Here is a 288358-nt window from a genome sequence, read left to right as displayed (position 1 = left end):
GCACTGAGGATCCTCCCCTAACAGGAGCTAAGTGTTCAGTGTGGAAATGTTATTGCATTGAAGGCAGACATTTTTTTACTTTTCTGTGTCATGTAGAGAACATGTCTCAATACCGCTTTTTAAACTGGTAGTTTACAATAAATTGCCAGCTGTTTTTTCAGCAGGCCAAAAGGTCTTTCTGAAGTCCACAGAAAACAGCAGTAAAACTTGTGTCAACTTCTGTCTAAGCAAGATCAATTTCTTGGGTAAAGATTTTATATTTTTCCCCTCTCTACCTTTCTCCTACAGCTTATGGCCCAGGTTTGGACCCCCCTACCTCCTTTGAGCCAGCTGCTCAGACATCCTAATGCCCCTCGAGCAGCAGCCCAATGCTCCCATCTCAGCATGTTTCCCTGGACATGTCTGGTGTGAGATGCAGAGGAGCAGCCTGTGTCTCATGCCGGTGGAGAGAGGAGAAGGGCAATGAGGCCCAGCCACCAGCTGGGGAGGAAAAGGCGATTCCTGGATCAGAGACAGGAATTTGGGAGGGAAAACAGCCCTCCCTACAGCACTGCCAGGTGGCCTCAGGCCTGCTGTGCTCTGCAGGTGCAACAGTCTCTTCCCTAAAAAGCTGAATCCCTGGTGCAGGACACACACGGCTTCTAACAGAGCTTCAGGTCTCCCCATTTCACAAACACCTCTCCTCCCTAGGAACAGGTGATGTGCGCCCCCAAGCATGCTGCCACACAGAGATACTGGCCCAGCTGCCAGAAACTCTACAGCCTCATTAACATGTGGCTGTATCCAGTTAATTAGCCCTGACTGATAACTGGAATAATCAGCCTTGCCTCAAAGGAAAAGTACTTTGGCCAAACACTGCTCTGTTGGGGCATAGCCATCCTGCTCTAATCCCAGGGCTAGCGCTGGCCTAGCTCTGTGGCATAGCTGCAGATATCCTTGGGATGTCCTTGGTAAGGAGGTGAAGAAGAATTTAAAAAAAAAAAAAAAAAGAACATGACAGGATGCTGTGCACTCATCTACCACGCTTAGCAGAAAAACAGTGTGCACCTAATCCCCCAAAATACTGGCTTCTTTCAGACATACAAATGAGAAGTTTCCAAAAATGTTTAAATTCTTATTTTTAATGCAGGGAAAAATTCAGAAATGCTGACACTCCATTTCACATTTTTTTTAAGAAAATTTAAAAGTAAAGATCATTTTGGAAATTGAAAGTCTCACTCAAAATATCACCCTAGGGAAGCCCTCTAGTTTGTTGCACTTAAGGAGTACCGGTTGATATTTCTTCTTGGCTGCCTCCATCACCTACAGCAGCTTCAGAAGCCAGAGCCAGACACTCCTCAGAAGTGCACAGCAACAGACTTGAGGCAAAGGTCACAAACTGCAACAAGAGAAATGCCAATTGGGGATGAAAGTGGGAAAAAAAGTCAACAGAAGTAGTGTCACATTGGAAGAGGCTGCCTGGAGAGGCTGTGGGATCTCCCTCTGCAGAGATGTTCATGTCTGATTGGCACGGGCTGAGCAACCACAGTTACCCAAGCTTTGAGCGGAGTGATGGACTCAAATGACCTCCACAGGTTCCCTCCAGGTTACTCTGTGGCTAAAATATGGCCCATTAAAACAATTGCAATGCTGTCAGCTGAACTTTATTCTTCAAATCATTCTGGGCAGCTTTTGCTTTATATTAACTAAAACACCCAATCGCTTCTGTACAGCAAGTGTCTCCTGGTGGCTGAAAGGAAGAAGGCTGATGTTTTCTCAAAATGGATTATGTAAACTGTAAAACTGAAATGACATGAACAATTGCCAGTACCTTCGTGGACTTTCTGACAACAGTAAATAGATTTCTAATTTAACAGAAAATGTCTGAAATACTGGCTATATATAACACGATAATAAATTCCAAAATGTCAATGCTTTCCAAATTGAAATACCTCTAATTTTAATTCCCATGATGTAATTAAAAACTACGGCAAAGCATGCAAAGTACTAATGAGGTACAATACGCATATAACAAAACAACAAGTTCAGAATATAGCTTCCAAATTATTAGGATGTTTTCATTATTACCATTGTCCTATAATCATATATTGTTGCATAATAGTTCAGAGAAATAAAAAAAGTTAGCACTTAATTAGTGAAAATAATCCCTATTTATTTCCTGTTTAAATATATTTTAGGTATTATATATTAGAAATTTCTCCTTGCTTTAAGTATCTTGCAGACATACTCCTCCTGACTCCTAGAAAATATCCGACTGGTACTCACTGTGTCTACCCATGCTCAGACTGACTCACTGCCTCTCCTCTACTTACAAGTTGTACTCCAGGGACAGGCAGATGCTCAGCTGGGGTGCACCAGCTTCATACCCCTAAATTCCCTCACCTATACCAGCTGACAGTCACACTATGACTCATTAAGTTGAGCCACTGTCACAACATTAAAAAACCCTTTTCGTCACTTGGACCCTACCTTCCCATTTATAGCTCATCACTGAGATTTGGTTTTGGCTTTATTTCCACAAAAAAAAAAAAAAAAAAAAAAAAAAGGTTATCTCCTTAAATCAGTATTTCATGCAGTTGGCAGCCCTAAAAGTTTCTGGCATGCACAAAAGTCTGAGTATCTCTAGAGATTTTATTACTTTCTAACAGACCCCCACATCCATGCTCACAACAAACTGCATCCTGTGTCATCATTTCACCCAGAAGATTTCTGAGCAGCGAAGAACAAACATTTCCAGGCTTCTAAAGCAGCCAAGAATCACTCTGCGAACTCAACAGGCTGTATGTTTTTCAGGGACTTGTTGCGGTAGCATTTTTTTCCAGGAAGATTAATTTGAAAAGCAGTCCTTACTACGTGATTTCCGTAAGAGTGGCAATGGAAAAGACAGCCTCAGGGTGGCTGCAATCTGCCTCATTAGGACAGGACATGGGCCACAGCTTGGCCTTACTCATTGTTTGCAGGGAGTACTCAGTCTGCAGAAGATACTACATGCTCCAGAAAATGTTTTTTAAAGTGCTGATAGTAAATACAGATAGATATAAAAGTCTAGTACCTTTTGTAGGGGAGGAAGGAAGGGAAAACATAGGAGGTCACTTTTAAAAAGTGTTCTGAAATAGCTCCCCCCCCCTTTTTGTGTGTGTCTTTTTAAATCAAAGCCACATTCTTGCATCTTGATGCAAGGGCAGCATCTGTTGTGTAATTGAACATTTCTGGAATATCTGGACTTCATCCCCAGAATCAAAGGTAATGAGATTATTTTCACCACAAATCTATTAATTACATCAAGGCTCATTAAAGACTTGAAACAAAAAAAGGCTTTACACTCAAAATTCCCAAGAGAATCACTTACCAGACCTTTACAGAGACTTGTCACTAGAATCAATCTGCAAATGCTGTATCACTGCAACAGAAACAAAAGTCCTGCTGAAATCCTGACAGAGCTTGAGAGAGCCTCTGCCTCGCTGCAGCCCATGGCCTGCAGGCTGCGCTGGCGCCCAGCAGCACCCCCAGCACAGAGACACCCACCACTTCACACTCTTGCCCCAGTCGCAGCAGAGGGTAAGGAAGCCCTGAGAGCCTCAGATGGGTCCAACTCCAACATATCCTCCTCCTCCTGCTTTCTGTCTGCACATTTGGATGAAAAGGTAACACAAAAGGTCTCTGAAAAGAGTATTAAAAGTAGTCTGCCATTCTCTTATTCTTGATGAACATGCAACAGAGGCTGTTTTTTCCATTGCCGCACCTTGCAGAGGGGGCCTGGCTAAAATAAAACTCCCAGGAGAGGGCAAATCTGTATCTGACTGAACGAACTCTGTCTTACCATATGGGCTCATCACCCAACAATTAGGAAACAGACATTTCTTCAATGTAACACTGAAAGTGGACACACTTATTTTATAATGCCTACATCAGTAGCATGCTAGATACTGGGGAATTATCACAAATTGTTGCCAGCACTTTTTGTTCAAGGAAATCGGGAACTGAGAGAAGCATATCATGCTGACATCTAAAAGCAGAGGGCCATAATTCTGATTTATGGTGAATAACTTCAGCTAATCTGTGTTAGAAGATGATCTGTGTGAGAAGACAAGAAGATAAGTATGCTGCTCCTTAGTTGGCTGTGACAGCACAGGAAATGTGTTCATATCTGCTGGGGGCTAAAAAAATCAATGTGTGTGTTTTTAAATCGAATTCTGCATGGATTCAGATCAAGAAGCCCTACTGAAGTCATCAGACCACACCACTCCTTGATGGAAAACCATAGATTTTCCACTGATTGCATCAGTAAGTGCAAATTTTTCCTATACCTGCAAAAGACTCTGTACATTTGAAGCTCCTATAGTGCTTATCTCCCAAGTCAGTTCCACAGAAACTCAGCACAGACTAGAACACAGGGACAGAAGTCAGGAGAAAAAGAGGGAGAAGGAGGCGGAAGGGGGAAATTATTGAGCATCCTTTGAAAATAGACTAATTACAGGTAGGTGTTGCAAAGACCGCTCATGGTTGTTTGAAATTTATTGTTAGAGGCAATCAAATCTGCTATAGCAGCATGGTTCCCTCACTCCCTCTTCCTTGACCCCATAGGGCTTTCTTTGGGCCATTGGAGCCACTTTTCTGGAGCTGCCTTGCAAGCACCTGCTTTGCTGCTGTTGAGCCAACAACCTCACCCTTGGGAAAAAAAAAGCAGGAGAGTGGACGAGCTGCAAAAGATAAAACTATACACAATTAATTGTAACTAATGATTGCAGTTGCATTTACAAAGCTATATAGTATTACGGTTCTGAGGGTGGATATAAAATATAATGTGGAATGCATGCCTTTTTATAGCTGGTTCAAAATTCCCACTAGTACTGAGCTTTAAACATAAGAAAGGAGAGAGACATACTATTCTTACTGCTGAGTATAGGAGCTCACAAAATGCCATTGAACATTCTAAAAATGAGAAGTCAGTAACTCTTAAAAAAGCACAGTCACCCTAACACCTCATAAAGCAAGGAGGTGACTGTTTGTAAAAGAACGTCGATTTAGCACATTTGTCCTGAAAAACTCCCCCTGTCCTGTTACAAGCAGCTTCATTGCAGGGTGAACGTGCCATCTTCTCATATAAGAACACAAAGAAAAAGCACAGCACAGCAAAGCAAAATAAGAATGCACATTACTTCTGGTCCATGAGAACAAATGTTAAAAGGCGAGGGTTGTGCCAAAAATCCCTCTTGCTGTCACGTAAAGACTTACTGAACAAAGACTGTTTGTCTCCGCTAAACTTTTTTCCTATACCTCGTACTTGGCAAGTCAGAGGTTGGGGGAGGGGGGGAAAGAAGAAAAAGAAAAAAAAAATCGCATTCAAGCTTTGGTTTCTTCCTGCTTCCTTTTAATCTTTAAGATGATGAAAACCCAGGTACTATCTTTGCATACAACACTATTCATCTTTAATTTAATAAATGATCTCTTCAACGTATTAATGGTTAGCAGTGCATATAAATTAGCATTTATAAAAATCAATTACATTGTCTCATAAGACAGAGGAGAAACCAAGACCTTCATCACTGGATCATTTGTATTTATCTGTTAATTATAAACCTTAATTGTCTCTCCTTATCAGATTAATTTGCATAAATTGCATAAGTTTAACGTTTAACAGGTTTTAATACCAGAATACAATTATTCTTTAAACATTCTTTCTTGAAATATTCATTATTAATTATAGCATTAAAATTAGAGGTTCTGATAATTGACCTTGGCTTCTCCTTGGCTCATCATCATCTGTCCATGGAGGTCATTTATCTCGTGATTATACATGCTTTGTGGCTTCTTATTACTGATGTGCTCAGTTTTAATTGTACTTTATAGCCTGTCAGATTTTTCCAAATTTTGACTTAAAGCAGAATATTATGCAGGGCTCCACAAAAGTGGACTTTTTATGGTACATACCCACACATAATGACACGGTGGGTTATAGGACTGTGTATCTGGAGTACCTGGACTATTAGGTACAACCATTTCTGGCCTGATGAGGATGGCCTTGTTTTCATTGGATGATTTAGGAAGTAAGAGAGACACATAAGCTCCCGGGTAGCCTTGGAAGGAGAGGGAGGGGAAGAAAAAAAAACCAAACAGCTATTATGTTTGGCAGGTCCTCTAACAGGCTTGTGTACTTCATAACTGACCAGCTGCCTCTATCTGCCCTTTTCACCAGCTTTTTCTTTAGAGATTGTGGTTAACTGAGCCAAGGAGGTAATGAAATAACAGAAGAGGTGGCCAAGACCAAATAATGACAGATGTATTCAGTTGAATTTGGCTGACTTGAACGTAAAGATTTTCTGAAAACTCATGCAGTGCAGAGGTGAAAACAAGTGGGTTTTCTCCTCTGTGAGATCATTCACTAGGTATCATATGCAGGGATTTACTGTACTGGATTTTTCTGCTAGTTAAAATTATTCATATTATTTGGTTAAGAAAATATTTTAGATATCATCAGATATGCTTCCAAGGAGAGAGACTAATATTTACAAAACATTAAACAAGGCTTTCTTATATTATCTACAGCTGCTATTATTAAAATGCTAGAGGTGCCTCAGGTCAATAGCTTCTGAGTTCACTACATATTCCTCCTAATGAGTGAACCTAGTAAGAAATAGTGAATCCAGTATCTACTCGAAATTACCAATATGTGCTTTGACTTGCCTGTGTTCCCTGAGCAGATCCAAAGCTACTGCACTCTTGACTGAGAAGCACCACTGACATATTTCCAACCAGTTGCTGGCACCAGAGTTTCCGGGGAAGTTCAATTTCCAAATTCAAGTAAAATCTGAGAATGATTCTGTGCAAATCACTTTTCTGCACCCAGGGCTTTCTTCTGCTGGGATTTCCCATGCAAAAGTGTATGTGTGAATCAATGGAAAAAATTCAGTAATGAGTGTTATTGTCACTACACCTGACTTGGTGTATCTCCATCATAACCCATCTGTCCAAGAGCTTAGATTCCTATATCCATATTTGATGGGAAGCCTAAGGAGAACTGGTGAGATGACTATTAGGTTATGCAAAGTAGAGTAATAGCAAATAGCAGCAAATTGCCAATGCTTCGTCACATACATGCCTCCAGCTGAAGGAACACATAGATCAATTGTTAGTCAAGTCCATCATCTTGGTAATAACTCCAGGCTGCTTCTTGATCCATAAAAGGAGACCAATGCCTGGCATTGATCTGGAGAGCATTGACTTTTTTTTCCTGCATGCAGGTCTAGCTACTATTATCCGTTTCATCTCAAAGCCAGGTTGCTAGAAAATGCTTCACTTGAACAACACCTTGATGCCTGACTTACTAGATGGACATCTTTTATGCATTATAAATACATTAACCACCTTGATTTACATTTAAAAGAAGGATGGCAGTATCTTGGGTATGTCATTCTTTCATCACCTCATCTCAGGAGAAGAGCCTGAAGCAAGAAGCATTCCCCTCTGCCACCTAAGACGCTTTGCAGAAATATTAAATATGCCTGATGCAGGCAAAATTCTGCAAGAAAAGAGTCCTCAGCACACAGTGACCAGAAACACAGCAGAGAAGCGGTTCCTTGCACGTGTGCTGGACCCTCTCCAGCGGGGGATTCCAGTTGGGCTCTTGCCATACTGGAGAGTTCCTGTTTCTGCACTGCTCATGTCCCAGGAGCACACATTAGCAGCTCTTCCCAAGCCAACGCAGGAACAAAAGACAATACACAGATACCTGCAGCTTTAGCATCCGCTACACCACGAAGCCAGAGTTAAAATCCTTAACAATAGTTCCACCTACATGAATAGTTATAATCTGCTCCCTTTTATTGTGCAATGTGAACATTAAGATGTCACAGAAATCTGCAGGCTGCCAGAGGTTATTTTAAAGGTAGTTTTCTGTTACTCTCACCCTCTATTTGGTTTCCTCCTGAGGAAACCGATCTAACCACAATATGATTGTCATCCAGGCAGATCTGTTATCGTCGTCCACCAGCACCAAGCACGTGGCAGTGCCATTGAAACGCCCACATAATACAGAATTGTGGTCAACTTACCAGCTGCTTATCTACAGCAAATCTAATCCTACCCGGATCACATACCATAAGATGATACCCCCTCTGTTGAGATGCAGGCAGCATGAGCACTGTCAGGTAATTGTGATATTTCTGGACTTTTCTATACAAAGTTCACCTAGCAGTAAATGTTTGTATGGTTACATTTTTTTGTGATTCTGGGTACTGGCCAGGTAAGGCTGAGGCAGGCAGTGGTGGTAAAATGAAGGTGGGCAGACAGGATAACCCAAGTGTTTTATTCAGTTCATGTTCCCTGTGGTTTCATGAGCCCTCTGTCGAAGCTGTCATGTATAATGTTTTTCTCAGACTACAGATTTTCCCTTCTATCTACAGAGAAACTCACTCAGCAGGCTTGAGCTCAGTGCCTGTAATAGCATTTAAAAAAAAAAAAAATCAAGGAGAGAATCTGCAACACTGGAATACTTGGCTACTTTTGTGTTTCAGATCTTTCGAGCCTAGGTTGTCCAGACTGCCTCCTGTGGGTATGCCATCAGTCTCCACCTTCTTCCCCTCTGCAAAATATTTCCCTCCAAGTGTGTTAACTGGGTCCCTCTGCTGCTGTTGCGGCCTGTGTGCCAAGGAGCTCCAAACATACCTCCAAAAGTACCTATTTACCTCCCTCCATCTAATTTTACTTCTTCATCTGTCTTTTCTGACATCTCTACATGAGTGGCCAGGAGCCCCTGAAATTAGAAAGGATTCTTCTAGTTAAACTACAAACATTTTTTCCCTGTTTTGTTCTTTTTCCATACTTGAAGTGATTCCTTTCTGCATGTTGTTTTAGACTGGCTACCAGAGCTGTTGCCAAGATGTTAAACCACATTGTCATTGTAACTTTGCATTCACTTGTCAATGCTGCTGGAAACACCAGCTGCCCAAATCATCTCCATCATTGCATCAATTATGTCATTCCCAGCCTCATTTCTGCAAGTCCTTCTGTTGGTTCTCTTCCTCGTGTATCTTCAGTAGTAAGCATGTCATGTTCCTACTCAAAGCAGCTAGGAAGATGGAAAGCTGTGTTGTGTGTATAGTTAGCACAGAAGAAAACATGCTCATATAATCACACAACTTTCCCCCGCTGTTGTAGTTTAACCCAGCAGGCAGCTGAACAGCGCTCCCCCCCTGCTGAGTGGGATGGGGGAGAGAATTGGTTAAAATAAAAATAAAAATAAAATTTAAAAAAGTAAAACTCGCAGATTGAGATGAAGCCAGTTTAATAGGACAGAATAGGAAGGGAAAATAATAGTAACAATAATGATACAAGAATTTACAAAACGAGTGATGCACAATGCGATTGCTCACTACCAGCCTGCCCCTGAGCAGCAGTTCCCCCAGCCAGCTTTCCACTGGCTTTATATACTGAGCATGACATCATAGGGTATGGAGTGTCCCTTTGGTCAGCTAGAGTCAGCTGTCCTGTCTGTGTCCTCTCCCATCTTCTTGTGCATTCCCAGCCCATTTTCTGTTGGAACAGTGTGAGAAGCAGAAAAGGCCATGACTCTGTGTGAGCACTGTTCAGAAATAACTAAAATATCCCTGTATTATCAACATTATTCTCATCCCAAAACACAGCACCATACCAGCTACTAGGAAGAAAATTAACTATTCCAGACGAAATCAGGACACCCACCCAAACCTGTGCATCAATGTCTTTAACCAGAACTGTTACCTCTTTGAAGCAGGAACTGCACCACTATTTTGCATGGCGATCAGGGTTCAGGTCTCCCAGATATTTCCGAGAATGATCACTGACACAATGATCATGCTGATCATGAAGGATAACTGCTTCTGATTTCTTAAGGTTACCAGTCACAAATAGTCAATTTAAGACAATCTGTTAGATCCGTTGTGAAGAAGTCTGGCATTTTTTTCAGCCATTACTTCACACACAAGAAAGGCCAACCTTTCATCAAGACCATTAAAATGTGTTAGAAATCTGTTTCAAGAGGTAGTGTGGGGTAAGCCCCTGAAAAAAATAGACCTAGGTGACTCTGGCTCTAGACTGTAGAAGACAAAGGTCTTCATTCCATGCCAAAGCTGTAACACTAATTCTCAAATTCATTTGCCATCAACATGATTACATTCATTCAAGTATAACACAGGATGAACAGATTTAACCCTGAAAGCATATTTTACTAGTCTCAATTCTAACAGTTTTTCTTGTTTGCCTCTAGAACATACTGACAAATACTAAATCTGTTTTTTGCGACTGTGTAGAGTCCCATTCATTACATTTATGGAGAAAAAAAAAATCGTTTACTGATTTCTAAGAAAACCAAGGCCAGGTTTGTTTCCTTAGTCTTACATCTATGTGACAGAAGACTCTTATCCCTCTCTTTTCCTGGAATACAAGTAATTTTCATGTTTCCTCTGTGTATAATAAAAGTAGTTACCCTCTGGCCAACTCAGATTGTTGTTTCTGAAAATTGTTTTTCTCTCCGATTTTATGGGGCAATGTAATTATTTGAATTGCAAGAGCACTGTCTGAACAAAAGCTGGTATACCAAACCTATCAACTCACAGATTTCCTAGACAGTCAGTGGCTGTAACAAAGCTTTCTAGCTTTTTCTTTGCATAACAAGCCAATAAAAGCGCAGTCACTGAAAGAACCAGTTTGTGCTGTTGAAACATGTGCATTTTAAAAGCCAGTAACCCAGCTGTTACGAGGAACTTTAATATTTAACGCACAGATTAAATGCATATTTAAATACTCGTGCAAGCATGCAACTCATGCAAGCAGCAAAACATACTTTGCTTTAACACAAGGTCCCTTTTGTATCAGAAGGATGAAGCAGGGAAAACAGCATTCCTTGGTGACCTTATAATCCTTGCATCTGAGAGCGATATCATATCCTTGCTACATCATAAGGAAAGTTTACATTCAACTCCTGAAAAATGCCTACCTCTTTTTCAGATCCCTAACAAAGTAAACAGTCAGGAACAGAACTATGGATAACACACTTACCAAAAAGTGACAATGGCAACACTGTCCCCAACAGTGTGTAAAGTAGAAAACCAGTCTGTATCCTGCTCTAGAAAGGCAGGCAAAGAAAACAAGACAGAGAAAAATCCAGAAAAGTAGCTAGGTCTTGTTCAAAAGCATGTAATAAATGCCTCAACAAAACTGTGGCACTGAAGTCACACTTACCACTTCTCACATCACTTGGTAGCAGGGATTGACACATGTGCTCTGCAAGAACAGTCATGGTAAGACATTCTGATGCATGGGACACTTTTTTGAGCTTCTCTGGTTCCCCCTCAGCTACCCATGTGCAGACCATTTCTACTCAGCAGCAGGCAAAAACAAACCAACTAACCAACCAACCAACAAACAAACAAAAAACCACCACAACATATCACCTTGTTCCTACTCTTACGGGTTGCTTGTCTAACTAAAACTAGTCATTGCACTCCAGAATAGATCTAAGCATTTAACCTGTGCTGGTTCTCTACACTCATGCTCTTAGCTGCCTAAAACTTCTGAATGGAAGAGCCTAAGAGCTAAATGCTGCTGGATGTAGCTCCTTTTCTTAAACCATTTAGCAATAATTGGTCTAACATTTCCAAGAATCCCACCCTAGGCTTCAGAAAAACGCAGATGAGTCTTGTACATTGTAGTTTTAATATTGAGAAACATGTTTTGATTGAGATAGCTCTGCTTTTTGATTAAAGTATAAAAAAAAACAAGTGAAGCAGAGCTTCTCAATAATACTGAACTTGTCACCTTACAATGTATGCAGTAATTTAACACTGTGTGCTCAGCATGCATGAAGCATTTTGTGTTAATGCTGTAGTCATAATGGTATATCTGAACTGCACAAACAATACATAATTGAGTCAAAACCAAACCAAAACAAACACACTTCTCCAGAGTGCAGAGTTTGAATAGAAGGATTAAAAAGGGTCTGAAGTCAGTTGTCATGACCCTCTCTTTGCAAAAGTATCAGGTGACAGGCCAGATACACCCCATGAAAGTTAGCATCACACCAGTGGCTTCAAAGAGATCACACTGATTCAAAGCATCTCACGGCATTTGTATTTTGACATCTTATAATAAATATCTGGTCTTTACTGTCCTTCATAATGCATGAACACTTAGGACCAGATTAAAAGCATTAAGGCTTCTAACTCTACTGAAATTTTATTGATTTCAATGGACCCTTAGACACAAGGGTGAAACTCATGTGTGAATCTGAGCCTTAGGCAGTTACTACTACAATTCCATTTATTATCAAATGGAATATAAGGAAGTGTTATATAGAACGGAGGACAAGAAAAATAGAAAAGGAAATAACTTGTATGCATTTTGTCTGGGGGTTTTGTTTGCTTGGGTTTTTAAATAAGAAAAAACTAGAGTCTCATAACAAAGGTGATTTTTGCCAAGGACGTAGATAGGAGGAAAACATTACACTACATGATGAAATTGTTTAAAGTCAATACAAAAACCAGGCTGACCACAAGCATCCTTTCAAACAGCTATCAGTAGTATGGTCTTAGCATCAAGGGCAAGTAATTTTGGATTTTCACCCAAGAAAACCAGAGTCTGTGAAAGAAAATTTGTTCATCCCATTTAAGTGTGAGACTTAACTGAAGACATTGAGGTCTCTGTCAAAATTAGTGACATCCTAGAAGCTGCATTTTCCATTAGCTGCAGGAAAAAGCCTTTCAGCCGCATTGAATGGCAATAGCTATTATACATGCTTGGATGAGGCAGCTTCATTTCTCATTTATCAAGACGGCTTCCTCTGTACAAACACCCCTCTATCCAAGTGCTCAGAAAACTACTTTTAAATACTCTTTTATATTTTCAGAGTTGCATGCTAGCCTTGCCATTTTCATCCAAGACAGTAATTTTAAACTGATGAACCTTTAGCTATGACAATCTAAAGGTCATTTAGGGAGTGCTGCTTTCCATTCTTAGCCGATTCTCACCATATACTCAACTTCTATGCAGTTGATTTACTTCTGCACATAACCAACTCATTCCTTCCTGTCAGAAAATATTTTTATTTTACTCCAGTCATTCTCACACATCACTGGCTGCTTGGGCTAAAAATTATTTTCTTAGATATATTCAGTCTTGCCTTTCTCTACCATCACTACTTTAGGTGACAAAGGATTCCAGTATCTGGATAACTTAGCACATTCCCAGGGATTCCTGCAGCCCACCAACGTCTTAGCAAAAACACCAAGGAGGGTGGTAATACAGGCACAACAGACCTTCTGAATTTATCACCCCTCTTCCCAATTCACTACCGGTGTGTTTACCATTCCTGCTAGTCTTGAGAATCACACAGAACTTACTGCCTTAGTGCTGTGTTGCAGCTTCAAAGATCTGCAAAGCAACTCTGTGTTCAGAAAAATGCGTTCCCCTGTTTTCTGAAACCTGATTGATCCAAGTTCTGATTTTTCGCTACTTGTGTCACTGAAATATTATTCTAACTCCATAAAAGTGTCTAGTAATCAAACTCAAGGGGGAGGGGGGCAAACCCAACACAGTTTTGAAGGTTCAGATCTATTTCTAACCTCACATCTTATTCAGTAGGATTTTTATCTAAACATTTTGACATATAGTGACTTACTTCTAAGTTACACAAAAAACCACAAAAAAAGTCAGAATGGTGTTGTAGCATTTTCTTATGATCTAAGGCGTATGAGCAAGTCTGACTCTTTTGGGATGAAGCTTCCCCACACAACCTGAGCTGTCTTTTGTGGCAGACAGGTACATACATTGTTCTTCTCTGCCCCAACAGGATCAAAAAGAAGTTGTACCAGGCTTCTCTACTTGTAAACCTCTTATCAGCTTCAATCCATAACCCACGTTTGATCTTCATTCTGCAGAATAAAGCTTGCCATATTCTCATCACATTCATTAACACGTTAAATGAGGAAAAAAAATACTGCTGCGTTTTGGAAACAGAATGCACTTTTGTGCTCTCAGAGGAAGGAGGAGCTTTTTGGTTCTCACTTCATTCAGCTGCCAGCCAGCACTTGGACCCTCTGCTCAAATTTACACAGCAATCACCTTGCTTGGTTTCGGAGACCTCTTCTGACCCTACTGCAAATTCTGCTGCTTCTAGTGGCATCCAGCAATGAGAGCTTTGACAGGGAACTTGGAAATGTGCCCCATCACAGAGCAGCAGTGGTAAAGGCTGTTCTACCCCAACTGACTCAATACCTTAAGAGCTGGGAAAATTAGGGCGGACAGGAAGACAATCCAGTTATCTACTCCACTCCTGATTGAAGCACATCCTCAAATTTCAGCTATTAGAGGACCTCTATCCATTCTTGTCTTGTGTCCTTCATGGGCACAGGCATCACTTTCAGATGCAAGATCTCTCCTTCTCTCACTACAAGCATCTAGAGCGACTTGAATGCTGAACGTTTTCAGGGAAACATATATATTGAATGGTGGTGCAAAAGCCTTCAATTTGCCTAACTTGTTATTTTCTACACGCACAACAGCCTGTACCAATTAAAATTAAATGAAGTCTTGCAAAATATCCTACTAGCAGCTTTTCAGGTCCAAACAGCTTGGCACCTCACATGGTATCAAACCACTCTGTCTACATAGAGCACAATTTTGATGTGCTGACTGAACACAGCACAGTGCTCTTTGCTCTCACCCCCAAGCTTAAAAAGAAATCCTATAAAAGATGCAGCGAGTTTGGTGGGCTTCATTTCTATCACAATTTACATTCAAATCTCTGCAGTGTGATAAAATAACCCCTCGTTTTCCCGGTGCTGTATGAAGGCTTAGGCTGAGGAACAGTTTCTGTTAAACACATTTATCCTGCTCTTTCTCCTTTTACTTGGAGGAGTTCTTGGTAATATGTAGCTATTTGGAGGTCAAATCAGTTACTGTAGTCTAGGGTGGCATTTCTGGACTGGAAGCAAGGGCATCCTCAGTTTAACAAGACTTAACAGAGGTTGTTAAGGGTGTCTGACATTTTTGACCTTTGCTTTTTTTTGTTTCAGAGCTTGAATAGGTCTGATTTAATTAGACAAAAGCAGTATAAGAATGCATGCAAGTGCAAAGGCTCAGAAAAAATACACTTATAGGAAAAGTTACCAGTTTGGTAACTTCAAACCTCAGCCAAGCAAATTATGGATCACACTGATGAGGACACATAGAGCCAACAGGAGAACTTTAACTGGTTAGAAATCATGAAGAAATCATGCCAGCACCATAGTTTTAAGGGCATGGAGAACCCCACCCCCACACACACTTTACTTTCTTAAATTAAGGTTAAGGAAAGTCTAAATGTGAACCCAGTTGGGGTTTTTGGTTGGTTGGTTGGTTGTTCTTTTATGACATAGTCAGGCTTTGGAAATGTCCACACAGAAGCACAACAGTTTTCTCTGTGCCTGGCCATCTCCTCTCTCTACACTGGGGATGGTTTTCTCTCTGAAGGGGGGAACCTTTCTTCTGAGGACACAAAGGGCAGATAAATTCAAACCATCCATCGTTCCCAGACTAGCAGAAACCTTCAAGGTCCCACATGTAATCTCTCTCCAGTTTGGCTGGGAGCCTGAAAAACAGGCACTGACATCACTTGATATGCATTTTCTGAAGCTCATGATTTGTGTGACCCAGCTAAGAGCCAGCTGGGGGTGGGTGGGGAGTTAAAAAAACATCTCCTTTTCTCATTGGGTTCATTGCTCCTTTTTGGAGCACTAAGTGGGTAGTTTACTCCCAAATGTCACTTTTAGCTCCCGCTTGGAGCTGGTGCACTCTGTCATGACCCTGGTTTTTATTATTTTCACCTGCCCTTTTTCCACACATTATTACTACTTCTATTGTCTCCTCTCCTGAAAATAAAGGGACATTGACATAAAAAATTCGCCACGCTGTGCCTATGGAAATATATATCACACAGACTGCCCCTGAAGTTTCATAATGTCAAAGCTTTGATAGGAAAATTATACTGTATCCTAGGTCTAAGTTATTCCAACAAAGGTAAACATGACATTGCGACTTGTAAAGTCAACGGATCAGTAGCCCACACCCCACCACCAAATAGCTTATCTATCTGCATTGCTGACAATCCGCCCTTTATCAGAACAACATTCATTTCATAATATTAAGGTCAATATCTTGGGAAAGAATAATAAATCATAGCAGACACAGCTCTATTATAATTTTCAACAGCTTCTGGAAATCATTACATCATTTAGGGCTGTAGGTTTGAATTCTCTAACCTAATGACACTCTGTCACCCAGACCCAAGATGCAGGTGTGCTGATTTACAGCACAAATCATGCAAAATACATTGCAGCAAACTTGTACAGGTGGGGACAGACGCACACACAGGTATATAGAGCTGGAGTTGATGCAATCAATAGTGGCAAGGATAAGACTCCTCCAGACATCAGTTAAAGAAAAAGTAGTTTATATTTTAGAATATTATCTTAAAATGCTCTTGGAAACACAAGCGTATTTAGAAAACCGATAGGAAAAACCTTCTAAAACAAATAAAGCTAAAAAATATTTATCTCTAAATCAAGATAAGTTCAGAGGAGGGGAAGAATAGGAAGATAGTTATCTGAAAACCCCGGGACATAACAGTGTAGAACTGAAGGATAACAATTTAGATAAATGTAATTAAAATATTTTCTCCTGTATATTAGATTTGGACTTCCTTATACTTCTTATTTTGGAGTCCAAACTGATGTAATCTAAAACACAATAGAGACAGCCAAAGCAACTGGGAGAATTACATTTACAAGTAAGAAAACAAGTAGTCTAACTAACATCCAGGTTCTGAGGTTACTGACCTTTTTTAATCTCAACCAGATAGGAATGAACCAAGAATGATCTTGAAGATAATTCGAGAAAACTGAATAGTTAGAAAATTAAGGACTCGAGTGGCAAATTTATAATAGCTTTTGGTAGTTTCTGGCCTGATGATTTATTTTTGTTTTGTGGGCCTGTTTGTCAATGGCCAAGTAACTACGGGTTTTGGTCAGATGAAGAGGTGGGCCTTTTTGTATGAGTGAAGCACAGCACACAACATGGGATAATGCACCAGATGTTAGACAGTACATAAAATATTTGTAGAAGATTCTTCCTTGTAGACACCTAGAACGAAAGTCAAGCTGCAGGCTTTCAGTGACAATTGTAATGAGATGCTTACTGCATAGCTAAAGAAAACAAAAGACTGAAAGATAAACAGAGGAGCTTGGCAACAAATTGTATCTTTGAAAATCAAATGATAGGCGAAAAATGGGGACTTTATCTTAGGCAAGTGCTCTGGAATGAGTGTAGTTAAGATAAAGGAAAGATTTAGACACCTTTTGCATGGCTTTGTGCCAAGAACCAAAAATTCCTGCAGTCCTTTTTATGAGGCCACATATAGACCCGATTTATTCCAGGGGGGATAACAATTCAGTCCACATTTTTTGAAAGAAAGTGCAATACTCAAAGAGACTTGCATTGATGTCCGTTAGGAACAAAACTGAGTTTTAGACAGACACTTCCACACCTCCTCTGAAGAAACATCAAGGTTTTGCTGCCAGCAAATTACAGCTTGGGGAACTGGGACTTTTTTTGACTTACACGGAAGAAAGTGCGCTAAAGCTATTGAAACTTAATATTTGTTTTTTCCTAACAGCCATAGGAGGCTGAGACTCTTCAAAAGAAATGTTGGTCTCTGATGTATCTCCAGCACTATTTGAAAATTCAGAATTGTTCCAGACCAACAATTGCAGTGTATTCAATTTGATATGCTAAAGAATTTATTATCATCCATGACAAACTCCTGAAACCCCATGCCTGAGACCAGGTTTCTCATGTGGGTTTTTTTGATGCTTTGTCTGAATATTTTCACTGTTTTCCTATTGTATCAATTAATACAATACTAATACTTTCAATTTCTCGAGATACTGGATCACAGCCACGCAGTATGTGCATGCGTGTAAATACAGACCTTAATTCACATTTCTTCTCCTGGGCCTCAAGAGAGAGGATTTCCAGTTCAGGGGTATTTGATGATCCAGCACGAATACCTAATAGAAATTTTGGCTTAATAGCTTCCGTAGCTCTAAGGCATCTTCAAATAGTTTATTTCTGTTTACCACAAGCTCAGTTATTAGCCAGACCCTCTAGCCATCGAGCAAATTATCTTATGCTCTTGGGAAACATGGATGGTCATGTCCATTTAATCTTCAGATGGAAATTAATGAACTAATTTAAGCAACTGAATTCTTGTACCACTGCTTATTTCTTCCAAAGAGGCCAAAATATAAATACGGAAATGAAATGAAACAATTTGAAGCTTTTTATGTCATGTTACAAAGAAGGAAAAGTAGACCCTGCTCTACTCATGAGTTCTTGGACTCTAAAGCATCCTGAGAATAGAATCACACAGGATATGTGTGGAACACCAAAACAGTGAGCTTTAAACAGAAAAGTAAGCACCATCTTCAGGCCATAAACTGCTGCCTTTTAGGCATGCAGGTGGCATCCACTCCTGATAACTTCATTAGGGTGACCGTACTTAGGTCCAGGCCAAAAGTCCTCTCAGACTTCCCACAATGGTTTAAACTCCAAAGGAGCTACGGAAGTGCAACTCAGTATTTTGAAAATATTATTTCATGGCTTGACCAGAGAGTCATCTGGGATGCATAGCTCTGCAAGCCAGATATTTTGACAACTGTCAAATGCTTTTCTGTTCCCTTGAGATAGGAAGTATCTCTAGTTGGAGATTTACTCTTTGGCCTTTCGTCTTACACACATGACTGCTAAAATACTGACTGGCCAGAACCTCCAGGCACAATATAGTGGGGAAAAAGTAATCAAAACACATTCTTCATCCTGACAGATATCATAAATAGGCTTTTAGGCCACTTAATGCCATTTGTAGTTCCTTCAGAAACGTGTTCAACACTGAGATATGCCATCTCATCTAGGTGTTCCTGCTCCAGCAGGGGGATTGGACTAGATGATCTTTCGAGGTCCCTTCCAATCCCTAACATTCTGTGATTCTGTGAGTGACCCTTTCTGCTACCGCAGGATTTAGCCATCTGGCATATTTATACATATAACTTGTGTCCAGGATAGCCAGCCAGAAACAGACAAAGGTGATGCCTTCTACATAATTAGGTTCACTGTGTACTTAAACAGAACCCTGATATAAACCACCTTAATGATGTCACTGCTTTTCCTATGTGTCTCGACTTAATCTAGATTAATATTTTACACTAGCGTTCTCTTTAGCAAAAGCTATTCCATTCACCTAGAGACACACCTCATCTGATTTCATTCTCACTCTTCCTGAGAAACAAGATTTCCTTCCCCAGGCTTCACAAATAGCAACCATAGGCCAACTTTGCAACACCCACTAACACAGCATCAAAGAAGATAAGCATCTGTTGAAATATTTACAAGCTCAACTTCCATGCCACAACACAAGATGGATCTTTAAGAGGCTTCCTTCTTCTACGTAAGATAAATACCTATTTGAAGAAAACGTATCTAAGTTATTCTGTGAGGTACAAAGTAGGAGAGTGAAGGATTCAGGTCCAACTCAGTCACTCTGAGGCTGTTATGAAGACCATGACAAGAACACAGCTGTGACAATTCCAGTTAACAAACCTACCTATCTCAATAGAAACCAACAGGCTGATGACCAATTCATCTAGAGGGCTGAATTTGCAAGGACCTCTAAAACAAGGGCATCCCTGCAGAGAAAGCAAAGAGAAGTTTGTACTGACACTGTTCACACTATAGACAAAATGCACCAGTTTCCACCAGCAACACTCTGGGGTCTTTCAGTAACACTTAGGAAAATATCTATTTACTTATTAAACTACTGCATTTGGTGCAGGCAGGAATTAAGGAACTGACTCTCTGTCAGGACTCCTTGGCACTGTTCTGAGACAGACCAGCATGAAAGACCTAACTAGGAGGCCCATACAGGCATTTGGCTAGAGGAATTTCAAAGGCAGATTTAGTGGGGTGAAGAGTGTATAACAACCAGCACATCACACAAAGAAAGCCTTCATTCCCCTTGGCAGTACCTCATCACCCCTCACATCCTCATCAACACTGCGGATACATGCAGCCTCACCTCACACTGTGTTCCAGAAGACCATCTATACTGACAGAGTTTGGCTTAGTGTCAGCTCAAGGACATGATCACATCTCTTTTACCACACAGCTCCCTGCTCAGGTAACATGGATATGGCACCTCCAAAAAGCTGAGGATGAGTTTAAGAAGCAGCCTTAATATGCCAGAACATCCCCATTGGCTTCCCTTGGCAGAACACACAATCTTTGCTGCATAACACCAGCTCCAGAACCAGTTCTATCAAGTAAAGCTGGGACTAACAGCATGAATTCCTATTTTCTCTTCCCTGTGCTGAGTATATCTAGCACAACTAGTACATTCACTTCTCCAGGAGCAAAACAGAACAATTTTCACCTGCTGACATGATTGAAAATGGGGAGATGGAAACCAAGATTGTCTGAAAGCTATGCAGTTAGACTAAAAAAATGCTCAAAGGCATATACGGGTTTTCACACCCTTATGCTTTGTTTGCCTCTCCCCCTTTGGCAAACTCACAGACACACTCACTCACCATTTGAGCTTACTTCATTCCTTCACTGCTAAACAAGTGTTACTTAAGGAAAGGAAATTTATGGGTTTTTCTGGACTTATCCAGTCTGGAAAAAACAGATTGATATCAAAATAAATAAAAATCCCCTAATGAGATCAGAGCTGCCTACATGGGATAGGAACCTAGTTTCTAAATGCAGTACTTTTATCAGTGATAGAGGAAATCACAGAACAAAAAACATCAAGACACATAAAAAGAGAAACCTGAGTAAGCATGAGCCATTCTGTTGGTGAGACTACGCTGAAGCTCTATGACAGCTTTCAGAAGTGCCTCTGGCACATTTCAGTTTGTTTTAGAGACAGTTTTAAATTTAGTTTAGGTATCACAGAAAAGGGTACCTGCCTGGTGGCGAGGAGCTACTTCACAGCAGACAGCAACCCCTACCTTTAGTGCTCAATCTGACTGATCGCAGAATGGCTATCCAGATATTTGCATTAGGCAAAGAAGTAGTAGTGGTTACATAATATTTATCACATAGCATTTAACAAATATAATACTTGCAAAACAGCATGGTCATGTATCATCTTATGAATGTGTATAGAAAAATACATTGCCACTCTGTGGGCATCTGATACACCTCAAGAAAATCATGGAAACAGTAAAGGATGTGGAATGAGATGACAGCCTGAGAGAAAGAAAGATACTACTTATGCATACAAGACATTTCAAAAGTCTCCATGTGGATTCTGCTTATCTTTCAGTATTCTGTCCAGCTCTTGGAAAGTCTTTTGCACATCTAGTTAGAAAGGGGCCTGGACAATATCTGAGGAATAGAGCTGCTCCTTGATTTTATGAGAGCAAATGTATAGAAGAAGGTAGAATAAAGGTGGTGGTGACAGCAGGGAGGAAAAAAAAAATCATTAGATCACCAACAAGGAAATGGCAACTTGGATTGCTGTAGATAAAACTTTGGGGAGTGGTGATATCACTGAAACCTTGCCAGTCAAAGTAGCTCAATACTGGCCTTCAAGATGCCTTCTCATATAGAGCAGATGCCATTTTAGACCTTTAGAGTAGGACCTCAACACTGAAAACAAAGAACCAGATAAGGAAACTCTATATTCATAAAGAAGGTGATTGGAGCTGGACAAGCACTTTTAGAGGTAGCAACATGTAATATCCATCTCAGGAGAATAATTTTCCTGGGTAGAGCCTTCCTGAAGGCTCCTCTTGAGTCCACTGAGTCCTCTTGTAGAAGGATTTACCAGTAATTTTTCTTTTATTCTGCTCACAAAAACATTAACTGAGAGGCATTTTACTGAGGCAACACAAGGCATTGTGGGTAGGCTTACTAGTAGCCATGACAAGCTCACATGAATGACAGTGTTTGAAGCACACTTTCAATATTTCTGTACTGTAAAAGCTGGTACCGAGCTTTTATAGGCCCCAAATAACAACAAAGGCAAAATATCCCTTCAGGGATAAGGAAAAAAAGATAATGAGTACTTACTATCTGGAGAATTGTTTACACTACACTATGCTACAAAGGTTGATTAAGTGATGTGAGCAAAAGTAATAAAGGGAGTTCATTCTCGGCCATGGGCTGCATAAGGGTTCAGGGCAGTATCCCTGCATTGCCCAGGTGGGAATGGAGATTGGAGGAGATACGGCGCAGATGTCATGTCAACAAGTACTTTGGATCTGTGCAATCACTCCAAGTGGTTGATTTGCTGAGGAACACAGGAGATACAAGAGTTCAAGTACCTTAAGCACGGGTGAGACATGCATACAGGCTTTTAGAAGTTGTACTTCTCATGCCTTAAAATTCTTCTGAACACTTGCTGCCCTGCAGAGAGACTGCCAACAGGCTTTTAGAACAGAGCTACTATCACAGAGCAATCCATTCTTTATTAAGAAGAGTTCATACAATACGATTTCATCAGGGAACCCATCAGTGATCCAAAATAACTTTTCATGGAGTATTCCTTAAGTAGATTGTTTCAGTGCTTTTGCCACAGCTCTGCTTTGGGCCGCCTTCTTCACAGGCTCGAATGGTTTTGTTTTCTGAAGTGTAGTAGATTCGCAACTTAATAAAGTGGGAGATACATGTTTAAATAGCACTTTCAAAAGTTACTAAAACTGTTTTAAGTAAGGGGCAAGAATCTAGTTAAAGCCATTTCCTAGAGGCAGATGATTCTACATATTTTCTTAAAATTACATCAATCACCTTCATATGACTTGTGACAGTGGTATATACAGTAAATATAATTTTAAGTAAATACTAAAGGCTCATATAGGAAATTTTATATATAGTTGTCTCAACAGAAGAGGAGGAAGACTTGACTGGAGGAAGTTAGGAAGACCTGTTCTGTACAAAGAAGAGCTTCCAGTCCAGCTAAGGGAAAAAAAGAAACCAAAACCCCAGATGTTAACATGGAGTTAGATCTCCTAGTGAAGCAGCTACATCAGGGGCTGCCCAGTGTAAGGGTCCCACACCACAAAGGAGACTTTCTCCCTACTGACTTCAAGCAACCTCTAGGAGTAAAAGGCATGTCAGTCCCTCTTTTCAGTTAACCCTTGGTTGTTTTCCAAAGACATGTCCAGAAAGGATAATTGACGTTAATCACAGGGTTTTATTTTTTAAATGAAGTACACAAGCCTCCATCTCTATAAAAATGGGTCTTATTAAATGCTTAAATAAAGAAATTAAAGATGGCATGTTTTTTACTCATTTTCTGAGCCATTCAGTATATCTTGCATAAAAAAATCAATTATCTTAAAACTGAATTGCTTTTAAAGCAGCAGTGGTCTTGTGCTTGTGAGCCAGCCTACAGCTCTGGACTTCTGTCAGGGTTCTCAAAGACAGGCAGGAAAAAATTGCAAGAGAAAGATATTTTTCACTTTAAAAAAACCCTATAAAATGCATTTATGGAGTGCCTGTTGAATTGCTCTAAACCAGTGATTAAAACAACATAAAACATATGATCATTCTCTCTTTGAAAAGACAAAGTCTTCAAATAGAACTAATTGCTAACTGCTATTTGTACAATATTTACAAATATTATATCGTATTTACTTATTCTAATCTTATACTACATCTTTCTTTTTCTCTTTATTTACACAGCATCCATAAACATTTCATCTTATTTTCTGGCAACAGATTCTTGATTTCTTCCCCTCTGACAGATGCCTCATGTAATAAGTTTTCTTATGCACTGTGCAACACTTCTGGCACCAATGATGGCATCCTGGGGTTGCCTGAGGCTGGGATTGGGTACATCCTGGCCATATTTTTTAAGTGTTTCTTCAGGTAGCAATGGTGGGAAAATGAGTATTGCTGTTCGTGCTACTACTCATTATTTGTATTGCGGTAGCTCCCAGATACCTCAGGCAGGTGGAAGCATCCTATTGTAGCAGACATTGAGGACACAAGATGAAAAGATGTTCCTTACTCAAAAAGTTTGCAGTCCAAGCCAGATTGTGATGGGAGTAAGAGTCAGGTTTAAAGAAGCCTGAATCCACAACTAAGTTGCCTTCAGTCAAAGAGGTAAGAAAAGTACAATATGTAGTACTGTAAAGAGTAGGAAAAGTGGGGGGGGGGGGGAAATATCTACTCAGAAACAATATTTTGTCACTTTATAAGATTTTTTCATGTCCTGCTATACTTCTGTTTCAGTTTCTTGTCCTGAAGATGCTGTCCACAGGAAGCTCAAAACTGCAAGGTGGGGATTTTCCCCCTCCCAATAGTCAAATCACCGTTTCAACTAAGCAGATTTGGGTAACAATACAATTTGGATATAAAGTTCAAATCTGTTCTTGCGTAAGTTGTGTATGAGGAAAAACAGCAGGTGATTCCAGTGGAAGTAAACCGAAGCAGTGCCAGATGAAGTGATACAAAGAGCAGACCCATGTGTCATATTATAGAGCTTGTTTTGCCCGACCTTACTCAAATAATCCTGTCCAGTGGCTTCCAGTGCCAAACCTGGCATCTGAGTCACACAGAACTAACACATATTAATAAAACTAATCCACAGATTGCCTATAGCAGGGGTAGGTCATGTCCTGGTGTACATCTTGGACATGGAAACTAAGACATCCTTTCGTAAATGGCAGCTCTTCTCTTGGAAAATGGTCAGGGAAAAGAGAGCCAAAACATTTATTTTCATTTTTTTTCCTCCCATCACAGCCATTTTAGATGGCATCTGAGAAAACAGCTGTTTGTCTGTCTTTTTAACAGAGAAAGTTCATCCTAAAAAACAGTAAACAGGCAGTTTTGATTATTGAAATCCAAGCACTCATTTAAATGTGCATATTATACATTTTCCTAAGTCACTTCCAAATACTGTGAGAGCAAAAAGGGATTCTTCCAGTCATGCAGAACAGTCAGAAATGGACTATACAACACTGCTTTGGTGGTTTAAGAAAGTGTTTTAGCTTCAGCTGAATGCCGTTTATCTCTGAAGGCACTACTCTTGAGAACCTACATTATTCTACCTTTGAGAAAACCTTGTAAATGAGATTATAATGCAATATTACTAACTTCATGGATCACACAGGTATTCAGGGTCAAAGGCAAATAACTTAATCTGTTCTTAACATTGTCCTTGTTTTTCTTCTTCCCACAAGCTCTTGAACATCCCTAAATATCTACTTTTATTCCCAGTTCCTCAGCTGGTCTTTCACAGACATTTGCACTTATACCAAGTGAAGGTGATGCAGGTGGAAAACCGGACCACTGTAACTGGAGAACATGTTCACTTTGGTATATTTACGTGGCAAAAGGGACAAAGGCAAATACTGAAAAATGACTGCTCCTCCATGCCACACCTCAACACGCCTCCATGGCCTCTTGACTATCTGCTGTGCTTCCCTGTGGGCAAGATTTGCTCCTCTTTCTAACCCTGGCAACTGCCTTGCCTCCTACAGCTCAAGCAAGCTTAGATCTCCTTGAGCTGCTATTCTTTTGCAGATATTTCCTGCCAAAGTTCACATAAATCACAGAGACAGCAAGGGTCAGATTTGTACCTCTTCTTCTAAGAAAACAGTTTGCTTTTTGCATTTTTTTCTCATAAATGCAAGAGGCCAACCTAATCCTACTTTTCATCTTGGTTTTCCAAATGCATACAAAAATAAAACAATCTACTACTGGTATTCTAGTGTAGAGTATTTTTCTGCACGACACTCAACATCTTTTGCATTCACAGTTTCTTTTCTGTCCCCCACACTGTACACATGACCCTTGACCAGATCACGTCCCCAACATTATGAAATATTCTTATGTTATATCTAGTCCTTTCAAATCAATCTTTGCTCGTGCCCAAAGGTTCCCTAACGGTGTGTTTTGAAATGCTGTTTTTTTTCTTTGTTACTTATTATTATCCACTTTAGGAAGCCAGCCCATGAACTTAGATAACTTTTTTACTCCCCTGAGATGATTAATGAGGTGAACTTAAATATCAATAGCTCAACACCAGCATTTTGAAAAATTGTTTATATTACACAGCAACAAAGCAATTTTTAACTTCCACAGAAAACAACTTCAGAATGAACTCCATCCAGAGAAGATATTTCCTCCAGCTAGATCCCTGTTTATCTTAACCACGATGAAAGCAGACCGCTTTGCTCAAAGTCGCATGCTGTAGGTTTCCAACATGGAGTGGTTTATGTTCACTGGTTTCAGAAGATAAACATAGAATATTTTCCTATGAAGCAAAGATGTAGTTCCATGGAATTAACTTCTGTATTTATAAAGTAAGCTTGTAAAGGAAACAGTTTTCCTGGAAGCGATTGAGACACTGGAGTGTCCCTTTTCTAAACATAGTGAGATACTGTAAGTGTAAAAACTGGTATATTAATGGGTTGTATACAAAGTCAAAGGCAAGTTGATTTTATTGAAGTCCACTTTTGACAGCCACCATCCTAACCCTGACAACACGTTGTACACAACAGAGTCTGGTTTCCTCCTCCAGCTATTTACATCTCTACTAAACACATAGGTACATTTTTTTTTCTTAAAGAGGGAATTAACCTAAAACTTCACCTGTCCAAAACCTTAAAAGAATAAAGTTGGCAGGTATAAAAATCTTGGGTTAAGAGGGTTTTATAGCTTCACCTTTTTGTTTGTTACGCAGTTTCTCTGCTTGTGTTCTTCCAGGTCAGGCTACAATCAGAAACTGAAAATGAAATACCACAAAGTATGGCTATTCTCAGAAATCCCAGCTAGGCTGAAAGCAGCAACTACCAAAACCACAGTGACAGCCTCTCTTGCATGAGATGTCTCAGCTTAAACAGTTTGGGCCATTCAGATAACGATTAGCAGGGCCTCTGGATATGATTTTCTAAGCCTTCATTGCTGTCCACTGTTAAACATGTGCTATGCAGTAGCTTGTTCAGCAGTCATTTGCCATCCTTTCAGCTGGAGGGTGGCAGTTACACAGATTACAAACTTTCATAAAGCCAACTCTCAGCTCTCCAAGGAGCTTCCCAGTACTAAATGTGCCCGTTAAATCTGGCACCCAGGCCAGCCTCACCTTGCTTCTTGCCCAAGGAGGTTGAGCAAGGCAGTGGCAGGAGATCTGAACAGCCCTGGATCTGGGCAGGAGAAAACAAGCAAGAGCACCAGGGAGTGTGCCAAACAGAAGTATGGTAACGATCAGGAGTCCTGGCCCAGTTGCTGCTGAGCTGCTGGCAAAGCTGCCCTGATACTCCACCATGGCACTCCTCGTGCTTGCAGCCCTGCCGATCACCTATGATCAGCGCCAGCTTTTTCTATCACATTGCGAGACAGAGACTGGGTGATAGAGACTATTTAGGATGCATCAGTATATGAATCTTGCAAATTGATGAGCTCTTCAGCACTCATTGCTTCCCTTTCATGAATAGCTATGGTATTTGCGTGCCTTCTTTTGCCACTCTCCAGTGTAGATACTGCAGGAAACTCCTAGCCATCAAAGAAGGGAAATATAATATATATTGACTGATTTTTACTGTCCAGACCATGTTTTCAAAAAAAAATTCCTTCCTAGAATGTGCACATCTATTGCCACTACTAGCAATTTCCAAACTTGAACTGTCTATTTATGAAAGGCTGTACAAGTTCACCAGAGGAGGAATGGATGAGAGGTGAAGTGAATGGAATTCTAGTGGTGTTCATTGTCCTAATTACAGTGAATAATGTTTTGGCAGAGTGACTAGAGTACTGATTGTTCCAGGAACTTCAAACCATCAACAGACTATTACCTCACTTAGTCAAACCAGAGACCTGATCTTCCAGTCCAACAAAGCACGTAGGATGGGCTTACCTTTAAACATATGAACAATCTAATTGACTTGTTTGGCATGACTGAGTTGCTAAGGAATGAATCACAGAATAGTTTGGGTCAGCAGGGATCTTCGAAGGTCATCTAGTCCAACCACTCTGCAATGAGCAGGGACATCTTCAACTAGATCAGATTGCTCAGAGCCCCATCCAGCGTGGCCTTGGATGTTTCCAGGGATGGAGTATCTCTGGGCAACTTGTGCCAGTGTCTTACCACTCTCATTGTAAAGAATGTCTTCCTCATGTCTAGCCTGAATCTCCCCTGTTTTACTTTAAAATCATTACCCTTTGTCTTCTCATAACTGGCGCTACTAAAAAGTCCTTCCCCATCTTTCTTATCAGCCCCTTTTAAGTACTGAAAGGGTGCAATAAGGTCTCTCCAAGAGCCTTCTCTTCTCCAGACTGAACAACCCCAACTCTCTCAGCCTTTCCTTATAAGAGAGCTGTTCCAGCTCCCTGATAATTTTTGTGGCATCCTCTGCACCCTGTCCAACAGGTCCATATTTCCTGTGCTGAGAGCTCCAGAGCTGGATGCAGGACTCCAGGTGGGGTCTCACCAGAGTGGAGTAAAGGGACAGAATCACCTCCCTCATCCTGCTGGCCATGCTCCATTTGATACAGCCCAGATACGACTGCCAGCTCACAAACCTGAGACTCAAGTGCATGTTCTCCTGCTAAAGGCTTTCCTGGTCTTTTGCATATTGAAAACACTCCAGCCTTCATTTGTTTCCCCCCTAAACCTCTGTGGTATATTCCCTGCTGCGGGTCTACCTGAGCTTGTAAGAGCAGAGAAGGTTATGGAGATGAGCCCTGGCACTTTGGTTCCCAGGGACTGACTGGGATTTATTAATACACTTCACCATCTAAGATTTCTATTGCTATCTTGCCTGTTTAGCACTCGGTTATCATTCAGGTCTGCATTTGAACGGAGGGTTGCAACTTTGCAGTCAGGGGTATACCTCATCACAAGAGTCAACTCCAGATGGTAATAATGTAGCTCAGTGCAATTCCCCATCTGAAAGTCACCAGGAAACACCAACCATTTCAGAGCAGTCTTCAAATGTTCCCACCAAGCACTGCAGTCTGCCACAACAACCACCTTGAACAGAGCTGTCAGGATGCCCTGCCACTCGCCAGATTGGCACGTTTTTATTTGAAAATTCACGTTTTACTGATGGTTTACTTGCACCAGAGCCCAATGGAGCTAAAAGGCACAAGTGGGTACCCCAGTCACTTACGAATGGCTGGAGAAGGTTGACAGATTTGGCTTTGCAGTAAGTATAAAGCTGGTAGCTAGATGAAAGCAGACTCATGAAGTTCACCCCTCACTTTTGCTTGCACCAAGAACCTGTAGTCAAACATAAGCTTTACAAAAGAGTAGAAAAAAAATTAAAAATTCCAGGTCTACACTACAAAAAAGCCCCCTTTCCCCCTCTTGTGACGTCCTTCGATTCGTGAGTCTTTTAGGGCAGAGAAAGCTAACAAGGAATAAACCTAGAATTGGAAATCAAATAATCCTATTTAATTTTATAGTTGTTGACACAACTTGTTACATGTGTTTCCTACCAGAATAAATGAAATCGCAGTCATCTGATTTCCAAATTACCATATCTATTGTTTCAGAAATACAGGGTGTAAATAATTGCAGTGCAGTCGCCTATGTCTGGACCTCTCTCATCCGGAACCGTTATCAGGATTAGCATAAATTACGGTGCTATCTAATAATGAAATCACTGAACACTGATTGTGCCAGCTATTTAAACCTGTAATTATTGCTCATTAGAAACGTGTTTCATGTTATTTGCCCCTTACAGACCCAAAGCTGTTGTCAAAAGGCTCCTGCAAAGAATTCTACAGAGAAGAGTGTGGAGAAATTTCAAACGATGGCTATGAATTTCCTCTGCAAAGACTGTCTGTGTGGAAGAAACATGCCATGGGCAACATTCATCCACCCTGAAAGACATTTGTATCAGTTGTCAGAAAGATAAGTTGCAACAAGCGAGAAGAGGAAGCCTCCAATGTAATTCAGGCACGTAGGAACAAGATGTGGTTTTCTACCTAAGTGGACAGCAATTAGCTCACCATGTTTGTTATCATAGTACACAATTAGGCATAATTCAGTTGACAGACTCTAGATGAAATAAGCTCCTGACCTAGCCAGAGGGAAGGCTTTTGGCAGATCTTATCATGGCTGGGTAAGGCTCAGGTGGGATAGACAACTACCTTGTATACCATGCCAAAGGCAGTGAAGGACAGATGCCAGAAGCAAGGTCAAAATAACTATAACCTTCACATGCTTCTCTGTAAAGAGGTTTTCAGAAGACAGTTGATTGAGATTTGTCTGCTTCCCTGCAGACCAAACTCTTTACAAGATGAACTGGCTAAAAAGGGCTTCAGATAAGTGCTCTTCAGTCCTAATAGATATTTTTAATCCATTTTCCTTAACAGAGAGAAACTGATTCATTTTTTGCCATCTTCCTCCTACTGCACATACAAAAACTTTTGCAATAGAGGGAAAAATAGTAGCTTCTAGTACTTTCAGATACTAAAGGATACAGAAGTGAGAGGGGAAAGATAAATATGCATCACTTGGAAAGAATTACCTTAGTTTAAAGATCTCAGCTGACAGCCTGTCCATCTTCCCTGGTAATTCATTCCAACAGTTGATTCAAGTCACAGTTTAGAGTTTTATTCCTGTGGTGAGTGGGTTCAGTGGACACACAAACAGCGCAGCTGCTAAGGTACACATCCCCCATATAGACTGTATATCCTCAATGCAACTGGAGGCACACACGTTAAGGCTAGAGTACTCTTGAAATTTTAGCTTATATTAGTGCTTCACAAACTTGTATGAGCTCATGTCTACTTCAGACAGGACGCAGAAAGCTCAGGGTGTGTCCTTTTACAGATCAGAAGGCCCTTATGTTAAGTACCACAGGCCTCAGGGCAAGGAGACTCTCCAGCCTCTTGTTAATTGAATGATCCTGCCCAGCTTCCAGCCATTTGCACCACTATAATGCCCTAGTGCAAGGTCAACAAACCTAATCATTGGATGGGGCATTTAACTAATTGGTTCTGCATCCTTTAATTTCTGACTGTCAGCTGCCAGGCATTACAAGCCTTACCAGAGGCTGTCATCTGATAGGAGTTGGCTATAAAGCCATTGCTGACACTAGGTTCCAATGCAGAGAACAGAAGAAACTATATCCCTAGGTGATGTGAGTGCAGCTCTTCTTTTTTTGCATAACAACAAGTAGCAGCTTCCAAAATAAAAACAAAAAAAAACCTTGTTCTTGAATGGCTGGGACATAATACGTTCAGGAAGCAAGCCATAACTGTTCTGTTGGCAGATGTTTGTAAATAAAATGAAATAATCCAGGCAAAACCAATCTTAGCCTTTTTGTCCCAATATGATACTACCTGCAGGCATTTACTGTCTGACAAAGTTTTGCATACCTGAATATTGCCTTACTTATGGCTGTAGTTTATGGCTTTACTACTACAAATATTAGAAGTTCAATGTCTCATGTTCATGAGCTGACTTGGACTAAAAGAGGAAGTTCTGATGTACCACCATTAGCTCTGTTCGTCTTCATGAGTACTCACTGTTGTGAATATCTTTGCAGAGCTATCAATTTATAAAACACCCACCCTCCAGCCCCCCTCAAAAAAGGCACCATACTTGGCTGTTCTGATTTGTATCTATGAATGATGTAGAGCCCAAGTGCATTTCTTTTTTTATTACCAAATAATCTTCCTCCGTAATTTGTTGAGCACTGAGCCGGATTCGGTTATTTGGTCTTTGTCTCCAACTGTTCGGCTTTTCCAGAACTTGTAGGTTTATTATTTATGTTTCTGGAGAGGAAAAAAACTCCAGGAGTTTGTTTATTAAAAAGAAAAATAAAGTCAGCACTTCAATCATTTGTCAGTGTCTGTAACCTTCAACCTAGACTACTCTGCTGTGTGGACAACCTCAGTTTCCGTTGCATAGGATGATGGATATGACATAGGAGGAAAACAATATCCGTCTCACATGGAACTGTTAAACTTCATTAAAACTGTTGAAACCTTTAAATTACTCACAGTTTATGAAATAAATTGGTTTTCTTTAATACCTAATGAGACAAACTGCAATTCTATTCAGCACATTGTTCTGCTTTTTCTGTCTGACAGTAGAAAACAGGAATTTTCTTTCCATTTGACTGCAATATTATATTGGGTGGTTTTATTCTGTTTTGTACAAATAGAAATGGTGACGTGTTGTGACAAGAAGACAGACCTCATATTACCATATATTTATACTCTGCAGAAGAAAGGATGGCACATGAATAGGTTTATTAAAGAAGGTTGCTGTCCTTTATGCACATGAGAGGATAAGGCATCAACCAGCTTCACAATTATCTACCCACTACCTATTTCTTTACTCAATTTAATGTACAGAGAACTAATCAGAGAGGAGAAACTGGGAAAAGAGGAGAGTTTAAAATAGCAGCAGTTTGTAAATACATCATTGGACTGCTGAGAGATTCGTACATCTTGAACAGGATAGCATGGCTCTGAAGTGACTCCACCAGTTTAATATGGATTAATTGTCTTGCTCATATTTCAGTGCAAGGTCTTGTTAAACCTTTGATTAAGAATTATTTTAGTATACCTCTGACCAAGGGAGGAAAAGAGCACTGCTATTGCTGTTGATACAAGAGCAAACCAACAGCCATTCAAAGGAACTGTACTAATGATACAAAACATGGGACTTGTACTGTTTTGCGTGTGTTTTATATCTGCCTTCATCTTCTTAGCATCTCATACAAGTTAATAGCTAAATAAAATTCTCAAGAAAAATTGAGTAAAAATTCTTCTGTTCCCTAGCTACAGATTACAGATAGAAGTTACAGATAGAGGAAAGCCTACTAGCAAATACTACTTTATTATACATGTGAAGGGAAAACCAGTAAGTCTTAAAATAGCCTGAGATATCAGACCTTAAATACATCACTTCTCAATGGTCTGAAATAGCAAAAAAAGCCTCAATGGAGGTAGAATAGGGAGCTAAATGCATCTATGTAGTTAGTAGTATACAATGCACACAGTTTAGCACAGGTAAGATAAAAATGCTATTATCACATTTAATATGTGTATGTAATTGGTTTGCTGAGAGATGTTTAAATATTTGTCTATCACAATGTGTGTGTGTTTACATACAGGTATATTTAAATCTGATATAATATATTGGTATAAAAAAAAGTGAGTTGAAATCTTAGTGTAGTTATGTCTCCATAAAAACCTTCCAAAAAAACCTCCAGGCCAGTGTAGCCCTCAGCAATAGATGGCCTGGTTCCAAGCTGTTAGCAAAGCAATGTGGTTCTAGCCTTTAAAAAAAAAAAATTACACCATGAAAATTGGTTTTATAAATAAAGGAGATGATAGCCCGGATGCTTAGAAGTCATTTCTCTCCACATAAGAGGGTAAGATCTTCTTGGTATTTCCACATGTAAATTCTGAGTTTTAACTTCTCTGGGAGAGATAAATGTGATATCAGACTCCAGAGCATTACATATTCTCTCTGTCTCTGTCCCTTTCTCTCTGTATATATTAATTTTATAGATCTTTTTATTGTCTCAACTATACTGGTTGCGTGAGAAGCAGAACAATAGGCCAAGTACTTCCATTTCACACATGCCACCTCTATAATTCAACAAAGAATAGTAAAAAAGATCTATAAACCTGTTATAAATCAGTGCCCTAAACTAAATTAACCATTGAAATAGATTATCATAAAAATAATGTCATAAAAATATTCTTCACCTTTGTAGTCTGTGTGTGTGTGTGTGTGTGCCCATGCATGGGATGCTACGTGTGTGCCAAGGCCACTGGCGCTGCTAATGGTGTGGCAGCCTGGGCTGCTGCAGCCTGGGAGGAGAAGGCAGGAAGGCAGAGCTGTGAGGATGAGCTTGAATATCTCTATGTCTGGAAAAGTAACTCATAAACACAGCCACTAAAATCTAATTACTCCATATAACTCACCTTTAGTAGTAGTGAGTCATCTCCGCTTTCTTATTAGCAGTGAAGCACTAGTCTTTTTGGTTATATTTCTGGGGCACTGTTGAAAAAAAAAAAAAAAATAAAACTCAATCAAGGATAAAAACTCAAGGCAGGCTAAAGGATATGACAATTTAAGCAATACATGGCCTTGGCCAAGGTTGGATCCTGCTCTGCAGTCCCTACACACAAACTCCCCAAGCATTTCATCTTTATACATTAAGTTCCATGAGAAAGGCACATGTAAATACAAGGATAGTATACAGAGACAACTGCATGAAGTTCAGTACTGGACTGACAGGACAATGGTTCAAGAGCTGGTAGGTTTTTTCCATCCAGTTGATATTGACTATAGAAGAAGACATGGGAACAGCAGAGTAAAGGCATCTCTCCCAGAGGTGGTGCTTTCCTTGCCCGCTTCCAGGACCGTTTTCCCCCTGAGCTCATGTTGGAATACACCTGTGTTACTCAGTTGTTGTCTAAGTTTACCCATCAAAATGAGGCATCTTTAGACAACATGGAAGTCCCACACTTCCAGCCGTAGCAAAAGCCACCTCTGAGAACCAGTGGCACCAAGGCAGGAGTGACTCAGGTCCAACACTGGCCTTCCCTCTGCAGCCTGCCATTGCCATTAGACTTAGTATATCTCACTTTCTCAATCTGTATTTTGACAAGGCAATTCCCTCAACAAAAGTGAACTGTGAAATCTTACAGAAAGGCAGTTTAGCTGCTGAAATGGCAGAGCTGGGCGGCAGCCACCTGGCACAGACAGGATCTCATCAGCACTGGAAAGCATCGCCCTTGGTAAAAAGTAGAAACAGAGTGCAGAGAGCAACCATGTCCAGGCAATGAAATGGGTTAAAAACCTAGAAAACTGCTATCATTCCTGCTGGTGGAATGGAGAGGAGAATGCAGAGAGCAACAACCACCCTGTAAGAAAGATGAAGCCTGGGGAGAACAGGTAAAGGCTGAACTGAAGGAGAATTATTATACATGAGAGAACTGGAAACAACCATTTGGGAGGCATGGGTTGTTGTCCTTCCCCAGTTTAAAGGGCTTGTCACCACTTCAGGAAGGCACTGTGAGATATTTCCTAACTGGGGATTTTAGAGCTGGCCAGGAAACATGGATCATGCTGAGGAAACTGAATTATTTATCTCTGCTTGCTGGGTTCATATGTATATGAACAGCCTTTTTTTTCCACTACAAAATGCTGGTGTGCTGTGTGTACAAGTCTATTTTGTTCAGATGTAGGACATAGCATTGCTGTAAGAGTCAGACAGATCATTGTCAACTAAAGTTCCCTCTGTTTGAAATTAGCTATATCTTTACCTTAAAATAGCAAAGCACAGTCTAGTGTTCATGGGGCTAGGAATGAGAGAGTAGGTGCTAAACTTGGATGGACATAAATTAAAGCAGCTCTACAGAGCTGTAATATGAATTTGCTAATGTAATTGGCACTGAAGTTAATCCAATCCATGCAGCAGTTCCCTTTTTTATACGTTGCAGAATAACAATAGCATTCAAAGCATCATGGCCCCTGAAGAGGAAGGACTGTGCATTTTGCTTTTAAATGTCTCACTCCAGTAGATAAGACAAACTCATCCTTCAAGATAGGACAGTCATCATGTCATTCCAAATAACCATTGTTAGAAACGCACTGAACTGCTGGGGCAGTTAATAACAACACCACGCTTTATTTACATGGCTCCCCTCTGCTGAAGCCTTCTAGGCAGCTCACAATGGGTTTGATTTTCAGCCAGGCCTTACCATAGCTTCTGTTTATATAGATGCAAATAACAGTGATTGGATGGCTGTGTGCATAAACAGGTCTAACTACTAATCTCTGTGGCCACAATGCATGGTTTTATTCCTTCATGCAACAATAAAATCTCCATCTGAAAAACCCCTCTGACAAAGTACACAATGTGTGAAAAGAGAACTAAGTTTTTCTGACTTTTTAATGGTTTCAAACAATTCAGCATTGGGCTTGGCAGCAGAGGGGGACCATGAAAGGGGCATCACCACTGTGACCACTCCTTAGCAAGGACCCCTGACCCAATGCTCCCCAGGACAGGATACAGCCCTGCAAAGGTGAAAGAACTGGATATTCATTCCCTTCTCCCACCACCTCTCTGGCTCATCACAATGGCCCCTCGTTCAGCCAGCCCTAACACCCTTTCTCATCTGACTCTGCAGGCATGTCCCTGCCAATCGCCTTTCTCTCTCCCTTGCCTTCTTTGTGAGCTTTGTTTCAGCTATTTCTGTGTTCCTCACAACCTGTTTTTGATGCAGGGCGCTGACTTCTCCCCTGGCCCTTTCTCATGCCACCCACCACTGCTGCCGCCAGGCTGCACCGATGTCTGTGCCTGAGCAGCATCTCTATGCTCTTGCCTGATGCTGCCTCCCACCCACTGGTCCTTTACCAACATATTTCAGCAGTGGGTGACTGGCCTCTCTCTTGGGTGTCTAGATAGGACAGATTTCATCTTTTTGTCTTTCATGCTGAAGAAAATGGAAATATGAATACCCTGTCGCGTGCAGTGCTTGCTGTTCAGAGTACTTCTGTCAGTTTCATGGCAGCCAGCGCTGTGCCTGGCAGTGCTTGCAGATTTGGGCCTTCGGATAATGGGTATATTTATAGTACATGCATTGCTTTTGTATCGATAGCTGCCAAAGTAGTAAAAAAACAAATGCTCTCCATAAAACAATGAGAAAGTAGGATCATAAGCTTTGATCGATGAATGAGGTTGACAGGTTTAAAAAGGCTTCCTCGCTCTTTTATGCAGATTGCTTTTCCGACTGCCTGAATCTCAGCCAGCGTGAGGAGGCTGAAAGTCTGGAAAAGGAGAGGGAGGAATAGTGCCCACCCCACAAGCCACCCACACCTGCCTAATGCCAACACTGCAGGGCAGGAGATGTGACAGGAGGGTCTCTCTGGATGCCAAGAGGGGGACCATGCCATGCACCAGCCAAGCTTCACCTGCAGGAGCAGGGTCACTGCCCAGGACACAGTACAGTCTGCCAGGCCCTTTGAGAGAGGTCTGATGCCAAGCAGAGACTTCCCAAACCAGTGGAGACCCCAGTGGGTGTGAGAATGGTCTTTCATCAGAAGCCATCTGGAAGAGTGTGTTTTACTGAGGTTTCCAACCTCAACCTATTCCCTGAGGACAAGTCCAGGCATGGTTCATCCAAGAAGTCCCCAGTGGGATGCATTGGAGAGACACGTTAAAACTAAGATCTACAGAATGGTCTGTAATTTGGGATCATCTGGATCTAAGTTTTAAACCAGTATCAAACCTACCTGCAAACTCCAGATCTGCATTTGAGTTTCCCCTCCATACACCCACATCAAAATGAAGATTTATTTTCTAATCAGATACAAACTAACCAATCTGTAACTCTGATCTTGGCTCTATACACCTTCCCAGAAGTCCAGAGACATTTAAAATCAGAGCAGTCTTGATCAAGACATTAAATAACTCATTCAATTCCATTTAGATCTTTGTTTAAGTGCTACTTTCTCAGTAAATTGAAATACACATGGTTTAAAAAGCAGGTTAAATGAAAATGTGGACAGTTGCAACACAATAATCCAAGACAGTTCATGATGTTTTCGAACTACCAGATGTGAATGGCCTGATTTTAAGACTGCTGTGCAGTAATGGCTGCAAGTTAAATCAGTGGGTGTTCACATCTTTGAAATCCAGGCCATAAGAGACATTCTCATTGAAATTATATTAATAGTATATTAAGATATATTATTCGTGTGGATCCACTAAAATAACATTATTATGGTCTGTACTACCTGAATAAGAACCATTATTTGTTGATTGAAATATAGAATAAAATTAATGTTGATGACTCAACTAATAACTTCATATTTAAACAGCAAGTTTCAAGCAAAGGATCCTCAGGCATTACGGAGATGGGAAGCATAAACATGCCATTACAGTTTTAGGTAGGCAGAATGCAATTATCCAAATTGGATTCTGGCCAGAACAACAGGCACTACCCCCTCCTATTCTCGTTTTTAAAGAAGCTCCCTGACAAAAGTGATGGCAGCTGTTACAAGAGAGGAATTCATCAGTTGCTCACACCACCCACCTACTTGATTTAAACAACCTTGATTACTACCAAAGACAGACAGCGAAAAGGAAGACACTGGCCAGTCACCTACATGTGGAAAGCTGCACGTTAATTTCCTCCTTCCTCTTGGGTTTTCTGCTGGAAAAATTCAAATTTCCTACTTAAAGTGGTGCTTCACTTTTTCCTGGAAGAAGTGGGTTCAGAGCTGCTTCGAGTGAGGTAACTTGCTGGGAGAATTCACCCTGTCAGCCAAGATACACCAAGAGAAAAAATGGGTGTCTCCTCAACCACCTCCTACCCCCCGCCCTGTCTTGTGCACAAAGCATTTTAAAGAAGTGTGCTGCCACATCTCCACCATTTCCCTTTGTACTCAAAGTCACTGGCATCTTTCCTCATGAAGAGATTCGGCAGATACAGGTGGTAACCAGCTCTGCACCTACAAGGCTGGCATGAGGCCCAGAGCTCACAGGAAGGCTCCCTGCACTGAGACGGGGCTGCAGCAAAGTTCTCCTCTGCCATCAGCACCTTCCACTGCTCTGATATCCCAAAATAAATCTCCTCAAAGGACAAGTGTTTCTCCCTATAGTTTCTCCTTAAATTACTGAGCATTACTTAGTGTCTCTGGGATTCAAGTATCATCTCAATCACAGAACAACCTCTAATGGCCATTTATGATTTGTGAAAGCTTCATTTCAGTGGAGCACTCAAGCTTGGCTTCAGATGATCAAACACTGCAGGTCAGGAGAGTACTTACATCCTGGCAAAATGGGTAGAACTTAGGCACATGTCTAAATCTTCCCTGAAGATTTAGGAGGAGATTACTCATGCTCAAAATGCATATTTACATGTTTTATTGTTTTGGGGCCCAAGACTTACAGAAGAATTGCACTGGACTGGTACTGAACCCTGCCAAAAAACCACATTGTCTCTGTCCCTTTCCCCTTAAATGCCTCCAGAGCTCTTAGCAGACCAAGGCTATTCTAGAACTAAAAAGGGAAATTTATTCAACAAGCAGTATAGCAGGTGGCAGCTGCTAAACAATCTGCCACCAATCAGCAGTTTATGAAAGAGAGTAAAGAATCCAATAATAACTCGCAGTTGGGGAGGGAGACACCGAGCCTGCAGTTTCTGAGGGAGGCTCATAATTAGGCAGAGTCAACTCTGGAAAATTAGTTCTCCTAAAATCTGGTGAAGTTGGCACTCGACAGCTCCTGCAGGCAGGTTGCTCACAGCAGAGTCTGCTGAGATGTGAGCTGCAGGTTAGAGCTGGGAGGCTTCTTGAGATGGTGAAAAAAATCAGGCTGGTGGAAAACCCAACTAATTTTATCTGTGTTATTTGCTCACTTTCTTCTCCTGTAGAAAGTTTGGCCTTATACAAGAGCTCTGAAGTTTTAAGACATTCAGCCCTTTCCGAGGCAGAAGTATGTAGATGACTCAATGGCACAATTTTCTCCAAGATCTCCTGTAGTGCCACCCTGGTGACGTGGGCCTCAAGCTGTACAAAGTACGGGGAAGATGGTGAAGGGCCAGGGCACCCGAGTCCTTCTGCAGGTTTCTGCACCTATTCATCTCGAATTAACTGAGTTTGCCATGGTTACTTAAAGCTCAAAATCCTGCAGGTATGAAACCTGGCAAAATAGATCTGAGTTCAACTTCTTAAAAGGACGAGGAAAACGCCATCCAGCCTCATGGTAAATCTATTTTTTCCAGTTAGATTACAGCACCATCTACAGGCCTTTCCTGATTTAAAACACATCAGACAGGTTGTTCCACTATCTGTATATAAATATTTTGTGGCTTCAGCAGCACGTCTGGAACAGTGACAGACTGCACAGTCCAGCTTAGTGTAAACAGGGCAAAATGCCTTTAGACTGAGAAAATAGTTTGGTAACAGATGACAGGCAGGTTTGCTTCTTCACAACAAGCAGCAAATTTGTGAGTGCCCTTGGATTTCAATAGCTTGATTCTAAAGCACACTGCTAGGGAGTCCATTGATTTGGTTTTATTTTAAATATTCAACTAAAATTGCATTTCTTACAAGTAGCTCTGTTTAGCACAGTTGAACCAGAACTGCAAATGAGAAAGGTAAAAAAGCAGAAAATTGGGTTCAGCTAAAACAGAACAACAGGGTTTTACTGCCATAGTATAGGCTTAAAGTACTACTGTTCATGTTGAACCACGTATGCATATGCAGTAAGAACAGTTGATTCACCAGGATTCATTACACTTAGCTGTTTGACACAGGTATGAGAACTCTTTACAACACAAACCAGGTCATTTCGTGTCTGGAGACTATTACTTGCTAAATTGCTTGCCAGACCAAAAGAAACTTAATTGCTCCTATGCATTTAGAAGATCATGGGATAGGCAATGGTTCAGTGTGAAGAGGGCTGTGGTGAAGCAACCTACAGGAAAGCAATTAATCGTATTAAAATAGCATCCCTACCTGGAAATTTACATGCTGTAATAAAGCAATTCTGTCTTCATCTGAAACATCAAACCACAAATACAATGTAGGGTGGCCATTCCTGACATAAACACAGTCACTCAAAATCCAGAATCAAGCTCCAAACAAATAAGAGTTAAATGAGATTTAAAAAATCCAGATATTGGAGGGGAAATTAAAAAAAAAAAAAAATAGTCTTTGGGAAAAATTTACCTGTCTCCTGATGTTTTGGCTCTTAGGTTAAATGTTAAATGTTATTTCAAGCTATTCTCTGCAGCTAGGAGAGAGATGGGTTCTTTCATTTTTTTTACAGGAGAGTTGAGATTCAGACAATTACATTATGAAAGAGCCTGGAGCTTTAAGACAGAATATTAAATATCACAAGACTTGTGATACTATCACAAGTGCTGGCAGCACTGTGGGAATCAGAACACAAAGTTTACTGGAAATTTTCTTTATTTAAATCTCTGCCATGAAAATAATTTGGCTTTATACAATATCTGTGAAGTTCAGGGACCATATACATAAATGCCTTTCCCCTCATTCCAAAATCTAGAAAGGGTAAGTGGACAGGGGGATATGCATGTGCCATAGTTACCAGTGAGGATATTGTGGTCTTAAATGCTACACACCCTACAGAATTAAAAGCCATATAGTTCCTGTCTTACTGATATCTAACAGTACAGAGTGCACACCAACTGCTTCCGATTAATTGCACATATAAAAACAGATTTCTTTTCAAAAAGTCTGCACGCAGAGAAAAATCATTAATTTCACTTGAAGTGATTCCCAAACAGGATATGGAGCCTCTAACAGCCCTTCGGGTTGTGCCAATTGTTTCGTGCAGGTGTTTAATCCAAGTGCTCAGCCGCACGTAGGGAACAGTCATTCTACAAGCGCAGGGTGGAGTGGGAGCTGCGTGGTGGTGTCACAGAGCTGCAAGGGGTTGATTCCTCAAAATCAGCAGAAACCTTGGGAAGCTGCTAATTCTTGTAAACAAGAGCCTGGGTTTTATGGAGCAAAACGGAGCAGAAAACACTGAAGTACACGAAAACCAAATCCCTTCTGCGAAATCCTCTTTTATTATACTACTGAAGCACTAAAACCTGCCATAAACAAGCTGATTGCTCATTTCAGCCTCTCTCTGTCTGCAGCCAGGAAAAGCAGCAGCCACTGCAGACTGAGTTGAGCTGCTGGCATAGGAAACATCTCCTGAAGGTCAACACTCCTGGTATTTTTAGGTTTTGTTAGAACTTCCTCATTCACACGGACTTGCAGGCAATATATACATATTTATGATAAAAGCTGAGCCGCAATTGTTGTGTGTACAATACATTCCACCCTTTGCTCCGCTTGGTAATGCAGCAGTTTGATACAAGGCTGCAGAAAGGCTGGATGGCTCCGAGATGAAGGAAGGGGAGAGGTCCCAAGGCATCTAAAGGGCTTTTGAACCTACCACAGCTGATCGTGAGGAGCTTGACGAAAAGAGAGGCTCTCTTAAAAGCCAGTATGGCATCTGCAAAACAGATTGCGTGCCCAACTCTGAATTCCAGGAAAGCAGCTCTACTGCAGGAACCAGGGTGAGTCAGTGGCAGTGTCCTGGGAGGAGAAAAAGGAGGAGGAAGGGGAGGAGGAGGAGGCAGGAAGGCTCACCCCACAGCTTTGCACAATCAAAATATGTTTCAAAAGGGACAGTGACTGCAGAGCTGTCTGTGGGGGCTGAGTCACATTCTGAGACCCCTCCTGACTTTTTGTCGCAGTCTTTTTATACAAGGCTACCTGCCATGGCTTTTCCTGCTCTAGCTGACTGCAGCAAGTCCCCAGCATGTCCCACTGGATCTGAAATTCACTCCAGGCAGCGACAGTGTAGTAGCTTCTAGATAAGTGGAATCAGGACCTCAGAAACAAAGAAAAGAAAAAGGTAGAAAACTACTAAATTAATGTAAAGGCTATAGATGATGTTGTTCAGCAAAACCCAGGAGATTAGCCCCCAAAGGTGAGACATGGTCTCAGGAGAATCTGCACTCCAGCCTGCCTTGATCCAGAGTTAGCAGCAGCTTTTACTCAACGCTATTCAAAAATCCATGTTGCATTACATATTGACAAGCCAAATAGATGAATTTACCAAAGCAGCTGAAGCACAGAAACTAACAGGTGTCGGATGTGCGACTTGCAGCACCTGCCATGCCTGGGATGCATGACCAAAGAGAAATCCAGGTAGTGCTTCCCAGTCTACCCTGGAAACACCACGCCAGCTGACACCAGCTCGGCTGCGCTGCTCGGGGTGGCAGCAGCCCACCCACCCTGCACCAGTACCACTCAGCCTTTCTACAGTTCTTGACCTGGAAAACAATTTCTTCTGCCGAATAGAAAGATTGGTGCCACGAGCAGGGGCCATGGCTGGAAGGGAGCACACAAGCTCAGCCTGGGTTTTGCCAATGAAATGTAGCTGGCATAAAGCAAGCACATTCACTAACGAGTTATTCCAAGATAATTAACAGTCAGAAGGAGATGCTTGCAACAGCTTAATGCTTACTGTCAAGGGAAGCTAGTACCAAACTCAGCACTGCCTCACCAACTCGCAAAAGGAAACAAGACAAAAATAGAGGGGTGGGAAACATCAAGGAAGAAAATATGGCATCTGTGAGCTGTTAATTACAAAGGTGCACATATTGGAGTAACAAGGATATTAATGGAGTTTTATTAGGAGACGAGAACTGTTTTTGATAGCTTTGTAAAAGAGCCAGAGCTCAGTGGGCCAAATGCTCGGCTGGTGCAAATGACATTTTGCTTAAGCCCACGTGGATCCAACATCAACACTCGGTACTTTCTGCACCGCACAGCTGTAAATCTGCCTGCTGAGTGTGTGGGGAGCTGCAGGGGTCCGTGGCTTCTCATACGCTCAGTGGTCACACACCTGGTCATTGACATACATTTTCATGTTTCCAGCCACAAAGAGTGCTTGTTTTCTGGTCTGAATACTGGCTGTAAGTGTAGAACTCAGCCTGCTAAGGGGCCGAAGAGTCTTAGCCCCATGCCCGTAGAGAGCAGCAGCCAGCATACACAGCCTCTGAGTGGAAGACACCCACATGAGATTAGTAGCTTACCCACGTATAACAGGAATAAATAAATGGCAAAGAATCTGATATCAATCTTACTCTGCTCTTTTTCTTTTTTTTTTTTTCCACCATGCTCAAGGCAACATAATTCAAATCCTTCTGTGCAGTCATTATGCACAGAGCCAAGTTGATCTCCCACTTATTAAGGAATATTTAGCACTCTTACTCTGAAGCTCTCAGATCAATGGAGTCCACATTCTTAATCTCATGTTGCTTTTGCTAACAATATGGTTACTGTAATGTTGGTCCTGATCCTCAAAGGAAAGAGGATATTAGAGCAGAAACCTCTGATAATGAAATCTCGTGTAATGAAAGAGTGTTTACAGTGAAACGTTTGCATGTTGCCATCAAATCGGAGCCTTGCAGTGTGACTTCCGAAAGCCTCTGCAATTATACAAGTGCCACAAAGTGGGGCTGGATGTCAGGCAGGTTATTTAACATTTATTGCTACTACATCACACACGGTAAGTCTGCAAGCAAAAAGGGTGTGAGATTTAGCAGTATTTGACAACACCCACAGCACAATTAAGAATCTCAAGCTTGGAATATTTATAAATGCTTTCAGTATATGATACTCCTTATTAAAAATTAATTTATTGCAGCTCAAGAGGAAATCTTATACCTGTAGATAATAATAAACCATACACGGGAAATCTTCCCATTGGATAGTAAGAGAGTAAAACAGCCAGATTAATGAAGAGAAAGTGAAAAAAAACCAAGCATGGTAAAGAGAAACCCCATGTGCTATGGAAGCGCTGCCCCCGTGGAACAAGGTGTTTTAGCCTACCTGGCACCTGATGACAGGTGAATCAAAGCAATAGTGTTGTCACCAGTGGCATCAAAAGCCTGGAGTCCTCACAGGGCTGTAAGTGTGAACAGAGACTTTGCATGTGCAAATCCTCTGCATGTGGTAATTCCACAGCATAGAAAGTTATCCATGTTAGGAAGTGTTGCAGGATTATGTCCTCAAGATAGGAGTTCAGGCAAAGGAGGGAAGAGTGATTGCATGCACAGGTGCTTCCACTTGTGTCAAGAAATGCAGTTAAGATATTTGCTTTTGGCTTGTCGTCTAAGGTAAAACTAAGTGTGACCAAAACCAGCTTCACCTCTTGCAGACCTAATGCCTATCATGACACACAGCAGCTTCCTCTGCTATAAAAATAGTAAAACTTTGTATTTTGAAACATCCTTCCAGGATGTTGTCAGCAATATCAGTAGCTTTCAGATAGACGCACCCACGTTATCTCCAATCAGTCGATCACCCACCTTTAACAATATTCTACATTATTTATTCTCTCCTGAACAAAAAGATTCACAAAAAGACACCACTGTTTGGCTCTTGGTCATCAGCTGATTTTCAGAGGTGATGCAGGGAGTAGTAAGTCAGCTACTAAGCAAGCCAGAAAGCCAGACATCTCCTCTGCATGAACCAGCGTGCCAGAAACCTGCCCATCAGCTCTGCCAGCTTCTGCCAAGATCACCTTCCATCAAGATCACGTTCAGGATAGTGCAGGTGCAGCCTGTGAATCCAACCTACTGAAGAGTAGGGCCTGGAATATGCATTAAAAATTGGAGCTCATTTGATCTGGGCACTGTACAGATATGTCAGAGACAGGTCCTAACATGAGGTATTCAATGTCTGAACAAACAAGGCAGATAAAGGCTGGGAGGGAAAGAGGCAGCGGAACTCCCCCATGATCACAAAATAAAGGAAGAACCAAGAACAGAAGTGCTGCAGCCTACCCCATCTGCTGTGCTCTTCAAGGACCTTTTAATTTCTGTTCATTGCTTGTTAATTATTTCTGAATGTTGGAGAAAGCAAAAAGCTAAAGAGAAACAAGCCCCCATGGAGTTAGAAAACATCCCTGCTGCAAGGCAGACTCAAATTGGCTGAGTTTTCCGCCAAAAGGGTTCCCAGGAGAGGGAGCAGAGCTTGCTGCTACAAGAAAAGGGTCAGTTGGTTTCTGAAGCCCATGGACGAGTGAACAGAGGAGGTAAAGCCTGAGACAGAAATCTGGAGAAAATTGCGCCATGGAAGCAGCTCACATGTGAGCAGGCTGCGTCTTTCAAAGGACAGCAATGTGCCCTGACGGGCTGGCATGTGCTGGCACGAGGGGACTGAGAAAACTGTTTCACATTAAACTTGACCCCTTTGAGGTAGGGCTGCCCCTGGTCCTGCACACACAGTTGCAGCTTCACAGCTTTTTAACATCAGGGCAGCTGCATTACTCTAACCCTGTGTCCCCATAAACTCACCAGCAGGCTTAAAACCATTGCAGGTGCCCATGAAATCTCGCTTTTCTGTACTGAGGAGCAATGCCCGGTGGACTGGATGTGCACTTTGGTGGACAACATTCAAAGTGATTTGAAGAATGTACAAAGTGTGGGCATGCGCATGTTATGAAAGATACTCTGGTTCAACATAGATGGTGTAGATGCTTATCCAGTTTTCACAATGAACTCACCTCAGACACCAAACTCCAGAAAGTACCTTCCATTTTGAGGTTTTACATCACATCAGGTCATAGGTCAATAAAAATCAAAAAATAAGATACCTATATAGAATTTATAGCAATGACACGAAAACTGTGATTTCCAAAAAGAGTGGTTTCGTTTTTATTTTCTGTAGACTGAACTTGAGAGGCAATCCCCTGACTATAAAGAAATACCCTTCAGTTAAAGCCTTCATAAAGATTTTTAAACCCTGATAAAGATAAAGGCCACGATCTAATTTTTCTGAACCTGCAATACCTGTGCCTATGTACAGATATTCTCTATGGTTTTGCCCAACATTTATCTTTCCTTTTTTCCCACCTCAATAAAATTCTCAGGTAAATTTCCAACATATATCCATAGCTATTTTAATATAAAGTCATTTTCAGAAAACATTTTTAGGAACTAATTACCAAGTACAAGAGATCTGAGCAACAGTTTTCTTTGTCAGAGTTAACACTAACCTTTGGTCAAGCAGCAGAACCCAACTTTACAGCCGTTTGCAGTGCTTATTTCAACAGTGCATAAATAAGTAACCCGAAACTGCCTGCTTTTACTTCTTGACTGAGCTCTGCCCTTTACACTGTGAATTTCATGATGAATGATGGAGAGCGACAGGCACTCCCTGTCCGTGTGACCTGTGCCACAGAGCAGCAGAGGCAGCGTGCAGACAGACACCAACACCACCAGCAGCAGGTCCTCAGGCAGGGACCCAACCACCCTCTCTGCTCCTCAGGATGGGTATTTAGGAACATCTTCACTCAGAAACTGCATTAGTCCCACTATGCTTGAGAACCACCAATTGACGCACCCCTCCGAAAGAGTGTCTAATCCTTTTCTGAGCCCATTTAAAATCTTGGTCTCCACCAAATTCCCAGATAAACAACAACAACAACAGCAATAATAATAATAATGCACAATTCCATTAGAAACTGAACACAACAAGAAGTTTCTTTTATTTCCCCTTTAAAAAGTTCACAGGTTACTCAAATGAAGCCACTGCACATCTGAGAACTTCCAGTTCCCATCAGCTTCAAAGAGCTCCATGAGCTCTTAGCAACTATTGAAAAGCAACCCCAGTATAAACATGTAACCTGAATTACACAAACATTTCCTTTCTCATTCATGTTTCTCAAATCTACAGAAATGTTGACGTTTATAACAATATTTTAAACATAGTGGGAAAGCCTGTAACTCATCACATAGCCTTAAATATAACTGTGAAATTACACTGTTCTTCTGATCTTCTAAAGAATTAGTGGGGATATGAATGTCCAGCTTGCAAAATCAATTTATATATTCAACTCAAACGTTTATCAGTCAAAATTTTTTAATTTTCAGTTCAAGTCATTATCATGAGTGCTGCTGTGATCTTCCTGCAACAGATCTAACTCACATAACAAAAATAAGAGAAAAAGCTAGAAAGGAAATCAGAAAGTGATGCCTCTGTAACAGGAAGGTCAATGTATTCTTGAAATTTGAAACAGAGGCAGCAGCATTTATGCCAATATAGAGTCTGTATTACTCATTGCTTTTCCCCAGCTGGGCAGCTGTGTCAAGCGTTGTATTCTGCTGGGTTTCAGCTATGCTTGTGTTGGATGTTGCTCCACACATATAAGATCTAGAACCACAGCAGAGAGAGTCACATACATTGTGCTCCTATACCATTCATTTGGTTGCAGAGCCATAAGAGTTGCTATACCACCACTAATTCTCTGTCTTGTCAGCTTTTTTATGTTATGGCTGAGACGGTAGTTATTTGTTTTTAGTGACTTGGTAAGGTGGATAATACTTCACAGAGGTCTCTCACTCACACACATGCGGGCAGAGTACAAGCCTGTTTTGGAAACACCACTGTGGTTCCACAGAGTGCTGATGACTGACGTGCAATTCATGGCCACTATAATGCACAGACAATCAAAGCAGTGATGGAGAGCTTCCACTAGGTGAAACATGGCCCAAATAAAATTCAGAAAGGTTTAACATACTCACTGCAGATGACGAGGATACTGAATAATTGCTCCAGGGAGTGTGTGTAGTATACAACCATTTCAGTGTACTAAATCAGAGCGGTGATTTGGTTTGAAGTAATGTCTCCCTACCACCACTCCTGCATTGATCATGCTGCCAGACACAAGATAAAATGTCTATCAACAGCCTCAAGGAGCCAGAGGGAGATCGGTAGCTGCTGAGCACCGCTGGGGTGGAAGGTTCCCTTCTCCATAGCAATGCCATGGTAGGAACAAGACTGTGAAGAGTGGTAAGGAGGTCGTTTGCAGGCAACAACACAACTAATTGATCTGCCTCTAGACATGCACAGTCTCGAACTGTAGTTAATTTACAGGTTAACTTCTCATCTCCAGACCCCCTCTAGTTTCTTATGCAATGCTTTCTAACAGTGGTTCAGCTGCATAGTGAATGCCACTAGGATGAGAAAGTGGCACCAAGAACTAACCTCACTACTAGAGTAATGCATTTCATGTTCATATTGGTATTTCTTCTACATGGAAAAAGCACTGCATTAAAAAAAAAAAAACACACGGTAGAATTACTTCCCCTGCCTGTCTTAATTTTAAATTGTAGAATAAAAATTATGAACAGGATCTGTGGATTAAGATACAAATAAAGAAATAGAGTGGGTAGAAATAAGACCATCAGTAATTTGATTCAGATTTTAATTGTGGTCATTAATGGCTGCAGTAATATGGCTGGTTTTAAATGTTTTCTCATCTGGCTTGGAAAACTGGAAAACCATAATCATTGGAATTAACCTGATGGATATAGTACTAGGATACAACATTTTGGAGGGAGATTCATGTGAGTACTGTTGCCTTCCATGGATCAGCTGTAATGTAGGGCACAAAAGACCCTGATCTGTCTTTAGTATAATATTATCCAGTCATACTTTTTGCGGTTTATTTGTAAATCTTGAGCAGAAAGCAAGAGTATTGAATTTGTTCCATCAGCCATCTGACAAACATCTCATAAAGCCATAATTTCCCTTCATTTTGTCCTACCCATTACCTTCTGCCCTACAGTTATTTTTTAGGGGGGAAGAGGAGGTGATGGATTATTTTTTGAAGGTAGAGTTGCACCTGCTGCAAATTCAGCATGCCTCTAGAGGGTGGCTAATCTAAATCCTCTTGTCATTTTCCCAGTCTACAGTCGTGTTTCTTGCAATGTGAGACTTCATTTCAGCTCAAAGGATCCAGGTACCATTTACAGAATTTCCAAAGGTGCTTAGTGTTGATCTGGCAGTGCTCCTTTTAAAAGTTAACTTAGACTTCCCATCAGTGTGGAGAGGGCAAACTAGCACCGAGCATGTCTGGACACACCCTTAGCGCACTAAATGGAAAATTACTTCCTTAAGGATCATCTTCATCTTTGATACCTTCTTTACTCACTCTTATTATTCTACTTATCTGTGGTCATTACATAGGTCTCATATTTTCAGAAATGTGCCCCTTTTCTCAATTCTAGCCTCTGTTATTTGACCTAATGCAAAATCCAAGTGGTTTACATTTTTTTTCCTTTCCTTCAATACATTTTTTTTCCTCGCAATGAGCTTCACAAAATAACTTTCCTGGCCTTGCCATATAAAAGGTATTCCCTCTGAAGGCACACTGGTAACTTTTATCAAAGCACACTTCTCCATATATTTTGTGATCTCAGCTCTTAAAATCCCCAGGAACTTGCCTGCAACTGAGGTCAAATTTACTAGCCTATTATTTCCTATTACTGTAGTGCTTCTTTCATGGACTAAGATACTGTTAGTTTCCTTTGTGTCCATTTACATCCCTCTGCATGCCTACAGAATTATTTAATATAGTAATTCATTCAGTATACTCCTACAGTGACAAGACCCAGTGCACTCCTATCCCTCCCACTTGCCAAAGACAAGCTAGCAAACAAATCACCTGAGATCACAGATGTTAAAATTTACAGATGTGGCCTTTTTTGTGATCTCCTGAAATAACAAGTATCTCTTATAGGTTTTATTTGGATTCCATTTGAACTAAATAATAGCTTTTTAGAAATATACACTCGAGATTTTAAGAGTTTCAGCTAATGGGAAATCCACTGCAACCTATATGAATTCAATTTGAATCTGGTTGCCTTCAGTTTTGTCTTGTAGACTCTGAGCTAGTCATCTTTCATTCAGCATAGCTAACCAGATGCTTGCACACATGGCTCATTTCTAAACCTACTTATCTTTTTATGGCCTTTTTGGGTGGCAGACCTCAGCAGAGGACAGGCGGTCCATCACAGCAGGGTCTGGCAAAGGGGCAGTGCCACCAGCCTCCTCCTACCCTGCCTTCCGTGGTGCAAGCACTGGGCTGTGCCACAGCATCACTTAAGGAGTTGACATTACACAGAGTATTCATCAGTGTTCCTGGGGCTTGCTGGCAATCTGAGCCAACAGCAAGTAAACAGAAAATCCATTGACTCAACAACCAGTCTTTCTTTCTGGGCATTTCTTTTAACCTTCCACTCCAAGTTTGCACAGGCCAGTAAAACCTTCATTTTTAGCAGCAAGAAGCTACCTTTTCAATAAAAGGAAATTTCAGCAACTGCGATTGTTAACACCACAATGTTATTAGTATTTTTTTGTGACTACTACCTTGATGCCACCTTGCTCTAGTCAATGTAAGATTTTACTGTTTACAAAATTGGTGCAAGATCCCTCTCACACAACACCAGTCCAGCATCACTGTACCCCTACTTGTGTGGTAGTCCTCTTTAAATCAATGGCATACAGTTCCAAAGCTCAGAAGTAGAGAAGTACCTCTTGGCATTTTTACCCAAAGTTTATATTAACTTCCACGGTCTGCATAATTAGGTTTAAAATATCCTATATTATATGGCAAGAGTTCTTGGATTTCTAGGGTCCTACTTCTGTTAGACCTGAAGTTCAGAAATGCACAGAAATGTTACAGAGCATATACACCAACTCACACATATAATTCTGTAACCTACTCCTTGTAGTTGAAAGTATTTAGTTACAAGGTGGAGAGGAGGGCTGGGGGCAAGGAGGGCAGACTTTCTTCATGCAGCAATGAGGATGGCATAACCACTGAGTAACAAGAAACCTTTTCTACAACAATGATTTGCAAAAGGGAGACTGGAGCCTTTCTACTCCCCATGGCAGAGGGAATGTTCAGGGACACACTCTGGTCAACCAGATGTTCAGAGGTAAAGCCCAGTGAAAGGAGAAACCGGATAGAAGATAATTTACAAAGTTCTGGCTTTATAAGACACTCTTCAGGAGCATAAGGGAAGTGCAAAGTAGATGTCACTAACTAACCTGTCCTCTCCTGCTCTATAAATCATAAGGAAATGAATCACACTTGCAGGAAAGCAACGTGACTGATGCAGGCCCTAACAAAATGCTTTCTCCAGGTGCCTGGCTCCCATATCTCGGTCCTCAGCCCCTCCCAGCAGGGTCTGCAGCCTGCCTGTGCTGATGTGGCTGCTGGCGTGGCAGATGCTGCTCACCAGGACAAGGATGCTGCAGTCAGTCCCATTTCACAATTCTGGGCCACAAACCCTATTCCTGGCTTAGGCCTTCGAACAAATTGACTGTTACTGCCTTGCCTACAAACACAAAGCACCCCAGGGCCTGATCACCCCGGTGCTCTCATGGTCACATACGATCAAATTTTTTAATGGGTGGGCCAGCATATGAAAGCCTTCTGCCAATCTCTCCCCTAAGCACTTCTTCACAGTCAAAACTTATGCTAAAGCAGCAAGTAGCTTATTAGCCATGAGGAAGGGTTAGGTGGCCTTGCAGATTCCACTGGCTAGGAGATTCGAGACACCTCCAGGGCTGCTGGCAACCCCGTGGTGCCTTTGCACAGGCCAGGTGTGCCATGGGGCTGACTTGGCCTTGGGATGGGGCAGGCACAGGCTTCCCCAGCTCACATCATCTGGTTAAACAAGTTGGCAGAGCATAAGTTGTGAAACGTTTCCAAACTCAAAAATTGGCCTGCCAGTCCTGAGTCCATCTTGAAACATGGGGCCTGTCTCAGGGGAAAAAAAAAGTTGAAATAAAGCAAAGCCTTCATGGGCTAAACCACAGGCAATGTCTCAATCCCACCCTGCTTATGTTAACCCTAGCAAATCTAGGTGATGCTCTCCATATCCAAAGGAGCATGAAGAAATATTAAATTTTAACCATTAGCTTCAATTTATGACAAATCCTTTGTTGAACTTTAATACTTTATGCAAAGAGAGAGATGTTTGCATGTGGGCTTTTTGTGCACGCTCCTTTTGGTTTTTTAATTAGAGGCTGTTTTTGCTAAGTTGTGTGCCTAGTAGGATGCCTGGCTTTTACCCGTCTTTCTCCTAAAACACAGCCAACGTAACAAGCAATGGATCTGATCCTTAAAAACAACATTTGAGAAAGCAGGTGTCTTCCGACGAGCGTCACGCTCCACAGATGGGTGAGACAATTAAGTACCATGGGAAGTGCTGTCTCACGCTGCAGAAACCACACCAACAGATTGGTAATGGTGCTATTCTCATGAGAGAAGCGGGGTCATTATTAAATGGATGGAAACTGTTGTTCATAAAAGACGTTTGTACAAACATAAACCCTTTTTTATTGCTACGTTAAATTTATCACAACACAAGGAACTGTCAGCAAGAGGGTGTTCAGTCTTCCCCCACCACCATGAGGCCATTTAAAGGAGATTCGTTTGTCACTGGTTAGTTAATCCAAAACTATATGTTCAAAAGTTTATCAAAATACTCATCCTCCTCAAGTCCTTTGCACTCCCAGTGGAATCCCTTTCATTCCTGTACAAGGTAAAGTTAGTTCCTGATTGCATGAGGTGCTGGGAGCAGTATCTATGTAGAGTACTTAACACCTTTCCTTACAGAAAAGAGACAAAAAAAGAGATATATCTTTCTTCCTGAATAAATTTGCATGCAGCTATTACTCACAGTAGCCCTATGACATTTGGTTTGAAAAAAAATGCCTTTATCTCATAAAATCTCACTTGTGCTTTGCTTGGCTGGAAGCTCAAAAGAGAAATCTTCTCTCTTCTCCAGCTTCCATTTTTCTGAAGAGTAGCAGCTCTGCAAGAAGACACATAAACAGACAAGCAAGCACCCCAGTTTTTTGCTGGGAATCCCATAAGTTGCTGCAGCACTTAGAAAAGCCCAACTCTGCTACTCAGCCAGAAGGTCTGTGCTGCGTACAGCCAAACACTCAGAGCAGAAGCACTCCAAGAAATATGGGAAAACAGAAAAGAAGACTGCCCTAATTTTCCCTCACTCTGCTGAACATCACCAAGACTCAACATGTAACCTTTCCAGTCCTATCCATCATTGGGATAACAGGATCACCTGCTGCCGTTAATTTTTCAGTCCAAGTGGTAGTAGTCTTTGCTAAAATGCTTAAGGAGGTGGATGTAAGTCCCATAGGTGACAGGGAAAAGGCAATTCATAGCATCATAAAATACTCAGTTTAACTTTTTTTAAAAGAAACCCAGAAAGTTCTCTTTTTTAAAAAAATGCTTTTGTTTTTAAAGTACGGTTCTGTTTTTAAAACACTGTTTTCAGATCCAAGTATTATGAAATATCAGTTCCCCTGGAAATGCATCCCTATTCACACATGGGCATACATAGTGGGGTCAGTCTTAGAATGGCATTTCTGCGAAGGAACCTGCCCCAGTCAACCTACAGATTAAAGAATGAAAACCAGAACAGCAACTAAATCCTCCTTTGACAAAGGCTGTCTGGTTTTTGATTGTAAAATTAGCAAAGACATATCATTTCCTCAATTAACAAAACAAAACAAATAAAAAAAATCAATCCACACAAAGAACTAAAACCCTGGAAAAAACCCAGCACCAGGAACAACCATCAAAACACTGAAGGTCTGAGTGTTTTGAAAACTGTGCCTAGGCAATGGGACTTTCCTGTGGAAATGAAAAGATCCCAGGCAGCTCTCATCTATAGATCTGTAAGTGCTTATCAAAACTTCCCTGACACTTCTTAGGGCTTCCAGACAGCTACTTTCCCAGAGTCATTTTGTGCCTTACACTTAATTTAGTATTTTGTAATAAATTTAGGATACCAAATTGGCAAGTTAGTGTTGGAACATATTTTATTTCTCTACATGGCAGAAAGGGGAGAGGGATGTGTAGTCTGGCTGACATGGTGCTAAGTTCCCACAATAAGAACATCTGTACGTGGGAGAAATTATACCCCAGACCTTGCCCCTACTACAGGCTGATTACAGAGATCTCAAAACACACAGGCACTGAGTGTGCAGGGGCTCCTGCCTGGACACGGAAAGCTGAAGCAGACCCCCAGGGCTGGGTAAGGATTGCCACACAGCTGCTATGTCTGCCCACTTCCTTCTCTCTGCATCCCTTACAAGGGATAATAAAATAATAAAATGTCTTAAGATATCCAGGTGTAAAAAGCGGGTCCTAGTTAACATTAATCACAAATACGCTGGTAAAAACAGTAGGTAAGCATCACAATAAGGTTCACTTATCATGGTCTCCGCACAAGGATTCCTCTCCTTCAAGCAGAAATACACACGTCTCAACTCCCTGAAATGACATCACTTAAAAAACATACCTGTTTTTAACACTAACCATGCAAATAGCTATTTTAGAGATCCTTCTCTTCTGAAATGAAATCTGAATTAATTCTTTGCGCAACACCAATGTCATGAGGAGCTACCAATCAGAAAATAATAAACTCCTCTACCCCTAAGGAAACTCCAACCTGATTTTATCATTTTATCTTCATGCCTCTACAGCTTTCCCTATAGCACAATATGGGGAAACTGTACGTTCTGTGTGCTTCAAATAGTTACTGATTAGGACAGTGTCTTTCACAAGAAGGCAGGTTACTATGAAGGAAATTAATTTTAGTTAGTTAGTTAGTTGTTTTTAAAAATATTTTCCCCAAAAAGAGATGAACAGGTAGAGACAGACTGACCTTGAGGAGTTACACTATTATCTTCTGTGATATCCAGCAAAAAACCCCTCCAAATTATTTTATAGGCACCTGGCTCATTATGTCTTACAAATTAAATCCTCATTTATCTATATGCACCAAACAGTACCTATTCATCGCCTTCACTTAAAAACACATTGCCCTTCTTCCTAGCCTTGTTAATTTCCAGATGCTAATTAAATTTATACTCATAAATGTATCTGTTTAGCATGCATGACTAGATCATCCCTCAATATCTATTATCCATTGTACATTCCAACATGTTTACCTACTGGTTTTGTTTTGCTTTGTTTTGTTTGGATCCATTTCTATCAGTTTAAAGGAGGGAGCTTATGAATTTAAGTTTCCCATTTCCATGCTGGGTAGCTGGATTCTCAGGCTTAGTGTTTTCGTAAACGCCTTTGTCTCAACCTACTGCATCAGACTCTGAAAGAGCAGAAGGGGAAAAACACTCTGAAAAGCAGCATTTGGGGCCCTTTATTGGGCCTTTCTGTGAAGGCAATGAATCTTTTTCTCCCCAGCCCTACCTTGCCAACCACAAAGCCTGCCTGCACGCTGTTTTCTAGATGTCCCATTCTGCTCAGTGCGACCAGCACAGCCCAAACTGAGCCTCATCAGGAAGGGACTGGGACTGCCGTGATGGAAAACCACGCCTGAGTTCTGGTCCGACTCGTCTTGCCAGTGTGCAGAATCTGGCCAGGAGGACGAGCCAGTGGCACTGCTGGACTCTGTCGACTCAAATATCCCCCTGACAGACAGGCGGGTAGAGGTCTCTCCTCCAGCTTCTGTATCCGACCGCAGCACAGAGCCTCGGAGAGACATCTCAAAAGGAGAAAATATAAAACATCCCTAAACCCTGTCCCTGCTTTTCTCCCACACATCAGAACAGCATTCATTCTCCCCTACCCAGACTTGCAGCACCGGGCAGCAGCAGGCCAGCCTTTGCCCTCGGTCCCAGCAGCAATCTCCTGGATTTCCTCAGCCAACATGGGGCTCTGAGAGGAGGGACAACACAAGACAAATATTTCCTCTTTGTTTCTTAGCACGTACCAAATTGTCAGTCTCAGAGCCTGGTTCTCCTCACACTCCCCATTTTTTGGTGTTTTGCACTTTTTTGGCATCAACTAAAGCCATTAACTTTGGTCTGCAAGTTAGTGACTGGAATTTGTTCTCATGAAGGATACATGTCCCATGAAAAATCCTGAGATATCAACAATCATTTCTATTTCAAAAAAGAGTTAAAAATCTGGTTTTTAGCAGTGAAGAGCATCTTGTTCCTCTTAGAATCATATAATGTCCTGAATTGGAAGGGACCCATAAGGATCATCGAGTCCAACTTGTGTCCTTGCAGAGGAAAAACCCAAAATTCACACTATGTGTCTGAGGGCACTGTCCAATCACTTCTTGATCACTGTCAGGCCTGGGGCCGTGACACCTCCCTGGGGAGCCTGTTCCAGTGCTCCACCACCCTCTGGGTGAAGAACCTTTTCCTAATGTCCAACCTAAACCCCCCCGGCACACCTTCCTGCCATTCCCTCAGGTTCTGTCATTGGTCACCAAAGAGAAGAGTTCAATGCCTGTCCCTCCTCCTCCCCTTGTGAGGAAGCTGTAGCCAGGATGAGGTCTTCCCTCAGTCTCCTCTTCTCCAGGCTGAACAAACCAAGTGACTTTAGCTGCTCCTCATACAGTTTCCTCTCCAAACAAACCCTTCACCAACTTCATAGCCCTTTTCTGGACACTCTCCAGTAGCTTTATATCCTTTTTATCCTGTGGCACCCAGAACTGCGCACAGCACTCCAGGAGAGGCCGCACCGGTGCAGAGCAGAGCAGGACAATCACCTCCCTAGCCTGGCTGGCAGTGCTGTGCTTGATGTACCCAGGACACGGGTGGCCCTCTTGGCTGCCAGGGCACACTGTTGGCTCATGTTCAACTTGTCGTCAACCAGAACCCCCAGATCCCTCTCCATGGAGCTGCTCTCCAGCATCTTGTTCCCCAATCTGTATGTACAGCCAGGGTTGCCATGTCCCAGGTACATAATCTAGCCCTTGCTCTTGTTAAACTTCATTCAGTTGGTGATTACCCAGTTCTACAATTTGTCCAGATCCCTCTGCAGGGCCTCTCCGCCCTCAAGAGTGTCACCAGCTCCTCCCAATTTAGGGTCATTGGCAAACTTACTTAGTATTCCCTCAAGTTCTGCATCCGATGGATCCCTGTGGAACCCCACTAGTGACTGGTCAACAGCCCGACATAACCCCATTCACCAGAACCCTCTGAGTCCAGCCTGTCAGACAACTGCTCACCCACTGCATTGTGTGTTTACCCAGCTGTATGCCGGATGTCTTGTCTAGGAGGACACTGTGAGAGGCAGTATTGAAGGCTTTACTGAAATCCAAAAAGTTCACATTGACAGGCTTCCCTTGGTCAACTAGGTGGGTAACCTTGTCACAGAAAGAGATTAAGTTAATCAAGCAGTACTTTCCCCTCATGAACACGTGGCTGGGACCAATGACTGCATTGTTGTTCAGATGTTTTTCAATATCTCCCAGAATAATATTCTCCATAATTTTGCTAGGCACAGAAGTGAAACTGACAGGCCTGTAGTTGCCAGGGTCATCCCTGTTGCCCTTCTTGAAGACTGGGACACTTGCCAGCTTCAGACCTCTCCAGATTCCCAGGAGCACTGAAAAATTATAGACAGAGGTCTTGCTATGGCCTCAGCCAGCTTTTTAAGTAGCCTTGGATGAATCCCATCAGGTCACATCAACTCGTAGGGATCTAGCTGGAGTAGCAAATCCTGTACGAGTTCTGGATTGACTGGGAGTTTCATTCTCACAGCCATAGTTCTCTAGCCCAGGGCTCTAGGGGCCCCAGAGTCCACCTTCAGTGGACTTTCTAAAATCTCCAGTTCTGTTATGCTGAATTAAATCAGATGGGGAGGGCGTCAAACCAGTTTGGCATTTCACAGTGCCAGCTACATATTGACATACTGCTACCCCAACTCACTGCAATTGAACCTTAGGTCTGCCTTAGACTCCAAAGCATCTCACTCTGGGCTGTGCCTTCTCCCCTCCCACATTCTGTCCCCTGACACGATAGTGAAAACCCAGGGCAATGACTCTGAATGTGGTTCTTGCAGTTGAAGAGCTCTGGAGAGCATGGGAACTGCTCCTGGCCATGGATTCTGGGTTCAGAGCAGCAGTGGGGCACAATGACAACAAGTTTTCACTGGAAGAGGTTGTTGTAGCTGCTCGTTGGGACCCAGACAAATCCCAAAAGCTACCTGATTTGATTGGCATCAAGTGTATTTTAAATTAGACCAGTGCAATGCAAGACAGAAGCTACCCTCCATTTTTTCTATGTAAAATTATGACTGTGCAAAGCCTGCATTTTTCTGCTTAGAAAAAATAAGTGAAAAATTCTCAATGAGGAACTGGTAGACTTGAAACTGTGATGCTTACTTAGGCAAAACTCCAAGTTGGTTTTAACTTACCCCTAATTCACATCTCCAAATATATCACTGCTCACAAATGTAATGAAAAGGATTTCTTAAAAAAGCTACAAATATTCCAAGGAGGATCACTTGACTGATATATTTAGCTTTTAAGTGTTACAGAAATGGCCTATGAGGGGAAAAAAAAAAACAAAACGAAACACAACACCAAATACAGCTTTTGTCACTGGGGATGATTTTACTGCCAGTAAAGCAAGGAGACTCCCACCCTATGCTGCAAAGGCAAACAATGAAGGCTACTGGTTAGCTTACACACCACCAAATCAAGGATTTGCTTCAGCACAGGAACCGCAGTGATATTTCATTCACTCTAACACACACAATCATTATCTGCATGTGGGTGCTGAGAGGATGAGGCACGAGCGTGGAAATCAAGGTCAAGGAAGCAAGAAAAACTCCTTCGTTTATCCCATGGAACAGTTATTCTATTCTGCAATAACTCGGGTTAACAAATAACGTAATAAAGATTGGCGTGCTGCCAGAATGACTGAATTGATTCTTACACTGCACAGCACAAATCTTTTGATCTCCCCATAAAGAATGGGAAATTATAGCCACAGTGGGTACCTCACAGGAAAAGCAAATAAAAATGAAATGAACATTTCTAGCAGTTTTGACCTTGCTTTGGGGAATACTGTTTTAAATTTGATTGCCCTGCCCACTTATTATTTCACGAGAAGATACAAGCAAGTCACAAAGACAGTTTTTAGTATTCTCTTTGATGAGGTAGAAAACTAGATAGTCTTCTCCCACTCACTTTTTTTTTTTTTTTTGGTTCATATATTCAACAGAAAAGATTTTATCCAGGCTTTGATTTGATTTTCAGGATTTCTGGTGGGAAATTCTTACAGCAGATAGTTTGCTTCCATTGGGGTTTATGGTGCTATTCTGTCTAATTATTTCTGGCATTTTGCCCATCAAATTGTGAGTTTCTTCAAAGGAATGAAATGACAGGAGGCCTCCTTTAGAGCAATCATGGATGGGGTTTGAATTTTGTTGTCTTGGAAACAAGCTAGTTCTTGTCATTGAATATATTCATAAAATAATGGTTGAAACATCACTGATAATAACGGGCTCTTTCCTTGTCAAAATTCATGTTCTGGGGACTTTGCTAGAAGAGACTGTGTCAAAGAGTTTTTTGCAGATGTTGAAGCTAATGTCAGCACTTCTGTTTAAAAATCCCCGGCTCAGGTGTCCCATTCCACCATACCTGTGGCCAGCTCTGTCCATGGGAGGTGGTCCATGAGGACTGGGAGAGCCCCAGCATCCCTCTAAACTTGAGGAGCACAGGACAACTGCCTTCCTGTGCCAGAGACCCCAAGGCACGTACCCTCCTGTCCCCATTTGTCAGCACCAGATGGCTCCAAATTGTGAGACTGCCACCCAGCATGGATAATTCTGTCTGCATTGTGCCTATTAGGTAGAAAATACATTTTTCCCCTTGCCTGCTGACATAAATCCCAAGGTTCAGGGTATTTACACTCTGTGCCAGGAGTCTTACCAGCTTCTCAGCAGGTGCTTCACTTTTCAAACAGATGGATATTGATTGATGAGTAAAATTGAGAGACGGAGATACAATTTTTTAGGAAGGCTATTCAAATCAGGAACCTGATATCACTCTTTGAGCTTCTGTATCAATCAATCAGCCTCTGGTTTCAGTGTTTCATATATATTTAAAACGAAGAAAAAAGAGAACCCACATTGGGATGCTGCTGGTTTCTGAATGGTGTGAATTAAGCTGAGAGCTGTGCAGGACTTGACAAACTCCTGTGGCTCCCTCTGTCTGTGTGGACGTGCATGCGTGTGTGTGCGTGTGGCACACACATATTGGGGGAGGTGGGGTGTGAAGCTATAAAAAGCCACCAGTGGAGACAGGTCATAAAAAGCTTCCATTCTGCCAACTTTTCTGTGAATCGTTTGGCTGGATATAGTAAACCTGTGGGACACTTGAGAAAATTAAAACTCTAAATTATTACTAGAGAGACTAGCCATAATAGATCTGCTGTGAGAACCTTACTAGCAGTTTTACAATTTTTTTCTGTCCTTCTCAAATCACTACATAATGACACTCAATGCTCAAATGTCTAACAAGGCCATTTAACATAGCCTGCAGAAGAGGATTCTCCTGTGAAATTTTACTACAGCCTCTTTAGCACAAAGCTTTCTCAGATTATTAGTAATTTGCATTAGGTCTATTTAATTTTGAAGAGTGCCAGTTCAGTGACCACATGCATATTAGAGCTTCGCAAGCGTATGTGTCTAAAAAGCTACCAAAAGGTCATAGGAATTCTACAAGGCATTTGGGATTTTTCAAATTTTCTCTTCATTGCACCAAGGAAAACCAGGGCAAACCCTTTTACAAGGCCAGATCCTCTTATCTGAGGCATGAGTCGCAGGCACTAGCCCTGCAATGCACACACCTCTGCAGCAGAATCCTTTTCCACTACATACAAGAGTCTTTTAGCAAAACTTACCCATTTCACCTGTGAAAGAAGAGCCTGATGATGGGAGAATTCCTCCCAGGCAATCTAAAGAAAAAGCACAGCTTTTCTTGTAAGTACTGGTAAGAGAGCTTTCCAAACAAGAAACACGAGGACCACTGGCGTGACACAAATGCTGCCATTGAATTGTGAGTCTCTAGAGAAACCCCAGAGTACTTGAAGGCAGTGCTGCCAGAACAATCAAAACATAATAGCAAATAAAGACAATATATAGAAAGGTCATTTTTCTTTCAAGAAGGCGTTTTTCTCCTTCCGAAACATCCAGCATCAGTGCTCCCAAAGCCTACGACAAGTGTAACACCCAAAAGAACAGGCGTGATAAACAGTGGGTATAACCTGGGCTTTGTTTGAGACCCCATTTGCTTGATAACTGTGTTTCAGCAGAAGGGCCACATCCTGCACCCAACTTTAAAGTCATACCTCTGTAAATATCAAAACTAGTCCCAGAGCCATGTAGTCTCCTGCCACAAACACCAGATGATGAACTGCTTCTTCACATTGGTGGGATGGAATAATGCCCTTGCGACATCTGTTCTCCTGTGCACCAAGGGCAAGTAAACTGTTCATAGCCTCACCACTATGAGAGTATATTTTTATATCTTGACTATTTTACATACGTGCAATATTTCAAACTTCTACTACAGCCACCCAAGCACCAGAAAAAATATGAATGTCCTGGTTCAGGAAAGCAGGATCTTGCCAACAAAATTAGCTCATCCTTGTGAGTCAGACATTCCAATCAAGAATGACAGAGCCTCCTACAGTAGGTCTGAGAGGGAAAGTCAGCCTTACAAGGACAGAGCATTTCAGGGTGTCCCACATCAAGATTCAAAAGGGTTTGGTGTTATTCGTCGTACCATTGCATTAGTCTGAATACACAATGAAGCGTGGGAAGGTGAGGAGCAGAGGGGAGGGGGAAATGCTTTGCAATCTGTTCTTCATAAGTCAATGATTATGAATCAGATATCTAATGAAGCAGTAATAGGAATGATGACTAAGTAAAGTAGCTAATAAAGCTAATTTATGTGAAGTTGAAATTTTTAGTACTGTGCATTAAAGCAAGCATGATGTCTCAGCATAGAAGGGACAATGTTAGTGGATATATACCAAACGCTTGCAATGCTTCAAGATGATAATACAACTAGATATGCTGAGCTGCTGCATTTCTGATTTAAAGCTTTGCTCTTCAGCACAGACTAACATACTGGCCTTTCCGTGCCACCAGCACACTTGCTGGGAAATGCACCCTGCTCAGCAGTTCTGGGTATCGGCGTCTCTGCTCAGCCCCACCAGGAAAGAAAAGACACAAATGAAGGGCCTAACAAGGCAGATGTTTTTTCCTATCACTAGTGTCTCCATTTTCCTTACTTTTTTTCTCTTTTCTATAAAACAAAACAAAACAAAACAAAACAAAATAAAATAAAATAAAGCAAAATACAAATGTCTGACTAACCTTGACTGGAACAAACCTGATACGCTGCAACATGTACAGTGGGCAATAAACTATGGCATGTATAGCTTTTCAACACTGCATTTCCATTTTAACTGCTCAGCTATGAGAGTATTTCACTCATACTGTAACTCAAATGATTACAGATTACTTTAATGCAATTTGCTCTGTTTTCACTTTCATGGATTTTAGAAAATTAATAGACATGAGCAAGCTTGCCAGGAAGTTTGAAGGCAGAGACAAATGAAGGTCTTGGGAGCCCAACACATGAGCTACTTAGCTACTCAAACTATACCCTTCTGAGAAAGGAAATATGTAGTGTGATATATTTGTTTGCTGTCACCGGCAGGAAGGTCTGCCAGGATAGCCTCACTGCTCTGGCACAACGTCAAGTCTCTCCCCACACACAAAGTCACACCAAAGCCAGGGACACAAGGATACCCTGGAGCTCTCACTGCCTTTGGCCTGAGGACACATTTCCTCATGAAAATGTGGCTGAGGTGAATCAAAAATGAACATTTGAGAGAAGCCTTCACAGTTCAGACTCCCAAGCCAAGAATCTGAACATACCCATCAAGCTGTCACAGGGAGATGGCATACGTGGGATCCCAAAGAGGTACAGCAGGTGGTAGCTCCCAGCACCAGGACACAGAGGAGCATGTTCAAAGAGCCCTGACCAGACAAAACAGCCCATGTCATCCCTAAAGCACACCGCACTTCAGCTGAAGGCCATCAGCTGTCCCAGAGGCACCAGTGGGAAACATATAGGACGTCCGTGACGCAGGGAACACCAAGGCACTCATCCACAGCTCCCTGTAACCCAACACCCCCATCACCCTCATACGAGAGACAGACTTTAAAAGTTGATTTTTCGTACTGGTATAAAGAATGGATGATACTTTATTAAGACACAATTTGAGGGCAAGAACGATCAACCAGAGGCACTAGCCAAAGGGCTAACATTTCTGAACACAGGCATTTTATTGCTTATCATTTCTCCTAACCATTCTCTCTCCCTCTCTGAGCCTCCGCCCATGAAATTGGAAGATTTCTAGTAGAAATGCCTTTGTTGTATCAGCTTTGGAAATATGGATTACAGTATTCTGTGAAAAACATTTATTACTCTGAACTGTGACTTGGACATTGTTGCATTTCTAGGGTTATAGATTTTCTTTCAGCTAAACTAAGGCTGTAAGTCACAGTGACAGTTGTAATGTGTGTAATACCACAGTACCAGATTCTATTACATACATATTTTTGCTAGAGGTTTACGATGTTAAAAATATTTCTTCTTTTCCCAATACTTTTCCCTACCTGTTGTGTAAATATATTGGAACCTATAACACTGAAGTCAATTTCCAGATGAAATGTGCATGGGAACGAGTAGTTTGTCCTTTTTCAAGAAAAAAATTCCAAGGGTGGGGGTGAATGGAACACTGCATACAAACTAATTATATTCAAGCACAATATTGAATTGTAATAAAAGATGAATGAGAGAAAGTGTGTGTCATTGTGAGGAATGGGGAAGGTTACAGAAAGCTGAGACTAGGGAAGGATTTATCATGTGTGATGCTTCAGGCATTGTGTTGAAAGATCTGCAGACTTATTTGCAAGAGTGTTTTACGGGAAAAATAGAGCAGTCTACATAGGAAAGAATTACTATAGATTTTTATCTTTTATACAAGACAAAGATACAAAGATAAAACACTGTTTCTATTAAAAAAAAAAAAAAATCCATGGAAGAAATCCCAGTTGCAATACAGAGGGGGAAACCTTTCAAACTGAGCTTCGAGGCCATCAACTGCACAAACTCAGGGAACAGACATTTGTTAAAATACAGCTGATACATAATTTTTAATGTAAGCACAAAAGTGTGCTGGGTTTAAAAAAAAACACAACACGCAGAACTGCGAGGACTAGAAAGCTTTCCAGTTTCGCTTGCAAAACCTCCGTGCACATATACATGCAAACAAACCTTTTGGCTGGTTGTTAGAATTCAGCTCTAGTACAGTCATAACACAGCTGTGGAAGCTGGAAAAATAATGGCATTTGGGGTGTATTAGTATGCAAACGGGTATGCCAACACTTCCACTTTGATTCCAGAATTCCTCCAGTCTGCACATGTCGTGTTTCAAACCAAATAGGGCTGGAAATCAGGAGGGTCAAGTACAGCTGAGATCTCATCTGTTGTTCCCCCTCCGTGTAACGCCTCACTGGGGCAACACAAGTCTGCTCCGCTGTGTTGCCAAGCAGAGGTGGGATCGAGACGCTCTAGCACCAGTCCTAGCAAGTATGAACCTCCTGTTGCTGTTGTGTTTAACAGCTCCAAGAAGGGTCTGGTTGATCTGGGGTGTGTGTTGGACTCACGGAGTGGGCCAGGAGACAAAGCTCCCTTACAAGAATCATGCTTTGCTCTTCTAGTATGCTTCCAAGCACAGAGCTCAAAGCCCTCTAAAACAGGCATATCTGAATAAAGCTTCGGGACATATTTACCCAGTTCACAAGGGTATTCAGCTCTCTCTTTTACAAATGGAAAAACTGGGGCACTGAGAGGTTAAGTAACTTGCCCAAGGTCATTGAGCTGAATCAATTTCAAAACTAGGATTAGACTGAAATTCACTCTGAGCATCTGATCACAGAAACACAGACAGCATTGACTTTTTTTTCCTCTAAAAGAAGCTACTTATATGCTAAGCTATTTAGGGTTGAAAGGCAGAAGTAAAGAGCTTATTTGGGGAGTGAAGGGATTTGTTTTTAAGGAGTTTAAATTTGAGGAAGAAAGAAACAGGAAGCCACTGCACAGCATCTCCTTCAGAGCTAGAGCCTCCCCTCGGGTACCGGTCAGCCAACCCAGTTCTTAACCCTGAAGGCTGCACAGTCCCTCCACATGCCAAAGTCCAAACCATGGCCCCAAAAACAAAGCCACTGGGGCAGGGAGAAGCAGCTCACCCCCAGCAAGGGGTGGAAGGGGACCACAGCCTCCAGCCTGGGCCTCCAGTTCCGTCACAGCAGCTTCCCCAACGGCACCGAGCAGGTCTGAGCAACACCAGCAGCCTCCCAGTCTGCAACAGTGAAGAGCTGGGGCAGAGGGTCTGCCCTCGCCCTCTCTGCCCACCCCACCCCTTCACAGCCTGTTTGAATGGCACAGGGGCACTGACATTCCAGTCCCTTGCCAGGAACTCCATTGCATTCACATTTGTCTGCGTGGCATTAAAACTAACATTAGGAGAGAAGGCTTACCAACAACAGAAACACAATTAATGGGGCTGTCAAAGCTCTGGCAGACTTCAGTGTCACCAGGATTTCAGACGCAATCCCCATGACAACCTTAGCTTGACCCTTCCATACATATGAGCTATGATAATGTCTACACAGCTTTAAAAATATTTCCTTTTTTTAACCACAGGCAAGTGCATCTGGGCCCATTCCCATGATGGATCACATGAAAGGGGATGTAGCACACCCTTCCGGGCTGCTGCACAGCCTTTTATCTCCTCTGCAGCCTTGGAGGATCCAAAGCTTCAGCTGGGACCATATGAGGTGCATGAGCTATTAGGGGAAAAGAAGACAAGGGTCACCAGAACAGCAAATGCCCCCCATGTTCTGCTGCTAGTAAATTTGTGTCTATTAATTGCAATAAATTATCAGGTTATAGCAGCAAAGTGACACACCAGAAGTTCTCAGAAAAATAGATAATGACAGGAAAAACAATCAGGCTACAGGTTTTGTTTGCCATCCCCCTGGAGACTATGTAAATTAAAGCATTTTTTCTTATGCAAAGAGCAGCACCATATAAAGAACACTATTTGCAAAACTGCTGATAGTCATATGGAGTATGAACACGCATTACAATTACAAGACCAACTTTTAACTGACAGCAGGAAGACTGACTCCAACAGCAACATCAGCAAACACAGTGATGCCTCAAGGCCTGGCAGGGATGGGCATCCTGTCATACTGATTTGGGTATGATCACAGAAGCACAATTTTAACCTGAAGAGCATCTCATCCGAAAATACATTTAAAGATCTACCTTCTTCTGCTATAAAGGTTTGAAAAATCATAGAATCATTTTGGTTGGAAAGGACCTTTTAAGATCATCAAGTCCAACCGTACTAGAGTGCAAATGAACGTTTCCAGATGAGAGCTGACTTTCTTTCTGTATTCTGGAAAACATGCAGGAACTTTCTTGAAGATTTCAGTCTCTAAAGTGAGATTTCCCATATATTTCATTGGTTCTGAGGCAGATTTTACTTAGTGTTTTGCAAAACTCTTTTGGAGTTACAGAAAAGTGAAATACCTCACAGTTTTTCCTGTGTAAGTAATGTTTTAAGCACTGGCCTCTGTACAGTTCAATAAGGGGTAGTGAGATTACAGGCTGAGCTCCACAGGTTGACTAGCAGGTTTAAAAGCTCAGTTGCAATGTTGCATTAACATTGATTTTTGTCCTTAAAAACATACTGCAGTCTAGAGCACAGCCACGAATTCATTCCGTTTTCCTTTCGTCACAGAAAACATCCCATTTTTATCCCATTCTGATGGCTCTACCTGTGCGGCCACCACCACCACTGCTCAGCTTGTACCCCAAGGGAAGTCCACGCTCATGGAACCTCATTGTCCTGCAGCTGGGCTGCTACCAGGGTTTGCATTGGCCGGTTAGTGCCATAGAGGTGTTTCCCCCATGACAGCAATGCCGATACCACCTCAGACTGTCAGTTAGTGTTGTACTATATCTTCTGCGCAGCTCCTGACCACTGCACATGGGACTCGCTCAAGGTCACACTGGGAACTGCTGATGTAGCCAGGGCTGACCCTCAGAGCTTCAGCAGGTCCCTCCAAAGCTCTAGACCACCTTCATGCCGCTCTTCAAGGCACCCATGTGGGACAGGCTCCTTATTTACCAGCACCAGCCACAGGAGTCAATCCAGATGAATAAGTCTAACAAGATTTTGGAAGATTTTCCTTCTAATAAACAGCTTTTGAAGCTGAGGGGAATGCAACACATACAAAACCAACACAGAAGTCATATGTGCTTTACAGAACAGGGTAGAAATAAATTGCGCAGCATTAGACAAGAGACCAATCACTCGGAGGTCGGAGTGTGCTGCAGGTGCTCGCCAGCAGCCACACGTGGCAGGACGGGTTTAATTAGTTTTCTGTGAGCAGGGGTGTTATTTGTGAGAATTTTCAGCAGGGAGTGATCTGCAGACACCTTATTACAAACTTCTGCAGAGGTGAAGTCAGTGCTGAAAAGCACTTCTCATTCTGTCTCCTTCCTGCCTGTCTTGTTCCTCACACATCATTTTCTTTTATCAAAATGGATGGCGGTATCAAAATTGAAAGGAAGTAGAAGCTGTGAAAATAACAGACCCAGGAAAAGAATTTTTAATTTTGCCTCAATTTCTTTGATGATGAAACCAGTGTTGAATATTAAGCAAGTCCTGAGAGCTGAACATCAAGAATAGCTGAAGTTTTGCTTCTGTCAGAAATGTGAACAGAATTCCTCTATGGCCCATTTCAGCTTGTTATTCAGATACAGTTAAAACTCTCCTGAACTTCACTGGGCAGATCCTGTTTTGCCGTGTCTGTATCCCCATCTTTGGACTTTACTGTGGCATCACAGGTAAAGAGTTTGTCTGCATTTTTGCTAGAAAGGGTGGGTTTTTTCCGTCTAAAACTAGGGCAGATTTCTATTTTACTGTGCAAAAATAATTTTCAGAAATGTATACAATAAATGAAAAAAACTTTTTTTAATTCTATGATAATTATTATTCTCTGATCCTTGTTTGGTTTATGAAAAAAGTTAAATTAAACCTTAAGGCCTAAGGGCAGAAGAAAACAAATACCATTTTTCTTTTTGACAAAACCCAAAAACACAGTGGAAGAAATTTTCAAAAACAGATTACAGTAATGGTCTCTTAAAGCCCTAAAAACCTAAGTGTCCCTTGATATGATTAATAATAAAATTGTACCTAGAGCAGCTATATGAACAAAAAGCTCGGCTTTGCCAGCGCTGTGCAGGGAGGTTAGCAATTTATAAAACCTGAAGCAGAAACACCACTGGAGGCGAAGTGACTGCTTCCCAAGAAGGGGGCGGCAGAACGGTGCTGGAGGGGCAAGCTGCACCTCCCAGGGGAACAGAGCCGGGGAGAGCGGAGGCACCACCGGCTGGGAGAGGAGAGGAGAGGAGCCTCTCACTGGCCACGGGTGAGGAGAGGACTTAGTTGGGTGAGATGTCCCAAATTCTTTCCAACACAAGGAGTCTGACATTACAGAACCTTTCTAAAAATCTTTTTTTTTTTTTAAGTTTGAAGTTTTACAGTAATATCAATGTCTCATTACTGAACATAACTTCAGAAATTTAATCCTTTCTCCTTTATAGGCACTTCCAAAGACTTGTGAAAAGCTTAGATGAGAGCAGTGGGCTCCTCACAAAGTTTGTCAGGGCAAGCGGTCTTGCATATGGATGCTACAAACAAGCTGATGGGAAACCCATGGTTATTCTAGTTCTGTTTCTCACCACCCCCCCACCCCAAACAAGAAACAAGTAAATCTATTTCCTGATATTTAAAAATCAAAAAATGTGTTTATTATTTATTAGACAAAATCTACACCTTAAAAAGCTCCACAAATCTTAACTTTTCTGCATTCATTGATTATTGCAAATAAGCAGACAAAATCCTGCCAGCTTCCTACCTCCTTGGACATTAGATTTCATCTTTTCTAATATTTAGGATTGCATTGCATGTTAAGGGTCCTAATAAGACCATCAGTTACTAATACCAAACTTTCTGAGGAAATGCAGTTGATGTGACTGTACTGTCTATCTAATGATTCTGTCTCCTGCCGGTAATTTCGAACCTATTGTCCTTTCTACTGGGAACAAAACCATATGATTAGATGCCAGAAAATCTGCATTTGGAGGTACTTTATACATGCCCACAACCACAGGACAAGCTTTGATCAATCTTTGCACATTGACACAAGACAACTTCACCACCAAATGCAAATCTGTAGAAAATTAAGTGCAATAAACTCCACTGCCCACTGAGCTCACAAACAAGAGCTGCAAAAGAGAGTCCCACACCGCTCTCAGGAGGGAAGTGCCCAGGAGGCACCAAGTCCCCCTCATCTCGGGGTCCAACCTGTCCAGGTTCAGAAAAGTCCAGACCTTTCTTACCAACATCCTCTCCATTGCCATCAGAAAGGATTGTCAGTCTCATACAGAGCTTTTCAAGTAACACTGTTATGAAATACTCACACTGAAGACCAGACAGGGACTTCTATAGACATTAAAATTTGACCACATTTGCTTCTGTCTTGCTCGTCAGCAGGAGTGATGGTGAGCTGGATGTCAGAGCATGAATAAGGAACATCTGCAGCACTCAGAAGCAAACAGCAGTGAGAAGAATCACCTGAGTATCACGCTGCTGTGGGAAATCACACAGCTCAGCTGCCAGCAAGCATGGCCAACCCCTGTGGTCTCTCCACAGGGTCGACCCATGGTTCAGGACTAGAGCCTGGCCAGATTCTCTGCAGCTCGGCCCAGGATGGCTCACTTGGCAGAGGCAGAGCAACCAGTGCCAGCACACTGATGTGAGCCTTGCCCAGCGCCTTTACTCCATGGACATTAACCTGCGGCTAATCCATCAGCCCACGGCCAGTGCTACACTTCCCACCCTGTGCCCAAGGTTCCCTTGTGAGCTTCTCCTCCCTCTCCAAGCTGTTCCTGCCAAGCACCAAACCCACTAACCAGCTGCACCCTGCCTCAGGTGGGAGGGCCGAGGCAGCAGCATGGCCACCACACTCGGCTCCTGGCCATGCCCACATGTTAACCAAGCAGCAGTCATAGAATCATAGAATGTCCTGAGTTGGAAGGAACCCACAAGGATCATTGAATTCAATTCCTGTCCCTGCATAGAACAACCCCACAGTTCACACCATGTGTCTGAGGACCTTGTTCAGTCTCTTCTTGAACACTGTCAGGCTTGGGGCAGTGGCTGCCTCCCTGGGGAGCCTGTGCTCCACCATCCTCTGGGTCAAGAACTGCCTCCTAATGTCTAGCCCAGTGGGTAAGCCAGGGCCTGTGACAATGCTCTGACAATGAGGATGGGACCATTGGTCATCAGAAGCAGAGCAGCCCAGAGCAGGAGGCTCAGGAGAATGCTACCTGCAGTCCTGATGCAGATTCAGAAACTCAATCACGTGTGGAGGCTCTTTATGAGCCTCCTGCCTTGATTCACTCACCCAGCTCTGGAGAGCACTGGGATGGAAGCCCTGCCCAGGCCTGAGTGCCACTAAATCATCCCGTTGCAAACCTGAAGCAGGTGAAGGGTTAGGGTTAGGGTTTAGGGTTAGGAGTTAGGGTTAGTGCCTTGTCCTGCATCAAGTGTGTGATAGGTTGAATGGAGAAAGCAAATGCCATCAGAGCACTGCTCCATCCCTTCTCCTCCTCACCAGCTCTCACGCCACTGCCCCTGCTCCAGTGTCGCACCATACCGGTAGGCTTGGACCACTTTTTGGGACCCAACATGACTGCATCTAGCAATCATGCGTACCATAAGTTTGTTTGCCAAATACCTTCCATTTTGGCTGTGACAGAACTCACGTTTGAAGGAGGAAACAACACACCAGATTGCTGACCCGTCCGTTTTCACTAGCACCTATTGCTGATGGTACAGCATGCGAGGACCCTGGCAGGACAGCCGGTCCCCAGAGCAGCACTTCAGCATTCATACAAGTCCTACAGCCAAATAAATCAACCTGCAGGTGGGAAAATAGGCAACTCCATTACATCCAGTGGCCACACAGCAGCAGCTGATGAAGGTTTTTTCGCACAATACATAATCACAGCACAAAGGAGACTGATCCTTGCGCTAGAACGCAGTCTTGTGATCCCCAAACCGTGAGCACAATTTTGGCCTTTGTTGTCAGAAATACTTGGATTATTTCAAGGGCTGACAAGCCAGCATGGGTTGTGCTGGATTGCCCCCTGCAGCCGAAAGGTCGCATCGTCCCCAGTGCAAGGCTGGTCTCTCACATCATGGCATAAAAATCAGAGTGCTTGCAAGCACCGATCACTGAGAAAAGGCTCTACGATGATTTTAATAACATTTTCCTTTCCAGCCATAACCAGAGAAAGCTGGTTTGCTTGTTTGTTTCCAGATGTTCCTATCTGATTACAAGGGGAGCTTAGCAAAATAAATTACCTTTTAAGAAACACTACAGCCTGCTGTATTATTTTCTTCTGCTAGTGGATGAAAAAATTCTTTTTCTAGGTATTTCCACTCTTTTCACTATATGACAAGTTCTGGAGAAAGAGGGGGAGAAAGGAAGGGGACAGTGAATAGGTGATGAAATGTTTTCTAATCCTGCCAAGCAAAGGAAAGCAGCATAGTAAAGGAGATGTCAAGAAAAGGCTTTTTTCCCCCTTCTCCACACACTTCAAAGAGATGTGCCCTTGTATAAAAGATGCAGCGCAGAAGGCCAGACGGAGACAACTCTGAAAAGCACACAGAGCACAGATGCAGAGAGAACAAGAGTGGGCCCCATTTTGTTTAGCAGCAAAGGTACTACCAGATAATCAGTTATTTTACTCATGTACTTACGTCTCTGCCTCACCACACTGCTGTAAAACTTTTGAAGTATCTTGGTTTACTTGATAGTAAATGCTGGACTTCAAAGGAATAGGAAATGGATGCTGAATGGCAAAGTGACCTTTTATTACTTCAGCTACAGTTTGTAACCTGGAATGTGACAGAACATTTTTCATTCTACTTTAGAAAAAAAAAAAAATCCCACTAAGGATCAGACTTTCAAAGCGGCTTCAATCAGAGCATTACAGAGGAGTTTTGACAAGATACCAAAGTGTATTTCCTGGTTCCAGCCATGTAGCATGGACTGGGGTGACAGGAGGTTATAGCTGTGTCTCATTGCAAAAGTTTCTTTCTGGCTTCATTAGCTCTCATTACAGATCTGTTTCTGGCCTCAGATATTGCCCTCTCAGTCCATCTCCAGATGTTTTTACTGACAAAAGCAATCTTCAATTTCTACAGGTAAGTGCAAGGCAAGTAACAGAGCTCTCCCCAGCACCATGCTCTAATTCAAATTTTCATGCACCCAGTTCTATATGTCAAAATTTAGTGGCCATTTTGGAAACACATCTGCTTGCTCAATATTGTATCTTAAAAATGCTCTCACTATGACAATAGCCACTATATAGCACCTTTTGTTCATGTGTTTTGTGAATTTGCCTTCAGCTAGAGTATCTTTCTGGTATTCTTGCAGAGACTGGAGACAAGCTGCTGCCATTTGAGTCTCAGATTCCCACGAAATGAAAGCAAGACCCCATCACTACCTAGACATTGGCCCCTGGCTCTAAGTCTTGACAGAATTTCTAGGTTGGGCAATGCAAAACGAGATGTGATGGTTGTCACATCACCAGTACTCACATTACATTCAACCGCAGCGCTCATGACCCACGTTGGCACACTTTGGCACCCCTAGGCAGCAAGGGCTAAAGAAAGACTAAAGAAAGGATGCAGCTTCCCAGATCATACCCAGCATGATAAATCCCACTATTGCTTCTGGTGGGTCCCTGCCCACAGAGACTGGCACTTTCCAACACCCTCCCAGGCTCAGATGAGAACTGTAATTCACCCTCACATATCTCTTTTTTTTTTTTCTCCATCAAGATGAAAGCTGCAGGGCCTGACCAAGTGCTCTTGTGTCAAGGATGCATAGGGGATGAAAATATGGCATTTAGCAGCAAGCTAAATATGGAAGAACTTTGGAGAACAGGCAGAGTGATCTGCAGCATCCATGTGATAACAAGTAAGACCAAGTTGGTGAAGTAAATTGGCAAAGAGCTGTCAGGACACAGGAAATAAAGTGAAGAGAAAGAGGAAAGTCTGAGAAGGAGAAGAGAAAAAATGTTTGAATTAAAAGGGATAATATTCTGCAGTTCGAAAATGACGAGGAATCTAGCTGGAAAGAAACATATGCTAGGAACAGGTGGGGGAGACAGGAAAAATAGATAGAAGGTCACAATTAGAAATGCATACAAATTATGTAGCAAAGTGAGAGACTGAATGAAAAGCTCAACAAGCAAAATATTAAGAGGACTGGCACTAATTGCTATAACCATTTTAGGTGTATTATGACATGACTAGATGAGGGCCTCTTTCCTTTTTCAGAAATTGACAACAATATGTTATGGCACAGACAGATACTCCTGTCCAGGCAGAAGAGAAAGCCCAGTAGTTAGAAGGATGAGCTGGGTCTTACAAGGCTTATCATTTTCTTGTTCTGATCTGGAACAAATGGACTGAGCACAGCAAAGGAAAAAAGAAAGAAAATACAATGAGATAAAAAGGAAAAGCAGGAGGATCTCAAAAAATAAAGAAGAGAAATATGGCTAAAAGAAAAGGGCAAGAAGTACTGAAACATTACCAATTTAAAATCCTACCAACATTTCAACACTGCATTTTGGAAAAAAATACTAAGTTTAACAATCACACCTGTGAATTTCATTTCCCTTAGCTTGAGAGGTGTCAGAAGTCCCTCTCAGCCAAAGGTTGCTCTGATGACCTCGTTGCTGGAACTGGGGAGAGCTCAGCTTCTTCCCAGATGGCTCTAAGGGTCTCCACTATCCTCGCCAGGGAGGTGGGTACATAGTCACAAAAAGTTCCACGGCCAGTTTTTTAAAAGTTCAGATGAGCTATTCAAGGGGAAGAACCAGAGAAATGCACCTCCCTGACAGAAGAAATAAGAGAAGGCCACTTGGCCTACACCACACCAGCTGAAACCAACCATTAGAAACTCCCACTTCCCACTTAGCCTCTTATTTTTTAGGGAAATAATTTTAAAAGTGTGTTTCTCTCTGTCTGGTGAGGAATAAAGCGAGCCTTCTGGCTGAACGTCAGAAGATTTGTGAACACAAGCATGGAACCTCTATAAACAGCTTAAATCAAGGTTTCCTTCCAAGCATGCTGATACTGAGAGTGTGTGGGAGGCAAATTTAGACATCAAACAAGGGCCTGCACAGTAGAAATCCATCTGGCTACACTCAAAAATGGGCATTCACCAACTCAGACATGCTTTTACATTATATACTAAGCCATTTGGATGACAGTAAAACTGAGGCAGTCAGGAACATCATCATGTTTATATCTGCCAGTCCTGCCAGGATAAAGTTGGTACATCATTTATGAGCATTCAGCATTCCACAAGGCTCACAATATGGGAAATTTATCTATGGCCTCCTGTACATAAATAAATATTGCATTATCTCCTATGCTAGTACTACTGATATTGTGTGGGAACAGATTTTGTCTTCCATCAGCAGACTGGTGGAATTTAATAACATTTGTGGTCATCCTGTCCAACTGGAAAGACACATCACACCCATCATACTGAATGGCTCATCATCAGCCGAATATATAAATCTGAAAGAGCTGCAGACAGCAATAGAGTGACAGGATCTTTTATTGAACATGGATGCATTTTTTTCTCTGACAAATGGGAGTCTCTAGGGAGTTATAATTTATCAGTTGTGCACCAGCACTGTGCTCAGTATTGCACCTGACTCAGTGAGAAGATGGCCCTGAAGAGTTTGCGCTCCAAGGTACTGATTTTGCAAATGCTCTGGTTGAAATATTCACATGCATAAAATCAGCTTGAGGTGTCTGGTGGATTGCGTGGTGTCTCATGTCCATGGAAAAAAAAAAAACAAATAAACAAGTGGAACATGACATGAAATACAGAAGAATTACCATCACAGTTACACGGTGTGGAGGTTTCTCTCATTACAAAGGACACCAGCATCAGGTAACTTGTTGCCACGAGGTATATAACTGTACTCAAGTGTCTCTAGGGCTTTCTTTCAGTGTACACATTTTTTTTTTCTTCACTAACTCATAATTCTTTCCTCCACAGGATAAATTATATTGGCCAAAAAACTGCAAACTAGTTCACAGCCTACTGAGCCCCACAGACCTCTGCCTAGGACTATGTGACCATTGGACAGTACCTAAAGGTTGCAGTAGGTTCCTTCTTTCCCTATGGAGGTTCAAACTGGTCTTGGCCCTGGAGCTTCCCGGGCCCATAGTGGTCCCTCAGCTTTGGTATTTCCCCATTACTTCCAGGTAGCATTAGAAGATAGCTCGGCTACTCCCATGACTGCAAATTCTGGTTTAGATGGCAGCTGTCTACTTCTGCCTTGGTTTACTCTATTTCTCCTTGGATGTCTTGCCCAACTTCTGCCTCAGGCTTCCTCAAAAGGGGCCAGCACAGGTTGTGTTCCCAGGGACTGAATTTGGTTCTAACCCAGGTTTGGGACCCCTGAGATACAGGTACTCCTCTGTGAGACACCACCAAGGTACTCACACATGTCTTCAGCCAAAGCCTCGCCAGATTCCTCCCTTAATATTTTCTTGACCCTATGTCCACTTTCAGCCATTCAAGGACTTATCTTTTACCTCCTGCCGCTTTCCTGCAGGCCGGCCACCTCCATCTAGGAAGAAAATCAGAGGCAGAAAATGAGGCAGAGGTGCTGCCGCAGAGCCTGCGAGGAGAAGACAGTTCCCAGGGCCAGGAGAGCACGGCCAGGGGAGCAGCCAGAGCCTGTCCAGCAGCTGGTGCAGGGAGCAGAAACCAGAACAAGGGAAGGAGACAGAAAAATGTAATGGTGGTGCAGCAGCGTTAGGAAACAATCCCCGACAAGGCATCCTTTGGAGTTCAGTAGAACTATTGCTTCACTCCAATCATTGCTCTGGCACATGTGTGGAAAAGCTATTGTGTTCCCTTCATCTCCAGTGAAGCCTCATCCACTATAACGACTCTGAAGTACTGCTCTGTTAACCCAGCTGTAGGCACTGTGCCTTATATTTTGATCTCTGTTCTTTGCATGAAGAAGAATAGAATAGAATAGAATAGAATAGAATAGAATAGAATAGAATAGAATAGAATAGAATAGAATAGAATAGAATAGAATAGAATAGAATAGAATAGAATAGAATAGAATAGAATAGAATAGAATAGAATAGAATCGAATCGAATCGAATCTGTGTAAAGTCTAAGGCATTATAACAAAATTAGAGGACACCTTAGGTGTAAGAAGTGGTTCTAAGCTGGTGTAAGCTAATAGGAGCCAGGTAAACTTTTACCAATTTTCCCACAGTTCTTTGATTCTTTCTTTTTCAGTCGTGTGAAGACATCGGAAAGGCTGCTGGATTTTGACAATACAATAAATCTCTCTTAAAAAGACCCTGAGTTCTGGGACCATCCCCATTTCCTTTGGAAATCCCATGTGTTATTTCTGAACCTGCAGACACCATTATGCTTTTTTAATTTAATTAACTTCCAATAAAGCTGCTTATACTGGAAACAATAAAACTCTTTCTACCATGTCACTCTTCCTTCTTTAACACACATACAAAACACACAGAAGCCTCAAGAAAGCTTCAGGCATTCTACAAAAAGAAATAACAAAATACCACCAAATATTTAATTTTCTATGCCAGAAATGAGAAACAGGTGTAATTAAAATAACACTTTTTAAATTAAGTGACCTCTCTTGACCAACCATCTGTGAATAATTCAGATTTTTTTCCTATTATTACTGTAAAATTAAAACTAGGGCATATAAATGACGAGATCCTCTTTAACTATCTTTAAGCACCAGCAATATATATTTTCTACCAGTTAAAATCCTTAATGATACCAAAAATCTGTCAAGCATAACTCCCCCAATTCATTTGCCTGAAACCATCAATATTTTATCATGCATTTGCAGTTGGCTTTAATTTAACAGTCCAGGTTACTAATCAAACAAAACACCCAAGTCATTAAAAGTTAGCGTGCCATTTAGAAAGTGCATTTCACGTTTATTAAAATATCTTTCATGGAGCCATTAGAAGGCTAAAGTTTTAATTACAATCAGATATTTAGTTCTACTTCAGTTATGCTTTTGGCACTCTCTTGCAACTGCCTTGATTAATCTTCCAGACAGAGCTCATCCATTACCTCCTGAAATTATTTTCCTCTTAACTTCTTCATAATTCATCTTTTTCTTCCCCCCTCCAAACATGTAAAATGCATTAAAAAGGTGTGCACAATACCTGCCTGAAAGATAAGTCATTAGAAAGATTCCATTTCAAATGCAATTTATTCTCAAAAGTACCAAATAGCCATAATTCAAACAGATGTATTGAAATTGAAATGTAGGTTTTCCTGTCTTTGTTGTCATTTTAACTATTTTCCTACAGATGGGAGACTAATATGTGAGTCTCTTTCTCCTGTTTCAGGTTTTGAAATATATAGTTCAGCTGAATTTTGCCTGGGTAATTCTGAGGGCACCTCAAACTCACAGCCTCTGTCACAGAAAATTTCCCATCTTTTTCTTTCTCATTAATATAATGGTCATATTGCAACATATTTTACCAAACTTCTGTGCTGATATCCTTTCAATGGCTCTTTTTCCATCCATTTTAACAAACCTTGTGTGGAAACTCAGTCAGCAGTACTCTCATTTTGATTGATATTTTAGATCTTCAGTGTAAATTCAGCAACAGACACACTATGTTTTGCAAAGATTCACCCCAAATGGAGGTAACAATTTGAAGACAGATAGAGGAAGCAAATTTGAAGGAATGAACCTGGCCCAGAGAACCCTCACACCTCCAGCTAAACTTTCACATTCCCTCTGGATCTGGAGTAGCGACAGATTCAAGCCTTCCAACCACTACATTTGGGACCCATATCTCATTCTGTGTGCTTGTTTGCTGGAGGTATAGCCAGGTTTGGATTACAAACACAAAAGCAGGACCTTGAAGAAACCTAAGTGGACTGCTGAAGATCAGGTTAGTTCATCACAGGTTTAGATTCTTACGGACATGGGATTATTCAGCCCCTTCTTCAAGGCTCAACCTGATGGGATCAGAGGGTCTGTGTTCTGCAACATCATCCTTTATTTCTTAACTGCAGGAAGTCTGTTGAAATACAGACTGGAGAGATCCTGCCAAAGCTCAGACAGCCCTTTCCACCCAGCTGGTGAGCTCTCCTCTGCACCTGCCCTGTGCTCACCTCCCAGGGTCCCACTGGCTGTTTCCAGGTGTCTCCTGGAAAAGGACAGGCTGCCGAGGCTGCCCCACGCCTCCATTCCCACAGTCAGACCAGGAGCCAGACATAAACAGGAGAGGCTCAGCCATGGTCCTGTCAGAAGGCTCATGACAGCACCAGACAAGCCCCTCAGGTCCAGTTAAAGCCCTCTACCTTCAATGATGCAATTGGCAGAATAGGCTCCAGGCAAGCTCAGGAAGAGAAATGCAGAAGGGTTTCAAGACAAAGCTCCATTACTTAGGCAGCAAAATGGGAGATGCTTGTAAAGCCTGCCTGCACGGCCCCGGTACAGCACTGTATGCATTGCAGGGAAAAGCCTGCCTGTGCTGTCTCTTGTGGTAGGCAATATTGTTTGGTGTTGGTTTTTGTGGGTTTTGTGGTTTGGGGTTTTTTGTTGTTGTTGGGGTTTTTGTTGTTGTCGTGGTTTATTTTTTAACCTATGCACTCCATTTTTTAATGTATAGTTGTATTGTTGAAAAATACAGCAAATTGCTTTAAACAGATCTGTTGTGGGTGGGAGGTTATCATATTCTTAACATTTGAAGAAGTAAGTTAAGAAACAGGAGCATATAAGGAGGAGGGAGATAGATGGGGAATTACAGGAATAGGTTAAGGAGATAGATGGGATATTGTGATTACCAGTAACCTCAGGTGTCTGATGAGTGTCACATACTCCACATGGACCAAGGAAATACAGGAACGGCGGCACCATTTTTAAAAGAAGAAGAAACAAGCAGACCAAGCTGGAACAATGTTTGGGTTTGGAACTGGCCCTGAACTGACAAAGGCTCAATTTTAGTGCTAGAAAAAGGTCTTTTTACTGTACTCATGTTTTCAGCGTGGGTGGAGAAGCCCCACTTTTTCCCACGTGCCAGAGAGAAAAGCAAGCTAAAATTAGTGGTGTTTTCCGAAGCAAAGCTCAGTGATACAGCACCATCTAGTGCTTGCTTGAAAAGCAGAGAGGAGAAACAGGCATTTCCCAACAACCCTGAGAGCTGCGCTCCCTAAAGCAAGTGAAGAATGAGCCTTCAGATCATTTTGAACACGCGATCCATGACAGCCAGACGGACCTGGTCGACGAACTGGAGAATGGGGCTGTGACGAGAGAAAAGAAAGAAAATCTGGGGCTACTTACAGCTCTTTGAAAAAGTGAAAGGCAAAAGTTATGGTTCTGAAGCTGATGAGGTTGTATGAAACTTGTCTCAGGAAAAGTACTTGTATCCCTGAACCTTTGAGACACTCAGTTTTTGAAGGAAAACATTTCTGTCCTTTAATTTTTCCAAGACAGTACTCTGATCATCTTTAGAGTTTGCAACCTCATCATTATACAAATTGGTTGTTAGATTTATTCCTAAGCAGACCACTGAGTGATAATAAAGCAAAACTGTGTTTCAGATCCTCTCCACATAGGACATAGGAGAAAATTTCTGCAGGTGGAACCATTTAAGAGAAGCCGGGGACACATCCTTACCAATACACATGGCTCGAAACCCTGTCCTCACTGGGGTGCAGCAAGAGTTATCATTGATTTCAATGGGACTATGATTTCTTTCATTCTTCCTGCATCTCATTATGGCAAGTGCCAGATGCTGGTATAACTTACCCAAAGCCTCCCATCATACATACTGCACTTCAGTAAATTCACAGGTGTACCAGATAATGAAATCTATTGGAGCTATAGGCAGCCTTAGAGAGCAGAACATAGGAAGAAAATTGACTCCCTTTCATACATCACCTAAGTATTGCCAGCTGACTGCTGTACTTCACTTAAGTGAAGCAAAATCTTCAGAGAAGCACATTGATTAGCCTATACATAGAAATCATCATGTAGGTATAAAGCTGGAAAATACAGACTTCTCCTGACAGCAAAATTCTTCTGTTCCTTAAGGGCGTTGGGGCTCAAGGTGATAATACTTACTTTAATCATTGAGGTGGGGTTTTTTTCCCCTAAAAAGTACCTTCATTTTCTCATAAGCAGCAGAATAAGGGCTGCTGAACCAACTAGAAATGGATTTATCCTTCTGCTTACAGAGCATCTTTCCAAGATGGCTTCTATCTCTGTCAGATCTTGGGCACCATAATAGTAAAAAATACCGCTATCAATACTAATACTCCAAGTAATAACAAATTTTAAGGAAAAAATAAACTGTAATAACCAGAGACCAACAAAATACCAGTTGCTCTTTTGCCACAGGTGAGATATATTAACATGAGTGGAAAGCATCAGTTCTTTCTTTACCTCTTATCTTTGATGGTAAGAGTAAAGGAATATAATAAGAAAACAAGGGAAAAAATCTGATGTGGAACTAATGTGACATTTACTGCTTATCATCTGATTACTGTACTTGCATGATATTTCTGTTTCTCTAATGTTTAATCTTCTTGTATGTAGATTGAAAGACCTCCAGGGCAAGACTCTTTCTACGTGTCTGTGTAGCATCTAACACAGTGGGATCCTGATCCTTCCTCTGGCCTCTAGGAACTCATGAGATTAAAACAGTCAAATTATAAGGGTCTCCAAGGTCTCACCAAAGAATCTGGGCAATACAGTACTCACTTTCTCAGCACCCCTAGGTACTTCGCCAGCTTGAAGAACTGACAGCCCTAAATCAGGTGCCCAGCTTCTGCTGGCCTGGACAGAGGCAGCTGCAGTATGGATGGTGGGCCAGTGTGACCATACAGCCAGGAATTCACATTAGGCAGGACCCTGCAGACCTCCTCACCTCCCCAGTAAATCTGCAGCTACTTCAGGTGTCTGACAACAAACTTGAGAGAGGCATGAGCACACACGTTACCCCAGAGCACACACATTACCCCAGAGCACACATACTTCGCAGGCAGCTGCAAATTCGCCTTGTGTTTTATGTTGGCTCAAGCAGCACTGTCCTGACATGTCAAACTGGATCTAAACAAGGGAGGCTGAGCCCAGGTACTGCTCAAGCAGAGCAGTTCTGTTCCATAGCCCCATGGCTTCTGCCTTACTCAGGACACACACGGACCTGTAAGTAGGTGTCTTGAGTTGACTGATGGGAAATGCAAAAGAGAAATACACGTGTTAAACCAGAGACCTGCTGTAAGGAGCACTCTTCTCTGGTCCACATGCACAACCTTCAGCTCTCTCCTCAGCTGCTAACCAAGCCCTTTCTGATGGACCCCTGTGGCCACCATCCTCCCCTACAGCATGAGAGATTCCAATACAGCTTCCCCCATGTCTCCCAGGAGTTCAAACTCACATGTCTCAGACCACAGATGTGTGGCATTTAGGGTCAGGATGCTGTCAATACTACCAGAGTGAAGTATTCCTTGAAAGATAGCATAGCTTAAATATTCCTTAGGCCAGAAGAGGGAAGAAACTCCACCTACATCCTTAAAGCCTCAATTTGAAAGAGAGGAACAAATTCCTCTTCTAATGAATACTTAGATGTTTTATTGTAAGGATTCATTAATTGCTGTGTTAAAAGCCAGCTACAATATGATTAAAGCCTTTCTAAATATTACTTTCCCACGTAAGTAATAGCCTACTGTCAAAAGAATTTTGGTAGCCTTCAAAAGGATAGATGAGCTGAAAAACCAGAGATACAAGATCTCCACAAAATAATTTATCTTTTACAACAGTTTAAATTCTAGGAAAGTTTGAGAGACTTTGATTAGAGAATGAATGGTCATATGGTGCAAGCTGTTCTCAACATGAATTGTAGAGACAGAGTTTAAGTTGTGTTCAAACCAGCCACAGGAGCATAGCTTGCTTTTTACATTTCTAGAACATCTTGCCTTTCTCTGAGGGCAAAATGTTGCCACTCCTCTGTTTTATGAGTACACCAGCATATTCAGCTGTCAAACATACCACTTTCATATCAGAATCTAAATTTGCCTTTTTCACTCATTAGTATGTGGTTATGAGAAGATACTTGATAGAGAAAATAAAAGGATTAAAAAGTAATAATAATTTAAAACAAAAAACAAACAAACAAAAAAACCAAAACAACAAAACAAAAACAATGGAGTGAAGTGACTTCTGCCATTCAGTTTGCCATAGGAACTCTGTGAGACAGAAAGATGTGAGCTGGTGGACACTGCCCGTGGAGGAGTCCTACCTGCTGGGCTCCCATCAGCACTGCAGTGGAAAGTAAAAACCCTACAAGCCCACTAGCTGGCAGAAGACAAAGTGGACCCCTAGATTAAGAAGGTCTCAGCCAAGGAAATCAATACACAGCTCTAATGCTTCTGACTACCCAGCAGTCCTCCATGACAACTGCACAAGCTCCTTCCAGGAGGGCAGGATAACTCACTACTCAGGAGAGGCTTTTGCACTAATATCCTAATTCAAACAGAGATGATAGTGCAATGCTCTTCCTAGATTTGCAATAACAGCTTTGGATATGTATTCTGACCATTTACATTTTATAGCAAGGATCGTTGCTTCTAAAACCCAGGTAACCCACAGAAAGGAAGGTGTTGCAGGACACTGAAAATTCAATGGGACAGAGAGCAAGACTGCACACTACTGTGACCAACCCTTCTCCAGCTGCAGGATGAGGAACATAAACCCACCTGGGCTCCTCCAGGCCTTTCCCACATCTGATTTCTTTGATCCCAGCAACAATCTCTCAGAGCCAGTTCATGCTGCTCAAATACCTCAGGAACATTTGCAGTGTTCAGGCTACACATAGCAAAAATGTGTATTTGAAGAAGCAGAGCAACGGCTACCAGTAGGTGGTTCAGCAAATTGGATAATTTAATCTCAGCAACCATCTACTTCAGACTGACAGCTCTCTTCCCTTGGTGCTTCTGAGCAGTGGGGAACACCAGCTGGAAGACTCTGCTGAACTGAGATAGTACAAGATGTCAAAGATGATGTTATTTTAGAGGTCACAGATCACTTCAGAAGCATCCAAGGAAGGTGCACCAGCAGCAAGGATAAAGAAACTGAAAAAAAAAAATTAGGATTTTCTCTAAAGAGAAGTCAATAAGAGGTTGTGCAGAAGAGCCGATGGCAGAAAGAAAATCACAGTGAAAGATGGTCAGGAATTCTAAGGCTGCTAAGGAGTCAAAGCATAAGGAAACAACATGGTAATATTTAATTAGTCTGGGAGGTATTTGGGGTAAAAGAAAAAAGATAGTAGAAGCTCAGGTATATGGACATGCAAGCAATACAGTTTTAACTGGGTTATAAATCATTACTCATGATTTGCTAATGTAAAGAAAGGAAACTAGTGATAGTACTAGACTGGATAATCAAAGTGAATAGTCAGTTAAGGTGATATTAATTGTATTTGACTGATGAGAAGGGGCGGGAGAGTGAATAGCTGGCAGAGGGAAAATGTAAAATTTGATGCCTGCTAAATGAGGCATGATGAATAATGGTTTTTCTTGTCAAAAACATTGCTAGATTCCCCTCAAGCTGAGAGCGGGTATTCAGGAACACGTGTCTGGTTTTAACCAGGGGTCTGATCCTTCTCCCTATAAAGGCAATAGAAATTATTACAACTGATGCAAACTGGAGCTGAAAAAGACCAAGATAATGTCCTACTGCCACAAGCTGAAATTCCATCTTATTTCACAGAATGTAAATCCAAAGCAAGTTAAAAACAATCCAGGGAGAGTATCTATTATCTTGCATGAACAGCCAGCAATTGTTGACAGGAGTTAATAGTATTTCCCATGAAATTGGGCTTAATCTGTTTTTTTTGTTGTTGTTGAAATCTATTTCTTTTCATGTATTTATTAACAGTAAGTAGAATTTCTGACAAGATACTCTCTAACCAAAGCATTAAAATTGGATCTCAGCTAAATAAAATAATATAGCAGCAACATAAGTCATTCACATCCTAGGATAAGCTTATTCAGAGTTATTATCAGTGGTTTCTGTTTACATGCTACATCTTTCCAGAAAATGTTCAGCTGTTAACCTACTCTATTTATGGAAGAAGTTCTCCCGTTTCAGCGTGCGTGAGGTTGAATTGCACTTTTTTGGGGAGTGAAAGCAGTAATAATTACATCTGTTGGCTCCAGTCTGACATATTCTAAAACTGCTCTCAATTTTTGTTTAATTTTAGAGAATCAGGACATTTCCTACCATTATTATAATAAAATGAATTTGTGGTAGAGCAACTAAACTCATTACTATCTTCAGTTTTTTTGTTATGCAGAAGACAACTTTGTCCAATTATTTGGACAAGAGGCCCAGAGGTTATGAACATCAAGACTTACTCTACATAGCAATCCAATAAAGATGCTGAAAGTCAGGAGCAGAACAGATAAAAGCCTGAGAGTCATTCTCTCTAAACTACCTTTGAGACATTTTTTCTGTATCATTGCTGCAGCAAACCGATGCTAGATGTTTAACAGCAGGCTGCAGAAATCATTTAGGCACAGAACAAGCAGAGCCACAGTCCCTTCAAGGTCCCACTGCATCCAATAAAGAAAATGCTGATCAGTAAGGGCTGAGTAGTAAAACTCATGCAGGGAGGCCACGTGGTCTCCACATCCAGAATTTTAAAACAAAAATCAAAAAGAGCCTGAGCCAGTCACTCCAGTCAGAACTTCTTACATCTCACCCAAAATGACTATTACTAGCCACCTCAAATGATTGTGAGACAAATGGATCCTGTGACAGTCTGACTGTCAGGCACACAAAAGGAAAATAACGTTTTTAGAGGTACGGAATTAGGATTCCCAGCCCGTTAGGTCCCGGGATTGGAAATGAGACCACATCACCAGAGTTCAGACCCAAATTCAAACTTCCCCCACATTTAGAGGGACTACGAGCCCATGTTCTAATTTAGGCCCATTTTTGGCTGGAGTTAAGATTAACTCATGAGCTCATGGATCAGCAAAGCCTGTTTGTGAATCATTCTAATGGCACCAAACTAGAACCATACACTGACACTGAGGGCAGTGAGAAAGCCCAAGGACCTTACGGAGCCCTTCCAACCGTTGCAGGCAGCACCAGGCACAAGCAGAGGTCAGGCTGGAAAGGAAAAGGGACTGAAGTGCAGAGCAGGGCTCAAATCCAGTGCCTGCCTGCAGTGTAAATTCAAAGGTGCCACCAGTCACACGTTAGTGCTAATTAACTGATCTCAGGGAACCTCAATTCTGACGGTTTACCTTTCACTGTTTTTGCAGCCCTGTAACTACCCAGCTCTTCCTAGCCCGAGGGCTCTGCCATGCTGCTGCAGCACCCCGGAGCCAACCTCCGCCAGGTTCTCACTGCAGAGGTGGCTCCAGGCCCTCCCTGCACAGGTCTTGCAACCACAACTGCTTCCTCAGACACGCACACATCTCCGTGCCTCACGCACACCTACAGCCACAAGCAACACCCTCACACACAGCCCGCACAGCGCCTGCCGAGTTGTTCCAGCGACCACCCCACCACCAGGAAAAGCGGCAACAGCAGGTTTGCAGGTGACCTGGAAGCACCCACCTCCTGTCCACCTACACTGGGAGAGGTGTTGGATCAAGCTCTAGCCTGGGAGTGTGCCAGAGGAGGACTCTGGCTTTCTGGGCAGCATTTGAGCAACAGAATAGGCAGAAGCATGCGTGGACCCCATGCAGTCTATAGACTGCTGCTCAGACCACACTGTCATGCATAATTCAGAGAAGAGACACTGCATGCTATTAAAGCCTTTAATGTATTATATAACAAACCCCATGATGTGAAAAGTACAAGTAAGCAGTTACTCATACTTACTACCCAGGTGGTAAATAATTTGAGGTTTTTATTTCCCCTGTTTTGAGGAGGTTTTTTGTTGCATCGGCCTCTAAAAAAATTTCTTTTTTTTATTGTAGTGGTTGTGCAAGTAAAAACACTAGCACTGGAGTGACACAAGCAAACTCCACACAAACTTGTAAACAGATTCCTACAAACACTTATTCAACCCAGCCTGAAATACCCCCTCTAATCCCATGCAAAACCTGCCGTTTTCACACAGCTGCCTGCTGTTGATGTGACCTTTCAAAGATGTTAGAGTTGAAGTGAATTACAGAAGAGTTCAGTATGCCTCAAACAAGCACTAGGAAGAAAGCACAGTTGTGTGTGTTGTTCAGGAAACAGGAAAGCACTATTATGTATGTGCCTTGCTGGAAACCATCCCCTCATTTATTGCTAACAACAGGGTCTTCCATTCTGTTCATTTCTGCAAGCAGTACACATTTGTTTGTTTGATAACACCAGTATAAGCAGCAAACAAAAAAAGGAAACTTTCACTCCTTTTTTGTTTCTGCCCTTTCCCCCCCACAGTCTTGTATATATATGTGAGATTATTTTTTTCCTTTATTGCTTTAAATCAATTTTAGCATGATGCCTCTAAATCAAAGAGATGCTGAGGTTGACAGGGACCCTTTCCAGGTCATCTAGTCCACCCCCTGCTTTTCTGCAGATTTCTAATCTCTGTGTTACAGCACGCAAAAGCAGAACACAGGCAGGAGGCTTTCAGCTATGCACTTTTCAAAGGACTCCAAAGTCTTTCTATCCTATTAATTTTTCCATACATGTGTTTTTTGGTTTTTTTGTTGTTTGTTTGTTTTCACCAGACAAAAAAGGTGTCCTTGTACAGCACTATAAGAAACAGGGAATGGGCCAGTGCAGAAAATGCCTAGAAACACAAGGTGGGGATCACCCCTTGAGAGCAAATGTACAGAGGCAAATACAAATTAAGCCTTTGTAAATTATTAGCACAGTCTATTGCCAAAGGTAAAACTGTTGAGAGGGTCGTACTTCCACTAGATGTCATCTCACAGAAACTGCCGCATTTTAAGGAATTTTATCTGTAAATAGAAATACATGATTTGCAGCCTCATTTCCTTCCCGAGGTACTTTGATACAGCCTGTACAAAGAGCCCCCGCGTAAGAGATGTCCTGCATATCTTCTCCCACAGGTGTGGGCTGAGGTTCTCCTTTGTGGAGGTGCTTGACGGGGTGAAGAAAGGAGATCGCTTGTCTGTGAAATTTTGAAGAAGATTGATGGATTTTTTTCTTTTCAAGACAAGAAAACCTGTTGTGGCATTAAACTGATATGCAAACACTACACCGGTCTGAGATTAAAAAAGGAGAGTAGGTAGGCGGCATCAGTATAAACTGTGTCTGATAACTGGGATGGTGCGGATGGGTTGAGGCCAGTCTGTCAGACTTCCCTCTGGCACACAGCAGAGGGCTGTGTTGGGCTTAGCAGAGCTGGGACTGACAGCCAGGAGATCTGCTGATAGCTGCAGAAAAAACACAGGCCCTAAGCAGAAAGAAAGCCCCAGCTCACTGTAGGATGGGGAAGAGTCAGGAAGAACCAGTATGACCTCCCTCTTCCTTCTCTTCCCCCCTCAGAGGGCCAGAGATCCTCCCATTACTTCTACTCCATCTCAGTAACCCAGAGTATAACAGGACTTTTGGCCATGCAACCCATCTTCCCCCAAAACAAGTTTACCACTACTTCAGTTTTGTCCAGTTTCAATTCTGAACATTAATTTATTTTGCTACACACATTTATTCCAGAAGAGAGCAGCTCCTTTGCTGCTGCTACATAAATCAATTGTTCGCGCTTTGCTGGAGAAGTACACACAGTTCTGCTCACTCCATTACAAAAGGGATGTATCAGTGCTGGGAACATTTCTGGGACAAACGTTACGGATGATTAGAAACCCAGGAAGTATAGAGCAAGGACAATGAAATGGGGCTGTTATCCAAGAAAGGAGCTGGATGCTTCAGTACATCCTTTAAAACAACACAGATACTGTGTACCTGATAGGACAAAATATTTTGTGATATTATGTGGGATATTCTGAGATATACAGTATGCACTGTTGCTATAACAACACACCAAGAGTGCTACTACCATAGCTTTAAAACTGCAGATATTTGTGCTGGAATTTGATTCCTAAGCAAAGAGGCAGAAACCTGGAAGGTGGTAATGAGCAGAAGCTTGAGGTCAGATCAAATTATTTTGCTTTTTGGGGAGGAGGGGGGAAATAAATAACTGCACTAACTGAATGGAGGAAAAACAGCATAAAACAGTTGTAATGACCACACAGCCTAAACAACTGCCTGGCACCAACGCTGCTTCTCCATAACAGATTCAGTTTTGACGTAACAACAAAAAATGGCCCGTGTCAATAAGAGGAAGAGTGCTGTTTCACCTGTTGCATGACTAAGTGCATAAGGCTGACCTACCATTTAAGATATGTTCATTTAAGGACAAGCTCTTCTGCTCCTGGCATGTCTTGGGAAAGATGAGTTTGTTCTCATTTTGCTCACTGCAATGTGTCAATACTCTGGAGAAATTACAAGTATTGCGGTCTAGACTAAACTATTGATGAGCAGCTGCCTCTCATATATTTTTGAGAAGTGATAGATTTGGTATCTCCTGGAGTTCTATCAAGGGAGTTCTTTCCTAGCAATGACATAAGAGGCAGAACATCAGCAGAAAGGAGTTCATTCTTCATGGCACTTACTGTTCAGAGGGCTCAGTATCCCATTGCTATTTTTATTGTTTGAGTCACTCGAGCACTGAGTGACTTCACACTGGAACAATTTGTATAGGAACCTATCTTGAGAAGGAAAAGGCTTGCTCTGGTAGGTACAGCAATTGCACATCAGGCAACTCAACCTGTCCTCAAATGAGTAACAAAAATCTCCTCATGAGAGTAATTACCAAGAAATACTGGCCATGAGTCATAGATGTCATCCTCTGTTTTAAAAGGTTTGAATCCTGATGATGATAACCTTCAAACACTGGAATTAAGAGTTTCCACCATCATTTGGATTGATCTGTCCTGTAGCGCTATTTCAGGTGACTGCAGTTGCATCTGGACCAGAAAGGAGCAAATTTTTATATATAGGAAAGAGCAAGAGCTGCCAGAAACTCCAGAAACCCAGCATCTCACCTAAGCAGTATATTTTAAATCTCAAGAGTTATGCAAGATAAATATTATTTAAAGGTTCTGGGTTACTATCTCCCTTTTGATTTCCTGTACATCCAGTACAACTTAGGGATGGGGATTACTCTGAATATAAACAATCTTATCAAAGTAAAAATTAGGCAGCAAGCACTATCCAAGAAATTGCTGAAAAATTTATACATATTTTTCCGCCATCTGAAAAAATGGTATGTCTCTTTCAAGAGGTACAAATCAACAACCAAAACCACATTTAGGAAAGCACTGCCTGTTTTTTCAGGCAAAACTGGTCCATTCATACTAACCTGATAAACACAGTGATGTACTAATACAAAACAAACTAATCTAACTGTCACATAGTTTACGACTTTAAAACATTTGCAACTAAATTAATTGTCACTTTATGATGAAGCTTAATCAGCTGTAGATTATCACATTGTGTTTTATATACCTAGCTTTGCTGTATTTCAAATACCATTGCTGACACTGTAACTTCATTATTATTATTATGCTGACAAGGAACAGGTTTGCACATGTTATGTGTCTGCTTCCAAAACATCAGCTTCTCACCAGGCTGCGAGGTTCACCATTAGTGAGCTAACCGTCCCTCAATATTAGGTTCAGAGGGCAATAAATGTCAAAAATCCTGGGATCTGGCCAAGACAAACTCAGCCTACTCTTCACAGCACCTGCTGTGAGCACCACAGCTTGGCCGTTGCCTGCAGCACTGATGACCGGCCCCAGAGATCGCAGGACAGACCTACAAGGGGTGGATGCTGCCCAGGCACAGCATCACCCAAGTCCGTAGCCATCACAAAAGCCAAGGGGAGGTGACAGTGCATTTATCTATTCATTAACTTAAAGTATGGGTATTCCCATAAGCAGGTGAATAGACCATGCAGGGATGTTACAAATTCACCATCACTGGTGAGCTCTCGGGTTAGACAGACTTTAGTCTGTCTCAACATAGCGGGTGCTCCTGATTTTCATTGCTGGTTCTGCACTTGGGTGGGAGATGAGTAAGGCAATGTCCAGCCTCATTTTTGCTATGGACCTCAGATTTTGCTATCCTTACATTGCCATCCCCGTTTTGTTGTTTTTTGTGGGTGTTTTGTTGTTTGGGTTTTTGTTGGTTTGGGTTTTGGGTTTTGGTTTGGTTTGGGGCAGGGGTGGGGGATGTTGTTTGGTTGGTTTTTGCCTGTTCATCAAAACAAACATCTTGACTTAAAAACACACAAATGTGCAGGCAAGTGAAAGCTGCCTCTCTTTACAGCAGTCTAACTGGTTTTGACAATTAGTATGTGATCACTACACTGTCTCAGAAAACATAAGTAAACTGTCACCCTTCCAAATGGAGGGAAACAGAAAAGGGGCATTGCACCAAGACAGTCTGCTCAAGATCACCTCACCACCAAAAGTGCTCACCACAAGGTGGAAGAGTATAGTGTACCAGTCGCCTTTGTCCAGATATGTGGACGTATTGCCCAAGACCAGCTGGAACACTTAAGATCAAGCAGCCAGGTAAAATATCTTCTAGATTAGACACAAAGCCACAGTGCAACTAGAGGTGTGGCAGGAGCATACCCAGGCTGGCTCAGGTAGAGCAGTGAGGTGACAGCACAGAGTCAGCATTGACCAAGCATACACATACATACCACCTGCACCTCCCCAGTGATGCTGAAATGCATTTTAGTTCAGACTGCTCACTTGTCAACATGATGGTAAGTAACCTGACACAAAGCTGAGGGATCCCGTCTGGGGACTTCTTTCACCTCAGCACTGTTTGGCTTCCCTGCCAAAGACTGATCGTAACTCTACTTTCTTCTGGGCTTGCAACCAGCTGCTCTCTGAAAAACACTGCCTCAGGTTGCTCTGAATGGCCCGTTGAGCAGGGTCCTCCAACAGAGCAGTCCGCAGAGCCTTCATCACCTCTTGCGACAGAGGCAGAGCTGCCAGTGGCTGCTGGTCTGTATTTGTTTTTACCATATTTGATACAGTAAAAACATGTTCCTGGCAGGTTTCACCACAGAGCTAAGATTTATACAGGTTTTTGCAAAGCTCCAAAAGCAGGCTTTTGTTCCTTCCTCATAACAAATGCTTCCGATAACAAAAGTTAGCAACCTGATCGTACAAGCACCCCCTGACAATGAGGGGAAATCTCCATCAGCATCCAAAAGCTCGAGGCAGCAAGTAACAACCAGGATTAATTCTATGGCAGACCAAGCCAGAACAACATACTGGGAACAGTCTGGCTCACCAGCAGAGCTCCTGGGTAATCTATAACTAGCACTCCACGCTTCTTTCCAAACCAAAACATCTACAGCTGCTGTATGGAAACAACCTCAGCAAATAAGTACAACACAAGCACAACTCTAAATGTTAAGAAACCTCAAAAAGAGCTCGATAAGCAAACAGGAGTTGTTATTTTATAGCATATGTTAAAATCAGACCAAATAAAACTGGAATAGTAATAAGTATGAAAAGGATATTATTCAGCAACTAAAATATTGATGTCCTTACCTCAAAAGCCTTTAAAAAACATGCAAAAGGATAAACAACTAAAGGCTTAGAAAATTGGATTAACCAGGAAACAGACCTTCAGTACAATCAGAAAAGGTACAAATTTAACACTGTACAGGAACTGAAAGGAAAAAGACTGAGCAAAGAGGTGAAGAGGGAGGGCTGCAGATCCAAACCAGGAGAACAGAAAAGAACAGCCTTGCCAAGTTTCATCTTCCTAAAAATAAGGATTCTGTCTCAAAGATATAATGAAATTTTTTAAAATGAAGAAATAAGCTGCTGAATTTCAAGACTGAACAGACTTTTCCTCCCCCCCTCACCCCCCTTTTTTTTTTTAATTTTTAAGAATGAGCTTAACCTCATTTTGTTTATTAAAGATTTTGACTGTGTGCAAAGCCTCAGTTGGGGTGTGCCATGTTTGTCCCTGAGTTGCAATATAAACAAACTCCAGCTGTGATACATGAAAGGCCTAGGAGCAGTGGAAAGTTCAGTCGCTCTAATTAATGTCTGTTTGGGCCTAAAATGAGCCATTGGAGACTCCAGATAAACTTTGGCATGTAACACATTTCTAAGGGGAATCAGGAACTGGATAAATAAGAGTTGATCACTGCTGTGCTCTGGATATATTTGCAAAAATGTAGATGGCAATGAGATCAGATTATTTTTTTCCCGTGCTGTGCTCAGGCAGAGTGATTGTTATGTCTCCTTTTTTATTGACAAGAGCTATGGCAGGGAGGAGAGTGATGTGAAGGAATACTGTGTATGGGTTCACACCACTGTACCATAGGTAGTTTTTTTCAACATAGATAAGCTTCTCAAAACAAAAAGTGTCTGAAAGTCAGCTTTGAGTGGGGATAAATAAGAGCAGGTTTTCAAGGCTTTCATTAAGCATACAAGTCAGAAAATAATCACAACCTTTCTGCTCTCTGTGCATCAGGAGAAGAAAACACCCAGGGACCGTGCTCCTGCTGCTGGGAATCTGAGTGCATTTGTGGGCACAAGCTGTCCCCTTCTAAGCTCCACTGCTGTCAGTGCACAGAGCTTTACTTGACCCCGTATTCCCCTGCCAAGGTTTCACAGACTGAGATAAAAGTAGAATTAAAGATAGCATATAAATCCCATATACCTGAACCCACAGTCCAAAAGCCAGGATGTCTACTCATGCCTTGGCACTGTTCCTCACCAGGCAATGCTACAGACTTCTGTGCTGTTGCTTCATTACCCAGGCTCTCATTAGTGCCTGCTTGTTCCAGATTGACCACAGGTGCTTAGGTCCATAATAAAAAGACACCTAACTGATCACACTGTTGTGCAGCACACCTCCCACCTTCCACAAATGTCAGGGAAACATTACAACAGGCCTGGCACACAGGCCACCCGTCTGGGGCTGCGGAGATGGGCACACACATCGACCCCACACTTCCCAGTCCCCAGAGACCAGCTGGGACCAGCTCTGGAAAGCCAAACAGGAGCTGAGGGTGACCAGAGACAGCGAGGTGGTGGTGGTGGCAACGAGGTCAGCTACCTAAGTAAGGCCCTATAGAAGAAGAATAATTTCAGCTTCTCATGTGTAAGAAAACACCCAAGACAGCCAGAATGCAGCCAAGTTGCTTTCTTCCACAGCTGTATGATAGGATATATCATAGAAACAGTATGTTCACTAAGTGTAAAAATTAATTTCATAGTAACAAACAACAACAAAAAATATGCATACTCTGCAATAAGTAAATATAAAAAAGAAAGTCATTTCCCCCTGTTCCCAAAGCAAAAAATTATGCTGTGGACATCTGCAAACCCTCTAGCCCAAACTGCCCGGACCAGGCCTGGCTCTAACCCAGCACGTCCCAGTAACTGGCTTCCTCAGCTGCCCCTTCTCCAGCCAGGTCACGGCCTCCAGAAGCGATTATCAGCAAAAAGGAACCAGTGACACCTCGTGCAAGGCTTTATCTCCCTTCAGAAACACTTTGTAAACAGGAACTCGGTTTAATCCAGTTTCTTGTTGTCTTCAGACACAGATAATTGCAACAAAGATTCATCTAGTAATTAATAATCAAAATTTTGAAATGCAGGTAATCCAGTATTACTGCCTTAATTATGAGCTTCCATTGAGTAAGCCATGAACATTTCATATCAGGCAATCCCATCTTTCGGGTTATTACCAGGTTTTCAATACTGTATCATATAAAATGGCCCTTACTTCAAGTCAGGATTGAATCATCCTATCATTCTCCAAAAGCAAGGAAAATTAAGATGTCTGGATTTTTACGACTGCCAGACACTCACCAAGTATGATAAAAGGCTAATTCTGAAAATTTAGTTTCTATCTCCAAAATAGAAGGCATTCGGAATTTTTTTTAAGAAATGCCTTGATTTCCACAGGCCAAATAAAGCCAAGAAGTCCGTATGAAAGATACATTCACATAAAGTATCAAAAATTTATTCTATCCTTTAGAAATGCCTTTGTTCCTTAGAGAAAAGTTTTGAATACTCCTCAGCTTGATGTCCCACTTTAACCCAACCTAGAACACAGTTAATATCAGCATAATGAAAGAAGGTGTGGAACTCATTTGATTGGATTACCCAATTTTTGGCTCTTCACTATGCTGACAGTGATTGTGTTTAGCACCAGGATAGGTCTGTAGAAATTAAAAGTCTCTAATGTTTTTCCTTCTTGGTTATGCCTTGTCCCTTTCTGCTTCATCAGCTGCTGCCAAGCTTTGCATTAAAATTAGAAGGAATCAATCTGCAGAAGATGATAAGCAGTTGGAAACCTTTCTCTCTAATTTTCTAGGGCATGCCCCAATCACACCCATCACATTCTGGTTGCGCTGCACGATGCCAAGGGGGTACAGCATCATGAACACTGGTGGAACACGGAGCTGGTGGAGCAATAAACACCCAAGCTGAGTAAGGATGAGGTGGCATTTCATATGGCTTTGAAAGGTCTGAAACACTATTAAAAAGCTAATGGAAGTCCTACTTGAACATCCCTCAAGGGAAGGCAAAGAGCCTTTTCCACCCAACTCCCTAAGCTCAGCCCAAAGTGCAGTCTAAGCTGTGAGAAGCTTTTTAGGCAATTCGCCAGTGATATACTCATTACGAAATACAGCAAATGGATTTTCATCAGCAAACATATTTCAATTTTATTTTTCACTTAAGTTCAATGTACCTACCTGTCCTAAATAATAAGTGAGGCAAAAAAATATCACTGGAGCCACCCTGTACTGCCACAGACTGAACTATATCCCATACTGGAGTCAGCTCAGGCTCTCTGCAGTACTCAGTCCCGTGCAGAGCTGAACCATACAGCCAAGAGTTTTGCATCAGCAGTTCCCTGTTAATTTGCCTTGTGGATAGAGATTTCCAGCCTCAGAGCCTTCAAATGGGTACATTTGTCAGCGCTAAGTTCACTTTACAGAAGCATTTACATTGAGTACAAGGAAAATACAAGTGTTTATGCTTTGAGAAGAGATTTTTACTTGTTTTTCACAAATATTCAGCTCCACTTTGGTGGATTTAGTTGGCTTAATGTTTGAATTTTAAGTATCACTTAATGGAGGGAGAATAAACAAGCAGACATTACAACCAGGTAGCATGACCTCTTTAAACAGCTCAGGCATTCTGAGGTGAAATCCTGACACTTGGCACATCAGTGGCACTGATCCCACTGACCTGACCGTGACTGGGATTCCTCAACATTTTGGTCAGGCTCATTACTGCTCTGACACCAGAGTTACACAATCCCTGTACTATTTGAAGACAACTAGGAAACTGAGAAGAAAAGGAAATAGGAGCTCAAGACAAGCAGAGACCTGTCCTCTGCCCGCAGCTCATTGCTATGCCATCACCACCAAGGCATGGGGCTCACCAGGTCCGGACCACAAGGCCCCCCACCGCAGCCCAGCTCAATCTGCACCCGAGGCGCTGGATCTGCTGCCAGTGGGCACCAGGTGGAAAGAGAAAGGATCCAAGGGGAGGCAAAGGGCTTTGCCGTTCCTTAGAAGCACCTGAAGGGGTAGGCTATACCCCTGCCAGCTTCAGCAAAGTTACAAAGTGAGCTACAACATGTTTTCCCCAGTGAGAATCTGAACAAAGTCTTCTAAGTGTCACAGAATTGTCTGCTGCTATAATCTATACGTCCTACACCACTGTTTCTCTCTCCCAACTCAGTTTCATTTTAGTTACCAAAGCAGGGGCTTTCACCAGTGAGCATCAGAAAACCACCCAGGGTTTCTGTGGAATTTGTTGGCTTTTCAGATTTTGATGACAAGCTGACAATTTTCCCAGTCTCAGTGTGCAAAGCTCTGCTCTCCACTTCAGAGACCAGCCCTATCAATATTCTGTGGCTGTCAGCTCCCTTCAGCTTCTTTACCTGTATCAGGTAGCTTTGGATAGATACCTTCAAATTAATTGAAGTAACGATGAAATGCCTCATTTATTCAGGTGATGAGCCCTACAGAGGACATGTTTAGCTCAGGGTTTCTCATCTATATTCCCTGCTGCCCCCCTGCAGCCAGCCCTCTTCATCTTCCCCCACCACTGTCCATCTCCAATTTTTTTTCTGCTCCACAAAGAACACATCCAGCCTCTGGAGATTTCAGCCTTGGCTCTGCCCTCTCCCAGCTTCACCAGCTCAAAGTAAATATTACACACTGCTTATGTCTGCCAGGAAGGACAACAATGTGGGGAGAGAGAAGGGAATATTTTCCTATGGGGTTTCTTATTATCCCTGCCTAAACATATTTCCAGGTCACTCACATTTCCATTTTGAAAAATGTCCAATCTATTTCAAGGCACCTGTCATGCATTCTTTCCTGACTGCCATATTTTGACTCCCCTTTAAAATGAGAACAGAGTGGCATAGGAAGCATCATACATCTGATCAGCAGCTCTCCTCCCTTTCCATAACAATGCAGATGCTTTCCTAGCCCTGGATGTGATTTGCAAAAATTTTAAGTTGCTCCATTTTTCTTCAGACACTGCACACAAGGTTTTTACTAAGATGCCTAAGTAGCATCCCGGAGTGGGAAGAAGGGTGCTGAACAATGTTTCATACCTCAGTGGCTGCAGTGCTGAGGAACAGAAATGATTAAGGTTTGCAATTGATTAGGCTGCACGATCCATTCGCTACGTATTCAGTGGTCTTACAACATGTCCTCCTCTCTTCAATAACTGATGTGCATCTCTTCCCTTCCCCATCTTCCACTTCTCTCATCACCTGATATGGGTCAATACCACATACAAGAGCTGTACAGGGCTCCACAGTAGCATGGGGTGGACTGTATGGCCTCTAGGCAGAGGTACTGATCCACAGGCCATATGGTTTGCTCTATCACATACATGTGAAAAGGTAGCGTTTCTTCTGGAAGGATAGCTAAGTTAGAAAGAAGAAAAGTTGCTGTATTTTATTGTGAGAACATTGTGAGGTCTGGATCACTTCAGAAGTTAAGTCCACCCTTTGGTAACAGTGAGGACTGAAGAGGAAAACAAAGATGAAGATGTCACACCAAGGACTGATGAGTTACGTGAATGAGACTTCCAGTGAACATGCTCCCCTCACGTGGACACATCACTCAGAAAGCAGGAACAACAGGGAACTGCCTGCCCAGGCTGCTTTTGAGAGGGGGAGCGCAGCAGGACATAGTCCTGTGGATGGTGATAATAAAGGCACTTTCTGACACAGAGGGAAGGGACAGGGACATGAGGAAGGTCTGCTGGATTCAGTGGTAACACCTAGAGAGGAATCAACTGGTAAAGTAAAGGTGACAGAAATGATAGACAGAGGGGTCCTTTGGAAACCTGAGGAAAAGATACTAAGAAAATTGCTGTCAAGACAAGGCAAACTTAAAGAAACTTCACTGTTACAAACTCTTACTCTGTATTAAAGGGAAAAAAAGGAAAAGTAATTAGGATGCCAGTTCCTCAAAGAAGTTACACAGAAGTTCTTTATTGACCTCAGATAAAAAGGTGGAATTGTGCAGAAAACAATCTAGGTCATCCTACTAAAGATGAGTACAAAAGAATAGCAGGAGTGCCTTGGGACAAAACCAGGAACGGCAAGACAAAGTGAGATGGAACATTAACACAAATACTTCAGCAGCTAGAGGAATAGGAAATTTAGAATAGGAACAGGAATTCAGAAAAACAATAAAAATATTTTTTTAAATTGCACAAGTCCAAAACATTTAATGTCCTCATATTTGTGTCTTCACTAGAAATGTCAGCATCATGCAGATGGTTAATACAATTAATACCAACAACAAAAAGGATAATATTACATATGGCACAGTTACTCAAGTATTTTGCAGAAAAATATTTTAAACACAAAGAAAAGTAATGAAATAAAAGCAGAGATTGACAGGTATCTTGAATTTTTAAGCTAAAAGCCCCAATAAGAACAGGTTAATGGTAACTTAGCCATCCTTTTCATATTGGTTATGCATAATGTTGTTTGTCCTAGAATAATTCAAAAAACAGAGGAATTAATCCCAGAAGTGTTGATGATCATCCTGGAGAACTCATAGGTGGTTTCTGGCACATGGAAAATCTACTGCACCTCTAACAAGGAGAGGAAAAAGAGGAGCTGCAAATTAAAAACCTGCCATGTTCAATCACCAGAAAACTACTAGAATAAATCATACCATCTGTAAAACCACCAAAGGTACTAAAGCAGATGAATGGCAGGGAACAAATCATAAAAAACTGATCTAATTTCCTTCCACAATAGGCCAAGGTGCCTTGTGGACAGGAAAGAAGTAATAGATGTCAAAACTCAATTTCAGTAAAGGTCTTCGATGTCACCTAACATGATAATTTCGTAAGTAAGCTGCAGAAGCAAAGATTAGATCAAGCCACCATAGGATGGCTGCAAAAGTCATCAGACACTTATCCTAAGGGGTAATTTTCCATGGTTCCCTGCCAAAAAGGAAATATGCATTGAGTTGGGTATTTCATGGATAACTACACCACTTCCAACCTCTTTCAGTGCTTTCACTAGTAATTTGGACAATGGAATAAATGACCTTATTAAGTTTGCATAGGAGAAAGTAGAGAGAACTGCAAGTATACTGGATGGCAAACAGAATTCATAATAAACAAATTGGAGAAGCAATCTGGAAAAGGAGACAAACTGAGCAGGGACTTATGTCAAGCACTGCATTTTCATAGTAATACTCAACTGGATGAATTTGCATAAGGAAATGGCTGGCGAGGTAACAGCTCTTAAGAGGACAGGAAGACAAACTGAAGCAGCAGGCAAGTCAGTATCCTGCACTGTGAAAAGTCAAGCGTCACACAGGGACGTACAAACAGGATTATTTAAAGTGTCTTTCAGGATACAATTTTTCTACTTTAGTTGGCACTGATAAAGCCTGAACTGAGATAATATCCAGTTTCAGAAAAGGTTTGAGGCAATTCAGCTTACAGAACATTGTTAATTCCCCACCTCATCCCTCCAGTCTTCAAGTATATCAAAAAAAAACCTGTTGCAAAAAGAAAAGGAACAATCAGCCATCTTTGTGCACGCTGGACAGGGCAGGTAGCAATAAGCTTAGATGGAAAGATTATGGTTAGAGATGAGGAAAATCTTCATAATCAGACAGGTAATAGCCCCACCCCACCACAGATCACCTGGTTTGTTCCTTCATTTGCACAAACATGTGATACATACACCATGCATCTTGAAAAGACATGTAAGGACAAGAACAATCAGACGACATTTTGAGTCCCAAAACTCTAGATGACTCGCTGTTGACCAGGCAAACAGGCTCCTTTCTCTTCCAAACCGTGCACTGCTTTTCGGTGTGCTAGAAGTCCCCAAAATGACTGTCGAATTGGAACAGAGCTCTGCAAAAGCGCACAGCTGGGAACAGCTGGTGAATCAGCCACTTCCAGACACACAGATGTTGTTTCCTTTTCACCCGTGCAAGCTCCCACCCTCGCTGATGCGTGTTGGCACGCAGCACCCCCATTCTAGGGGCAATTCTTGGGGGGCCTGGCATTGGCTGATGGCTTTATGAAGAGGTTGATTTGAACTAGAAACCCTAAACTTACACCGTATTGAAAAGCAAAGTAGTTCTTGTTTGATGTTCATAATTACCTGATGTTATGGCTTGTTATACCAGTACATCAAGCTGGTATGACAAACAGGCTAATTAAATGGAGAGCACAGACTATTTTCACAAGCTTCACCCACACCATAGAGGTGAGCTCTAATTCCTCGAGTGCTATCACTCAAAACGTAAGTCACTGCGTTCAGAGTTGTTGCCAGGGGGCCGGGGGTGTTGTGTGGATCAGGTGTTGTTACCCTGACACATCAATTGACTTGTCAGTGGGAAACCTGTCTCATTCCCAGGGTGAAAAGGAAGAAAAACTGGAAGCTAATGCACTTGGGGCCAAACACATAGCATGGATCGAGGGATACCTCATCTGGACATGTGGCAATAAGAAAGCTACAGCCTCCTTAATACTCTTCTAAATTCATTCGGATGTGAAAGCAGGGACTGGGACCTGGGTTCTCCCCCTCTGTGAGTGACCATATGACTGCATTTTAGCTATGTAAGTAAAGCTGGCACCAATTTCAGCTAGCAGGGGTAACCACATCCCTCCTCCTTTAAACTGGACGTAGTGACAAGAGAAATGTCAGTTACACGAAGCCTTGTTTTTTGCCAAGATCTCAGAGCCCTTATAGTCAAAAGAAGCTAAAAAACACCTCTAGCAAAAGCAGGAGCTCCCTCCCACCTTTTTCAAGTACTGGAAAAGGACACAAAGTAAAGGTCTAGGCTCTGCCTGAAGCCTCCTAAGTGGCACTTTTAAAGTGTTCTCACATCTACCAAAAAATGTCCTTTACAAAGTGTTTTTTTTCTTGTGGATGGTGATCCAGAACTGGGAGACAACAAAGCATTCCTTTTTAACAGTTGTTTTTAACCACACATCGGTCAGGAATTCACAAAAGAACATCAACAGCAATGCTATAATAAACAAAAGGAAAGAAAAAAAATTATTCCATAAATACTGACTGCAAAAGCAGACTTGTTTTCTCTGGTTTAGACCGAGCCTTTCATGAGAACAGTCAGCTCTCACAAATAAGCTATTTTCAAGTTCCACAGGGAACAGCTTCAAACTGAATTATTGGAAATTAGATTCTCCTTTCTCTTCTCTTCTCTTTCAGAACCAATATTTTACAGAAAATAAAGATGAGACATTTTGATTTCTTAACAGCAGAGTCATTCATGACTATGACATATTAACTCTTGAGTACAAAAGTCCCTCAATGTGGATAAAGATAAATCAACCTTTGAGCCCAGAAGACAATTCAGGACATACATTCCAAGATACACATTAAAAAAAAAAAAAAAGAGTCAAAAGTCACTTTAATATTGTACCAACAGCAACAAAGTGCAGGGCAAGGCCATGAGACACCTATTCTGAAAACAGAGCTCATGAGAAGGTAAACAATTCTGCTCAGCTCACAAGCTGCTCAGTTTTATAGGAAACAGATTTCCACGATATTGCAGCACATGGCTCTGCTGAGTCTTTTTCTTATTTCAAGCTCAGAAGCTAGTGCTTTCTGTTCTGTTGTTTTCAGTGTCATTAACTGTATGTTTGTATTGACTAATAATAGCACTGAGGAAAATGCAATGTTGCCATAAAGATCATATTGGGACCACGTCATCAGTGCCATCTCAGCACATTCCCTGTACTTTCACTCTGTCATCCTGTGAGTTTCTAACACTTTGGGTTCTGTATAATTCCCCTAATGCCTACTGCTTCAGCTGCTATTATGACCCATGTGAACTTTTTGGTATTACTCCTTTGTCCGACTTTTTCTTTAGTCTTTAAAGAACAATAGCATATAGTTCGACAGGACTTCTGGAGATCACCTCACCCAATCTCCCACTGAAAGCAGGACTATTGCAAGCACTAGTTCCAGTCAGGTTAGTCATGGCTTTGTTCAGCTAAGTCTTGAAAATCTTCAAGGGCAGAGGTTTCACCACCTCTCTAAGAAATGTGCTGCTAACTCCTAACTGTCTCTGCAGCCTCTTGGACCCCCTCTAGTTTCTCACCATGCTTTTGGTTCCAAAGAGTCTAAAAACCAGAAGCAGTATCACAGCTGCAGCCTCAACAGCATGAAGAGGATAATCACTTTCCTTGAGCTGGTGGCCATGCTCTCCTGCTGTAGCCCAGCGTACAGGCTAACTTATTTATGCTGTGAACTCACTGCTGGCTCATGTTCAGCCCATGCCACCGCAGTCCCCAGGTGTTGTCTCAGCAAAGCTGCATGGGGTTATTCTGCATCAGGGCAGAACCTGGCACTTCTCCTTGTCAAACTGCACGAGGTTTATGTCAGACAAATCCCAAACCTAAGCTCTATCTTTCAGTATATTAACTCCCTCACTCATAGAGGAATATTGTCTAATTATCAGGGGTGTCTAAAAAGATACTGAACATCAGCCCCAGTGTCACCTTACCGAGTACTGTGCTTTTAACCACCTTACAAATGAACATGAGCAACTGAGTCCAGTGATCCAGCCAGTTCAAACCACCAAACAGTCCCTTCACTTCACTCATACTCCCTCTGGTCCGGAAGAAAACACTGTGGTAGACCGTGTCAAAAGCCATTCTAAAGTCAAGGTACAAGAATATCCACCACTGTCTTCTTCCAAATAAAAGTAATTTAATCAAATACAGCAATCTCTTTATCTAAGCAATGCTTATACACATCTCCTTTGTTGCATGTCCTTCCTTCTTTCCACTTCCTATGCTCTTCTTTGGCCTCCTAGTTCACTAGCAAGCACCTTGCTTATAAGTAAACCTTTTGCAAAAAAAAATTCACCATCTTCACTCCCACAGGCAGGTGGCCACAGCAGACCCTCACCGCAGCATCGCCACTGCTACCTTCCATGTTTTCCTTTGTTACTGTAATGCAGTGCTTTACCCTTGGTAACTCCAGTCTCCAACTACCAAAACATAGGTGGTAACTCACGAGGTGAAATAAAATGGACATGTATCAATTTTTGTTTCTCCTATCCGTGTTTCCCTTTTCTGTCTACTATCCTTCTAATCTAGTCCTGAAACTATCTGAGAAAGTATATCAGAGTAGAAACTACTCTAATGCACAAAACAAACTGTTTTTCAGTAGCTGTATGAAGAGTTCAGATGCTGCTGGACTATGAGGCAAAAGAGGTTTTCACAACAGGGCTGCTCCTTGCAGCAGGTAAGGACATCCATGACACTCATATATCATGGGATAAATACTACCATCATCAATCAATCTGGAGACCATCAATCAGCATAGCATCTGCTGCCCAGATTGCAGTCATCAGCCAAAGAAGGAACTCATCTGAACAAGCCTTATGATTTTCAAAAGGCACAAGACAGAACCTTTGTGCACACAAGTCACATTTATCAGAAACAGTACTGAAAATTAAGATGCTGCGCAGATGTCTAAAGGCTGTCCACCTCACACCATACAGCACAGAGATCAGAGCTTGCATCTCTGTATGCTTCAGCTTGTTCAGGATTCCTTGCAAACACTTTTCAATCTTTTCTGTGTAAGCATGGCCTAATGCAACCCTCTTGCCAAGGAAATGCAGGGAAGTTGCACGAGACCTTCTGCAGGGTATTCCTCGATCTCAGCACTGGGCACCACCCCACTGCACAGGCACACCCTGCAGCTCGGTTCCAACCCAGAAAGCCTCCAACAGAAGCCATCTCCTGTTCTCTGGGTATAGATAATCCCTTGATCCCTTTCCAGCAGAGCCCACCTTTCCATTGGATTAGTTACCAGGAGCTCAGCAGATCACCTAAATATGACCCCTCTCTCTGAGATCTAAGACAGACAGACTACTCATTTTATCCTCCATCACTTTGATCTAAGCACCACCTTTTTGTCCAGCCTACTGGAATAAATACTCCTACACCTACACAGGAGGGGTTTTGAAGATTTTTTTTTTTTAAACAAGGCCAATGTCCAAGAAATAATTTAATATAATCACCTACTAATTCAGTCCTGAGTTTCAGAACTATCTGCTAATTCTGATTAAAATTCAGTAAGTATTACCCAAGCATAGAAACTTCTTGGGTCCTGGGATGCAATACAGGGAACTTTCTCTCCAAAATGTGTTTTGAGCCAGTAATACAACATAAGCAAAAGAACAAGCTGTCAGGAGTCTGGCACCTGCAACTGGATATTTAAATTCAGACCAAGCATACCTTTGAATAACTCCTCAGATGATCTGATAGCACAAGCCTATTATGCCAGCAAGAATATTACGCAAAGATGTCTTCCAGAATTTCACAATCTTACCAGTGTGTATTATATAGCAACACTGAAAAAAGTATTCTAAAGCATCCATTTCTTGCTTTTTGAAGTGTACAAAGCAAGAACAGCTTGAAGGAAAAACAATCCAAATGGAAGAGACAACAGCTAATCACTACAGAAGCAGGAGAGGAACACAAACCTGGGGCAGAGGACTTTTGGTTTAAATTCTTATGTGATCAAAAATACTTAGTTTTTCTCCCTTGGTAGACCCAAAACAAGTAAACAAACTTCACAGAAAAGACAAGTAAGATCAATCACTGCCAAGACAATTTTTTTTTCAAAAAAAATTCTTTGGGAGGCCATGTAGTACATCTTCTTGTCATCGTGAAATATGGGCCTGAGGTAAACTGTCCATCTCAAATTGCAGAGAGCACAAAATGCAAGGTACATCAAGACAATTCCACCTGCAGATACAAGCATGAATAAAAATCAGATGCGTCAGACATAAAGTTGTAACCGTGTGCATATTAGTAAAGTGTCGATCACCCATTAGTTCCAACCATCAGATCTTAGAGCAGGGAGCTAGTACAGGAACATTCAGGCTTACGAAGATTCACATCCAAGAACTGTCAGTTTTAATGAGATAGCAACCAGCTACAACCATAAATTGAATCTTGGGCTTCTTCTTCAAACGTTACCTGCATAACCTCTTTAACAGGATTTAATAGGAGAAATACCACGACAGGGTTGTGGGTTTTTTTTCTTTTTTTCTTTTTTTTTTTTTTTTTTAGGAAGATAGTAGTAAGCTGTTTATTAATCACATGCTTCATTTCCAAAATTCAAGCAATAAAGACTAGAAGAGCCATCTACAAAATCAGTCAACTTTTCACCATTATAACACCCTCAACATAACTCTACATAATGAAACTTATTGCTGTGGCAAGATTGCTATTATACATAGCACACATTAAAAGTCTTCTGTTAACGTACAAAAGCGTGTTTTGGCCATAACAGGCTGTGACAGGTCACCAGTGTGATCCCGCCAGCAGGGAGGACGGCTGGTCCCTGCACAAACACATCATCTTTTCCAAGCTTCTTACGTTTGCTTTGTGGCTCCAACTGGCACATCCTACATCCAATTTAGCGATTACTGCTGCAAGATCATCTGTCTGCAACTGGCACGTCCTATATCCAATTTAGCGATTACTGCTCCCTGATTCTCTGTCTAGCTTCAGACAGGTGTCAGGGCCGCAGGGTTTTCCATCAGTTTATTTCATCAAAACATCCCTATATGTAACATGAGATATAACAGTAAAGGCTTTAGGATGATTATTCAGTCTCTAATCCCAAACACCATCACAGCAAACATATAATAAGTCACTGTGACATCCTACCAGTGCTACCTAATGCCTTCATGGCATGCAGGATCTCCAACCGAGGTCAAACCATGGGTGTGCACATTCCAGCCACAGTATAAATATGCAGTGGTATAACGACTAACTAAACCACTAACTCGTCACCAACTAAACCAACTCTTCTGTAATGCAAGGCTCCTAACTTGCTAACTGGTATATTTACATGAAATATTTACTTTCTTTTGTCTAGTGAGGTTTGGCATTTGGTACAGGTACCAGCTTCAGTTTGAAAACAAGGTTACACTTTCTGTTTAGGGAAACAACTCCTATATTTTTCAATATATTAGAAAAACACATTCTGCTAGAGTTAAAGTTTCACAGAAACCAGAAGCTTTGTAAAAGAATTTTCATCCCTCAGACCATCCTGGCACTTGTACAAAGACAAATAAAATTTTAATTTCCAGCCTCTCTTCCTTAGTATCTCAAATCAACTACAGGCACCTTCCCTTTGATTTTACATAATAAACCAATTTTATATTAGAATCACTGTAACTCATTTTAAAAGTCCTCCAGAATGAAGAATGCTATTAACAGAGAGTCTTCTCCAAAGAGGAAAGTGGAATCTCTTTAACCGACTCCAAAATGCCACAGAGTTATATACTTTTGCACCACGAATCTTAGCAACAGCAAAGCATAGGGAACTCTTGAAAGTCTAAACAAGAGTCTCCGATACTTGACAGGGCTCTTTCCAAACTAAAGCATACTTCAGTACATTTGTATTATGAAGACTAAACACCTGATCCATAAACAGATGCAGCTTATAAATTGTACATGTATATAATAATCTCATTCACTATTAGGGAACAGAGTGCACTATCAGCAAGTTTGCTGATGACACCAGGCTGGGAGGAGTGGCTGACACACGAGAAGGCTGTGCTGCCATACAGAGAGACCTGGACAGGCTGGAGAGTTGGGTGGGGAAAAATATAATGAAATATAACAAGGGCAAGTGTAGAGTCTGAATCTGGTTCCACCCCAGGTTCCAGTATAAGTTGGGGAACAACCTATTTGAGAGCAGCGTAGGGAAAAGGGACCTGGGGGTCCTGGTGGACATCAGAATGACCATGAGCCAGCACTGTGCCCTTGTGGCCAAGAAGGCCAATGGCATCCTGGGGTGTATTAGAAGAGGGGTGGTTAGTAGGTCAAGAGAGGTTCTCCTCTCCCTCTACTCTGCCCTGGTGAGACCACATCTGGAATATTGTGTCCACTTCTGGGCCCCTCAGTTCAAGAAGGACAGGGAACTGCTGGAGAGAGTCCAGCGCAGGGCAACAAAGATGATTAAGGGAGTGGAGCATCTCCCTGATGAGGAAAGGCTGAGGGAGCTGGGTCTCTCTAGCTTGGAGAAGAGGAGACTGAGGGGTGACCTCATTAATGTTTATAAATATATAAAGGGTGAGTGTCATGAGGATGGAGCCAGGCTCTTCTTGGTGACAAACAATGATAGGACAAGGGGCAATGTGTACAGACTGGAACATAAGAGGTTCCACTTAAATTTGAGAAGAAACTTCTTCTCAGTGAGGGTGACAGAACACTGGAACAGGCTGCCCAGGGGGGTTGTGGAGTCTCCTTCTCTGGAGACATTCAAAACTCGCCTGGACACATTCCTGTGTAACCTCCTCTAGGTGTTCCTGCTCTAGCAGGGGGATTGGACTTGATGATCTTTCGAGGTCCTTTCCAACCCCTAACATTCTGTGATTCTGCGTGTGATTCTGTAAATTAAGAAGTGCAACCTACAAAACAACGTTCTACCCAGTACCTTAAAGTCAGTTTGGTTGGGAGTTTTGTTGGGGGCTTGCTTGTGCTTTTGTAATAGGAGAAGAAGTCCACCCATGAATAAGCCAAACTGTGTAAAGCGTACACGCTGGGTGGTCACTGAATCCACGGAGCGCTGTGGAGAGGTGCGCCAGCAACACAGTCTCAGCACCGCCTGACGCGCAGCCAAGGCCGCCTCCCAGCTTTTGTACACAGTGTTAAACATCTAGAGATAAGATATTACGTAATGTAATTCCCCATTTTATTTAACTGTAAGTACCTGAAATGTTTGAGACCGACACCTGCGGCAACTGCAAAACTATTGTGGGGGAAAAAAAAAAAGCTTTACTTTAATGATACTTCAGCAATCAGATCAGTGTTTGAATCAGGTTTATATGAGGGACTATTCAGCTCTTATCCAGCCGAACTCTCAGGGAGTGGATGGTCATAATTACTCAGTTTTCGATCACGCCATGACACTTCACATGGATTGAGGATATTGTAATGAACATGAAGTTTAAGAAAAGCAGAGGAGTTTCTGCTGAAACTCCATGCTGGGATATTTCTGATCTAGAATTTAATTCCTCCCAATTCCAGATAAAGGAAGTTTGATCCAGCTCTGGACTATGATGCCAGATTTTCTCCTTACACCACCACTACACAAACAAAAGGCAGAAAAGACAGCAGCTACAGTGCACTGCGATGACTGCTGTTTAAGGCTGACCTAGCAGATCAGAGAAACAATAAAAAACACATAGAAAGCTTCAAGCTTTTGTCTAAAAATGAACAAAAAAACCCCTCACAACAACCTGTGGTGTCTGGGTAACATGTCAGCAAGAAGGAAAGGAACTGTTTTCCCACTATAGCAGTTGTTGGAAACATGGGCAAATTAGCAAGTGAAAGGAACTTGTGACACTGAAAACCTTTCCTGGGGTCCCAGCCCCAGAGCGTCACGCTCTGGTGTGACAGAGGACAGCTGCTGTCCCCACCGCTTTGTGCATATCCCAGTCATCCCATGGTATAAGAGCTTTTCAAATAGTGTCTCTTCACCTCAGCATAAGATGGATTTGCCAAGAGCAGGTGCCCCTTCTTCAGTACATACAGTGCAGATGTCATTGCTGTCCCTGAACAGGACAGGGCAGCCTTCACAACATCACACCAGTTGCACCAACCGGCTGTAATTCCATGCACATCGATTGCACAAGGTTGAACTCCACAGTGCTATGGAGTTCACAACCATTTCTTTCTAATATTGAGTGTTTACACAAATCCACAAACAAATGTCTTTTTTTTTGCCAAGGAGGTCTCCATTTAGGGTTCTCCGGAGTTTTCCTCACAGGGTAGTTAAGAAACCAGAAAAACAAATAAACAAACAAAACCCACCACAACACACACCAGCCTGTGCCTCCAAAGTAATTGCTAGGTAATGATTTCTGACAAGAAATAAACAGGTTATGTAAGTATATAAATGAAAGGGGTGTATATATATACACACACATAAATATAACTGACCCAGGACATATATACACACGTCCTGGACCCATTTCTGGCTGCAGACTGACTTCCTGCAATACTGCATCTCAGTTTCCTCTTTGGGTTACGGCAGCTCGTACTGCAAAGGTTTTTAAGGGTTATGTCCCCAGTGCCTGGCCCTCCTGGCAGCCCCGGTGCCTCTGCAGAGCAGGCTCTGGGAGCCACCAGGGCTGGGGCTCCGGCCGGGGCCACCAGCACGGCAATTAACCCCAAGCCGGGCGATGCCGCGGGTGCAGCCCCTGCCAGCTGCAGGTGGGGGCTGCCTGATGGAGCTGCTACTGCCAGTTGTGCTGTAACACACTTGATGCATTTTTAAACACCTATTTCCGATGACTCAATCTAAACCCCGAGAGATATTACTATTAAATACTAACAAAAAGCCACTTGCAGGGCTCTCAGTTTGGTTTTCTTTCCCTCATTCCTCACAATTTTTTTTTCAACTTTATCTAAGGTACAAATGGTTCAATTATTATCACCCTGTTTAAACAGAAGCATAATTCATCAGCTGTCTCTAAACGGTATTTAAACCGCCTGTGACCTCCAGCTTGCACAGAAAAAGCTTACTGTTCTATTGCAAGGAGGATATGATCCCCCCAACATGACAATAAAGCAGACTGCACTGGGAGAACAACCTGGTAGCCTTATGATTCATTTACTATCCAAATTTAATGTTTAAATCCCTGCCAACAGTCTTACTTAAAAAGAAAAACTTATTCTGCTTTGTAATTATCACCCTTTGAACCACCTCTTTACTAGATCAACTGTATGAAAAGGACACATTGCAGAAGCTTTCTTCTAGAAATTCAAACTCTAGTAACACATAGAACTTTATTAATGAAATTATTCCATCTTTGACAAAGTATAATTAAAAAGAAGAAATGCTGAAAAAGACTATACCCAAATTAGCAAATTGAATTCAAGTATATTATTTCAATTAAGCCCACTCCAGCATAACACCAGTGTCTGGAGACCACAGTTATTCTTTTTTTTAACTCAACAAACAGTAGACAGCTAACAAAAGTCGGTGTACCAAAGCCCTTCTATAAAACCTTTCATAACTAAAAATCATGCTTAACATTCCTAATGCCACAGCACAGAAGGGCCTCCCCCCACAGCCAGACCACTAAACCCCTTTCACAGCAGTAGATACGTATCAATCACAATAGCAGTTTGCAAAGAAACATCACAGTACCAATGTAGTCCACGGGCAGCAGGAATTGATGCTACATTACTTCAAAAAGAGTATGTTAACTTATTGTTATCTCCATATATACTTAAAATACTCACATACAACCACCCCCAAAAAACCTACCTATGTTTAGATAGTCAGTTTCTAATAAGCAGAGGCACTAATTTAGTAGGAGACTCCTACCAACTTCAGGAAAGCTGGGGTTCACCCACTGTTCATAGCTTCAAGATGACAACGGAGTTTTTAACCAAATACACGTGAAGTTCTTAAATACGAAGGGGGGGAAAACACCTTTCTCGTGAGTGTGCCTTTGAGAAAGTTAAACAAACACCTAAAAGACAAAAATTTAGTTGTACAATTTAGGTATAATTCCTGATTTCAATAGAAATTGCATAAAAGATATATCAGTACCTATTCTTACTAAGCCATTAAAAAAAAAATCACAATTCTTCGGTCAAGTACCATTTTTTGCCTTTCGGAAAGGTCTGAGGAAAGCAAGCAGCACTGACAAACACACTAACTCCTCAAAGAAAGTTTTGCATCAAAGGTCTGCTTTTAAACTTTTATTTTTTAAACAACAACAAAAAAAATCCTCCACTTAGGAAAGTTAGGTTGTCACCATCTTACATTTCTGAATACAAAACTGAAAAAAATCTCTATTAAAAAAACAAAAGACAGGACTCCAGCCAAGTATTCAGCTACTTATTGCTGTAGTTGTAACTCAAGTCCATTTAAACCCCTGTATTTTGGTCATTTGTAGCAAGAACATGTTTGGAACGCTAGCAGCAATAGAAAACCCCCTTAAAACCTAGACATAGTTACACTGTTAAGTGAAAATTAGCAGAAACCGTAACTATTAGAACATAATAAATCATCCTGTAAAAGTACAATTTAATTGGTAGCTAGAAAAACAGGGTTGGTTTAAAATGCTATCCCAAAGCCTTACATGGGCCTATGTCAGCAAAGAAAAGTCCTTTTTCCCCCACTTGATAAAGCCCCAAACCACAGCACTACTCCAAACAAAACGAATGCAGCCTTCACTCCATCTCAACACCTCATCTCCTCCGCCCTCCTCCACCAGGTGGAATACAGGAACTTGAAATAATCACTAATGCCAAGTTTAGGTGATACGCACAAATATACTGTTGAACAAAGTTTGGACAGCAAACAGTACACCTGAGTTCAGTCATACAAACTAACTTTTGTAAATAGCATTAGACTAATATATCCATGTCTCTAATACGAATCTAGATGTATTTTATTACAAAACGCATTAATAGAAATATCCAGGCAAATACATACCATACAATAGCAAAAGCTTTAAGCCCCATTTAATAAGATGACTTTCTGATTAAAAATAGAAGGCAATTAAGATTTACTCAAAATTACAATTAAGAAAAGCTTTCACAGTGCAATATTGAAACTGTCACAAAGTTAAGAAAATACTGATATCAAAGTACAATCACAATGTTAAAGTAGACAAAACTACTATACAAGGGCATGTCTTGCAAAATTAAAAGGAATGAACACAACATAGGGGACATCCCACGTCCCTGCTCTACATATCTCATTTCTAGTCTTCAGAGTCATAATTGTGTCTTTCTGACATTGGTAGAAATCTTGTTAAACCTAAGAGGTTCATTCTTTGTTGACCAGATTTCAGAGCCCGATTATGTCTTGAAATTATGTTCTTCATCTTCACTGCACGATCTCAAAGTAGTGCAATATCGCCATGATGTGCTGAGGCATGAACACATAGCCCGTGTACAGCGCCATTCCAACAATGGAAACTAGCATGGAATCTGAATTACAGTTGAGGAAAAAGCATTTAAAACTGGAAGTCAATTAGACATCACATCACTATAGCATCAAAACTCTCCTGGTGACACTACATTTTTAAATCAGACATAGTCAACTGTATTCAGCAATTGTAGCTGCAGGAGGAACCAGTTGAACACTGAAAACCAGAACACTGGTAGGAGTGATTAGCTGAATTGTGGAAGGATGCTTTGCAACTTATTCACTGCCTTGTCATGCACACAAGAGGACAGGGTGGAGGAAAAACAGAGAACAGACACTGAGAAGATACATGTTTTTACAAGCAACTTCCTAGGTGTTAAGCAAGTTTTGCAGCCAAGCAGAAAAAAAGTCAGCCATCGCAAAAAATAAAACAAACAAACCAACAAAAACCCACATACACCACCACACCAAACCAAACACACAATCATATGAGTAGCTGCACTGAATATAAGTTCTTATTTGTGGACAACCTACCAATTTTTAAACAGACGGCATTAGATGCTGAGTTCAACTTCTCAGAACACTATGACTCAATAGATTTAATTTATGCTACACAAGACACATCTGGTGTGAAAGTTGTACTGTTAGTGTAATCAAGTCAGGAAACCATTTCTAGCTGCCAGCGTCCTCCAGGCTTTAAGTCACTACATCATCTGGTTCATTTCTCCATCTGCATGTTACGCTCAGACCCTGTTCATGGGCAAGCAGCTCAATTTATGTGTTGTTTGGCAGCGCTCGGGAAAAAGAAACAGCAAGAGGAGTGAAAAGTGTGCGTAACGTAGTGACATGCACCTTTCTAACTATTTCACTCACAAAACCTCAGAGCATCAGCACAGCTCTGAGACAAGTGTGTGCACTTAAGCAAACAGACACTCATTACTACTACAGGCACTACATTACTGCACTACAAAACAAACTTCACATGAAGCTATCTGCTAAACAATCTTCAAATGACCACTTTATGAGCTGAACTCCTAATGAGGACCTTTTTTAAAACTTAGAGAAGCGAGTAGAGAAGTGGAACGACACCTTCAAATCTATACATACAACTGGATTTTTGTCAAACTCTAGGGTTCTTGAAGCTTTGCCTAAGGAAATTATGGCATTCAAAGTTTAAGGTTCCAGAAACTCAGAAGTACTCAAAATTAATAATAACCTGTTGATTTAATCCAACTACCTGCAGAGATTCGGTAAACTTATACAGAGACACTATAAAAAGCACTGGAGATTAACAAGCATGATAACACCTGTCAGCAGCACTCAGTTTCCACAGAGGAAACCAGCTGAGCTGCACACGCTCTGCATCTTCCAGAAGTCACCACAGCACACACGTAAACAAACGCTCTATGACCGACGTCTCCGTGGCAGAGCAGAGGTATTGGCTGCACTCAGTAGAGCACACCAGCTGCTTGGTGTATTTTTAGTCCCAGAAGATTACACAGTAAGACATACTAAAATGAAGGTCAACTCATAACTCCACGTTTCCACACCAGTGCTCACTTCTGATTCTGGAGCACGAGCAGCAGCCAGACAGGCAGCAGCCCCACACGCCAACAACTCCCACGGCCACCGTGTCTCCACAGCACCTGGCAGCGAAAGCGGCCAGTTTGAGGGGAAAAAAACAATTTTGCTGACTCAAGATCACAAGCAATAACTTGTGCCACTTGCAAGTTAAGTAGCAGTTACTTAACTGCAATATGAGCATGTTAAAAAAGTACACATGCACACACACTTTCAGTTAAGTATTTTTTTCACAAATTAAAAAGCTGCATAGTTAATACAAAAGAAAAAAATACTTGCGACTAATACAATTGAAAAGCAAGCAAAGATTAAGTTTCCTCGGTGATACAGACACGGCATAAAAAGAGGAAGGTATGTTAGCAAGGAGCACATTTTGAAGGTAAGAACCCCTTCTTAAACAATGGTCACAGTAAGTTTGTAATACTTGAAAAAATAATAGTAAGGTATGTCCACTGCTACCGACTTTACACAGGAAAAATAATGTCAGATCATACAGCTGTAACTTTGACAGCCACTTTTATCTAACAAGTGTGAGTTCCTTTACAAAAACTGACTAGTATCTCAGTAAAAGCAGCTTCTCACTACTACTTACACCCTCCACTTTGTTAATATTTTGATTAATTTCTCTCTTTGCCTCTCAGCATTAACTGGAGAAGGCTCAGGGTCATTCACAGGAGACATCATTTTAAGCTGAGATCAAAATAGCCACACTTAAAAGATAAATAGTTGTGATACCATAAGAACACCTGCGAGAACATACTGCCTGTGTGAAAGGGCTGGGTAAAGAAGCAAACCTATAGTCTTTATACAGATACCTTCACATAAGCGTCTACCAAGCTCTTTCACTTCAAAAGAGCCAAACGAATTTACCAGCTTGAGGATTAGATACTCATCCAATAAAAGTCATAAATAAAAAAGAAAAAGCACCATGCAGACATAAGCTTGCAAGGGTTTGCAGCATGCACATTTCCATTCCGCTAGGCAAAACCAGAAAAGAAATCGTGAAATACACCTGTGCTGACCAGAGAGCTTGAGATCTCAGTGCAAAACGCAGGAGAAAGAACTACCATAACACTACAGGAGAAAAATTACAGGGGAAATAACTTCGAGACACAAACTGAAGCCCGAGCACGAACCGCCAGGCGCCCAGTGGCAGGACGGGCACCACCAGCACGCGGGTTATTCCCCAGCTCGAGTGCACCCGAGTCTGTGACACCGAGGAGCCCGAGCCCCCGCCTGCCAGGAGGGGACGAGCCGGCCCGGGCGGCGGCCGCCGCTCCCCTTCCCGCCGCGGGGCGACAGCGGAGCAGCTGCCCCGGGCCGGCCCCGCCCGCTTCTCCTCCCACCGCCCCTCGGCCTCACCCCAGAAAGCGCCGCCGGCGCCCAGCCGCCCTCAGCGCGACACGGCCCAGCCGCCCCCCCGGCACCGGGCGGCCCGTCCGGCCCCGCACCCGCCGGGGAGGCGGCGGCACGGCCGGCGGTGCCCCCGCACCCGCCGCCGAGCAGGACGCGGCAGGGGGAGCGCAGCCCCGGCCCCAGCGCCGCGCACAGGCCCCGCGGCGGAAGGATACTGAAGACGGTCCGCTCCCAGGGCTCCAGCATGTAGAGCGCGGTGACCAGCAGGTACTGGTAGTACAGCCACGACATCTGCTTCCAGGCCGAGTCCAGCGCCATGGCGCGCCACACGCTCTCCCCGCCCGCCAGCGGCGCTGCGCCGGGCCAGGCCGAGCCGAGACGGGGCGGGGGCAGCGCGGGGCCCGCCCTCCCGCTCCGGCCCGGCCCCGCCCCGCGCCCCGGCCCCGCTGCCCCGGCAGGGAGGCGCCGCGGCCTGTGGGGAGCGGGGGGAGGCAGCGCTGGGCTGGTCCCCGCGGAGGGTCTCACCCGGCGCTGGGTGCCGGGGCATGGCGGGCACGCACCGGCATCCGCACCGCCCCACCCGCAGAGCGGCACAGTCCAGCGGCGTGCGGCGGTCTGCGTCCGGTCTGATTAAATGACAGGGCTGACCCTGAACTTGGGGTAACTCTGAGTCATACCGAGGAGATGATGCCGCAGCCTATTTTCTGTCATCCTATTTGATTCAAATGGACTTTCTGGGAATTACAAAAGACTCGAAGACCGAGCTCGGCAGGGCCTGCGGGAAGCACGGTGAAAACGCTCTGTAGGAGCCTGCGGTGTCTTCGGTTGTCAAAGCCCACCCAATACCATGGCCTAGATAGGGACCTCCACATCCACCAGCTCTGACGAGATCAATACCATGCGAGTGGGAAAAACAAAGAGGCAATGGATGAACTGGTTGCTGTAGCTGTTGGTAACTTTGCACTTCCCTGGGGCACTTGGGGCCAGATGCCAGCGGGTGTGGGACACCCCTGCCCTGGGCGCCCATTGGCCCAAGATAAGGAGAAATTCAGCCTGGGACTGCACGATTAGAAAGGCTGTTGGCAATACTGGCAATCTAGCTTAGAAGGCACTAGCTGAAAATCTGCTGGAAGGGGACATAGGTGGCAATTGGGCACCGTGACTAAGCGGAGCACGAGGTGCAGCCTGTATGCACCGGGGCCAGTCCACCAGCCAGGACCTCACGCACCAAGCGTGCCCAACAGACTGGAAACTGGTATCGACCCAATATGCTCTCCCTGCTTAGTAAATCAATTTGCAGTTAGGTCACTCAGCAGTGCAATTCTGCTCTTGCAGCCCCCCTGCCCCTGCCCTCGCCTGTGCTATTAGTACAATGAAAAACAAGGAAATAGTCGCAGGAGGATGAACATATGAGTTATTTACACAGCTGCAAAATACAACTACAGTACCAGGAGATAACTGTGAAAAAGAAAGCCAGCTGGCAGAGAAAGCTGAATGCTGTACTAGTTTGTGTGACAGAATCTGAAAAAGGATTTAATTCAAGCAGAAGACACGTAGACACACTTTATCCATGCAGATTTATTTCAGCACAAGAGAGCATTCACATGATTAATACCCCCCACAACTGGTTACAGGCACTGTTGCCCCTACCCAAGACCGCTGTTGCTTGTTGCAATTGCTGCTGAAGGAGTTTTGTGTTGACATTGCTGCTTGAAAAAGCAGTGGTAATCATGAAAGCTTCCTTTTTACGTAAACACGTACAAAGTTCAAGGACAAGCAGGGTGTTCAGTGCAACTAAAGCATTAGTCCCATTCAAAGCTGCAAAAACATTATCAATATGGGGCAAACAAATCCCAGTCCTGCCTGCTCCAATGCTTCCTAAGCAGCAGCTATGTGATTCAAGTGAGAGGGCAAGCAAGAAGCAGCAGCAAGAAAGTACCTGAGATGAAAGGCTGAGGCACGCCAGCTTCAACACCTCCTGCTCCATCTGCCCTAACCAACCAGGTGGTGCCCAGGCCCCTTATGCCTTTTCAGTGCCATGCATGCTCACGAGACAGTTTTTTTGCTAGTTAGCCCCTTAAGAAAATTGACAATGTTCCTCTGTATGGAGTTTTCCCTCCCTCCCATTCTACCCCTGCTTAGGACCTGCCACCACCTATTGTTCCTCCTGCTGCCCCCACATCAACACTTGCCCCCTTGAACTACCTTCCTGCATGCTCATGTTTCCAGTAGCTCAGTGCAAAGACCCTTAACGTGGTGCTTCTCAGAGCCTTCACACTCCACCTGGAACATGGAGACAGCTACACAAAGGCCAGCATGCCCTACTGTACCCTTCATCACACCTGCTCCTCCACATTTCTACTAAGAACAAACAGTTCTTCGTGTGTTCAGCGTTTTTCATGTACACCTCCTGGCTCATGGCACACAGCAACCATTTATCCCACTTCAGATGATCCCGCAACTATCAATATGCAAGTCAGGCACTCCACGCATCAGACTGGCTGTAGGTAACAAAGACAAGGCTGTGATCTTACCTCAGGCAGATCCTGAGCCTCAAAACAAGAGTGGTGCAGCTTTGATCGCAGGCTGCCCGTGCAGAGGAAGGTACACTGCACTAGCCACGCAAGCGTTCAGCAGCTGCCTCAACAGTTCTCTGCTTCGTCAAGCAGAGGTTAAGCTTCTGCTGACTTGAAAATAGGAAGTCAGCGTTCTCCTCATGTAATCGTGACAGAAGTACCAATGCATTTGTTTCTTTCCAATCTCATGTACCACTGTGTGGAACGAGTAGATTAGTAAAATACAGCACCAGGGGCTACAAAAGGTAACCAAAGAGTCACAAGATTTTATTATAATCTAAGGCACAAAATAAGTATATTCTTCAGATCCCTCCCTCCCAACTTTAAATATTTCTGACAATTCCTCAAATCACATATAAATTATTCCTAGTGCTATTAAAAGAAAAAGCATAAAGATGAGATTTTCTTTTCAGAAAGACCCTTGTTCAAAGTGAAGTGTTAAAAAATATCAATCTATAAAGACGAGACATTACTTACTAATAAAAATCAAGAGGTCACCTCTTGGGAGGTGCCTGGAGGAAGAGAGATCCAACGTTGGATCGTTTTCGTAGACTAAGCGAGATGTCTAAATATCAAGTAGCAGAAGTTCTTTATGCTTCCATAAAGAAGCTGTAAACATACTAAAGAAACAGAAAAAGCATACAAACTAGGTCTGTGGTCATAGATCTGACCATAAATTTATTCTTAAAATGTGTCACTGTAAGAAAAAAAAACCAACAGAAAAAATTTCCAGTATTTTCTTCATATACATATTTACATTAAAAACTCTTAACTGTGTTGCTAAGCATTAATATATTTAAATGATCCATGCCAGCAAACTCAGTATCAGCTAACCTTCCACTCTGTATAAATAAAAATCTCCATTTCTGAGATCTTAATGGGCCAAAAGCCAAATACAAGGTGTTTCAAAAAGATAGACTTAATTTGAATCAAGACTGCTTTGAAACTGGGTTCATCTTTTTGAAACACGCTGCACGATGGCAATTCCTTCCTTCTCAAACCTTCTTTATCAAACCTACCTGTGTGCACATCTACCAAGAACATCAGGCTAAAGAAGCCAAACATCCCAACAGAATTGTCTACCGCGTTCCATAGAAATGACCAATGCAGCTATGGAGAACCAGTTACTATACAGTATTTATTCTAAGCAGCAATTCTAATACATATTGAGATAATGGATAGTATATTTACAGGGAATGATCATAATACACAGATCTTACATTATATTTACAAAATTTTAAATCCTCAATGATGCAACTACCCGATGGTGTGAAAGAATATTGCTCTCAAATGCAGGCAGTTAACTGTATTCCCTTCATAAACTTTGCAAAAATCTAACCATTAGAAAGTTCTTTAATGAAAATGTACATTTAAAAGACCGTATTTTAAAAAGATTAGCATGTCTGCATTTCTGATACTTCACGCAGTCTTAAACAGTGCAGGACTCCCCCCGCTGCTTTTGCACATTAGGAGTGGCTGGCTAGCACATTGAAGAAGTGAAAAACTTCATCTTTATCCATTACTGCCACTTCAGTTGAGCATTCAGTACATAACACTGGATGATACACTTCCTCCTCTTCCTCATTTGATTGTATAGAAGTAGTCTCTTTGCTGTGCTTCATTTTCTTACCTCTTTTCTTTAGCTTTTTTCTGTATTTCAGAATTTCCTCTTTGTTAACAATGCAGTTCATCACAAACATTGCTCTATATTGTGTTTTGTAAGATTCATGTCTATGGAGAAGGGGAGAAAATGCAAGTCATATCATTAGTAAAACTCTACTCCCAAGAAATTGGTTATCATCCCTGGAAATGCAATTAAAGATAGGAAGCACCATGCCAAAGGGCTGAAAGCCAAATAAATATCAAGTTGTATAAACAGAATGAAAGCCACAACTAGAAAAATCTTTAACAAATAGAATTGTAGTCATCTGTCTTAAGGCATTTTTACAAACATGCTGGTTCAGGCTGAAATAAAGACCTGGAATACAGTGGTATTGGTACTACAGAATTATGCATTGCTACATATGGCTGATGATAAGCAAACGATCATGACGCTGCAAGTACAAATGACTCAAATACTGGCATTTATATCCTAAAATGCCTTGCAAGCTTGAAATTCCTTCTTTATAAATAACAAGCATTGACACATCACACTTGAAAAAGCATGTCTATAACAAAATATAAAATGTATTTTCAGCTGTCATCAATGCGACAACTGCATGGCTGGAGTACGGAGCAAAATTCAGGGCTGTGGTTCAGTTCAGTTCAGTTCAATTCAACACCATGTCCCTCAGGCTGCAGTTCTACAACAGCTTAAACCAACACAACAGGCGGCTGCAGAAGTCCTGTCTTGACTTCTGCTGGCTTTACTGCTTGTGTAACGCAAGTTACACAAAAGACCAGTTTGACAATAAAAATGGATGGTTTTCTATCAGCTTAGCAAACTGAAATACCCAACTGCAGAACAGGGTCAAGGAGTACCAGAGCCAGCAAAAGAAAACGAGTGAAAAACAGCACCCAATACTTCCACTATTTTAGTCTGCTGTGGAATTTCATCCTCTATCATCAAAATTACTCAGTAAGCAAGGGTTTATTCCTCATTTCACAAGATTTCTTTCTCCTTTACTCCCAGTTCAAGTCTTCTCCTTCGCACAGGTTAGCAGTACTAAGGTGGCATTGCAGTCAGATACTAGAGAGCTGCAGAACAGAGTCTGGATTCTCACCTAAATGCTTTCCAGGAACTTTTACGCGTAACTATACTCAAAACCACAACTGCTAAGACCCAAACCAAGTCAGAATACTTGATTTTGCTTAATCCTTCCCTAAACAAGGCACTTTTACACAAAAGTGACCTGGGATAGTTTTATGCCTCCAAACATCAAGCCAAAATATTTTGAAAAAGCCTGAACTGCCTGTTTAGTGTCCACAAATTATTATTTTTTTAAATAGTTTACCTTCTGTACTACACTTCAGCTCTACCCTGTTCTTCGTCATCTCCATGTTACAGTTTAAACTGATTGTAATTCTTACAAACTTCCATTCACCCCTAAATCTGATTCACATACACCTGCCTTCTGTTTATTAGCTCACCTTGCAAGATAGAATTGATCAAATCAATTGATGAAACTGGATACACTAAAAATACTACTGAGCAAAAAAAAAAAAAAAAGACATTACAAAAAGACTCCTTATGGTTCACTAATTACCTCTGGCAGTCCAGGCATAACGTTGTCATGCAAGCTGGGCAATTCAAAACAGCATCACTATTTGGAACAGCTGAAGGTTCTGTCTGCCGCTGCCGTGGCCGCATTCTGCTTTGATTACGGTACCTACCGATTCAAGAGAGGAGGAAGGAGAGACAAAAAGTGAAATCACCTGTTTCTGCTGTCAGGCAGATTCAACTGTCAAACTTTTTTAATACTAAAATATACCACTTGATACTCGGCTCCTTCCAGACATCTTTTTCAGTAACTCAAAGCACATAAACAAACTGGGAGTAAAAACACATGCCACTATGTTTTCATTTACTTTGTACAGATAATTTTCATTTGGTGAGACAAATAGAGCTGGCATGAGAATTTGTGCCTATTAATGCTCTCTTCTGATGAGGCAAGTACCTCAAGTGCAATCTCTGCAGGCAACATACATTAATATTATCCCTTTTGACAGATTTACGTGGAGAATTTTACTTCTGCTGCAACACCCATTTTTCTACTTCACCCTTCAAAAAACCCTCAGTAAAGCAGTTTTGTGCTGTTCCTGTTTTATTGTGCTGTTCCTGTTTTATCTGAACATTTAGTGGCTTGCTAAATCCAAAGTCTTCCAAAACTAGAAATACAGTATTTAGCAGGAGCAGATGTTAATTTAACAACTGAAGTATCTCACAAACTTTTCATCCACAGCATGGTTTAGATGAGATCTACAGATAAAACTGGCTTACAGAACTAGGAAGTCTTGATTTTAAAAAATTGCAAGTTTTAGAATTGTGTAATTTTGAAGACTCAACTCCCATTGTATACACATGAAAATTTTACAGGCTTTTACGTTCCATATGCTGTCAATTCTAAATAAAAAATATTTTCACTGCATAGACTTGACAGCAAATGCTTCTTCTCTCTATTCGCCATTTTAATCTAAATTTTTCAGTTTATGTTAAGCATCCTACAGTTCAAATATTTATGGTCTCTTACCCCCTCCTCTGTGAGTCTACCCACTCTTGGTCTCTATCATCTTCTTCTGGATCATATAGCAACTCATCATTGGAAAGAATCCGACGTTGCTGATGTTTTCTTTTTTTCTGGATGTCCTGTGTAACTAGGAAGATTTGTGCAAGCATATGTTACATCCAACAAACGTGTGATAATCCTTTACTTCAATAATCAAAATATCGCGTTTTCAGTTTTCCTTTTCCATATGTGCAATAAATCTAAACCAAAACATAAAGGTCTAGCTCCTCCCTCCTCCAAATGCACCACCCCAAAGCATTAACGCACCTCACATACATTGGGATACATCATAAAGTTGCAGGAGCTACCCTGAGATAATACAGGCTGGTAACTGCCCCCAAAAGGCTGCCTTCAGGGACAACCCCTTGAGCCCCCCCAAGAGCATTCCACAGGAATTGAGAGCTACTGTAAAGATACACTCCTCTCTCCTTTCCCCAGCCATTTACCTATTTTATCTTCGTCCTCTGAATCAGAATCAAAGTAAATGTCATCATAGTATTTCGAAGTGGTGGCAGGTCCCATCTGACAAGTACTCGAGGAAGTACCTATGTGTGAAATCAGAAAGAGCAGTGGTAAGAACACCCCAAAAGGACAGCAAGTATACAGCCCAGAACAAACCTGGGCTTTCAAGCTACTCTATCCAGAAGGGCTCTGCTTTATCTGGGTGGGTTAAGTAACAGCTCTCCCCACTTACTCCCACATCCTGATCATCCACATCGCTTGTGTTATTTCATTTACAGGTGCTCTCTCAGAGCAAAGCTGCTCACTCCCCACGAGAAGAAACTCAGGTACAGTTCAAAGGGAAGTTTTTGCAAGGTACCCTCCCTTTAAGCACAGAGGACACCACATCAAAGGTGCCTGCCTCTGCCCCGCATAATCCATCGCACCTCAAATGTTCCACAGATCTTCAGTCATGCGAAAGAAACACAGGTGCGGCACATTGTTTCACAAACTTTGATTAGAACAAAATTCACACAAAAAATCCCTCAAAATTTCAGGACCACAGAAGTTCAAAAAGACCTGGATGAATTGCCGAGCACATCTGTCACAGCCAGTCTGCACCAAAAATCGTATTCTGTGCTTGATGCATGTGGTAGCATAAAAATAACTACATGTTCTTAACTGCAATATCAAAACCTACAGATCAGATTTTCCCATTAACACAGATGAAACTATTAAACCCACTGAATACAGAGTGAGGTCCCTACGTTAAAGTGAATACTACGATGATTCTCCAGGAAAACACCTCACTAGATGTTTTGTAATAAGAAAAATGAACATATGCTGTTCAAATGCCAAAGCAATCCATCTCTTGCACCCATAGCACACAAACTCCAGAACACATATATCTTTAATACAGTTTTATTATTTGATGTAACAATTATAAGCAGGTAAGAGAAGAAGAGATTAATATTTTTCCTGAATTCTTTCCCCCAGCTGATTGGGGATTTCAGTCTACCGTACGCTATTCCTTTCTTCAAGAAAGAGCTCCAAATCTTGAGAGCCACTAGATAAAGAACAAGAGACCACAACCTGCTTAAAAGTCTTCTAAATATATGTGAAAGCACAACTTGGGGAAAAAAGGGACTGATCCAAAAAAGATAAATCATATTAAAGCAGGAAATGGGAAGTTCAGAAACATCAAAATCAAAATCTTTAGAAAAGATGAAATAGATGCATTCACTGAAGTGGCACCTAGTGAGCACTTCTGCAGATGCAATCAGCCATTTTAAGATTTTTCTGTGGGTATCAAGCAGCACTCAACTCTCACCACACACGCCCCCCCATTCACCTAAAGAATAATACAATAACCTCACACCTTAACTGGACACTGCTTAACTCACGATTTGATATGCAAGCAGATATAAGTGTGATTTACCCATTTCTGGTGATTTCCATTTGCCTTGCATAGTCCTCATGGTGGTGTTCAGCTCTGCTTCCATCTCCTTCTGGAACTCATCGTCACTGGAAGACTCGCTCTCCCCAGTCAGGCACTCCCGGATCAGCTTCCGCTTCTGGTCCGGAGTGCCGTGTAACAGCACGTCCACCTCATCTTCCGAGCTGCAGGTAGTGAAGTGTTAACACACCTGATCATTACAACCACCTTAAAACATGGACTGAGTCACCTGGGGAACGAGCATCTGCACTGTGTGGGTGCAGGGGAAGTCATTATTCGCGTGTTTATGGGAAATGTATTTAGTAAGATATTTTATCAGGTTGTTGGTGTTAAAACTCTGGGTTTAATACAAAGGAGCTTCTGCTGGCTGGCTGTGACCTGCCCCGGTGCCTCTGCGGCTCCGATCAGCGCAGCCCCGTGCAGGAGCACAGACCTGTTCACACACCGGCACTTGTAAGGTCAGAAACGTCAATGCTCCGGTTTCAAGGACGGAAATGGCCGCGGGTGCTGAAGCGATGCCCCCGCAGCCCCGGGCGGCAGCCCCAGCCCTGCCCAGCGCCCTGACGGAGCCCCGCCGGGCGCTGCGCTGCGCCCCGGCCTGCCGCCCGCCGCTCCCCCCGCACCCGGCCAGGGGGCTGGGAAGCCGCCCGGCTCCGGGGAAGCCCCCCGCGGCGGGGGCTCGCCGGCACCTGCTGAGCGCTCGCTCCTCGTCGCTGGGCTCCTCCACCACGTACGGATCGTCCTCCTCCCGCAGGCAGCTCATGGCTGCAACCGCTGCCGCAGCCAGCCCGAGCCCCGCCACTTCCGGCCGCCCCAGCGGCTTCCGGCGGCCCCGCGCCTCCGCTCCGCCCCGACGGGGAGGGCGGCCCCACAGCCCAGGCGGCCCCGCGGCGCTCCCCGGAACACGCGCCCTGCGGGGCGGGGCGGGACAGCGGGGGCGCTCCCCGGAACACCCGCCGTGCGGGGCGGGACAGCGGGGGCGCTCCCCGGCGCTGCCGAGGCGGTGCCGGCTGCCCGAGATCTTCCTTTTTCCCCTTGGAGCTGCAACTCTAAGTGTTTCTGATCACAGTGACACGGGCGGGAGCTTGAAGAGACACACCCAATACCAAGAGGCTTGAAAAAAATTTAATGAGCTAGTAACACTGAACAGCGAGGACTAATCTAAAAACTGTTCCCACATCCTACTTAAAATATTTACAATTTTGTTAACTGTATGTACATTGTGATCCTTGTCCCTTATAGTGTATTTATAGACGAGTTCCTTAGGAATTATACCTGTTATGTTTGGAAGATGAACAGCACAGTATTATTGTAGTAGCTGTTGCTGGAAAGCACGACAGACACCAGATGTGTGGCCAGTAGCCATCGGGCACCGCTGATCAAAGCCTGGGGCTACGTGTGAGCAACACCACGCACAGCGCAAAGAGCAGGTTCAGGTAAGAAACCTCTGCCTTGGAAATGTTCTGATGTGCAAGGCAGCAGGGTAAAGGTACCAACTGTGCAATTCACCCTACTTGAGGAAATGTGAAACAACCAAGCACACCCTTCGATGCAGCAGTGCAGGGAGTCTGTAATCAGAGACATTGACTCACAGGGATCTGCATCTCCAAACATCCCCTTCACTCAAAATTCTGCTGCTTCATTCAAGGTCTACAAACCCGTATAAAGCAGCAATCCCACTGTGATGAGCAATTCATCAAGTAGAGCCTAATTTTATGACATCCTGAAATTACACAACAGAACAGCACCTCTCAGAAGTTTCATGGTTCAAGTAAGAGAGACAAAGCCATACAACAAATAAAACTGGATTCATAGCTCTTAAGTTTTAAGCTCAGTTAGCAAAGAGAGATTCTTTTCAGGCATTTCTTTACTGGCCTACATTTACTTTTTAGTTTTGAAACAAAGCTTCTGCTCTGTATTAAAGCGGGGCGGTATTACCTTTCATTGATATTTTATGCACTTCTTAAGCTCCCTTCGGCTACTTTATTTCCCCTTTCTGGAAATAAACCCAAGAAGTTCTCTGAAAATAATTTCTGAAAAAGCAGTTTCAGAGTCAGCCACCAAGCTCAAAACAATTTAAGTATCCTGGCTAGGAAAGTCACAGACAAACGGACAGGCAAACGGATAAACCTGAGAATGCAAGTGAAAAGTTACCAGGTGAGTATTTGGTGTGAGACCAATCCAATACTTACTCAATGGTTTTACAGGATTAATAGAGAAAAAGCTAATTAATCTGTATTACTAGAAAATATCAAGCTTACAGATGATACAATGTCTGCGTAATTTTAGAAAAATCATCGATTTCATGGTTTATTTTACAATAATTGGATTAGTCTACAAGTTAAGGCAAACATACTAATGCATTTGCTTTTCTTTTTAAATCATAGTTATAAAGGTTACACAAAGTTCTCCAAAATTTCTAAGAAATGTTCACAATTGAAAAAAAGATTAAGTTTTTTGATATCAGTACACAGAAAAAAAAAACTAAGACAGTGTATACAATGCCATTATAGTAACAATATTCAAATATCTAATGGAAATATTTAGACCATTTGAACAATGTGCTTCAAATGGTGAACTGCAGAAATTACTTACAAAGGTAAATAAGATTGGCAGCCATATCATAGTATTCATAACATGAACATAATTATATTGGCTATTTTCACAAAAACAGAGCATTTGGTTTCTGAACAATGAAAGCATTTAATGATTAAATAAACATGAGTATGTCTGTATAAGAAATATGCTGTTGCTTCATATAGTCTGGAGCTACTTTCAGGTGTTTGTTTTAATTCTTCTGAAAGAAAGAGCTTGCTCATGTGCACTTTGTCAACTGTTTTTTCCAGGTAACTGTAAATGCCTGTTTAAAGTCATGAAAACAAAATCCAGAGGAGGGCAGCCCTTGGTAGAGGGAGGACGGAGCATAGTTTATGTGTCACCGTTTAACACTGCCAGGCAGCTCTGCAGCAGCTGTAAGTTACCCTGTAAAAATAAAGAAAAATATAACTGCATTTCCCCATTTTCTTTTGTGCTTGTGGCAAAAAGATGGTTTTTAAATAGCAGTGACACTACTCAAGGAGAACAGACAGGTAGAAATATTTATGTAAGTAACTTTTATCTTAAATAGTGTTTTAAATGTAGGAGCCTTGTGTCATGGAACTAAATGAAGCCAACGTGAGGTTCAAAAATAAGCATTTTGTATCCTTTCCACGTTGCTTCACAAGTTTCTTACTGAAGATCTAGTCTGGCCACAAAAACTATTCACTGCAGAGCACTGTCTTAGCAATGAAGTTCAGAGACACAAAGTTTTCATTTTTCATATAGAATTGCCATTACTCTGTCACTGAAATACTCCCAAAGCAGAAGTATTAATATATTATAACGAATAAAGAATTCATCAAGAAGCGTTAACTAATTCACAGCACTCAGTACCTCCTCGCCATAGGAGCCATTTCAGCTCCCAGCTCTGTTCAAGGCCAGGGATTGTTTGAAAGACAACAAACTGACTGACATGCTTACCCAGGCGATTTAGCCATCAATGCTGAGTTTAGCCATTACAGCCAGAGCTGCAGGAGATCATCTGAACATTAACTAAGCTTTATCTCTAAGGCCAACTTTGGCCCTTCTTTTTAAACACCTATGGGTCAGTTTTTAATCTTATTTTAAGACATATACCACCCAGTATTGACAGTATTCACATTGGTTTGTGCATTCATTTATGGTTAGATCACTTCAAACTACTGGTTATTCACTATGAAACAGTTGTACTAGATTTGATCCCAAATCTGAAATCTCTGTGCAAGAATCAAAGTTAGGTTGTTGACAGCGTTGAATAATTCCTATCAGGTTCAGATAAAATGCAAGATCAAAACAGTCTGAAGGCCCAGTTACCCTTCTAAACATTTTTTTGATCCAAAAATAAACCTGTAAAGAAAACTTCACACAAACAAAGCATGTAATTAAACAGTGTCAGTAGCCATGATTTGTATGTCCTTAATAAACAATCCACACAAGTACTAAATAATTTTAGTTCTTACATTTTCAGTTGAAAGCATTTCAAGTGACCTGTGGCAGACAGGCAGAAGGACACTCATCCCTCACCCCAAAAAGGTAAGAAATCATAATTCTATCCCCCATTAAGGTTCTTAAAATCCAGAGTAAGCAATTAACTAAATTGAAGGCTTCAAAGTAGAAGACTCCCAGTTGTGTCTACTGAATGCTTTTCAGTCTTCTCCACTGATTTCAGTTACAGCCTTAACAGCTTTTTGTCCTTTTATGCCTATAATGGCAGAGGACAGACACAAGCTATTTAAGAGGCTTGTAATTCTGCAATATGAACAAGTTCAATATATGTGAGATACATGGGGACTTAGTGGCCCATCTTTGCAGTGTACAAGATTCCTAAATCTAAGGTCTGTTATTGAACAGCTGATTTTTAGCTGTAATGAATGAAAAGGAACACTTCAGTCTGAAGTCATCACGCTTCAAATGGAATACTTCAGTCTGAAGCAAAATATAATTGTGGACTGCACACATGTTACTTATAACAAAAGTGTGACAGTGATCTTTTGGCCACCTCTTTACATGCCATCAGCAGCATGAAGTGTATTTGCAATTCAGAGGCCGCTGCATAGCACTCTAAAGAAAAGAAGGTGCCAAGATGTCCTTTACACATCAGTCATCTCCAGACTCAGCCAGCCAGTCTGCTGACATTTTCCAAATAGGCACATCATTTGTTTTCATTAGATCAAATTTACAAAGTTCACAAGAACAACCTTATTTAAATTATAATATCTGTAAGGACAGCAGAGGCCATGAGCCATTACTCTTTCTGGCTGCAACATCTGACATACCTGAATTATATCAGCATAGCTTGAGAAAGTCCTATGAATTCAGGTTCAGGAAAGTGTTTCTTACCAACTCAGACTCCTAAATTCTAGGTATTACAGTTACTGGCACAACCACTGTGACATAAACATCCTCTTCAGGAAAGAAAGAATTGCTGACAAAGCATTTAACCAAATCCCTTAGCACTGGATTTTGCTTTCTCCCTTCTTCTGTTAGTTCCAAACAGACATCTGTTGCTAGTAACGCAACAAATTCTTTTTCCACAAAAAAAACATAAAGGTAAGAGCATATACATTAAGATATTTGTGGAAAGAGATGTTTAGATTTTTTTATTTTCTATTTGAAGGAAGTGGCTATTTTACATTTCATATGTCAAAAGACTCTAAAAGTATAGCCAAGGCTATAAGTGCTTTAAATATATTATAACCTTAGCAGCTTCACCAACTGTCAAACCTCCCTTCTTGAACGTGAATTCCAACCTGGGAACACCTCAAAATCCAACTGTTCAAAATACTGAATAGGTTTAAATGCAGCTTTTGCACTACATGTCAAAACAATCAGGTCTTACATTAGCTACAGCTGTATGAAATAATTAATAAACATGACTAGCTAGCAAAAGAGAAGCTAAACACTACCTTGAGATACTCAGATGGAACAGCCATAGAAAAAGAAATATCAATATGTTTAGTATAGTTCAGAGATGAAGCAGAATCTAAAGCTGTAGTCTGGCAGCTGTTTTAAGTAAATCTAGGGTGTGTGCTGCTGCTCTGAAGTCAGCTCTCTTCTATTCCCAGACCCTCCCAGCAAAACTGCATTTTGACAAGGGATGTTGCGTAAACAAGACTGCAAGCAAAGCTTAGAGAAACCCAGAGCAACTTTTAGCTCCATCTTCCTACACAGCTGCACACATAATAGTGCCAATACAGGGAAAAGGAACAGAGTCATGCTTCATCATCCTTCCTGGCAGTAGTCTGCACTTGCATCAACTTAAAGCAATCTCAACCCACACTCTGATTTTTAGCTTTTTCAAAAGTCTTGAACTGCAACCAGGAAAGGGTGAGAGAATATTAGCAGATTAAAACAAGTATTTTATAAGGAAGTAGTATAAACGTCACCAGGCAGAGAGGGTGCACTTAGTATTTGTACATACAGTGTCCCTTATTTACTGAAAGCTTGATTTCTGTATCACCCCTCAGTCTTCAACAGCCACACAGCCAGAGGTGGGCTGAGGAAATGCCAGCTGTTTCTCAGAACCTGCTCTCCACGCTGTGGTCATTTTGACTTCTTCAGTGCAGCAATCTCTGTGGTTTGGAATTTGTGTTTTTCTTTCCACGCAGAGCAAGTGATTTTTAACAGTCATGCAGCCACCTTCACTGTGGCTGAATTCCTCCCAAAGACAAAGACGGCCTCTCTGCTGAGTTCCAGTACCCGTTGCTGCATCAAGATTTTACCTCCTTTCTTTCTGTGCCAGGCAACTCCAGAAGCCACATGGTTAGACTGATTCCGAGACAATGCATCTGCATGACCCCTCATTTGCAGGAAAAAACCCCAACCAAACAAAACCAAACCACTAAACATCACAACAATAAGACTTGTAGCAAAAGCCTGCTGCAGCAGCAGAATCTGTTGCTCCCAGCCCCCTCCCCTTAGTTAGCTGTTTTCGCTGGAAAGTGCACTTAGACCTGAATAACAGGTCATGTTGCAAACTTCGGGAATGCTGCACTCCCCATGCCATTGACAAGCCAAGCAATTCCCAGTCTGCTAAAACTTCGGGCTGCTAGAACTTCACCTGGCTCCAGTAGCTGCAAAAGCACAAAGACAAGGACTGCTGCAGCATCAGGCAAAGTATTTTGTCTGGAACCTTAAAGCAGGGGGCTTTTGATCAGACTTCATTAATTTATTGCCTACATGAAAAAATAGCTCTTTTTTTGCTTCTACAAGCCCTCTTTTGGCTCTTCTGCAAGAGGAATTAGGTGTCTACAAACAACCCAGCTTAGCCCAGCCAAAACCAGGGCTACTTACGCCTCCTTGAAATGGGAGCATTGTTCATGACTTGCATTGCAACAAGTACAAAAACATTCTCTCTGAGACAAGGAGAAACCTTCCTATTCCCCGAACACTGCTCTTCACATATCAGGGGACAATGCTATTTCAATAAAAACCCCAAGTCTTTTCACATCACCTTTCTTCCTTTTATGGAACTCAGAAAGTCTCCACCAAACAATTTCGTCCTTCAGTCCTCTGTACAGACAAATGAAAATCTATCCATAAGACTATACTCAAATAGGCTGGTTATAGCATTAATAAGAAAATTTTCCATTATATAAAATTGAAAAATATGATCTATTGCACTTGTAAATTCTGCAATAATCCAAATTAGAATCTGCAGAAATAAAAGCACAGTGAACTGATCCATCTGCAGTAGCTAATTTTGAATAAATACGAAAACACAAGCTTTGAAAAAAACAGAACTGTCAAATCTAGTGAGAAACAAAATATCCTTTCATTCAACAAGTCACAACATTTGTTAACATTTTAAGAACTGTCACTGTTACTCAAAATGTCCTTTTATATTGGAAAGCTTTAGATATTCAAAACTGTCTAGTGAATCTTAGAGTGCTCCATCATAAAGTAGGTGAAAAGGGTCAGCAAAAAAAAAAGTTCACCTTCAGAAACAGGACTACAGTTCAAAGCTTCTGTTAGAGCCTTATATACTCCTTGTTGGTAAATTTACTAAGACAAGGTAAGTCACAGACTGAGACAGACTATCTGAAGAACTGTGTCTTAAACACAAGCTGTGGTGACAAATGAAGAAGAGAAAAAAAATTCAAGCTCTTCCAGGTAAACTGAGAACACCAAGAAGCACATATCGAGTAAGTTGAAAGCTAAAGAAATGAAGTATTTTCTGCCTGCCTTCTGCAGTTATTAGCTGTCAAAATTCAAGAGAAAATTACTACAAGATTTTGACTTGCACAAAGAGTTAATACAAGCGATTCTCCAATGATACTTTAGAAGATAGAGACTTTTTTTTTAAACATTCCACTCCAAGGCATGTGCGGACTTCAGCAAGGGTGAGTTACAAGAGATGATGAAGAGTCAATGACTGAAGCAGGACAGAAGCATTGTGGATTCATTACCTTATTAAAGCACGATATGGCAAATCAATAAAAGCTGTTGCAAGCACGACTGTTAGGACTATTAATTTCACTAAAACCCATAACCACTACATTCATGACCAAATATGGGGATTTCTGTGAGACTCAGGGCTGGATACAGACAGCTGTTACACACAGAGAAGTAGGAAGGCTGAGTAGTGCACAGTTTTATGAGAAGATTTAAGACTTTCAGGAAAATATAGCTGAATTTCTGATATAGCACATTAAAGTAAACACTGTTCATCTGAAAAAGGAGCCAAGTATTCCAGACCTTACTGATTACTTTACCAGCTAACTTTACCAGCTAAATATACCGTCGAGGTGAACTTACACCAACAAAGATTGGAAAAAAAAAAAACACAAAAAACAAATGAACAAAAAAAAACCTTCCCCAAAACAACCCTTTTTATACCGCACTAGTTTTATGAACGATGGTTTTGGCAGGATGAAGAATGACACTGTCAACATTACTGAAAAGAGCGTAAAGAAGCAAGTTAACTCAGCAACACTATACACCTCTTAACTCATCCTTTCAAGACATATATTCTGAGTTAATTCAAAGCTTGGTAGTCAATGCACTTTCAGATTTGTGATGAAAATGAGAAATGCTGAAGAGTTGACTTAAAAGAAAGCCGCCTCCTGTTATAGCACTGTAAAAATAAAAGACTGTTGTACTCATCTGTGAAATCAGAACAGGTAACCTGATTTAAACAAAAATTTTACTTTTAGATGGATTAAAAGAATCAAATACATTGTGAAATTTAAGGACAGTACAGGCCCCCCTTATTTTTTTTCCTGCAAAACTGTTTTTTACTGAAAAAGCTATCTGCAACATTCCTCTTTTGTTAGCACTTTACAGTTTAAAGGCAAAAAGGTTCATAAATCATACTCAGAGTAACACTGATCTCTGACTTCAGACAGATCTGTGTGATCTCATGCTTTATAGTCAGCCTATCCTATACATCAAGCCCCCAGCATCTGGGTAACAGGAGAAACCACTTCCAACATCACAGTAAAAATGGAGAGATTAGTTTTTAAAAATACGTAGGTATTCAAACTCTGCAGCTATAAATATTAAACAGCTAGAGAAACACACAACTGAAGCCAAAATTTTCTTCAAGAAGATGAGTTTTCCAAAGGCACCTCAAGCACACCAGTCCCTCAGAGATACTTCATCTGTACTTTCCGCCCCCCCCTGGCCCCGGCTCTTTATTATTCAAGAAAGTTTACCTTTCTGGATGATGCTTACCTTCATATTCCCCTTTCTGAATGTGAAGTGCATATCACATAACAAATGTAGCCACTGGGGTTATTCAAGCATGTAATATTTAAAATCAGTTGAAATACAGGCCAAAAGGATCACAATTACCTTAGCATGCTTTAATTCCAGTTCTGCTAGTTCCACCAGATTTTTTCTGAATGCTGCAACTCTTCTTGTCTTAAAGTCTATCAGTTCTATAGAAAATAAAAATGGATTCATTATTGCTAGTGCCCTGAACTGTTAACAGATTCTCCTTCAGGATGGCAGAGGTAAAGAGTAAGAGAAGGCAAGAGGGAAAAACTCAAGTTTAATCTCAGCACATTCTGGACTCAAAGATACTGCTACACTGTTGGATGAGTTCAAACCAACACTGCAGTTCCTCATCTCCAGCTAACCTTTTGTGGACACAAAGCTCTTTGGAGAAAAGACTGCAATGTGGATGCTTTTAAACATTTCGTTCTCTTATTCCAAGTGCACTGTTCTTTCAAGGCTGATACGTGCAAGTCTGTAGGGAAGATACTAAGCTAAAAGCTAGCACAAAGAACAGAGGAAGCACGTATGCTTCATGCATGCAGCTTTGTGGCTAATAGGATCACTCATTCTCCACTGTCTCATTTATAGGAATCGTTAGCCAAATTTACAGGGTCAAACAATACTTAAATTACAAAAAACAGAAGAGCATGATATTTAAACCTTGAACAAATCTGCCCCAAACAATGAGTCAGATGACTACTAACAATAATCTTAGCTTAACAGAAGCAAGTAAGTTTCCAGGAAAAAGGCAACATGTAAATAAGGTTCCTTTTCTCTACAGCTACTGGTAACTCTGCAACTTCAATGAAGTCTCATTTCATGATCTCTCCCTTTTCTAATGTAGTATCATCTCTGCAACAGCCTGCTGCCTTCACAGAAGAACACATAAAACCAAAAGCAGAATTTCAACAATACTTTAAAAGACTAGGTTTGCCTTTACTTCTAGCAATTATCATTTTGTATTCTATGCATATAAAAAAAGCAGTTAACAAATAATTTGCACCTAGATTTTGCTCTGCCTAATGGAGCTATGAGGAATCCAAGGAAAATATCACTTTAACTTTCTAAAACAAGTAAATACTGATTAAAATATAATAGTTCTGCTTAGGAAACCGAACAAAAAAAAAAACTATTCTCATTAATAATATCCTAAAATCTGTTAATTTTCAATTACAGTTATGTAGGATCAAAGACCACCCAAATACCTTGTTTTGCTGATTCAGAAATTTTCTCAAATTTCTGACAGCATATTTGCTGAGTAGTTTCAGCTTGCAGCACATCTTTATTTTTTGCTCTTGCTTTATCCAGCGCCTTATTAGCATTTTCATAATCCACTAGTGACCTAGATCTTCTATATAGGAGATCCTATAAAAAAAGGCATAAAAGATGTATAGATGTCACAAGAATCTACCCAAGGATTTTAGTATATACCAAGTAATTTTAAAAAAAATCAGATTAATTTTAATCTGTCTTGCTGTATTTCAGTTCTCATCAAATTATCTGCATTCACTTCATCCTGCAAGTCACAGAAATGTCCATACTGGATCAGACATGCAATTTAATATTGTTTGGTCTGCATCTTGTCTAGCAACAGATGGCTTAGATGATACTCTAAAAAGCCTAAGAAGGAGCAACCATGGGAAATTTCACAGCTTCTTAGATTAGAAATGAGCTATATTTAGATTATGTATTTTAAATACTCACAGGGCCCAAGAAACAACAGTAGCATTTTTTGTGCAACATTTCTTGCTGTGATCATCTAACTACAGACATTTTCTGTCAAATGCTTCCTCATTCTGTCATGTTACTTAATCATCTTACAACAAAAATACTAATAACGACACTTTCTATAGGTACAGATTACCAAAACTGGCTTGTCTTTTTGCAGATAATTTGGAATATCCAGTTTTAATTAAAAAAAAGTAGAATTGCTTGCAGTCTACAACAGCAAACACATTACAAACACATGAACAATTCACCAACAACTCTTCCACCGTTTTTAATTATACTGCACAATTTGGCCTTGTTAAGTGGATCACACAGTTCCAGTCAGTCCCACAATCAGCAACTGCATTGTTACCCCTTACATACTACTGAGATCCATGCTTACAGTTGAGGGAGGAATTGCAGGCTACAAGTGGCAGCATTTTAACCCATCTACTGTGTATTTCTCAAGATCATTCTATATCTGTTTAAAAACAAACAAACAAACCAAACTATTTCACTGAACAAAAATCCCTCAATTCACCTTAGCAGCTTGCGATTCCCTTAGGTAATATTTCAGAAGATCAGAAAGTTTAAGATCTTCATCAGCAGATACCCGGGCCTCTATTTTCTGGAAAAATAGCAAGTAAAAGCATCAATTTAAAAACATCCAGACTTCGGGTATTCACTTGTATGATGTAAATACAACATGAAACATACAACAGTATAAGACAGATTGCCTTTTTCAAAAACCAAAATCATGCATTTGTGACAGAACACTTAAAGATGCATCACGAGAAACAGTATAGAACTTTGTATTAGAATGTAAGCAATAACATACTGTGCAAGCAACTTTCTATTTTAAACAATGCTTTCTTCCCATTTTCTATTATATGTATCACAGTCTAGAAAAACAGCAGAGAAACAAAAACTTATCTAGCATAAAGAGTTGCACAGGAAGTTTTGTGTTGTTTTTGAGATCAAAGGAAAACAAATTAAGGCACCTTTGCAGACGAGTTGTGTAACTGTGTGTATTAAATGGTCCAAAAGACCAATAAACTTCTTTGCTTGTATTTGAAACAGATATTTATGTGAATTTAGAAACATAGTCTGCAAGTGCACTTTTTGAATCTTAAAAAAAATTGATAAGGCAACATTTTAGGCCAAAGCAAGTAATTCTATTAACTTAATTTTCTTTAAAGTACGTATTTTAAGCAGATTTGACTGTCTGCATTTAGGAAATAGACACATTTCTCATTCAAAAGTTTTCCTGTTATATAGCACACATCTTCTGCTCTATCAAGCCAAAACAAGTAAAAAGATACAAGATACAAGATATAGTTATAAAGATACAAGATAGGAGCATCAGCAACAATATTTCTGAGTCAAATAATTGCAGAAACAGATCTTGGCTCCGGAAAAAAGCAGCATGAGTGCCATTTTTTTAATTAAGAATTACATTTCTTCATTTCTTTATTCCATAACAAGTTCTGTGATACTCAATAACAAGTATGGAAGGCCTGTAAGCATTTTAGAGGAACAGTAGCTTTACTAGTGTATTACACAGAAATGCCTACAACATTTAGTAGACTGAAGACTCCTAAATAGAAATCATTTTAAAAAAACAGATGACTGAAACCTTACATTTTTCCATTCCCTACCACACATTGATTAAATGCTTCATATATGAACAGCCATAAAGCACCCACATATTAATGTCTACTTGACACAAGATATCCTGCTGCTTCCAGGATGTACACAAATAATGTATCTAAAAAGGTTTCATAGTACATACCCTTGTTTTGTCAAATAACTCTGATACCTTCAGAAAAAACCTGCACAAAGGAAACAGCTTATATTACAACATTAACTTGAACAGTCTCATTACTTTCTAGGACTCAAAATACAATCTGTGTCCAGCAATAAAGACTGTACAGGCACTGCTTAGAATTGTAATTCAAAGAACTCAGATAACATAATAGTTTAAAACTGTAGCACTTCAAATATCTGGGAATTGTACAACTTAAGAAAAGGTAAGGGACAAACAAAGCATAACAGATGGATGTTTTTTATTAAAGAATAATTGCACAGATCCCTGGGGATTCTTTATACTTCTGTAAATTAAACCCCAACTACCACCACCCTGGTTAACAGTCCTACACTATTATAACGTATACTGCACTCAAGTTTGAATGCACTTTTCTTCACACAGCAAACACGACACGCCCTATGTGGAATCCAGGGAGGCTGAGCAACAATGTGACACAGCTTCCCAGCAGACAAGGGTTCAGTGCACCAGTAGGCTCAACTACAGTCGAATCATAGTATTTTGACAGAAAACAGATACAGTTCCTGACTGACTTCTAACAGCCTACATCGAATTTCAACACTGCAATTAAAGTTACCAATACGTAAGCTATCACCACATTTGGAAGTATATCACTGCAATTGAGGGTACATTAATAAGTTTAGTTTCATACTCATCTCCTACCTGTCGTCACACCAACTCTTCTTAAAGTGTACATGTTCACAAGCATCAACATCTTTAAGCTATTATAGTTAAATAAGTTTTACTTTCAGATACACCAAACTTCATATTCGAGTAAATCACTGAAAGATTAAAGGATAAACATCTGTACATAAAGACTCTCTTCTATGTTCAAAGTGTTAGGGATCTCTGTAGACTTCTTTCTTTTCCTAAAGGCAGTAAAATTGCCAGGACAGCAAAACTATTTTTCAAGATGTTGGTACAGGGAACACCCACAGAGGTCATTATACTCAGCCCAGGACTTGTTCACTTTGCACATGTCAAAGCATCTAGAACACTTTTAAAAAATTGGTGAAGGAGTTGTGTTTTATTCTCATTTTATGAAGACGACTTCATCTCATCTGTATAATCTTCTACACACTGAAGAAAACAGGATTTTTTTTTCCAGACAAATATTAAAGCAAAAGTATTAAAGCAGCCTGTTATATAAATGAAATAATAGAGATGAAAATCTCTTAACGTAATAAAACTACAATATAAACTCTCTTTTTCCCATAACAAAAGACCTACCAATCTCAGCAGGTCACCATAAAGACCACTACTTAGGAAATAAGCCCGTAAATTATTAATAATATCTTACTTGCATATATCTGTGGAGTCCTGCGTCCCTAATGCATATAATGAAGAACCAATTCTATTACAGTCATCCGCCACATCTAGAAAAACAAACAAGCACTGTTTTACTATTTTATTTCTCTTCTTTCTGAAAATTTTGAAGTTTCTCTCTTTCTTGGAGAGGTGTTTTTCTAAAAGGAACATGCTTTAACACAAAAGCAGAAATAAGATTTTAATCATGTCACTTATTATGAAGGGTACTTCGCACAATAAACATGGCGCTCTCACCAATTCATGAAGACAGTAATTTATCTAGGAATATTTAATACAATTAGCACCTGCTCAGTAAATGTATCGTGCAACGTTTTTAGGGGTTTTTTTGATGGGAGATGTACAAACTCAATGATTAAAGTCTGAATTAAAATCTGAATCTAAAGTCTAAACCTATTTGAAAAAAAAAAAAGTGTCTAACAATAACAAACAGTAAGTTTGTGTGCTTGAGGGCAGTAAATTGAATACAAACTCCAAACTACCAAAATACCGCACTATATGCACAACAAATTTTCTAGTGCATGCCTAATTTACAGGAAACCCTTACCTCATCAACAAGTGGTCACTGGTTGAAGTAGCATTAGTGTTAAAGCATTTTAAGCAATGAAAGTACAAGCAGGGTTTGTAAAGAAGGCTGCATAATTTGACTAATGAGGTATTTGTTATATAGTAATCATAAAATCTTTGCCCAGATTTTTTTTAAAGAGCTTTTAGTATAAACTCAATGGATGATGAAAACGCTAACAGATCCAAGCAATGAACAATACGCTTATTTTCAAAGTTCATATACCATTTAGCAGAATTATTTTATTTTATTAATAAATAACACAACTTTGTTTTAACAAATTGAGTGGGTCACCTTCCACCCAATTCATTAGTTCATAAATCCCAAGGGAATCTGTGCAGTTTGTTACAGTGAAGAAAGCTATTAGGAAGTCATTAACCTTCCCTCCTATTTCTCCCATTTAAATGCAAAAAATAGATTTTCTGCTGGAAATACGAAGCCAGTATCTTTGCACTCCCCACAGGCCTCCACTGATCACAAATTACCCGTGATCTACAGATTGCCCATTTCCAAAACAGGCTTCCCATTGCTCTACTCCTCTAGCCAGAATTTCAAAATAAGCCATTTGTCCCGACTCACAGTTTGATAAAAGTTGTCAGTAAACATCCCAAGTGATTTGAGTCTGAAAACCAGTGAAGCTTTGTCATGGGTTTGATCAGTCCCTTCCTATCAGATCCTCTCCAGCCTCATTTCTAACAACTTCCTTGGTTCTACAACCAATGTGAAAGGCTCTCTCACTACCTAAAGTTAGGCACCTGACTACTATGAATGAAGTGCAATTTTCATTTTAAGATAAGAAACAAAACACCATAAACCACTTCAGCTGGGAAATGAATGAAGACACAGGGTTACTTAGCACTTCATTAAGGCATAACTCTCTCCATCTCCTAGCATAGATATTAAAGCTGCAAAAGACTCGGTCTTCATAGAAGTGCAGGAGAAGCATCTCAAAAGCTCAGTAAATTCTTAGTTTAATGTCTCATTTAATATCCACTTTGGAGTCCTTAGCAACAGAGATTCATAAATGATTTGTGGCCTGGTTTTGTGTGAACTGTATTACTGTAGATAGCTAAGACAGAATCTGTGAACTGGGCACAAACTTCAAGAAAGTGAACAGAATCTAGTAGTTCGGTTTTGATTTATCTAGGCACAAAAACTTAAAATCAAGGGCAACAAAGGTCAACTTTTTTCTGAGCTTCTCAAAAACACTGTAATCCTAAACCAAACACAGTAGTCCTAAACCAAAGATTTTCTATTTTCTCAAAGAAATGCACAGCACTTGAGAAGACTATCTAGAGCTTCCAGAAATCACATCAGCTAGCACTTAGCTAAATCAATAGCTAAGTCGAAAATCTTGCCTCGGTAAGAAAAGGAGTCCTGCAAACCAAGCTACTGAATGTACACATTCCAGTCTCCATTCTAAAAGGCTGAAAAATCGAAAACTGACTTCTTGATCTAGAACTAATGGCCCAAATATAAGTTTGCTACTCAGCAAGGTAATGCAATAGTGTGCCAAGAAATTACACTCTGATGAACGTGAGCTCACCCAATCAAGAGCAACTTCATCACATATACTGCTATATACATATATGCTTCATAACAAATACTGCTATATTACCCACCTTTACACCTTAAGGACTAAGAATCAAACTTCAAAAAAATACTATTACATAAACTGTGTTTCTCTTCAAAGGGAAAGCATGAAGAATCAATATATCTTCAGTGTCATGTCAGGCTGTTTGTACTCCATCTGGTCTATTACAGAAAAGGCTAAACTTTGAAAGTCACAGTAAACTTCTTTAGCCTATACAAAGACCACACTTGGATAAATTAATTCACTTTTCACATGCAAAAGTAAAAACTACTGCTCCTCATGAACCACTTCTGTATGTTTTAACTAGAAGTATTTTCACTCTGGTAAAAGAACTCACTTTTATGTGATCTTGTCATTTTATCAGATTTGGCAGAGGCATCTTTGACGCGGTTGTGATATTCTACAAGGAATGTCCTTTCATGTTCAAAGAAGTCATCCACATCCTACAAAAACCAAGAACAATTGAAAAAAAAAAACCAGGATTTCACTCATTCTGTACAGAGCAGTTGCAGCATAAATTTGCATATCTTGCTGTTGTTGTGATACAAAATGCAATCCATTTTTATGGTCTAAAACACCATTTATGTACACAGATTTCTTCTTCACTTACTTTATCATGATCTGAAGTTTTATTAAGAATTTATTTAGAATTAAGAATTTGTAACAAGCATCTTAAACGTCTAGATAACTAAAGCTGAAGGAAATAATTTCACTACTAACTACCACTTTGGTGACAGAGAAACAGAATACATGTTCAGTGCTTAATAAAAGGACATCTACCTAGAAAAAGCAGAGGTGGGAAGAAAGACACTCAGTTGCACAGATGCTGTGGTCTCAGCAGAGATTATAATGAACTAGCTCTGGAATGCTCATCTTGATGACAGATTTCTTTCAAGTTGGTAAATGTGGGTAAACGTTAATATTTTCTGTATTACAATTTGAGATATTTGGTTTATATTAATTTTTAAAAACCCTCTAAAATAGCACAGATGCTCCATACCACAGAATACCCTATAACATGGGCTTTGAATAATGTCCTTATGAAAACTGCAGGTTATTTGGACTTCAAATTTTTCTTCCCATGCTCTGCATCTAATTCTTAAGTAAGATATCGCTACAAAAATTCCTTTTTTGTAGCTACATAAAATTCTGCTTCATTAAAAAATGGGACAACAATGTCAATACATTTTAGATCTTGGTATGTTAAGCAGTAATCACCTTTACTCCTGAAACGATGACACCATCTGCTGATTTAACCATATTTTTAAAGAAGTCTTCAAGTTTCTCTTTCTTATTTTTCCCACGAACACTCAACTGAAAAACAAATTCATTTGCCAAGTTAGTTAATTTTCTGGAGGCCATAAAAGCTTTAAAAAAAAAAAAATAGAACTACTGTCACGGTTTAGCTCCAGCTGGCAACTAGGATCACACAGCTGCTTGCTCACTCCTCTTCCCATCCCCAGTGGGATAGGGAAGAAACTTGGGGAAAAAAGGTAAAACTCATGGGTTGGGATAAAAACAGTTTAATGGAGCAGCAAAGGAGAATATAATGAACAACAATAATAAGAGAACATAAAAAGCGAGGGATGCACAGCGCAATCACTCACCATCTGGAAAACTGATGCCCAGCCTACCCCCAAGCAGTGATTCCCTCCCTCAGCCAGCACCTTCAGTTTATATACTAAGCATGACATCATATGGCTAGTTTGGGTCACCTGTCCTGGCTGTGTCCCCTCACAGTTTCCTGTGAAAATTAACTCTACCCTAGCCCAACCCTGGACAACTACACACCACAACCTGCTGCTACTAAACTAGTTTTTCTGCTCTCTGCTTAGTCTTATACCCTGCAACAGAATTTAAACCGCAGTTACAAATGCCAAAAATCAGTGTTTTGTCTTTGTTGCATCATCCTTTCCCACAAAAAAATAAAAAAACCACACACACACCCCAACACATCACAACAACAAAAAATAAGTCAGAATGGACAAGTGTAACATCATATGAAATCACCACCAAAAGCTAATCTTTTTAATCCAAAACATACTGGACTCCCATTATTTTGATGCTAAGGCTAGAGCACTTGGTGCATTTGCTTCCCCAGGTAGCAGGAAAATTAACTCCTACAGACTAAATTAATTTCTAACTTTCACAATACAAATATGTCTGGTATGAAAGAACTGATGAAATTTGCTCCAGGAGGTAAAGCCCTCTTAATCAATTTTCCATCCTACCATAAAAGTACATCTTGATTTCTCTTGCCAGCAGTTCAGTTTTCAATACTCACATCCTGATTATATTCCAAGAATACATGGAAATTTAAATCCTTTCTCAAAATAGGATGTGCTGCCACGCGACACAAAAACACTTCATGCATTGCAACTGTCTTCTTAAATATTGCCAAATATTCACTGAAAACAAGAAACAAGACAAGACGTAAGAATTTTACATGAAGCAACTAAGTTTGAGATAAGCCTAATGAGCAGCTTTAAGAAATCCTCAGTAAGGATACAAAATTATAAGCTGATATAGCAGAGGTTATCACTCCAAAATTTGATAAATACAGAAAAAAATAGCACAATGTTAATACTAGGGGAAAATTTGAAGCCCTAACATATCAGAGAGTGACTTTCAATGAAGACTCAACAAATACATTCTGATTTTTAAGGCTAGCTAACACGGACTGGTTTGCTGAAAGTGTAACCTCATTTAATTGCCCTTTCCCCAGCTCCACAAAAACCAAGAAACTGTGATACAGACTACAGTCACTAGGCACTACGTAGCTGATGTACAATTTCCTTCCTCCCCATCTCCATCCCCTTGCCTGTTTGCACCCTCCATACTTATTTAAATCTTCATGTAGTTTTGTTAGCTGTTTAGAGAGCAGTCTTTTATTCCATGTTAAAGCAGCTAGCCTTTTGGGGCTGAAGCTTATGTGGATGTCTTGCTTCATAGTGGTTCTAAAAGTGAAATTAAGTGCTGTATTTGGTAGGTACAACCCAAAAAATCACATTTAACCATGACAATCTTGTAGTTGCCCAGTTCAGCCAACGCAATTTCAAACGAATTACTCTTCTGTGATTTAATTAAGAAGACGACATTCTTATCAATGTAAGTTTGCTAGAATTAATTTTGTTTTGCATATTCAATGAATGAGACGTAACTTGTCTAGAAATGAGGAAGGGGCTCTTTTCACCATTCTGAGGTGAAATGGTGAAATGATAATCAACACTTTTGCTTCCACTATGTGCAAGGAGGTTAAGTTTTACATACCAGCAAACCAGCAGGGCCAGTGTTGGGAGATGTTTGATCTCAGTGAGAGTAGTAGTCATTCAGTGAAGACAAAAAAGGAGGATGCAGAGGATGGAGGTGGCAGTAGAAGAAACCCAAAGTTTTCTGTGTTATCCAACCCCTAACCAGACCACAAGAGAATCATGATCAGGGCCGCTGGAAAACCACAGATTCTTTAAAATCTAGTGTTTTGCTAATTTCCAGTTTTCTGCATATGAAGTGTATATCTACTCTGCTATAAATTATATTGTACGTAAAACTAATACAGAGCTTTTTAAGACGTTTGCTCACAGCAGCTGGAGTTCGAAGAGAAAGCCGCAGTTCTAAAGAGTTCTATGTACTTTTCTTGCCAATTCTGAGCTCTTGATAGAAGCAGTCTAGAAGCAGCGTAAATATACACTTGAAAACTGAAACCAATGACAGGAAAAAGATCAAAGAAGTGAATGCATGATAAGGGAAGTGGATGAAGCAAGGAGAAACTTCACCGTGTAACTCAATATGGAACAAAAAGCCTAGAGCAGATATTTCAATACACATTAAATTCACAGTAAGCGAAAATACTATTTTCAGGAAGTATATTCTCCTTGTGCAAAAAGAAGGGAGTGTCCAAAAAGTATTTTCTAGTAATCTCCATGTTTCTCAGGAAACAGAAAGTTGTCATCTATGTTTACAGTACCAACCACATGCAAAAATCCCTAGTTCCATCACTACAGGTATAAACCTTAAAAGTCTCATTACGCTTATAAAATGTTGAACACCAAAACTAAAAAAGAGGCTGGCTCCTCCCTTTGCAGGTGTTCTGTGAAGAAAAGGATCTAACTAGTTTCTTCCTTATAAAACAAGCTTATAGAACAAGCTGATTTTTTTTCCTGTTTCAGATCTTCCACAAAATTATTTCTACAATTTTCCTAATGGCTCTGATCATGATCACTAAGATAACCCTGGTTATGCAGCAACTGGATTCTCAAGCCTGTATCTCACAGAGAACCATTACAGTGAAATCACAAACATGGGACAGCAAACAGCAGCAAAAGTTGAGAGATATTAAAATTAAAAAAATAAAAAATAAAAAGCAGTAATCATGTCTACATACGCCTCCAGTTCTTGTTTCATCTTGGTGAATTCTTCTTTAGTCATCGATCCTTCCCCTTCTCCAAGTTTTTGCAATTTCTCCCTTGAGGCATCAAAGTCAGGCCTGGGTGGTGCTGGTGGAATCTGGAATCGGATCAAGTTTTTTTTAATTGTTCATCTTTTCAGTCAGACAACATCCATTCTGTATAGAACTGTAGACTGCCTGCAGCTTTTTCATATGTCTCTCTCTTTCATTATTCATTACAACATTTATGGATACAGCTCTCATTCATGAGTTAGACATGCTGCATTACTACACCAATTTTGGCCAAGCGCCCTTGAAGATTACTAAAGTATTAACTAATTAGCCAAATAATACCTAGCTTTCCCGTTACAATGAATTAAAACTTCATGTCATTACTTTATTATTAGTTTTGATTTAGCTTATTTGGTAAGGATTATTTCTTGTTTAAAGAAAAAAAAAAAAAGAATTCCACAATTGTTATCACACCATCCATTTATAACTTCCAAAAACGTCAAACAAAAAAACACCATTCCATATTGCTTGCAGGCACTGGCTCTTTCTTGCAGCACTGTTGAAATAACAGAGCACACAGCAAACAAGTCTCTAGGTTAATCTTGTGATACAGTATACTAATATTGAAACTGAAAACACCGCAGTCAAACTAATCCTGAATTGCTCAATAAAGGGACACAGATCAAAGATAACCTATGCTTAAATTTTAGTTCACTGATACTTGCCCCTTACATTAATGCATTACAAAAAAAGGAAAATTTGGCATCTATGCTGCCAACTGTCTGAAACTAGTAATTACTACACTGAAGGTCTAGTCACTTCAGACAGCTTTTCTGACAAAAAAAAAAGACTAGCTCAAGAATGCTATGACACATCACAAATTACATCAATCAGAACGTACCCATTAATCAATTAGAAATATATGTTTACCTTCTGAACCAGCCCCCCTTACCAGCCTCACCACAACATGAATAGCTAACTTTCACATGAAGACAACAAATATTCCTATTTATAACTGAAGTATGAACAGTAACACTCATTTTTAATAGGCAGTATCATAACATGACTATCTGGGGACTTCTATTCCCCGGTGGCCTGAAATAAACTTCAAAACCTAAGTTGCTAAGTTTTGTATTAAGGTTCTCTGTAGTTCTACATGGTATTTGCATTTTGTTGAGGTTTTTTGTTGTTGTTTTGGAGTTCGTTTGTTTGTAGTTTTTTGGGTTTTTTTTTTGTTTCTCATCCACCTGATCTATGGTAAAATGATTCTGATCTTCATAATGAAAACTGGAAAAGTCTAATTACTACAGCTCAGCCACTTCACTCTGACATTCCAGCTAAAACAAAGGCAACATGAAACTTGTAACTAAGTTAAACATCAGCTTGCAAAAACAATACCACCAAGTTATACAGTTCACCTGTCTCCCATGCTTTTAACAACACGGACTAAGAATACACTTGGATACAAATTAAACTACTCACTCCTTACGAGTGAAAGGCAAGAAAGTATGATTTTAGGAAGAATGAACATTTGCTGTTTCCACTGTGTTTAAAAGCAGTCACAAGTATTTCAATGCATTCCACAGAAAACAGTGCACATAAACCAAAAGAACTGTAATACTTACTATATAGCCAGCATAGTCCTCATTCTCCACAAAAGAATCATGAAGCCAAATAAACTCCTCATGTTGCCGAACAACAGAAAATTCATTTTGTTTGAAATTTGGTAAAGAGCTCTAGGAGATGAAAAGGAGGAAGAATTGTGGGGGGGAAAAAACAAAACAAAAAAAACCCACATTACTATACAAAAATACATTGAAGGAACAACAAAAATATCCCTGTAAAAATAATCCAATCATCCAAGTAAGGATTTGACCAAAAAAAGTTCATACAGCAATAATTACCCCATCTTAATTAGTGCAGCAATCAATTGGAATGGGTTGCCCAAAGAGGTTGTGGAGTCTCCGTCCCTGGAGACATCCCAAACCCAAGCAGACAAGTCCTGAGCAATGTGTTCTGGTTCACCCTGATTTAATGGTGAGAATTAGGGAGGAGACAGGACTAAATGATCTCCAGAAATTTTATTCAGCCTCAACTATTGTGTGACTCTGTGATCACTAAACATTCAAATGAAAAAAAAAAAAAAAAAAAAGAAAGCCATAAACAAGCTGTAACTAAAAATAATTTTTGAATTCCATAATGAACTATATTTTTAGAATGTGAAACCATGGCTAATAAAATAAAAAAAAATATACTGAAGAACATTGAGGTATATTAAAGATTCTACCCGCAAATAGGCCAATTAATAAGCATGGGAATGGCATGACAACACATCAGTACAAGATACTGAACATCAATTTTTTTCTAAACAGTTTTTAAACTCTTAACTTTTAGCTATCTTTTCTTAAGCACTGCAGCTACAGTCTCTTAAACATGAGATAATGTTACTTTCTCATTTCCTTGAATTGTGTTACAATTGTTTCAATAAACAGTTTAAACAAACTTTCTTTTCTGTATAATTAAGACTATGTTCAGTGTACAAACCCAGGCTTTTACCTTTGTATGGACAGTGAATTTCACTTTGTCCCTCTCACTGAGTGCATCTGAGATATCCACTTGCAGAGCAGCATCAGTCTGAAGATCTACATTTATTGCTCTAAGCTAAACAAAGAAAAATCTATTTAGCTTAAACTTACAAAAAAGGTTAATTACATTTCCCTTATTCTTCATTTGAGAAGAACCCTGATCCTGCAAAGCTGAACATCCTTAAAAGACTGAAGACAGATTACAAAAAACCTCAACATTAGAAGATTATTTCCAGTGGAAAAAGAAATTCCAGTAGTGCTCCTTATGTTACATATGACCATACAAACAATGTCCTTTACCATACTCCTTGTTAAAGCACTATTTTTATTTCTGTACATTGTTAACTTGCTAGCAATTAAGGTGGTCAAGACAAAGTACATTTATAGACAGCAACAAGTTCAGTAGGTTTTTCTCTTCACTTTTCATTTCCCTCTCTCCCCCGAATCAATAACCTCCTGTAAGTAAATGTACTTGTAAAGGTAATTATAAAGGTAACAACAGTGGGAAAGGTACTGTTAAGGAGAGAAGTGGTCCTATCTTCCAAGGAAGCAAGAGCTATTAAAGACCTTGTTTACTCATGTTGTCTTACACTATTCTTTTCTTTAACATTTTCCATTATATACTGAAAAAGCGTAAAAAAAAATAATATCCTGCACTTCACAGAGCTAAGTCTCCCTGGAGATATTTTTCTGAACAAAAAAAAAAAAACCAACAACAAAACAACAAAACAAAAAAAAACCCCACAAATAAACAAATAAAAAAACCCCACAGCACACACACACACAAAAAACACCTAAGATTTCAATCTTTTCAAAATCAGCATGAGAAATGGCAAAAGTGTAAGGAATATGCATATTTTTTTCAACAAGATATGAAACCTGAACTCACAAAATAATTCCAAAGTCACATCAAAAAGAAGATAAGACAATGATCAAGTACAGAGAAACTGCAGGATTATCTGAGCACCACAATGTTTGGCAGTAACTGGTCCAAAGGCTTCAACAGTACTCGGTGAAACTATAACCTCATCCAGACCTCAACTGGAAATTCAAGTCCCTTGCACCCTTGTAGTTCCAGAGCAATTTGTCCCATGACAATTTCATCATCATGATCAACAGATACTTGGAATATTTTTACAAGTACTAAGGCTAACTCTGAAATTTTCTGCAATCTCTGTCAAAAAAATGTTTCATGAGGCTAACTTTTTACTGAGACAGTGTTTTCTTTGATAATGCTTTTTTTCCTCAAAATATCACATTTGACGGTACAAAAATGCTTTGCCATACAAAGATACAGACTTTCTCCCCACAAAATTTCTCATTACTCCATTTTGAAGTCTGTACTCAAGTACAGGAAGGCTTTAAGTATCAGCAACACAGTACAAAGGTTACACATCAGCAGATTTTGAAGGTAACACTACAAGGCACTGGAACAGCACTAGCAGAGAAGCATCAACTGCCATGTCTTTTTTCCACCAGTTATCTTAATCCTTATCTTAAATCATAGTGGTCAGCTCCCATTCCAGTGTTCTTGTTAACCTCAATGCACAGACAACTCTGTTCCTTATGTAGCAGCAACCAAACTAACATATCCTAGAATTAGTGTATTAAACTAAACCAAAATCATAGTCTAGCATATTCTGCTAGGCTAGCAAAATATAACAGTTCAATAGCTATCACACAAATAGCTTTTCCTTACAGCAAAGTTGGAAATCATTAAAACCACCGCACAGTAACATATTCACACACATGACTCAGGCAGCGCCTTTTGTTCTGTTTTCCCAAGGTTTAGGGGGTCACAGCCTCACACAAAGGCATATTATCATGCAACGGCCCACTGCAGATCACTTCTCAGGGGCAGAATCTCCTAGCTCCTACTGAGTTTCCAATGTGCTTAACATCTAATTTAGGAAAGAAAAATATAACCTGACATACCAATGTCTGCCTTATGTCATGACACCAAATTTTTCAGCTTGTAAAAAAGTTTTTAGTGGTTACACTGTCTGGGGTACTGCTTTTCTCCAGTCTCCCAGAACACATTAACAAACAGAGCAATCTCAGCAAATAATCGGGATTACCCAAATAGTATTTTTATAGTCTTTCACAGGTCACCAAAATTTCTACTAAAATGCTCTTTTTCCCCTCCCTTTTTTAAAAAAATAAAAGTGGTACAATACAAAATTCTAAAATTCAGTATAACAGCTATTCAGGTTTGTCACTAGTATGTACATGGTCTAGCGCAGCACACCCTGGCCATGTGCACTATTCACAACTTTAGAAACAAAATTATTATCTGTGGTGAGAAAATAAAGAGCTACCTAAACATGACAACTTCACTCTTGACATACAACTGTAAAAGACTATTTGTTTGATTTAATCTCAGTTAAATTTGTAACATTTTAATCATATGTTCAATTATGCTATGTAATCTGACTGCCAATCAGGAACATTTTCATCTGCAATAGTAACAAAGTCTTTACAAAAGGTGCCAAAGTCAATCATAAAGTTGAAGGACTTTAAATGTATTCATGTGATGCAGTGGTTCACGTTGCATTACTAGCAATTAAATTCACAAACAACTTCATCACATAACTTAAGCAATCTCTTCATCACTACTTCCAAAAGAAAACTGCCACCAGTGGATGGTTTGCTAGTCAGGAAGATAGTAGAAAATGAGAAAATAAAATGCTACAAAATCTGATTTGGTTGAAAAGTGAAACAAAAGTACCTTAAATTTTGGAAAAATGGAGGCAGGATATGATGTCTTTGTATCTCGCCCAACTCTCTTTCCCCCCACTCCACTCTGATAGATACAACATAACACAATTTTATGCTTCGATACATGCTCTACACGCATTCTGAACAACATGCAAAACAAAAGCTAACTTAATTTGGCAGCTTTACAGATTCCCATGCTATATCAAAAAGCTCCATGTTTCATTCAAAGGATCTAGAAAATACCGGAAACCAAAACCAGGACTAAAGTTATGTTACAGTACTAAAAGAGAACACAATGCAAAAAGAAAGGATTTAGCACCTAAGCTTTTGCTTAAGGATCAATTATACTTCAAATGATAATGGAAGGAAGCTGGTAGAGACAGGAAAAAAAAACCTAAACTTTACATTCCTGGGTAACATCATACATTAACAACAGTAACTTCTACACTCTAAGTTCTTTCAAACATGGCAGAGAAAAAGGACCCTTTCTTCAGCAGTTCTTTGCAGGCAGGAAAATACACATAGCAAGGGAAACAAATAATACTTTTACAACAAAAGATTACGAAGTGTCATGACAGCATTAAGCTTCAAGCAGACCTTTCCTATTATAAAGGGTAGCTCAGTTCCTCTAAATGAGTAGACAAGAGCATTAGCCAAGTCAGCTAAAGTTTATATAGACACAAAATACATGAGACAGTACTAGTAGAGCAACACTACACCACCTTTCAAAGCATGTATTGTTTACGTTAGAGAGATCACAAAAAACCTCAACAGGAACTGAGTTACTCCAAGCGAACTCAGTAGTATCTTCCTAAGTGAGATTTAGAAAAGCAATTCCAGCAAGTTCATTTTATGCAGACCATTTACAATAAATTCCTTCTACCGACCGCCCACTGCTACTTCCTCAACAATGATTCTCAGTGCTCTGGTTTACAATTATCTGGAAGAAGGCTCTGTATGGTATAACACAATTGTTTGAGAATTGTTGTTCCATGTGGCACCTGCATAATTTCCATCACCCCAAGTTAACACAACTGTACCTGACCAACATGATTCCAAAGAGCTAAAAGTACAATTGTCATAGCAATATCTGAATATCTAGAAGTTGCGATCCATGCTTTCAAATAAAGGTTTGAACTACTCACTTTTTAATTGCAAACAGAAAAAGATGACAAATCAGAAAAGGGAAACTTTTTAAGGAAACCTGTTCATTTTTACTACTGCTGCTAAGAAAAAAAAAAGTTACAGATTTGAAGACTAAAGCACAGCAAATCCATTCATGAGCAGACTGCCAGTATTGCTTTTCTTTAGATTTTCTGTATCACAATCAAAATCATGCAGATAACAACCTGTGTTGTAATGCCAGGGATTTACAAAGCAGTGAAAAAAAAAACCAAAACCCAGAATGATTGAAAATAAGAAACTTGGAAAAAATCAAGGAAAGGAGAAGGACACTGTTCTGATTTAATTCCTCAGTTCTGGACGAAGAGGAGGGAGGGAAAGGAAAGAAAAAAAAAAAGACTGCACTTGGCCAACTGAGATGATGTAAGTTGTCCAACAGTACAAACAAGAACACCAAGAGATTTCTTAAGGCTTTCTAATTACCTCGTGAACTCTGACTACCTGTAGCCTTAGAGAGAAAATTAATAACCAAACAAACAAACGCATTTCACACACAATCAGATCTGCATTTGTGATGTTCCACCTGCACCTTCAGATAAAGACAACGTAACTGGGCACTTCAATGTCTGTTCCTGAATACCAGGGTCAACCTACATAACATACAACTCCATAACTAACAAACTGTTCAGACTTTGTTCTGAAGACACTCAGAGGACAATTTCCACCTTCATCCTTTCTTATCCAGTATTCTTACTAAAGTAGCTGTATAATTGGAGGCAAAAGCTCTACAGTGGCCAGAATTGGCCTATACAGCACTAGAATTTCTTTTTTAAATTTCTGGTCATAAACTGGAACGTAAAATGCACTGAATTTCTACCACATCACTTAGTACTTAACATTATATTTGGCATTTGAGCATGGCATGCATGATGAAAGGGCATACCTACACAGGTTTTTCAGATTTTGTATTTTTAGTACCATACTTAATGAAGCCACCTTAATTAAAACAGCAATAGCCAAGCCAACCTAAGCAACCCCGAAGCTGCTCTCCTACCTTGCTCAGAGTCAGTCTTTCTCAAGACATTAACAGATAAGGGTAATCAGTCTGAATAATTTACACTAGATTAGCAGATTTGTTGCCTAAGTGAGGCAGGCAAGCTAAAGACAGACAGATGCAGCAGTTAGAAGAGAAACGAAGGCCAGAAAACAGCAGGGCAGAGAAAAAGGTTTTCTCGGTGAGAAACATAATCGTGGCATCCTGCTCCAACAATAGAACTTATTTTCAATAGTTTATTATGCAGCGTGTGCCTGCAATGTAAACGTCCCATTGTTATCTATGGGAGAACCTCCGGGGCCTAGGGAGAGAAGAGAGGGCAGGAGCGTTCCACCCACGATTAAAGATGGATCCCGGTGCTCTCCACAGGGCTGGTCAACCTGCTCAGGACCACGGCGCGGCCCGGCTGTGTGCGGGGGAGGGGAGCACGGGAAGGACACGGAGAGAGAACACGGATCTCTAACAACACACACAACCCCCCGCTCACGCTATTCCCACAGAAGCATGAAAAAATTGCCCTTCCAAAACTTGGGTGACAGAACAATGAAAAATTCCAGGCAAAAAACCCCCCACACACAGCCGCTAATTTCAGAGAGAGGCTGCGCTACTTCCACATGAACAAACGCCCCGGACCCCGCGGCCCTCACGGAGCCCTGGCCGCGCCTCCGGCCAGGCAGCAGCCGGGAGACCCCCGGGGAGGGAGCCAACCCCTCCCTCCTCTCCTCAGCCCCTCAGGCGCCGGGGTCCCTAACGCCTCCCCGCGGCACTTACCCCTCGGTCCTCCTCCGAGAGGAAATCTGGGCCGTCGTCCGAGCCTTCCTGCTGGGGGCGAAGAGGCGGAGGCGGAGCGGCCCGGGGGGGACGCGGCGGGGCACGGCCGGCAGTAGGAAGGGTGAGGGGAGACAAAGCGCACAGGTTAGCGACCCGGCCGCACACGCCCGCCCCGCCCCGGCCCCGCGGCCGCCCCGACACCCACCATCATGGCTGCTCGCAGCGCTCCGCGCCCGCCGGCCCGCCCGGAGCCCAGCGGCGAGGCGGAGCTGCGGCGCGCGGGGGCGGGGCGGGGCGGGGCGCGCGGCGGCGAGCGGCACCTCTCGCGAGGGAGCGCCGGGCGTGGGGCGCGCGCCTAACCCGCCCCTCCCCCGCCCACGCGCGCTCGGCGGCCGTTGAGGGTGGGGGGGTGCGAGGCAGAAGCGAGAGTGGGTGGGTGTGTGCGTACGGAACTCGACATGCTTGGCGCGCTGAGAGCAACCCTGCAAAACCTCCGAAAATGTGTGTGGCGGCGGAACTCTGCTGCCGGCCCTGACCTTCGTTCAGAACCCAGCGTTCTGGTGGTTGTCCTGCTCGTCTTCCCGTCACCCCTGTGAGGGACGGGCTTCGCAGCACCAGCACGTTACCACATGCATGTTTACAAGCGTATGTGTGAGAGTATGCAACTATACAGTGCTAGAAATTAGGTGATTCATAATACGCCTTTGATTTATGGGCAGTTACGTGGCTAAGATTGATGACTGCCTTTCATTCAGGCTAAGAAATGGAGCTGTTAAATGCCCCATTGTCTAATGACAGTGGAAAACATCAGCATCCGCAGACTAAACAGAATATAAGCGTGGAGGGTAGGGAGTCCATGCCTGAGGCTGCATTTTTCTGTGAATCAGAGCTAGAACAGCCAAGAAACGGCCTCAGGGTGGGGTTTTCTGATCAGCATAAATCCATCCAAGTGTGTGCTGTTGCTGAGAGATGGTGGCAGGTGCGGACACCAGCACCGCCATGGGCATACAGCCAGACTGATGAGGGCGTAGATCCAGCTGCAAATCAACCCTGCAACAAATGGTTAGTTTCCACCCGCGTCAGCTCCGCGATGCAGCCAAGCTGATAGTTCTACCAGCACTAGTGGGACGGGGCCACCACTTGCCACACTAGCACCATGGCACCAGTGAGAAAACTACACCTTGAGAAATGCTACTCAAGCAGCCTCAAGATAAGTGAAGAGAAAGCTTTCTGAGCTGCTATACTGCTTAAAAGTGTGCTTTGGAATTCGGAAATGGAAATGTCTCCTGGAAATTGTTCTTAGTATTGCTACAGAAAGAGGCATTTGAATATGCTGTTTGTAAATAATTTTAAAAGCTGTTCTTTAAACAATTTTCATGTACACTGTCTGTTTCTGTCTTGATACAGATACATGCAACATCATCCAAAGTACTGACTTACTACTCGAGTCAAGAGAAGTAGAAATATTTTCCAAGATACTGATAAAGAGTATGTCACCTCTGTTTAAATACGAACCTTGTCATGCTGAAGGGGTATAAACAAAGTTACATGGGAAGGTGATTTCCATGGGTTCACCTGTATGTGTTAGTGTCCTGTTCTGTGCAGTCTCAGCTCAGTACCATGCTACCACTCCACCTGCAAACATCTGTTTTTCTGGAAAAACTAAAATCAGTGACTGAATGAGGTTTTTTTAATTGTTTATTGGTAACACATTTTTGTAGGACCAAAGAACCCATGCCAAAGAGTTGAGAAAAGGCTTCACAAGTAATAAAGAGACAATTCCCTCTTCAGGTGACAGCTAAGTAGTCCAGCTGACTGGCATGGATCTGGCAGGATGATTGTCTCGGGTACATCTACAAAAAATAAGGTTATATGGCTTTTCAGTGCAGCTCTGGGAGCAGCTCATTAACATTTTGGGTGGCACGGAGGCTAATGAGGGACATATTCCAAAACAACAGCAGTACGGTGGCTCAAAAGGTGCTCTGTACCGAATGATACCAAAATTGCTAAGCAGTAATACTATCCATGACACTAATCTTTCATCCTGTCCTCATGAACTCATCCCAGTTCTATGTCTCACCCTACTTTTGTCCCCATGCTCCTCCCCACTGGCAGAGCAATGCTTGCTGCACGCTGTTTCTGCTTCAGCGGCCAAGAGGCAGATCCTATATGCCATGGGGACATCCTAGCTAGTGGGTGGGAGAAGAGCACTATCTCTTCTTGGTGATCTTCTGTCCAAACTCAGTTTAATAAGACTGCTCTAAGGCAGCAGGATTACGTTCAGTGTCCTTTGACAGCTGAGCTCACCCCACTCAAGGTGTTTCTTGGCTGTCTGCACATTCTCCTCTATGTCTACGTAACAATAATAAACCAGGTCAATGAACTAAATAAAACCCAGCAAGAATTAAATTACAGGTTGTAACTGAGGTGAACTGACAGCCCTTTGGTACCATCACATTCTTCCCCTTCTCCATACACCTGGCTGTCCACTTTACACCAGCCCTGGTCTTCAATGGGCCCTGACTCCAGTCAGTCTGTCTCACCAGCAGAGAAAAATTACACCGGATAAAGGAAGGGAACATTGTTTTGACAGGTGAGTTGCACTGATTCTTATAAACTGCATGGATGGCCCCAAGCAGGATGCCAGATTTTGAAGTCAGAAGAAAGCCTTTAGGCTCTCAAATTACATCTTGAGAAATTTTTCCCTTTACCAACAGCATCTCACTTTTGCTTCAGGACATGCTCTGACTCACTCAGTTACTCATTTTTTGTCTCGTTTTTCCTCACTTTTTCCTCATTTTTTTCTTTTCTGCTATTGTGTTTTAGTTTGTCTCATATTTAGCTACTAAACTTTTGAGGCAAGGTTCATCGTCATTTTGAGTTTACAAAACCCCAAGTAGAAAGAAGGACCAACCGTGCACCAATCAGAGAGAAACTGCTGCACTATTTTAACATATCAGGGAGAAACGGCCGCACTATTTTTAAAAAACGTTCCCCTGCAAAGACCATTAATGTCAGTAGATGGTGCTATATACGTATTTTTATGAATGCTTTTTGGCCGCGGTTTACCCAATCAATATCATTTCCTTTGTGTTTGAGTGTGATAACACTAGAAACCTAGAAGCCACAGAATTTAAGAGATGTTTGGCTTTTATCAGGAAATCACTGCAGAGATCTAAAGGCTTTCCACTGCTTGGCATCATGTCATATAGTACTACCTGTACTGTATGACTAATCATGGGGTGATTCAATGAATGCAAGGGCTTGGTGTATTGAGGTGCCGTAGTTCCTATATTTCATTAGCTGATACATATTTTTTTAAAAGTGTGCAGAGCTATTCTTCATGCACTTTTCTCAAAAGAGAAGTCTCTTGACTTCCCTCTCTAAACCTAATTACTCTCAGTTTCCTTCAAACAACCTCGTGTATTGTTCATGTGGAGCTCAAATACAACATCTTGCAGACAAACCGGTCAGTAGGACCAGCTTTTCTGTATCTCAGTGCCAAATTGATTCCTCCTTTCTTTTCATCTTTGAGATGAAAATATTATATTACCTTACATACATCCTTTAAATTTTTTCTACTGCTGCTAACTGAAACTGTATTAAGGAACCATATCATTAAAGCTATATTGCAAGACTTTTTTGTGGCAGAGCAGAAAATTACGTTTAAGAAAGACAAATCAATATTTACCTTTTATTTCTGTGGAAAACTAGAGCTTGTAAGTGTAATGTTTTCAGAAGATTAAGGCTGAAGGAGAGTAAGGCTTCAAAATCTTATTATAAAACCAGTCTAAAGAGCTCAGATAGCAATAGAGGCTTTTAACCTGTTATGGAGATAGATCACTTTTCAGCAAAAAATGGCTATCAAACCAATCATATTCCTTTAGGAAAACAAAGAAGATGTAGGATTAAAATAACAGAGAGGGAAAATATACATAATACTCTAGAGAAGAAAGCAAAATATAGCTTAGTACAGTATGTGCCTAGTAACTTAAAGACACTCTGAAGAACAATAATTTCCATCAGAAAAAAAATATCTGTTTCTCAGTGTGGAATAGACTTCTGTGAATTCCAAAGCATAATGGGGCCATATGCAAATAATAAGGATGTGTGGGTTTCTATTCAGACTGCAGGGATCCTGAAAAGGCTCACTCGGCAGTTTTAAAAATCCTGGCCTTCTTGTGCCAGATGCTGACTATACATATGCATATACATTGTAATGCAATTCAGCACACTTCTTCCCTAGGAAAAATTGGAATTTTTCTTTTTGTCTTTTAAAATTCATTTACATGGCATTAGAGACACATTCTGTCTTTGTCTGCCATGAATGACTTAATGCCTTTATAAAGCTATACCTATGCAGAAAGTTGAACTATCTAAAGCCTCATTTTTCACCAATGCCATGAACTAATGCCAAGAAGCTGTAAGGGAAAGCATATATCATCCAATGAACAGATGTAAAAATAACTTAATCAGAGCTCTGAACCTTTTAAAGGATTTTTCTTTTTTGGATTGCATTCTGTTATTAATCTAATCACCATATTCTATAACAGATTGTAGACAATCATTGCTCTACACAAATACTTCATTGCAAATGGTTACAGCAGGAGGCTACATCTCCCGTAGCTCCCATAGGATTGTCTAGGAAAGAGCCTATAAAGAAGTTTTCCCCTTCCCTGGCACACAAGGATGCGTAGAAATGTTTATTAATAAAATCACAAGCTGATCAGTGTTTCAGCTGCCTACTCTGGATTTAAAGCCATTGAACTTGTCTCTTTTCCTGAACTCTAGTCCCTTCTTTTTAAAACCAGCAGAAACATGGTATGCTCCAGAGGATATTCTGAGGGAATCCTTTTTCCTTACTCTCCACAATTCTGAATGTGTCTTTAAGACAAAACCAACATTTCTGGCCTCACCTTTGCTCCAGACTAAGGGGTTTACTTGCAACAAGTACTGGCACTTTTAAAAAATGTATTTATTATTGTAATGTAATTTGCTATTATAACAGAAACAGAAAAATCTTTTTGTTGACACCACAGCTGAAACCAGGGAGATTCTCTCCCCACATTGCTTCTCAGGTTTTTAATTTTAGAGCTGCCTGGTATAATCCCTGGGTTGTAGAGGGCAATAGGAATGCTTTGGGATACCAGCCTCATAGCAGAGTCTTAACTCTATCAATCAGTAACTGCAATGATAAGAGCATTATGAGAGACTTCTCCAAAGCAGTTTCATTACTGTTTTCACATCAGATGTTGATGAGTCTGAGGTAAAAATACCAGAAGGCCATTTACAGTAGGGCTTTCATCGGGGCTAGCGCTGATGATTCTTATCAGGTCTAAGGAATAGTAAAAAAGAGTCAGAAAAAAACCCTCAGTATAAATAAGACCTTGTCAATGAAAATGTGACCAAGAAGGATAAAAAGCAGATTTGCTAACACTGACCTCATCCACGTCATTCCTCAAAGGCCAGCTCTGCCCCAGCAGGGCAGCACCATGCGGGGCAGACAAAGCAGCTTTTGTCATGTCTTGTCACTGGTACAATAATGGGTATCAGGCAGGACTGCACAATGCTGCTTGTTTTGCCAGAACAGACTGAATGACGCTTTCTGCCTAATTCAGTAGATACCTACTGCTGGGGCCTATCAGTCATTGTTCTTTGTCTTTTGTTCCCTGTTACCTTATTTCCTTTTATCCTAATACTTTTTGTTTGTTTGCTTTTCAATTATTTTTCCTTTTTTTATATATATATTTACCATTTTTCCTTTCTAATCTCTCATTCCTCTTCCAACCTGTCTCTTCCTTTGTCTTTGTTAGACCACACTGTTCTGTGCCCCAATTCGCTTTGGTCTTGCCTGACGGCAACTGTCCTCTCGAACTTATCACAAAATGACACCTCTCCCTTCACTCCCAAGCCTTCAGGTCTTCTCTGTTATCAGTCCCAGCACATTCCATTGATTGCCTCTCTCAATCTTACATTCAGTCTTCTCCTAATATGCTCCTCACTGGCTACTTGCTCACTTGAATTTCCTTATTGCTATCTTTCATGTCTGGCCGGTGGCCACCCTCTTCTGAGTTCTCCCCTGAAAATGTTGGATGTCTCCTAGCATGTCCTATGAATGCCAGTAGTATTAGAGCATCACTTGCAGCATGAGACAACGTGATGACCACTAACCTAGTCTGCCTGAGGCAACATTCACAAGTTTGCCAAACAATAACGAGGTATCCTTTGTCTTCCTACACATATCAGGTGAGCCTTACCTGACTCGCATCCTGAAGACTCTCTGACCAAAGGGGTCTCATTCAAAATAATCAGAGAAAAGCCAAGAAAACAAACAAACACGTTATTTCTGCTATATGTTTACCAGAGAAAAAGCTGAGTTTGACAGATTCCATCAACCAGCATTAAAATTACAATCAGCTGAGGCAATTTAATGGCCAGGGGCAGCTCTTCAAATATGATGATGTCTGACTCAAAACCCAAGCTGCTTCCATCTCCAGGTAAATCTGTTGTGACACTCGTTGCAGCACAGCTGTATGGGAGCAGCCACCCTAAGAGATGTCCTATGTTTCATTCACAGTCTGAAATGCCTGCTTGCCAGTGGTCCAGCAAAAAAAAAAAAAGAAAAAAAAACGATGCCACATCCAGATATGTTCCTTTCTATATAGTATCTTCAAAATGAGAGGCCTTAGGACTGACTTGAGGGGCAGTCAGAAGCAAAAAAAAATTGGGCCATGTAGACATTGGCTGGCCAAGCCTATCACCCTCTTTGTTCTCTCTTCCTGACTTAACAGCTATGGAGATGCAGATGCTTGTTTAATTTTAAATTGTGTTGGACAGACAATTGCAATGAAAGGGATGGGTTAAGATGCAGCTGCATGGAGCACTCACTGTTAGACTTTACTGCAGTTCTACTTCCAGCTGTCTGCTTTTGAGTTACCATCTCCTGAGACAGCTTGACTTGACTGATGGTGCTCACTGCAAAACAGCCAAGATGTGCAGAGCCATCATATAATAGCTGCACTGAATAACTGATTCCCACAGTGTGACCCCTAGCACTTGAGCTGCAGCCCATGCTTCCAGACAGGCCAGTTCTGTTCACACCGCCTGGTTCGTCATACCATGTGGTTCATCGTACCATCCCTCTAGATCTGGAGATACTGAATGCAGAACAACCATAGAGGGCAGTTTGGATTAAGTCCATCAAAGGCCGTGCTGCTGCTGGAGTGGAAGTCACATCTGCCTCTGTGCTCCTGCTGTCCCAGCGCTCCCTCAGCACAGCCCCATGGACAGACAGATTAGGCAACTGACCCCATTTACCTGCTTTTCTTGCAGGATCGTTTTCCAGCTGGCTCATTTGAGTCAGCACAATAGGAACATAGGGAGAGTATGAAGAATAGCATCCCGCTTTTCAGCAGCAGTGCAGTTTTAGATTGGCCCGAACCAATCAGGAAACCTCTTGTGGCATTACTAATGGATTATTTCAACCTGCACTTCAGCAAAGATGAGCCCATGGGTACATTACAATAAAGCACCCTGCTGTGAAAACGCAGCAGGCACACCAGGAAAAATTCATGTGGCTCCTGCTATGGTGTTTCAGAGTAGTATGGTGGTTTTCACTGGTGGACAGGACGTGCCATCACGCAAACACACTGAGCCTGTCTCGACACAAATTCAGCTGGGATGGCTTGCATCAGAACAGAGGTCTGCACAAAGCATGCCTGGCTACAGATTAAAAAAGCACTTGTGCATCAGCCTCTAGGCAGCACAGCTTCATGATGTTGCCCAGGCCAGGCTGTAATCTGGAATGAAGGCTAATGGAATAGCATTTGGATCTCCATTAGCACTTTATTGAGTTGCAGCAGTGCCTCAGTCAAGGCAGAGCTAACATGATACTATGAGAGGTTATATATTTGTAGGCAGAAATTAGAACTGTGATTCTGTATTTGAGAGCAAATGAGCCTTGTGTTGCAATGTGGGGAACTGAAGTGTTCGGTATTTGAGACACTGACCTGTACTGCGTGGGGTCAGAAATAGGGATACTTGTAATGTTCATGAGCAGGTTCAGGATCAGGTCTTCAGAGAAGACTTGAGCACTGTTACAAGATCAGGTCTTCAGAGAAGAATCAAGCAGTATTACATATGTGTTTTGTCCCAGCTGGTCCATGTATGGTGGAGGGAAAAAAAGAAAGAAAGCACTGGTGCTTTGGCTTTGTTTTTTTCTTTTTCTACACCCATGCCATTTGACTTAAGAGTTTTTAGCATCTGAATGGGCGAATCTGATGGTGAACAGGTGAACCAGGCTCACTGAGAATTTTACACATGCCCAAAGTGAATGCTGGGCCACATGGGTGCATCTGCAAAAGGGAACTCAGCAATGGGAACCAGCCTAGGAAATGCTTCCAGTGCTCCCAATGGGATCAAACTCTCTCCTTTCCAAGGTACACAAACAAATCCCGCATATTAGTTTGGGTATGGCAGGTCAGCTGTGCTATTGTAACAGTTATGTTCAAATTGCTGTGACATGTAGGGCCAAATTCTGCTGATGCATGGAATAACACAGGCATGAAAATTTTTTCTATTGGGGCAGTGTTTGACTCCATGCAAAAGGCAGAGGGTTCAGTGTCCTGCTCACTGCTGCTGAGTTCCCAGGCCTCCCTGTTAGCTCTCTGCCCTTGTGGCAGACACTGTGCAAGTTCACACAGCAGTACATACCAGAAGTGGAGCAAGGAGCTGTGCTTCAGGACTGGTGAAGCAGCCTCATCCAGGCCAGGGAAAAAAAGGCAGTAAATTCAGACCCTCCCTTGGAGTGGGTTTCTTGCTGTTAAGGATAGTTTTGGCACTGCAAGTATAAGGACCCGCAGAATGGAGCTACAAAAGAAACACAGACTCTTACTAATTTTTATTTTTCATAATTACTTCAGGGAGATTACCCACATGAAGAAGACAGTCAGGAATGCACCTCCTTCTACTCAGCTCTTCTGCTCTTGCAAATCAATGTTTTTCCATTAAAGTCAATGGAGCTTGGCTGATTACGTGAAGTCAAGATCATTATGTACAATTTATTGGCTCTAGTCATTTGATAATATGCTACAATGGGAAATCTTTTACCTCTCCTTCTTTTATAAAACACAAAGGACCCATACAGTTTCAGATAATTGTATTTTGCTCTAGTCCCACTTTCTAAAAAAAAAATTCCTTTTGTTATTTCTCTCTTGAGGGGGTAGCTATGACTAAGTGGCTGAACAAAACCTTCAGATTTACCAAACCTGCAATGCAGCTCATTTCCTACCATTTAAGGCAATGCTATTCTCGGAATTCGCACTTTGAAATCTCCCCTCCCGGAGAATCAGTGCTTTAGGACAAAGGTAGGCACCAGTGTAAAGCCCAGTTGTAAATGCACCAAATAAAGGTTTTAGGTTAAATTTTGCCTTTCACATCTCATAGAAAAAAAGAGTTTCTTTTCTGTATTTCTTATTTTACATGTCCATATAATCACCCACTGTAGCGCTGAAGACCGAGGAGTTCCAGTATTACATCCTGGAAATGGTTTCCCTCTCCAGTCTGGGCTGACCTTTCTTAGCTCTGGACTTCATGTTATCATGTCTCCCAGTCATACAGTCACAAAATCTCTTCCGAGCCACCAACAAGTAAGACTTTTGTTTAATCATGACTACTCTATTTTAGAATGTACATTAATTTCTGCTCCGTAAAACACCTCACTGTGTTGTAGCAGTGCAATACTGGATCAAATCCTGCAAGCACAACAGAACTGAGCTATACCAAGTTGGTACTTGTGGGACAAATTTATGGGAAAGGACAGCAAAAACTCTCATCCTGGTGATTCATTAGGTGACGCTTTTTCCTCTGCAGCGATTCTGAACCAAGGCTCAAGGTGCACAGGGCTCTGACTTCCACATGAATCATAAAATGTTTTGGCTGCTTGAGATGTGACTGTGTGTGATACACTTAATCTTTGTGATGAGTTAAAGCAAGTAACAAGAGCAAGTAAGGTTCAGTCAGGTTCAATAAGGCTCTTTGTTAAATCTACACATTTTGAGCTCAAGTCCCTTCCTAGCATTCTAGCAATTCTCCTAACCCCCTCCTATTTGGGTCACCTGCAGTTCACATCTGCTTCTGAATCTAAAACACATCAATGCTGAAATGTATTTTAAGGGTGTGCAACGTCAGAGTTCAGTCTGAAGTGCTGCCAGCTATGGATTCATGGTGGGCAAAGAGGCTGTCACGTAGGGCTCCGCAGTGAGACAACAGCATGCCCCAGAGCTGAAAGTTGGATAAATGATGCTTACAGAATCTGTGCATGCCACCCACAATAAAGCTTATAGTTGTTTCATTTGCTTAATATTTCCCCTCTTTTGTACATTTCTGAGACACTGTTTTATAATTATTAGTAGAATATTAGAAAAAACACTTAATTTGTTCTAATTCTTAGTATTCTTATTTTGAATGAAGTACCAAATATTTGGGGGGAATTTATTAACAATAAAAGTGATATACCTATCTCTTAATATTAATTTTTAGATATATTCAAGAAAGGGAATGAGTGAATTAGGCAGCTGCCAAAGCATGTACATCTGAGTGGAATAACGATCAGTATTTTATGACACATTTGGAAGGAAAACGTAATAAAAGATAAAGAGGCATATGAAATGGTATTAAAATAGCCACTCATTATTGATAAATTATTCTAGAGTTGTCTGATATATTTGCTTGATAAAATGATTACCTGTTCTTTACACAGACAGACACTAGATCTAATCATGCTGGACTGCTGAATGTATTTTGTATAATGTTAATTAAGACGAAAATCAAGGCTAACATATGAACTGTAAAGCATATAAGAAACTGACTGAAGAGGAGTCTTCTGTCAGGAGAAAGGGCAATTATTAATGGAGTTTCCTAGATTCACTCTGGGAACAATCTTATTTAATTTTTCATTAATGACCTTGGCACAAAAAATAGGAAGTAAATGAGCTAATGAAATCTGCTGACAACATAAAACTGGAAGGTACTGCTGATACAGAAGAGGATTGAAGTATCATGCAGGAACATATTAATGACCTTGAGGGATGCAGTAGCAGAAATAGGATGGAATTTCATAGAGAATAATAAGTGATGATCTTAGGGGCCAAAATAAATTTCTATAAGCATGAGGAAAGAGCAGAGGAGGAGAAAGAAGTAGGTGTATCAGTCACATGATATATATCAGACTTTTTAATGGAAGAAGACATAGGAGAAAGCAATGCATTAATATCTTCATAACATGTAGTGATTAGGCCTGGACAAACATGTTCAGAAAAGCTAGATCCAAACTGGAACAGGTACCAAGAGGTGCTGCTAGGGCAATTAAAGGGATGAAGAAGACTATCTTACTGGAAATATCTTGGTGTGAACAAATACAATATCAGATCGGGAGATTAAAAAAGGGAAAGGGAAGACTATTCAAAGAACAATACAAGTACAAAATAAAATGTCCAATAATATATTTAGGCTGGAATTAAAATAAGGCTTCAAAACATCAAAGGAGGCTTCTGGAACATCACTTCCATCATAGTAGTAAAAAGAAAGGCATTAACTAATTTTAAGGTGAACTTCCTAAGTTGCGAGGGGAGGCTATATGGCTTCATGGCTGGCAATAGCAAATGGTTGGAATGAAAACCCCATCAGGTGACACCAGGTTCTCCATTCCCTGACAGCTGGATTTGCATAGAAGAACAATGTGCAAACTTTCACATGCAGAGCATGGAGTCCTGACCTGTGCCACATCTGCTTACTGTGTGTTTGGAGCTCTGTGATCACATTTAAAGCACCTTTACTGCACTGGGCCAGTGGGGAGACCCAGACAGGAGAGCCTTACTTCTGCCTTACAAATGAGCCTTGATGTCAATGCTGTATTCTGAGCTTAAAGTCACAAAAATGACGTGATCTTCTGTGCACATACAGAACACAAGGAGGCAGTACACGGGTGCTGATCCAGAAAGGTCATCATAGATATAAATGGCCACATGATAAAACAACAGCATTTATAATTGCACTTCATGCGTTTAAAAAGTAGGTGCTATTAGGTTAAATTAATAATACATACTTAAAATAACCTTTTGGTTAAAAGAATCACAGCTGCCTTTCTTGTATATATTGCGACTCATCACATTTCCGTCTGGACTGTTTTATCTTTGTTGCCTAAAGACGCAAATCTACGATGTGTGCTCTGAAATACACATAGTGCTGGTAAAATATTTCTGTTCATTTCCTGTACACCCAGAGCATTCTCCTGCTGCCATTAACATCACACTATACTGTTCTAATGATACCAGATACTAATGAACTTGTAATATGCATTTCTAACTTCCACTGATTTTAATGGAGCTGCCCCTGATTATGCCTGGATTACATCAGTCCTGATGAAAAAAAACAACCAAACAACTGACTTCGTATATACTTAGCACATGCATGCAGCAGTTGAATTCCAAATACACATCAAGTGAGCTGTTCTGCATATGTCTTGTTTTCTAACTGGTCCATAGTAAATGCGTAATTTACTTTTCCACTCAAAACACCACTAGCTACAATTCACCTGGAATGCCAACAGAAAGCAGAAGTTGAGTGAAGTATGTTTGTCTCACCAGCTAAATGAACAAGGCAAAACACAAACTCGTTAGAAATGCTGGCCCTTGGATATTCAAAGCTCTGTGACATGCTGTACATGCAGCATGCTTGCCTACACCCTTAGGAATACCATGGCATGGCAGGACTCCCAGTCTCTGCAAAGCTTGTAGTCAGGACTTCAGAATCTGAGAAATTCAGTTAGTTCATATCACAGGTCTTCATGGGGGAAGGGTGGCCAAAACACTGTTAAAAGGAGTGAGGAGAGGAAGCAGGAGCTGGAGTCAGGCATGCACATCTGATGTAGTGTAACTCCAAGTTTCACTTTAAGTTAAACATTAAAATGCCTTTACATGTCTTGTGTGGTACTATCAGCAGCTGAGATTTGATGGACCTAATTTCACCACTGCTGCATATATGTACAGGAGTCAGAGTGCTAAAGAATATGCAGTTTGATGTATGTACATGACAAGAAGCTCAGATGCAAGATTTTTGCCCAAGATTTGCCAGCAGAGACATGTATGTCTATGTCAGAGTCATTCACTATCCACCAGAGACCCTGTCATTGTTTGACCTCAGCCGGCAACTAAGCATCATGCAGCTGCTCGCTCACTCCCCACCGGTGGGATGGGGGAGAGAATTGGGAGAGTAAAAGATGATAAAACTCGTGGGTTGAGGTAAAGGCAGCTTAACAGGGAAAGCAAAAGCCACATGCACAAGCAAAGCAGAACAAGGGATTCATTCACCACTTTCCATGGGCAGACAGGTGTTCAGCCAGCTCCAGGACAGTAGGGATCCATCAGGCACAGTGGTTACTTGGGAATACAAATGTCATCGCTCTGAATGTCCCTCCCATCCTTCTTCTTCCCCCAGCTTTGTATGCTGAACACAAGATCACATGGTGTGGAATATCCCTGTAGTCAGTTGACATCAGCTGTCCTAGCCTTGTCTCCTCCCAACTTCTTGTGCAGCCCCAGCCTGTTCACTGGTGGGCTGGTGTGAGGAGCAGCAAAGGCCTCGGCTCTGCGTAAGCACTGTTCAGCAATAGCTAAAACATCCCTATGTTATCAACACTGTTTGCAGCACAAATCCAAAATGTTGCTCCATACTAGCTGCTGTGAAGAAAAATAACTCTACCCCAGCCAAAAGCAGCACAGACCCAAACATCCAATGCTTCTGATCTATGTGAAACATGTTGTGACAGTATGTATCTGCTGTGTAATATACAGACAGAGAAGTTCCAATCCTTCCTAGAAGAGCTGGACTTACTGTACAAGATGAATGTAATCCAATAGCTTGGCATTGCCTGGAAATGCACAGGAGCACGGTGGCTGCTGTGAACACAAAGAAAGTTTGGCTCCTCCACAGACACCCTGCATACCATATACTAAACTGCCAAGACCGAGCCAATTCTCAGAAACATCTCAAATATTTCAGGCATTGTGCCTTCCTAAACAAGGAAAAAAATATAACCTCTCCAAAATAAGTGAGAAGTGTAGATTCCTAAATTCACTGCTTGGTCAGGAAGGCACCAGTATTAAATAGGGGGAGCCTTCAGCCCAGTGCCTGCAGAGATCCCCGTGTCATTGGATGCCTTCATTATGCTGTCAAACAGCACCCTGAGATGGCCCTACTTCATATATCTTCATCAGACTTTTTTTCTTTTTAAGATCAGGAAAAGGAAATAAACCCTCACTGCAATGCTGTCGGTTTCTGGTGCTGTAACTGCAGAGAAAAGCCCAAGGAGATGAATAAGCATAATACAAGATTTCAGAAAAGGAAGCAGATGAAAACACTTAAAAGGTATTATATTAATGTAACTTCTGATTATATAAATGGCTACTTCATGATTTATTGAACCTTTTTTTATTTTGGAACATGTAGGTTTGTAATATGGCCTTTAATCCTTGTAGCAGTTTTATATACGTTTTATAATACTGAGATTTTCTTGACTTGACTATGAAACAGTGCATTTGACTATGATCCAACGAGCCATGCATTTAACTTTCAGGATTCTATGTTGATACACAGTTTATTTCACACTATTTATACAGCTTCAGTTTTCAATATACCATAAATTCAGGCATCCATAACATCTCCCCACACTGTAAGTACTTACCACTTTTGCGGAAGATAACAGCTGAAACCAGATGCTTTAATGATTGTGAAAAATGAAAGTTTGGGCTTCTGGCACTGAGGAAAGCACAAAATCACCCAATATGGCAATTCCCCATCTAAATGGTGGAGCCTGGATCTCAGAGTTAAATCCTGTGGATGGAATGAAACTGTTCAAACGTCTTGAGAGATTATTTCAAACTGTTTCCCACTCTAGTAAACTGTAGCCAAGTTTACTCTTTGAACAATTTCTTTGCAAGGTTATGTATTTTTAACAAGAGGAACTGGTAAATGGATCAAAAGCATTGTGGTTCTTTGTTTGGTGTGTTGTTCTGTTTTCTTGTTTGCGCTACGTTTATGATACAGACTAAAGCACACTGCTAATGTGAGGAGAACCCAAGCTACCAGGGAGCGAAAAAGGGTGATGATGAGCAGAGGTGAAACTGAGGTAACTGAGATAAATAGGAGGATTCAAGGAAGCAGGTGAGCAATTTCTGCATGTAGGCAGAGGCAGGGAAGGTGCTTTGGAGGAGAAGGGATGCGGAAAGCCAGTCAAAGGGAGGGGAAAGGCTCAGCTTTGTCATTTGCATCGTTGAGAATGCAAAGACACAGCAGGATGCTTATACCTGTTCAAAGGGAACAAAATGTTACTGCCCATGAAAATGACAAATTATGATCTGAGAATATTTTTTATTCCTTTTGCATACAGCACGACTTGGAACTTGACTGCCGTTAAACGCATGTAATGTCAGTGATAACAGATACTGTGTCACCACAACACCCTTTCTATGCACCCTTTCACACTGTGCCCCACAGATGGCAAAGCAAGCCTGATAACATTATAGCAATTCCCCAAAATAGATTAAGTGAACTGGTTGCTTCTATAACCTTCACTTTAACTTTCAGCCCCGTAAAAGACGTTGAAGAATTACATTTCCACTAGTTCTGAATCATCTTCTGAAAAACATGTGAAAACACTGAAACATTCATCATAGGTGTAAATATTCTATTCTAAATTATAACAAAGGAAAATTATTGCAGACATATCAAAAAGTAGCTGTAACATTCATCTCTCTAATGCTGGCGCAAGATTGATGAGATGGTCTATGATTATTTCAGGATTAAGCACTACAATAATAATCTCATTCCCACTGAGTGCTCCTAAATACTCTCAGTAAACCCATTCATCCCTTTTCCTTAACTGTGATCCCATCCCTATAGCAAGAAATAGCTCCATAAAACTGGGTCAAGCAAACAGTTTACTCTTTTCTACAGTAACCATATATTTTATATACATAATAGCTCCTTCCTTTGGTAACAATTTAATCCAATCTGTATTAGACTGAAACGTGATGCAGTGTGGGGAAAGTGAGAACCAAGTAACTAAGAAAACAGAAAGAACTTCATGGGCAACTTACAACATAAAAAACTTGCTAGCAGAGAAAAATATAACCTTTAAAAAGTCACTGGTTTTTTCCCCCAAATATGCCCTTTGGTAATTAAAAGTTTTCATCTCATAGCTCAAAAATGTGTATGTTCCTATTAATACTGTAAAATCACTTACAAAAATTGTATGTTCTTGTCCACTAACCACTGATTGTGATCCAAATGCTATTTTAAGAAGAAATTGAGAGGATCTGTATTTGCACACAATGTAAGATGCTGATGGAAAGAGAAACAACTAATAACTCTTCTCATCTTCCCACAGTTTGCTATTACAGTGGAAACTTTCTAAAGAAAATTTTTATTTTTTAAAAAAAGGAGGTAAAAACAGGAAATTCCTTAAATATCTAGACAAATAATACTTAAAGCACATATACGAAAATAAGTTATTCCATTTCCTGGATATTAATTAGTAAACCTTTGGAAAAATCTTATCCTCACCCTTTTCCAAAGAAAACAGCTGTTAAAGTAAGATTCTGAATTCCCATTGATGTTAAATATATTTTTATGTATCATCATTACTTTATGCACAGGATAACTGCAGATAAACACAGAGCCACGTGCTTCTTGAATCGGCTGTGCACAAAGCTATTACTGGACATATCTTGACTTTGTATTTCACTATTAGAACAACAGCAGTCCTTATGTTCCTGAAGATGTCATTTCGGTGCTGTATTTTGGCCTTATACTGCACAGTGCTATGAGAAGCATTCTCTGCTCCCTTCTCGTAATCAGGAAAAAATAAAATACATAGCTGAGATGGTTGACTGTAGTGTCATAAGAAAAAGCTGTAATTGCAGTCTGTCCATTCTATTCAGAATGAAAAAGGCGGTGAAGTGCTTTAGACGTTGATGCCACAGTAACCTCAACATATCCCAGGACAGGGAATTTATTCAACTATGCAAGAAAGCAAAGCAAACTGCTCTATATGGATACTCCAACACTACTTCAACTCCCTCGTGAAGATCTATGGTGGGTGTTCAGTCAGGAGCTCACTGAACGACCACTTGACTTTCTTAAGAGAGTTGTCATCCTCCTTGCAAAACTGAGAGCAGGCTATAAAACATAAAATTAATTTGGATTATTACTAGTTTTGATGATGATGACGTTTAAGTGTTGTTTATGCTGTGTTGTGAGCATTATATTAGCAGTGCTGAACTCCAGGCAGTTAAAACTGTAATAGAGTTCAAGCGACTGAATTAAAGTAATAATGGGACCAAAGCAACTACCAGAATTATTGAAAGGTTATATATCTAAATATAGCTTGCCCTGAAAATACTTCTGACCACTGCACCTGTTGAACTAAATCTATAAATCTGGCTAGAATCAAAGCAAGGTGTTTTTGTCAGAACAGGTAAAATATGTTTTTGAAAAAGGGGTTATCACTGTGACCCTGATAGCTGTTTCACTCAGCCTTACCAGTAAACAAGGCATTCAGTCCGTTTGTGAAGTACTTATATGAGAAAAAATAAAACATTCTCTTCTGTTTCCACACATTTTCTGGGTTGGGCTGTTGCACACAAACTTGAACGAGCTGGGGTTCTCATCAGAATAACCCAACAGTCAGAGATGGCAGGCAGGGCCAAACATGTCCAGTGGCCACGCAGGATAATGCCAGGCATTTGTTTCCTATGTGTGTTCTACAAGATGCCTTTCTACTTTAGTCACGCAGAATAAATATTGTTTAGGAATTCTGGTTACTTGGAAGGAGAGTTCTGGGAACTGGTTTTGAAGTGTGGATGCGGAGAAATAATGTAGCACAACAAAGGGAATTCACCAATGCAGGAGAATAAAAACCTTCAGGTGACGGATTCTGCATCAGTATAGTCAACAAAGAGATAAAATCAAGCTACTGCTTCTTAAAAGAATTTATGCAGGCAATGAGTTCTGTGGACTGGGAAGTGTTTAATCTCTAAGTCACACTTAAATAACAGGGTTAAGACTGTAAAACATGACCATATATTACATTTGTCACTTGCAGTCACATAACTAAGAACTACATCAGATCATCCTCACTCCCAATGTAATAGCTTAATTATTGTATTGGGTATAATGAAAAACCACACAATTTTAAAGGGTTGTTCAAATGCAGCTCAGGTGCATCACCTATACGGTATCACTAACCAGAAGCCCCATTACAGCATGGTTTCATATTTATAGGAGTAAAACAAATTGCACTGACACAGGGCTGTGTGTTCATATTTCATTGCTTAAAAGCATCAAGGCACTTGAGACAGTGGAATCAGGATGTTCAGGCAGAGCAAAAGACAACATAATCTCAGTCTTTACAGCTGCAAGCCCATGCTGAAATTAAAAGGAAAGCAATCCTGTGCTGTAACCTTCCCCCCGCCCCCAGATGTACAGGTCTCCATGAAAACCTGCATCTTCTAAACCTTCCTCTGCACCTTGTTTGCGACACGCACATTCCATTTTCTGTTGAAACAGCTAAAATGGAAGAAAAGCTTAGCTCTTACATCAGCCTTAACAGAAGGTCAGAGATGAAAGCAGCGCTGCCACAAATCAGGCTCTTCTAAACCTGTTCTCAAAATCACATCTATTTTTTTCGAGCTGATGTACACCCTGCAGCTGTGCTCACCAGAGAGTAACTGATGCTTTTAACTTTATGCATAATAGAAAAGCTTTTGAGGAGCATATTGTTACAGTGTTCAGTTTTTCTAAATCAAATCCCTACAATCGCAAACAAGAGGGGGGAAATAGATACGAAAAGGTACAAGTGGAGATTGTCCGCAAAGCTTTAGAGAAGATGGTGGGCAGATGGTAGGGATTTGCAGTGACACAGCTGTTTTTAAAAATAAAGAGGTGGAAGAGGAGAAGGCATGATTACAGCTACACACATTCCTACGCCTGTTCACCCAGGAATAAAAATGAAGCTAACGGTAGGAAATTCAAGTTGGCATATTTTTTATTGTCTGAATTGACATTTAGGAACTTGAAAAACAACCAGCAGCACCTTCAAATTTATTTTCCAATCATCAGTTTTCTAAGTAATTATGAAGTAAAGCTGAAAACACAAATATTAACCTACAATGATAATAAAAATGCCATGTCCAAATCACTCAGTGCCTCCAAATAGCACACATTTTTGCTGCAATATAAAAAAGAAAATTCTATTACATCATCAAATAAACAACATATATTATGTTACCTGTTTCAATTTCCTATGAAAGGTTTTAATTTTTCACTTTTGTATTTTTTTCATATAGTATTAGTAGATGGCAGAGATAAGCAATGCAAGGAATAGTAAGATGTATGGGAGTTATTGTAGATTTAACAGCATGGGGGGTGAGGCAGGGAAATGCCCAAATTCAAGAGGTTATCAGGCACTGGATACGAATAGAGTAAGAAGAGAACATTTTTTAACTAAGCAGTAATTTCTATAAAGATCCTTAATTTCTTAGAGACCTTTCCTTCATTTTTAATGTGTATTCTCATACATGTGCCCTATAGCCACAAACAAAGTTTGTTAGGTAAACAAGATTGTTCATCTACAGTGTCAAAGCCTGTCTCCTTCACAAAACCCAGTGAAGCTGTTCCTTGACAGCTTTGTTTACAAAATCAGCTCTCTTCCAGTTAAGCTGTTCCTAGATCCAAGAGATTTTACATTAACAGGAGAGATACCACTGATACCAAAAGAATAATCCTTCGATCATTCTTCACGGAGTCATCTTTTGTCACACTGCATCAGTTCAGTTTCTTCTGAGCATTTGAAATGACTTATGTCAACCAGCATACTTTTTGCTACCTTACAAAAAACATCAGACTTTCTGAACATGTGAGCTGGGACCCAACACAAGAAAAGAGTTTCCCATCACCATCCCACTACAAACTCCTTCATACCCATCTCCAGAGTCACCAGTGCTGGCTTTTGCTACACCTGGGTATTGAACTGAATGGGCTGTAGGTGAAACCCATTACAAATAAACATAGTCCATGCTTTTACTTTCTGATCTCTCCTTTCACAGTATCTGGGCGGCTCCCAAAGACAAAGTGATTAGTGTAGGTGTTACCTAGCACACAAACATACTCAACATCTGGAGACATTTAAATTAATTTTATTTATACCAGGTTTTCAAAATCAGAAATATTTCAAAGAAATTCAATACTTAATAGACAGGTGCTACATTGATGATCTTTCATCCACCATTAGTGCTGTGTTTTCACTCTACAATCATTAACTCGCCACCACAAACTAAGGGGTAACTTACAGAAGTTTGTAAAAAATAGGCAGACATGAAAATTTGGTTTATACTGGAATTGGCATAAGAGAGTAAAGCTTATTATCAAATTGTGGCAATTGCTGTATTTCATCACTTGTTCTGAGGGAACGGTACAGCAGAAAAAGACTCTTCCGCTTAGAGAAGCACTTCGGATTTTAACTGAACATACTCAAACTCTATTTAACAATCTGACTAGGAGTGATTTTTACACTCAAGTCCGCATCTATTTAAGCTTTGCATTTCTAAAATCGCCACGAGCATAAACGTCACCTTCTCATCCTTGTCTTGGACCGATTTCCCTTTTTGGGGAAATCGAGCCCTCGTGTATACCTCTTCCAGGATTTACCAAATCAAACAAAACAACTGCTGGTTTCAAAGTATTTTTAGAAGAAAAATGCTGTTTCTGCACAAGCTACTCTCATTAAAAGTTTATTTTACATTTCTTGATCAATAAAATAACTGAAGCCATGATACCCAAAAGTCACGTCTACACCGAGATACACAGAAGATATTCAACTCGAGAGGATTTTCCTCCACTTCTCGATCACAATGAGGCCCTCACCATTTTGCATAATGACAGAAAACAACAGCTGACAAACCATTTTGGAACAGATGCCAGCTGTCTCTCATTTGTTTTATAATTCAAACAGTAACAGTTCTGTAGCACTTTATTGTTGGGTTTTTATTAAAAAAAAAACCAAAAAAACAAAAAAAACCAAGCAAGCCATCTGAATTGGACCTCGCATCAGTCAGTCATTTCAAGAACAAACTGAAAGCAGGCTGATCCTTTTGGATCCAAAATTGTTTTGGTAGGAATCTTACATAAATACAGTTTGTGCTTCAATTTTTTTATCTACTTGGACTGAGTGAATACACATCTAAGCTAGTTAAAAAAAAAGTAACTTTTCATAGTCAACTTAGAAGCCACAGACATCTCTCCAGACTGTTTGCAGCACAGACAAACAATAAATTTAAACACAGTACTCTTTAAAAAAGTTTACTGTCTAAAATGAAATTCAAATGGTTTATTAAAATTTAACATTTTCAGTTTTGGCTTTTTCTAAGGAAAACATTTATACCTTGTGAAAAATCAGTTAAAAGATAATTTCATTATACTGTACTGAAGTCAAACATAAAGCACAAAGGAGATCCTTACATTAAACTGGGCTTTACACGCAACGTGAATAATCAGAAATAGACTATTTTGAGGAATAAAAAGGGTTTTTTTCCTTTATCTAGACAACATGCATACCATCAGTTACTTCTCAACCTTAAAAGGTACCTGAAAGGAGAGTTTTGTAGAACAAAACCAAGACTCATTAATACACTTAGTAAGTCAGTGGTCATCATGCCTTTTTAGTTAAATTCTAGTAAAGTTTAGTCTACATACAATAGCTAACACAATGAGGTGTGCAAGTCATAGGGATAGCCAGAAGCCTGAAACAAAGTCTTAAAGTTCTACAGGACAAGAGAGCCTAAACACAGTACCGCTACGTTATTTAAACTACTTATTAAAAAAAAAAAAAAAGAAAAGAAAAATAATTTTATTATTGTCTGCTTCCTTGTTGAAAAAGGGCTATGAACTGAACATAAAGGGCCCATATTTAAAAGCTCCATAGTTCTACTCTACCAACTTTTTAAAATAAGGTAATGATAAAGAGCATTCCTTCTAGCAGCATGTACAGCTCAGCTGCGAGTGGCTGCCCAACAGCGCTCCTTTACGCATACCAGGAGAATCATGTCCAGTTTTGCCATTTGTGGATAACGATGACAAGATACAAAAGCATGTGTTTGCCATAAATAGCTCTGGCTAACGGAGGATTGCTCACACAGAGCAGATCAAATTCTCTATAAGGAGAGCATTATTTGGCTCCCAGCCAAAACATGTCCCCAGTGCAAGCCTCAGTAGTGGCAAACACTTTCCAGTTCTATTTACATAGAAGCTAACAAGTAGAACAGTTAATTTAGGCTATTTCTTGTACCAAGCCCGCCTCCGCTGCAACCCTCAAGAAACAAAAATCATGTACCGGCTTCATATTCTGCACACAATTGTCATTACACATCATCTTAGCAAAAAAAGACGGCGAGCTGTAAGATTTTGTGCAAGGTTTAACTCTGACATGTAGAACTTTAAGAACATTCAGGTACGAAACACGCTGCGTGGTTAATCACTTCATATGTTTCTGATACAAGTGTTTCATGGAACTAATGGTCTCTAGTAGTGGTAGCTTCTTCAATGGTAAACTAGAATCAGGTCCTTTATTGAATGATCAGAACAGAGCCACAAAGTATTGTAAAGCAGTGCCTAAATCATGATTAGGAATGAAAAAACTGCATTATTTGAGATTAATGATTATTTATCTTTACAATACTTTCCACAGAAGTTATCTGAAATATGCTTAAATTAAACATATTTAAAAACTATATTTTCCAATGAAAACAAGGCAACATTCTGTAATAAGCCACAAGTTTTATTGCAACGTGGCCAGTTCTTGATCTCAAAAAAACAACGTTCCATTTAAGGCTCTTTTTAATACAGAAATTGCCACCATGATTGATGTTTTACAAAACTTTAGTGTTTCAAGACTCACATGGTAAACAGGTAACTTCTACTCCTGTTCAGTAGTGTACATTCACTGGAAAACAAAAGGCATCGTAACAGCTACTTCATTTATAAAGATATGCATGTAACAGGAATGAAACTGAGGTACTACAATGATTTGATGACACAGTTACAGCAACTTAATTGGCATTCCTTTGGAGGGGGGGGGGCAGGTCAAACATATTACAAAAAAGTGCTTTAAATGCATAGTGTTGTGTGCTGCCATGTCACAAAAATAGGCTTGTCAAGGCAGGTGAGGTGTATGAATGCACAAGAGCCTCATGGAACTGCAATCAAGTGCAACTGTAAGTAATACTGTATAGAGTCTACCATCCGACCAGTGGACAATACTTTCAAGGCATTCAATTAGCTTACCCTTTGCTGTCTGCTGGACTATTCACATTAACTATCACATTCATTGTACACGTTGCAAGGAATGCCTGCCACGTCAGTTTTGGCTAAGAGTATGACGTGAAAGCATTCCTTGGATCCTACAAAAAACTACCAGGATTAAACAGTCTAATGGCAATCACTGGTAGACTGCTTAACAATGACATCTCCTTCAGGGGCATTAGGGAAAGGACTTATTTTTTGAGGAGGGCAGGGGACAGGGAGACTAATACTATTCCAATTGAACGAGCTGCAGAAATGGAAGCTCCTTAGATCCAGATGGCACTTGTCTGTCTTTTTATAAGGGTTTTCCTTCAAGTGAAACTACCACGTTGCCTCCCAATTTCTCTCCAAGTGTTGAACGGTCCTTAATATCATCCAAACCATTTACTTGCCACTCATGTTTAATACCTGAAAGGCAGATGGAAAATAAACGTACTTGTGAGAACCTCAAGATCTAGACAGCATTATAAATAATAAGCAAAACATTTTAAAGGTTGTACCTGTAAATTTCTTTTTAATGGCATCTTTAGAGCTTGCGTAGATCATCTTGCTTTTTAAAGGTGCACTTTCAGGAGCCCTTAGAAGGAAAAAAGAAAAAACACAACCACACAGTTATTCAGTCATCCGGTGTTAATTCTGGAATATTCAAGTTTAACAACAAGCTTTGCTCTTACACACCAGAATATAAATACCAGGTCTTCTTTCTTAGATTCCTTTGTCTCGTATGTGGCATCATACAAAGCGTATCGGCAATCATTCAAAGGTAGCAACTTTACAAAGGCTGTATACGGGTCCTCCACGGTATCTCCAATGTCACCAACCAATATCTGCTTTGACTCCTCTACAATTATTTGTTTTTTGTCATCACTTAAGCAGAAGAGAACGGCTTTCTTTCTTTTTTTAATCTCTTCTGGGGTTGAAGATTTCCTTACTTTCATGTCATTAAAAACCTTTATGACTTCATCATTCACTGTTACTCCAGAAGCCTGTAAAATGAGATCAAAGGAATAATTTAAACAGCAGAAATTAACACTCACCAGACAAGATGATAGCCCACAGTGCTAGATAAAGAAGTCTGCCTGCCCCTGTAAGAATAAAAATACTGTACTCAACGTGAACACACTATGAATTTAGTAATTGTTGCAGGACTGGAGCAGAAGATATGAAGGAGGTGTAAATTCTGTACTCTCCTGTTGCAGACCTCAGCATCTTCAGCTGTGATTCGGGATGGCAGTTTTATACAACTAGGCATACAACTGTACTACTCAAGCAGTTTTCCATTACCTTATCATACCCTTGGCTCACTGAGGGGAAGGTTGGGAAGCAGGGGCTTGGAGGGGAGCTGAACACAGGAGAGGAGTTTGTAGTTTGGGGTTGGGATGGAGGGTGGGGGTTTTGTTCTTTTTTGTTCGTTTTCAGCGGAACAAACACTACAGCAGCAGCCCACATCCAGCACTGTCATGACTCTCATTCTGCTGGGTGATGTAAGGCTCTACAAGCAGCAGAAATGTTTTCTGCATTGTGTCAGCTTCCACATCACGCTTTAAAAACTCCTGAATTTTACTTCGCACTGCTGCACACAAGTATTCCCCGCTTGTTCTTTCTTTGTGGGAAAACACCAGTTACAACGTATCCCGCTTCCCTTAGGGCTCGCAAGCGGTTCAAACCCCGAGCCTACAACAGCAAGAACACCAGACACCGGCAGGGCAGGCGGGGAGCTGGCGGCAAAAATACAACAATGTACGGACCCCGTGGCGAGGGCGCGGGCTGATCCCAACCGCAGTGCCCCGGCTCCCGCCCCGCAGCCGCATCCGGGGAGGCGGCGCTGCCCGCGGCGGTGCGGGGCGGGCAGATGCACCGGGAGCCGCCGGCTTTGTCCCCGCGGGAGCCGCCTGCCCCTTCACGGCTTTGTTCGCAGGGGCGGCCCGCGCCTCCGGGGAGCGGCAGCCCCGCAGCCCCGCTCGCCCCGACCCTCGCTCCAGCCCCAGCGCCCCCGGGGCGGCACCGGCAGCTCCCCCGCCGGCCGCGGACACCTCCGGGGCCCGGCCGCGCCGCAGCAGCGGCTCCCCCGAGGGGGCGCCGGGAGCCGCGCAGGCCCCACCGGGAGCCCCGCAGGCCCCACCGGGAGCCCCGCAGGCCCCACCGGGAGCCCCGCAGGCCCCACCGGGAGCCCCGCAGGCCCCACCGGGAGCCCCGCAGGCCCCACCGGGAGCCCCGCAGGCCCCACCGGGAGCCCCGCAGGCCCCACCGGGAGCCTCGCAGGCCCCACCGGGAGCCTCGCAGGCCCCACCGGGAGCCGCTCTCCCCGCGCCCGCCGGCAGCGGCCGGACCGCCGCCCCTCACCCGCACCCAGAGGCGCTCGCACGCCCGAGCGGTGCCGCAGGGAGCGCTGCGCCGCGCCTCCGGGCCCGAGCCGCCAGCCCCCGGCCCCAGCGCGGCCCGCCCCGCCGCCCGCTCCTGCCCCGCGGCCGCTCCCACCGCCCCTTCCCCCCGCACCCGGCTAAAATTAGACTAAAATGGCCGCCAGAGGCCGCGGGGCCGCGCCGGGCCTGCTCTGCTCTGCTCTGCTCTGCTCAGCCCCGCGCCGCCGCTGCCCCGCCAGCCGCCCTCCCCGCTCGGCCGCGCCGCGCCGCCCTTACCATGGCGCCGGGTGCCGGGGCAGCGGCTGCCTGCGGTGCGGTGCTGCTCCACGCAGGAGAGCGCTGCGTTGGGGGCGAAGCGGGCGGGGACTCGGGCCGGGCGGGGGATGAGCCGCGGCGGCCGGGGAGGGCCGGTCACATGGGCCGCGCCGCCACCACGTGCCGCCGGGCCGCGCCGCGCCGGGCCGCCCCCCGCGGGGCTGGGCCAGACCGGGACGGGGCTGCGGGGCCGGCTCTCTGCGCGGCACGGGCAGCCCCCGGGGTGCGGCTGGCAGCGCCCAGCCGGCCGCCTCGGCCGCGCAGCCACCGGCTTCCACCCTCGGCCGCCCCCAGGCCTGCCCCGGCGGGCGCGGGCTGCTGAGCGGACGGCGCCGGGCACAGGCACAGGCACAGGCAGCCGCGTCGGGTGCGGCAGGACGGCGCGGGCCACGCCGGAGCCAGGCGCGGGCGGCCCCGCTCTGCCCGCAGCTCCTGCCTGGGGCCGCTGTGTTCGCCGGGGTGTGTTCTGATGCTCTAAAGTCACGATTTTGGCATCGCACCCCTCTTGGTGCTTCGTGGCCGAGCGCTGTCTGCGTGAGCCTGACAAGACGGCGTGGGGGGCATTCCGTGTTTGCTGTGTGCGACAGCCCGTGCCAGCGGACAAGGGGATGGTCGGACTGTGCAGCTCTCTGCTCCCTGAACTGGTGCGTGTGAAAGACAAGAGCTCCAAAACAGGCAGGGTTTCAACCAGCAGTGTGTGTGAGCAGCCCACCTGTGTTGTGGCCAGTTAGCTGTCTGTCCCCAGAACACCTGAATTGCTAACAGTACCTTCCTAGAAAACGGCTAACTAGTGTTTTAGCAGCACTCATGTATACATATACATATATGTATATATACATTCATGCTGCATTGTGTGGGGGATATGGGATTTTTTTCCCTTTTCTCCATTACTGTACACTGCTACGCTGACCAGAGGAGCCACTGTGTTTCCAGTTTTTGAGTTACATCCTGCCCTCTCTGTATGCAGAATTCAAGACTGATTGGCATTCATCAGTATTCAAAATTCGGCCCATCTGCTTTGAAATCACTGACGTGGAGCTATATTATGCCTCCAGCTCATTACACCCACACATTCAGGACCACCCCACCCCCGCCGCCACTGCCACTGAGCTGAAAATGGCCAGTTTATTAACTTCAGCCTGTTTCTAGTTGATGGCCACTCATTCAGTCCTACAGCCTGTTCAGTGCCAGCAATGCGGGACCCAGGAAGGAGAACGTCCATTGCATATTTACATTTAAAGAGTCAACCATTACGCAATTCAGTTTTCAAATTCAATATGTGCTGCTTTTTGATCAAGCAAGTAACTAGTTAGGATAGGTGAAAATTGTTAATGGGAATTAATAGCACAAATACTAAACTGGGTAAGTCTCAAAACACGGTTTTATGGTTGGCGTAAACCAACGTAAGTCCATGGGAATGTCTTGACAGCCCCATTTCTGGGCATCTGCTGCTCTTGTGTAGCTTCATGGCCTGGGGTGGACAGGAGTGGTTTCAGATCCTCCCCATCAGGATGGTTTAGTGTATCCCAAAACAGCATTCACGACACTGCAGTGCATCGCGGCGCTGTGTGTGACACGAGCCCTTCTCAGTGCCCCAAGTGGAGGTTTGTGTCCTTGCAGCCGTACACAATGTTGGGAGGCTACTATGGCAAAGAGCAGCATGGGGGTTTCTTCGCCTTTGTAAGCAGATGTAGCTGTGCCCTTGTGCCGTACATCACTGCCGTGGGCTCAGCGTTCTTCTAACACTGGTGCAGTACCATGAACTGTGTGAGTGTCCTCAGCCACCGATGCAGGGTCTCTGCACTGCACGTCCCAGGCTGGTGAAATTAAAGGTAGAAAAAGAGTTACCAGCTCTGGAGTTGTGCGGCTGGGTAGATGCTCCAGGGATGACAACTCCAAAATTGTGCATGACTAACCCTCTGTCTTTACTACCATGGAAACTGAATAATGAATCAGAAGTGCTTGTTATTCTCATCACCTCACAAGGTGCATACCTGAGGCACCCAGGCACACTGGGCTGCTCCTGAACATCACTGACTGGTACCTGGCAAATTGTCAAGTGTACAGAAGGAGTATTGAAGAAGGAATATTTTAGGACTTTATAGACACCTCTGAGAGATAAATGAGTTCAACAGAATTGGAGATAATTTTCAGGGTGAAAAACAGGTCACAGATAAGCAGAAAGGGGCTTCTTATTTTCAAGAAAATGAACAATGGACTCCCAATGACTGTAGCGACCAGGGAAGGAACTTGTGATAGAGCCCAATGGTGACCTTGAAGGCCACAGAAATGGCCACTGTCCAGCCAAGAGCCATAATGACCAAGCAAATCTTGCTGGAGCACACTCAGACAAAACTGGTTCACCACCTTGGCTGCACTCAGGAAGCCCTGAGTTTCACTACCCTTGTGCTACAAGACCTGCATCCCACCAGGCACCACCGAAATAGCCCTATGATTCAGAGAGCCCAGCAGCAGCAGCACTAAAAGCTTTGTGAATGATACCCTATGTGGAGCGCATGCCTCTGAGGAAGCCCTCCAAGCCTCCCCTCACCCTCCGGGGATGGAAGAAATGACTCACTGGGAAGCAGAAGGCACTGTTTGTTTGGATTCAACTCCTGGATGCTCATTAGCACAAAGTGATTATAATGGACTAAGTTGCCTTATGCATTGAAGCTCTCTGAAGTCACAGTCCTTTCCTTTTGTACCCTGTACATCCCCTTTGCTTCTCTGTCAGAGTCACTAAACTCGATGTTACCGTTTCAGCCTCATTTCCCATGGAAGCAAGGCCTCTGCTTGGCCTCCTTGGGCATCCCTTCTCTCGCTTGGGCTAGTCCTTGTCCCAGTGACTTTTTAACTTGTTAGCTTACTTGAGTTAAATCTAGCAGAAGGATAGAGGTCACAAAAGTAATTAAGATCCTTAATTAAGTAATTAAGTTTCATAGAAGAGTTAATTTGAGATAGAAGAAAGTGGGGCCGTATGTCTAGCAGTTCAGCTGAGGAACTCGGTTTCTGCCAGGAAACATCAGGTCTCTTCTGGTGTAGCCAGATTACCTTCAGGAAGAAGGCTACAAAGGGAAAGCAGAGGAACTTGTGTAGGTGTACACTGAAATAACAGAAAGTCTTAATACTGTTCAGTTAAAAAAAAAAAATCAGTGAAGGGAGAGAAATCCATAGGAGAGTGTACTGTCTGAGATCTGTTGCTCAGGGCACTTCCTTTCCCACTTTGCTCTCTTGTGTGCCTCTGGAAAATGTCCTGTTTCCCTCCAACAATTTTGTGTTTTCAGTGGGAGTGCAAAGAATGCTGGACAAAATCTAAGTTCTTGTAAGAGAGTATTACAGAAAACCCCAATGAAAGGCAAGCACTGAGGTTTTATGCCTTTCTTCACACTGCAGATACATTTATTTTTAAAATAATTTGACCACAAGTGGCAGATCCCAGCACCATTTCGCTGCAAGTTAGCAAGACTTGCGGTGCCTCCCCACCGGCGCTCACCCCGCAGTGCTGCAGCACGGGCAGGTGCGTGGCTGCCGTGGAGCGGGGGTGCCCAGCGACCCGGGATTTCCCCTCGGGGAACCTTGGCAGGGTCACCGGTGCGGCTTCAAGCGGCCCCTTCCGCCAGTGCGGCCCGAGTCCCTCCGGGGCGCTATCAGTCAGCTTCTCGGCGGCTCGGGCCGGGCTGAGGAGGAGCGCGGTGCCGGCCGTGCCCGCCGGGCGAGCCGGGCCCCTTGCGTCAGCCGGGCCGCTGCCAGCGCATTCCTGCGGCTGAGTCACGGCCGGGCGGCCGCCCCGCAACCCCAGCGCGGCCCCGCGGCTGCTGCCGCCCGGCCTGAGGGGGCCACCGCCTGCCTGCCTTCCCCAGCCACCGCCAGCCTGCCCTCCCCAGCCACCGCCTGTCTGCTTTCCCCCGCCAGCCTGCCCTCCCCAGCCACCGCCCGGGGCTCGGCGTCCTCCCGCTCAGTCCTCGCTGCAGCCAGGGATGCGGCTGGCAGAGGAGGGGCAGGACTTGCTGCAGCAGCCGTGCCAGCTGCAGCGCCGCGGTGCTTCGGCTGGTTCGAGCAGCCCTTTTCCCTGCCAAGTGGAGCCGCTTTTCTGACCCAGCACTGGTGTGGCTGAAGAAATGCCTTTGCTTTTTCTTTTTTAATTATTCCTTGGAAAGCTCTTCAGCCGCCCGCGCTCCCTGGGCGGGTTCACCTCACGGCCCCACGCTCCTCTCCCGGGCAGAGAGAGGCAGGAAAATAGCCGGCCCGAGTGCTGGAGGAGCTGCAGCCACCTGGTTTTCGGGGCAGGGTGGGTGGAATTCCCCACGCTCCCCTCCCCCGTGACTCCCAGCCCCGTGCTGAAGTCACACGTGCCCGTGAATCATAACGCCGGGCCTGTCATCGGCCAACGGACAATAAGAGAGAGATTTAATTAAAATGTTTTGCCTTGTAATGACATCATTTCGGGGATGGTATTTAAACATCAAAAAAGGAAATAAAAATTCCTCCTATGAGAGAAATGTGGAAACTAATGGCAGAAAAATGGCTGAACAGAACAAGAAGTTCCCCTGAAGTCAAATACAGGGAAACTTTGCTGAACCTTATTAATGAACACAGAATATACAAATACTTTAATTAGCACATATTCAACATTCACAAAGGTTTGCACATGTATAGCATTAGAAGTAGTAACTACTATTTACCCTGCCTTCATAAATCCTGTATGCCCTGCAAAATGCCTTTTCCCCATGAACAGTTTCTTCCCAAGTCTTTCCTCTTACTGCCTCTTGTTCACAACTGAGATAAATTTTCAGCATTATCTCAGGTAAGGAAGGATTTATAAGATCAGCCACTGACCACAGCAATTATTCAGTTTATTCACTTTTTTTTCCAACTTCCAAGGTAAAGACAGTTTTTGGGGTTTTTTTTGTTGTTTTTTTCCCACTTCCACATGTAGCATTTTTATTCCAAGGTGTCAAAACTTTTCATTAAAATTACCAATGAAGTATCCCTGCCTGATGGGCATTACTTACCCGGTTCGATAGTCGCCCGGGGTCACCCAGGAAGGCTGTGGCAAGGCAAGGGACAGGGAGTCTTGGATCCCCATCCCTGCTTCAATTATTTTCTTGAAACCTCTGTTTCAAGCAAACAGCAAAGTCAGACTTTCCTTCTCAATAAGCATCCTCTGACAACACAAGGTTCTAAGAGTTTGATGTTGTCTGTTACCTCCAACTACCGATATGTCAGAGAGACGCTTATATGTACATACAGTGAAGCAGAACCCTGGCTATGTAGCAGACATGGATGCAATATGGCAAATCCTATCTAAAGAGAGGAAATGTAAAAAGCAGCATCATTTCCTGTGAGCACAGTAGTTGCTGGGCATCACAGAATAAATGCTTATTACAGTGAAATGGCAAGAAGGGAGCCAAAGTGACCTTTAGAGAACGAGGAGTATATAGCTGACCTATACACTGGGTAAGTGGATTAGGGGAAGAGCTGCCAGAACGCTTTTGGAAGAATAGGCTGTAACACTAAACAAGATATAGATCTTACTATTTAATTATTCTAATGAAATAGAAGTCCAGAAATGTTCTTCAAGCAGTCAAAAAGCAATGGCATAATTTACTGGGTGTATCAGTCACCTGAAAAACCTCTCCTGGATAATCCATCCCTTCTGTGTTCTTGTTTCATATATGTAACGTTTTCCTATAAAATGAGCTAATGGCAGAGTCCCCTAAAAGTGAAAATCTCTCACACTAAAAGTGTGACAGCTGTAAAACCAGCATGAAAAAAAAACCCTAAAATGTTTTCTGGTACTGCCAGCTTGTTTTAGCTGAAGTATGCCGCTTTTAGCGTGAAATATGTTATTCTGGCTGTCTGTGTCTGCAGCAGAGGAGGGTAACACATGGGGAGTCACACCCGGGAGCTCCTGTGGAAGCGCCTTTCCTCAGCCCACGGCTTTACTCACAGCTGCAGGCGGATCCACCAGCCTCATCCTCCTTCCCAGCACTATTCAAGGACACGCATACGAGTCACACAGAGGAGGTGCCCTTGGTAGTTTTGCTGGTTTCTGTCAGGAATTTCTAGGAGAGCTATAAAACTGGGATGCCTGAGGTTAGCGGGGATGTTAATCAATGCAATGGTCCCGGTAGGTGCTTCTTCAATAGCAGTTCCACCCGTTGCTAACCTCTTTGAGTTTCTGGCAAAAAATCCCTGCCTTTGCCACCAGAAGAAAGTTGTCTGTTACTGCAGTGAGTGTACATCACCACCATATGCCTCGCTCGAGCCACGTGTCTCCTATTGCTGCAATGTCCTTTTGCTGTGCATGTGCCTCAGTAGCGTTCAGTGATTTTTGCTCTTTTTCCTGTGTGTTACAAATGGAGTGATAGTCCTTATGCTGGCAGTCTCCAAGTTCCTCCCTCCAAGCTTAGGAATTCAAATTCTGGTGCTTTGTAGACTAGGATTTCAATAGACTTGCCACAGCACAGAAGCAGAGTTTTTTGTTTCTTTTTAAAATTAGAAGGGAGATAGAAATATGGTCTGTTTCTTTGTGCTGTGATGCAACAGTTGGTTCTTTGCTTGCTCGCAGGATGTAAAATTTAGTACATAAACATAATAAAACTTACACAGAGAAGGACAACAGTAGCGTCACCAAAATAAAGGCCAGGTTTACGACTTTCCTAACAGTGCTTTCATCTTGTGTAGGTTTCTGAAAATTTGTTCAGCCGCAGGGTGGTGACACCTCTCAGCAGGGGAGCAGGACAGCTAGAAGGGGTCATTTCTTGAACAGCTTCAGCCTGGTTCGCAGGAGGATGACTGCCAAAAGTTAGGATGCAGTCAGACACCTCAGCAGATGACACAACTGGTGCTTCTCCAGGAAGAGGTGGCAATGATTTCAGAAAGCTCTTTCCCTTCCGGATAGATGCATGCAGAAGTTCAAGATGCTGGGGCTGGTTGGCATGTAAGGACTATAATGATTCAGCTTTGTGAGTCCCCAAAAAGCGGGCCCTCTGAGATAGCCAGGGTTCCTGGCGGGACAAGGAATCCTTGCTTTCCTGTGGCTGGACAAGGGCAGAGCAGCACTGTGCACAGATTGCACATAGAATTTGGGCACTAATCCCAAGTCTTGCAGCCTTGGCCTTATTCTGCTACTAACCTTCATCACTCCAGGCTTCCCCTCCTACTGGGGTTATGTCATCGCATTGGAATAAGGTCCTTGGAAAACGGACTGTTTCTAATTGTGATCAGCACTTCTATGATGTAGATCTGATTTAAGGAGACATCTTTGCAATAGAAAAAGTAATCACCAGGAAAGGATCAAATCTTCACCAGGAGATGGAGGCAGCCATCACAGAAGTGCCAAGACAAGAGATTAATTCATGTGGCCTCTTTAGACTGGAAATTGCAAAGATCAGACAAAAAAGAGGACAGAAACTTTTGGTTCTGAAGTTTTAATATGATTAAAATTACTCTGAACAGACCTGGGACTCAGTTTGCAGCATTTGGATCTGAATGGAAGGAAATTGTGTTTGATGAATGTTGAACCCAAGGACTGGTACTAAGAAACCTCTTAGAAGCAAAGAAAACAAAAGATGCATGGGCTAAACCTACCCAAGCATTGCAAAGCCCCCTCTCAAAATACGTTGCTTAAAAAGTTGATCTTGCCTTTTAAAATAGCTAGATTTTTCTTTTTCAGATAGCAATCTAAAAATAAAATGTTAGCTAAGCCTAACATGCTAAATACATGAGTTGACATCACTTTCTGATGGTTGAGGATGGGCTTTAGGATGACTGGGGCACAGGAATATTTATAACCGCTGCTGGATCGCGGGACCTGTCGGTCAGTGCAGAAGCGTCCTTCGGTGACAGCCGCGCTCCCGAGCGGTGCCAGCACCGCGGGGCCCAGCATGTGACCCATGGTGGGATCTGCTCAGGAATGCTCGCGAAAGGCAGCTATGAAGCCCTGATGCCACAGGCAAATCCCCATGCTGCCCAGAGTCAAGTGCAGAGCTGCCGTCCAAACCCCGTTTCAGCATCCTGGCTCACATTTCTGCCATTTCCAACGCCTGATGCGCAGCAGCCAAGCCACAGCACAGCCTGTCTCCTCCACGTCCTTCCCTCTCTGAACTGATTTCATCTGTAAGGCGACTGGAGAAGAAAAATAGGAAAGCATATAGATTATTATATATGTTACTATAAGACTGCTAATCTAGAAAATAGCTATACAAAGCCTAAATAAACTGGTAAACTGGGAACTGCACACTGACAAAAGTCAGGTTGGAGGATGCATGATCCCAGCAGAGCAGGAATATTCTCTGCAAGACAACTTTGTTACATGGGAAATGATAGTGCAAGCTGCCGTTTCCAGCTCCTTCACACGGCGCTGTTTAATCAGGCTGTACACAGCGCCAGAATGACCCTGTGCTGCAACACGATGCTGGCGCCGTGGCACTACATTACTAGAATAAAGACATTTCTTTCACGGTTCTTTGAAATAAATCTAAGAAATTCTGTGATTCTGTGAAAGGAATAGCGAATGACTGTAGGGAAGAATAAGTGAAAGCTGATCTTCTGTGGGCAGCAGCCAGTGCTCTGGAGAGTATGCTGTCACGTAACATCCTTGTAGGAAACTTGGCCCAATCAAACATTTCTATCATCAAAAGCGAGTGACCTGAACAGCTGGATCCAGGCTGCGAGCTGCGGGCATGGCGCAGGCAGGGCACAGGCAGGGTGCAGGCAGGGCGCAGGCAGGGTGCAGGCAGGGTGCAGGCAGGGCGCAGGCAGGGTGCAGGCAGGGTGCCGGTGGGGCACAGGCAGGGTGCAGGCGGGGCACAGGCAGGGTGCAGGCAGGGCACTGGCAGGGTGCAGGCAGGGCACTGGCAGGGCGTGGGCAGGGTGCAGGCAGGGCGCAGGCAGGGTGCGGGCAGGGTGCGGGCAGGGCACGGGCAGGGTGCAGGCAGGGCGCAGGCAGGGCATAGGCAGGGTGCGGGCAGGGCACGGGCAGGGTACAGGCAGGGCGCAGGCAGGGCGCGGGTGCTCGCTGCCTTCTCCCTCCCTGGCAAAGGCTGCGGGGCACTGGCGCAGGGCCCAGCAGCTCCCGACAGACCCACCGCCCCTTGCGAGGCAGCGGCTGACACGCTCCTGTGTTTGCACACCCAGAAAGCATTGTTTACCTTATTCTTTCACACCTAACAATTTTTAAAGATGGAGGTACACTAAGAAAAAAAACATTAAAATTAATTCCAGCAATTTTCCAGCACTACAAACCCAGGAAATTGATGTATTAAAGTAGAGAAATCCAAAGTTGGCCTCAGTACGCTTTTTGCAAAACATATGCAGCCTGTGGCCTTCTGCCATTGAAAACATTTTAGGTGTAGTCTGAACTACTGTTTAGCATTGTAATGCACTCCAAATATTAAAAAGCACTGGTTTGGAAAAGTATCTGTTTGCCAGAATGCAGCTGCAGGTGTGTGGCCGAGGGTGGAATGTTTCACCACCAGCAGACCAGATTTGTTTGACTACTTAAAAAACAAAATCAAGTTTAAATGCAGACCCAGCCGCAGTTTGTCACTGAAGCTCAGGCTCCTGGATGCTGCCGGGAGTGGGGTGAGGCCCGAGTAAGCTGGGCTTTGCTCCCAGACCACTCTTGGTCTAAGTAAATCATAGTTTTTCCAGCATTTTCCCAGGTAGTGGAGATGTACCTTTTAAAGACATAGAAGTACAACATTCAGGAATGATAACCGTTATTTTAATAATAGGTGGCTTACAGCAGTTCAAAATAGAAAACTTTGCCCAGTATACACACACACATCCATGTTTTAGGGATAGTGCTACTTCAGCATCCCTATTAGCAAACAAATGGGAAAGAAGGTGATGGATTTACTTACCCATCTTCATAATTCTTTTGATTTGCAGCACAAGTCATTTTACCTTTTGCATTGGATTTAATCCAAACATCCTCAAACCCAAGTGCCCCAAAATGGGAAACTTTCTTATCAGTGATAACTGGAGATTGTTCAAGAGGGGTTATTACATGGGCCTGATACTGGGCATATATACAACTGTGCACTTAAAATTTTGATAGTGCTGTTTAAGGAAGCATCAATTTAAGGGAAGTAGGTTGCTGATGAAGGGCGGGAGGAAGACGACATCAGTAGGTCCAACAGGATCAGGCTGAGAAATCTCCAAACACCCCCTTAGAGCATGCGGAGCAGAGCCCAAGCAGCACCTCTGCAGAACTGGAACGAGCCATCACCCTTGTGAAGATCCAGGTGGCAGTTCAGCTGTGCAGGGGAGAGATGTCCTGGAGTTACAGCAGGTGAGCCAAATGCCACACAGATAACTACCTGCAGTCATCTGGATGCTGATGTTTTGTTTTGGGGTTTTTTTAAGAGTTTGTGTGCTTTTGCAGGATAGAAATAGTCCTTGGTAGCCTCAGGAACCGTTAGCTGGAATTGTTGCAATCAGGGGTGACAGTGATACACACTAGGCAATGTGACCACTGTTAGATATCTGAACACAAATAGATTCAAATACAAATACATAAACTTGGAATATACAAGATTTTTGTAAGGTAAGGGTTAATTCAGTTATTACATCAATGATTAAAAAAAAAAATCATAAACCACACATGTAATCTCCTAAATCCTAAAGTACTGGGTTACCAGTCCAGCAGCAACATGCTGTTGGGCAGGACTCTGGCACACTCTGGTGTCCTCAGAGATCTGCTCCCTGCACTCGTCCATAGCAGAATCTCCACTTCTGGACCATGGTGGTTTCAGGGATGAGTGGCTGTGGGGCAGCTGTTTACTGCAGCAAGGTGGGCTGTTCAGGGTCTGCCAATCTCTGCCTCCCTATGATTACACATGAAAGTTCAGGCTGGCTTTCTGCTGCTTCTTACTGGTTTCTAATGCCCATGTTTGCTAAGAGTACAATAAGGTCATCTTTATTTACTGTTAATTCTAACATTCACGTGCTGTCTCCCATGATACTTAAAACTTCACCCTCTCCACAAGAGCCATCCAACACTGGGTGCAGGAGTGGTGTCCCCAGCCCAAACCCTTCACCATGAAGAGTTCTGGCCCAAATCTTTCACAAGGTCTGCCAGATGGAAGCAGCTCAAGCTTTCCAGCATCATGAAAGGTTTCCAGGAGTTAAACTTCCAGCAGGTGAATCTGACACTGGAGAGACAATCAAGGTGATCATTGGCATCCTAACACAGGTGAAGGGACTTGGCACAATACTTTCGCTACATTGGTGCTGCCACCTGACACCTAAGTGTGAACAGCCAGTATCAGCTTGACTGCAGCCACCACACAGGGCTACATCCAGCACTTCTGAGAACAGGCCTTCTCCTGCTGCCCTAGTCCTGCTTGGGTAGGAAGGGCAGCTTCCAGTAACAGCAGCCACTGTAGGGATTTGTCTTCTCAATGTTCGACGGTCTGTGGTGGTCGGGAGCAGAGCAAGTTGTTTTTGAGGAAATGCTGAGGTTTCCTGGAAGGGACAGTAGTTTGGGTTGGAGCCCAGTTCTTCCAACTGGCCCCATGGTTATGAAAGACTTACAGACAAAAAGCATCAGAAGAAATTGCTGAGGGTGGTTGGTTACTCGGTAATTCTTGGCTCTGTCATGAACGAGTGGGAGGAGGGAAGAGGCAGAATTTGCACAGCAGGAAAAACAGCTGGTCTGGCAGCCTTTGGATACCTGCCAGGGCTAAGAAATATCTGGGCTACCAAGAAGGTAAAGACTTTCACTCTCAGATCTCGTAAAAATCCTGCCTGGAGGACAGAAGCTCAAGGAAGCCTATTGCCTGTTTTCCTGGAGAGGTGGGCTCAGCCTGACCAGTCAGGGCCTCTGAAGCTGAAATGAAGCCCCTGGCCCTACCTCATTTCTGTGCCTTTGTGGAACTGTGGCTTGGAGCCCCCTGCAGATACAGCACCTCCCTCACCCCAGCAGTAACAGCATGTGGGGTGGCTGCTTGCACCAAGACATGGGCTTGTCCAGGGGAGAAAGATGGACAAGGAACATGGATATCTCCAATCCTAAGACAAGGGGAGAGATAGAAAGCAATTCCCCTTTTTTCCAAGGGGAATGTGTGGGGAAAATAAACAGCCACAAAAAGCCATCTTACCATAACTCAGAAAAAGCAGAGCTGAAGTTTCAAAAAGCTGTAACACAAGTACTGGCTAAGGCAGCCTGCTGCCAGGAACAGAGGGCTTGGTTCGTGCCCCGGGAGCACCACAAAAGCCAAGGACGGTCAGATCAGCATTGCACATGCAGCATATACAAATATTTTAAGCACAGCTGCTCAAAGAAGTGGGTGCTTTCCCACCTCAGCATGTCTAAGTAAGGCTTTAGGCTTGCAAACTTAATGACAAAGTGGTAGCTTGACTCCTAGCCCAAGCAGACAAACACCACCATCACAAGCAGCGATTTGGGTTAAACTGTTCCCACTTGCACTACCCAAACAGAAAATTATAGTTGTGTTGCTGAGGAGAAGCTACTGAAGGAAATAACCTTGGAGAAAGAGTGATAGGAATGGACAGCTGGGAGTAGGCTGGGGACAGCAACAATTTAAATTGCATCTGCCACAGAGGGACTTGTTCAGCTCACTGTGCCCTCCATCCCCAAACAGTATTCACATTTAAGTCAAAGGGCACTATTCATGCGAACAAGAACTTGCACAACTGTTTGTGCAACCTGCTAGTCAGGATGTTCAGATCCTCTTGGGACTGAACAGAGACACAGATATCAAGTACAACCTACACCCTGCAAAAAAGCCTTCTGCTGCTCACTTTCCTTACACTATTTAGCATTCTTTGTGGTGGCAACAAGAAATCCATCTTTGATCTGGACAGGAGAGAGGCATCAGCTCTGAACAAGAACAGATGTTTCTAAACCATATCCCTCACAGTTCTCAGACTTAAAAAAGAAGATATCCAACACTTCAACCTGATCAGTCTCCTATTGATCACCATCCATTCCCCAGGCTCAAGGGAATGCCCATTCTTGTCACCTCTAAGGCCAGGTAAACTCTACAGCAGCAGAGAAAACCCCCAATTGCAGAGCAAGTTATTGCTCAGGTCTGTAGCACATACGAGTCGTCACGCTGCAGCACAGGCCAGCACAAACACAGACAAGTCGCTGCAGCAGCAAATCTCATGTTTTAGTTTTTCCCACCCTCTTCACTCCTACCCCCAAACTTCTGCCCACACTGCTTTTGCAGACTGTGGCATCCCTCCAGGTGGGCAAAACTGGCTTTAAAAGGGTTTTCAAGCTATTGACTCAAACTGAGTTTAATAAACTTCAATTAATAAATACTGAAAGTAAGACTATCAAGGATAGTAAGGATAGTTTAAAGAAGCTGCTGGTCAGCTAAACTAATCAATGAGGTTTTACACTATTCAAATAAAGATCCTAATTAAAGAACCATACAACTTATACATGTACTTCTTACATTACTCCTTACACACTGATGAACATTTGCATCCCTCAAAGACCAGGTATCACACTGGCTGCAGCTGCTGAAAATGCTGGTCAGGGTGTGCCATGGTTTAATCCAGCTGGCAACTACGCACCACGCAGCTGCTCACACACCCCTCCTTCCCCAGGAGGATCAGGGAGAGAATCAAATAAAAGTAAAACTTGTGGCTTGAGATAAAGGCAGCAAAGGAAGAGAAAAATCATAATAGAACAGAATATACAAGTGAAGCACAGTGCAAATGCTCACTACCTGTTAATGGCTGCCCAGTGCAGCTCCAAGCAGCGATCTCAGCTGTCCAGCCAGTTCCCCCCAGTTTATATACTGAGCACGATGTCACGTGCTGTGGAATATCCCTTTGGCAAGTCTGGGGCAGCTGCCCTGTCTGCATCCCCTCCCAGCTCTGTGTGCACCTCACTGCTGGCAGAGCATGGGAAGCTGCAAAGTCCTTGACTTAGTATTAAGTGCTGTGTAGCAACAACTAAAACATCAGTGTGTTACCAACATCTTCTCTTCCTACATCCCAAGCACAGCACTATACCAGCCTTGGGAAGAAAATTAACTCTATTCCAGCCAAATCCAGGACAGGGTACTCACACTGAAACCAGATTCTGCTGTGTTCTCTCCAGCAACTTGTCCTAGTAAATTCATGGGGAAGATGGTGTAGCAGTGTAACTCAAAAGGAAATGCCAGAAGCTCAAAATACTTTGAAAAATGTGTCATTTTATTTGTACACTTCCAAAGTTGTACGTAGAAACTTATAGCACAGTCCTGTAAATTTACTCATTGCTAGAAGAACTTCCAAGGACACAGGAAGGTATTTATTGATTGATCATCAAGTTAGAGGGGAATAAACAAAACAAAAAAAAAAGAAAAAAACAAAAAACCACAAACCCACTGAAAAAAAAAATTAAAAGTTATGGAACTTTTTTTTTTGTTTGTTTTTAATCCCCAAGTACAAATTTTATAAATACAAAACAAATTCACAAATTACTTTGAATGCTAAATAAATATCTACTTAATAAACTCAGACTGAATACCTCCAGCCAGCACTGGTACAGTACTTAAAAGATATGCAGTTGTACTCATTCATGTGTAGTGTTGAGAAGATATGCTCAAACAAGTTTTAAACATACACACAGTTTCTTCAACTGTGCTACAGCAGAAGATTTTATCTGAGTTGATAAAGCCCTCAATACCACAGCTCCTACAAAATCTAGAGGATGAAACAAGGTCATTTGGTGCAGGAATAAACAATGTACTTCTGGAAGTTATTTGGACACATGAATGTATTAAAAATGTACAAAACCTCTGTAAACCAGTACTGTACCCAGTACATCTATCAAAATTATTAGACACTGAATAAAACTGTAGCAAAGGTAATCTTTCCTACATTCTCCTGAGTGCTTAATATTTAATTGAGAATATAGTGCAGGCCACACTTCAAGGTGGTTAAACAGTTGTTATTGCTTTATACAGGTATGACGACTGCGTGATTTAACATTTCATTTTAATGAAAATAACAGATTCCCTCAGAAAATCCTTTGGAAGGCAGAGGTTAGATTCGTGACTTCTTTGCCGCGGGAGCGGCGTGGTCCACATTACCAGATGTGATGGGAAGTCCGAGCTTTTGAGCCTGAATGTGGAAGAAAGCCTGAAGTCTAGTTCCAGCTTTTGCTTCACTCGTGTTACGAGGGTTGTATTCAAAGCAGTTCGAAAACATCAGCTCAATGTCATCAATGAATTCCGCTAGTAAATAAAGAGTAAAGAAATTAATTTAGTGTGTCTCAAGTAAGAGAGCGGTGTGACACCACTGACTTAGTACAGTGATCTTACACAGAGACAAAATGTCTTTATACATGCGTCAAGTTTCTATCATTATTCAGTGAAGTGCCATGTAAACATGGTTAAATTTCTCTGATTGTCAATAAAGGACATACAAATGAAGCAGTAACAATGCTATCTTTTCTAAATATTTCATCAGTATCACTCGCTGACATCAAAAGGCTTGAGAAATGACCAGCAGTTTCTCATCTGCTTGTTTCTTATCCATCTGTACACCGTGTATTTTGCCAGTAAAAGAACTATGTTCAACAAATCTTATTTAAAAATATTCTTTAAAAAACAAAAAAACCCACAAAGCACAAAATACCACAAAACCCCAAACCAAACACAATTTCAGTTTTCTAATCCTCTGACACAGCTTATTTTAGGAAAATAATTTACTTTAGAGAGAGAACATGGTTCTTTACTTTTTTCAATAAATAATACTTACATGCATATTTATATTCACATTTATTCACTTTTTCACGGATTATATTTAAGGCAATAGGTTTTTTTATGATGTCATAGTAGTCTGGTACCTTTAAAAGAAAAACAAAAAGAATGATTCATAGACAAACAAATGGAAGCTTAAAACTCTACCTGTGTAAAAAAATTAAGCAAACCATGCACTGACAGAAAGCACATTGGTTTTCTTTATATATAAGCAGAGGAGTCCTAAGCAACCACCTCCATTTCCTGGACAGAATATTAGTTTGCAAGTATTGCTTTTCCATTTTTTATATAATTAAAGCAGCAGACCACAACAAACTTTAGCCAGCAATTCAATGAATAAATCTAAACCTAAATACCCTGTGAACAACTGTAAGAAAATTGCCTGAGCCGATAAGCATTATGATGTTCCAGCTATTCCCATCTGTCAAGCACAAAAAATATTTCCAAGATTTAAAAACTTTTCATCTTCCTGTAACATATTAAAATATTAAAAGCTCCTTAATCCTGAGTTATGGCCATTTTTACTCCACTACTATTCACCATCTTGCAAGAGAAATGAAATCCTGAGATTCCATTTAGTTGTGCTGAAGAGAAGGTGGTGAAGCTTCCTGTAGCAAGCAGGACACGCTGTGCAAGTACCAGAGGTAAAGACCCTCTCAGAACAGTGTTGATGTGATAGAAGTGAGGGGAGGTAAAGGATTGCCTAACCCTGAAGGGCACTGACCATTTGGATCACAGATTTTGAATTCCAGGTAAGCACCAAGCTTACCGTGACTGTGTCTCACCCATGAAGTGGGGTGGGGGCAAAAGGTAAAGATAGCTGATCTAAATGTTACTTTCCTTTTTCTTTACAAGATTAGATACCCACATGCACCATCATGTATGTTTGAAAACCAAGTTCTGGGTCTGTAACTTTACTGTATCAAGTGCAACCTGCAAACAAACCTAAAGAAGGAGTTAGTAGAGAAATCAAATTAGATTGACACATTTTTTGTTTCTTTCCCTTTAGGAGAGGTGTTTACATAAGTACTAAAAAGAAAGGTAAGCTTCTTTTTCTGGCTTGCTGTGCACTGGTCATTCAATGTATTCCTTACATTGTCTTAAAGGCAGCAAAAATGTAACCCAAAATTTCTATCATCATTGAGAAAACTTGGGTCACTCCGGTATGGATTTGTCTTTCTGAACAATACAGAGACTATCCCCTAGTGACTGATTCAGGCAAACCAGAATGCACTGGGTTCTAGCAGCTTCTTTTCAGGATCAAAACTAAGCTGAATTCTCCATCCCTCCCTAAGAAGCTTCCTTGCCTTCACCAGATTCTGCAAGAACGTAACTCCTGTATTCTAGTGGGCAGACACTAGTCTCTGTTTCATTCAAAACTCCTCTCCTCCTCCTCTGCACTTTCTACACAATTCTTTTTGTCTAGATGCATTAACCCTTCCAGTTATCTGTGACTCCTTAGAAGTTTCAAGCCTTCACCTATCAGCTATCACTGTTAATTTTAACAGAGGACTTAACCCGCGAGCTCTGGCTGCCGCGGGAGGCCCAAGCAGAGCTGCTGCAGGGGCTGTGGGGATAGACAGGTTGTCAGAGAGGACAGTTCCAGCAGCACCTCCCGGCTGACAAGCCAGGGCAGCCTGCAGAAAAGCTGATGTGCTGCAGGAACTTCTGTTGTAACACAAACCTCTACAGCAGCACTTACTTTGGGTACCTACTTTAACATCAAATATTTTAAAATCTAAACAAGAGAAAAATTAAATTCAGAACTAAGCTAGGAAATAATCTTTTTACCGCATTACAGTTAACAGAGTGAAGTTGTTCCTACCTTGTTATTTTATTGCAGGTCTGTTCTCAAAATACCTTTGCATAAATTGAAGATTAATTCATAACCATAAGCTTATGTTTAGCAGCCCTGTGCTCTCTTTGTTTTTGAGGTTTGGTTTTCAAATCAAAGCATTTCACATTTTCAAATGCCTGATGCATATTTAAAATTTTCCCAATAATAAGTCAATTGGAAAAGTTATTCCTGGCATCAAATATTTGAGTTGAAATGCAAGAGTTCTCCTGAATCCCACTGCTTAGCTGTATCCCCTGTTTGGGCAATGCTATAAAATCCCACGTTTTTACTGCCAGCCAACAGGATTCCCAGGCATTACCACGCCATCTCCAGTTTTATCAGTTACCTGGATTTTGGAAACCAGTTTCATGAAAGGCCAGCTGTCATCATGTCGTACTAGTTCCACTATGAGTTGTTCAAAAGCTGAGAGTTCATGGACTCCCCCTTGACGTCCTGAACTTCTCCTGTTCAATGAGGTTTGAGGAGGTAATTCTGGAAAAACAAAAAAACCCAAAACCAACCAACCAACAAAACAAAACAAAACACAAGCAAACAAACAAAAACAAACAAAAAAAAGCATTAGATAAAAAATAAAAACCTGATAAGTCAAAAAAAATAATTTAAAAAAAAGTGAAACATCATTATTCTCCCCTATTAAAGTTGTAGTTTCAGGGCACAACTTATGTAGTTTAGATTCAGGTATTAACTACACTACAGCTTTGTTATTAACCACTAAATGTCTCTCTTGCTGTACAAAATGCTAAGGACCAGGACTTAGCTGGGTTCCTCCTCCATTCTTCTTCTCCACATTAATTTTGGAAAGGATTTTTTCACCTATTTCAATTTTAAAACAATTAGTTAAACATCTAAAGAAAAGCCCTATTAGAGAAAGATAGAATAAGCCGCCTACTCATAATTTTACTTCCACAAAACCTCTATTCACAGTGGTTTTATCTGCTTTCAAGAGTAGTCAGCGGGGTGGTTAGGGGATAAGCCCAGAAACTCCCAATGGTGAGGGACAGAAGTGGTTCAGAATACAACGCTGCCACACTGGAGTGCAAACTCTTTTACACTCTTCAGCCCCACACGGGGTCCTTTTTGTTTTTAAAAGGTTATTGTAGCTTTCCAAGTATTTCCATACCATCAAACACGTGGTATTAGCTTAACAAGCAAGGACACTGTTAGCCCTATACCAGATAGACAACCTTTTCCTTCTGGTAGCAGTTTCCTGTTGTACGTGTATATTCCCAATTTCACTGCCTTGCCTATATCTGTGTTCTTCACTGTTCAGTTCTCTAATAAAACAAAACCATAAAAACTATAAGGAAACATTTGCAGGGGTTAAGGCATAAATACCACTTTCACATTTTCTATTCACTTATTAGCAATTGCTCCATATTGTGTGCAAATATGAAATATAAAATATGGTTATGATAAATCTCCTTGGCAAATTAAGTAATGTTCTTTAGAAGGCTGAAATTTTTTCTTCAGGTTCATTCTGTCACTGTAAAAGAGGGAGCTGTCTTGTTGGAAATGGTAAAAACACCTTCAACCACTACTTCTAATCTCCCAGCCCTACCACACAAACATTTTAGCAAGGAACAGAACACTGCTTTTGTTTTGGACAAACACATTTCTCTAACCTGTGGATTGTCGTTTCCTGCCTCTTCTCTTGGGTTCGGTGACAGGCAGAGAAAGCTTTGAAACAGAAACCGGACACTTCCTAAGCCGTTCACTCGGATCTGCCGTTTCAACAATTCTAAATCCAAGGGAATTGGAGGGGCTGTTTTCCAGTGTGCTGTCAGCACTCTTTCTTCCTCTTCGTCTTCTTCGAGGACCAAGTAATTCCACAAATACATCTGCTTGTAATGAACTTTGGTTCTGACGAGTGGTCCGGCTATGAAGCCTTAAAGAAGGCTTTGTCACAGACGGAGGGGCTGATTTTACTTTTCTTATACCCCTCCTGGTCACTCTAGATAAAGGATCAGCTTGCTTAGGTGTGTTTTGCTGACTCCGAGAAGCGTATCTTGCCTGATGCTGGCTGTTACGACTTGAGAACGGATTGTTCAGTTTTGCTGCTCTCATCTTTAATGGAAACTTGACCTGAGGTCTTCCTGGCTTTGATGGGCTACAAAAAGTGAACAATTATTTTTAGTTATCCCAAAATTCCATTCCTCTCTTTTGCCTCGGTTTTCTAATCAGCATTTTAAACCTCAACCATTCAAGTTTGGACTGGTGCGCAGCTGGCTTTAAGGCTGATGCAGTCATCCAGTTACTATTACCTTAAATACTGCTCTGAAGTCTCTTAAATAAATATTACTTGGAGCACATGCTTTGAAGAAATGCCCAGAATTCTGATCACTCTTGCAGCTTGAGCAATACAAATGCATTAATGAGTACCAGGTATCAATTTCTTTAAATCACTTATTCTCACAGCAACTGTAACTACCAAGATTTTTGAACTATATTATCAGTTACCTAAGTAAACTGCAGTTCTAATGCACCAAGTATAAAATTTATGCTCTAGTCAGGGTTTATAACTAATACTCAAGACTCTCCTTCCATTACAGGAGAGAAGGAAGAGCCCGGAGATAAATTCACTTCTCAAGGAGATGCAAGTTCTCTCCAATTATTGCATGCCAACTGTCAGAGCTGAAAATAATCTTGCTTCAGTCAATTCAAAAGACTCTACCAAAAAGAAAAAAAGTAGTCTGAGATGAGGAAAATTTCCTGCAACTTTTATGTTCCTGGCATGTGTATCAAATCCATCACATCACTTTACTGAAATTACCACATACATTGGATTATTCAGCTGTTTGGGGTCTTTTCTGTTTGGTTCATTTTGATGGGGTGTTTCTTGGTTTTTAACAGCTACTACAGAAGTCCTCAAGTCCTCTCAAAGTCACATAGACTCCGATGGGTGACCTTGTCTTCCCTCATGTTCCAGTACTGACTGTACGCAGCTAGTTCTCCAAAATTCAAACCTGGACAAAACCAACTCCAGGTTTTCTCCAGAAAATCTTTACTGTTTGAAACACTCTCCACTTTACATTCAAACAGTAGCTGTACAGAACTACAACTCTCATGGCCATCTCTTGCTCATACATCCAAGGCTGGAATTTTCATCCTGAAAAGTGAGTCTAAGTCCAGTGGACCTAACTTTTGTTAACACTAAGTCTACCAGTAATGGCCAAATTCATAACAAGATGCCTTTTTTTTTAAATAAACATATTTTCTAGACTGAATTTCCAAGGTACATGCTTTTGTGAACAACTATTCCACCTAATGATCAAGATGATATTTCAGTATGAAACCACTTTACCAGATGTCTGTTTACCTTATTTCTTCTTCCTCTTGAGATTCATCCTCCCCATCTTGCTCTTCTTCATAATGCTCTTCCTCACTTTGTCTCATTTCATCATAGTTTGCCTCTTCTTCCCCTTCTCCTAGTTGTTCAGCAGTCTCTTCATCGCTTTCCACGGAAGGTCTCTGTCTGGAGGAGAGGCGCCTGGAGCGCTGTTTTGGTCGACATTCCGGACAAAACCAGTCTCCTTCAGGAATGACCTACAAACAGAAGGAAAAAAAATCAGCATTAGGAATATGCAATTAATTTGTAAGAAGTACTCACGTTTTGTGCCAAAGGGAAGCCCTTTTCCCTAGATACCTTCAGCTTGGGCCTGATACAGTAGGTGTGATAGCCTCGGTCACAGCCATCGCACAGCACCATGCTTTCTGCATCGCCCTTCTTCCGACACACTTTGCAGCGAGCGTTGAGGATGGACTTTGACCAGATGACACTTCGATCCAGTGTAGACAGATGAAGGAAGACTTGGGACAAACTGGTAGAAGCAAGAAGTGACTCCCTCCAACGATCCAAAACTGTTTTGTAGGACCGTCCACCATCACTGGCATCTTCCATTGAAGAAGGGGATTTAAAAGAAAAAAGAAAAAAAAAGGCAGAACAATCAAACTTCTTTATCAAGCATCCAGGTTTTTCTAGACTATGAGGTAAGGCTCTGACTTTCAAACAGATAGCAGTAGTGAACTGGGATAATATGACAACCTGTGTCTTATCTCTTCAATACTTGAAGATTTCCTCCTTAGTTTCCAAGCTGCTGAAGCTCTAAGAGCTGTAAGATTTTAGTCTTCAATACCAATTAAACATACAAGTTACACCTAGGACGTGAGTAAGACATGAAAGTCTCACTCAGATGTCAACCTGGAAACCTAACAATTTGATTAAATTTATAAAGTATAAGTGAAGATTACTCAAGATTTAAAAAAAAAAAACCCAAACAAAACACAAACCCAAACAAAACTAAAAACACACTCACAATTTACTTCCAGTTTTATGTATGTTTCAAAATCCCCAAATATTTAAAGAAAGAACCTGGCATTAAACAGACTTAATTGGCAAAAAAACAGCCAAAAGGGCTCTTCTCACCTGCACTGGCCCCAGTATAGTCTAGCAGACCAAGTTCCAGCCCTCTCCCCCTGCCTCAGCGCCTTATTCCTGCCTGCACTCCACCTTCACAAGAACCTGCATGTCTGTCTGGTTAACCAGATGGGGTGACTGGTCTGGCTGAAATAGAAATGTTTCTTGGTATTTGTTAAGCAATGTAGGACACGAGTCTCTGGTACACACCTAAGGGCAAACCAAGCAAGACCTGGAATCCTAATTAAGTCAGAAATAAATGAGGGGGGGCGTGAGGGGGGCAGTGGTGAGAAATTATATTTTCAGGCACGTTTGGTTTGCAACCCAGGCCAAAGTGGCCACAGCAACATACACAGAATAGCAAGAGGGGCAATACCCAACAGGAATGAGCAGCTGGGGATTACAGAAGAAACTGGGTTGTTTGAGAAGCTAGAGAAACAAGAAGGGATAAATGACACCCTGCACTGCTGCTGCTGAGCAGAAAGGGAATTTCTTTATGAATGTCAAAAGCTAATTTCTTGCATTTTGAAGCAAGAAGGTCTGACAAAGAGACAATATAGCAGTACTTTTGATTACAGAGACATGCACAGATTTCCCTTCTAAAAGTGATAGTCCAGTTATTGCTGTGTGATCTCTCGCTGATGAATGATCCGCTCCAGTGTCAAACGCCCCCTCTCCTGCTGCAGTGGCCACAGTGGGCAGAGGAACGGCCTCCAATCCACCTGTCTGCCACAGCAGCTTTCCTCAGGAACAGGAAGAGAAAATATCTAACAACAAATAAAATGAAAGAACAAAAATGAGACTAATTGCTCTCCTGGCAAGGCCTTTCTGCCATCTCATCAACTGGCTGCCAGGATTTGCCTAATCTTGCATACATTTGCATGAGCAGCAAGCAGCACAAGAAAAGCAATGGGAGAAGGCAGAGGATAATCAGGCAACACAGCTTCATAAGTAAAATATAGCCACTTACAAACTGCAAATACAAATCTAGATTTCCTAAAATTTCCTCTTCCTTTGTCCTTAGGTTTCCTGTCTCAAGTTCAGTCTTACGAAGGATAGTGGACGAGGTCCTTTTCACAGCACTGCAGTACATCTCTCAATATATTTTTTAAAATGCAGTAAGAAGAAAATTAAAACTTCTTGTTGGGACACTAGACTGTAATGTGAGACCCACTTCTGCTCTGCTGCAGATTTCTACTGTAACTCTGGCAAAGACACTTATTTTTTGTGTATCTATAGTTTGACAAGCATTTCTTTTGCTGACAATAGCCGCTTGAGCATTATTACTTGGTGGTTTTTTTGACTGGTTATTTTTAGCCTGAATTGGTTCACCAATATAGTTCATCACACCACACAACAAATATTTGCACTGCAAAACTGCAGTTGCAATGTAGAGAGAGAAATTACTGAGTACAATTTGCTTCAGCACATCCTGCTGCTGAGAGAAACAAGCTAAATGACACCCGCTGTTTCAGACCCCAATTTGTAAAATAAGATTAACACTTTTTTCCTCCATCCATCATCTTTCTCATTTAATATTGTTAACTTGGAGAGAGAAACAGCCTCTTTCTTTGTGTCTGAGCGGCTCTACATGGCGCAGTGGGATACCCCTCCGTCAGCTAAGCCTCCCAAGCCTCGCTACAATGCAAATGAAGTTGTTTGACAGATCTATGCACTCATCTATCAATAGCTAATTGAGTTCAGGGAAGGGCTTTCCGTTTTAGTATTTCTAGAAAGGATATGCAGTTGCACAATGCTGTGAAGTTTAAAAAAAAAAAAGGGGAGGGGGAGTGGATTATGTGAACATGCAGATTTCTGTCCGAAAGTGATAGAAAGAAAAGCCTTTGGCTTCAATACCACAATTCCTTCAACATAAGGAGCTGGCTATAAAATTATTATAGTAAAAAAATAAAAGAAAACCTGATAAAATATTCAACACTTTCTAATTCTTAGCAATACAAGTAACATTTAAAATTTACCGTCTCTCTGACTACTCTTGTCTTTCACTCTCTTCCTCTTTTTATCCCCCCAGTGGTTCCTTTCATCTCCTGCATTACCAAACATTAAATTCATAAAGTTATTTTAAATACCTTTTTGAAGCATAGCAGATTATTTTTTAATTAACTGTTATAATCCATACTTGTGTAGCCTAAAAATGTAAAGTGGTTCTCAACACACATATGTGGAAAAAGGTAGGCAGGAAAAGGCAACAGAATGAAGTACAGGGAGGAACTGGACATCCTGGGATTTACTTTGACTCTCACTACAAACAGAATGGTTAACCTGAAAACTCTTAAATCAACCCCCCCTTACACCTTTCTGTCCATCCCCGGTACAAATGGCTACAGAAGCAGCTTGCCGACCACACGTTTCTCTCTCAGCAAACAATTTGTCTGGTGTGTGTTACCACAAACCTCCTCACATCTCGAAAATACAGGCAGTTCACAGGCACTGTCCTCAAGGACCAAGAGAACAAGCTCATCTGTCCATGTGAAACGATGCTTAAGATATTTTCATGCAGGGGCATTCCTAAGTATTAAAACCATGAATTTACTCTCCCAGGAAGTAAGAGCCAGAGTAAACCTCATCTCCAAATGCAAGGTACCTTCTCTGACTGCCTTCTCTGAAGGGTAAGCAAATAATTCTTCATCCGAAAAAACTCACCACTTGCACCTCACTGCCTCTGCTCAAGGAACTCCACAGGGAAGTAAGAAAAGCCCAAGAACAAAGTATGCCTACATACAAATCCTATCCCGGTTCACTGCTGGATGATGTCTGATGCTATTAAGAGGAGGACAATTCTAAACAGAAAAGGAAGTAACTTTGGGAGTAGAGGAAACAAATAATAAAAAACTAGAATGAAATGAATGGAACAAAGACAAGTACAAAGGAATGGAAAAAGCTGTGGTTTGGGGTTTGGTAGTTTTGTTCGGTTTTGGATTTTTTTGTTCCACTGGAAATACGTGGTACAAGTTTAAAAGGAGGTAAATGGTTCGCTATACTGGTCACAAAGGTGCTCCCATGAATTAGAATCCAGCCTTCTGTATGGAAATATGAAGAATGCTTAGTGACTCCAGTCCTGCTCTAGTGCAGAAGGCAGCAGGGCTTTTTGTGGCTGCCTCACTGAGCTCCAGGGCAACCAAATCACTTCATCATTCTATACCTCAGTTTTCACATCTATGTAATAGGAATGATCAGACCTACTTATCCACTGCAAAGTATTTTGAAATTTAAAGAAAAGTAATTTATACTAAAAAAAAAGAAGTAAAATCCACAATTGCTTGTATTTCTTCCCCCTCAAACATATTTTTTTATCTGAGAAGCAGCACTCAGTTTCCATCAAACAGCCTTTTTTTTTTTTTTTTAATATTTTAACTCAGAATTTTTGCAGGAAGAACATGTACTGCAAGTTGCATCCCCCTTTTTGCAGTTCTCCCCAAACATTACCTTGAGCTGGTTACAGAAGGAACAATGAAATTTTCATAGCTAACACGTAACGAAAGGATTTCTAAAATGCAGCTAGAATTGTATGCATTTTTTAATTACATGTTACATTTAATCACCACACAAGATGATTAGCAGCCACCTAGCAGCTCTGCAAGGCAGAGGGTGCCATTTTTGGGGTTTCTAGATCTCCTTTTGCATTGCTATCTTCTGCATCAGTCTTTTCTTGCTCTTCCACTTGAATATTCGGTACGCACCTCAACTCTAAACTTATCAGAATCACCAGCAAGGCTCTTGGCAGCGTGATAGAGCCTCAGAACAAAAACGGTGCAGAGAGGAGCAGCTGGTCCTTTTATTGCTGCGCTGGGTCCCTTTGTCTGTTCCGCACCCTGGAGGCCACTGGGACAAACTTGCCAGTGGCCGCACTGAATTTCACTGCCCTGTCTTTAGTGCTCCAAGCTGTATACAGAGTGAAAACTAAAAATTGTTAAATAGGGCTCCGCTCCCTAACAGGAGCCAAGCAGAGCGAGGGGGCGCAGAGAGGGAAAAGAAACTGCCCTGGCAAAGCAGCAACTGACATACTGACAAAGCATGTTCAGTCTGGTGTAAAGCAGAAATGCACGGGTACATTTTCTACCAAAAGCACTCCCCTGTACTGCTACCAAAACAGAACTCCTAGTGCTTGCTTGACTTCCAATGTTTTTACTTCAGTGGTAATTAAATCAGCCTAACAAGTTGGGTTTCTCAGGTTTAACATTTAGAAATAGATATGCAGGCGTTCTGTCTAGGGAACAGTGCCATTAAATAGTTGGAACAACTATAAAAAAATCCCACCGGTTAGAAAAAATATGAGTGTACAAACACAATGATCTGTATAAGAACAGGCAAACAAAAACAAAAAGCCCACAACCCAAAACCCAGTGGTTACAAACGACAAGCTATTTTCTATCTGAGTACTGCTGGCCACTTTCTAGGAGCCAATGACAGAGGGAACCTTAGTTTTAAGCACCAGACAGTCCCTGAGCAAGCAGCAGCATCCACTTTTAATAAAAAGGTTTAGTGACGCTATTAATGATGCTACCTTGTCAAACTAAGTATGGAACTTTTCTTTCCCTGTTATACATATGGAAGTTGCAAACTAAAAAAAATAGAGCTCACTGTGGTAGCACGCTAGGACACTGTTTCCAATGGGGGAACTTAAGCTGAATGTAAGATCATGCAAATTTTACACACTTGGTTTTTGAAACATGTCAAACACTGAAGATTTGTACCCAGAAAGGGCTGCATCCCACAAGTTTGCCAGATGCCTCTCAAACACACAGGTTTCCTTGACACTTGGCAGTTGCACCTTCTATTTGCATCCAGAAGTTCCAAAGTCAGAGCACCTTTCGTGTAACTGCCTAGCACTCAGAAAAATCAAAGAGGTGTGTGGTTTAAGTTTTCCTTACTACATAGTCACTCAAAGCCATGGCTCCTCCAAGAGCTCTCTAATGACAAAACTAAAATCTTGCCTTCATTCAGACTCATATCCTGCTAAAAGCAGCCCATTACGCAACTGAAAACATGAGACGCTTGGCACCAAAGGTAAAGCAAGGAAGAGAGAACCCGATGCTGTCGCGTAATGGTTAGGGCAGTAAGCCAGAGCTGAGGAGACCTGGGATCCTTCCTGCTCCCTCAGCTATGTAGATTATTCTATACATTAGCATAATCTTACAGCGATACCATTTATCAGAGCAGAAGAGATGCACAGGCACAGTATGGTAAACAAACATGTAATACTTAAGACACGCAAATCACGTAAGATTGTTTTCCCTATATAGTTTCTTTGTCACACAGTATAAAGCATCTAAAGGAAAACAGGATTCCCAAGTTAAAAACAAACAAGAAAGCCCACTATCAACAAAAGGTCAGGCAAAAAACATGAACCACCATTAGATTATGGCAGAGCTGGGACCACCAAAAAAAAGATGCAGGAGGATTGCTAAAAAATTTCCTCTCCATTACTTCAGGGACATCCTTCTTCTTTTAGTCCTTTTCCTCTAACTCATGATGCCCGATGTATGTCCATAACCTACTAATAGCCATGTTCTTCCCCTTACAAGCTAAACTTACAGCTGCGAGCAAGATGCTGTTGCCAAAATACTCCCAGAGAGAGTCTGGAAATGGAGGCATGTACTGTACAATGTATTTACCACTCTGCGTGTGCAGGTTAATATGGCAAACACTGAATGTACTGTCAATTAACTGTCCCAGGCACATGTTGTAAATCTAGTCCTGTGGCAGGAAATAAGCTGCATCATGCCTGGCTTGGAAAGGGCAGACAGCCTTGAGTTGACCAAACACACTTCGCCAAGTAAAGCTTGTGAACAGCTGCAGCTTAAACCACTCCTATGCTCTCCCCTTTCATCTCAATCATTTGCTGTGTTTCCCTCTCCTAGAGGTCATCACACTGATAACAAAAGCCTGTGGAACGGAACCCATGCCTATGTGTCAGTCTCTGGCACAAATCTAGCTCAAACGCATCTTCAGTGTCAACTGATAACCAGGCACCAGACTCTATGCAGGAGCAGCCAAGAAGCAGAAACAGTTTCAGGTCAACTGTGCCACAGGGCACTAATGTCTACTGTTAATATACCAAACCCCACACCTTCATCTTAAACTGCTGCAGCAAAATCTGTCAGAGCCTAAGGATTTTGTACGCAGTCATTATCAGAGGAGAATATCAACGTAAGAGGTGGTGTAGCAGTCTGCGCTCTGGGGCACTGCCAGTCTGTGCTGCACTGGTGACCCACGCTGCGCTTCCCCCAGCGAGGAGCAAAGCGGTGCGGCCCAGCACAGAGCATCACTTGTCCTCGCCACCGCATCCGAAGGGCGGCCTGACTGAGACAGCTGCCTTGGGAAGGATGAACCACCTGCACGTGCTTCTCCAAGACAAAAATCCCAGTTTTGAATTGCAAATGCATCCTAAGGAATCACGGGAAAACAAGTGAATTTAGGCACTTTGGATCTCCTCTTGCCCATAATCGTGCTTTGGTTTAATTTCTTCTTGCAACCCTTTATTTCTAAGTTTTACAGCATGAACACAAAACCCGAGGATCTGAAAGTTCATAGTGTAAATCTTTACTACCTTTTACCGCAAATATTCTGCTATCGCTGAACAAGGTGATCAAGATAAACCAGGCCTACATTGCTTTCACAGAAACAACATAAAAGGGAGGACACATTTTTACCACCTAAGAAACTCATGGTATAGTTGCATGATACACTGGCCTCAACAGCAATGCTGAATTATGGAGTATTCCCCCCAAAAGCTCACTTATTTCTGCCCAACAGTACAACTTGCCTCACAATGCATCCATATAATTGTATGGCCACATGAACAAGATCACTGAAGTGATCCAGGTTAAACAGGCATGTATTTAAGAGTAAAATATGCTGTAAATTAATTAATACATGTAATTCAGGACATGCAGAAAAGAAAAATATTAATGTTTCCTCATGCTCTATGGCCTTGTAACCTGATAATCTAACATTTTTAAATTTTACAATGGTACATAGTAATAGATCAGTTATTTGTTCTTTTCCCCAACATGTCCCACTAAAGCATCCAGCCTTACAAAAGAAGTGAGTTTGGAGTGCATGCTTCTTCTGTGTTCTTTGTGGGGTTTTTGTTTGTTTGGGAGGAGGGGTGTTTGTTACAAAATCTTACACAAAATTAGAGATGTAACAGTTTCAATTCTAAGGCTTACCAAGAGGTGCTTTGAGAAACCTGCGCTCAATCCCTTGTTCTATCTGAAGCAGTGCAGATGCCAAGTAGTGGACCACGTTATTAACTGGCTGAGGAGTACTTGTACTTGTTGACGCAGCACTTGGAGCTTCTGTTTTTAACCCAACAAGTCTAAAATAGAAATATATTAAATTATACGTTTTAACATATTTTGAATTTAATACCATAGATATTTGTACAGGTCTGTATCCAGATTTTTATTTTCACTTCACAGACATGCATGGGCTACACATATGAACAGACAGTTATCCCAGTTCTCATATTTGCTTAATTAGTCTAATAAATCTAGATAAATAATGTTTCAGTAACAATTATCTAAATGTCAAGAAATGCATATGGCAAATTTCAATACTATTATTAAGATTTCCAGAAGATTTGATCCAACATCCACCAGCTAGCTTAGGGAGATTTCTGTGAATTATTTTCCCAATGATTCTTCAGTGAAAACACTTCCAGGAGTGAGGTGTAGCCTTTTAGAATACTTTCATCTGCAGAAGTTCGACTACATATATCCCCACAATTAATGAGATTTTTGAAAAGAAAATTAAATACAACCAGAAAGCATTTTAGAATGTTATATTAAGAATTGTTAACGTATATGTTCTCATCCTTGGAGGATTTTTCTAAAATATTAACTCTCTTTGACCAAAGACTAAGTAATCATTTCAAAGTGTAGTTAATCTTCCCGAACCACAAACATTACATTTAGTGTAGAAAAGCAACTCACACCAAGGAAAATAACATTCAATTTCTACTTGGGGTTTATAAAAAAAAAACCTAATTAAGACTGTCTGGATTCTGCTTTATTCTGGTGAAAGAGCAATGCTTTTGGTTGTCCCTGTTCTTTTTTCACACTTAAAAGTTGTTCATTATATTTTGCAGTCACACACATTTCGAGAGCCTAAAAGCAAACAGAAAAAAAGCTGCATAGTTATTTACATTTCACTAGTCAAACTCCAAGGTCTTAATGAGATGTCACTCGCTCTGAGGTGGATAAAAAGCCCAGCATCAAAAGCGATCTGTCACATGATTTCAGAATCCCATACTCTCTGTTTTAATATGCAAGGCTTTATTAGAGCAGACTTTATTCAGAAACTTTGACTGAGTCAGTATCAAACGGAAAAAAAACCAACCAAAAACGAAGCAACAAGCTTCTGCAGTTGAATTGGGATTTGGCAATGGAGCAAGTGCCCAAGGCAACTGGAGACAGATGAATTTTAGCTTCTTAATTAAACACTGGAATATTTCTATGTTGTGGTTTTCAGGAAGCAAATGTCTAAATTCTGTCATTAATACAGAGGGTGACCCTATTCATTTTGCATGCAAGTAGAGAACTCTGATCTGAAGGACAGTCTTACATGAAAATACTAATTCAGCCAACTGAAATAAAAAGGAAAAAACCTTAAAGAACTTTAAATTCCTACATCCAACACAGCATTCAAGAGTCCACCCAGAAATAAGGCTTTCATAAAAGTGTAATTGCAGAAAACCTCACAGAATACATAAGCAAATAGTATGTTGGTATAATGATCACCGCAAATGAATCTCTTTTCCTGCAATATTTCAGCATTCACATTCTATAGAGACATACAACTGTACATCTATTAAGTAAATTAGATATTTCTGCAAAGAAAGAATTAAATATTTAGAAATCTTCAGTTTCTATAGTTTGATTTACAACAAACAGATATAGTGTAGACTCCCACATCTGTCTCAAATGTTTGTTTAAAAAAAACCCAAACAAACCAACACTATATGAGATTTGAGGTTTCCTCTGTTACTATGCTGCAGCTTGCGCTGCAGAATGATCATCATTCATAAATTATAAGATTGTATCTCTGATGTGCTGCATTGCTTAAGGTTAACCCAGACCGTGGCCTCTTGCACTGATGGTTCTCGCTGTGACTCGTGAAGAGGTACAGTGGCCACTTCAACCAGCAATTTGTTACTATTACCATTTTCCCTTTGAAACACTCCCACTTTTCCCACAAAGTGTTGGGTTTTTGTTTGTTTGTTTTTTCTTCTGGAAAACAAACCAGAATTGCCAGATTAACTTTTCTCTGTGTTTCAAATGATTTTAAAATGAATTAATGTATTACTTATTTGATAACTGATGTTCACTTTGAGCAGTGTAGTATTTGATAGTAGAAGTTGTTGTAAAAATTGGTGTCTTAATCTTATATGGCAATAGAACAGTGTCATTTACAAAACATAAATCAAAGAAAAATGTCACGTTTTACAACTCAACTCTTAAACACTATTCCAAAGAATTTGAGGGTAAAAACAATTTTAAGGTTAAAAAAACCCCAGGGCACCGCTGTAAATCTCACAGGGAAGAGTCATTATTTAAACCATAGCTCTTACCTGTCTTTCACAATAAACTTATCTTGTTCATCAGTTTCCATTTCTTCAGATTCTTCATTCACAGTTTTAATTATACCATTTTCCTTGTTTTCATCGTTCAGGAACTCGTACCGCCCATGTTCTAAGGCTGCTCTCCAAGACTGTCTGTCTGTAACCTGAAGCAAACACAGAAACTTGAAGTTTCTAAAGAATCAGAGGCCACAAACTTTTACTGCCAATTCCTGTCTAAATTTAATTATGCTTTCAGTAAAACCCATACCATGCAAGAGTTCTCATTCAAGCTACAGACTTGATGGCACCACCATTCTGCTATGTATGCTACAATTCACAAATACCTTAATAGCCCCCAATGTTCCTTGATAGATCCTGTCTTCAATGTCCAAAAGAAAGTCTCGAAGTCTCAGCTCAAGCTGCTTCTCTGCAGATACATAAGATCCATCATGGGCATTTGACATCCTTCCCCGTCCTGAAGAAGGTCTGATGTCACTTTGAGGTTTGTCTGCAAAAATACCGAGTAACTTCATGTTAGTGGACTTTCTTCCTTAACGTGGCTGCTGTTGGAATAAAACGTAGCACAGGGCTGAACAAACTGAAGGCACAGGTTCAAAACTCCCTTCCTGTAGGGACAGTTGCCAACACCAGCAGCTCCATGACAGCTGAGGCACCTGACCCAACCACACGGAGCAGAGTGTTAAGGGAAGACCTACGGATTAGCATCCGCTCATCCCAACACAAAAGATGACAAATTCTTGTAAATTTAAAAGTCATTCTTTCATCTTAAAATGCTTTCTGAAGTAGTAGATGGTCAACAACTGCTGTAAGTGCAAGGAGGAAAAAAAAACACCAAGAGAAAGAATAAAGTCAAATTTCTAGCATTTTTCATGTTCAATGGTCCTTACTTTACAGGAGAACTCCTCAGTTTTCTTTCCTGCATGGATCTTTATCATGACAACATTTAAAATAAGCATGTGCAAAGGATAATCACAAAAACTAACAGAAGAAAATATAATCCCTTTTAAAAATCTAACTTTAAACCAAAACTAACAGATCAAGATGACACAGGCACAGACTAGACTGATTGTGCCCTCTAATTAAAGGCTGGGAAAAAACAGAACAAGACAGCAACATAATTTATGAAAAAGATGGGAAGAGCTGATGATAGGCAGTCATGCAGAAATCTCTTCATAAGAGAACTGAAAATTCATGCAAAAGCTCAAAAGCCACAGGAAAGAGCTGAAAGTATGCCCAGATCCCAAATTAGTGCTTGTAAATCTGCATAAGTGGCAAATGTTTTGGTTCCCAGGATTTATATTAAATTCTAGGAGTGCAGTGATGAGGAGGTAAATGCAAAAGCTTGGAGGTATTTAACAAAAAATTACCATAAAGCTGTAAGGAAGTACAGGATGAATTTTCTAAGGTGCTCTCGACTGCAGAAACAATTGCCTGTAACTGAAAGTAACTATGCAAATATTCTCAAAATGTATACTCATATACTCTGATGTCTGGATGTGAGAAAAGTTTTTTGGTTTAAAAGAAAAGGAAGAAATTATTTTTTTCTTGAGCAAAACTGAAACAGCAGCAATTGGCTTGCTAACAGTTGGTGAGGAAATGTTAATGGATACTGGAATGAAATCAGGTAACAGCATGTATCAGTTTTATTTCAACACTCTTTTGAGTGGGAATTAGAAAACAGAAAAGGGCAGTTTACAGCACCAGAGAATCACTGAGTAGTTCCCATTTGTCTTGTAAGTCATTTGAGTGAAGACAACAGGGCAGCAGCCGAAGTTCACTGCAGAGAAACTCCCTCCCCAGCACAGCTACATGTGGGCACCTACCACAGAGGGGAGGTGGCACTGGTATTAGAACACTGCATTTGAATTGTCTTTCTATTAAAGTGAAGTTCGAAGCTGGTTTTTTGTTGGTTTTGTTTTTTAATCAACATTATGCTACAATTCTAGCATAGAAAGAGAAAAATCTATGATTGGGAAATCAAGTTGCTTCAGGACAGAAAACAACATACAAAATATAAGGGTGCAGCAACTAGAAAAATAAGGAACTACACATACAAACACAAATATATGAGAAAATGATAGATTTTCTCACAAAAAACACAAACATAGCCATAAGCCATGATGCCTCCAAATAAAGCTCAATTACTACACAAGAACTCTGTCCTGTGCTAGTTTCTGTCAAAAGAAATGGTAAAGCAGTTACAGATTTAGTAGTATTTGATGTGTTTGTGGCATGTTCTGGCACATGCTCTGCAGTAAAACACAACTCAGCTCTGTTGTGAATAATTCAGGTACACTAAAATCCTGACAGTAATCTGGCATAATTCAAAACAAACTGCAATTTCTTAAACATTACCCTAGCGAGTTTCATTTTAGTAACATACTCTACCCACCAACACACCACAAACAAGCCAGCTGCGATCTTGTGTATGCAGAATTTTATCAAGGATTGGAGCTAATGCCTTGCCAATAAATGGCAAAATACTTGGCCACAGAACAACCAACAGGCTACACTGTTTTTTCCTCCCAAAGCTTTTAGTATGACCCTGTAATATGCTGTCATTCCCTTCTTCACAACAGGCCAGTAAAGGCTTTCAAATAATCCAAAGCATTATAATGTTGGCAAAGAACCTGCCCTGTTCAATGAATCAGGGTAGTAATTGTGTCCCTTTGCAATGTTTCTGTCTCCAGTGTCATATCTGTGTCTCCTTTCATCATACTGGAAATGAGGACATCAGATGATCAATACTATGATTTGCCTTCAGCAGGTATTAATCTTTATTCTCCAGTTAATCTATTCCCAAAGCTCAAATTACTGCCTAAAGATGTTTGTTTAAAAGCCAATCCCGTTTTAATAAGCAGTGAGATAACAGAAAAGTTATTGCTCTTTTCAGGATAAAACACCAGAAAAAAACTAAAATCTATCATGGGCAGAGGGAAACAGGCCACACACCAAACCTGTTTTCTGTAGACTGAAATAATGCTTAAGAATAATTCATAATTCTTAGGAATTAAAATTAAACGCGAATTAGAAGTTTCTAGAATATTACATAGAAATTACAGCCATGGAAGCAAATTAAGATCCGGAACTCCTCATTTACCTGGAATATGGAACTTTTCCACAGGAAAACTGCTTAGTTGTTCATATATTCTACTTTTTTCTTGTAAAAGAGTTTCTTTTAAGGCACTCTCCCTATGTCCTCGGGAATTGAGAGCCTCTAGGAGTTGGTCCAGTTGCTCCCGAGAATTGTAAAAGCACCAACGGTTTGGTTTATATACTGGCCTTGGCACTTCTACAACAACACTGGTGTGTGAATCTTGGTCAATATTGGAGGTAGATTCAGAAGATTTCAAAGACTCTCCAGTTTTACTGAATACCTGAGGTTCATTTGTGCAAGACTGTACATTATTCTGAAAGGAAGAGGTTCGAGGCAGCAACATATCTTCTGTGAGACCAGAATAGTCCTCTTCTATAAACAATCCAGGAACAGAGGGGAAAATCCAGTAGCGTCGGTACAGACGGTCACGACCTAACGGGGTGATATTTGTGCAGGCTGTTGCATTCTGAATCTTTTCTAACAGTTCCTTCTCTTTCTTTTGTTGCTCCTGTTTTAAAGCTTCTTCCTCTTCAGCAGTAAGAGGTTCACTCTTTTCACAAGGGGTCTCTTCTTGTCTTGTAAATTCTTTATATCCATTTTGCCCTCTCCTTCCTAAAAGTTAAGGGAAAAAGAATGTTATGAAGACACTTTTAAATTTTTTCTTTAACCAAAAACTCAAGGAAAGGGCGGGTTTTGGTTCTGTCCCTTTCTGATCAAACTAGTTAAACTTACCCTGTCAAAGACCATCAGCTCAGTCAAGAAACAATACTAGTTTTGTCAAAGAAAAATTCAAGCGATTAACCCCCTTCTCTTGATAAAGAGAAAGTTATCTTTAGCATACTTTCACTTCGCAGAAACTAGACCAAGTCTGACAGTTATTTTTAACACCATTAAAAAAAAAAAAACAAACTTAAATTGTATTATAAAAATATCATGATCAAGTAAACTTCTAGCAATTTCATTATTGAATATGAACTACGTTTTGGACTTAATTTATCATACTCGAAATGATCAATTAAACCCCCCCAAAGACCTCAGGCAAAACCAGAATCCCTATATAAGAGCTTTTATTGCAAACTCAGTTACACTACTTTATCCTTTTTTTTTTTTAATATATATACACTACTATTTTTTACTATCAACTTATATCAGCTGAAAATATTCCTGTTGACATCTTAGTTTACCAAAGAATCACGTCCTGATAGTCATCTAGAAAAGCACATCTTGTAATTAACACATGCAATGGTGAAAGATGCTGTCAGTAGTCAATTTCTAGCGATTTCCAGGGTGACCTCCTCTGTCTCCAGTTGTAGGAATGAAATAATGCTTGTCTGCCCTCCACACACAATGTCTCAAACACGGGCATTTGAGAAACTTGACATTCTCTTTTAGACGTCATTGTTTTGCTATCATAAAGCTGGAGGAAATATTCAAACCTCCATTACTGAATGACTCAGAATTTCTATCCCAGGTACTGTTAGGAACTGTACAAGATGTAGCCTTAAGTCCATGATCATCCAGGACTTTCACCGGCACAGACACGAGCACAAGGCCTTCATGGGAGAAAGACACAGATAAGGTAGCAGGCCAAAGCCATCAACAATTCATCCTCCTGTGGCAGTATCTATGTTTAATTACAAATCGCAGGCTGTGCCATTTACTGCACCACAGCTCCTACTAGCACACTGTTGAGGAAATGAAATCTGTGGAGAAACCTAGTTGTACTCTTGTACAGAAGTTATGTTGCTTCATTAACAAAGGCAAATGAAACCAAACCACTCAATGTAACATTTTCTTTCAAAATACCTGTTGTTTTTGCGGCTTCCTAACAATCACCAAACCCACACCACACCCTGTTAGATGAGACTCCTAGAACTCCTTGTCTTTGAATGCACTGCTCGTAATTGTAATGGTTTGTCCAGCAACAGCCCGGGCTCTTTTTTAGACAAAAGAGGAATCCGGAAACCAAGTATGGAAGACAAGATGAAACAGAAGTGTGAGACACCATACACTTGACCACTAGAACTGCATCAGGCCAGCTCAATTCTTAAGAGCCCATTAGGATCATGTCTGGGTGGGTTTTCTGTTTTTCCTTCAAAAAATCTACAGGAAAGATTGATACTTTATAAGAATTTGCTATAAAACCCAGGAACTTCCCGGGCGCTTGCACACGTGTGTGTGTGCATACATGTACACAAATGAATAAAACATTATAGCATTACCTCTCCCTCGTTTTTTGTTTGGTCCCAGCTCTTCTTCATCCTCTGTCATTGTGTCCATGTCTTGCTCTTTACGTTCAGCTTCTTTGCTCTCTGTACTAGTATCAAGGTCTTCCCGTTCCTCCTCCCTGACACAATAAAATAAAGGTAACTAAGTGATCAGCCATGTATTAAAAGCTGAATGGAGTGAAGAAAATAGACACTAGAATACAGCATCTTCTATACAGTGTTTACCTTTCAGAAATATTTAAGCTACTCAAAGACCTATAATGCTTTTTAAAAATAAACTTCCAAGTCATAGAATGTATTAAAATCCAGAAGAAACCCACTAAACTATAAATGGGAAGTTTCATATTAAAGATTAAAAACTGCTCTTTGCTATTCACTCTTTCATTTGAAGAGCATTAATATAATCAGATCCTTTCTGGAGACATTTTAGTGAAGTTCTACTAACCTGAATTATTTTTTTCATGACTAAAAAAATGTGTTTCCTCCTCAAAATGTATACTATTTTATAAAATGCTTATTACACCTTTCCCCTTTATTTAGCAAATACAATTAAAAACCTACAGAACTACACACAACCATTAAAGGATAACTTGGGTTTTCTTCAATTACAGCTTCAAAAACATAGCACAAATCTCTCTTTGGCCCATGCTCACCTTTTGCTAGCAGATTTATTTAACTAACTCCCTTCCTCAAGCAGGTAAAGATTAAGTGTTGTATACACACTTTGCTTTTTTTCTGGAATCATATACAGGTGCCTGTGCATGAATCTTACCACCTGAAACCATACAGTTTTATTAATAGAACAAAAAACCTTTATTTTATGGAAATCATCTGAGATAACACAGCATTTTTTTAAAATGCTATTAAATTTGATTCATAAACTGTTATGTGAGGTCAGTATTATCTAGCTCAGATCAATTCCTCAAATTAGAGAACAAACTAGAATGGTCTGTTATGAAGATATTCACAGATAAGAAATAAATGCGAGACAAAAAGTAATACAAAAAAACCCCCAACAAATTAGATTTTGTAAATTTCTCATCAGCTGGTAAAATTATGAGTACAATAAAAGTTGATTTTAAAAGAAAATCACTTTCATAAAGCAGTTCTACTAGGAAGAAAAATAAAATCAACAGTAAGGGCTATATATTTAAATATAACTTCATATATGACCACATCAAGGAAAATTACATAGGTAAGGTCTGGGCACACAACTGAAGTGCTGTATCATATATGTCACAGTAATACTATGTATCATACCCAAGAGGTACTTCCACAGCAGGATTTCTTTGCTCCTCTTCCTTCAGCTTTTCTTGTTTCTCTTTCATTTTTAACTCTTGTTCTTTTAACCTTTCTTCTTTCCTCTTACGTATCCTAATAAAAAGAATACAGAAAACTAGTTGCAATTCATCTAGTATCTGATCTGGCCACATCTTTCTTCTTTTATACTACCGCACCATCTAAAAATAACAGTAACATAGGAAAGGACAATGCTTAGCACAGTAAAGTTTCACTCCTGTTTAGGGTCTCAAGAAAACAGTATAAAACACAAACACTGCTATTTTTTCTCATATGCCTTTTGAAACTGAGGAATTAATTTAATTTGTAGCAACAAAATTTAGCTTTCCATATCCTGGTTTTACCTTGCTGCTGCCGCCTCTCGTTCTTTGCGATGCTGTTCTGCCTTTAATTCTCTGAACTCCTGTTTTGCCTGTCGTAACACGTCAACAGAGTCCTCAATGAAATCTCGAGTGGAGACGAGAGTCAGAAGTTTCCCACAGAGGGCATGAAGGATCTTCATCTTTTCTCCTAATAAAATTGAGACCAATTTTTATATTTCATCATACAATTGATAAATAAGCCTTAATGGTACACATTCCAGACTGAAGATGGGTTCTCACTCAAGAAAAAGCAAACAAACATTATTAGTGCACCAGCTGCACTTGCAGAGAGGCATTTCCTGAAATACCTGCTTTGCTCAGAGATGCAAGCCTTCTTTTTTGATTTATTAACTTTTAGATAAAACAATCTTCAAAACTGAAATAAAGGAACAGCAGATAATAGTTTTTTTCTCCATTTCCAAATAACAAACAAAAGAGCCAAACCAGAACAGTAATAAAAAGCAGGAGATGAATCAAATACTGAGATCCTTCTCCCGGAGAGATCCCCTTCTGCAAGTAAAACTGACTTTTTTTTTTTTTACAGTATTTTTAAAAGCTCCTCAGAAGTAATGAGACTGCCTTGCTCCACCTATCTCTGATCTGGTGGGATCTGCTGCTTGTCGGGGCTGGAGCACAGGGGGTGGTCTAGGTGACCTCCAGAGGTCCTTTCCAACCTACATTATTTTATAATACAGTACATTTTGACCATCATTGATCTGAAGCAGTTATAAATCTGATCACCTGATGAGCAATCTAATCACCTCTAACATTTACTGTCCTTTATTACCTGGCAACAAATCATACACTGAGGTACTTGAAAGTTTCTTCAAGAGACCAGGATTACTCAATCTCAGTTCCATGCAAGCATCATCAGTAGCATCAAACCCTCCTCGTTTCTGGTAACGGTATTTTGCATTGGCTGATGTTACATCAGCACCCGACGCTAGAATGTGAAGTCTGAGAATCTCAGAAAGAGTGCAGCTATCAAGATCCAAGTTTTTCAAATTGCAGCCTACAGTTGAGAAGAGTGAACAGTTATTTTATATAAATACTTAAATTCATATAAATATAAAAAATGTGCTTTAAAATACAGAGCAAAATAAGAACAGTAACAAAACAAGAAGTGAAACCCACACATACCCTGATGTAACTGGGGCCATGCAGCTGCCAAAGTTGCAACTGCAGACAGTGCAGATTTTGTGGGGTCTGCATCTTCATCCAAAGCCTCTGTTAAATCTTTAAGGAAATAAACACTTTATTCTAGTGCAAATTAAAACTTGTACTGTGGAGGGGAGGAAAGCAAGCCGTTTTTTAAAAGTTGCAGACAAAGCGAAGGGGGCCAATATTTACAAAAGCATCAATGTATTCAAGACTCAATTCAACATCCAAATTAAAATTTACACATCTTTAAATGCAACTAAAAATCCAACTAAAAGCTAAGGACATGCACCACATGCTACACACTGTTTTCCCTATGTAGAAGCTGTTAAAGCAACCCCAATGCACAAAACATGCACAATGGCAACATAAAAACAGAAACAAATCCGTAAACACACTTGAAAGCTAAAGCAAACAATGCAAGAACACCTCTATTCTATCATTATTTTGTTTTTAGGAAAAACCACCTAAACCAATCAGATACTGGTTATCACCATTCCCTTTATACTTTTAATCTGTAACTTAGATATAGCCTTACTGTTCTGCGCAAATACAATTACTAAGGCATGACAAAAAAAACTGTATTTCACCAAAGCAGCACCTGCACTTAACAAGGAGCATCGCACATCAGCGAACTGACCAAGGAAGCAGAGCAGTGAAAGGGAGAAATGGCAAAATTCCTGTTTCTTAGACAAGTTTCCTTAGCACATACAGGTATTTCTCCAGAGGGCTGGCACAATTCTTTCAGCCTTGTATACTGTTTCAACAATTTCACTTTATTCAAGTCCAAATCACTAAGCAGTTAAAAGTCACCAAGTCATTTAAGAGCCACAAATCCAAACTGAGACTATATAAAAAAACAAATCCACAACAGAGTCTTGTATGATGATTGATGTTGCTTGAAAACTCTCACCCAAACATTGCAAAATTAACCTCCACACCTCTCCTCTCACTGTATCCGCGTAACAGGGTTTGAGAAAGTATTATGCACACCAAAACCCCACATTCACGGTGTTTTCTGTTGCAGAAACACTGCCTGTACAGAATTGAAGTGAGCAAAAATGCTGACTACTACTAGCTTGGTTCACCAGAATTACAAAGCTGAGAACATGCAATTCTTTTACAAGAAAGAAGATGTCTAAACAAGAGTGACAAGAAATGAAAGTTCAAAGGCAAGTAAAAGATTAAGTGCCCTGCCCACAGCTCTGCTGAACTACAAGTGAAATGGCAGATTTTTGCAATTGCCAGCCCCATATAATCAAATTAAAATACAAAAGTTATGTCACTTTTTTTTTGTGATCAGTTGTATGAATAATTAAGAATCTAATCAACTATTCTATGATTACCTGATAATGATTACCTTGCTTATATTGTCCAAGCAAGGCTCTCAGTTGTTAAAAAAAATAGTTTAATTGCTAAATTCAATGGTAATTAAAATACAGTCTATATTTGTTAACTTCGTATCAAATCTGTAACTTTATTCAATTAAGAAGAGCAACCTCTATTGCTGAAGATAGTGTGCATGTTTTATATAAGGACATTTTATAGATCAAACATAAATCTTAAGCATGAAAATACACAGTCTTCAAGGGAGGAATTAAAGGAGCCTTCCTGTACCTCATGCATCTGCCTTTCAGGGGAACCACAGGATTCACTTGACCTCAAACTGGAAGGGCTCTTATGTTCCCATCCACCTCTAATGAAATACAAGATATGAAGGGTGAAAGCTTCTACTTTAACTAGTCAGCAGTCTGGCAGTCCATAAACACAGGACACACTGGACTGGACACCAGCACGGTGACAACATTTGTCTTCCCTTCCACCAAGCACCGCAGAGGGTGAAAGAATTGGGAGAAGTCTTAGACCTCAGATTCAAAACACAGAAGGTACATAGCAACAGTAACATCTTAAAATATTTTCAAGGCTCCCAGTCTGGTGCTTCTTTCTACCTCCTCACACTAACACACAGTTTTGAGGGACCATAACTAGATGCTCAATGAGCATAACAAAGCAGTCAGACCAGTTCTCTGGTCCACAGCGAGGCTTTATAAATAACTGAGCTGAAATAAATAGGCAGAAGCACCTTGCAAGGGCATTAAAAACCCAAATTGTGCAGGGCAACATACAAAATACTGTAAGTTTGTGTTATTGACAAACTCTTCCCAAAGCACTAGATGGAGTGCTCTCTGGAATGAGGCTTAGAGCATTCACAGACCATCGATCAAACCACTGAGCTGCCTGAACACAGAAGAGAAACACGTGACTAAGGATGAAAACACATATATAGTGTTCCCAGACCACATAAATTTGGAACCAAGCCTGCAGTTCCTTCTTATCAGTGTTTAGTGTACAACAAATGCCTCTGAAAACGGGGGCAACTTCAGCCACAGAGTGAAGAGCAAAGGCAGAGTAACTGTGAGAGGTTGAGAGAGGTTCTCCTCCCCCTCTACTCTGCCCTGGTGAGACCACATTTGGAATATTGTGTCCACTTCTGGGCCCCTCAGTTCAAGAAGGACAGGGAACTGCTGGAGAGAGTCCAGCACAGAGCAACGAAGATGATTAAGGGAGTGGAGCATCTCCCTTATGAGGAAAGGCTGAGGGAGCTGGGTCTCTTTAGCTTGGAGAAGACTGAGGGGTGACCTCATTAATGTTTACAAATATATAAAAAGTGAGTGTCACGAGGATGGAGCCAGGCTCTTCTCAGTGACAACCAATGATAAGACAAGGGGCAATGGGTACAAACGGGAACACAAGAGGTTCCACTTAAATATCAGAAGAAACTGCTTCTCAGTAAGGGTAACAGAACACTGGAACAGGCTGCCCAGGGAGGTTGTGGAGTCTCCTTCTCTGGAGACATTCAAAACCCACCTGGACACATTCCTGTGTAACCTCATCTATGTGTTCCTGCTCCGGCAGGGGGATTGGACTAGATGATCTTTTGAGGTTCCTTCTAATCCCTAACATTCTGTGAATCTGTGAAAAACACAGATGGCAGAACCTAGGAGTTGTGGATGCACACCAAGTCCTGACGGAAAATGAACATAAAATTCTTCATTTTAACTGTGCTGGGGATTTTTAGTTTTTAATCTAGTCAGGTCCAGATTTTTTTTTATAGCTACAGATAAAGACCTTTGAGAAGATTTAGGAAATTGCTTTGTTTCTTGACCCTCAGGAGAAACATCTAACAGTGCTAAAGGAAGAGGTGGAAAGTGAAGAAGAGTTTTGCCTCACCGCCAAAACATAAGCAGTGCTGTTAAAAGCTTATTATGCTTTCTTGGATATGATTGTAGTAACAATGAGCTTGTTTTTTCTCTATTCCCCCACCTCAACCCCACCCTCCATGCCCAGTTTAAAGCTTTAATTTCAGTTAAAAGAGAAAAAACAAGTCAATTTGCATACAATATCCATGCATAATAAGACAAGGTTAAACAAAAGAATGCCATAAATCATGCAGTTTAAAGTTAATTCCAGTGGCATTTCAGTTTTTCAGCAGTAAAATTAAGTATCTGACCTTTGGTCTCAGCATCAGCTATTTGATCTTTGGCCACTTCCTCTTCCTCTTCGGCCATTGCCTGAAAGATGGCAGTCAGGAAGAAAAACAGCAATTCACATAGTGGGCCTTCAGTGTCATTTCCTACAAGAGCTTCCTCTAAAACTTCTGTGAATAAAGTTTAAGAAGCGTCACTTTTACTGCAAAGTTGGAAACAATTATGCACTGAAGAGCGAAAACATTTTTTTTTTCTTCAGGTATGATAATCAAGTTACTGTTCCATAACTTATTACAAATATTCCTAAAGTGATTCTGTCACGAAGAGTGCTGATAAAACAACATTATTTTATAAATATTTAACTGCAAGAATAAAGTAGAAGTAGACATTTTAATACGTAGATTAATAGCTTCTACATTTAAATTAATTTTGATTTTATAAACACTGCAGAAGTTGACTGTGAAAAGTGGATTTATATGCACGTGTAAGCACCGACATTAAAGCTGTACAGAAAAAATTTCAGCACTAGTACTTGGGTGCACTTAAGATATTCAGTTGGTTGGTAGAGGAAGGGACATCACAACATCTGGGCACCTTGCCACATAAACAACAACTTGCCTAAAGTCACTCCTTCAGGAAATTCATCTTGAAGATCAAAAAGTTCCCCAAAAGCATATAAAAACTCCAAAACCATCAGAGCATCACCAAAGATCTCAGGAGGAAGTCTCGTCTTCACTGGCATTGGAACAGGAAGTTCCTGTAATCCAAATGGGACAACTTAATATTGCATTTGGTTTCTGCAGAGTACACAAGTGATTGAAACTAGCCTATGATTTTAAGGAGTGTATCTGTTGGGTTTCTTTACATTTTACTAAAAACAGTTCTGCAAGACATATAATCAATTATTACAGTAACATCTGTGGTAGTACTGACTTTAAAAACTGAAGAGCATGCAACATAGACATAAATCTTTTGAGATAAAAGTTTATTAATGTTTGAGAAGTTGAATTATTTTGTATCTTCCTTTAAAGGAATTCAAACGCACTACAAGTCAATAACACTGGCTGTCAAGATTTTTCCTTTAAACCTGCATTATTTCACAAGAGTTTTGAATTTAATTTTGGTGGAACTGTCCAGACAAGCAAAAATAAACATACTCTTTTAAAAGTTACTCATTATTGCTTGCAAAGACAAGCAAACAAAACCCCATCACATTCACATAAAACCGCACCCATCTAATACTAGGATATGCAAGATCGTGTCTAATGAGCCAGTGTTCTGGTACTTGGGGTTTTATGTTGGTGAGGCAGTTATGAAAGACATTTTAAAGGGAGCTCATGTAACCATGTGACAAGACCACTGAACAGAGACACCACCTCCAAATCTCAGACAACAGTGTCTAACACTGAGTTTGACTTTCAAATTAGTATCTTGATGTAACTCTTCAAGATTTGTCTTCACTTAACATTTCTTAGCAGACAATTTCCAGAAGGATGGCTCCTTTCCACAATGATGGCAGTTCACAAACATTAACAAGGAGAATGCCAAATACTGTGCTTTGAGAAGAACACAGTAAGGTATTTCACGCATTTCCTGAAAATGGATTTTTTTTAAAAGCAGTATACAGGTGGATCTTTCTTCTTGCTTTCTCATCTACACCTATCTGTATTCATATTCTTGTCAATGTTGACTGCAGTGATGACACTACTTTCCCACCCCTCCCTGTTTCTTTTCCAGTTGAAACACAGCAGCACTGTTTTGCGGAGCTATCTCTCATTTTGACAAAGTTATTCCCTTTCTTCAGTTTCCTCTTCTCTCTATGCAGCTAAGAGTTTTTCCTCACATATTCAAGGGCCTATGCAGCTCTCCTTGCAAATATATTCATTCTTGTATTCCTCCCTTGTCCTCTTTGCACTGTCATGTTTCCCTGTGTATCTCAAATAAACCTCCGTCCTTGCATTTGACAATTTTCCCTCCTTCACTGTCCCCTGTGGCAACAAATCATAATAAAGTGTACATAAATGTGTAACGCTAGACAATCTTCCATTATGTACAGCCACACTATATTCTTGTTTAGAACATTAAGTTCTTTTTGGACATAAATTCTTGTTATTTTCTCCAGGTTTCTAGGATCATTCAGGAAGATGCTCGTTAAGCAAGGATGCTGTCAGAGTTTAAATCAAAAGAATGCCACAGAGAGTAACATGCTAACGTCCTTTTACATTTTTCAGCCAAAAATTTGGTTTCTTCGTTACTCAAATCTTTTAAGTAACTTGGGTTTATTCTAGGTGAGACCATGTTGTACATTTAACAGAAGAGTCAGGCATACTGAATACCTTCCACTCAGTAACATCAGCATTTTAAAAAGACATCTGTTCTATGTTAAGACTGAGAACAGCCTGTAAAGATTTTCTGGAGGGTGAAAATACAGATGCAGGTGATCCTTTTAGCATCGGCACTGGGAAATATTACACGACTGCAGGTGATTCACAACCCCGAGCATTCAGATCAGATCTAGATCTGCCTCTACATTAGGCACCCTGTAAAGTGTAAGTTTGAGCAACTCCAAATTCAGTCATACCTTAAGATCATCACACTCCATATCTTCCCTAGGCTTACTCCACTGTTTCAGGTATTCCACATATTTTCTTTTTTCTTCACGCAGCTTCTCTCTTTCCTGAAAGAGAGCGTCACAAATGTATTTGAAATATGGTCAGATCACCCTACTATAGTTTCTAGAACTGCCTCCTTTATGATTTCAATCACACCGAAAAATAAAATGAAACCTTTTTTAATTAAAATGATTTGTTTTTATAAGAAGATACTGGCAAAAATGTTTCAAAGTAAACTCTGGTAATACTTCGTTGAATTAGACATGTTTGGGTTTGGTTGGGTTTTTTGTTTGTTTGTTTTGTTGTTGTGGTGGGGTTTTTTGCTTTTGTTAGTTTTTAATGGCTGAGAGAAATAAAAAAAAATCAAAACTAAGAGTATTTATTAAAAGTTGCCACAAAAAAGACCATCAAAATTGATCGTGGATGTGGCTGTGGTGAAATATAGTGGAATAAATAATTTCTTCACATTCAGAGTGAAAAATTCCAATTCAAAGAGAAACCACATGGAAACCCACAACCATTTAATATGCTGTGAATCTGATGCCGTAGAGTCTCTAACAATTAAGTAGAAGACAACCATCAAATCAAATCCTGTCACGGGTTATTGGCAAAAAGCTCCCACCCCATCCCATTAATTCAGAATTATGTTCAAAGTGAACTGTTTGTGAACTAAAATTATATAGAGAATATTATCCAGAAATACAAATCCATAGTCATTTAACTGCCTATTCTTCGAAAGTACATTTCTATGAACTGAAAACTGTTCATGGAAAATAACTTGAAGCAGACAGCAACTAAGAAACAAACTAGAAAGACATTCTCTTGTTCCTATATGAAACATATAAACTACAAATGCATTACTTTTTCCTTTTCTATTTTGAGTCTCTCTTTCTCTTCTTTCTTCTTCATCCTTTCTTCTTCCACAATCTTCTTTAATTCTTCTCTCTTTTTTTCCTTATCTTCTTTTTCCTTTTTCCTAGCTTCTATGGCATTTGCCTTCTCTCGTTTTAATTTAGCTTTTTCAAAAGCTATAAAGGAAAAAAACAAACAAAACAGTTATTTTTCTTTTATAAAATGTTAATTTTATCTAACTGTGCTAAACAAACTAGTCTTTTTATAATTACCATATGAAAAAAGATATTGTTATGACACCTGAATTGTTTCTATGCCAACCAGAAATTCAATCACTTGAAAGTTCTTTAGAGAACCAAAATTTTAAGCCTAAGTATTACAGATGTTTTACAAGGTTGTCATCACTGTAATAAAGTCAAATTTCTGTTTTCATACGTATACAGAAGTTTATTACTTGTGCATTGTTTTTTACCAAGTGACCTATAAAGATGAGAATCAATTCCAACTGCATATAATTATACCAACATAATTAGTAATGATTGTCTAATAAAAGCATGTCACAACTAGGTGTGGCACATAACCATGAAATATTTATGATAGTAAAAACCTTTACATAAGTGATCTTTAAATACATTAATTACTGAAAAGCCAATACATTTGAAACCTACTAAGTATTTCAGTGGCTTTTGTGCAAGTTTTACTTCTGCTACACAGTTTAAGATTAACTGGTAAAAAAAAATGTTCTTGCCTGAGGAGATCAGATTTCTTTGCAGTTGTCTACAGAAGAACAGCAGGATACAAATTTCCACTTTCTGTGACAGACAATGTCTGTCAATGTACACACACACACTAACAAATAAAAGGGTATCTAGGGCGCTTCCCATTTTAATTGAATAAGCAAGAGAGCTAGAATCATGAGTGAAGAAAATGAAAAAAGATCCTTCTGTTACCAAGAGGATGGCACTCAAAGACTTGGATTACATTTTCCTATAAAGTTCTGAAAATAGGTTAGATTGTTTTTACAGATAGCTACTGTACATACCAGCGACAGCTCTCACCCAGCAAACAACAGCAGTAAAGCTGAGCCCTGTAGGTTTCTACATATTAAGGAGGCTGATTTTTCAGGGTACTTGGTATTTTGCTACCTTTTTACATTATTAGTGAAGTACTACAGCAGCTCTTTTTAACATACTTTATGAATGTCAGTAATTGTCATTCCAATTAAACATTATTTACAGGTTAAAAGTTTAGATTAATATTCTATTACATTAATATAGTATATTTGAAAGCGTACTTTTAAGTTCATTGTATGGATGGTACCATACTTTTTAAACAACCAGTATAATGTGGTACGGGTTTCAAATCAAAAAAACCTGCATCTTAAAAACAAAAAAAATATTTTAAAAGAAGGAGGTTTATAATCATGGGCCAACATTGGGCCAAAACTGAACAACACAGAACATTTGACACCATGATATTTTTTAATTATTACTTCTTATTTGATGCATCTATCATAATTTTTTGGCCCCAGCAAAGAACAAAAAGCATTTACAAAGTCTGAATATCAGCATGCTCTGACAGCTTTCTAGTGAGGTGGCAGAAAATGCAAAGAACACCTTTGGATCTCCATGTCATGCAACTTATTTCAGGGCTGGTTGCTCTTTCATTGTTTGAAACTATATGTTTCAAGGCTGTGGGGGTTTCGGGTACAACAGCATAAAACGAAGTTAAAAATTAAGCTAGAATGTGTCTTAACTAGCCTTCTAGAAGCTGCAGTTAATGCCACACACCAAAAAAAAAAAGGAAGCAGCTCTGACGTTCATGAGTGATTACCTTGTTTTGTGCTGTCCATTCCAGCACATAAACAGCTGACAATGCTGGTTGTGCAGAAAAGTGGACGCACGCGTTTAGTGGAGCCCATTAAGCCCCAGTGTCCCCACCTCCTAAGAAAAGGCCCTAAGTAGTCTCAGACAACTTTGCAGTTACTTAAGAAGATGTTGGACTAGATAATTTCCAGGCACTCCTGCCATCCTAAAACATTCTGTGATCATGGAAATGAGAAGCAGAAACCAGAGGTTCACTGAAACATTTCCACAGATGAAAGCCTTTTGTTAGGAAGGACATCAGTGCTTGCAATCCAGAAGAACATGTCCTTGTCTGAGCTTTGTCTCCTCAAGAAGATGCACCAGTTCATCCAATTAAATCCATGCAAAAGGTATGTAGGCCCCCTTACTTCATTTGAAATAAAGTTTAAATAGATCAGAAGCAGGTCAAAATTCAGCCAAAATAATTCCAGAAGTCCAAAATAAAAACCTCTTAAGTGATTTGTGCTCTCTTAATTGGAAAAATTTGTAAACAGACTGTAAGTAATCTTGCAGAACATTTAGACATATCTTAAATATCTACTTATAGACATCTTCAGAAGGACTCAAGATTTGCTTAAGGATTATTATGGGTTTAAAAAGCACTGCAGTTCTTTTAAATTTTGATGTCATTTTCCATTTATGGATTTTCTTCATACAACAGATTGTTTTGGTTAAATGCTCATGTTTTGATATACCTTCAGCTGGTAAAATTTATACATGACCTTAGAATCCAAATTTCCGCAAGTATTTTGCTCTCTGAGATAGAAATCAACATAGCTGGAGCACAAGCTTCCTACATTTCCCAAGTTTAGAAAAATAATAAATAAATAAATAATCCAGGAAACAAGCATTCTAACTACAGAAAGGAGCACTTTGCAATAGTGCTCTGGCATTGCGCTCTTGTGACATCTTCCCTTTGAGAGGTACAACCCCAAAAGTACTCTAATTATGGCCTGCTCTCGGACCTGCAAAAACTGGTTCTACTAGTCATAAGACTAAACCTCAACTTACCCATGGCCTGCATATCTTCTTTTTGCTTCTGGAACCTTGTCTTTTCCCTTGGTACTTTACTTTTGTTTCCTTGGGTATTGTGTTTAGCAGTAATTTCATCCTCCTGATAGAGAATTCAGAGGGGGAGTGGAAAGAAAGAACATAATCTACAGTGAAATGACCAGAAACAGATATTCCCAATTTTTCAACAGTTCTCTAAAACAAGAATAAAAACAGGCTGCAAGAGTTTCCCACAAACATACTACAGACCCAGAGATCCTGCCTAATGGTGGGGAGGAAGGGAGAAAATCCAATACTTTTCTGCCAGCTTTCTTTTTAAATAAAGCAGTTTAAAGCACTAAGCTTTGCTGTGTTTAATTACAGGCAAGTAACATAACTGTATCTGAGGTCAAGTCACATACTTGTATCTAGGAGTACAAATTAAAGTTTTTTAGCAAATTATTTATTAATTGTTCCAAGAAGGGACAAGTACTCCATGTGCCTTCACAACACACTGAAAAGCTAGTTTCTTGGTGAAATCACAGAAATAAGAAAGATAAAAATAATAAGATAACACATCAATTATTGTCCCTTCTACCAGCTGAACTATAAAGTAATCTACTTTAATAGCAATTATGTAACATATCCCAATTCATCCTCAAAGTAAAAAAGTACAACATCAAACTTGCATTCCAACTGTTCTGAAAGTTCAGAGAAAAATGGAAGAACTTAAAAGACTACATTGAAGTGTCTTCATCTGGAATTAAAAATGTCACTACTCACAAGACTAGTAGACACCCTCTTTGGGGGTCTCCCTCGCCGTCTGCTTGCAGGACTGAAGACAAATGTAGGTGGGTCATCAGGAAAGAAGTAGGAGAAATTTTTTTCTGCTAGATTATATTTTGCAATTGATGTTGCCTTCGTAAGAGAGAGAAAGCACATATTAATTGCTAAATTCTTACGTTTTCATAAGTATAAGCTAATGATTGAATCATTAACTTGCAAAAAAGACAAAGTAACTAGATTTACGATTGGTTAGCTTAGGATAAGAAATAAAACTCTGAAACAGTGTAACTGTAGAGTTAATCCACCAAGTGGATAATAATGTAAGCAGCACACATCTGAAAATAGAATTTGGCAAGATTTTATTTCTTTAGATGCCTTTTTGCAAACACAGCTGGACACAGTCTTCCTAGCAAGTTACTGAAATATGTTGAAAATTACTTTTGTCAGAGAAAACTGGAAAATAAATTTACTGAAGAATCATATGATTCTCTAATATTTTAACTGTTCTGGAAGAGAAGAAAATTTATTACTTCTCTCATTCTTAACTGTCAAAATTTCATTTAAAGTCACCTTTAACCTGGTGACTTCAGGAACTCTACCCTTACAAAGTGATACAGATGAGGACACAAAGGAGATAATCCAAACAGGACATGTTCACATAACTGCTGAAATGCAAGGCAATCAGCAGAGGAACAAGGAGACACTCCACAAATGCCCTAACAAAAAGAATAAGACACACACACACATATAAAATATAATGATTTTCCTGAGGCACCAAAAAGCATCACTAAAAGATCACTACACCCAGCTCACTGTATCATATCAAGGACAACATAATTGCTAACAAGCTCAGGGAAGGTGGTGGTTTATCCCTTTCAGATCCATTTTCTTCTATTTCCACTTCCTTAAAAGAGATAGACTTCAAAATTACAAACTCATTCAGAAATTAGTTGCCTTTGTTATTTTCCACAACTTTCAGAGGCAAGACTGATTCTCTCATCTCTCAGAGCTTCCTTGTGTACTTACACAGCTGTATGAGGATTCTTCTTAAACACACACAAAATACAAGATGTAATAAACAAACATGCTTCCTTCTAAAAACAAGACGAAGATCAGAAGGATTTCAGGGTCAAGGCTGCAATATGCAGTGCAAGGATGCAGGATCTCCTGCGGCACAGCAAGCGGGGCAAGGGAAATTGCCACCTGCTTGGCTGGCAGGGGAGAAGCTGCTCAATTCCTTCAGCACAAGGAAGAAGAATTCTCAGAGTCATCCTGCACAGGCTAAGATATGAACTTCAGCTTGAACTAGTACTAACTATCACCATATATTTCCACAAAAGATGACAAAAATATGCATCTTCAACACCTAAGGCCTCACCAAAAGCCCATTCCAGCCACCTGAACTCTTCAGTACTTCTGTCTCACTGAAGAACTGGAGGCTTAATACAACCTATAATAAAGTATTTTCCAGCTAAAAGCATTACAAAAGAATATTAGATTACTGTACCAAACAGAAATAGATAATTTTTATTTGACTTAGGAATACGAGCTGCATACCTTGAAGAATGAAAACAACTTGTGTTAGACTAAGCAAAAATATATTATGTTTTAATAAATAACATTTTTCTACGTAGAAGCTCCCATTTTTATTTTTGGGACTTTTCTAAACTGGTAGCTAAAGAAGAAATTAGAGAATTAAATTCTACTTCATGTACAGAAAATTTACCATCTTGTTTACAAGCAAAAGTTTAACATAAACCTCTTTTTACAGAAAAAGTTGCAGTATTCATTGTTTTATTCTGGAAAAGTCAAATACCAACTCAATACTTACAAAAAGCTAAACTTGGTGTAATTTTAAAAAGAGGTTCTGAGCAGCTAGTAGAGAAGAGTAAAAGAAAGACTGAGCAGGGTCAATATTCTATCCCACAAATGATTCCTTCTTATTTACCTTAGTTTTAATGACTCCATCATGTGGTTCACAGTGTTGTTTCAGAAAAAGTTTAAGTCTATCACGAGAAAAGAGATGTTTCCTTCGGCTGTATTAGGAAAGAAAGATAGCATTATCAACTAACATCTTTAATTACTGTTTAAGTACAGCTGACAATATATGCAAAAACACAGGTAACAGATCATGTGACTGACTTTTTTATCATTTTCTTAATTATAAATTACATCCTTACTATTATAATTAACACTCATTCTTCACAACCCCAATTCAATTAAAAATTTCCTTATGAACAAAACAAAAGCCAAGAAATACTTAAAAAGTTGGTTATGCATCTGTAATTTTTGTTTTGAAGATCCTGGTATGTCCTCTTTTATATACACATACAAACAAACTCCGCAGCCTATTCATCCCCACTAGATCCTCCAAACATTCCTCTCTGTCACGGTAGCTTTTAAAATCCCCAAATAAAACTCCAGTCTGACTGTCTCAGAAGAGGGTGGAAGCAAACAAGGGCAACAGGAAAGCAGCACCCACACCTCTCATGGGGGAAGGAAAGGCACAGAACTCTCACAGCAACAAGGGAGAGGAGTACCCTGCTCACTCGGGCTGTGCCACTCCTGCCTACAGGACAGCGTCAGCTGCACGTGCTCCCTGGCACCCCAGGGAACCCACGTTACTTCACAGGAAGGAGAAAACCAACTACACAGGCATGGTTAATGGAAAAACTAATCTGGATTGATGCTGGAATTAAATGACATGAAATCACTGAAGTCTAGTGTTTGCCCCCCGCCCCAGCATCCGGTTTATAAAGTTTTGATGTACAATCTACTCTAAAAATGCATTAACTAAATTCAAGACAAAATTATTTAAGAAGCAAAAACTCTTTGCAGCTTTCTATCTTAAAGCAGTCTGATAACCAGCATGTGCTCCACCACTTCCAACTTCCAATGCTACCACAGAGGGTTCACAATGCAAATAGTTCATCAATATTATAGAACAGGGTTCTCAAACTTCATCTATGCCATCAGTCACAGCAGTAGGCACAGGAGTCAGAAGCAACACCCAACAAAAGCACAGAGGCTTGTAAAGGAGTTACTACCTGTGTTAATACTAGTAAAGCTTGGAACCCTTGGCTACAGAACACCCGTGAAACACAGTATTTTGTTCCAGTACCTCTAATTAATAGTTCTAACATATTATTTTTAAATGCCATTCATTTGATACCAAAAACATCCTCCAGTGACTTACACAACTCACACAGTTATAAAGTAGGATTTTAACTTTAATATAGTAATTCTTACCTTAGTTGAGATGCTTTAACAATAACAGTCTCATATAAATCTTTTTTAATAGGTTCTACTTTGTATTTGAACAAAGAAGGATCAATTATGGCTTTCTTCTCCCTAAAAAAAATTAAGAAAAATTACAAAGTTTACTACAATCACAAAACATCAGTCTTTTATTGTACACGTTTAATACCTTTATACACACACAATAGACCTCTTGAAAATACAAGCCATATTTAATACAGACTGTAACTTCCACTGCTACCAAAGAGGACCTGTTCACTTCTGCTAGCTTTTCTGCAACTAGGTATATTAATAGATTTGCATCAAAGACAGTTCCTGCAAGGAAAAGGAAAAGGGATCAGAGATGCTGGTGTCCTTACCGGCAAGATGGGAGGTGAGAAGGGAAGGAAGAACAAAGGAGGAGATAAGTAATGATACATCCCTGTCCCTCAGAAAATTGTCTGTATTTTGGTCATACCGTGACTTGGTATTCCATGATCATCCTCAGATTCAAGATAGGAAAGCTAAAGTAATGAGGGCTGTCGCTAGGAATTTCTTGATAGTGTCAAATACAAACTTGTCCCCTCACCATACATACACTCCTGTATTTCCAGCCCTTTAGTCTAACAAGTTAAAGAAGGTTCCAAACAGATAATGTTCAAATACAAAGTAAAAGGCTAAGTGCCCATGTTATACCAAAAGTAGACTATTTTATACATTTTAATAGATTCTAAACTCAAATACTGTCTGTAATCAAAAGCAGGGCCCAAAGAACAATCAATGGTTAACTCTCATATAATTAACCTTTACTTTTTAGTTTGAGTAAAATCATTCTCCCACCTTCAGTGGATCATGTATAATGGCCTCAACCTAATTCCCAAACAAAGGTTTTTTTCCTGTTTAGTTTCTGAGTTTGATTATCCTAAGAAGTGAACATATTCCTGAAGTCCTCCTTCATAAATCCAAACTCAAAGTCAAAATTTTACTTAGTGCAGAAGAGGGAGAAAATGATCATCCAGTACATGTAGAAAGCTTTAAAAATTACACAGATTATCTAGGCACTTTGGCATAAATGTCGTATTATTTTCGTTGTATTGCACTTTATAAAACATTATATAAAATACAGAAAAGTTAGCAAAGGTTAGACCCATTTTGCAGCAGAGTGCATACAGCAAGTCTTAACAGGACAGCTCTGACAGACCACCAGATCCCAAGGAAAGAATACAGAATATCTTGAACTTAATAGGTGAAAACTGGAACTGACTCACTCATATTACACTAGTTTCTACCACACTCAAGTAAATGCACCTGGCAGAGTCTTGCATTTTTTGAATGAGGTTATTCTGAACCACTAACAGATAATAATCTCATCAGCCTCTCTATTACTTTGATACAGTGACCACATGACCTGGATATAAATTTCTGCTATCTTATATTCAGACAGTATGGTCTTAAGGTAGCTTTACCAAGAAGCTTCTGAGAAACCTTGTCAAGGACAGGACTATCTATACTATATGGTCTGAGTCTTGCTAGAGCTACCTATATCTTGTGGTATTAATAGAACTAGAAAAACAACATCGAAGAATACTGATGGTTAGAGAATCAAGAATGCATCTACAATGAATGCTGTTCTGCTTTTCCAAAAGAGGCAGTGGCTTTTCTTCTCTTTGACTAAGTTTGGGAATGGAAAAAGCTCCCCTGAAGAATGCTGGCTAAATGCTGCAAACATTTGTCTCCTCATGCTCCAATGCAAGCCTTACACAGAGGTAACCTCTTGGTATATTGATCCCAACAAAAAGACGGTCTCTGTGCACCTTCGAAGGTTGCCACTGACAAGCTACTCTATACTGAGCAATCCAACTGCTAAGACATACCACCTCCATTATTAGATTCAGATAAAGAAGGGGTCAGAGAGGATGAAAGGAAAGAGGAAAGATCAGAATTAAAGATGAGGAAAGATTTGTTCTACTGAAGACATTGTATAGCTTTAATGACAAGCAACGACCACACTTTTTGACATATCCTGTTCATAATCTCTTCTCCAAATAGAGGCAGAAACCTAGGTTGAAGATAGTTTAAAATAAATAAATAAATAAAATATCGATAAGGTTTCACTCACATTTTTTTCAAAAGCTTTGTGACCTTTGCCTGCATTCCAAAATTTGCAGAAACAATTAACCCTTCCCCAAAATAAAGATGATACATCGAAATGCATAAACACCCAAATTTACTGCCAGAAACCAGCCAGCGACCCAACAAGAATTTTTTTCTTCTAGTATTTCTGATGTGGTTGATGGTTCGCACTACTCATGGCCCCAGCAGAAGGAATGCCATGAATTGAGCTGCAGTCAGTATTGTATATATTGAGCAGCACAAGCCCTTCAACCTCCAGCCTGCTCCTTGGTGCTGAAGAGAATGCAAGAGTTTGACCTCACCCCAAGTCCAGCAGTTTAAGGTGTGTACACTGCTAATCTACAATGACCACTACCCTACAGAACTAGCGGGTCCCAGGGAATAGGATCAATGGTTTAAGACCTCAGAAGATTGCTGCCTTTTGCTTCATAACGCAGGCCTTACAAAGCAGCCTGTTTTTCTGAGGAATGCAGGAGTGAGAGCATCCTGGCCTCTTCCTCCCTGTACAACCTCAGCTTTTACAGTAGAACACAATTAAAAAAAAGGGCAGCAGGAACACTTGTACAGAACTTGTGCTATTTCTGCCCCACACAGACAGGAGTAGGGTCAGAGAGAGGTTGGGATCTCTAATGACATCTATTTTCAGTTAAGATTCTCTACCCGTACAGATTCTTTAGGAAAAATATTTGCAGATGGCCCATCAATCTGTGCTGTGCTCCCCTCCCCCCTCACAAACACATCGAGCATCTGCTGTGCCATTGTTTAACGGCACTGCAGCTTCGCTCAAAGGCTGGGTCTCAAAACCTGGAGATTTGTGTGCAGACAGAGGCAGAACTGCAGTTCTGCACATATCAACTTGACATTGGTTCCAAGGCAAATAATGTTGATATTCTCCACATCCGAGTTTCTCCATAAACAGCAAAATACAGTCCCTGAAGGATTAGGGCTACAAAACGGTGTCATTCAGTTCAGTGGGATTCTTACTGTTACAGGCAAGGGTATAAAGAATCTTAGATGTCCATATTAAAAAAACCTGACAACAATGCTCTACTTTCAGATAGGTTTTACAGGTACAGCAAATAATACTTCTCAAGTTTGCGTAGGCCCATAATATATCCAGAAACTAACATGTTACTGCACTCTTGCATTTGTTACAGAAAGACTCACTTAAAACTTCCACTAAGCATTTTAAATCCATAAGAGGTTTGCAATTTAAGTTTGCAGCACAAAAGTTAGTTATGCCACAGAACAATACTTCCAAAATGTGTATATTCTCGCGAGATTTCTCCTTCTAAGAGCAATAGATTATTTTCCTTCCCTTCCCTGCATTATCAAAATAAGTAATGAGCTGGGGAGAACCACAGACTGACTGGGAGTGTAAGACTCAGTCTTACTACCAGCTCTGCATGCATGGAAGTGACAGCAACATAAAGGGATCAATCCAACAGTCAGCTCTGTGCACGCTTACATTATTCCAAGAATAACCTCCTTTCAAATGCCATATGCCTTATGGAATACAGAAAGAGCACTTATTTTCTCCAAGGTGTAGGACCTCTTTGTGAACAACTCGGACACTGCCTTCAAGAGATAGTACAGAATTTTTAAAATTATTTATCCCATGTTATCTTCTTGGCCAAGTGAGGAGCTCCACCCTAGTTGTGCACGGCACGCCAAGACATGGCAGCCCTCGTGCACCAACCAGTGAGAATAACTTCTGCATCCACGCGGCATCTCACAGACAACGGCCGTTCCTTTAAGCCTGTGTGTTGCCAGATACAAAACTAGGGCACACTTCAAACCCTCTTCTTGCATCAACATTGTGCTTGTGAAGGACAGATAACTTTCTTCTCGTTATACTGCTAGGATAAGCCGCATGCATAAGATCAATTACTGATTGGTAAAGGGATACTCCAAATTAAACACTGCAATTATAGCCAAGAAGCTCTCTTATTCAATGTTAAGCTACTCCAGCCTTTCTTTCACAATGAAGAAAGCTTTGTACATTTTTATATTTTGGATGCAAACACATTTAGTCTCTGGAAAGACTTTTCAGAAAGTTACAGCAAGAGTACGTCCTCTTATAAGGCAATCTCAACTCTGAGCCCCATGATGGACGTGAAATAATAGATCATGCTAAATAGTACCAGACTGTAGAAATGCAGAACATAACTGCATTTTCTGAGCTATAGCAGCACAGGTTCTGCAGCACAGAGAGGACTAGTGATAGGTACATAATGTGAACTGTGAGGTTGTCCTGCGCAGGGACAAGAGTTGGACTCAATGACCCTTGTGGGTCCCTTCCAACTATGATTCTATGATAGGCACACATGGCTCTTCCACCATCTGTCAACAGAAACACTGTCATTCCGAACAGATTTAACAACGATTATTCCGTAGGTACTCCGTTTCTCATGACACGCAGTTCTCTGGTAGATTACATATAGCATAACTGGCACCTGTGAATATTCAACTTGTCACCTTCGGCTGCTTGAACACTCATGAGCCACACAGATAAGTAATTTGTTTTAGTCAGACCCCACCTCATTTGCTTTAGTCCCATTTCCACCCAGCCCAAATGCTTGATACTGTAAAAGTATCATTTACCCATTTTGTGCAGAGCTATTGTGCGTTTCTGAGTCATCACTGTCACTGATGACAATTGTGTCTCCGTCAGTGCTGCTGGTGTGGCCATTTGCCATCCCATTGTGATGAGCTGGAGCTATGACTTCCAAAATCTTACATTGCAACCTGAAATAAAACAAAGACATTTTATTACCCTCAAAATCTTCCAATAGTGTAAAGAGCCTAAAGTTGTAGCAGATGTTATTTTAAGAACACATTTATAACTGAATATTGTATTGTCTACTAAATAAGTAAATACCTAAGAGTCTTGCACTGAAATACTAGGTAAAATGTTATTTTGTGAGTTTCATCCAATAAATGAAAAAAAAAAAAAAACATCTGCTTACACAGCTACCAGCTTTACTACTCTGGACAGCAAAATAAGTCACTGTTAGAATTATTTGCAGTTGTATTTTTTTTTTTTCAGTTCTCACTTAAACTAAAAAGTTAACTTAATGTATTACTTTAAAACTGGACACCAAACCTTTTACATTTATTTTTACAGCAGTCTAAGAAAAGCAAAAGATTATCAGATCCCAAAGTATTTTTACTTATAAGAGATCATCTACTGCTGTCGATGACCTAAATAAACAAGGCTGAAATTATCATTATGCATCTAATCTTAATAATGGCCCATTTATCTGCTGACACATATTAAGGCTCCATCTGGCATGCACACAATTGACAAAACAAGTCTATCTCTTCACCATCCTGAATGCCAGTTATAAAAGGCAGAATTAACTACATATTAAAAAGTATAATTAATCGACACTTCATGCTGGGTGACTATATTACAGCTGGTTCTTAAGCACCAACTTTCACCCCTTTCTGGAATTCCATGGTTCATATTTTTTAGTTTAATCTCCTCAAGCCTGTCTGCTTAATGAAAATTAACTATTGCAGTCAGTGGATGCGGTCACATACTATTACTAAAAGCTCAAAGGGTGACGGGAGAAAGAACACAGAATAATTCTCTTCTCTGGACACCAAACACTGTCACTTGAAATAAATAAAATGGAGAATGCAGGAAGCACACGGCTTGAATGAGTGTGGCATCACGCCTAAGCTAAAAATAAACACACCCCCCCAACAAATCTATGACAGACAAATTCTAAGTGTTCTACCTGAACTGAACACTAGCAAAAAGGAAACAATGTCAAAATATTTCTTAAACATCTTTCTGCAAGCAGACAGTACTCTCTGCACACACTGGGGAAGAAAAAAAAATAAAAAGAAGGACAAAAGTTGAAAACAAAAATATCCTAGGTCGTATTCAGTTGTGAATTTAGCCAGGAGCAGTAATACAGTTGGTGCCCATAACTGTCCTCCCCAAATCTCTCTCCAACAGGGACAGTGTTCCAACATGCTCCAACGGGGTGTGCTACTTTAAAACAATATGAAATCATTAAAAAACCTCACCAAGTACTATTAACGTGGTCATGTACTCCTGCAGACAACAATATAACCAGTTATCCATGGGGACACGAGCGCTGCGTGCGTGCCAAGGACTGCTGTCTGCAGGAGCTGCCGTGCCAGCGCAGTCCCAATGTCCAAGGCTGGTCCAGGGCTGGAAGGCACCTTTTCCTGGCGAGTGGAGCTCAGGATAATTAACTGTGCTAATGTGAATAGACTCCATGTAAAGGATCAAGAGCACCCAAGTATGTAATGGACACAGAGCCTAGTGACTGCTCACAAAATAAGTCCAAGGCTGATGAAGCTTAGTAAGGTCTGGCTCAGCACCAGACTGCGGCTCAGCCCTAAGAGAAATGTCTGTCATTAACAGTGTCTTGGTTTTCCAATATTTGGAACATCACCACCTCCCCTTCATACTATGGAGCTGACTACATAGCAGAATGTATTAGGCTGATTTTCTTAAATCCAACAAAGACCACCTGCTCAAAAAGACTTCTTAGTAGAAATATTTTTGTTTCAGATTATAAAATATATTTTCTAGAGAGTTCAGTTACATTTATAAAACACTTTTAAGTGTTGTTTGTTTTTTTTTTTCCAAATGAAAAATAATCAAAAGCACCGATGCTTAAGACTAGTGACACTTCTAATTTGTTTACTATTTGAAGCCCACTAGAGGGAGCGCATATACACTGAATTTGCAACCACAGTAAAACTGCCACACGAAAGCTAACTTGCAACCTATGCTATGCAATGCCATGAAAGGATAAAGAGCCTAACATAACGTGTGTACGAATCAGTCCTCCTCGACAAAAAGACTTTAATGTTTAGTCACTGAGTATTTTACCAATGCTTCATTTACATATGTGTCCATCAGACAGCCCTGTATCACATCTCCTTCTGTAAGAATGCAAATTATATATTCTATATACTTGATTCAGTAAGTAGCAAAATCCCAATACAGCTACCTCTTTTTTCTTCTTCCTTTTTTGTTATTAAATAGGAAGCATGACTAATGGAATAAACTACCACAGAAAGCAAGTGACTGTCCATCCTCTATGCCTTCATTCAAATAATTACCAGAAATCTTTGGTGAAAGAATCAAGTGAAACACACATTACCTGGCTCAATAAAAGCATAATCCAATGGAAGTTAATGGTTACTGATAGACAGGGGATTAAAGAAGGTGATGCAACTGCTCCTTCTAGCACTGAAGAAATAATAATCTATTAATTCTTTTTTTAGCCCTTGCTACAGTGAAGTCCTGGCTAGTAGTGGCCAATTCCCTAAGTGAAAAGAGGCAAAGACACTTGGTTTCTAGCACAAACAAAGGCCTGCTTATCTCAATAACCTAATGATTCCTGAGTTCACTTATTACAACTCTTATTTTATATCATAAGGCACATAAAAAACAGCAGAGCTGAAATCTGAAGCAAGACACTCAAATGGAGCATACTCATGGAAATACTTTATAAAAAGGACATCTTAAGATCTTTACAGAGCTTACATCGAAGTCAAACCACGCTCACTCACTATTTCCCATAAAATAAGAACTAGAGGCACCTCAAACTGAAAAGACAGCAGCATTCAAGCAAATAAATACATATCCTAATATCCCCCTCAGTCAGGAAGCACTTTCTTCAAATAGCAATAAATATTGTGAAAAAGCTTATAGCCACTCTAAGTAAATCCCAAAGGTATTCAGAAAAGGATCAGATAAATCGAGAATAGAGCCATCATGAACTTCTACACACAAGTCCCAGCAACTCAAGCTCAGACACTGACAGCTAAAAGCTAGAACAGTAAAACCTGCAAAAGGATCACCCTGTACTCAAAGAGTTTTGCGTACCGCTCTCTGCACTGCAGGCTGCTATCAACAACAGGGTATGAATTCCCTGACCAATCCCAAGGATGGCCTTTATGCTCACAGCTTTATTTTTTGCTACACTCAGAAACCAAGCTCTTTGAGATCTCTTATGTTATGGAAAACAAGTGCCTGGCCTAGATGATTAAATCTGGGGTTTGTTTTGAAGAAAGAGAGGAACACGAGCCCAAAAGTTTTAAATGCAAAGCCAGAGGAGATACTGCCAATGTTAATTTTTTTAAGTACCTGTGCACATCCCCTCTCTCAAATGAAAAAACCTTAGATCTTTAATTCCCATGAATTTTGGGTAGAGCTGGTCAGATGCCCAGGTGAAAGAACATAAGTGACTCCAGCAATCTAAGAGCAAGATACACTGGCTGGAGATGGTGGCACAGGACATGGTTTCTGCAGAAATCCAACTCCACAGCCTGGAATTGTTCTTGTAGAGAGAGTGATGCTTTGAAAAGCAGCTTAACACAACTAGGAGAAAACTTTAAGGTTGGGTGGAACCTCGTCACTCCCAGAAGAACAGTAAGGAAACGGCAGGCTGAAGGTGAACAACAGCAAACTGCACCTGCAGCCTCAGGCTGCTGCTCTGCGAGATGCGGAGATGACTTAACAGTTCAACACTACCAAGGGGAAAATCCTCCCCTGCCATTCCTCTTTCCAGCCACATATTTGGTGTGGTGCTTGCTTTTTGTAGCTCTGGCACTCAGTATTGTTCATTGATTGCCATTAAATTAGATTACCTGCCTCCCCCTTCCAAAAAAGGCAAACAAACCCAAAACTAAGCCAAGGTGAAGAGCTGGGTAAGTCTGTGTCAGATCAGCTACTTCAAGTGTTTCCCTGAAGGATCTGATGAGAACTACAGCATGTACAAGAAGCAAATATTGGCCACAGACAAAAGCAGGTGAGGAAAAGCAGCAAGACCTCTCTCTCATGCAGAAGCCCTGATACACTATAATTTCTTGAGGAGCTCAGTGACCTCAGTAGCTTATGCTTCCAAACTGAAAAGCAAACACTGGGATGATAGGAAGGTCTGCTCTCGGGAAACCACACATCTCACAAGGTATTATAGTTGGGCATAACACAGCACATGCTTCAAACTCACCAGTAGTCCAAGATGGGAATGATTCAGGAAAATCCAAAACAAAGGGTAAGTGTAACTTACATGGCAAATTTATCTTTCTTTCAGCTCAGCAATTCAAAGGCAGGTACACAACCTACTACAAGTTGTGGGACAACTCCACAGGTATCTCCATCTCCTGCCAAAGCAGCAGAAGAACACAATTTGAAGAAAAAGAGAAGCTGCACTCCACTATGTAACGGGCCAAAACCAGACATCACAGGGTGTCAAGCAGAAACCTTGACCCTGCAATTACCAGCACTTCAACTTACTCAGAGAAGTTCTTCCCAAAGGCCAGGTAGGCCTATACATCCAGCCATACAAGCTGTGAGAAGAAAGACCACTTCTCACTGCCCCTCAATTGAGCATTCTGCACCCCTGTTTTTGATCTGACTGGTGCTAACTACTGTGACAGAAATAGTCTGGCACTCTGCTATGTCCTCATCTCAAGCCAAAACACAAGAGCCCTTGAATGCCCACGTGAGTTACAAACATGTCTCTGTATGCTTTACAATAAGCAGTCAAAAAACAGCAGAAAGCTGTTTCAAATGGGGCAGTGGAGTAATATTGCAATACTTTGAGGCCAACTTTTAACATAAACAAAACAATGACCAGCGAGGCAGAAGCAAAAGGAAATTCACTTTCTAAAAAACACCCAAACGAAAGCAAAGTTTTTCAAATGCCAAAATTAAAAAAGGACACATTTTCCAATAGTATGTGAAGTTAGTTGAATGAAGAAAACCCCAAGAGAGCCGTATGAGGAATCTATGGTAGCAAGTACCAAAAAGCTACAGCCTCATTCTGTTTTGTCAGCTTTTAGTAAGTTTTTAAGAAGTAAATGTCAGGTAAGTGCAATAACTTGTATCCTAGTCCTAACAGTTCTTGTACACTTGGAAGTAATTAGAAAGATAAAAGCGAGACAAGATCTGAAGGAATAAGTGACATCTCTTACTGAGCTAACTGGTACTATTTAATGCACACACAAAACAAAAGCACACAACAAGGAGGCAAGTTTTACACACATAATGGCTTCCTGAAGTACAGTAAGAGCTGCTCTTTTCAAGTTTTAGCATCTTCATTTGTCTGTCAAGTTATAGGTAAGATTGTGCGCTTCAAAGAAACCAGTAAGCAGCATGTTTTTACTTAGGACAAGAGAATCTGGTATGCACAGTAGCTGCATCAGTTGTCTCCTGCAGGTTTAGGACAGCACTAACTAACAGTAGATGCATTGTTTTGATTGCCTAGCCTTCAGTTCATAGTACTGTACTGATTAAAAAAAAATATCCACACAACAAACCAAACCCTGTACCTTTAAATTTGTAGTTACAAAAGTAGAGAAAGTACACAGAATGAGAACTAACAGAGATTGGCTGTGTCCAAAAATAGTTGTAACAGCTGTTCAACAATCTATAAGAAAGGAATTGCAGGTTCTCTCCCAGATATTGTAATCTCATAGCTTCCATCAGTCAAATACAAATATATTTATATCCCAAAGGACTTAAGGGCAGTGGAAAGCTAATTCCTTAAACATGATCTTTCCAGGCCAGAAGTTGACTGATCTTTAACGAGCAATGCTGGAAGAATGCAAACTGCACTTGCTCTATGAATAGGTAAGCTGCTCTCCAGTACTGTCAGCTATGCTGTTTCACAAGCACCACACTAACTTTGCTACTAGAATTCAAATTCACCTTTCAAAATAAAGTAGGAAACTTCTTTGTATGCAGGAACTTGTGCTTAAGCCTTGGCACTACAAAAACACGCTATAACTTTCTGATTCTGTGGACATGAGCTCCTATGCCTCTGCATTCAGTCAGCTTTGAAGCCTAAATGCCAAAGAGGAAAAATCGTTGGTGGACAAGAATATAATTTACACTCACTGTAACTCATTAGAGTCTAAACATGAAGACACTTTGCCTTTTACTACCTAGTGGTCTTATACTAACTTATCCTAGGGCTCAGAAGGCAACTATATATTAACTTACGTAAGTAATACCTTGTTGCTGGTCTGAACTAAAAAGTTGGAAAATTAGCTATAACCTTATCTCTTACAAGGATTATCTTGTACCATCCTGACTCCATATCAGCCAGGCACAGCCACCGCCAGCAACACGCTTTCTGTGCCCCAGTTAAGACTTAGAGAGATGAAAACAGTATGCAAATCTTCTAATTGGCCTAATGCAGTGGTTAATCCACTATGAACAGTCCTGAAGCACTGGGACACCAGCCAAACAATTGATGAGCTAAAAAAAGAAGTTTCAGTTACAGAAAGGTTGCTCTGTGATTATCAAGGTTTCCTACAGCTTGGCAACATCAGATCATTCAGAGCAGAGAAAGGATGCTAACCTGTACCAAATGCATTATAAGATGCAGCAATCCTCCTAACAGAGAACTTTATCTACTACTTCTGTAAGCAGGTTCATTTTAAAAACACTACGTTCTCTTAAAGCATTCTGCTGTTGCTCACAGGCATGACGCAAGTATTCTTTTGCAGTGGTGTCATCTAGTGGTCAAATTCAATGAAAAAACATACTCCTTCTTCATATCTGCCACATTCTGTATGACTTCTTATACACTACCTCTAAGCAACCTATTTTAGTCTGCAGGTGGTTAACTTTTTAATTAAGTTCCATACCAATTGATGGACAACAACTGGTTGTCTTCCAGCCTTCATGGGGAAGGGAAGGCATAGTCACATTGGCTATTTTTAAGGGTGGGGGAGGGGAAGCTGAAGAGCTTGAGTTCTCCAACCAAGTCAGACTGCAAGCTTACAGGTTAATTAACTAATTATCACACTGCTCACTTGTATACCCTAATAAAGATAACCAGTATTTCTTGTGATACCACCCAGATTCAGAACACTGATGATAAGTCACGACTGCTTGTTTACACATGCTTTAAATCTCATTTTTCCTCCAGCAAATTAAAATAATTGGAGGGAAAAAAAAAAAAAAAAAGAAAAACACAACAACACACACAAAAACACCCCACAAAAAACAAGCACACTGCTCAAGCAGAAAAGAACGGGTACTACAGCTGACTGAGCTTGGCAGTCATAGATTTTATTTGGTGTGGCTGAAGCATTCACTGAGGTTAATTCAGGTAGGCCTTCCACATCTCACAGTTCCAAATTTCAGGTAACTGACTGGCTGACTTCAGGTGCCAAGATGTTGAAATTCAGTTTCACAAGTTGTAAGTACCAATAATACAACACAGTACTAAGACAGCAACAAATGGTCAGGTTACTGCAAGAGATTCCATTTCTTGTGGAAAAACAAAAGGGCAACTAGTATGGTATGGATCTTAAGCTTCGAGTGCTGAGGAGCAAGTACAGGAAGCAACTCCAGTGATGTTGTCAACATTTTTCCTCTGCTTCAATAAAGTGTGAGTTAAAACATTAACTGTTTATTTTATATTGTAACTGACCAGGGTTAACATGAAATATTGCTCTAATTTCCTCTCCAACAAAATCTCAAATAATAATTTCCATGCTTTTTTGAATCAACTTCTTTCCATAAAAAGCAATTTGACATTCTAACAGTACTTACAGTGTCATCTGTTTTCAATTCCTTTGCAACTTAGACAAACTTAAACTTCATTTTAGATTATTTTTTCTGTCTCTATGATATGATGTTTCTGACTTATGTTTCAAATAATAATGTTATCTTTCACTAAGGCAGTGCTAGGAAAGTGTTATTACACAGCTCCTACAGTTCTTGAAGTGGGAATCCAATCACCTCATGTTTTAAAGCACAGCACAGCCACCACTTGGGAGAAAAGTCGGACTCCGTTTGGCTGGAAAAGCTGGACACATACAAAAAAAAAAGCTGGCCATTTTTAATCAATACATCATCTGAAACAGTTAAAGAGCAAGCAGAATTATCTCCTTGTTGATTCTACTAGATTACCAAATTACACACATTTTCACAGACTGCCTGAACAAGCCACATCATAGGACTGTGGGGCTTTCTTTGTAATTTCTTTTGGTTGATAAGGCCTGTTAAGACACCAAACATACGAAAACAACAGGAAGACAAAGTATCTCCCAAACTCTCTGAATTCCTCACACCAGACCTCAGCACCAAGGCAGCAGCAGCTAATTTCAAAACTGTGTAGCGCAACAAAAGGCTAGAAACCAGGAAAGCTAGTAGAGATCTAAGACCAGAAAAAGCAATAGGGCATGAGATTCTGCAACCACCAGAACATATGGGTTGGATACAAGAACCACCAGTGTCTGTCTCCCCCTGCCAAAAAAAAAGTATTAAAAAAAAAAAGTCTTCTGCCTAGCCTCTGCACAAAGCACTTGTCCTCTTACTCTTTCCTAGATCACTTGTCCATTGCTTAAAGTACTGAAGACTACTTCGCATGCTCAATATAAAAACATTTACATTAAGCCAAAATGCTAACCCTTCTGGTGTTTGGGTTCCCTCCCATTTACTTTGTTTGAACTCTAGAAAGCCAAGTCAAAGTAATCCATCCTACAAGAATATTACATGTGCAAATTTAGGAATTATAAAATATAAATACTTGAATGGCTTGATCAACCTTTACCTGTCCCTGGCTACACATTAACTATGCTGTAGGCTTCACACTAAATGATGTGCAAAGCTCAGATAACAAACAACACTGCTGACATTACATGTGCAAAAAACTTCATACATAAATGCAGCAGAACAGTTTACAACACCATGACACAACTGGGTTTTCGTGATCTGCCAAATTATTTGTCTCATAGGATGCAAGTACACTACAGATGGACTGTGACCATTTTTGTTAGAAAAGATCACAAAAACGTAGCTGCACATGACAAACATGCACAAATCGCTCTGTTGAACAGCCATGTTATTTACAAGTAACATGAGTTGCTATAATTAATACCCAATGTAGTACTTCAAAATATAGGTCAAAGTCAACTGTTAATTGGGCAGAAGAATAACTCTGCCTCACCTCCTCCCACTTTGTATTCTTTAATTATGTGTCTCTAAGCATAAAAACCCCTCTGCCTTACCATGTTATTTGCACTGTTTCCTGGATTTAGTATTCAAGGTTTGAAGTAGCTCTCTGCTATACTTTTGTCTAGAATATCAGTGGCATACAAACAGCTAAGGCAAATTTTTGATGCTTCATTTTACCAGACAACAGCTTATATGTATGTAGTTTGAAACATACAAACTCTTGCAGTTTAGTTTCTGATGGAAATAGATTTTATTTGAATATTGAGTATTTTAGATGATGTAGCCCACCTCAAAGGCGTAAGAAATTCAGCTTATATGCTATTAATATATTGATCTGTGAAAATGGAACATAAACACAAATTTGTTAGGTGTGTATCTCAACAGAATTTTCAATAACCAAGACGACTGAATGAAAGGGTGGTAAAAAGTTATAACGCTATCTTCATGAGACAGAATCATATCACAACTTTATCTGAACAGAATGTAGCTTACACGGTAAGTAGAAACCTTTTTGTTAGGGCAAACTTAAAAACTGATTTATGATGGTCTAAAAGAAAAGTGAAAATAATTCTGAATTTCAAAAGACAAAGAAATAAGACAGACTTGTATTTATTGCATATAAGCCTACGTTTCATTTAAGTTTTTAAAAGCTAAGATGCACAAGCATAAATATCTTAGCTAAGAGTTTAGAAAAGTAATAGACAGGAGGGTTGCTCTTGGCGGGGGGGGGGAAGTGTTGTTCTTCTAAAGCATTGTTTTTGCTATTAGTTTGGAAACCAACAGTATCTTAAAAGATTGAAAACAAAGGCATTTCATTGAGCAAATGAAAACCAACAGCTGAACTATGCTCATAGTTCATAATAGTCAGGTTTCTGGTTAAAAAACAAACAAATACCAAAAAAACCCATACACCTTATTCTCTAAGCAAAGGGAATGTAATACTAGTAGGAACATAGGGTCTAGTCATGATACAGGTACAAATATGAGAAGGATAGAAAAAAATTTTGGATATTGGTTTTCTGTATAGAAAGCATAAAGTCTACCAAAGTTGTTCTTGTCCTGGTTTTGCAGACTAGAACTTCACTGGTTGAAAGGAATAAAGCAGGGTAGATAAAGGAAGTTCTTCCATTCTGCAGACCTTACACACATACCCATCCAAATTTCCTTACAATTTATCTCCTGCAGCACATCAGCAGATTTTTCTTCCTGATATAGCACAAAATTTGCCTTAATTAACATCTAGATCAGCCACTAAAAAAATCCCATACAGAATAACTATGTTCTCTGATGACCACTTTGAACCAGCCCATTCCTATCACCCAATATACACCAGATGATGCGCAGAGACCTCAGGCTACCCACAGAAGTCAATAGGTTGTGCCCTGTCTACTCCGCAGTGTAATCTGGCACCTTCCTCCTAGGGATAAACAAACAAACATTTATATAAAACAACAACCACCACCACCAAAACAACCCCACAGGCAAACAACAAAAAACAACCAGCAACAGCTGAACCCACAAAGGCTGTTAGCACACATTCTGCAGGTGTTTCCAGGTTAAGCACTTTAAAACTTTCCTATTTATAACCTCTATTAGGTGAAACTGCAAACTTATTTAGACATAACACAAACCTTTTCTAGTCCTCTCCTAGAAGTTCCTTTAAAGAAAGACTCAAGCTGGCTTCATGTTGTAGAACAACTTACTTATACTATAGAGCATATGTACCAATGATATAAGAAACCATCTGAGGTTTTCAAAGCTTTCTATCAGTCTAAGATAACAATAAAAACACTTGGAATATATACATCAGTATGAGAGTAAGCATAACACTCAATGGAAAAAGAAACAAATAGACACTAAATCCCAGATAATCACCTATTACAAACACTTTACAATTATTTTCCAATTGGTCTGAGAATCCACTCAGGATTTATCCCTACCTAAAAAAAAAAAAAAAAAAAATACAAACCATGAAAGTAGTATCATTTTTTTAAGGTTTCTATAGTTCGGCCATTCTGAGTACACAAAACACCATGTGATGAATCGCATTCTGGATGACTTCACCAGAACTTTCATATTATTTTTAATTAATTCTAATTAAATCTCATTTTACAAGCAACCTACCATTCTCACACAAATACACCAGGGGACTGACATTTCTTTGCAAATCCAGCACTCCAAAAAAACGCTGTGTCAAAACCCAAGAGAGCTGCCCTGCCTCCACAGCTGCATCGAAGCTAAGGAAAGAGATACCAAGCCCAGCAATACAATCCTACTCTTAATTAAAGCAAGTAGGAGCAGTGTCACTAGCTTAAACACACCACCTCATTTCTGGCGTGCTTGATGGAGCTTATTATCCTGATCTTTGCTTTAAAAGAAGCACATAGAAGAAACACTCACGCCAAACAAAAAGAAATAGGCATTTATTCTAAAATATTCTTACCTTGCACCATTATTTCTAACTACTTCCACTGTTTCACCAACAAAATACCGATCCTTGACATAAGCAAAGATTTCATCACAGATCTCATGAAGTCGGGAGCGATGGGTAAGGGTGGCCAAGTAGAGAACTGGAATGATGAGTGCCTCTGGAAAACTTTGAAGATTAAGTCTGGCTTTCTTCTCCGATTCCAGTGCTTCCTGATATGTGAGTCCTGGTTTGCCTGTGACAGCACAGCTCCACACGAGGCTGTTGCACAGAATGGTGCGTTCAAAAAAATCACTGAAAAGAAAGAGGGTGAGGGAGAAAGAAAACTGTTGAGTTCTGACTAACATTTTCAATTTACCACTATTAACACAGCAGCAAATTTCTTTCACAAGCCCAAAAGGCAAAGGCAGCTCTATTCCTGTACAGGTTGTAGATACTCAAGAGTTATTTACCACTTTATAGCCACAGTATGGTAAATTGCTGTGGTAAAACTAAAGTCTCCTCTCACTACAGACTACAATAACAGAGCATCAAGTCTCAGAAGTGTTGCAAACAAATATTCACATATAATAAACCTTATGCATAAAAACAATCACAATGAGTTTAATAGGCATCATATCCTCCTCACATCCCCCATTTCCACAAATACTTGCAAGAGGAGGGTCTAAAACTGTACAAACAAAATAACCTTAACATCAGAGAAACATGTTGAAACTTGGATAAGTTTCTGATTTTGAGTACCCTAGTTCATAAATGAAAAGATGGGAGAGGTAAAAAAGTTAATGTCAAGTAGTTCTCTAAATAGTTTTTATTCCTTCACTGTTTGCATTGCTCTTAGAAAAAGCACTAAACTATTTTTTCCAACAGATTCTTCTCCTCCCTCATTCCATTAGCAAATATTGATACTCCTCCTTCCCTGCATTTCAATTAATGCTAAAATTATATTATTATTGCTGTCTTACTAGTTATTATATTGGAATCAAGAAAGATGAGCTTCCATTAGTCAATATCTGTCAATTTTTGCCCAGTATCAGAAAAACAGGTTTGTTAAAACACTTTCCAGATGAAGTGTATGATGTAGCTACTCACAAAACCATGTTAAAACATATCGCATACTAAGGATCAGTGATCGGACAGCAGGGCAGTCTTTCAATACGCCCAAATTCAGATAACAATTTTTATTTGCCTTCCTTTAAAATCTTAACAGATTACCATTCATAACTATGCAGCAACATGACAAACTGAATTCTGTTTTGCCTTGTATCAGTTCAACACAGCTATTTCAAGACAGACATACAGCACTTTCAGCACACCGCATGCTACATGAGATGCCGACACTGAAGTTTCATTCCTTCAAAAAAACTGACACTGCACAGCGTTGCCATTTCTAAAAGAGCAGAACTGTTCAAATAATTCTAGTAATGTGATTAGAGAATGGGACAGTTCACACTTTGAGTTTTTTCTTGCAGGCTCCCTGCAAACTCAAGCTGGCAATCGTGCATCAGTTAGACTGACGCAGATGACGATGTTCACTGCAGATGAACGGATGAACCATAGCATTCTGTAAATGAAAATGGAAACTCCAGATTGAGGACAATAGAGGGTCCTGGCTCAGATAATCCTTTCTGTATGAGCACAGGATTCCTCTGAGTGACAGAAAGATGCTCTAGGAAGAACATCAGCTACAAAAAGGGGGAAAGGACAGAAGAGATATATTATCTGAATAATATTTAAAGTTATATAATTTCAGATTTTACATCATCTGTACCTGCTTAATATATTTGATAGTACATGGGTCTAACACTCATAATAACGAATAATTCAGGTTTGTTTACTATAAAGAAGAAAAGGAGAAGAACAAAGGAGAGAAAATGAGAGAAATTGTTCTTCAAGTAATAAAATTGTTCTTCAGTATACGAAGAATGGATGGCTGTCAGTCATTTTTTGTGCATATGACATAATGTTCTTTTTTTGTTGTTAACCATGGTGAATCAGTATCTTTAAGATACAGAACAGCTATTTAAACATTTTAAAGAACAAGTTAGGCAAACTTTTTTTTTTTTTTTTAAAGGTGATAGAATACATAACACACCATCTCTTCAGGTCTTTTCCTGCCCTACATTTCAATACTTCTGTATTAGATTCACAATCATTTTTGGCTATTGCAGTCAGAAAGACTACTAAAGAAACAGCTACTCAAATCTTCATGCAGTTGTGTCTCTACATATATTTTTGTCTCACCAAAGAGGTTCTTGATAATTATCTTGTGCCAGCGAAGAAAAAAGCCACCCTTAAAGTTATGAAAAATTTACCAGAACAGAATTGCAAAAGTTAAAGTGGGGAGGGGATTGAGGGGGGTCAGACAGAGCAGAGGAGGAAGGAGACACTGAGATTGACTCCAAGATTCCCTGTAAGAGCTGCTGTTCTTCTTTGTGAGGAGACACCGGGCAGTCATGTTATTTAAAGCAACAGTATTGATCCTAAGGGGTGGGGGGGGAGCAGAAGCAGGGCAGGAACCAAAACAACTAACAAATCCCTCTCTACAATTTTTTAATCCATGATTATCGCAAGTGAAAAACTCAGACTACTTTAACTGAAACATATTTGAGGAAACAATTATTCCATTTGCATAAGACAGTAGTTTGTGTATCTAGTCTCATTCTCCCTCATTTCCTCTTTTGTTTTGTGTAGATTTTTCCCCCGTGAATTTAGAGAGAGAAAAAAAAAAAAAGTCTGAAAATATTACATTAAGTTTTGAAAGCATTATTTGTCTTCAGCTTGTCATTACCTATAGCACATCAAAACCATCTGCGGCTTAGTCTGTTAACACAGTTTTATTGCAATGTTTTAACAATCTCACTTTAACTTTCTTTGAGAGGAGAATACTAAATTCCAACAGTATAGCAGTAGATGTTATTTGCAGTACTCTTTCTGTCTGTCTCTGGTGCAGGTCAATTACAACAAAAAGATTTACAAAGAGCAGACACAACAGCTACCAAACCAACAGAAGGGTAGCAGCAGCAGTGATACCCTTTCTCTTTACTCAAATAGTAGTAACACACTTGATCATACTCTACATTCAATTTAAATTCACAAGAGCAAGTGCATCTGCTGCTATGTCATATCTGAAGCCCCATCTACATCTTTATCTAGGGTATGACAGGGTGTTACAGTCTTCAGGGCTTCCTCCCTAGTTCAAGACCTCAGAGATTAAGCCCACACAAAACACGTCCACAAAGCTCACTTGCCTGGTCTACCTACCCATGAGAAGTCAAAAAGGACTGCAGCACCCTGGTGACAATGTCTACATTGGCTCAACCATTCAGGGATCAGGGACTGAAAACTGAGCTGTCTTCGTAGCAGTAATTAATGCTGACTTCACAGCTGGATGTTGTTTTTAATTTACATTGTATAGTTTTCCATGCAAGGTAAGGTAAACAACAAAATTATTAGCATATCACTAAGAAGTAGCTTAATATTGCTACTCTGTAGGTATTTGATAGGAGGCAGTTCATTAATAGAAGCTAAAAATAAAATAAATTACTTGCAATTTCTGTGCCACTCAGTCCAAAATCTACTCTAGTGTTTCAGGAACATGTTTGTTTCAAGTCATGTATTTTCATTCATTTTCTTAGCATATATTAAAAACAAGCTGGAGATGTACTTTTTTAAAAATAGAGTTATATATTGGAGAATGTAAAATGTAAGAAAATCATGCTAAGTGAAATTTAAGACAGAGGAAAAAGCAGGGGAAAAAATAAATTTATGGAATGGCTAATTTGCAATTTTTATTTTTAATCCTGAAGCCCCTATGAACCTCTACTAAATAATCTATTTGGTCTCTGGCAGAAGAGTAATCACAGAAGACCAACTTTGTAATTCCAGATCACAAAAGCATTCTTGTACTCTGCCCTGTCTCCAGAAGTGGTCAAAAATACATACTACAAAATAATACACAAAAGAAACAAACAAAACTAACGAAGAGACATTTATTCCTTAATATTCACAGGCTAGTTATGCATAAAGTAATATATTTCAAGTTATGAGTTTCACTTCAACCAAAGAGAAAAATCCACCTAATTTGACTAAGGACACTTTTAAAAGCTTTTTGAACAGATCTCATTTTGACTGTAACACAGAATTCCACAGACCAATCTATAAAGAAGCTTCAGTAAGTACTGCAGATGCAAAACTGCTTTTCCCCTCCCCCATGTTTTAGAATGAGGAACATTCCTACCACTGTATCCATACTACTCATAATTTTCTTTTTCAGGTTGCCTCCACAAGCAAGACTTCCCATACTTTGATAGTAGCTTTCATCACACACCTATATCAGCTATTAACTTTCACAGAAAAGGTGCCAAGGCTAGTGGTAACATCCCACTGGTTTAATGTTTTTCTCATGTATCGCCTGCATCCCTGTACTTGCATTTCCAGTTACTATGACAGCTCCCAAGACTCGTTAGTCCATCCCCAGGTCTGTTCCTCTAACCAGGACTACAACCAAGCATGAAAAACACCAGTTCCCCCAGTTCCTGTTACTCCTGATAAATACAATCAAACACTGCCACCACACTGCACCTCCTTTTAAAGGGTTACAAAATTATGCAATGGTATTGCAGATTAAAAAGGAAATACATTCTTAATGGGAAAGTCACTTTACAAAATACTAGTCTTGCCAAATTCTCCTCGCATTAACATAATCATTTCTTATATCGAGAAGAGGCATACTAATGTATGATTTGTATTCATCTCTACTAAAGCTGCCATGGGCAGTAAAGAAGCTTTTCAATGCTAAGTTTGTACTCTGGGAAAGAAACAAACAAAATAAAAAAACAACCACAACAAGAAAACAAGTTAAGTCTTAACTGTTTGTAGTAATTAAAAGAGTTCATTTAGCTGGGGAATGGGGTGAATTCAGGTTACCATATGTATCTATATGGACCACCTGATCTAGTCAGACTAATTTTTAAATTCTTCTCTTAAAAAAATCATGTTGCTATTGCTTGATTTAGACAATGGTTTTCAAGAAATAGCTAAAACCATTTTCAAAAAGTGGGGTTGCTTAGGCAAAGAAATGGGAAATGTCTTCAGAAGACACTAGCTATTTGAAGCATCACTTTGCAACCAGCAGAGACAAGGATCAGCATCTTTAAAACCTGCTGAAAGATGACCCTATGTTCTCCAGTAGATTATGCCACAAACAACTAACATTAATCTAAACTTACTCATCTGTGTCAGGGCACACTGTTAAGTAAAAAATACTAAACTAAATACTAAAGCACCACTTTTACCCAACCTAACAGAAAAGCCACAATTAAAAAACCAAACAAACAAACAAACACAAACGACAAAAAAAACACAACAATGACCAAAAAAACCCACAACCCAACACATACACCAAAGCATAGCAGAGTTTTCTGCAGTTTTCCCAAATACCGTATTCTAAACTCTGACCTCTGAGCTAACCACCCACTGACATTTCTAGGGATTGCCTGTGTGAACACAAGTCTAAATTTATCCCTTAATTCATGAACTTTGGTTAAATATGGAATTCGGTCTTTCATACTTTTTCTTAATGACATCTTTGCAGTGTAAATAAGCCTGTTAGAGTACTTAAAATATTCACTAAACCCTGTGAGAGCAGAAAGGTGTTTTAAAAGGATACTTTTCATGCTGAAATTTCAGCAAAACTACACGTATCTGAAGCACATTTCAGCACAGTGTCAACAAATACATGAGAATTATCTAATTATGTGATAATAATAATTGTAACCAGACAAGCAGCTTTCAAAATATTAGAAGCTGGGGGAAGGGGGACTTAATTCCTACAGAAACAGGAGGCTGTCAGCTCTTACTCTTTAGGATCTTATACACCCTATAGTGAAAACACTCCTTACAAAACCTCCAACAACTCATTCGACACCCCCTTCCCCCCTCTGAGTATGTCATCCGGGAAACAGTAAGATATTACCCTTCAAAGTTACCTAATACAGCTTCTTTTATTAAGTGAAGTGTATTTGAGTAAGAAAAACAAGTCTAAACACGAAAAAGATTTAGGTGTGCTCTAATTTCATATGCTGCAAACGAAAAGTATTTCAGATTTAATCTCACTAGTCTGCACATCTTAAAAAAAAAAAAAAACAACAAAAAAAAGATAGTTTGGATGCGGGGGCGTTTTTGTAGGCAGGGATGGTGGTGGATCGGACTGGGGAGTGAAAACATTGATCAGCTTTTGAAAAACGTCTCGTTAAATACTTTCTGCCCATTGTTCTTACAAGCGATAAAGTACGCGGCAGTAAGTTCGGGACTACCCGAGCAATACGCTGTCAACGGTTAACGCCAGTTTCACAATTTCCATCGGTCTTTTTACACACGGAGGAAAAAGAACAAAACAAAACAAAAAAAGGGGGACGGGGAGAGAGAGAGAAACCTCCGTAGGACGAGAGATGCCGAGGGGACAGGTGCGTCCGCTCGGTTTCAGGCCGGGTTTAACCCCCGGCCGCGCAGGGAGGGCTCCGGCCGCGGCTCCCTGGCCGGACAGGTGCAGCAACGGCCGCGGCCGGGCCCGCCAGCCATTTCCAACCGGGTCAGCCGGCGGCTCCCGCGGAGGCGGGGCGAGCGCGGCCCTGGGCGGCGCGGCGGACCCGGCACCCCAGCCCGGCGGAGGGCCAGCAGCGAGGGGTTAACGACGGCGGGAGCCGGCCGGGGAGCCGAGCCCAACGGGCTCCGGAGGCGGCGGCCCCCACCCGGCAGCTACCACAACAATAGGGCGGCCGGCCCCGCTGCTGCGGCTGAACCAGGGCTCGGCGCGGCCCCTTCCGCGGGGCGGCCTAGCGCCGTCCGCCGCCAACACGCGGCTGCCGGCGGAGGGGAAGGGGAGAACCCGGGCCCAGCAGGCGCTTGTTCCTGCCCGCCGCCTCCCACACGGGCAACTTTCACTTCCTCGGCAGGGGCGAGGACGACACCGCGACAGGAGCAGTGCGGCGGCGGGGGGAGGCAGGAACCGGCTCCCCTCCCTCCCCGCGAGGGGAGGGGGCCGCGGGATAGCCCCGCCGAGGAGGGGCCGGGATTCCCCCTGCCCCGGGCGAGAGATCCGCCCTCTCCCCCCACCCCCCTCGGGAGGGCACGGGCTCACCGCCAGCCGCGCTCCCCCTCACCCCACCCCCGGCAGGGCTCCCCGCGGCGCTGCTGGGGAATCCCCTCCCTTCCCCTCCCCGCCCGCCCAGGTGTCAGCCGTTCGGGGTTAAACCGCTCCCTGCCCGCCGCCGGAGGGCGAGGTGGGGGGGCGGCCGGACACAAACACAGGGGTTGTCTCTTACTCGTAGTCCCTGAAGATCTCGTTAGTGACCCTGCAGTAGAAAACACGCTCGTCCGGCCGAAGGTCGGCGGGTGGCTTCTCCCTCACGAAGGGCTTTCGGTGCAGCAGCGGCATCGCCCCGCTCCGCGCTAGCTTCCTGCCCCGGGACCCGCTTCGACGAGAAGTAAAAAAAATAATAATAACAATAAATACGGAGGGAGCGAGTGCGGGCAGCGGCGCCCCCCGGCCCAGGGAGGAGGGAGCGTCTCGGCGCGTCCCTCCCCCCGGGGGAGCCGGAGAGGAGCGGGAGAAAGCGGCGGCGGCCTTTTGTGTGCCTGACACGCCGCTGCCTGCCTGGGACTGCGCGCGGAGCGGCGGATCCTGCCTCCGCCTCCCTCTGCCTCACAATGGGGCCGTGACGCCGAGCGGCGGGCGGAGGCGACGCCCCCCGCCCCAGCCGCCCAACGTGCTCGGCTCGGGAATACCCCGGCCGCCGCCGCCGCGCTTTGTCTCCTCCGGCTCCCCTGCCCCCGGGTCACCCCCTTCCCCCGCCTCTGACCCACACACGCCGGGCCGGACACCAACTTCCACTCCCCCGCCGCCTCCGCCTCCTCCTCCCCGCAAAGCAAACACCCAGGAGGGGCAGCGCCGACCACTTATCTCCCTCCTTCCCTTCCTGCCGGGACGCTGCCTGATGGGGGTCCTCGCCCTTCCCACCCCGCGCTGCGCCTCGCCCCGGCCGCCACCGGACTCCGCCGCCGCGGGACAGCGCGGCCGCGACGCGGGGGGCTGCCCGCGCTCCGGCCTGCCGCTGCGGGGGCTCCCTCCCCTCCTGCCCACCTGGTGCGGCCGCAGGCTGCCCTTGCTGCTCGGCCGGTGCGAAGCGCGGTCGCCTTCGCCGCGTTTCTCCCTTTTCCTCTGCCCCCCCGGCTCCTGGGAAGTTTTTGATCTACTTCTTCAAGCCCTCAATCAGGAAGAGCTGCGGGGAGGAGCCTTCCCCTGCTCTCCCCTACATCTTTATTGGCCGCTTGGTGCCTTCCAGCGTGTGTCACACAGGAAGACAGCGAGCTACATTATTAATTAATGGCTGAGAGGGCGCATCCTCCATTTTTGAATTATCAGCCAGAGATCTCCGGTGCGGGGGGTGACGGGCCCAGGCCGGCTGACCGCGGAGGGGAAGGCGGCTCTTTCCGCACGGCGCTGCCGGGCGGGCTGGGCTGCGGGCGGCACGGCAGCGCACGGCGCGGCGCGGTGCAGCGCGGAGGGGCGGCCCAGCCCAGCCCGCGGCGTGCGGCGCTGCCCGCCCGCGCCTCCTGCCCACCGGCATTACCAGCGCTTCCGAAACCGGCGCCGAGGAGCCGCCGGGAGACCAGCAGCCCCTGGCAGAGCAGCAGCCGCTCGGTGCCGGGAGATCCGCTGTCCTCAGTACCTGCCCGGCTAGCCAGGGCAGGCGCGGCTCCCGCGGGGCTGTTCCCCTCGGCTGATCCACAGGGGTTTCGGCGTTTGACACTGGGGTTCGGGAGACGTTTCTCTCTCAGTTACAGCCCAAAAGTCAAGGATTGCAGTGCTATCCGAGCGTAGATGGGCGTACGGATATATTTTGCTTTAAGTGAGATTACATTTAAGTAAGATGAGCGTAAGAGTTGTACACGGGCCCCTTATGTTGCCTCATTTTTTTTACAGTTCACTGATGATGTCACTACATGGGTTTACTAGTGTATTAATTTTGCACCACTTTGTTTTTACACTAATGCGTTTACAGTGCCACTGGTAATTAACACTGGGGTGTTAATTTAACTGTTCTTAAGAATGCTGGCCACCTTAAAGACATAAAATCACAGAAAGTCCACATCAATAATAGTTCATCATCGCAAAGTCCACTTACATGAAAAATCTAGAGAATAATTGCAGAAACTCTCAAGAACTATTGAGGTGAATAATATCTAAATAGTTTAAGTTTACAACTTAAAATGCTGTTCCTGCAAATAAAGATCCTGTGCTGTTTTTCTGCACCTGTGCACAGGTTGTTTTCTTTACCTCTGCAAGTACAGGCAACGACCAGCACTGCTGAAACCTGTGTGACTAAAACCTAAAAGAATGTTTACATTTAGTCCATGAATTACTTTGTTTAACAGTGATCAGGTTTTAATCAAAAGCAGTGAGAAATGTTAATGCTCGCTTCTTCCTGTTAAGGTTACAAAATATGAAGCTTGAGCTACAAAACAGGGTAACTCCTGAGCCCTACCAGTTTATTCTCATTTGCCAGTTGGCTTCACTTTCAGTTTTTAATTACTTTTGAGCAAAGGGCACAAATGCAACTTGAGTTAAAGAACTTGTATCTAACACCTGGTAATTTTTAGTTCCTTTTCCATCAAAACTGTACAGTATGCCTTGGTTATGACTCTTAGAGTCGCCAGCTCATGATTACAGTGGATTTTGCAACCCCTAGCTTTGTTTTAAACACTAGCTCTTCAGCAGATGTAATTAAAGTGGAGTGTTAGCTCTTCTCAAAAAATAATTACATTTCTAAATCTCAAATTTGAAATAAAAGCTTGACTATGTGAACCCAAAAGGCTCACAAATTAGAAAGGAAAGAAAACCTTTGAGTTTCAAATTTTTGTAAGTCTCATTATTTTTAAGCCATGATGTTTGGGAACTCAGCTGGTTTTTTTTGTGCTCAGATTGTCAGCACAGCATTATTTTAGCACTAGTTGGTACCCATGAAAAATGCACGAGGTGATAGAAGTGTGACATCAAAAGCAAATTCCCTTTTTCTTTTTGCTCTCTCTTGCCCTCTTTCTCTTTTCTTCTCACCTTTTCCTCCTCCTCTTGTTCCTCCCCACTCATTATTCCCTCGGTGATCTTCCAGTGAACGGATCCCCACTAAGTAATAGGGCTGCACTACGTTTTCATGTTCCTAGGATACAGAGGAGCAGTTCATTTAGTTTTCACCTCTGAATCCAGCTCTGTTCTTTAAAACCCACAAATCCAGGCTCTGATTCTGCTCCCAGTAAGGTCAGCAGGAACTAGAACAATTTTTTGTGGTGACACCAGCTCATGTCTCCCAAGTGGGCTCTGAGACTTCAATGGATATTAGTTCTGAGAAAGCAGAAAAATGTTACTTCCCTTCCATGGGAATATTGATTGTATTTTTACATTTAGTTTAATTTTTGCATTTTTTTTAAATGCATCACTGAAAGTATAGTTTTGATTCAAGTACATGTGTGGTATTATTGATGATGTTCAATGGAGTTGTTGATGTGGATTTTGCCACAAAGAGGTCAAAAAAAAAGAAAAAAAGCTGCTTTCTTTTTAAAAGATGACTTACACACTAACAGTTGAACTAAACAGAAATCCCTAGCTAGGGAAGTTGCAGTTCTCATTCACAGTACTTTAAAAGTAGCTGTATTTGGAACACAAAATCTTATAAAACACTTGGTCTCTGTTTTACAAGAGTAGAACAATTTCCTAGGGACGGTGACGGCCCAGCCTTGGGGCAGTCCCCCAGCTGCTCCTTCAAAGATCCCCACAATTTGCAAATGTTTATTTCTTTTAACTTGGTCCCTGTTTTATCATAGATTTCTTTCCTTGTCTTATCCTGTTTCTTCCTATCTTTAAAACCCCAAGAACTGCTTTACACAGATACTCCAAAATATCTATTCAGATATTCTAAAATATCTATTCAGCTTTATCCATTACAAAACAATTCCACATGTGACTACTGTTATTCTGGAACAAGTAGATTACAAGGAATTACGTTACCAGAGTATTGCTGCTTTAAATTCACACCTAACTTTATATTGGAATAACTAATGTTTAACCAAATAATATACTTAGAGCCATGCAAAAGCAAATTTTTTACTCAATATTACCTATATTATCATGGAATTGGGAGAGATCTTTCTGTAGAGTATGTTTAGCCATTTGCTCACTTGCTTTTTTGTTCTTCTTATTTTTCCTGCAAAATTACCAGTTTGCTCCTTCGGGGTTTGGCTGAAGTCAGAGAAAAAAATGTATTGGATTTCTTTCTTCTTCAATTGGATTTTAAAGAGCTTCCTTGGACTTTGAGTGGCGTGCTAGGTTCTCAGTTGTGAAAAATGCACTTATTTGTGTAAATGTTAAGTTGATAGTGAGTTGTTCAGCCAAATGACCTTTTTCTCAGTTGACTGGAGCATGTAAAGAAGGAGAAGGACAAAATGCATGTGACCATTGACTCAGTTTAATGCACTGAGTAGATTTTGGGGGGATTGTATAATCCTTTTTTTTTTTCCAAATGCTGTTTTGAAAATCCTTCATTTCCGTAATGCAAACAAACCATAGATCACTTTTTTAAAGCTTATGGGACCCAGCAAAAACACCTTATTTATTTGCTTGTGTGTTTTGTAACTTACCATTATAGCTTTTTTTCACCTTTTGCCCTTTCTCTGCCACCTTGCTGAGCCAACTTACTCTTTTGATCACGTATCTTTATTTAGACTTTAAACTATGTGAGCAAAGACAATGTGCTGGTTTTATCAATCCACTCCAGCTGTGGGTAACAGTAACATTTGGTCTATTGTCTTTTACTGGCTGTAAAGCGCTATGCTCAGTTTTTAATAACATACTCACTTATAAATAACATACTTCAGTCAAAAGAAAAAAGGAAGAGATGCAGATGATTTTTCACAACACGTTTCATTTTTCTTTCATTCTGGCTCAGTTGTATTTCAACATGCTTTTAAAGCAGCTCTGTAATCACAAGGATAGGAGGTTCTTTATTCTGCAGCTGCTCGACGCCTTCACATGGGCCACAAATAAAGGTAAAGAATTCCTGTGCTTGGTAACTTCTTGATATAGTCATAATTTTTGGTAGTTTCTTAATAGTCTTAACCCAGGCATTCCACAGTTGCAAATGTAGGCAGGATCTTTGGGTCTGTTGCTCTCATAAAGGGCAGTAAGTCACGGCCAGAGTCTGCTTCGCCTGTTGCTAAGGTTAAATAACACCCCGTACAGCAGGGCCCATCCCTCACAAAGCCCTCGGCGAGCACCAAGAAGCTTCTTGTATCATGAGTTATTCTACAGACAGGCATTTAATCTTCTTCATTTTTTTTTTCACAGTATAACAGGATTTAGACATACAGTTCTCACTGCTTTTAATGGATATTGAAGGTTTAATTTCCATGCAAGTCCAGAAATGAAGAGTTATGTTCCTTTAAAGTTTACTTTAATTGTATCTTATTTTTTCCCCTCTCAGAAAAGTCTATTAAAGATATTTAAGCTGATAACCTTATACTAGTGGGGAGGAACTCAGACCTTATCTGCTTTGCAGAGATGACCATGTATGATTGGCCTCTACCCTGATTACAAAATGATAAAATGTTGTTGTGAAACTACTATTCATTTCCTAATAGTATCTCAGAAACTAGCTTAAATTCTGAGAGGACTTGGACTGCATTTTTTTCTTAGTTGTAGTGCACAGGGTACAGAGTATTGACACTACTGTAATTTTCTGACACTAAAATATGCTGAATTTCTCATTGCTAGCCAATATTTTGGATGGATTATAAGCGATGAATGATTTTGAATGAATGATGGGTGAATTTGCTACCTTTTGCTACATATGCATGTTGTCACTCCTGGAGTGATATATGGCATTTTACAATAGATTTAAATATCCTATGTTAGCCTGCTTGAAACCTGGATCTGAATCAGTAAGACATTCTTTATGCAGTTAAATGTAAGACTGAGAATTTTCAAGCTACATAATACTAACCTACCATTTACTAAGTTTACATTCATCTTATTTGAATTACTTCTGTTGAACACCTCTCTGGCCAGTTCATGAGCAGAACCAATAATTTCAAGGATGTTAATTTTATGATTTTGTTATATGACTATACAACCCCAACTTTTTTTTTTTTTTCCAGTAATACTGAGATTAGACAAACCCGATTGCATATTGAAAGAGATCCCATGCAGTGCAGTTTCTGTTGAGAAGCACATGAAGAAAAGTTGGCCCAGTAGCTGATTTGGGTCATTTAGTCAAAGATTACAGCGATGAGCCAATCTGAAACATATGATTTTGCTCAAATGCAAACCATGTTGGATTTTCATAGAGCCATTCATTCACCAAAGGTGATGACTCATGACTGTAACTAGTATCCTGACTTACTTATCCGTTTCATGACTCCTTTGGCCCCCACCTTATTTTCTTCTGTCCTGCTACTCACCTCTCATGAGGGCTTTAGGAAGGATGAGCGAAGAGATGAACTATCTAGACACTGTTCCAATGGCAGATGCCAAGTAAGAGCAGAGTTGAAGAAGCCTGTAGCTGGCTTGATGGGGTCTCTGGATGTCTCCCCACTTGACAACACATGGGTGAACTGTGGTGTGTGCAGGTGGAACAGCCTCACCACAATGCTCTTGCACGTCCTTAGACTCTGGCCACCACTTCGGCACAGGTAGATGAGGGCTGGAATAAAGCAGTCGCTTGCCCTGGGTGCAAAATAAGCTACAGTTTTGATTTCTTGCTTTTGCAAGATGCTGATTTTCCGTAACTGCTTTTATTAACAGGGTGCTGGCAGAGTGATCCAAGCCTGGTGTGCTAAGTCCTAAAGCTGGAGCGGAGCCCACCATACTACGTCAAGGGCACAGAATATATTCCTTAGGGGAACACCATACTCAAGGGAGATCCTCTGAAAGGAGAGCTCCTGAGGCACAGCCTACATGATCATTCTTCTCCCACAGATCCTGTCCTGACTGGCATGTATTAGGTGGACACCACTGTCCCACGATGCCCATGTTGGGGCCTCACACTCAAGAGAAAGTGAGACCCTGACAGAATTTCTACATTTCTTAAAAGTCAGGCACTCATAAATGTGTTTGGTCTATATAAAGTGTGCATGTAGAGCAGAACTAAAGGAAAAACAAAAGGTGGCAAATCCAGTGCGCACTTCGGTCTTGCTGGCTTTGGAAGATACAGGACAGCTGGAAAGTTAATAGAATTGTTACCATACAGTTGCTAAGCTTTCATAGCAAGGAAGAAAATGTAAACCTTTTTGTTACTAGTACCAATTTAGTGCAACAACTGATAGAATGAAATTGTTAAAGACTCAGTAACTTGTTAATCAAGAACTGAAAATTATTTCAGTTGTAATATCCAGTCATCCAAGAAGTTCCTAAACAAAAAGCAAAAGCAAGACTTTACAATCCTAAGACCACTTTCACACATGGAAGTTATAGTACCTGAAACCTCACTCAGTATAACCCACAGTGTGAACAGAGATATAACGTTGTAAAAATGTTTATATCCACATAGTTTGTTGTTCTATGAACACCTTCTAGTGGTACAATTTATGGTTATGCATCTCTAAATGTACCCGTGTTAAGGGTTGAATTGTTATAAATATCTGAGGCTAATTTTTTTTTCTTTCTTTTTTTTTTTTTTTTTTAAAGTTTGCACCCTAGTTGTAATTACAGAATGTCATAAAAAATGTATGTAAATCCAGATGTACAAAGACAGTAACACTTAAAAAGCTTGCCAACCATCCCGTTGTCCCCTAGAAATCAGAAAGTTACTTTTAACTGCACGCCTCCTTTAGGGCAAAACAAAAAGGTCACCTGCAGCTCTGCCTAGTCCCTAATGGATGCAATGGGTTAGACCTCTCCTCTAAAAAAAGCTTTCAGTTACGCTCAGTACCACTGACACATCTGAGGTCCAGTGACAGAAATGCAGCTAATAATAAGAAAAAGGAGAAAGTGTGTGAGATGGTTCTTTTATACCTTATCTTGATAATTACCTCCACTAAAGTCAGTACTAAGCAGAAAGTTTTAAAAGGTCATGTCAGGTTTAAGAATGCCCATGCCTTCCCATCACTGCCCTGAATTACCTTGATTTTTGTTCTTATGTCTGTGAGTGGGTGTGACAAAACTAAAGTTCAGTGAGAGAATTTCCTGCTTCATAGATAGGTTTTTAACCATGCAAGGCATGTGCATGACCTCAATTCTCCATTTCTTGCCTGTTGTGCAACTGAGAGTTTAGCAGCAAAATGAGTTACAACCTCAGCATTATCTAATACTTGTGCATATTGGATGCGCACATGCTTGGATAAAAATGTTTGAGAGCTGACATAATTTGAAATAAAACACTTTCCCCTTCCTCCCCCGCACAAATAATACCTCATCCACACAATCTGAAGGAATCTCCTGGCAGGAGAACGATTTGTCGTAAAAATCATGAGGAGGAAAGGGAAAGGTACGCCAGGAAACACAGCTCAAGTCTGTGCCGACGTGTGGATTCTCAATGAGTTCAAAACAGCCTGTAACTACAGCCCATCTTTGAGGCCAACGGATACAAATTCTTGACATTCACATAAAACCTGGTTGCAAAAATTTGTGACTTTCCAAATGGCTTTGTAAGAGCAAATGGAAGCACTGCTCTTCTGCCTGGCAAAGCTCAGTCCTGCTGTGTTGATGAGTAAATGCTGCCAGAGAAGTTTTATTCGCTGCCATCAGTTTGTATCTTGGCATTGGGCTGATGCTGCAACCCTGGTGGGCACCAGGCTGGCCTGTCAGTGGGATCTGGACAGAATTTGGTGCTGTGAAATGTGAAAGAAAAGCACTTTTGGATCCATGCATTTTCAGGTGAGTGAGGAGGAGGCCAAAGCCACTTCTACACTGGCTGTTTTTTAACAGCCAAGGCACTGCCACAGTGCCCGCACAATGGAGGGAGCTCCCATGCACGTCTCCCGGTGTCCCAAGGCTGGGCTGGATGTCTGGCTGGTTTTGTGTCCCTCCTCGCAGCTTCACACCTGCCTGACCCATGAGCTGTTCTGCATTGGTGCAGGACAGGGATGTCCCTCCACCAAGGGGCCTCCAGTCCCTCAAGCCGCCAGCGCAGTGTGTGTGTGGATGGGGTCTCTCTCACAAACCACTCGTCAGGGGTGGCCTCGTGGCAGGCTGAGCATCTGCGCACCCGCCTGTAGATAAGGCGGCTGGCTGAAGCTTGACCCCAGCAGACGAGCGCAGGCGGGGGTAGCTGTTCTGGGGATAGCCCTCATGGTCTGTCTGACCCACCTTCCAGGGGGTGCATGGGAGGCTGAAAGTCACTGCTCCCCCGTGGGCTGCCCGAGGAGGAACACTCGGGATTGTGGCTGCCATGGAAAGGCCACAAGGTTCATCACCTTGACCTCCTCCATGTGTCTCCACGTGGCAGGTCAGGAGCCTTGGCATCACGACAGTCATGCACCAGTCACATACCATGAAGTGGGTCACCCCGCTCAAGGGAGGCCCACTGTCCGCTCCACCTTTTAGACCTTTGCCGAAATTGTGTAGAAACCATCTTTTGGCTCTGAAGTGTGTGTGTCACAGGTACCGGGTTTGGTCAGTCGGCGGTGAAGAAGCGGCGCCCGGGTCAGCGCCATGAGCCGCCCTGTTCCTCGTACTGTTCACTCCACATGTGTGATCCAAGCTGGATCACACCCAGCAGTCAGCATTGGTGCACGGAGCATGTAAAACCTCTCAGAAATTAAGTGGTCCTTCTGCTGAGAGTCATAAAATGTAATCAGTTCCAGTGGGGGTTGAACAACAAAATGCTGCTGGGAATAATTTGGACTTTGTTTCTTCAGTTAAACCAGAATTAATCTATATAACTAGTCTTTCATATTTCCATGTTGTATAGACCTTGTCCATGTGACCTTCCTTCTTTGTAAAATTAAGTCTGTCCCTTCGATCACTTTATTTTATGAACGATCAATTAATAAGGACTGAGGGAGGGATAAAAGCCCCTGTAAATTGTTCCAGTTTCACAGTGTTAGAGAATGCAGCAGGAAAATTTCCTGACTTTTTTTAACAGTCTACTCCTAAACTCTACTCTTAGATGTGTTGTCAGTTTTGCATGCAGACCAGACCATGAACTAGTTTAACTAGAGTTATTTTGGCATCAGTTTAGCTGCTGTGGTGGGAACTGTCTGGTGGACACACTGAGAAACAAGGTGTAAACATTATATTAGCACATTAGCACGAGGTTTTAAAAGTATTTAGTTAAATGGGCGTAAAAAGTGAACTAGATGAGCCAGTGCAAGCTTCGTGCATAGGCTACCTTTAACATTATTTGGAATTAAGTTCCTTTTGCCTGGAGTTTGCCTGTATAAAACTCCGCCTAATTCTGTATCAGATGACTGGTGTAGGTATATACATGTCCCACCAAAGGGAGATTTGCCTTGAAGTATCTGAAATATGTGATATAATATGCTTTCCTCCCTATAGTATTAGTAAAACTAAAAATCCAGCCCTATCAGCTGACTTACACACTCTTTTCTTTACACTTAAATGTAATCTATTATTTCCTTTGAGACAGTGAAAATCATCTATTTCAAGACGTAAGTATTTTCCCCATACGAGTATGTTCCAAAGCCTTTGCAAAAGGTCAGTGAGAGGAAAAGCTCATTGGTGTGCCTGAACTTGTAAAGAAGTTAAAGGCAGTACAATGAAAAATTATCCAGAAGGGGGGAATGCTACCCCCATAAGTTCAATCATACTAAAATTCCTCTTTAGTTCATCATGAAACCTGATTTTTTTTCTCAATAAAAATAATAAGGATGAATATGATCCGCAGTTTTTCTGAAAGAGTAAGTGAATACACACACACAGAAACGCCTTGTGGGCAGGATCTTTAAAGATTCAGTGGTGTTCAGTATGTCAAAACACTTGAGCAGCTGTAGGATCAGAACCCAGAGGCCTACAAGCAAGGATGCAGCACCTGGGAGGGTGATTAAGGTAAAAGTGAAAAATGTTTACATGGTTCCTATTGTAGTTGCTATTTAAATAATTCTATCTGAATTTAACCATTGTACTAAAAAAAGAGTGAAGTCTTGCAGGTTACTTGCTCTTATGCAGCTCGGAAACAAAATCTATCAGTTGAGCCAGGTCCTTGGCACTACTCCAACAGTTCAAAACAGGTCCAGAGCCAGCTTAACTGCCCCGGCCATAACTATTTTCACTTCTCCAGGAACAGCTCTGCAGGGCATAGACCCGCTGAGACAGCCCACGCTTCCCTGCTTCTGAACTTGGGCTCCCAGAACATGGGTAAGGAGCAAATGGCACAGGCAGCGCGTACCTGCTCTGCAGTGCCTCTTGGCCTTGGGAATATTGCTGGGAGCAGCTGATTAATTCTTTAAACAACAATAGAGCCCAACGAAGCAAACCTCATATTTGGAGATAGGATAGAATCAGCATTAATAAACTATTTTTTTAACGTCAACTGATGGGATTTGGGCATGTTTGCTTTTCCTTGGTGTCTAGTGAATCAGCCCAGGTATCATTTCAGTGCTCCTGTTGCTTGTTTTATACAAACACACTCTCAGGCTTCTTTCTGGAGAGGAAGTAATGGGAATTTGTGGAGTAACAAAAAAGAATCAACATTTTACAGTGCTGAAAACTGTTAATAATCAACATCAAAAGCCTTTAATCTGTTGACAGTCATGTACTTGATTTATACAGCTAGCTGCTCTACTGGCTTTTCTTTCAGGACAACTGGAGAGTGCGCCGAGATGTGGCTTTGTACAGCGATAACTCTGGAAACATTTCAGTAGCAGCAATCCAAAGCAATGGGTTTAATCCGAAGGCCTGAGCAAGTAGTCCAGGCAGTATGTGTGATTTTCCCAGGTTGATATGAATGAATTAAGAGCAAAGGCATTGCCTCCAGGACAAAACAAAACAAAACAAAACAAAACAAAAAAACAAAACAAAACAAAACTAACATGCACACACATGAAAAAAACAGAACAAAAAAACCAACCCTCTGTCTAGCAGTTGCCTAGAGCAAGGGGACGGAAATCTTGTTTCTGTGTTTCTGTTGCCTAGAGTCATGTAAAACCTTTGCCCTTTTACAACTAGCTACAAATCCTGTGGCTGACTGGGTAAAATACTGTGTGAGAAGGAAGAAGAAAGAAAAGAGAAAGAGCCCTTTGGGGTACTGAATGGGCCTGATGGCCAAGCATAGGGTTTGGGAACAAGAAATTTCTTATTGTCTGTTTATTTACAAAGACTTTAGAGGAAGGGCTAGAGCTGGTACTACCCCTTTGTCCTCCTCCTAATTCAACGACTCCAATAATAACTCCAACGACTCCAGTAATAAGCCAGGAAGAAAATGTTATTTTCTCCTTTTATGACAGTCAGACATTTAGTGGGAGGAACACTCAATGTGCATCTAAGAGATAGGTGATGCCAGTTAAGAGGAAAAGAGGACTTCACACCCTCAAACTAAACTAATTTGGTTGCCAGTACAGTAAGCAGCTAAGCAGTGCAGATAGGTTCATAGTCATTTAAAGTGTAGTAGGTAACACATAAAAAACCCTTATCTAGAGACACCATAAACTTGCAGGGCTCACTTAGCAAAATGCAGTGAGAGCTAAGCTTCTCCAAACGTGGACTAGTTTCTTCCCAGGTCTGACAGAGAAGGGAACAGAACAAGGACACCTGAGAAAGATGCTGATTTCAGACGGTTTAAATCTGCTTCACTGGCAGGAATGATTATCACGTCCTGTTCTCTGTTTCTGTAGGTACATGAAACCCTGTTTCAAAGAAGGATTTTCATCAGTACCATATTTTGGAGGGTCAGGCAGCAACAGCAATGAAAACACAACCACCAAAAAAAAGTAAAAGGTAGCATAGGTACCTATTTTAAGTACTCTTTTAACAATTTCAGAATTCATCTTCTACTAATTTGCTTCACCTTCTTATCGCTTCGCATGGACTTTGTCTCAAGAAAAGATAAGAAAAAGATTATGCACTAAAGGATTCAGCTGACTCCCTGTTCTGACACTCTGCAAGGAAAGTGGTATCTGTTATCTGTACAAGGTAAATTCCACCCTGCTTTTCACTGCCTGAATTAAAAAATACTAGATTTATAACATTTCTATTAATGTTGCGCTTTTCAACTTTTTTGTTGTTTTTTGTTTGGTTGGTTATGTATATATATATCTCTGAACATGTTGTTTCCTAGAATTTCTACTTCTAGAATAATTTAGATCATTAGAAAAGATAAATTGCAAGTATTACTTGAAATGCATCCTTATCAATCAGAAACACAGCTCAGCGCTGGCCTGTCATATCCAGTTTTACAGCAGTAGCATACAGCAAAAGTTTGCTCTGATGTTATAAAATGTTTTCAGGGGAGAAAGAAGTCACAGCTCCTTGGGATATTTATAGTACTTAAGAGTGCTTTTAAATAACTTGTAATGGCAGATGCCACTTGGTACTCTGTCATAATTGGTTTTCTTATTCATAACAAGTAATACATATTCTGGTATGTTTCAAGCCAGGTCCACATTAAACTTTGTAGCAAAAACCAAGACCACATCTGTATTACTGTATGAATTCCCTTTGGATTTTGTTAATGCCATGCTGTATTTCGATTTTCATTTTGAATGCAGCTCTTCAGTGGGGTTTTTAGCCATCAAACTGGGAGTATAACGCATGAGGGACTTCAATGGATTATGTTTAAAACTCCAGCACAGGTACCAATGGCAACACACTGAATGGTGTTACTGTGGGTTAGGAAACTGACTTGTTACAATGGGATTAACCTTCGAATGTTTTGAGCAAGGGGCCCCTGGAGTGGGGTTCCTGCTCTTCCAAGTGCTGACTCCCTTTCAGAGGATGGTACCTCCTCCCACCTCCACCATGCAGCCTCTCCCCTGGAGTCCATCCTCATCCCCCAGGGTACGTGTCTGAGGATTGCTGCCCCAGCAAACAGGGCGATGGCTACAGCACACCCTGGCTTGGGTTCCAGGAGCAAGAGGGAACTCAGAAGGGCTGGGATACCAGTTCTGGGGTCTAAACAAGCTGCCACTGCTCCGGAAGGATCCCAAATGTGGACCTGACAGTTTGCAATGCACTGGAAAGACCAAGTTAGGACTTATTGACTTGTAAGTGAGAGGATCAATTCACAACACCGTAAGCCTGCCTCGAACAGGACCAGGCCACATTCTAAGAAAAAATGCCAAATTTGACCAGATTTCATGTTTAATTCAGGCTTCTCCAGGCTAGAAAGCCCCACTCCGTTGGAGACGACAGTGGCTTCTCACACTACGTGTGAGGCTCCTAGCACTACTACAAGAGTTGCTTCCTTCTTTCAAATGAGACGTTTCTGCTCTATATGCCCCAGTCCCACTTACTGTCTCTGGCCTTACCTTTGCTACCAGGCCTGACCCCTTTCAACTGCTGTTCTTCATCATCCAGTCATAAATATCCATTTTAACACATGCTCAGCTGCCAGCTTGCTTTTCTTCTTCTAGAATGGCTGTGGCTCTTGAGCATTCAAAGTTATACTGTAATTGGCAAGTAGCAAGTGATTTCACAGCTGTTTAAAAACTTGCAAGAAAATAAAGTTAGAACTCTAGGGCCATGTAGATATTGACGATCATTGTTAAATAGGTAAAAAAGTAGGTCATTCATTTATTTCTTCTTTTTCCTCCGCCATTTAACATCATGTGTGAGGATTTTCCTTTTATATGTTACATAGCTGGCTTATTCACCACTTCCCCCCCGTCTCATAACAACCAAAGAAACAGATCTGGGAACTTCTCAAATGTTCTCAGTTGAGGCCTCAAGTCTGAACTCCATCTTAATCAATGTTAGTAGGATCTTCACTGGGAAGATGTAGTTCTGCTGATTTCTGAGTATTTTTTTACTTTTTGTTTGTTTGTTTGTTTTGTTCTAGTTTTAAAACTTTTATGTAGAACTAAGCAGATAAGTCTCCATGTGGTATGCCTCAACATGCTACTTGAGTCACTCTGGCTTTGTTGAAGGACTGACCTGACACCCGTCTTGGTTTACAGCTCTACTTGTAGCTGCCGAGTCTTGCCTACCACAATCGTTCCACAGCCTCATAGCTCAACAACCTGCCCCTTTTCCTGTCAACACAGCATTTCTCTGAAGAATGCAGTTGACCAAACAAGTACCTGCAGGGAGGATGATACTGCTATTGCATGTGTAGCTTTATAAAAAATTCAATCATCTGCTGAGGTGATAAGAATTTGGGGAATTCTTTACTATAAATACGCAGGTGTCTATAGTACATTATATGGCTTGCTTGCAGACAAAGTTAGCGCTGAGGAGGGTTAAGCATATAGATAGAAATATAAACATGAGATACTTCATTCTGTCCTATTGTTCTGTCCTGGTGAATTATGTACCAGACACAGACACTGGGGATTCTGAGGATTATTTCTGAAAAGTTGAGTGGTCAAGTCCTACACCATTCCTAAATACCCTAAATGAAGCAGGGGATGAAAGAAGAAAAGTTAGGTTCTGGTGGCAAAGGAAATCTTCATATTGCTGCTAGCCTACAGTTTTCAGTTATTGTCTTTAATTATTTTTGAGTTGTATCACATTAAGCATGGCTTATTCAGGTGTTTCTCAATGGCAATGAGTGTTTTGTTTCAGCAAAGTGTAAGAGTTACCAAAAGAATGACTCCCAGCAAGTAATAATTCAGTACAGAAATGTAGATTTCATTCAGAGGAAGCTATTTTAAAGATGTGTCATCACCGACAGAACAGACTTTCGTTGGTATAAGCCAGTTATTAATGGCTTTCTGATGTTAGGCATGGTACAGGTCTGAATGTGATTAAGTTAGCAGGAATTCTGCCACTCTTCAGTGACAATGACGTGAGTCCTGAACTGAAAAATAGGAACATCTTAGCAAGAGGGTAGCTATTCTGAAAAATTCAACTAAAACATTAGAAGATTTCAGGGTAAATGGAAACAGCAGACCTCAACACGAGTGATTAAAAAGAACTACAGTCGTTAAGATCTAATTATTATTCAAAGACTGAGAAGCTTAAAAAAATCACAAATATTGCAGTTTACTATTATCAGCCTTTTGAGTACTTTATTTCTAGGTGGTGGCATGATTAACATCTAACTATGAAGGCAGCTCAGATTCCTTACAATATTGCTTTAGCTGTTAGTAATACTAACAGTCCTAGCAGAGTCCCTTAAACTAGTTTTCAGCGTATTAGTACAGGAATATTTGTTTCTCAACTGTTACTTTGAAACATATTGATTTTTCAGCCTACACATGTTTTTACTTGTTTGTGATCTTATCTTATTCAAGTTTCAGAACCACACAATTCACCGCTAAGATAAAGAATGCAAAATTATCCACCCAGTTTGGCTTCAGACAAACAAATGCAACTCCACACAAACAAAGGGAATTGTATCCAAGTGTTATTTGCCTGTGTTCTTAATATTTCACATCCCGTACACTTTCAGGTTTCACTAGTCTCCAAAGCCAAGAATTCAGTTTAAAGATGCCACAAAGCTTCGGCATGCTTATGGCAAAGCAGTGCTGTGCTTTTTTTCAATCTTTGTTGCTGTACTTTGGAATAGCATAAAAGTTTTGCTGTACATAAAAAGAAAAGCATGTCTGAGATGTTACGTAAATCTTCTACACCTATTCCATACATGGATTATACTCAGAGGAAGGAACCTTGCATTGGAGCTGGTTAGATTTGCTGTTTCTGTTGAAACAAGCTCTGAGCTTGAAGTGTTTCACTCAAAGCATTCTGCTCTGGTGAACTTTCAGCAATCAGAGCTGAATCCAAGCTCCCCAAAATGGGGCACTGCACCAGCCAGGTCTCTGGTCTCTGACCCTCTGGCGAATGGTTTGTGGAGGCTCAGCGTCCATGTCACCCGTGTTGACACTGGCTGACACAACTTCCTCAAAGAGCAATGTGTTAAATTCCAGGAAAAGCTCAAGCCTCACAAGTGTGGACGTTGCCGTGTGACTGTCACTCTTGCTGTCAAGTAGGAAAAAGGGTTGGGTTTGCAGAGAGCAGCCTCTTGACTGCTGGCAGCTTGAACGCCAACCACCTGAAGCCCCTGAAACCTCCTCCTGAGTGTTAGCAAGCCCTATGGAGGACTGCACTTTCTAAAGTAAAACCCTTTTTTATTTTTTTTAGTGCTTGTTTGTCCCCATCACTACCAGGGAGGACAGGACCTGACTTATCAAATAACTTTTGTTAGTCCCCAGCAGGACCCAATGTTTCCTGCCCATGTTATGCAAGGCTGTCCTACCCTACCTGTGACAGAACTGTTTGGCAAGATCTACCATCACCTTTCTTTAGAGACAGGGCTGCTCTTTCAATCCTGACTGAACTGAAAGTCTTTGCCAATTTGTGTGTCTTTTATTTTAATTTCCTCTGCCCAGATCTGGAGAGTGCCTGCCTATAAATACCTCCTTATAGAGTGCTTTGAAAACCCCTGTTTTCTCCAGGGTCTAGATTGTGGTTTTCAGTCATACCTTGCCATGGTAATGAAGGATCAGAATTGGACTTCTCTGCATCGATATCTCAGACATTCATTTAACCAGGTGGCAAACCCTCATTACAAAATAAAGGCTGCAATCCAAAATGATGGTTACAGTGAAAGCAGGATCCCAAAATGAAAGGGTTCACAGTTTAATAGAGATAAGCAATCTTTCCCAAATCAAAATAAGTAGTGCAGTGGTACATACCAAATATGATAAGGAAATTTTCAAGTCTTACTATAAAAAGTTGGCCAGTCATTTCTGAATACATTTCATATTGGCCTATGAATTAAAAAAAAAAATGTATATTAATACAGAGACTGAATTCTGATTCAGTCTTTGCAAGTAAATTTCAGACATCATATAACAATTTCCAAGATGCTATTCAAGGCAATGGAGTATGTATTTTAAAGTGAGATTAATCTTGCCCAGATTTTGCACAAAATCATTTGTAAATGCATACTATTGCAATTGTTATTACACCTTAGTCAGCTACAGTATTCAAAAAGGCTATTGAAAATTAAAGGCTATGATCCTGCAAATATCACCATTAACTTTAATAAAACTATCAGCATGCTATTATGGGCTGCTAAATACAAAGAATTAATAAATAAAAGTGTTCTTAAAAGTCTTTTCTGAACCAGTACAAACCTATGTCGGCTTTAACAGTAAAATTGTTCAGATTTTTCAGGATGCTATTGAAATTATCATGAATTTCTGAATATACATATCAATCAAAATAACCAGCCAAAAAAAATTGGGTTTGGGACAGACCAGAGCTTTCTTTCACAATGTACCACACTGTAATACCTAGAACCTCTGAAATGCATGTAAAAGATTTGCTGTGGAACATCTCTCTGTGCTCTTGATCAGAACAAGACACAAAGAGTATTCCTAAAAAATTCACCATGTGTTTGACAGCCCTTAGTGAAGACTGAAGAAAGACTTGGAAATGTGAGTTTGTCCAGGCAGAGCACACAGTTTCTATCAGCTTTAGTAAACCTTGCGACAACTCAAATAACATTATTTTTAAGATTTTTTAAGAAACTCAGTCTATAACAGTAGTTTACTGTACTGCCATTCCTGGGTAGGAATTACTAATTACTTGGTGCTGTTAATACTTGTTAGCTAACTGGAAAGTGCTGTGGGGATCAGAGAGAATGTCAGCAGAGAAATAATTGTCTTATCTTTTGCTTTGCTTAGCCCTTCTCCCTCTTTTGTGCGAAAGAGTAGTGGTAGCATTTCTCTTCTTACCCTCATTACTCCACAAACTCATTATTTTGTGTCTGAACATCATTCAGCCCAGTCTGTACCTTGCTCATGACACTGGCACAGTAAAAAGGGTGGTAGGAGCATTCTGCCAGAGGGTGAGGAAATAAAAGCTATAGAAAGACTATCTAAGTGAAAATGTTTGAAAGTCAAAGGGAAGGCACATGTTTGACTTCACAAAAGAAAATGCTGTTTTCTGTTGCAATGTTGGTTACACAATCACATAAGGTTTTATTTTTAAAAGCAAGTAAAAAAATTATAGCGCACCCAGCACCAGCTCCTCAACTGGTGTAAATCAACATGGTTTTATTGACTTTGATGGAACAATGTCGATTTATACCATATGAGGATTTGGCCCACTGTATGGAGATATTTTTATTTCTCTTCTCACTCTATCAGTTAAGGAAAGGGTAATAATCAGCAAGCTGGAAGCAATTACGTGTGTGTGAGGAGGGGGTAGTTTCATAATAGCTAACTTGATATTATTTCCTGTAAAATGCATCAGGAGAATAGAGCCTGGAGCCTGCTGACCAGTTTGTTTTGTAAAGAAGTAGTTGTTCAAATCTGTTTATAACAATTTGTCAAATGATGGGTAGGCTCGGCTTGAGCACTTGCCTTCCACTGACACCAGAGGCGGCAGTTCTGGTGCTGACCAGGGCACCACGTGGCAGCCGATGAGGAAAGACTCAGGCAAAATTTGGCTTTCACTTGCATCCACGCAAATCTGGAGTAATTCTACCAAAATCAATAGAAATATTCTCTATTTACAACAGTGTGCCCAAAAGCAAAATTTGGCAGAGTTTTCAAGTGAGCATTTATAAGCTGTTTCTGGCAGCAAATAAGAATGGGGGAGGGGAAGATTATTCATTGCAGATGCTTTGTAGGATTAACAGAGGCTTTCTGGTGACAATAAAGTCTACTAACGTAGTCAGTTTTGAAAAATGCTTTAAAAAATGTGATTTGCGGGACTTTTCTGTCACCCTTTAATTCTTGGAGAATTTCATGGTCGTAAAAAGTGCTAACCGAGACCTCAAGTGAAATGATCTGAATTGTTCTCTTTAGCCTGGGGAGGCAAATGAGTCCCAACCTGCAATCACTGAGGGGGATAAAGCAATTCATGGGAAGCTAAGATTTCTAAGAAATCATTTTGGATAAACGCATTGCATAAAATTTGGATTTAATTATTGTTAAGCAGGCGCACATTGACAAGCTAGTCACAACTAAAATAAATTGAAATATTTATCAAATAATTTTTAAGTTATAATGCAGATTATTCTAAAGTACAAACACTAGCACTATTAATACAAAAGTATTTCAACCAGCTCTTGCAATATAGCTCATTCATCTGTTATATTTGCTCTCAGAGATGATTTAAACATATTTTGGTAATGTTTTTAACTTACGAATATCATTAAAATTACTTTGCACCCTGTTAGAGTGGCTGTAATTATACTAGACCAGAGGTGCATCTATCACTGTAGCTTGTACCCATGTGGCTTCCTCTTTCTGAACTGATCTGCAGTTACACTAATCCCAAAACCAGCATGTAGGTGAACCCTTAAGCGTTAATAGACAACTCATAAAAGACTGGAGAATATGTGTTTCAGAAATTACTCTGGAAAGATGCATAAAAGCAGCTCGTGCCCCGTGTAGAGGCACAGTGCTCCTTCCCTGCAGGCCTCTCCAGCCCTCCCGGCTGTCGTTCCCTGGGAAAGGTCAGGTAACCTATCAATCACCCACTTGTTTTTGATTTGCCATATATATATATATATATATATGTATGTCCACTGCTTCCTGGGTCCTTTTGAAGCAAGGAACAATGAGCAGCTCTCCAAGGAAAGAGTGGTTTTGCTTGTTTTGGGATTCTTTTTGTAATAGCTCAAATACAACCTCCTTAAGACGAACATAAAGCACCATTTTAGTTAGGGCAGGTGACAGCATTCTGAGGTTGAATTTAAATTCACTTTCCCATACTGAATACGTAACTTCAGGTATAAGCTGCTATTTTTTTTTATTCTGTACGTCGCTACAATGAGTCTTTCACCAGTTTTGTTACTCAGGTTTTCAGCTATTCATGCAAATTCATGGAGTGTTTTTTTTTCCCCAGTAAGTTTAAAATGTGTATGATGTTCTGCACTGGAAAAGACAACTGCAGAGTTTTTAGCATCTTTTCTAGTGACAACATAGAATTGAAAAACAAGTGCAGTATTGTAACCAGATATACCTCTTGATTGATTTAATTTCTAGGGTTATGTGGGATTGTATAAAAGAGTTATTCTATTTTTTATAAATACGTGCACCCAGATCCTTTTTACTATTTAATATATTGCACAAAACATAACTTCTTACAGACAGTGTTCCTAGAATCAATACCAAAAAATCAATTCACACTAAGAATAATTTTAAAAGGATGAGACAACTTTGAGCATGACACATCAGTGAAATGAAGGTAGGTTCTTTTCATTATTTTTCTGCTTACATTTTAGATATTTATAGAAAAAAAAAATCATTTTCAAATCTCATGTGCACTGTGAAGATGAGGTCCCAGCTAATTTTGCTGTGGACAGAGATTATGACTGAAGTCAGGAGTACACAGAAGATTAAATCCTAAACCGTAACCCCGTTTTCATAGAAACGTATTAAGGAAACAAGAGAATGACATACCTAAAGCAAAGCATTTCTAAGTACAGCACTTGGCATCTGTCAGGTTTTTCCGTGAGGCGTAGGCAGTTTAAGATGTGCTGTGACAGTATTTGAGGTTGTTGCATTTTACTATTGCTCAGCTTTCAGGGGAAGGGTGGTCCAATGCCTGAAGATTAATTTCAGGGACAAGCTGAGCACTAGCCAGGGAAAAGGTTGATGTTACAGTAACTACCAGTTAATATGTGTCAGCTAGCCTTTAACTTGGTAAAACACTGTATGAGGTCATAACTAAACTAAGAGAAGCTGAAATGTATGAAAGAATTTGAGTTTGGTGTCAAACTACATAGGGGATCAGGTATTACACCAATGCCTGATCCTGTAGGTGCTACTAGAGTTAGTGCTTGGCATGGCAGAACCCCAGGCTGCAAGCACAAGTTCTCAAAGGCAACATCTGTTTGGTCTGGATCGAGGACCAAGATAATCCTGTCACCAGACAGAACCGAAGTCTGCCGAGGGATCTCCGAAAGGCACCTCTGGGGTCCCGCAGGAACCAGCGCTGATCACTTGCTGCTTTATTCCCTGAGTGGTACCCGGGCACAGGAGGGAAGGAACCCAAGTACCAGCTGAAACCCACGGCCAGGCAGGAGTGGGGTAAAAGCTGATGGCTACCACAAGCTCCCTTCCAAGTGCTCTAGCCTGATCTGAGAAGAAATATTAATTACATCTCTACTGTCTAAAATAGAGCTCAGCTATTCTGAAGTACATATTTAATGTTCTGGAAGCCTCCTAAAGTTTTTTGTGGGTTGTTTTGGTTTTTTGTTGTGTGTTTTCTTGTTGTTGGGTTGGGTTTTGGGTTTTGTGTCTGTTTGTTTGGGTTTTTTGGTTGGTTGTTTTTTTTCTACACATGCAGTTAATTGGTTTACCAGCTGGAAATAAATCTTTGGAAGCAAGAGGCACCCACCTCTTTTTGATCATCATATTCCCATAGATTTTAGGAAGACTGGAAAAAATAGGGCTGGAAGGGATCTCCGAAGGTCATCTAATCCATCCTCCGTTCTGAGGCAGGTTGAAACAGTAAAGATCAAATTGCTTGGATATCTTCATTCACATTATCTGTTTCTAGTGTGCAGCCTGTGTCTGATTCTGATACCAGGTTTTCCAAAAAGAATTAGCGTGGGACTTGAAGCTCCCTGAGGAAGAAATGAAATCAGGAGTGGAAGTAACAGAATTACTTCTAAAATGCTATTGCTTAATTTGGCCTCCAATTGAGTATCAGTTTAGTAGAACTGTTAATCAAAAAAAGCCATAATTTGATTACTCTGGTTAGTCCTAAAATTTAAGAAGCTAATGTCATGGCTCACAGAGCCTGAGACCAGCTACAGTCTAATTACTAGGCTGGAATTTTTTAATTACTACAGACAAGAGTGTTGGGGGAAAACTGTCATGATTCAGAATTCAGAAACCACATCCTCCATATTTTCTAGCCATCCCACTCAGCCTCTGAGATGGAGTGTTGAGGGTGTAGCAAGTGGAGGCCGATAACCACATCCCCAATCTGCTGTCATCCTCAGACAGCAGAATTTCCGATGTGCCTTCTGCTTAACAGAGAGAAGTGATGAAAACAAAGAGGACGTAAGTAACCTCACTTGGCAACAGGTGCCTTCACAATAATTACTCGTAGTCGGCCTTTGCCTCCAGGCAAAATTTCCATTGGCTTTTTAGCAAATTTCTGCCATGTCTCCACTTAGAAAACTCAAGATGAATCAGCTAAAGGCATGAAGACAATGTGAACAGTTTAAGACCTCTCAAACCCTGCACAGATCCTCTAGTTCAGGAGTAAGGGGTCTGCAGAGCTCTGATGGATTTCCCCTTCTGAATGTCATCTTTGTCAAAAAAGGTTTAAGATATCCTAGTCATGACAAGTTACTGCCTCTTTTGCCAGGTAGCAGAGCAGGATTCAGGCATTTGTGAGAGGCATCCTCATTTACAGCTCAGTGTCTTAGCACAAACCCATCTTTATTATAAACTTAAGCCAAAACCCTGGCCTGTGAAGGGGAAGAGGTGAGGTGTGGAACCCATCCTGTCTTGCTCAGGGTGAAGAGGAGCAAGCTGGTTGTGTTAGTGCATTAAACTACCTAGCTAGGTTTGGGAGAGTGCCTGTCCAAATTTTTGGTTCGCTATAAGCAAACGCTACTAAATAGCATCAAACTAAAGCTGCTTGATTTGTAAGGGAAACCTCCATCTTGGGACTGAATCCGTCTTAAGGGCTCTGACAGATGGGCTCTACTGGGTTGAACAGCAGCAATCTGTAGCGCTTTACCTCCCCCATGTTTGCTGTAACCCTCTTCAGTGCTGTCAGTCCCAGCAGCAGGGGGATTGAGAGCGGATGCCGATGAGGGTGGTTTTGCTGCTGAATCTGGCCCGGGGCAGGTGCGGACCGAGGCAGCAGCCCCTGCCCTGGCCACCGCTAGTGTAGGGGCAGTGACTCTGGCAGCGAGGTGGAGGAGATGGGGAGTAGGCAACGTGTCACCGTCACTGCTAAACCTGACAGAGTCCGACTATGATGTCTCACACTCAGCTGATTTGCCAAAACCTTCTGTAGCCGCCTCAAGCTGGCGGCTTCTTCACACGCATAATAATTTGACCACAGTGAAAGTTTTTGCTTAAAGCAAAGCATAAGAGAGTGCTGGTGCAGTGCAGGCGGAGAGCAGCATGGATTTAAAAACCCTTTCACAGCTTTGATCTGAAACTTTTTGGGTTCTAGTAAACACCTTTTGCCCTGCCAGCAGCAATCCTCACAGGAACAAAAACATGGGCCCTGTCTCCACCCTTGTGCAACACCCACCCTCCTTGTGTCTGGGCATACCTGCCAAGTTTTGTGCATCTCTGTGTCTGGCACCAATGCAAATTAAGCAATCTGTATCTAATTTATATGTGGTCATAAACACAGCTTCTGAAAAAACACTGGCTTTAGGGTGGTTAAAAGTGTTAGGCTGAGTCTAGGCTTCATAGGGTTAGCTCTTTTTGAGTACCAGGGTCTAAGCACAAGGGAGCTGGGAAGGAGCCTTATCAGCCAGCCTAGAAAGAGCAAGTTTTTGTGGAAAACACAGGTACCGGGTGAAGACCAGTGATGCTAGCAGTGGAAGGACAGAACTTGAAAGAGTTCCTGGCAGAAGGAGGAGTGCTGGCTGCTATCCCTTGCTGTGTTCACATCAGGTGCTGCCAGAAAGTCCGCTGCTGCCAGCGCCATCCATCTGCCAACCAGCTCCTTGGTTGCTCTTCCCTCTAATCCACCTCTTCCTCTTGCCTTGCATGCCCAGTGCCTTAAAACTGCCCTGGGAACAGGGAGGACCCCGAGGAGGCAGGGAAGGCTGACCGCCAGCTGTGCATCACCCCAGCTCCAGGGACAGACGCAGAAACCACAGCCCACACCAGCCCACTTGCCCCAAGCAGTTTTCCCTAATGCTTTCAGAGCAAGTCTTGCTGCTACCGATTTCTCTGGCTTTTCCCTCATGCCTTGCCCCTTTCCCACCTCACAAGACGGCTGGCTGGGAACCAGCATCCAGGTGAACTGGTTCGGGCAGAAAGTGATCCTAGTTTCTTGACCTCCTACTCCAACTCCCCTTACTGAAGTGAGGGGTGATGGGACAGCCCACATTTCTGAAAACATCGTAGAAAGAATAAAAGTGGGAACATGATTGGGAGAGAGAGGGTGGTTCTGCAAGGCGGAGAAAACTGGCTGGGTCATGCAAGAAGTCAAGTGAGAAGCTCAGCCATGGGGGAAGATCCTGACTTAGCAAACCCAGTGGCTGCAGCACCAGAGGGTTGGGCCCTTCAGGGCTGAAAGCAACGGAAGGGGCTCAGCTATGGCACAGCACTAAACAGGGCTCATCCCGAGGCCCACGTTGTAGATTTTACCTCTTCTTTCTGAGACACCCAGCAGTATATTGCTACTTTCCCCACCAGATCACCATCAGTGCTTGCTGCCCTGGGGATGCTGTGAAGTTTACACCTTGTCTCTCCTGTGCTGTGGTCACAGCAGGGAGGTTTGCCCATTCCCACAGGCTACTTCCAGATAGCTCTGCCAGTTGCCCTAGGCTGTGAGCACGGATGTCATCCACACATGCAGGATGCTTGTCTGCTCTCCGCTCTGCCAGGGTCCCTCACCACTATTTAGGCCCACATGGGGAAGGGGGAATTAGTTTCTGGCCAGCTGTGTGTCTATTCCACTCCTTTCATGCAGCGACTTGTAGGAGAGACAAAGGAATAATCCCAAGTCTGGATACCATAACTCTGTACTTACAAGACAGTAAAAAACCATAAATCCGTATTACTCAAAGGACAGTAGCTCTGGGTTGAATGATCTAGCTCTGTCTCAGTAAAATACCTCCTTCTAGCTACTAAATAAAAATTCGTCCTTGTTATTTGTGAGAGCTAAACCATATGTATAGTTACGATGAAATGTGGGTGCTGCAACTAACTTCTGTTAATTCAGAGCATGAATAACAACTCAAACTGATGAGTGGTAAGAGGAAAAAAATACTAAAACATGTAAGAACATCCTTCTGTTACCAGAGAGTTTCAGGGGGGGATTAGCTGTTCTGAGTTCAAAGTTCAGGGAAAGTAGTTGACCAGAAAAAACCCAAACAAACAAACCAACCCAAAACAACACCACCAAACAAAACCAAATACAAAAAGACAAAACCAAGAAGGACAGACCACAGTGGCTCAGAGAAAAAGGAATGTAGTGTTGGACTGTACATTATACATGTACTGTAAAAGAAGATCAATTTCAAAGGGACTGTAAAATTTCACAGAAACCATCTTGCTATCTATGTAAGTAAACCCTAATCTAATTCTCATGCTGTGCTCAGTTGTGCTGTTCCTGTGAGCAAAGCGCTCTCAGAACTGAACAACAAAACAAGTCATTCTAATGTTAGTATTACCTGCAGGAAAGCCTGAGGAGGGTGGGAAGGAAGAAAATAGTAGCCCTAAGAGGTGCTTCAGTCTTCTAGACCTTAGCTGGTAGTAGAAACCCTGGCACAACTGCTAGCCAGCTCATATTTCACTGTTCTGCAAGTTAAAGTGTTATTTATTATTATTATTTTTAATCAGAGCAAGCAAAACAATATTGATATGGCAGAACTTCAAAGGTAGCTTAAAGCCATTTTTGTACTTTCTCCCTCAGCCCACACCTTTGGCTGTAGCTCAGGATCTGAGTCTCTGTGCACAAATAGGTTTAGAGATCCCTCTTCAGAAGTCTTGGTGCTGAGTTAAGGTGGAGAGTCAGATATTCAGCTGATAAGAACTGAAGAAAATACACTGAAGTCTTGCACCTGTGGAGTTACACCAGCAGGCTCTGAAACAGCATGCTCCCCCTTTTTTTAACAGTTTCCATGCTCAGCACCACTTGACAGGTCACAGCAGCTCTAATAAAGGGAAGATGCTTGAATTGTGCAGATGTCGTGCTGCACAGAGCTGCTTCAACTCACCTGGTTACCTGATGGGGAGGGATGAGTGGCCTGTAGCAACCTCTGTGCTGGTGCCAGACTTCTCCTGGTGCCTGAGCTAGCAGGTCTCCTGTTCCCACGTGTGCCTCCAAGGCACTGGTTCCAGGGAAGCAGCACGGTGTGCAGCACTGTGGAGGCACGCCAGCATCCCAGATAAGGCACGGAGCAGAACACAGGCTAAAGAGCTCTGCTAGGCATGAGTTGGCGCTCCTCTCCAAAGCTGGCACTCATCGGGAAGCAGTAAGCAAGAGCCCGGGGTGTCGGGGTTAGGAAACAGCCCTGCAGGATCATGCCAGTGGGTGAGAAGAGTCGAGAAGGTGAGAGCCAGGACAGTGCGGCGGCAGCAGGAGGTCCAAAAGCAGGAGCTGGCAGGAGAAGACGCTGTAGTCAGAGACCATACGAACAAAAAAGTAGCTCCATCTGAAAGGCAGCTCCCCAGCTGTACCCCACAACTGTACACACACAAGTGACACGGCAGAGGTAGCGCGAACAGCTGGTGTAACACCACCACAGCTGAATGTCAGCGGTAGCCAAAAGAGGGGACTTCACTCTGAAAAATGCAGAGCTGTGAAATCCATAGACGAAACTTATGTCTGCTTCTATTAGTACCAAAGCAGCAGTTTGACCTAAATAGCAATTTCTGTTTGGCATTGAAAGACAAACAGGAATAAGCTCCAAAATATGAATCATTAAAGAATAAAAAAAGCCTAACAACATGTACCGTACTTCACAACCAGCCCCTTCCTGAAAGAGGGCCAAAAGCTGTACATATTTTGGAGTCTCTTCCACAGCAGATCTTAGTGCAGCTTCAGAATCTTTGGCTGACACCTTGATGACACTGAGAGTCAGTCTATGAAGCGCAGCTTTTAACTAGCCAGTGGAGGTCCTTACTAATTCCAGTAAGTGCATTAGAATAAGAGACTCACATTATCGCAACACCACATGTTGTACTTACACGTGCAGCAGTTTTGATTATAAAATCCTTGACTGCTTACTGTGACCCACTCATTGCCAGGCTCTGGTTTGGATTTTTTTTCTGATGACCTTCTGGATTATTGCCCGTCAGGAACAAAACTCTGACAGTGACCGTACCAGTCATCAGTCCCACCTTTCTAACATGCTCAAGTGCGAAAGGATCGAGGAGAACATCTGAGATGCTCCTGTGCAGACTTCTGAGAGAGACACCCCTAGTACACTATAGCACAGTAGTTCAAGATTAATTGTAAGATTACCAGTAAGGTCAAGTAATCGCTTTCCCTAATTGTCACAGTTCATAATTGGAATGTACTTACTATTAAAAATGCTTTCAAAATTATTAAGATGTACCATTTTATGTACATCTTCAGCTTGCATACGTTATGCAGGACTGAAAGAAAACATGCAGGAACCTATTATCTCTAGTACAGAATACTCCTACTCAGCACCCAGCCCCAGTCAGTTGGCAAATGCTTTTGCAACATCATGCTTAGTTTCATTTTACTTTTGAGACATCAAGCCTTGAGTTTTGTTAGCTTTCCATTTAAATTACTACTAAAATTGTTAATTTTTTCTTTGTTTGTTTCTTTGTTCAAGCAGTTGGAAGCACGCAGTTCCACCCAAATTCTTCTTTTCATTACACCAGTGCCCTTGCAATGTTTATCTGTGTGTCAGCTTGGTGTTTGTATTCTGGTGTCTTAAGCATTTTGCCAGGAAGCTGTCAGCGATGTTCCTTTCCCCTCCTCCCTCCCCAGTAAACTATACTATTTATCTTAATTGCATTTTTAAAAGAGGGACTCTTTCTTTTAACAGCTATGTCCAGATTTTTGTGCTCACCATTGTCAGTCCCTGAATACACTGACCACAAAAAGTGCAGTCACCAATCCTACAGCAGATGATGTGCGTGCAATTACCTCATTTACACAATCACAATAAGGACATGAAATTCAATGCCCCATCTGGAAGACAGGAAATAATATTTCCTTTCTTCTACCTTTGTCCGTGTATGTAGTGGACTCTTGAGGATAAGCAGGGTCTCATTCAGTGGGTGGATATATATATACACGCACACGTACACAATACATATGCTCACACAATGCTGCAGTCAGGGCCTGATCTCTGTTGGGGCTGCTATTGACCACGGTAAAATATTCTACTCCAAATTTTAGCATGAAATCTCCTGATGACTTTCCCCATCCTTGCTATTTCCAGCCCAGGCTGACAGCTTTGGCTGGTTGCCTTCCACGCTCCAGCAGACGGAGGGAAGCACAGCTGAGCAGAAAGGCGGGAGGAGAGCAGCAGAGCCCAAAATCTCCCCCACTTGCCCTGTGGGCTCTTGGTGGGGCTTGGAGCAGGTGATGGAAAAATGAGCCCTCGCAGCCATTGTCACACAGAAAGGGGCAGAGCAGGAAGAGTCCAGAAGGACTCTGCTGCACCCTCTGAAGCAAAATGAAAACTGCTTTCCTCTTCTTTCTGTCCTACCAAGTGGCAGGAGAGGAGCCTCTCAAGAAGCACAAATCCAAAAATCCCTGGGCGAGTGTTTACAGGTAACAAAGTACCACAGCTGCAGGAGGGGCTGGGATGTCATGCAGGTCATAGAGCAGAAAAAAAGGTGGGGATGCAAAATGCTTAGTACAAAAGACTTGCAATAGCAAACTTCTGGATTTGGGTTTTTAAGATCTATTTGTTGGCATTCCTGAAAGAGAGAAGGGGGGGATGACTCCAGCATGTGTTCTTTTAGGGCACTGCTGTGTTACATGCTACCAGGGACACCAGAGGTGATCAGCTCCAAGCCTTCAGGCTACTGCTACCTTGCTTCTGTCAGAAAAGACTCATCCCCAGGGCCACACAAACGTCATTTTTTTTTAAATGATGCAAGCTGGACTGAGCTAGAGGAATTTTAAAAATACATATATATTTAAGCATGGTGTTCTATCTCTGTTCCTCTCCCAAAACACTGTGCCACATTAATCTGCTCTCAAATAATGAACAAGTGGAAGAACAGACATTTCCAGAAAGAATATTTTACATGCATTTATTCGCGAAGTAGCACTGCCTCCTCATCTGTTTATTTCTACAAACACAAGCCCTTCTACTGCACAGGGCTTGTGACAGGGCACATTTAAAGAGGACACTTGTTAAAATGCTGGTAACAAGCCGTGGCATTGAGTGTGTTGAGCTCCCGCTTTATGGAGGGGCAGCCAGAGCCTGGATCTGTTGTGATGCCTCAGAGATGAGATGGAGCTGGTTCTGCTTGTTTCTCTGGAGTCTTTACCAAGAATTCCCAGAGAGTGCAAAGCAGCCACTTAAAAATGTTTCCATCATTACTCCGGTCAGCACTGACCCCTACAAGTTGCTCAGCTAACGTTACCAGCTACATTCACTATTGCTGTCTTCCAGTGACGGAGACAACGTGCAGGCTGCAGCCACGCGCAGGCAGAGCTTCTGTGCGCCTCCTGCCGCACCACAGGCTGGTCCCGCTGCTGGGAGCAGGGATGGAGAAGACGGCTGAAAAGAGACTAGAGACAGGAGAAACCTAGGAAAGAGAGGAGGGCATAGACAGTGAGGAATGAAGGAGCTGGCTTTGGGTTTTTTCAAGCTTGCCCCACTACCAAGTTTTCCCAAGCACGGGCCATCGGTCCCTTTCAGTATTACTTACTGGAAAAAGGACACACGGAACATGACTCACCTTCAAGAGCCAGGCTGCCCACACCAGGCATTTGATGATTTTTTTCAAAACGCAATCTGAAGTGAAAATATTTGTAATGTTTTCTGTCTGCAAAGCTAATCTATCATTCTTTCAGCTTGACATTTTTTGCCCTATCACAGTGGATCCAAAGAGTGTTCTTTACTTTACAGAAGCAGTTCTTGATGGATATAAATTTCAGATCACTCGTTCTGCAGAAGCCAGAGTACTACATGGAAAGTTATGCTGCTGAGGAAGCACAGAGCGGCTTTCCACGTGTGCCAGAAGCTCCTGGTGATTACAAGAAGCACTGCAGATGAGCAGGTTCCTCAGATTAATTTGTTCTAATTCAGGCCTACAAATGTGAAATGTTGTGATTTACGAGTTGACCACAGGGTTTCGCTGTCATAGCTGGGGTTAGGACCTTCGTGAGGTCAGACATAAAGCTGTCTTCATGGCAAGATGTAGCACATGGTCGTGCAGCCCAAGAGCTGCTGGAGGCAGCAAGCATCGCAGGGGCTGGCAGCACACAACAGCCACCACAACACCTGTGTTTGCTGTCGCGGAGCTGCCCTGCACACAAAACCAAAAATCCAGGTACCAGTGGTGGTTTTTCCCTCCTCCCAACACCACTGGCCTTCTAACAGCAAGGCGAGTGTAAAAACTGAGAGCACTAGGAAATAATTACTTACCCATTTTCAACACTGCAGTGTGGTTAATCTAAGCTTCCTTTTCAAAGCTGACTTGTGAAGAAAAGGGCCAGAAATTTTATCTCAGAGAGGTAATGATATTTTCTTTGCCTTTCAGGTCGTTTAAATTAGGTCAGTTTACAAAACACAGCTTGGATGTTTAGCACTTTTTATATGACAATCTCAAAGCAATTGATATCCAATTAATTCACAACCTTGCTCTGATTTTGGATTCGTTATTCCCATTTTCACTGTAGACACTGAGGCAGAGAAAAGTTCAATTATCTGCCAAATATCGTGCCACACAGCAGTAGCAGAACTGAGAACAAGGACTTGGCACACTGGATATACCCTTGGCAGCTTCCTCAAGCTGAAGAAGCAAAACCTAAGTTGAAGCAATACACACTCTTGGGAGGATTTCGGCTGATGTCCGAGGCTGCCTGAGCTTATCCAGGGAGTACAGGTTTGCCCACTTTCACACAGGGTTTTGCAAACCTCCTCACACCTTACTTTTGCTACACGTCTGTGTGAGAATCTACAACAGGACTAAAAAGGGCAAAATAACACAAGTTAAAGCTGGAAAATGCGCAAATTCAATTAATACCTTCTTTCACTTGCTAGTTGTTTCGAGCTCTTCAGCAGAGAAATTAAATAGGTCATAACATCCTTGAGAATGGCCCTATGAGCTCGACCCTATGAAGCCAAGTTAGGAAGACATGTATAAAGGGACACAGGAGTTGTATTTGAGTATCAGTTTAACAAAATCAAACGGAAGTACCATCACCTCTTCTTTGTGACCATGTCAGGGTGTGGGTTTAAATCAGGGACCTTGTGAGGGCAGGAGAGGAAAACAGGAATTCAGCAGCTTGAACTCACCTCTTTTCTCCTGATGTTTAAAAGAGACAGGGGGAGCTTCCCTGTTGTACCCTCTGTTGCATATGAGCTCCAGATGTGTGCATGCTATTTCTAGAGTCAGAGGATACAGATGTCATTAAACATGCTGGTGATCTGCTCCAGTCTATTGAAATGTTTTTCATCTGAGATCAACACCCAGAAAAAGTATTTGAAGACTCAGCATAAAGAGCAATGAAAGCTATAGTTCCCGTATTACCAAAACAAGGTGCAGGGCACAAATTATACCCAGTATCATGGGCCAGAAGTTCTGACAATTGATTCGGGAGATGTTGCAGGACC

General features: G+C 41.3%; 5 protein-coding genes across 10 annotated transcripts; all 5 read right to left on the bottom strand.

Moving 5' to 3' along the window:
* Positions 1-109872: 109872 nt before the first annotated feature.
* Positions 109873-115331, bottom strand: SPTSSA (serine palmitoyltransferase small subunit A). Its single transcript, XM_080345907.1, has 2 exons — positions 115143-115331; positions 109873-112052 (listed from the first exon to the last, which is right to left on the bottom strand). The coding sequence occupies exons 1-2, from the start codon at positions 115243-115245 to the stop codon at positions 111949-111951; spliced, it is 207 nt and encodes a 68-aa protein (XP_080202033.1). The 5' UTR covers positions 115246-115331; the 3' UTR covers positions 109873-111948.
* Positions 115332-117558: 2227 nt separating this feature from the next.
* EAPP (E2F associated phosphoprotein) lies at positions 117559-124427 on the bottom strand. 2 transcript variants are annotated; one of them, XM_080345970.1, is made up of 7 exons: positions 124316-124427; positions 123609-123790; positions 122176-122274; positions 121694-121817; positions 120710-120832; positions 119134-119234; positions 117559-118123 (listed from the first exon to the last, which is right to left on the bottom strand). In XM_080345970.1, the coding sequence occupies exons 1-7, from the start codon at positions 124387-124389 to the stop codon at positions 118056-118058; spliced, it is 771 nt and encodes a 256-aa protein (XP_080202096.1). In that variant the 5' UTR covers positions 124390-124427; the 3' UTR covers positions 117559-118055. The 2 variants fall into 2 exon arrangements, with proteins under 2 accessions (XP_080202096.1, XP_080202095.1); XM_080345969.1 differs by lacking the exon at positions 117559-118123 and having other exon boundaries at positions 118151-119234.
* A 1531-nt stretch (positions 124428-125958) lies between these two features.
* On the bottom strand, positions 125959-152827 carry SNX6 (sorting nexin 6). 2 transcript variants are annotated; one of them, XM_080345726.1, is made up of 14 exons: positions 152792-152827; positions 152587-152634; positions 146893-146997; positions 145962-146072; positions 144322-144443; positions 142225-142348; positions 141159-141254; positions 140278-140383; positions 137756-137831; positions 136423-136462; positions 135172-135258; positions 134121-134288; positions 132999-133075; positions 125959-126608 (listed from the first exon to the last, which is right to left on the bottom strand). In XM_080345726.1, exons 1-13 carry the CDS (start codon positions 152795-152797, stop codon positions 133025-133027), a joined length of 1140 nt encoding a protein of 379 aa, XP_080201852.1. In that variant the 5' UTR covers positions 152798-152827; the 3' UTR covers positions 125959-126608; positions 132999-133024. The 2 variants fall into 2 exon arrangements, with proteins under 2 accessions (XP_080201852.1, XP_080201851.1); XM_080345725.1 differs by having other exon boundaries at positions 132999-133084; positions 134129-134288.
* A 19179-nt stretch (positions 152828-172006) lies between these two features.
* CFL2 (cofilin 2) lies at positions 172007-178929 on the bottom strand. 2 transcript variants are annotated; one of them, XM_080344620.1, is made up of 4 exons: positions 178638-178929; positions 176677-176984; positions 176499-176575; positions 172007-176406 (listed from the first exon to the last, which is right to left on the bottom strand). In XM_080344620.1, the coding sequence occupies exons 1-4, from the start codon at positions 178638-178640 to the stop codon at positions 176294-176296; spliced, it is 501 nt and encodes a 166-aa protein (XP_080200746.1). In that variant the 5' UTR covers positions 178641-178929; the 3' UTR covers positions 172007-176293. The 2 variants fall into 2 exon arrangements, with proteins under 2 accessions (XP_080200746.1, XP_080200745.1); XM_080344619.1 differs by lacking the exon at positions 178638-178929 and adding an exon at positions 177283-177706.
* A 13864-nt stretch (positions 178930-192793) lies between these two features.
* Positions 192794-257213, bottom strand: BAZ1A (bromodomain adjacent to zinc finger domain 1A). 3 transcript variants are annotated; one of them, XM_080345016.1, is made up of 27 exons: positions 256942-257213; positions 256124-256273; positions 248817-249095; positions 237004-237147; positions 232279-232380; positions 230978-231065; positions 229027-229161; positions 228265-228367; positions 225398-225564; positions 224506-224601; positions 222543-222681; positions 221948-222094; positions 218419-218514; positions 218066-218290; positions 217261-217426; positions 216878-216991; positions 215612-215736; positions 213393-214001; positions 210616-210779; positions 210281-210435; positions 207879-208027; positions 199915-200162; positions 199588-199814; positions 197894-198378; positions 196597-196742; positions 194412-194499; positions 192794-193885 (listed from the first exon to the last, which is right to left on the bottom strand). In XM_080345016.1, the coding sequence occupies exons 2-27, from the start codon at positions 256234-256236 to the stop codon at positions 193695-193697; spliced, it is 4701 nt and encodes a 1566-aa protein (XP_080201142.1). In that variant the 5' UTR covers positions 256237-256273; positions 256942-257213; the 3' UTR covers positions 192794-193694. The 3 variants fall into 3 exon arrangements, with proteins under 3 accessions (XP_080201142.1, XP_080201143.1, XP_080201144.1); XM_080345017.1 differs by lacking the exon at positions 256942-257213 and adding an exon at positions 256661-256691; XM_080345018.1 differs by lacking the exon at positions 218419-218514.
* Between the last annotated feature and the right edge of the window lie 31145 nt (positions 257214-288358).

Source organism: Nesoenas mayeri (genome assembly GCF_963082525.1).
Source record: "Nesoenas mayeri genome assembly, chromosome: 5".
In the NCBI taxonomy this organism is placed as follows: domain Eukaryota; kingdom Metazoa; phylum Chordata; class Aves; order Columbiformes; family Columbidae; genus Nesoenas; species Nesoenas mayeri.
The sequence above is the reverse complement of the archived record's forward strand: the minus strand, read 5'-3'. Positions and strand labels throughout refer to the sequence as shown.

Excerpts from the sequence above, each read along its gene's own strand:
- SPTSSA (XM_080345907.1), bottom strand. The coding sequence starts at position 115,245 with ATGGCGCTGGACTCGGCCTGGAAGCAGATGTCGTGGCTGTACTACCAG. Across the intron at positions 112,053-115,142 it reads CTGGGAGCGGACCGTCTTCA|ATTCCATGCTAGTTTCCATT; the intron begins GTATCCTTCCGC and ends ACTGTAATTCAG.
- EAPP (XM_080345969.1), bottom strand. The coding sequence starts at position 124,389 with ATGAGCTGCCTGCGGGAGGAGGACGATCCGTACGTGGTGGAGGAGCCC. Across the intron at positions 122,275-123,608 it reads ATGGAAATCACCAGAAATGG|GTACTTCCTCGAGTACTTGT; the intron begins GTAAATCACACT and ends TTTCACACATAG. Across the intron at positions 119,235-120,709 it reads TTATGCCTGGACTGCCAGAG|ACATGAATCTTACAAAACAC; the intron begins GTAATTAGTGAA and ends CCTTCTCCATAG.
- SNX6 (XM_080345725.1), bottom strand. Across the intron at positions 135,259-136,422 it reads AGTTATTTGACAAAACAAGG|AAAATAGAGGCCCGGGTATC; the intron begins GTATGTACTATG and ends CTATTTTTCCAG. Across the intron at positions 133,085-134,128 it reads TTCTGAATCAGCAAAACAAG|AACTGATAGACTTTAAGACA; the intron begins GTATTTGGGTGG and ends TATTTTCTATAG.
- CFL2 (XM_080344619.1), bottom strand. The coding sequence starts at position 177,447 with ATGTGGGCTGCTGCTGTAGTGTTTGTTCCGCTGAAAACGAACAAAAAA. Across the intron at positions 176,576-176,676 it reads GACCTGGTATTTATATTCTG|GGCTCCTGAAAGTGCACCTT; the intron begins GTGTGTAAGAGC and ends TTTCCTTCTAAG. Across the intron at positions 176,407-176,498 it reads CATTAAAAAGAAATTTACAG|GTATTAAACATGAGTGGCAA; the intron begins GTACAACCTTTA and ends TCTGCCTTTCAG.
- BAZ1A (XM_080345016.1), bottom strand. The coding sequence starts at position 256,236 with ATGCCGCTGCTGCACCGAAAGCCCTTCGTGAGGGAGAAGCCACCCGCC. Across the intron at positions 210,436-210,615 it reads GAACATTGGGGGCTATTAAG|GTTACAGACAGACAGTCTTG; the intron begins GTATTTGTGAAT and ends TGTTTGCTTCAG. Across the intron at positions 208,028-210,280 it reads AAGTTTATTGTGAAAGACAG|ACTTGTTGGGTTAAAAACAG; the intron begins GTAAGAGCTATG and ends TTTCTATTTTAG.